This window comes from Tasmannia lanceolata, unplaced genomic scaffold (assembly GCF_043159265.1).
Source record: "Tasmannia lanceolata isolate RefF3 unplaced genomic scaffold, GAP_Taslan_0.1 ptg000015l, whole genome shotgun sequence".
In the NCBI taxonomy this organism is placed as follows: domain Eukaryota; kingdom Viridiplantae; phylum Streptophyta; class Magnoliopsida; order Canellales; family Winteraceae; genus Tasmannia; species Tasmannia lanceolata.
The window spans coordinates 28,284,207-28,525,710 of NW_027518692.1; the positions used below are offsets into that span (position 1 = coordinate 28,284,207).

General features: G+C 38.8%; 12 protein-coding genes, 1 long non-coding RNA gene, 1 other non-coding gene and 1 pseudogene across 30 annotated transcripts; 9 read left to right on the top strand and 6 right to left on the bottom strand.

The window, feature by feature from the left end:
• The first annotated feature begins 2,503 nt into the window (after window positions 1-2,503).
• LOC143847269 (uncharacterized) lies at window positions 2,504-3,356 on the top strand. The gene has a single exon (XM_077356047.1). The coding sequence runs from the start codon at window positions 2,519-2,521 to the stop codon at window positions 3,167-3,169; it is 651 nt and encodes a 216-aa protein (XP_077212162.1). The 5' UTR covers window positions 2,504-2,518; the 3' UTR covers window positions 3,170-3,356.
• A 35,169-nt stretch (window positions 3,357-38,525) lies between these two features.
• LOC143845451 (uncharacterized) lies at window positions 38,526-49,237 on the top strand. 6 transcript variants are annotated; one of them, XM_077353799.1, is made up of 11 exons: window positions 38,526-38,702; window positions 39,104-39,217; window positions 40,448-40,517; window positions 42,439-42,555; window positions 44,823-45,194; window positions 45,695-46,089; window positions 47,261-47,360; window positions 47,507-47,575; window positions 47,674-47,763; window positions 48,287-48,415; window positions 48,642-49,237. In XM_077353799.1, the coding sequence occupies exons 2-11, from the start codon at window positions 39,189-39,191 to the stop codon at window positions 48,957-48,959; spliced, it is 1,689 nt and encodes a 562-aa protein (XP_077209914.1). In that variant the 5' UTR covers window positions 38,526-38,702; window positions 39,104-39,188; the 3' UTR covers window positions 48,960-49,237. The 6 variants fall into 6 exon arrangements, with proteins under 6 accessions (XP_077209914.1, XP_077209916.1, XP_077209915.1 ...); XM_077353801.1 differs by having other exon boundaries at window positions 39,165-39,217; XM_077353800.1 differs by lacking the exon at window positions 38,526-38,702 and adding an exon at window positions 38,710-38,932 and having other exon boundaries at window positions 39,165-39,217.
• Window positions 49,238-50,647: 1,410 nt separating this feature from the next.
• TRNAR-UCG (transfer RNA arginine (anticodon UCG)) lies at window positions 50,648-50,721 on the bottom strand. Its single transcript has one exon. It is a non-coding gene; the product is annotated as a tRNA-Arg (tRNA).
• Window positions 50,722-52,472: 1,751 nt separating this feature from the next.
• On the bottom strand, window positions 52,473-54,460 carry LOC143845493 (transcription termination factor MTERF6, chloroplastic/mitochondrial-like). The gene is made up of 2 exons (XM_077353862.1): window positions 54,327-54,460; window positions 52,473-53,657 (listed from the first exon to the last, which is right to left on the bottom strand). Exons 1-2 carry the CDS (start codon window positions 54,370-54,372, stop codon window positions 52,657-52,659), a joined length of 1,047 nt encoding a protein of 348 aa, XP_077209977.1. The 5' UTR covers window positions 54,373-54,460; the 3' UTR covers window positions 52,473-52,656.
• A 1,161-nt stretch (window positions 54,461-55,621) lies between these two features.
• On the top strand, window positions 55,622-65,191 carry LOC143846909 (uncharacterized). 3 transcript variants are annotated; one of them, XM_077355510.1, is made up of 7 exons: window positions 55,622-55,837; window positions 60,593-60,653; window positions 60,743-60,837; window positions 60,929-60,962; window positions 63,797-63,851; window positions 63,942-63,984; window positions 64,307-64,829. In XM_077355510.1, exons 1-7 carry the CDS (start codon window positions 55,763-55,765, stop codon window positions 64,316-64,318), a joined length of 375 nt encoding a protein of 124 aa, XP_077211625.1. In that variant the 5' UTR covers window positions 55,622-55,762; the 3' UTR covers window positions 64,319-64,829. The 3 variants fall into 3 exon arrangements, with proteins under 3 accessions (XP_077211625.1, XP_077211624.1, XP_077211623.1); XM_077355509.1 differs by having other exon boundaries at window positions 64,354-64,826; XM_077355508.1 differs by lacking the exon at window positions 64,307-64,829 and adding an exon at window positions 64,854-65,191 and having other exon boundaries at window positions 55,628-55,837.
• A 2,714-nt stretch (window positions 65,192-67,905) lies between these two features.
• LOC143846814 (Phospholipid/glycerol acyltransferase family protein) lies at window positions 67,906-80,510 on the bottom strand. The gene is made up of 5 exons (XM_077355382.1): window positions 80,134-80,510; window positions 76,185-76,312; window positions 74,661-74,746; window positions 74,410-74,547; window positions 67,906-68,488 (listed from the first exon to the last, which is right to left on the bottom strand). Exons 1-5 carry the CDS (start codon window positions 80,379-80,381, stop codon window positions 68,207-68,209), a joined length of 882 nt encoding a protein of 293 aa, XP_077211497.1. The 5' UTR covers window positions 80,382-80,510; the 3' UTR covers window positions 67,906-68,206.
• Window positions 80,511-84,923: 4,413 nt separating this feature from the next.
• On the top strand, window positions 84,924-103,999 carry LOC143846043 (uncharacterized). The gene is made up of 3 exons (XR_013234631.1): window positions 84,924-85,353; window positions 103,576-103,711; window positions 103,894-103,999. It is a non-coding gene; the product is annotated as an uncharacterized LOC143846043 (long non-coding RNA).
• Window positions 104,000-104,158: 159 nt separating this feature from the next.
• On the top strand, window positions 104,159-109,724 carry LOC143891915 (transmembrane 9 superfamily member 7-like; annotated as a pseudogene). The gene is made up of 5 exons (XR_013255429.1): window positions 104,159-104,192; window positions 104,236-104,318; window positions 104,386-104,495; window positions 108,141-108,285; window positions 108,353-109,724. The product of XR_013255429.1 is annotated as a transmembrane 9 superfamily member 7-like (transcript).
• Window positions 109,725-110,980: 1,256 nt separating this feature from the next.
• LOC143846044 (magnesium transporter, putative (DUF803)) lies at window positions 110,981-121,957 on the top strand. Of its 2 annotated transcripts, none has more exons than XM_077354451.1 (9): window positions 110,981-111,261; window positions 111,572-111,669; window positions 113,439-113,581; window positions 114,937-115,025; window positions 115,898-115,963; window positions 116,073-116,131; window positions 119,255-119,375; window positions 120,651-120,799; window positions 121,288-121,957. In XM_077354451.1, the coding sequence occupies exons 1-9, from the start codon at window positions 111,151-111,153 to the stop codon at window positions 121,508-121,510; spliced, it is 1,059 nt and encodes a 352-aa protein (XP_077210566.1). In that variant the 5' UTR covers window positions 110,981-111,150; the 3' UTR covers window positions 121,511-121,957. The 2 variants fall into 2 exon arrangements, with proteins under 2 accessions (XP_077210566.1, XP_077210567.1); XM_077354452.1 differs by having other exon boundaries at window positions 110,990-111,261; window positions 111,572-111,670; window positions 113,452-113,581.
• An 8,722-nt stretch (window positions 121,958-130,679) lies between these two features.
• On the top strand, window positions 130,680-149,371 carry LOC143846049 (casein kinase 1-like protein 2). Of its 3 annotated transcripts, XR_013234634.1 has the most exons (15): window positions 130,680-131,370; window positions 131,490-131,530; window positions 134,423-134,492; window positions 134,666-134,814; window positions 134,894-134,989; window positions 135,093-135,163; window positions 137,070-137,131; window positions 137,340-137,403; window positions 137,489-137,573; window positions 137,671-137,797; window positions 141,277-141,359; window positions 141,438-141,507; window positions 142,166-142,308; window positions 148,466-148,980; window positions 149,282-149,371. XR_013234634.1 is itself a non-coding variant. In XM_077354456.1 (14 exons), exons 1-14 carry the CDS (start codon window positions 131,295-131,297, stop codon window positions 148,766-148,768), a joined length of 1,440 nt encoding a protein of 479 aa, XP_077210571.1. In that variant the 5' UTR covers window positions 130,680-131,294; the 3' UTR covers window positions 148,769-149,268. The 3 variants fall into 3 exon arrangements, 2 of the variants coding, with proteins under 2 accessions (XP_077210571.1, XP_077210572.1); XM_077354456.1 differs by lacking the exon at window positions 149,282-149,371 and having other exon boundaries at window positions 148,466-149,268; XM_077354457.1 differs by lacking the exon at window positions 149,282-149,371 and having other exon boundaries at window positions 130,682-131,370; window positions 141,438-141,501; window positions 148,466-149,268.
• Window positions 149,372-151,930: 2,559 nt separating this feature from the next.
• Window positions 151,931-177,572, top strand: CPSF73-II (cleavage and polyadenylation specificity factor 73 kDa subunit-II). Of its 5 annotated transcripts, none has more exons than XM_077354466.1 (14): window positions 151,931-152,376; window positions 152,632-152,672; window positions 152,757-152,934; window positions 153,037-153,076; window positions 155,049-155,166; window positions 156,000-156,073; window positions 156,476-156,612; window positions 158,125-158,188; window positions 158,512-158,577; window positions 160,525-160,594; window positions 164,845-164,949; window positions 171,744-171,885; window positions 173,490-173,586; window positions 176,380-177,572. In XM_077354466.1, the coding sequence occupies exons 2-14, from the start codon at window positions 152,648-152,650 to the stop codon at window positions 177,268-177,270; spliced, it is 2,007 nt and encodes a 668-aa protein (XP_077210581.1). In that variant the 5' UTR covers window positions 151,931-152,376; window positions 152,632-152,647; the 3' UTR covers window positions 177,271-177,572. The 5 variants fall into 5 exon arrangements, with proteins under 5 accessions (XP_077210581.1, XP_077210579.1, XP_077210578.1 ...); XM_077354464.1 differs by having other exon boundaries at window positions 151,932-152,381; window positions 153,037-153,109; XM_077354463.1 differs by having other exon boundaries at window positions 151,932-152,376; window positions 152,622-152,672; window positions 153,037-153,109.
• Window positions 177,573-179,904: 2,332 nt separating this feature from the next.
• On the bottom strand, window positions 179,905-183,340 carry LOC143845823 (protein IQ-DOMAIN 6-like). The gene is made up of 5 exons (XM_077354228.1): window positions 183,068-183,340; window positions 182,737-182,961; window positions 181,610-181,840; window positions 181,006-181,119; window positions 179,905-180,891 (listed from the first exon to the last, which is right to left on the bottom strand). Exons 1-5 carry the CDS (start codon window positions 183,131-183,133, stop codon window positions 180,250-180,252), a joined length of 1,278 nt encoding a protein of 425 aa, XP_077210343.1. The 5' UTR covers window positions 183,134-183,340; the 3' UTR covers window positions 179,905-180,249.
• Window positions 183,341-191,707: 8,367 nt separating this feature from the next.
• On the bottom strand, window positions 191,708-196,491 carry LOC143846058 (IQ domain-containing protein IQM1-like). The gene is made up of 10 exons (XM_077354468.1): window positions 196,219-196,491; window positions 194,888-195,421; window positions 194,665-194,779; window positions 194,474-194,539; window positions 193,936-194,024; window positions 193,726-193,813; window positions 193,452-193,589; window positions 193,058-193,150; window positions 192,836-192,937; window positions 191,708-192,441 (listed from the first exon to the last, which is right to left on the bottom strand). Exons 2-10 carry the CDS (start codon window positions 195,382-195,384, stop codon window positions 192,001-192,003), a joined length of 1,629 nt encoding a protein of 542 aa, XP_077210583.1. The 5' UTR covers window positions 195,385-195,421; window positions 196,219-196,491; the 3' UTR covers window positions 191,708-192,000.
• Window positions 196,492-212,202: 15,711 nt separating this feature from the next.
• Window positions 212,203-222,222, top strand: LOC143846060 (Mitochondrial substrate carrier family protein). Of its 2 annotated transcripts, XM_077354470.1 has the most exons (8): window positions 212,205-212,610; window positions 212,706-212,882; window positions 216,312-216,397; window positions 216,494-216,701; window positions 218,899-219,031; window positions 220,784-220,968; window positions 221,116-221,247; window positions 221,930-222,222. In XM_077354470.1, the coding sequence occupies exons 3-8, from the start codon at window positions 216,342-216,344 to the stop codon at window positions 222,026-222,028; spliced, it is 813 nt and encodes a 270-aa protein (XP_077210585.1). In that variant the 5' UTR covers window positions 212,205-212,610; window positions 212,706-212,882; window positions 216,312-216,341; the 3' UTR covers window positions 222,029-222,222. The 2 variants fall into 2 exon arrangements, with proteins under 2 accessions (XP_077210584.1, XP_077210585.1); XM_077354469.1 differs by having other exon boundaries at window positions 212,203-212,882.
• A 1,308-nt stretch (window positions 222,223-223,530) lies between these two features.
• LOC143891656 (EPIDERMAL PATTERNING FACTOR-like protein) lies at window positions 223,531-224,414 on the bottom strand. The gene is made up of 3 exons (XM_077396201.1): window positions 224,309-224,414; window positions 223,959-224,002; window positions 223,531-223,866 (listed from the first exon to the last, which is right to left on the bottom strand). The coding sequence occupies exons 1-3, from the start codon at window positions 224,412-224,414 to the stop codon at window positions 223,642-223,644; spliced, it is 375 nt and encodes a 124-aa protein (XP_077252316.1). The 3' UTR covers window positions 223,531-223,641.
• Window positions 224,415-241,504: the final 17,090 nt, after the last annotated feature.

The following is a 241,504-nucleotide window of genomic DNA, read 5'->3' on the forward strand; positions in this document are numbered from 1 at the left end:
ATGTACGCAGTCTTACCCTTGATTTGCAGAGAGGCTATTTCTGTGACTCAAACCCATGACCGCCAGGTCACAATGGAGCAACCTTAGCGTTGCGCCAAGCCACATCTTGTTGGATATGTTCAAAATATTTTATTTTTTAAAAATAGAAGAGCTTTTTCAGGGACACTTCTTTTTGGGAAAAGATAAATGCGCCCCTTTTCATCACTTGGACACCCGGTGATGAAAAGGGGCGCATTTATCATTTCCCTTCCTTTTTGGGGAAATCGTACTTCCATTCTAAGACACTTGCGTTGTGAAAAGACGTTATTTTAAAAAGAAGGGTAAATTCATTTGAAAGGATGCCTTCAAGTTTTTTATCTTCTATAAAAGAAGGCTTAGGGTCTCATTTTCAACTAAGGCACTTTCCTCTTTCAATGTTCTCTTTTTTTATGTAAGAACAGCTGTACTGGTGGCTTTGAACTTGGGGTCCAACCCTTGTTCTTAGGGTAGGCATTGTACCATCAGGACTTTGGTGTGTGGCATACATATAATGCTTGCTTCCTAAATGTAAGCTGAAGCTGAGGAAAGATATCTTTCACGGGGATTTCACTTTCTATGACAGGGGACAGTCTCTGTGACAGGGGAAGAATAGGCACGAGAGGTTTTAAAAAAAAAAAAAAGGAGAAACAAAGAAAAGAGTCGCATAATGGCCATTATTCCGGCAAGTGGATCTAAAACTAATCAAAGCTCTCCTCTTTGTGACGGTGTAAAGCGTTTTTATAGTGTTTTGGAGTTAGTGTAGCTTTTCTTTTCTTTCCAAAAGTTGCCCACCTCAATGATGCACCTAAAACTAGAATAGAAGGGGATGACATTTCAAAGATTTTTCACAGAGACAGACGTGGGACCTTGAAAATAAATAAATAGAAACTTTGATTTTTACATCTAAGCTCATACCGAAATTTGTATAAGGCTTTGTTTCTTTAGACATAAAATGCATTGCAACCCAAAAACTAGAAAATAGGATCCAATAGAAAACCCTGAAAGGAACCAAGCATATGGGATCAGAACGTATATATGGTGACAAAGATATAGGTGAATCCGAACTGGGAGATTTTATATCGTGTGCAGGTGTACACATGTACACCTTATAATTTGATCAAGGTGCCGCCCTTTATATTTTATACGACAATAGCTAAGTTTTTAAGAGGTTGCTATTGGATCAAATATCAGAGGTTGTACTTTTGTCGTACCCCTTTAATTACCTAGTGTATGCGGGGGCGGCGCATGCCTTATAATTTAAATCCAAACGAAAAATTACATGATTCATACCGAAATTTGTATAAGGCCTTGTTTCTTTAGACATAAAAATGGGCCTAATGCAAATTTTATACCAATAAACATATAAAACTTGCATTACGCCGATTTTTATGTCGGAAGAAACAAAGCCTAACGAAAAAAACATGAGCAGGCAAAAGTACAAGTGCCATTTAGAAAGTGGCACCTACTTGTGTTAGAAATAGGTGGTGCCATAATAAGGGGGAAGTGATATATTCACCCCCTTCTTTACTTGGGACAATCCCCTGTATTCTATTTATGACTACTCTTCTACACTAGAGGGGCTCTCCCAAGTAATAAAAAAGGGTGAATATATCATTACCCTAATAAAGGCTTCATCTAGAGACAGGAGTGCAACTCGGGTCACGTTGAGGCCAACTCGACCCAACCCGAGAAACCCATTTTTCCAACCCAACCTGAGTTCCAACCCGGCGGGGTTCAACCCAACCCAGCCTAAGGAACAATTTCCTCAATCCACCCCACCCAACCAGGCCCAATTTCCATATTGAATCGTCTAAATTTGTTGGCCCCACTTTTACTTTTGTTACTAGTATTTTTCCTCAGAAATATGCACGGATGCCATATAATTCATCTAATTAAGACACTACTGGATCCAATATAGAAAGTCATAAATGAAGGGTACCGCAAAAGTCTTAACTATTAAAAGTCTAAAAGTAAAAGACTAAATATTACTAAAATTTGAAGAAAAAAAGAAAAGAAAAAACTTAGCAGAAAATGGTCCCGTTACAATTCGAGTAGGGTTGCCAGATGCCCCGACCCAACCCAACGCAACCTGCCCAAAAATTGGGTTGAATCCGACCCGAGTTGCACCCATATCTAGAGATAACCGATTGCCGAGTAGGCAGAAAGTCATCCATGCATAGAGCGTGGAGTACTCAGGTAAGAGACCCAGCTCACATACCCAATTGCTGAGTTGGCATATAGGCATCCATCTATTGGGGTGTCCTCCGATAAGCAATCCGGCTCAGCAAAGCCGTGTCTTCACGTTTGTCACAAGCTGGCAAAAAAGAATCCCCTCATTCCTCGAAATTTCCGAGTAGTCATGCGTGGAAAATCCTCACCGAAAATGATGGCTACGTACTCGTTTTCACACTCTCAAACCAACCCCCAAAATTTATATATAAACACCCTCCTTGTTTTTTCCCACCCCATTCTTTCCATCCCTATTCTTTACTCTTTTCTCATGGGCTCATGTTTCTCTTCGGAAACAAAGGGTTCAATCACCCTCTCAACAGCCAAAGTCATCTCTCTCAAGGGTGCTCTACGTGAATATCTCGTCCCCGTTAATGTATCTCAAGTCCTCTACACAGAATCCACCTCTTGTTTTCTTTGCAACGCCGATAAATTGTATTTTGATGATTACATTCGAGCGTTGGATCATGGCGAACAACTCCAACTGGGTCAGATTTATTTCGTCCTTCCGATTATTAGACTAAAATACCCATTAACAGCTTCGGACATGGCGGCCTTGGCTATTAAAGCAAGCTTGGCTCTAACGCAAGGGCCGAAGAAGAGTGGAAGGAGGAAGAAGATTAGAATTTCTCCGGTTTTGGATGTGAGTCAAGCGGTTAATTTTGATGGTTATTTAGAAAGAGATTCGTATCACCGGTCAATTGAATCCATAGTGTACCAACTCCCAAAACATGACAGTATGTGTTGTTACCCATGTACACGCGATGATCACCGGAATTTATCTCCTTCAAAGAGTTCTGGATTATCGAGATCGGGTTCTGTTAGAAAGCTGCAGAGGACAGCCTCAAGACAAGCAAAAATGGCGTATCGGTCTTTCAGAGCAAGGTTGTCCACCATCCATGAAGGGTCTGTTATTGAATAAATTTCAACTTAAGGAATATCAAGAAGATACCAGGGTCTTTATTCTTTATTTAATTTCTAATTTGTTTCTTTTTTTATTCCGTAAAAACACGGCCTGAGATTTATTTTTATTTTTGAGGGGGGTGAGGAGGGTGTCAACCATTTTAATGGGGTTCTGTAATTTGGTTTATATATATTTATATAGGAAAAATGGCGGAATTAAACTGGAAGTGGAGAATGGATGAATACAAATCATCACCAATTTTGTAGCTAATTAAGCAGAGTTTTTTTTTTATTATTATTAATTTTCATCATTTTGTAATTGGAAAAAAAGGACTTCATGATTTAGCAGGTAAATTATGTTTGTATAATTTTTTTATTTGATTTTATTTTATTTTTTTATTTCAGTTCATACTTATCAATCAAAGAATTCAAAGACTGAGGATAGTAATTTCTTTGTTTGTTTATTTTGTTTGAGTTCTCTCATTCAATCTAGAATTTAAAGAATGGGAAGAGAGGGTTGCAATTTATTTATTTATTTATTTATTTTGTTTGAGCTCTCTCATTCAGTCTAGAATTTAAAGAATGGGAAGAGAGGGTTGTAATTTATTTATTTATTTTGAGCTCTGTCTTTCAGTCTAGAATTAATATAATGATTTTCACCTCTATATGTCATGGGTGGGAAATGAAATTATTAGTATGGTGGGACCACCCTTAGGTCTTCAGTGGCTCCCAAAATAAGTTTGATTGCACTATCAAAACCTAATCATCTAGAGCCCACATGGCTCGATTATCCAAACCGATCATTTGTTTGGTCCACATAGTTCGATGATCCAAATAATTCATCTGTTGAGCCCAGACTTAGATATGCCATGCCACAAAAATCATCTCCTTAGGATTATCATAACCCTCCGGTCCAGATGCAAATTTATTTTTTTTTTAATTGTGTGGCGCGCATCTGTAGACACCCCATTTTGACAAGGCCCTAAACCCGCATATTCGAATAAAATCCCGAGGTCAGACGGAAAATGAATGAAATTAATCCGAGCAAAAGAGAATGTGGGGCCCGCTTGTGTGGGACCCGTTTGTGTGGGACCCGCCTGTGTGGGACCTGCTTTTGTGGGGCCCGCTTTTGTGGGGCCCGTTTGTGTGGGACCTGCTGTGTGGGGCCCGCTGAGTGTGGGGCCTGCTGATATGGGACCCGCTGATGTGTGGGACCCGCTGATGTGTGGGGCCCGCTGATGTGTGGGGCCCGCTGTGTGTGGGGCCCGCTGATGTGTGGGGCCCGCTGATGTGTGGGGCCCGCTGTGTGTGGGGCCCGCTGATGTGTGGGGCCCGCTGATGTGTGGGGCCTGCTGTGTGTGGGACCCGCTGTGTGTGGGACCCGCTGCTGTGTGGGGCCCGCTGCTGTGTGGGGCCCGCTGTGTGGGGCCCGCTGTGTGTGGGACCCGCTGGTGTGGGACCCGCTGGTGTGGGACCCGCTGACGTGTGGGGCCCGCTGTGTGTGGGACCCGTTTATGTGGGGCCCGCTGATGTGGGGCCCGTTTGTGTGGTTTTCTTCTTTTTTTTAGAGTCTGTCATAGAGAGTTTAGGATTCCGTCCTTCCATCTTTCAGAGTCAGTCCTTCAGTCAGTCCAGGAGTTTTTCCTATCATCATAGGGGTTAGGATTCTGTCCATCCTCTCATCAAGTCGTGATCTTTACCCGCTCCGGCAAGGTATAGGATGCTGTCCAACCCTTGCCGAGTTATTTTCCTGTTCGTTCCCCCGCAAAGTATAGGATGATGTCCAACCTTTGCGGGATTCCAGAAGTCTCCCTACCCTTATGATGATAGGATTTTATTCTCTGGTGTCAAAAAAACAACAAAAACATTTCAAAAATACTTGAAAACAACAAAAACATTCCAAAAAACACTTGAAAATTCAAAAACATCTCAAAAACAATTCAAAATCCAAAAACATTTTAAAAATCAAAATTTCAAAAAATCTTGAGTCATGTGCAGAGTAGTTAGGAATTCAGTCCGAACTACGGATGGCTTGATCCCTAGCTGAGGGGTACGTAGGCAGCTCAGGCGTGCTGCTGGCACCCTGAGTTCAGTCACCATTTTTACACCCTTTCACCATTTTTAGACACCATTTTTGTAAATATTTCTCACAACTTTCACCATTTTTCATAACTTCAAAACCTCAAAAAAATACAAAAAACTTCAAAACCTTTTCAAAAAGATCTTCCCCTAGAGTTAGGAGTCTGTCCTAGATATTTAGGGTGTTTTAGAGTTAGGAGTCGGTCTTGATTTGTATTGATGTGGTGTGTCCTGTCGTGTGAGTGTCCCTAGAGTTAGGAGGCCTCGAGTCGATCGGTCAGACACTTAGTCGAACCGATGGCTAGACTAGGAAGCATATAGTCAGCCCATGGTTTTCTTTATGTTGCACAGCCTAGATACACATAGGATGTAGGGCCCACCTGCATTAGCTTAAGGCTAAACAACCTGCATTAGTTAGGACATATAGAGAGTCCTAAAAATCACAATCCACTTGAATTTAAGCAATCGCACAAAAAGCTTTAAAAACTAGTCGAGTCTAGTTGATCGAGTCTAGGATAGCGGTCCTAGAGGTTTAGGCATTGTAGTTTAGCATAAGACACCGAACTACGTTGGCTCTGATTCTTCCCGAGGTCGGGATACGTAGTGCAGCTAGGATGGATGGCCATCCTGGTCCGAGTCAAGCATTGCATTAGAGTTTAGGGTTTGTCGTGTCAAGTCATGTGTTGTGTTGTATGCTTTGTTGTGTTTTCTTACTTTCATGTACAGATCCTATACCTTTAGTTGTAGCATGCATGTGTTCGTCCACCAGAACTTAGACACCAATCAGGCATGTCACACATAATCTAGACGTTGTCTCGGAGATATTTGTTCCCATTTCGCATGATTTTTGCCCAAAACTCTTCAAAATTAATAATAAATGGCATAAGAGACCAGGTGCTAGCACTTGGGCGAATTGGGGGCGCCTAATCCCTTCCCCATTCGTCATCAGGCACGAACCCTATTTTATATCTCTGGTTATCCGTTGCAACAGAGCACAGCATGGGATCCAGGGCCCACTTCCTTGGATGGCGACTCTTCTTTGTTTAAGGTACGCCTCGAATCTGGGCTAGTCCCCGAATCGAGAGGTATCTCACTTTACATCGCCGCTCATGCTGTGAGGGGCACTCTTTCGAGAGTTCCTTGGTGGGGCTCTCCTTCACGTGGACGATCTAGAGAGACTCGCGCGGGGGCCCGTCCCCTCACGCCCGTCCCGGATCTGGTTCCACAGGCTGGCGACTCTGCTGGGGATTTCTTGAAACATTGCCTAACTCTGTAAAAATGCCATTGTTACTAATTTTGAGGAAATTTGGGCCAAAATCGAGTTAAATGGGAACTTTATCGTTAGAAATCCAGGGGCACCAAGTAGGTGCGTAAATAAAACAAGGGATTCACACACTGCACATCATGCATTGTCATATTCTTTATTTCTTTCATTATTTTCCTTATTGGCCTCAGGGAATAGATATGACGCGCACCAGATGGGAGCCGTTGTATCTATTTCCTAGCTATGCGCCGGAGCTGCAGCCGTAGACACTGGGTGTGCTGGTGTTCTACAGCAGCCGATGAGCAATGAACATACTCTGTATAATGCCGGGTGTGCTGGCGTTATACATCAAGGGTATGGTCATAGGCATAGTACCCTGCAGAAATGCCTGGGCCCTACTTTCATTTCATTATATTATGTATATATATTAGTTGCTCCCTTTAGAACCAAAATTAGGGAACCCTTGCTAGGACACTATATATATGTACTCATATAGGACGAACATGTGTTGCTCACACGTGTGGAGCCTAGAGTTAGGAGCTTTGTCCCCTTTGTAGACTAGGGTAGTTCATTTTGACATGGCTACAACGGTCCTAGTACACTCATCAGTCTGTCTTGAGTCGAGACTTCCTTGACTCCGCTAGTTAGACTAGGGTTGGTGCCCCTGGTTAGGATGTATATATATATATATATATATGTATATATTTATTATTAGATTAGGGCTTGCTTCTTAGTTAGGTTTCCTTCTAATCTAATCAATTTTTCCCCATCTATCCATTCTGTGGATTATCATCAGATTCTTGGCTCTTTTAGTCATGATCTGTCTTCCGTGAGCTTGATCATTTGATTGATCCTGATCAGACCGTGTTCCACATGTCGATTGTGAGTCTATCTTGCCATTATCATTATCGGAGTGTGTGTTCTTGCTGAGAGCCCTGCTTTATCTTGACCATGACGGCATACTCTTCATGTTTAGTTGCTGAGTCTCTCCTACTACAGCCGTCATGCTGCCGGATTTTTCCTAGATACCTTGGGTTTGGTCATTATCCTTTAGACTTGCTCACAAACTCTATGTGCTTATCTTACCACATTTCCTTGCATAGATGTTATGCTGCCGGATTTTATCCATGGGAGGATATACTCGTATCATCTTTTGTCTCAGCTTGTATATGGGATTTTCATTTGATTGCCCTATATTGAACTCTAGTGTTTGTCGATTCCATGGCGAGAGTCTGACCTTATTGACCTCACTCATTTGCAGTACCTATTTCTATTCAACCCACACCAGAACCTATGGCTGAATCTGGAAATACTCTGGCCGAGATGAATGAGTTGATGAAGTCTATGCTCCAACAGATGAATAATATGAGTGAGGAGATAGTCCGTCTGAAAAGTGATAGAGGTTCTACTTCTGAAGAACCTGTACCCCGGCAAATTCCACTTATACCTCCCCCACATCCTGCAATGGCCAGGCTTGCTGTTTTGAATGTCGAAGACGATGTCGAGGATGAGCAGTATGCAGAAGATAATTGTCTCCCTCATCTGGAGAGAGCCAATGAGGGCAGAGCGATAACAGATAGGTTGGATAAGCTAACCCGAGAAATGGAAAGCATAAAGTTCCAAGGCCCTAAGAAGTTGAGCATGTCCGACTTCATGATAGTCCCGGGAGTTGTTCTTCCTCCTAAGTTCACAGTACCTGATCTTGACAAGTATGATGGGACGGGATGCCCCACCAGTCATCTGAAATCTGTCATTCCTCTTCTACAGCAACATGGACTTTCTCCAGAGCAGATTGCCCTCGTATTCCCTCGATCTCTAGTCGGAACTGCTAAGAAATGGTTTTTGAGCTTAAAGTCTGAAGAGATCCGAACCTTAGAAGACATTGCTAACAAGTTTGTGGAACAATTTTCCATGGAGGAAGGGATAGAGGTAACCAAAAGGGATCTGAAAATGTTGAAACAGGGGCATAATGAAACTTTCACTTCCTTCATCCGAAGATGGAGAAGAAAAGCTGTTCGGATGACCCACAGATTGTCCGATGAAGATCAGATTAAAATTGTGGTGAAGAATCTGTCTCCACAGTATTATCATCATATGGCTATCCAATACTTTCTCGATTTCAATCACCTCATCAAGACGGGAACCCAAGTAGAGGATGCACTGGCTAAAGGCCTAAAGACAAGGACCTCAACTGATGTTAGAGACGGAAAGAGGACTATGGTAGCAGCTGAAGAAGTCAGTAATGTGGAGACCTCTCGTCAACCTTTCAAGAAGGTGGTTCAGAAAGGAAACAAGCCTATTCAGAGGTTACAAGAAGAGATTCCTCCATTGCCGAAGAATCTTGAAAAAGCTTTGAGAGAATTGGTCGAAGTGGGTAAACTTGAACTTCCTGAACCTTCTTCTCCTCCAAATCCTCTTCCTAGCAAATTTTATGAACAAGATTTCTGTGAATATCATCGAGTTCATGGACATTCATCCAACAGTTGCCAAGCCCTGAAACATAAGATCCTAAAACTTATCAAGGGTGGTAAGGTAGTTGTTGGAGAACCCGGGGCTACCAAAAAACCAGTGCAAAGATCAGTTGGCCCTTTACCGATGGTAGGAGCTATCTCTACGGATGAACCATTATTGGATCCTGCATCCCTTATTCGTCCTATCTCTGAAATGCCACCTGTTCCATCAAGCCTTCGACCAATGGAGGAATCTTTTGAAAGGTCGGCCCTCATCCGAATGGAAAACTGGATGGTTAAACTCTTTGGTCAGATGGCCATGTTAACTGAAGAAGTGAGGGAGATGAAAACTCAGATACGATATCTGTCTACCGGATATGATTCAGCTCCTAAGCAGTTTGCCGATATGGGTACTATGACAGAAGAAACATCAGTTCAGAGTTTAATTCTTGACAGATACGTTGATTTGCATAGTGGGACGAAGCCTGTATTTGTTCCCAGTGAAGTTCAGAATGTTGAACCTTATCGTCAACCTTTTAAGAAGCCAATCATAGAAGTGGAAGAGAGGATGGGTCAGAGACTGAGGAGAGAATGCGCTCAGCTACCATGTTCTCAGGAAGTTATCATGAAGAAATGGGTCAGCGAAGGTCGTTTGACACTTTTAGATCCGAAGCTTATTCCTAACCCACTCCCCAAGCACTGGAGAAGAGATCAGTATTGCGAGTACCATAGAGGTATTGGTCATACAACAGAAAAGTGCCTGGCATTGAAACACAAAATTCAGGACGAGATAGATGGAGACTCTTCCCTTCTTCCTGAACTCTGTGCTTTCATGAATTATGCACCGGTTAGACCTATTCAACCCTTCAAAGGTTCCACCACCTCTGTTTATGCTGCATCAAAGCAGAGGGATGAACCGAAAGGGAAAGAAAAAATGTCAGAATGTGAGCCTCCGAAGAATGTCAGGGCAGAGAGCATGATGCCACCAGCAGGTTTTCAAGGGCAGTTTGGGCCAGGTCGACAAAACTGCATGGGACCGCCTCTTCCGAGATTCCTATACCAGGACCGAAACCACTAGCCGACAACATCATGGAGGAAGACGTGTACTTCTGAACTTCAGTGCCTAGTCCTTGTCCGCGTCCAAGTGTCGTGTTTCAAGTGAGGTGTTCCAAATGTCATGTTTCAAGATTTAACTTCTATCGAGTGTATACCAACTCTTGTGTTGAAGGTTGGTGAGTCATAGTGTCAATGTCAAAAAGAAAAAGAAAAAAGAAGGGGGTGTCCTGTTTGTCAGTCTTTTTCATTTAGAGTCGGTGTTTTATTTTCTGTCAAGTCTGATGAAGAGCCCACTGAGGCGTGTTGAGAACTATTGATGTACTTGAAAGTTTTCAATTCAATAAAGTTTGATTTCAATATCTTCAATGTAAAGTTTGATTTCAATATCTTCAATGTTTTATGATTCACTCTTGGATCTAATGTTTAAAATAACTAAAGACACCCTCCTCGGACGAGGATGCCGATGAAATTCTCCTCGTGATTTGAAAGATAATCAAACGAGAGGAAGAGCGTCGAGCAAAGCCACTTGCAGATGAAATCGATACCGTGGATAGTGGTATCGAAATCCGAAACTCGAGAAGTAAGGATTGGAAAAATCTCCCGAAGAGCGCAAAGAATCGATAAACCTATTTAGAGGGTTCAAAGAAGTGTTGCTTGGTCCTATGAGGATAAACCAGAAGCGTGCCTTGGCATCGTTCAATGTGAGTCACCCTCGGCTTCAGACAGGTCAAAAAAGCAAAAAAATTCAAATGAAGAATACCAAACATCAAATGCAGTGAATGAAAAATTGAGAGAAGACTTTCGGACAACAAAGTCATGAGCATAGAGCATGAACCCCAAAAAGAATACTTGGGCTATACATTGCGATGGAATTTCAAGTTAAAGCATTCCAGGCGTAGGGGCATTCCCCACATCCAAGCAAAAAAATAAAAATCAGAATGAACAAAGAAAAATAAGATAGAATCCAGAGAAGAAAGGAGAAGGGAGCATGCCCCGCGTCAACTCCTCAAGAGCATCAGAATCGCAGGAAGCGGAGTCGATAAGTAGATTGAAAATTTCAAAATCTTCAGCATTCAGAGAAGACCCAGAGTCGTAGAATCCCAAATATCAGTGCAAGATCTCAAAGACAAAGTGGGAATTCAATCAGTCTAGCTTGCACAGTGCAGATGAAGTCTTGCCAGGAAATGCCGCCAGACTCCTAAAAAAAAAAAAAAGTTCAAAGCCATTGAACCTTAGCCATTCAAGAAGCTTGTATGCCAAAACATCAGAAGGTCATCCTTGGACGCCAGAGCCTTAAACGCCACAAATCCCAAGTTTAAAAAAATCCTTTTGCGAACACCTTCGAGCCTCAACAAAATCAAACATTCTTTTCAAACACCCGCAAACCAGGGGCATTTCGACCCGAACTACGCGGACCTGATCCCCAACTCTTCGGGGGTACGTAGGCAACCTGATCAACTCAGGTTCGGTCAAATCCTTGGGGATAAAAGCTAAATCATCCCCTTTTCAAACTTTTGAAGCTAAAAAGCTAAACCATTCTTTGTTAAACCCAAAGCGAACTACGCGGATCTGATCCTCCATTTTTGGGGTACGTAGGTAGTCTGGCCAGACCAGATTCGATCCAAATCGTTTGAACTTCCGATATCTAACCCTTTTGAACCCAAGCCCGCCTAGAAAGTCCTTCTGGTGAACAAGCAGAGGTTCAAAGTAAAAAAAGAAGAAGAAAAAAAAAACGATGGAGTCTGAAGACCCGCTAGGCTGAAAACCCAGGAGGGCGGTCTAGGCAAAATTTAGGGTCATTCACCCGCTAAGTTGACAACTGAAAAGTCAGCTTAGGCAAAAGTTAGGGTATCGAGCCCGCTGGATTGAAAACCCGAAAGGGCGAACCAGGCAAAAGTTAGGGCAAGCGGTCCGCCAGATTGAAAACCTGACAAGGCAATCTGGTCAATGGCAATGACTTCCAACGAAAAAGCGAATCATTGAGGTGGAGAAACAGTCTTCAACCAGGGTAAAATCTTGGAGTCCAAGTAGTGCCAGCAAGCTTACTTTAACATTCCTCTAAACTAGGGGCATTGAAACCGAGCAATCCGAAAGGGATAATAACCATGACGGAAACACCGAAAGAGGAGAGTAGTGCCTCTTGACATGGTCTTCGAAATACTCTAAGAGTGGCTAAGCCATACCCTTGAAAAATAACACATCAGATCCAAGAGTGAGTCGAAAGCGAGTCGAGTCCTTAAAGCAAAAAGAGTCTTCTTTGATTGAGTCCTTGGAAATCTGTTCCTCCTTCATATTTGTGTTCCCTTTCCTTGCAAAGTCCAAACTGTCAGGTGCTGGAAGAATGGGAGTGTGTCCTCCAAAATGCGAAGAAAATTCAGAGTAAATCCTGGTTTAGGTATCAGAAGGGGCGGGAGACATCTTGTTCAAACCTACCCGAGACCTTAAGCCTCCAAAAGTGAGCCATGCGAAAGAAGAGATTTTCAGACTCAGCCATCATGGTTATTGTCCTATTCTCTCCATACAAAAAAAAAAAAAAAAAAAAAAAAAAAAAAAAAAAACTTTGCATCCTCAAGCCTTCATGAAACGAAACATCTTTTCTTCAACCATCATTGTCTTGCCTTCTTAAAACTCCTGTCATGGAAACACAATATACTAGGGGCATCTTTTATGACTTGCGTCATAAAAGATGTCAAGCGCACAAAGGCAATCAGTAACAATGTCTCAAGCAAGTAAGGATAAGAGGGGTACAAGCACATCTCAAGCCTAACCTCTAAACTCCTCAGTTGAGTCCTCTCTTCAGAAGAGTCAATTCTCTAAGAAAATCAGTTTCCCAAGCGGAGTCTAGAATTTGCTCGCGCAGCCTTCAATCCCCGGCAAAATCAGAAAAAATGGTCAATATCCAAATCCCTGCAAGTTATCTGAGTCCAATTCTCAGCAAGGAACTCATACTCCCAATTTCCTCGGCAAGAGGCAATCAGTCTAAAAAAAAAAATCATCATTCAAAATCAATCAATTCTCAGCAATATCACTGTCCTTCCAAGGCTCTTCGTGGTTTGTCAGGCAGGCACATCATGGACCCTTGCTCCCTGAATGGCTCTTCGTGATCTGTCCTTTAGGATATATCATGGACCCGCTCTCCATGCTCATTTCATTCATCTCCATTACTTGTTATTCTTGTTGGGCTCTTCGTGGCTTATTGTCATGGACCCCAAATTTCATTCTAGGCTCTTCGTGGCTTATTGCCATGGACCTTAGATTCATTGCGTGGCTCTTCACGGTTTGTTGCCGTGGACCCTCGATTACTTCTTGGCTCTTCATGGTCTACCATTCAGGTATACTACGGACCCATGCTCCCCGATTGGCTCTTCGTGATATGTCCTTCCAGAAATATCATGGACCCACTATTCATAGTCATTCCATTCATATCTTTTACATGTCATTTGTTTCTGCATGTTGGGCTCTTCATGGCTTATTGTCATGGACCCCAAATTCAATGTTTGGCTCTTCACGGAGTATTGCCGTGGACCCTTGATTCCTTTCTGCTGGGCTCTTCATGGTTTCTTGCCATGGACCTTAGATTCATTGCGTGGCTCTTCACGGTTTGTTGCCGTGGACCCTCGATTACTTCTTGGCTCTTCATGGTCTACCATTCAGGTATACTACGGACCCATGCTCCCCGATTGGCTCTTCGTGATATGTCCTTCCAGAAATATCATGGACCCACTATTCATAGTCATTCCATTCATATCTTTTACATGTCATTTGTTTCTGCATGTTGGGCTCTTCATGGCTTATTGTCATGGACCCCAAATTCAATGTTTGGCTCTTCACGGAGTATTGCCGTGGACCCTTGATTCCTTTCTGCTGGGCTCTTCATGGTTTCTTGCCATGGACCTTAGATTCATTGCGTGGCTCTTCACGGTTTGTTGCCGTGGACCCTCGATTACTTCTTGGCTCTTCATGGTCTACCATTCAGGTATACTATGGACCCATGCTCCCCGATTGGCTCTTCGTGATATGTCCTTCCAGAAATATCATGGACCCACTATTCATAGTCATTCCATTCATATCTTTTACATATCATTTGTTTCTGCATGTTGGGCTCTTCATGGCTTATTGTCATGGACCCCAAATTCAATGTTTGGCTCTTCACGGAGTATTGCCGTGGACCCTAAATTCCTTTCTGCTGGGCTCTTCATGGTTTCTTGCCATGGACCCTAGATTCATTGCGTGGCTCTTCACGGCTGGTCACCGTGGACCCTCGATTACTTCTTGGCTCTTCATAGCTTATGGCTATGAACCCTTGATTCTCAGTTTTTCTAATCCATTAATCACTCAATATCTTTCTTGCAAGGTTCTTCGTGGCTTATTACCACGGACCCCGGATTATGGCTTGGCTCTTCGCGGTTTGTTGCCGTGGACCCTCGATTTCTAGTTTCCTAAAAATAAAAAAAATATAAATAAATTTCGTTCCGCGAGGCTCTTCGTGGCTTACTACCATGGACCCTCGATTCCCGTTTGCTTGGCTCTTCACGGTTCACCACCGTGGACCCTCGTTTTCTGCAAGGCTCTTCATGGCTTATTACCATGGACCCCTGATCAAAATTTTCATTCAACTGTTGTTCTTCCTTGTCTAATTTGGTGAAAAGCTGGACAACAACTCTCTCTAGTTATTTTGTTGTCAAGTCATGGTCCGTCGTTCCACAGTGTGCCGTCACCCAAGTGCGGAGTCAGGAATACCTGTGTGACCGATGTGTTACTCGAGTGTGACCGATGTGTTACTCGAGTTATTTCTCTGGTGGGAGGCTATCTCACCAATATGTTTTGAATGCTGAGTTATGTGTCCAGCATTTCACCAAATTAATATTAAGTCATGTTGAATGTGAAATTTTAAAACGAAAGTCTCTCTGAGAGCATCTTTGAGAGCATCAAGCCAATAATCAAAATCCTTTTCATTCAAAACCCCTGAGGCATCCCTTCCCTCCAATTCGAGTGAGACCCCTGAGACATCTGTTCCCTCCACGAGTTCAATCTTTGTAAAATAAATTTTGGGCCAGTCAAAATGTGTTGTCTGTTTAGCTTTGACATTCGCGCGACAAGCACACTCTGCCAAAGAGGGGCATCTGTAGACACCCCATTTTGACAAGGCCCTAAACCCGCATATTCGAATAAAATCCCGAGGTCAGACGGAAAATGAATGAAATTAATCCGAGCAAAAGAGAATGTGGGGCCCGCTTGTGTGGGACCCGTTTGTGTGGGACCCGCCTGTGTGGGACCTGCTTTTGTGGGGCCCGCTTTTGTGGGGCCCGTTTGTGTGGGACCTGCTGTGTGGGGCCCGCTGAGTGTGGGGCCTGCTGATATGGGACCCGCTGATGTGTGGGACCCGCTGATGTGTGGGGCCCGCTGATGTGTGGGGCCCGCTGTGTGTGGGGCCCGCTGATGTGTGGGGCCCGCTGATGTGTGGGGCCCGCTGTGTGTGGGGCCCGCTGATGTGTGGGGCCCGCTGATGTGTGGGGCCTGCTGTGTGTGGGACCCGCTGTGTGTGGGACCCGCTGCTGTGTGGGGCCCGCTGCTGTGTGGGGCCCGCTGTGTGGGGCCCGCTGTGTGTGGGACCCGCTGGTGTGGGACCCGCTGGTGTGGGACCCGCTGACGTGTGGGGCCCGCTGTGTGTGGGACCCGTTTATGTGGGGCCCGCTGATGTGGGGCCCGTTTGTGTGGTTTTCTTCTTTTTTTTAGAGTCTGTCATAGAGAGTTTAGGATTCCGTCCTTCCATCTTTCAGAGTCAGTCCTTCAGTCAGTCCAGGAGTTTTTCCTATCATCATAGGGGTTAGGATTCTGTCCATCCTCTCATCAAGTCGTGATCTTTACCCGCTCCGGCAAGGTATAGGATGCTGTCCAACCCTTGCCGAGTTATTTTCCTGTTCGTTCCCCCGCAAAGTATAGGATGATGTCCAACCTTTGCGGGATTCCAGAAGTCTCCCTACCCTTATGATGATAGGATTTTATTCTCTGGTGTCAAAAAAACAACAAAAACATTTCAAAAATACTTGAAAACAACAAAAACATTCCAAAAAACACTTGAAAATTCAAAAACATCTCAAAAACAATTCAAAATCCAAAAACATTTTAAAAATCAAAATTTCAAAAAATCTTGAGTCATGTGCAGAGTAGTTAGGAATTCAGTCCGAACTACGGATGGCTTGATCCCTAGCTGAGGGGTACGTAGGCAGCTCAGGCGTGCTGCTGGCACCCTGAGTTCAGTCACCATTTTTACACCCTTTCACCATTTTTAGACACCATTTTTGTAAATATTTCTCACAACTTTCACCATTTTTCATAACTTCAAAACCTCAAAAAAATACAAAAAACTTCAAAACCTTTTCAAAAAGATCTTCCCCTAGAGTTAGGAGTCTGTCCTAGATATTTAGGGTGTTTTAGAGTTAGGAGTCGGTCTTGATTTGTATTGATGTGGTGTGTCCTGTCGTGTGAGTGTCCCTAGAGTTAGGAGGCCTCGAGTCGATCGGTCAGACACTTAGTCGAACCGATGGCTAGACTAGGAAGCATATAGTCAGCCCATGGTTTTCTTTATGTTGCACAGCCTAGATACACATAGGATGTAGGGCCCACCTGCATTAGCTTAAGGCTAAACAACCTGCATTAGTTAGGACATATAGAGAGTCCTAAAAATCACAATCCACTTGAATTTAAGCAATCGCACAAAAAGCTTTAAAAACTAGTCGAGTCTAGTTGATCGAGTCTAGGATAGCGGTCCTAGAGGTTTAGGCATTGTAGTTTAGCATAAGACACCGAACTACGTTGGCTCTGATTCTTCCCGAGGTCGGGATACGTAGTGCAGCTAGGATGGATGGCCATCCTGGTCCGAGTCAAGCATTGCATTAGAGTTTAGGGTTTGTCGTGTCAAGTCATGTGTTGTGTTGTATGCTTTGTTGTGTTTTCTTACTTTCATGTACAGATCCTATACCTTTAGTTGTAGCATGCATGTGTTCGTCCACCAGAACTTAGACACCAATCAGGCATGTCACACATAATCTAGACGTTGTCTCGGAGATATTTGTTCCCATTTCGCATGATTTTTGCCCAAAACTCTTCAAAATTAATAATAAATGGCATAAGAGACCAGGTGCTAGCACTTGGGCGAATTGGGGGCGCCTAATCCCTTCCCCATTCGTCATCAGGCACGAACCCTATTTTATATCTCTGGTTATCCGTTGCAACAGAGCACAGCATGGGATCCAGGGCCCACTTCCTTGGATGGCGACTCTTCTTTGTTTAAGGTACGCCTCGAATCTGGGCTAGTCCCCGAATCGAGAGGTATCTCACTTTACATCGCCGCTCATGCTGTGAGGGGCACTCTTTCGAGAGTTCCTTGGTGGGGCTCTCCTTCACGTGGACGATCTAGAGAGACTCGCGCGGGGGCCCGTCCCCTCACGCCCGTCCCGGATCTGGTTCCACAGCATCATGTGGTATTGTGGTTATTCAAATCATTGTTACACCCCCGACTTAGGTATGCTCTGCTCGAAAATCATCTCCATAGGATGATCCTAATCATTCGATTTGCGAGGTTTTAATGCAATATTTAAAAAAATGGGGGGCCACATCATTTGGTTGTTCAAACCATTCAATTGTTGGGCCCTGACTTAGGTACGCTATGCCCCGAAAATTATCTCCATAGGATGATTCTAATCCTTCGATTTACAGAGGTTTTAATGTGATTGCCGTCCCTCCAAAATCAGAGGGTTAGGAATTAGGATCATCCCATGGAGATGATTTTTGTGGCACGGCATATCTAAGTTAATTGCGCCTCAACATATGAACAGTTTGGATAATTGTCTCATGTGGTCCCCACTGTATTTTTTAAAAAGATTTGCACCTGCATACAGACAACTTATAAAAACTCTATAATGTATACAAAATATTTGTTAGACTCTATAGTGTACACAATCTTTCCTCTTTGTATTATGCACGGTTACCATGGTATCTCTTGCATGCTTTCTAACTTCTGTTACACCTTATTTGATCATATGATTTGATGGTGGAAGATAAATAATTTTCTATTCATCCTTCTTATTCTGAGTGGGATACTTTGACAGAAAAGCCTTACATGTGATTTTCATGTCAAAATGGAACTTTCCAAGTCCTCGCTGCTAAAAAAAATTTTAAAAAAAGCATTCAACTGCAACTTTAATTGATTCGAGAACCCCAGGTTCATACACAGTTTCAGGTGGCATATTTATGAAGGAGTCTACTCTGTCGTCCGTTGACAAAAGAAACGTAAAACTAATTGAGGACAAACTATTAGGGCTGCAACTCCGGTCGGGCGGGTCGGGTTTTGGTGAACCCAACCCTACCCGAGAAATATCTCGGGTCGGGTTTGGTTTTTTTCGGAAAACCCACGATTCCCAAACCCGGCCCTACCCATGATAAATCTCGGGTCGGGTCGGGTCGGGTTTTTTCACGTTGACGCAATTTTTTAAGAAAAATTCTTGTTTGGCAAGGCAACTCAACTCATAGAAGCATAAATTAGACTCACATTACACTTGAATCAAACAATGCTGTAATCAAACAATGTTGTAATTACAATCAAAAAATGTTGAATCAAACACTTGAATCAACTCAACTCATAGAAGCAGAAATTACACTCACATACAATAACAGTGGGTGCGTGGGTTTTCACTTTTTACTTTTAACTAACAATAGAAAAAAATGTACATACTATAACTTATGTAACTCAGGTCGGGCCCCTTCAAACCCGGCTCGACCAGAGATTCATGCGGGCTTTTGAATGTTCAACCCGGCTCGACCCGAAACCCATGAAACCTGAACCCAACCCAGGCTATTTTCGGGTCGGGTCGATGCGAGTCGGGTAAAACCCGGCTCGAGTTGCAGCCCTACAAACTATCCCTTACTACTTACTATAGGAGTATGGGACAACATCATATTCCAGATAAAACCTAACCTGCATAAAAAACAGGCTCATAGAGATCTTGATTTACAATGACAAATCCTTTAGGCCATGTTGGGGGGGGGGGGGGGGGGGGGGCACCAAATGTGGGACTATAAAGTTCTAAAAAGTTTTACATTCTAATTTTTCACTATTAACCTAGGAAGTTTGTGGGGGCACCAAATGTGGCTCCAAATAAATAAATAAATAACCTGGGACTACTAAGATGGGTTAGTCTTAAAAAAAATAGGAGACGGTAAAGTACTAAAAAGTTTTACATTCCAATTTTTACTATTATCCCAAGAAGCTTGTAGGCTCAATTGTAGGTCTAAATAAACAAATTGTGGTCGTATATATGGCGGTGACCAATAAATGTTTGAATTAGATCATTCAAATAGGTCGGTGATACTATACCATCTGTACTTGCCTATTCTAGTCATTTTTTATGAGATAAAGGGTAAATATAGACTATAAAGTCCTAAAATGTTTTACTTTCTAATTTTTCACTATTAACCTAGGAAGTTTGTGGGGGTACCAATTGTGGGTCAAAATAAATAAATATTGTGGGCCTATTAAGATGGGTTAGTTTAAAAGAAATAAAAGCCTATAAAATCCTAAAAAATTCTTGATACAAATTTTTACGTACTATTATCCCAAGAAGTTTGTTGGCTTACTTGTGGGTCTGAATAAACAAATGTTATGGCCCTATATATTGTGGGGAACAATAAATGTTTTGCATTAGAACATGCAAATAGGTGGCTCACACTATACAGTCTATACTTGCTTATTCTAGTCACATTTTCATGAGATAAGGGTATTATTTTAAGAGGAATGAAAGAGGCAAGGGCACTCTTTATGCAAGGGTATTTTGATGATTTTTATGAGACAAGGGCATTTTTTATGCTTATTCTAGTCACTTTCCATCAGATAAGGGTAATTTGGCATTTTAAATGAGATGAGGGTATTTTGGTCATTTTCCATAAAACAGGGTTGTTTTAGCATTTTTATTTTTTAGAATAATTTTTCTTTTTTCCATTTTTCTTATTTTCTATGAGATAAGGGTATTTTGGTTATTTTCTATGAGATAATTGCATTTTTTATCATTTTTCATGATATATGTGTATTTTTGGACTTTTTTCAATTTTTAGGATTTTTAGAATTTTTCTATTTTTTCAATATTTCTCATTTTCAATGAGATAAGTATATTTTATGATCTTTTTCCTTTCTGGGAAATTTTCTATTTTTTCTCATTTTTATAAGATGAGGGTCTATTAGTCACTTCCATGAGAGGGGAAAGAGTTGCTAGAACTTTGAAGTTCTACCTATTTGAGAAGAATTCTCAAGTGAGCATTTTAACAATGTAATGGGATTTAATTTGGTAGTATTTATGAGGACCTATTGACTAACTTTGGTTTTTGCAGTGAAAGCTAAAAATTGAGCGGGACTACCATGTTACTCATCAAGTCCTTCGAAGGTTCCCAAAGTCGAACGTGACTAACCCTCCCTTATGCTACCCATTATAGAAGCCATCTATTTGGCTCCGGCTAGGTCAATACTTGTGTTCTTTGACCTAGCGGTTGGCGGTTCAATCCCAGCATGATAAGAATAGCATTTCTGAAAGGAGAAATGCTTGTTTGAAGCTGTCTTAACCTTTCTGGGACAAGTTCCTCTTGTATTTTTCTACAATCAAGTTGGTACCACAAGCGACATCAAATAATGGGAGTCTTTAGCAAGAAAACTGTGAGCTCAAAGTTAAGTAAGGTCGAGATTGTACATGGAGAAAATGAATGTTGTAATCAACCTCTTGAGCTAGCTAGACATCTTTCAGAAGAAAACTACAAGAATGCCGTCATTATGGCCTTGTTTTGAAGGATTATGAGTGCAACTCGGGTCGATTTTGGGAATTCGTTCTGAGCTTTTACCATAAAATTGGGTCAGGCAGGTATGAGTTGATTCCAATTCAGTTTTAGTAAAACCTCGAACTGATTGAGCCCAAATTGCACCCCTAAAGCTAATGGCAATTAAGCTTGTTCCTAAAAGGCACTCTTTGGGTCCACTCGTGCACATCCATGAGATTGGATCCATTGGTCGGACAAGCGACTACAAGTCCAGCCAAATGTTGTGGAGAACATCTAGATCTGATAATCATAAGTTCTTGATCCATAAGGGTCTGTTTGGACGCACCGCCATTGTCCTAGTAGAGCAGTTGGCAATTAGTAAACTGATAGAGAGATGGAGTACTGTAGTGGGGTTCTAGTGGAGTAGTGGTAAACCCATAAGTGTGCGTGTTTGGTTGTCAAGGGTAGATTAGTAATCTCCTCGTAGAATGGGAAAATAGAGATATAAATGCCACAATTCTACTATAAAGAAAAACTGTCTCTTTAAAAGGCTTTTTAGTAGTTGAGTTGAAGGGTGACATCTCAACAAAGAAAGTGAGTAGTAGGTAGAGTAGTAGGCAAGTAGACTTCCGGGGTTTTGGCTTCTTTTTTGCGGCCAAACTTAATATGACACCAAACTTTACTAAGTAAATTACCTGAAATATTATGATCATCCAATGTCAGTGGTCTAGATCCTTCACTTCGCCATGGAATGATGCTTGAGATCATCTGATAAGTTGATTTATTATAGTTGTTTTGTTTTCATGACGGGCCTACCAAACAAAGCGGGAAGTGATACACCCCCGCGCCCCCTTTCTTCCCCGGGCAAACTCCCATTCACTGTATTTGTGACTACTCTTTTTACGCTACAAGGGGATGGCCGGGTAAGAAAAGGGGGCAAACTTGTCATTACACTTCACTCTTATACGCACGTCATGTGCGTGGGCCACATCTTTATTTAGGCTTCTAATATCAAGGCTTTCTTATGCAGATTAGAAAAAGCTAACTTTTGGGCCCCATATGTGCCACTCTCGACTTGATTCGATCTGTTCATTCGTCCTCCAAGACATAAGCGAGCCCCATTTCAGTTTGCCCTCCTTGATAGAATGATTCTTAATTGCCGCTCTATATGCTAGGCCTCTGTTCGGTCCGCTAAAGAGAAGCTAAACCGTTGATCTTCGTAAGCCTTAATCGTTGCGGCTGGGATGTCTATTTAAAATGTGACCCAGACCATGTGGGGCCGACCAAGTCGGACCCACCGTTAATGGTTACGATTAAGCTAAGCCAAGCTCACGGAGTCGAGAAACAGAGGCTTAGGGAAAATCGAAGGTGGGAAGTGGGAACCCAGAAAATTTTTGAAATCTTGGACGGGAATGCTATAGGTTCTTGTCTTCATCTCTTCTCTGTTTCCCTGATTTCAAAGGTGGAGAGGGTGGATTCGGAACTGCTAATCATCCGCCTGGTTTTATGTCCTCATCAACGGATCAGCAAAAGGATTTTTCAAATCATCTAGAGGCTTGCGGCAGGGAGACCCTCTATCTCCTTTTCTTTTCCTGATCGTGGCCGAATCCCTGTGCAGTCTGCTGAAAAAAGGTAGTGACATGGGGCTATATAAAGGGTTCCTTATTGGAAATAGTAAGGTGGAAGTCTCGCTTCTTCAGTTTGCGGATGACACTCTTCTGTTCTGTTCTCCGGTCATATCCCAGGTTCTCAATCTTAAGGCCATGCTTCGTTGTTATGAGATGGTCTTGGGGCAACGATCCAATTTCGCCAAATCTCGGATGTACGCGATTAATGTTTCTGAGAGCGATGCATCCTCTTTCGCCGGAATTATGGGGTGTGGTCTAGATGTCTTTCCAGCAACCTATTTGGGTCTTCCTCTCGGAGTGGGTCGACCGAAACACACCCTATGGGCTCCTATTATACAAAGGATCGAGCGTCGGTTGGCCACCTGGAAGCGCTGGTTGGTTTCCAAAGGAGGTAGATTGGTGCTTCTAAAGGCCGTTCTATCCAATATGCCGATTTATTTTCTATCCCTTTTTCAATGTCCCACCTCTCTTGCTAAGCACATCGAGCAACTTCAGAGACGTTTTCTGTGGGGTGGGTTCAGGGTCTTCCAAGGGGGTATCCCTGATTAAATGGAGTATGGTCGGCTTGCCTACTGTAGACACCCCATTTTGACCGGACCCAAGTTCGTGTCGCTGGTGCGAAACCTCGCCAAACCAGTGAGTTAGGGCCTCAAATTGCACCCTAAGCTAGGTTAGGGTCCCCCATAGGTCCCTGTAAAATTTCGTCGAAATCCGAGTTGGTTTGCCCTGCGAACGGACCGAGTCAGTGTCATTGTGTAAATGCAGAAGGGGGGCAAATTATCCGCACAGGGGGGTGTCTTTTTGTAAAATAGCTGAAGTTTTGCCTTTTGTCTAATAAGACAAAGCGGCGGAGGTGCGCTTACAAATTCGCGCGCCTTATCCGTAAGAGTAGTGCCGTTATCAACAGCATTTCTTTTTATATATATAAAAAATCATAAAAATCAAAGAGAACACTGTTCATCCTTATTTTTCGTTGAAGAGAGAGAGAGAGAGAGAGAGAGAGAGAGGAGAGAGAGAGTAGATCTCATCGGTTTTTTATCTTCTCCGGCGGATCCATCGGCCGGAATCTGAGCGCCGGTCACCCACCATCATCACCCCCATCTCCGGCTTCTTCTTCTTCTTCTTCTTCTTGATCTATCCCCAGCCGAAACTCCTCTCTGCAATTCCAGCCGAAACTCCTCTCTGCAATTCCGGCCGATACCCATCTTCTCCGCCCATCTCCTCCCTCAAAACCCCATTCTCGTCACCTCATTTTCCAATCACTAGTCGCTAGCTATCTCCTCTACCGCTGTCCAGATCCCATTTTTTTTCTCTGCAAATCTGCCCATAAAAGAGAAATTCCAGATCTAAGGTCTCAGATCTGAAATCCCAGATCTAAGATCTCAGATCTGAGAATAGAGAAAAGAGAGATCAAACCCTAGCCTCTCTTTTATTTCCACTTCACCACCTCTAATCGGAAACCCAACCACCACTCACCACCATCTTCTCCGGTGAAAAAACCCTTTTTCCCATCTCCGACCACCTTCTTCCCCGGCATCACCTCCGGCCGTACCCTCCATTAACGCCACCAGCAACCCCACCTTCTTCTTCTTCTCTGCAAAACCCCAAATTACCAAAACCCTAGTTTCTTCTTATCTTTTCCTCCGGCCAGGATATCAAAGCTCCGGCCAATTTGAACCAGAAATCCTAGATACATATATTGGAACCTTGATCTGCCATTTCCTTAGCCAGAGCCATAGATCTACCTTGGAAATCTTGGATCGAACTTTGACAACCTTGGATCTGATTTTTTTTTGTCCATTGAAATTGATCATTGTGGAGGATCTGCTTGGAATTTCACTATTATTCGCGGATCTGCTTATTGAAGGACATCATATCAGAGAGCAAGATAGGAAGGGAGATCTGTGGAAAATTAGAGAGGGAGAGAGGCCAGTGCGATTCATTTTTTTCTCAATCAATTCCTTGATCTCCATCTCTGGCATCTTTGGCTTCAACTTATATCACTGGTAAGGGATATTCTCGATTCAGGCAATTTCTTTTGTGCATTAAATTTTCATTTCTATGGTGTGGTTTGTTCAGATGAGATTGATCTGTAACATTTGCTTGGCAATAGTTCTTTCATGAATATTAGTCTATTGATGATTCTATAAACCTTGTCGTTAATTAGATCATCTTACTGGGGTGATAGTTATTCCTGGGTGAATTTGAATTTATTGATGATTTCATTGATGGTCCATCAGTAATTGAATTTTTTATTATTATTCTAATGCTGATTCCCTAATTGATTTGGGCATATTGGTGAGCATTGCATAATTGATAGAGTTATATCTTTGTTTGGATGGTTGTACTTCCATTGATTGGGTCGCATATACCGCTCTTATGGTTGTTATTCTTTCATTGGTTTTAGCTTTTCAGAGATTTTACAGATATTTCAATAAGGGTTGAGTTATGTGAGTATTCTGATGATTGTTCTCTATTGATTTGGGGCTAGTTGTTGATTCTATAAGAAGTACTCATCATTGATTGAGCTATGTTGTGAGCATAATGGTCATTCTGTCGTTAATATTACCCCATTACAGATTTCGTGTGCTCTAGCATCAATTGAGTAACAGCAACATTGATCTGATAGTTGTGTTTGTCCTTTTCAAAGTGTCATTTTTGCTATTTTCAGTAGGCAAAGAAGCATAGCGTAGTGCTTGTGTTGTCACTTGCTAGTTGTTGTAAATACACCAAGTCTGCTGGTTTTTCTCATTATTCCTTGAATTGTTTTAATCTCAAACAAATTGCTGCTGGTCTTGTTTTTTATTGATGTATCAGGTGAGATAGATTTAATATAATGATTATAGCAATAACAGTCATGTCAACCTCACTGGAATAATTTTAGATGAGGAATCTTTGTGCAGTCATATTATCAACTGTGGGAAATGGTATGAAATTCTCCATCATTGGGTGCATGATTGTTTGTTTGGGGTGGTTTATTATGGGTGACCTTGTCATAAGGTATAAAGCTCATAAGATAAATAGCATCTATAGGGGACTCGCTCAGTCCTATCAGAGCTCCCCCTCTTTTATTTAGAGACTTCTTTAGTCTTTTAGATACCATTAGATGGTAGTTCCTGCTATTCGTTGCTAGGGCGATGAAGGCGCTAGCCCAAGCCCATCTTTAGGGGACTCGCTCAATCTAAGTAGCGCTCCCCTCTCTTGTTTAGTAGGCCTACTCAACCTTTCAGATATGCCCCTGTTACGCACTACAATTTGTATAAATTAGAATTATCATAATCTTTTGATTTCTTTTTTATATATATTCTCTTCTTATACTAAGCTTTGAGTTAGGTTTTGAAGATGGTGATGAATGGATTATTCAGGTGAGATTATCTTGAAACTTTATCATACTTTCTTTTATTTCATTAGGCTACCCAGCGGCTGGTCTGGGCTAATTAATTTTATTTCAATAAATTGTTTAATTGAAGGAGGAAATCAGATGACTACTCTATTCGATCTTATCGACATGAGTACTGTCTGATTTCAAGGCGGTTTGTAGGAATATTATATGTGTATTGAAATCAGATGATTACTTTGGCATCATCTGATCTCGCTGAGTCCCCGTATTGGGGTTTGTGGTTGGCTTTGAAGTGTTTGATATTGTTTTTACTTTATTAGGCTATCCAGCGGCTGGTCTGGACTAATTCAATGTTGTTTATCATCTTATGATTGCTGTTCTTACAGATTGTGCACTCTTTAGTTGTAAATCATACTTTGCTAATACTTGATTTGTTTTTATAATAATTGAATGGAAATTTGAGGTTACCTGGTAGCTTTTTTTTTCTTCTCTATTTTGATTAGACTAATGCAGTCTTCTATATTTCTTTTAGATTTTTTTTAGATACTAGAACCTGTACTAGGAGACATACTTTGTCTCGTTAGGTGATCCTCCTTTGGAGGCACGCCTCATTTGTAGCTTAATCTCGGGGGGATCACCTTGATCTTGATGGATAGTGTACCCATAGGAGGCATGCCTTGCCTCATTTATAGAGTTCTTCTCTAAGTTGTATCTCAGCTTATACCCTCGCTAGTTGGAGACCAACTAGGTCTGTTAGTTGCCTTTGTCTTTAATCATTGCCAGGACAATGATGGATGTACTGGGAGTCTTTCTTAGGAGACTTACTTAGTCTCGTAAGCACTCTCCTTTCAGGTGTTTTTATTGGAGAGTCTTTGACTCATTCTTCCTTTAAGTCTAGTATTAGAGAGCTTTTGGCTCACTCGTCCTTTGGATAGCACTGTTAGGGAGTCTTTGACTCATTCTTCCTTTAGATGGTAGTTTCTTTTCCTATTTTAGGAGACCATTTGGTCTTATTAGAGATGTCCTTTCTAGGAGACACGTTTTGTCTCGTTAGGCAGTTCTCCTCTGGAGGCAAGCCTCGTCGCTTAGAGCTCATCTTTGTGTGTGTTTAGGAGACCCGCCTGGTCTCATTCTCTCGTTAGATCTCCTCTTTGTGCGTTGTTTGGTTTTTTGGGAGAACACCCTACTCGGCTTGGCTTCATACCCCTATCCTATATGGGTATCTGGTTGCACATTTGTTGCACCCTAGGGCTAGGTAGCTGTCCGGCCCTGCTGGGTGTTTTACCTTTGCCAAATATGCACAAGGTCTCTTATTCCTTTTTACTTGTGAGCTTCTCCTTATTCGATAGTCCATTCGCATAGGAGTCTGCCCTGATTAGAGAGCCTTTGACTCATTCACCTTTTAGGTGGTCTTTTAGGAGAGTCTTTGACTCATTTGCCTTTTCGGTGGTTTTCTAGAGTCTTTGACTCATTTATCTTTTAGTTGGTGTTATTGGAGTCTTTGACTCGTATTCCTTTTCTTTTAGGGAGTCTTTGACTCATGTATCCTTTAGTTGGTGTTAGTGGAGTCTTTGACTCGTGTTTTCATCTCTTTTAGAGAGTCTTTGACTCATTTATCCTTTAGTTGGTGTTAGTGGAGTCTTTGACTCGTGTTTCTTTTCCTTTAGAGAGTCTTTGACTCATATATCCTTTAATTGGTGTTAGTGGAGTCTTTGACTCGTATTTTCATCTCTTTTAGAGAGTCTTTGATTCATTTATCCTTTAGTTGGTGTTAGTGGAGTCTTTGACTCGTGTTTCTTTTCCCTTAGAAAGTCTTTGACTCATTTATCTTTTAGTTGGTGTCATTGGAGTCTTTGACTCGTGTTTCCGTTTTTAGAGAGTCTTTGACTCATCTGTTTCATTTGCAAGTATTATTAGAGAGTCTTTGACTTGGTTATCTCATTTCAGTGTTATCAGTTGCTCCTATTTGAGAGTCTTTGACTCGTTTATCCTTTAGTCGCTTTTATTAGAGAGTCTTTGACTCATTTATTCTTCAGTTACTGTCATTAGAGAGTCTTTGACTCATTTGCTCTTATAATAGTTTTATTAGAGCATAGTTTCCCCTGAACACCCTAGGGTTTGTCCCTAGGATGTTGTTTTGTATATTCCCTCCGGTCTTTGGCCAAAAGGGTGAAAACATAAAAAATAATTGATTTGCTGTAAGTGTTTGATAGTTAGAGAGTTCGTTTCGAACTACGTTGGCTTGATCCTCTTCCGAGGTACGTAGCGCAGCTTGGGATCCACATCCCAAGTCCAGCCAAACTTTTGTAGATAGCATTTTAAATCTTTTCGAATAAGCAACTTTTAAAACCTTCATTTTCAAAAGATCTTCCTCTAGAGTTAGGAGTTTCTCCTAGATAGAGAGTTTTAGAGTTAGGTTGTGTCTTTTGATAGGTTGTTTGTTTGTTTGCTTGTTGTGTGATTGTTTTAGAATTAGGGGTTTGTCCTAGAGTTATAGGAGCGTCTCCGTCCGGTCAGTCGGCGATCCACATCGCCGAGTGATGACTAGAATAGGATTCGCTAGTCCACCCTTGGTTTTCCTTAGGAACTACAGCCTAGTTACACATAGGTTGTAGGAACCACCTGCATTAGCCTAGGGCTAATCTGCATTTAGTTAGGGCATATAGGGTGTCCTAAAAATCCACAATTCACTGGAATTTAAATAATCGTACAATAAACTTTAATAATTGGTCCGGTCTTTTAGATCGAGTTTAGGATAGAGGGCTAGGTGTCTTAGGCATTATAGCTTAGAATAGACGCGAAGAACTACGTTGCCTTGATTCTCGTGGAGGCGGGGATACGTAGGCTTCTTTGGATGAATACCAGACCATCCGAAGACTCGGGCTAATAATTTAGAGTCTTAGGATTTATTATGTTATTATATGTTTTGATGTGTTTTCTTACTTTCTCGTACTGATCCTATACCTTTTGCTGTGGCTTGCATGTGTTTGCACATCAGAACTTAGACACCCTTTAGGTTTGTCACTCATAACCTAGCTGTGCTTAGGTGGCACATTTTTCATTTTTATTTTATGTGTTTATTATCTTTATCCTCAGGAAATGCATGCTTAGGTAGACGATTCTTGAGGATTGTTCCCATTTCAGATGATTTTTATCCAAACTTCTTTGAAGTTAATAATAAATGGCATAAGAGACCAAGTGCTTGCACTCGGACGAATCGGGGGTGCTCTCAGACCTTCCCCATTCGTAACCAGGCACGAACCCATATATATTTCTGGTTATCCATTGCACAGAGGATTTGATTTTAGGGTTCCATGGCATATCCATGGATGGCGACTCTGAGTTTATTTCAGGTATGTCTCGGTTTCGAACCTCGGTTCCGGATCGAGACATATCTCTTTCTTTTATATCGCTACTCGTGCTATGCTATGAGGGTGGCATCCGTTTTGAGAGTTCCTTGGTAGAGCTCTCCTTCACACGTGGATGATCCGGATGGTGTTAGGGACCCGTTCCCTCGCACGCCTATCCCGGATCGGGGTCCACACCTACTAAAAATGGCGGTTTGGGTATCAGGAGGGTTCAGAGTTTTAATCAGGCCCTTATGGGCAAGTGGTTGTGGAGATATGGCGAAGAACACTCCTCTTTGTGGGTCCGGGTCATTGAAAGTAAGTATGGTTCATCTCATGGGCATTGGGAATCAGTTGATAATTTTAAAAACAAAGGGCTTACGGTTTGGAGGGACATCTTGCAGTTGAAGTCTTTATTTGCTCCTGGAGTTCGATACAGAGTATATAGGGGGAATCGGATTCGGTTTTGGCAGGACCCTTGGTGTTCGGCTGATTCCCTTCGAGTTATGTTTCCTGACTTATTTATCGTTTCATCTCAGAAAGAGGCTTGGGTATCGGAATGTTTTGTACGGGAACAGGGAAAAGTGGCGTGGGCTCCTAAGTTCCGCAGAGCCTTCTTTGTTAGGGAGTTAAGATCTCACAGCGCCCTCCTCTCCTTATTGGACTCTTGCTTCATCAAGTCTTCGGGCGTAGATCGTCGAATTTGGATTTGGAATCCGTCGGGGATATTCTCCGTCAAATCTTTTTATCACCACCTGATCCCTCCTTTAGTGGAGCATGTGTCCTCCTCGGTTTGGCGCCAATCTTGCCCTCCAAGAGTTGCTTTCTTTGGGTGGTCGGTTAGCTGGGGCCGCATTCAAACTATGGATTTCTTGAGGAAGAGAGGAATGTGGCTGGTGGATCACTGCCCTCTATGTTTATCCGTAGGAGAATCCATAGACCACCTCTTTATACACTGTAAGGTTGCTCAATCTATTTGGGGTCTTCTTTTTTCTCGATTTGGGATCAGTTGGGTCCCTTCCAATTCTATGGCTGAATTTATTCAGAGTTGGGAATGGGCTCCTTGGAAAAGAAAAGGCAGAATTCTGTGGAAGATGTGTCTCTTAACCTCATGGTGGTTTTTGTGGAAAGAGAGGAATGCGCGTGTCTTTGAAGGGAATGCTAGTTCTCCATATTGGATTTATATTCAGGTGATAGCTGCGGTCATCTCCTGGCCCCGTATACTTCCTCTTTTTCGTTTTGTTTCAGCTTTTGACCTCTGGGAAGGATGGTCAATCATCTGTATGGAATCGGCTACCAAAGTGAAAACCCGCCCCTCCTGGTCTCCTCCTCCGCCGGGGTCCCTGAAGCTTAACTTTGACGGCTCCTCTATCGGCAACCCAGGAGCGGCAGGAGTAGGGGGTTATGTAGAAACCACAAAGGGGAAGTCCTCTGGGCCTACTCGGGGCCTATTGGATTGGCAGACTCGAATGAGGCAGAGGTTAGAGCCGTGCACAGCGGGCTTCACTCCATGCCTCGCCTGGAGTGTGACAGAATTATAGTCGAAGGGGATTCCTTAAATGTTATTCGCTGGCTTTCGGGCGCCGCTTCTCCCCCATGGCGATTTTTGCCTCTCTTAGAGGAGATAGAGGATAGATCTAAAGGCTCCTCCATAGTTTTTCGCCATGTCAGGAGATCAGCCAATGCGGATGCCGACTCTCTGGCCAAGAAAGGCGTTTTTCGGGGCCGAGTTTGAGTGCTTTGACTATCTCCCTCCTTGACTTATTGTATTGCTATCTTTCTATTCTCTTTGTTCCTTCAGGACCATCTCGGTTCTGTTTATATATATATATATATATATATATATATATATATATATATATATATATATATATATATATTCTGTTGCCCTCTTAAAAAAAAAAGGTTTTAATGTTTTTTGAGTACTTTTTTGGCTCTTTTCCAAAACTGGAAAGGTTGCATCTATCCCTTGAATCTGATGGGTTTCATGTGAGAATTTATATGGCAGCCCAAAAAATACAGTGGGGCCCACATTTTTTGGGTGATCCAAACCGTTCATTTGTTGCACCCTTACATTGATAGGGTATGCCCAGAAAATCTTCCCAGTAGGATGATCTTAACCTTTCGATCCCAGCCTATCTACGTAAGGGCCGGTTTGGATCACCCAAAATAATGTGGGCGCCACTGTATTTTTTGGGCTGCACGTGCATGCTCGGCCTTCCACCATATAATTTCTGTGAAGATGGATGTATCTTTGGAGAAATTGTACCACGAAGGGGCGTATAAACCCATACTCATCATCCCATCCTTGATATTGGATCCAAACAGCATCTCACTTTTTTAAGAAGATGTTGTTAGATCAAATATCTACCTATTTATACTCCCATTCGTCGTATATTTATCTTTCTTTCATAAATGTGTTACTATTTGGGTCTCTTCAAGTGGGGTAAATTAGGGTAAAACATTCATATTACACCTATGAAAAAAGTGGTGGTTGTTATAGTAGCGAACCACTTGTCTTGTCATCTACCCAATAGCATGGTTTTAAATTTCAGTGGGGACCGAAACCGGTATTTGGCGAAATTAGAAATTTCTCCATTTACCAAATTTCAGTCCGAAATTTCGAGAAAATACATTTTTTATTTTATTTTTTAAAAGCGTAAAAATATTTCGGCTGAAATTTCAGAATTTCTGTCTGGAATTTCGAACGAGAGTACCAAATTCGACCGAAATTTCAGTTTTTCGGAAGTCCGAAACTGGTACCGAATTGAAATTTTAAACCTTGCCCAATAGTAGGGCAGGGCTAGAGCGCATACCCTGTGGAGAGTAATGGTATCACTCTCCGTTCCCAACTTGAATGTCAGAGGTTCATTCCCATCATACCTACCAAAAAAAGTGCTCTCTCCCATCATACCTACCAAAAAAGGGCTAGCGAACAAAGCCCTTTGAGCTAGAGGTTCAATCCTTTCATGTCCTCTCCCTTCACATCTTCTCTTTTTTTTCCTCTCTCTAGCTGTCTCCTCACGTCCTCTTCCTTTGCGGTCAGTCTTTTGCTTAGGAATAAATCATGCAGGGCCCACTCATTTAAACAACTAAACCATTTATTTAGTAGTCCTTGCCACATATAGGTCATGACCCAAAAAGCTTAAGGGGCCGTTTGGATACACAGATTTTAGAATCCAAGTTTTTAGTTTGAAAACAGTGTAAAAGATGATTCATGATCAAGCTGTTGTATGTTGTCCTGACAGCATTTCTTGGATTTTAAGTGAGAAATTTAAGTTTTAAAAATCTCTCCCGCATCCTTAGATTTTTAAAACCTAGAAATATGGGAGGATCTGCTAGTCTCTTGCTGACGGAAAGAAGGGTGAGAAGTCAAAAACGATGGCTGATCCACTTCTTCTCTTATGTCTTAGACATGGTTTTAAATTTCGGTGGAGACCGAAACCGAAATTTGGCGAAATTTCAGAATTTCAAAATTTATTAAATACTCTTTACTGAAACCGAAATTTTAAACCATGGTCTTAGCTACAATTTTAAAGAAATCCCAGATTCTAAAATCTGCATATCCTAACGGCCCCTAATTCTCAAGAAAATGGTCATAGCCATCTTATCTACTTCGTGCAAAATGGATGGCTTATAAAAGTTATACATTTACCTCTACAACATGTGGTCACTCTAATGTTAGAGATCAAATTAATTTACCCCTACGCATGATGGAAATTTGGTGCCAAGGAAAAGAAAGTGGATTTCGCAATTCCAATTTTGCATCCCCTCTTTTTCAAGTTAGAAGTGCCACCTCATATGTACAACTTTGAAATGGGTTGTGATGAAGTAGCAAGATCAACTTCTTGTGCCCCATGCGCACACATGTTTGATGATAGGAACCGTTGATTTGGTAGCTAGACCATGATTAGGCAACCAAGTGCTTTTAGCTCTTCGATCGAGGCATGCAACAATCAATGGTTGAAAATGACTCCCGGTAACTCTTGAGTAACGGGCTAGGATTGTTTGATGATATACTTAGAATGATCATGGGGTGCAACTTGGGCGGGTTCGGATTGAGCCCGATGGGTTCAACCGGGGACGGGTTGGGTTGGGTTGAGTTCGGGTCGGGTTTGGGTTGAGGGCTTGGCAACCCGACCCAAGTGAACCCGATATTTTTAATAATTTTTTTAATTTTTTAAGCTGAAAATCTCGGGTTGGGTTCGGGTTGGCAAAAAGGGTTCCTTGGGTCGGGTCGGGTTGAACCTTGTCTGCTTGGAACTCGTGTCGGGTTGACCAAATGGTTGCTCGGGTCGGGTTCGGGTTGGCCTCAACCCGACCCGAGTTGCACCACTATGATTAATAGACCTGATCCTCGAGACGAGGAAGTAGGTTCGAGCATCTTGCATATGGGTCAGACCCTGCAAGTGGTCTAGGCCGTCTAGCCCACATGTAGGGCGCACAAGGTAGTGGTTGCCCTGGTCCTAGGGTCCTCATGGGTGTCTTACAACCACTACTCTTTCGAATAAAGAGTGTGTAGTAAATTTGTTTAAAGGAATACTAAACTGAAGGGCGCTCTTAAGGTTGAGTTACCATAACGGCACCGTGTTCGATCCACTACACCCACTTTATCTATCATTCCTTTGTTTTTGCATTTTTATTGTCGTTGTAAATGTACTTGTGTAACATGTATTCAACGGAGAAACTTGCAGCTGGGTTTTGTAAGAGCGCCCTTTAGTTTAGCATTCCTCTCTCAAGGGCACTCCCATGGGATCCATTCACATAACCACATTTATAATGACACTGAAAAATACCAAATTAAAGCAATGTTTAATGTGATTGGGTGACGAGGTTATGATGGGTGCCCTTGAGGGTGTGTTTTGTAAGGGTACCCTTCAATTTAGCATTTTGATGTTAAGTAACGTTATTTTTTTTGTTTTTTCGGCTAAAAGAGAAGATTAAATTAAGATTTGAAAACAATTATAAGATGAGAGAAATCCAAAACCAAGGCCAGCAGCAAACACTGAAGTTGACTCAGGGAGAAGAGGATGAAAGACCCTAAGGCCAGTTGGAATTGAAAAGTCTTCTCCAATCCACCTTACTAACATTGTGCATAAAATCTATGCTCTTGGCCCTGAGATCATGAGTTTCATCCCTCATGTTCCTCAGATGCCCGCAATTCAGATTCCTATTAACTTCCTTTCCTCCATCTCCCCTTTTTGCATGTGTTGGGACCCAAGTAGAACTCTCCCTTAAAGGCTAGTCGTTAAGGGTGCCCAAGTTCTTATAAGCCCATCTACATCAATTCACTTTTCCGATTTTAAATCTTTGCTTTCACGTGGAACCCCCTACAGCTTATTGTGTTGGAACCATGGTTTTAAATTTCGACAGAAATTTCGGATTTCGGTGACGACCGAAACCGAAACGCCGAAATTATCAAAATTTACAAAATTCCGTCGAAATTTGTATTAAAATAATAATTTTTTATTACGTTAAAGAATTTCAAACGAAATTACCAAAATTTCGGTCGAATTTCGTCCCAAAAATCAGCCGTTTCGAGAGCTAATACCAAAGTTCGTTCGAAATTTCAAGATTTCAGCTGAAATTTCGGTTTCAGATAAGTCCAAAATTTAAAACCATGGTTGGAACTAAGTCCATGCCCCTAGGACCAGACCATGCTAGAGAGATGACCAGAAAATCACACTATTAGGTCTTGTTTGGCAGCCTTGATTACCAAGTGGTAAGAGAGGGATAATGAGTCGGAGAGGGTGAGAATTCAGATGGCATTTGAAGGGTGAGAATCGAATTGAGCTTGTTCTGCCCTTATTTTTCAGCCACTTGTCATAATCTCCTCACTCAGCCCTCTAAATTCTCTCCCTCTCCCACCCTCCTTTCAATGCCATGTTTGGCAGCCACGAAACTTTTTTCCATGGAATATAAGTTTATTAAGTCGTGGGAAAGGCGCAAGCAAGTTGATAGACAGAGAGAATTGAGAGGGCATGAGTGTGCAGAGGGTGGAAAGTGGCATTTCGCCGGTTGTTGCATACTTGCATGATAGTGCAGCCACCTCATATGAATTAAATGAATAGGACAAAAGCCGGCTCGCAAAATTCCTTCAGCAATGGTCCCTAGCAAATCCCATATGCAAATTGAGAATTATTAACATTACCATTTCGATTAATCATAGACCCAATTAAAGACAAATTTGCCCCTACAATTTGGAAAGTGACTTGTGCTGTTCTGTGTAGGATGCTTTTAGTGAGTGGAAAGATTATTAGTGTTCTAGTATGCCAAACAAAGATTATGACTTGGGCTCTGATGGTCAATAATACTATTGGAAGGAAGACCACAAGCAAGTGGAATGGTTGATGCTCACCCTCATTTTGAGAGTCCAATTTCAATTTGAAGTAAAAATTTACTACTTTTAGCAAGTTTTAATCTTGAACGTTGAGTCATTAACTCTGTTTGGTTGCCGGGGTTTTTTGTTCCTGGGAGTTATGTGGGAGAGTTAGTTAAATTTTGGTCTCATCCCATGTTTGGTTGCCTTTTAGCACTAGGTTTATTTTAATCCCACTCTTATAATGATCACTTGTGGGGTGAATTTTTTAATCCCACTTTTGTAATGATTGTCTTTTCATCCCATCCCAAGATAACCCCAGGAACAAAAATAAACTCAGGAACCAAAAATAAGCTTGAGAAGAATTTTTTTCTACCCGACCGTTCAAGCAACCAAACAAAGGTTTTTTTTTTCCCACCATAATCCGGTCAACCAAACATGGGATTTTTATTTTACCAGGATACTTCTAGGACTTTTTTTTCCCACCTATCTCCCATGGTATTTTTTTCTCCCACATAACTCCCGGGAACAAAAAAAACCCGGCAACCAAACATGGGATTTTTATTTTACCAGGATACTTTTAGGGTGCGAGGGGGGCTTTTCGGCTTTTGTTAAGAAGGCGATCTCATGGACCGGTCGCCTTTGGTACTTTTGTAGTCAATTTAGTTCAGTAGCCCCTAAATAAGAAAAACATGGCTATAAGTAGGCCGCAAATAGGGTTGAATTAGGAGTCTCTAAAGTTTATTTAAGGATTGTGAACAAATTGTAATCGAACTCTTTTGATTACTATAGGTGAAACTTCATTTTTAGGGGATTTTGGTTCTCTTTTCCTTATGAATTCAAGGATTCCGTTCAAAGTTGAAGATGATGATTTTTTTCTCCGTTTCTACTTCTTCGACATCACCATTCCTCTTACTAGAAAAAAGCCCGTGATGATGTCTCCCAAAGAAAGAGGTAGAGAATTTAATAGGGGTAAGATAATTTGTCGGTCCATCCCTCTTACTCTAGTATTTGGAAATCGAATTTAATTAGCTCCCGAAGTAGGCTTTATGTATACATATAAAAAATTAAAAAAAATATATTAAAAAAAATCAAAGAGTTTCCTTCTTGCTATATATATAATAAATATTAGATAATACACAATGTCAAGGTCCACCCTCTACTTCAAACTTAGGAAATCGATTTTAATTAACCTCCCACACCACTTGGGGCAGCCACTCTAATGTAAAAGAGTAGTCATAAATACACTATAGGGGGCTGTCCCAATTATAGAGAAAGGCCAACTATCACTTCACGCAGTAAAATTACAGAGTTGGCAATGTCAGGTCGAGAGACTCCAAATTGTGGGTGACATAATGTGGCAAAAAGCTTTACTTCAATATTGCCAGCCATTTGATAAGTTTCTCATTTTTTTTCTAACACGTCCATTTGGAAGCCATTGAATAGATAGTTGGCATCATAAATAAGTGAAGCTTCTCAATCAATTCATCCCCATAATAAGAGCCAACCAAATGGATGGTATGTGGTGTGGTGGCCTCTATGTTTGCTTCTCCTACACCTAGATTTTACACCTAAAAAATCTTCCTATTTTTATTGGAGTAAGGGTTTTGGCTATTGACTCTGGTCTGGTAACATGTGGAAACCATCTGGGGTTTTCATAGTCTTCACGGCTTCAGATTTTAATAAGCTTAAAAATCTGCTACCTGGGCTATAATAGCAGTCAGGATAACGTGCTACGTCATCGTCCTCTCTCTTCCAAGATCTGGGTCTTTAATTACAGTTAAAACCTTACTGACAGAGCTTGTTGGGAATTGTAATTAGCCAATCAATGAAATTATCTATTAATTTACTATTTCTAGGGCAGTGATATCTCCCCCCCCCCCCCCCCCCCCCCACCCCCCGCCCCTCTAACTTTTATGCATTTGGAATTAATTGCTTCTCCACCCCTTCATAAAAGTTAACGAAAACTGTTTGAGGGGGAGGGGGGGGGGGGGGGGGGTATCACTGCCCTATTTCGAATGTATTTTTTGTTGACTGTCCTAAGTGGAGCCTGCTTAAGTATGGGACTAGGTTGGACCCATCCTGGTATGGGACAGCTTTAAATGACCTAGCTTAATGTGTTGCATGAGCTCCATGGAGTGTATTGGTTAGGTACTTAAAGCAGAGCAGCTACCATGTTCCGTATTCGAGTCATGTAAAAGAATACCTGTGGAAATTGGTATTTGGAAAAAAGGTCAAAGTAAAAGTTGTCACAGGGTGGGCAAAGCTGTCATAAGGTGGGCTGTCGAGGTTGGCGGGTGTGGAAGCGTGGTGGTATGTTACAGTCCTAAGCATAGTTGCCAGAAACTCCTTGGGCGGGTGGGAAACTCGTTTCCCCTAAAACGCATTTCTCGTGGGTGGGAAACTCGTTTCCCCTAAAACGTAGGAAACGCATTTCGAAAATGCTTCCGAAATATGATAAAAAATTAGAGAAATGTTTCCGAAATGCATAGGAACATATGAGAAACTTGTGTAAATCATGTGTGAAACGCACGATAAATGCATGCAACACTCGTAGAAAACGCATGTAAAACGTGTAGGAAACATATGTGGAACTTACGAAAATCATTTTGAAAAAAATACATCAAAAATTGTGGAATAGATATTAAAAAAGAAAACAATAGCATATATTGTAAGAAAAATAAAAAGAAGAAAAATTCAAATAGAAATTTGAAATTAACAAAATTTAAATCTACAAAACCACATATTTCGTGTTTTCATTGTGTTTCATGTGTATTTTTTCTATCGTTTCTGAAACGCTTCTAATGTGTTTCCTAAGACATTTCTTATACGATTTTCTATTGTTTTCTCGTTTCTCGTTTCCCGCAATTTTTTTTTCAAGCGTTTCACATTTTGTTTTTCGAATCCGTTTCCCACCCTGGTAACTATGGTCCGGAGTGGGGGCCTGCCTAGGTATGGGACCAGGTGGGACCCAACCTGGTATGATGCAGGTTAAAGGGCATTTGTGTATTGGTTAGCTGCCTAACATTTCAGCCCTAACCCAGCCTTGATGGATCAGTTGAAGATTACATCAGTTTTTCATATTATATGAGATGGGTTTGTTAGGCAGAAGAAAAACACCTGCTCCTTTGCCACTGTCACCATCTTAACTGCTTATCTGTTTATCTCCCTACCTAATGAGAGTATTTAAAGTATAAATTAACTTTTCCAGCCATTAGCAGTCCCTGTAGGAAATATTTAATACCGATATCTTTTTCTATTTTTTTCCGGTGGGTCATCTCTATTATCAGATTTTGTTGTTTGGTTACCTGTTAGGAGTATCTCTGATTATTTTCTGTCCTATCCATCTCTTTCTGCAATGTCTTCTAGCAAGCTACAATACCACCTTCTTAATCTCTTCTTGATTTATTCACATGTCCTCTATCTATAAAGAATGGCTCACTGTTTCAATACAATGATATGGGTTATTCATAATCTGTAGCATTTGACTTCAAAAGAGGTTTCTCTCCCTCTCTATGCACTTTGAATTACATCATTTACCCTATTTCTATTCTGGGTACTGCTTTTAATGCTCCTGGGTTTTATTGTGGAGATGTTCTTTCTTTGTTTGCTTTTGCTCTCAGTGTGGCCTTCTATCTAAAATCATTGCTTTTTGTTCATCATTTTGCAGTATGTTGCTTCCCTCATTGGTGTGATATGGTAAAATACTACAATGGGTTTACTGTTTACAGGATTTTTGAAGATTAGGGACAGAAATGACAGACGAGTTTGGCACTCCACAGAGGTTAGTATTTTAATTGGCATAAGCTGCATAAAGGAATTAGGCATGATCTCCATTTCTTTTACCCATATATTGATATTTCTAGTTGATTTTGGAACTCCAAAAGATAATTAGTCCAAGTAGCTTAGGACAAGTACATTTGATTTAATGATGAAAATTAGTGCTCTGTTTATGAGAATTAGTTCTGGAAAATACATTGCTGGACTGCTTTCACTCGATTACCAGTTATACCTCGACGGAGAGTAGTCCTTTCCTTGGATGTAAACCTGAGAACATGAAAATATTTTTCTGTTCCTGTGAAGAGCTGTTAAACGGGTTTTAGCCTGCCTTTAGCCCACCCACTTTGCCTCATTTCTGAACTATTCTTTTTTATTTTTAGTTTTTTCGTTTGTGGCCTCTAGCCTCACACTTCAGTAATACATTCCTCTCCCTTGACCATGTGTATTCGTTTCTTCTTATCATCTGTTTGTTTCTTATTTTGTCTTTATTCTGTCATTTTGTTGTACAAGTTCACTTTGTTATGTTTAACTTAACTAGTCTCTTAAAATTTTAAGTATAATGTGTCCTATTATGCAACATAAGCAAAGGACTACATACAAGGGAACTCTTGAAGAATTTATCATTATGCGGTCATTTTGTTGAACAGATTCACTTTGTTATATGTGGATTAGCTAGTCTTGCTAGTAAATTCCTGAAATCCATACCTTAAAATGTCAAGTATAATGTGTCTTATTTTGCAACATAAGCAAAGGGCTAGATACAAGGGAACCGTTGAAGAATTTGTAATAAAAAATTAGGAGAACTCTTGAAGAATTTAGAAGAAAATTGTAACAACATAAAGGGACAAGTTTAGTGAGAGTTTATAATTAAAATTGACATGAAGATTCCCAATAGCCGACCCCAACTAGTTTGGGACAAAGGCTTTGTTGAGTTGAGAGTTGAGTATGAAGATTCCAAATAGGTGCAAAACTCCGGCGTTCGGAAAAGTTTAAGAATCTATGATGGCTTATAAATGCAAAACTCTCCTGACACTTTTTAGGATTTCTTTTTCCGGCATCCAAGCATTTGGTTTCTTAGAGCAAATTCTGATTTATCGATTAAGAGGCTTCCACGTTGAAGGCTCAAGGACTTGAAAATATGTTATATATTTTTATTTACAATAATAGTTGTGCTTTCTCCTTCAGTCCAATTCATTGTTTAATTGCCTAAACATTTTTATGGTTCTAATTGCAGTGTTCCTGATGCCGAAGTGCATGAAGATGTTCTGACTATGTCACCTCAATTATCCCATTATTCTGACACTGTATGCATTCAAACTCTGTCTTTATTCATTTGAGGGTGTAATAGGTAGATTTTCTGAAAAACTATTATCTTGTGATGCTTCCCTATTAGATGTGCTTGATCATTTTCATGCACCTCAGATGGTATTTATGTTTTTTTCATTTACATTTGCTAGCTTCTTCTATTTTAGAGATTTCTGCATTTTTTTTCTCATTATTGAGTCGGCGATTGGATAGGCTTAACCCCTCTCATTTGTGGTATACAATCATAATTTTACAGCCACTGTCTCCAACTACTTGTAAAAGACTCCTCTGGAGCTTTTTATCCCAGGCTGTAATTCGTATTCTCTTAATGCATCTCGTAGGGGCCTGTCTAACCCCAACTTACAAAAAAAAATCATGCTTAGCTTTGTTTCTTTTACCATTTTAAAAACTTCAATAATCAGAGAAAAACAATCAGGAATCCATTTAATTTTTGAGAATAAATTTTGTGCAAGCCAACAAGAACGTCGACGGCAATCAGGAATGACCCTGTTGTGACCTGAAAATTTTAATTCGGTTAAAGCGCTGAGCTCATTTTAAAACGTTTCAACCATTAGCACATTGTTATAATCCCTTTAATATTAATATTTAACTATGCAGTTGCATATGAAGTTAACAAATTTACATTCTTAATAGATTCTCCTTTTTAAACTCATAGTCCATGATCAATGCTCGTTATGAGAGACGGATGAAAAAAAAACGGAAGTGCTCTCTAAAGTGCCATGCACTCTAAGGCCCTGTTTGTTTTAGATTATGACAACCGATTGTGGAGTCCCAACCAATTATTGGACCAAAAATTGCACTAAATTTGAGTCCAGTAATCGGTTGGGGACTCCACAATCGGTTGTCAAAACCTAAAAGAAACAGGCTCTCAATTTCAAAGGGTCAAAACATTCGTTGTACCAAGTATCCATAACAATCTAATTATGCAAAATGGATGATAGTTTTTTTTTTTGAAATGGTAAAATGGATGATAATATACAGAATTTTTTTAACACCTGATAACTTAGTGACTGGCGTGTACTACAACACAAGACTGGGGCAGTTCATGTGTAGAGCTCACAAATGCTGCTGACGATACATTATGACTAATTCAATGCAAAAAATGGAAATTATAGAAAGCTCTGTGGGATTGAAGCTGTAAAGTAGAGCATTAAAACCTACATGATAGATAATTTTAGATTTATATTTTTGCTACCCCCAACACCCCCTCAAGCTTATTTAAATTTTCAGAGAATGTCCAGTCTTCTTTTTGGATCACAATTCTTTGACTCCCACATCCTAACAGCTCAATATTCTCAAGTGTCCAATCTTTCTCGTTGCAGGGAACTTGGTTCTTTGCACACACACCCTCAAGCTTATTGAAATTTTCACAGGATGTCCAGTCTTCTTTTGGATTATGAGTCAAAAGTCAAAGCACAGACACAACTCATTTCATGGTCAAGCGTCCATTTTAGCAAACTCTTTCTGTCAATTTTAGAGAGGTGTATGCATAGTAAATAGTTTTAGTTTTTCAATAGCTTGTCACTCTCATCTTCTGTGTTTTGGGGATATGCTTATATCTCCTCTTTTCCATACACGACTAAAAAAGCCCAGGGCATGGTGTATATCCTCGGCACTGACAGTCGATTGATAGTGGCAACTAAGATGGCAATAATTGGAACTGGCTCCTAAGACAGGAGTTTGGGGTTAAATAAAACTCCTAATTGACTTGGGACTACAACTTTTTGTATAACAAAAAATAATCAAATATTCAAGTTAGATAGGTTTAGGATCCAGTTAGCCAGCTGTCTTGCTGTAACAGGGTTTGGTCTGATCTTGGGTTTGAGATTTTTGCTTCTCTAACAGTATTACTTCTTCTGATCTTGTTATTATTTTTCCCTTTAATCTTTCATGATGCAGATTGTGCACCATGAGAGACTACTACACGAGCAGTATTCGCAGCATTTAGTTTTGGGGAAGTCATCTGGATGTAATTCCACTACCTCTATGGTGTTAGAAAGCTCTTCAATCCCGAAGGTAGCACCCGTTTATTTGGTTTCATGGTTAGGTTATCTTGGAATCTTCCCTTTGGTTAATTCTAAATGAAATTTGATGCTGAATGGACTGTAAGGATCGTCTGTTAATCTAGACGGCATGTGTATATATAGCATGACAACTTTGGAGCTGATTATTGTAGCTATGTGATAAATTAACAACAGTTATATGGCTTTCCATGAATACGATTGGGTGTTGTCTTTGTCAAACTATCCAAGATTCTTCAGATTTAAATGTAAAGACTAACTCAACCTAGGAATTGCTTTTGAGGCAAATCTTCCTTCACTAATTCTTGGGTCGGCTCTTGTAACAACCAACAAGCACTAGACTCTACACAAAGTGTTCAAACCAAAAAACTATTTTCTTCTTCGTTTGTTCACTGCAAAGCAACAAAAGATGGTCCAGGAATGAATCCATTCATATGTGTTTTATTTCTATTTGCGTTTCCAATCTTTGATATTGTAGGCATTGTAAGATATTTGTATTCTGAAATGCACTGATATTAGACAATTTCTTGTGCAATGATTGTCGTTTAGGACCATGATATATCTTTTGCAAATAAAGCAACATCTCAGTATATATCTTGTACGGTTGGGCATACAACACAATCAACGGTTAGGTTATCTTGGAATCTTCCCTTTGGTTAATTCTAAATGAAATTTGATGCTGAATGGACTGTAAGGATCGTCTGTTAATCTAGACGGCATGTGTATATATAGCATGACAACTTTGGAGCTGATTATTGTAGCTATGTGATAAATTAACAACAGTTATATGGCTTTCCATGAATACGATTGGGTGTTGTCTTTGTCAAACTATCCAAGATTCTTCAGATTTAAATGTAAAGACTAACTCAACCTAGGAATTGCTTTTGAGGCAAATCTTCCTTCACTAATTCTTGGGTCGGCTCTTGTAACAACCAACAAGCACTAGACTCTACACAAAGTGTTCAAACCAAAAAACTATTTTCTTCTTCGTTTGTTCACTGCAAAGCAACAAAAGATGGTCCAGGAATGAATCCATTCATTTGTGTTTTATTTCTATTTGCGTTTCCAATCTTTGATATTGTAGGCATTGTAAGATATTTGTATTCTGAAATGCACTGATATTAGACAATTTCTTGTGCAATGATTGTCGTTTAGGACCATGATATATCTTTTGCAAATAAAGCAACATCTCAGTATATATCTTGTACGGTTGGGCATACAACACAATCAATTGTTCTATTCAGTTCAGAAGCCACATAATAATCGGAGCTTGTTCCTTTTGCCATTGATTCAGGTCTTTCTCAATTGTAGGTTTAACACCAGTCCCATCAGACAATTTTAAGAGGCATTTGCCTTCGACAAAGATGAAAATGGGACTCCCATAGGGAGTAATTTGATCCATCAATGTAGGGTTTCGTGGAGGAAAGGTGGTGGATCTAGGGTAACTTTGAGATGCAAAGAAAGGTCAATGTGTGTGAGTAGGAGAGATTGCATCTCTAAGATGTCAATAGAGAAAGGGCTATGGATCTATGTAAGTTTTTGAATGATAAAGAGGGGTAGATCTAGGGGTGCAAATGTTGGAAAATGTAGACTAGAGCATTGTTAATGATAGGGTAGGTGATTGAGGGTTTCATAGAGGTGTTATAATGTATCAAAGTAGCCTATCTTCCCAAAAAAATTGTTCTGGACCATCTATTTCAATGTTGGGTTTCAAGTCAATTCAGGCTCACCCTCATCGAGTTCGAGTCAAGTTTCAAGTTCTTAAACCTTGCTAATCATGGAAAAATCCATTCACATGAAAAAATTTTAAAGCTACGTATTCAGTTTGAGGAAATGTTTCAATGCTTTGACAAGTCTTTCTTTAAAAGTTTGTTGTGTAGTTATTTTCATTTTATGTATTTCACCCTGTTATGTTAGTTTACTATCCACTGTAGGATAGCTTTATTGCCCTTGTTTATAAATCAAAGTATTTCCTTCTCTCCATCATGTTTTAAAATCTGTGACACCATCATATTAGCTCAATTTACAACATTTATTTTGACACTTGAGCTACTGGATCTGATTGTATAATTTGCAATCTTTTGGGTAGTGAAGAATAACATTCTGGACATTAGAATTTCTCAAATAATGCTTTCATTTGATCTTTAAAGCAATCTGTTCGCCCTTCTCTTTTACTTCTAGATCCAATTTTTAAGAGCCACTTTATATTATTTTTCTTCTTGGATTGAAATTTAACACTAACCCTTGGTACATGGAATGCAGCCTGCTACAGAACTGATAAAGGAGATTGCAGTTCTTGAGGTAGAAGTGATGAATTTGGAACGTCATCTTCTTTCACTATATCGGACAGCTTTTGATTACCATCTAGGAAGCCTACCTTCTGCTATGATGGATCAAGGGTCAGGATCAGAGTCGCAAGATGCTGCTAGATGTCAGATAACAGATCAACCAAAAGTGGACATTCATTCTGATCAGCTATATGTGTGCAATGATTCATTCACAGATATCACAAATCAGTCTAATGGACTACAAGATAGTGAGGACCAGAGACATTGTAAACCCCAGCATGCTACACATAGTTCAGCTGGTTTAGACACTAGCGCGAGCCATCCTCCAAGAGAAAATCCCAAAAATGTATGCCCTTGTCATTTAGAGTTTCTTCGATAAATGTGATTTTTTCATCTTGTGGATATATTCCTTCCCTTCATTCCCTGAGAACATTTAGCTAGATTCCAAAAATGCACTCTCAACTATCTGCATTTTTCAAGAGGAAGGATTGAAATGTTGTTTTCGGCCACCACCGAAACCGAAATGTTTTGGTTTCGGCCGAAATTATGTAAAAAAAGCGAGATAATATTTCGTTTTTCAAAAAAATTCCACTGAAATTTCTTAAATTTTGGTGGAAATTTCGGTAATTAATTTAGTTTAAAATTTCTGCAAAATTCTATAAAAATCTGATTCATTGTGATATTTGTTTCTGCATTGGCCGAAACCAAAATGTTTCGGCCAAAATTTAAAACTATGTTCAAGAGTATCCATGTTTTCCATTTATTCTTGATATTCACTCTGAGTTCATATGTTTGTATGATTGGAGAATTTCATCCACATCATGTCATGTTTATGGTGAACTTTTGCAGGATATGCAGAAATCTCGGTCAGGCTTCCGCAGTCTAGCAGATCATCTTGGTACTTCTCTTGCAGATCACATTCCTATGACACCTGGTAGACTTTCGGAAGACATTCTCAGATGCATTTCTTCCATTTACTGCAAACTTTCCAATCCCTCTCTTCCCCAATTGGGCCTATCGGCTTCTCCTACGTCATCATTGTCCTCTTCAAGCACATTTTCTCCTCAAGATCAATGTGACAATTGGAGCCCCAAATGCAATGGCGAAGCTACCGTGGATCCTAATGAATTTGAGGGATTGAAAGAGAAACATGGACCGTACAGTGGAATGGTACAAGTTCCGAGGATATATGTAGATGGTGATAGATTTAATTATGCTGCAACTATGCTGCAAAATTTCAGGTAGCCATTCCTCTATTAGTTACATTAGCAGTTGAGTTTAATTTTCTTTAGGACTTTTTCCATTCTATGGAACAGGGATATTCCATTTTTTCAAGATTTCCATCTTATACACATGAGAGTTTTCAACACAAGAAATATGTTCCAGATCTTAGATGTTTACAGAGTACTTTTTTCTGTATAATAATAATATTGTATTTTTTATGTCACCATGCAACTATTAAGGATACAAACGTGTTTGCATGTTGTTGTAACCATGGTCCCATCTAAGCTACTTATTTTGATGTTATATTTTATTTGATCAGTTGATTAGGGTCAGTTCATGTGTTATTTGATCAATTGATTAGTGTCAGTTCATGTGTTATAGCATCATGGAACATTTTCTCTGATTGATTCAGACACTCATCGTACTTGATTCAAAGTTCGCAGCCACAACCCTGTTTGGTTACCTAAAATAAGTCCTTCCCAAACATCTCTGGGCTCTTTACCAGATGTTTCTATCGATGTTTTTAAGTATAGTAGGGATTTCCAGATGAAAATTACTTTAGAAATGGTATGGTTTATGCTCATATAGAGAGTAGTAATGCTTCTAGAGCATCTTGTCTACATTAAACCAAAGATCTGAATGGTGTATTCCATATTAAGGTTTGAAAACTTGAGATTCTGTTGGGGACCATATACTAGTAAGGATATTGTCAGATAATTCATCAGGTATTGTGGAACTTCTGTTAAATTCTTCTGACACTATAATATCATAACTTAATACAATCTCCTTTAATATTTATGCTTATAAAATCTAATGCTATCTCCTTTAATATGTATGTTTATATTTACTTACTTGGGATGGACCATCTCGGTCTTCCCTCTCTTATATTAAATTTCTTACGTTCAAAAAAATGTATATTTATATAATCTACTTAACAGAGATTTTAATTTACACAAATGAATATTATTTATATTGCATATATAAAAAGTGCATCAAATAAATAATAATAAATGTATTATTGCATTTTATATTATAAATACAATATTCTGGTGTGGTATACTGTCCAATTTGATAAAGAAACCATGCTTAAAATTGTTCAGATTCCTCACAATTATTGACCCTGAATTTAGATCATGGTTTGTATCATTTCATGTTTTCTTTGTTGAATACAACCTGATTGTGTCGCAGGTCACTAATTCAGCGTCTCGAGAATGTTGACCCTAGGACAATGAAGTATGAAGAGAAGCTCGCGTTCTGGATCAATATCCACAATGCCTTGGTGATGCATGTATGTATGCTCAAAAGATGAATCCTTCTGTGATATCAGTTCTATATTAAGTCCAGGAAATAGTTACAATTAAGTGTTTTTTCCATATTACACGCCTTTGTTCCATTAAAACATCAGTCTCTTATGGTTTTTTTTTTTTTTTTCAGGCATATTTAGCTTATGGAGTTCCTCAGAATCACATGAAAAGTGAATCTTTTAGGACATTTGGTCAAAAGGTAATCAATTTGCTAATTCTTTGTTCATATATCTTATCCTAGTTTTATTATTAATTAAGTGTAGTTCCTCTAATTTTGCATTTCAAAATGCTCTTCAGCAGGCTGTATACAACGTGGGTGGACATTTCATAAATGCTTTTGTAATACAAAGCTCCATTTTAGGATGCTGTTTCCATCGTCCTGCTACGGTATGGTTCTTATATTAGATCCTCTTTTGAAAAAAATTATTATATTTGGGGCCCTTTGTCATTAACTCCTGATTAGCTGTCAATTGGAAGTTCAAGTCATCACTCATTAGCCTGTAAATATCTTAGTAGTTGATGTTTCCTTTTAGATATGAAGTGCATATTCCTCAAATTTTCTACTCTATGGATTCTACTACACATCATTTTGAAAATCTTTGTAATCACATGTATCTGGCTAGCGAAGGGACCTTCATGATATCCCTTTAAATTAACCATATTCATATTGTTTTCTTCTAAATTTTCATAATAAAAAATTTCCCAGGAAAAATTTTCTGTCAGAAATGCTTTTCTTCCAATCCAAATATGACGTAAAAGAAAATTGTTATTCAGTTCGCTCTCATGGGTATTCAAACCCAGCTCATGTAGTATTCCATTCCTTAATCAAATAGGTTTCTGCAATTTGTGTTTATGCAAACATGTTAGGTCTTCTCAAACACTGATAATTTTCCCTCAAAACTGAATGTAGTGGGTACGGACGCTGTTCTCGCAAGGAATGAAGTTCAGGACAGGCGATGATAAACATGTATATGCCCTTGATCAACCCGAGCCACTTGTTCATTTTGCACTTTGTTCGGGCGCTTACTCAGACCCTGCGGTATGCTTTCAAGTCCCTTAAGTGTCACTTCTTCATTCTATTATGAATATTAAGGATTATCAGTTACACATGATATTTTTCATTTGAATATTATCTGTTACAGATAATTTAGTTCAAATTTCCTATTATACAAACCTAAAGTTCTTATATGGGTACTATTGGTTCATTGAGTCCTTTCTTACTAGTACTACACCTGGATCACTAACCTTAAATCCTCTGGTTTTAGGTTCGACTGTACACCGCCAAGAGTATATTTCAAGAGCTTGAGCTTGCAAGAGAAGAATTTATTCAAGCCAGTATCCATATCCACAAGGATAAAAAGATAATTCTACCAAAGCTTTTATGCTACTTTGCTAAGGATGCTTCGCTCGATTTATCTGGAATTTTGGACATGATCCATGACTGTCTGCCAGGAGCTCAACAGACAGTCAACCAAAGATACCTCAAAGGCAGACTCGAAAAATATGTCCAGTGGTCATCGCACAATTGGTCCTTCCGTTACATAATACACAGAGAGTTGGCCCATGGAAGAAAATCCTTCTGATCAGCCCATGTTCTATTGAATTCAGACAGCTGCTTAATTTCATATGAAAATTCCCACGTATTTTGCTAAACATGATTGTTACATTGCAGTTCTCTAGTATATAGATTTAGGCTTACAATGATGTTGCTTGTAAATGGTTACTATAGCTTAATAAAGGCTGTGAATTTTGCAAATTAAGCTAAGTTAGGAGCTTCTTGTTTGGTGTACAATGCAAGAGGTTGCACATTGTACTCTATTAAATCTCATAATTTCAATATTTAAATCGAGTTGGTTCTCAACTTTTGCCTTGTAAATTTTAAGGCCATGTTTCGCTGCCGTGAATATTTTTTCCGTGAAATATTAGATTATCAAGTGATGAACGAGGGCTAAGAAGGGTGGGAGATGAAGAGACTTGAGATGGTACGAATTGAGGAGAGGGTAAGAAGTGGCCAAAAGGTGTGGAAAAATAAATTTTATTTTGATAATGTTTCTTTTCCTTGTTTTTCAGCCTTTTCTCGTCCTCACGCCACTCTGCCCTCTCTCTACACTCTCCTTCTACACCCTCTGTCACCACTTGATAAACTGAAATTCCATGAAAAAGCTTTTCATGGCAGCCAAACATAGCCTAATTGTGTCCGAGGCTTCCAATTTTTCAGTAATGAGATGTATGTAGTCCTAGCGAGAAAAGTCATCAATAAAGATATTGAAATATTTCTTGCCACTAATAATAGCACGTTTCAGTGGGCAACTCACCCTATTCCGACCTTCTGAGGGGTGGGGGGTGTTTGCTTAGCATTAAAGCTCAGGTTACTGCATCTATGCTCTAAATCACTGAAACCATTGGATTAACATTGAAGAAATCCTCACCATAAGTGCACATGTTTTTTTTTTTTAATAAATAGAGTGAGGCTCACGACCAATAAAGGGGGTGAATTTATCATTGAAGGGGGCGAATTTAACAGCCCACCAAGAATAAATCACAAAAAAGATCTAACCCGAGTCTATAGACATTGTACAAGAAAAATTAACCCATGAACTTTGATAAACTCTTAGCATATTGGGTACTCTCAGAATAGTAAGCTATTATTTAGTTAGGAAGTAGATTTAGGTAGTATTCTTATTATGTAGGAAAGTTATGTGGGATTATGAGATATACATAAGGTGTAATCTTCTATTTTATCAATAGAGAAATTATTCAATTTCTACACAAAGAAGGACTGATCCTTCCATTGATAATTGCACAAATCCAGCTTGTCTTTTCTTTTTAATTGGCTTGTGACAGCATTTTGGGAAATTAATAACCCTCGCATTTTGGTAAATATTAATAAGACAAGATGAGTTCGTGCAAATATCAAAACCTGGTTGTGCCATGTGCCTCCACCAAATAGTATTTTTACAACGAGATGGAGTGAAATGAAAACTATGCCCGCCACTTTTAGATAAATGGGATTGGCTAGCGTCCATCGCAGTCTGTTGCATCTGACAGCAGCCACAGAGGCTCACTTTTCAGCAGATTTTGTCTTCACTCACAAGGTGCTGCTGTCATATGCAACAGACCATTAGCAAAAACGCCTTTTGAGGGACTTGCTAGGCAATTTCGCAGAGGCGGTGCTCTCCTCAAAAAGTGAGCCGCGAAATGGCTAGCAAAATCTCAAAAAACATGCATAAATAAACAGCAAAGGGAATCACAAAACAACAAAAATTAATTGCGACCACAGTGGGAGTCGAACCCACGACCTTTTGATCCGAAGTCAAACGCGCTAATCCACTGCGCTATGCGGTCATGTTCTGCTAAGCGATTCACCTTATAAATATATACTCTATAATTCAACAGAAAGGCCCTGCGAAATTAATCCTCAATTGCAGAGTTTTGTTCACGAGCTATGGATGAGATACTCTAAAGATAATCTATGTATAAGATTATATGCAAGTCACTTTGAAGCTGAATATGATAATTTGGAAAGGGATTTGCTAGGGATTTTTGTCGAAGGCCATTTCGCAGATGACTTTTGCATGAGAACAACAACACCAGCGCACTTTTAAGCAGCTTTTGTATTGTTATAATTTAATTCATATGAGGAGGCCGTTCTCTCATGCAAAATGCCCTAGCAAATCCCATTTACAAATGTTGGTTATAACAAATTTCCTCAGGTTTGTTCTCTATTTTTCTACTCTCTCTGATGATGCCTTTCAAGAAAAAGAATCTCTACTTTGTTGAAAAGTGCTTTCATGCATTGTTCATTCTGTTTGTACTTCATTTAAATGCCCCCATCAAAAGCCATCATCTACCTAGTCTTGAAATTCTTACCAATATCTGATTAACTTATTCTATTCTACCCTTACCAGAGCCATTGTTTCTTCAACATCGCTCATACTGTTAATGTAAAGATTTTTTTTTTGTGGTTCTACTTGCAAATAGCTTGTCGTTGCAACATAATCATGTGCTACTGTCACAGGGAAAGTATCAAGGTTTTGATTTCCTTAAATACATCTTATCTACCATAAAATAAATAACTAAGAATACTACATACCAAATTTTTATATGGGTGGTTTTTGTAGACTGAAATCAATATTAGCATTTTATGCAACTACTGTTTAGTAAAGCTGCTTCTGATGAAAATGCATCATATTTAGTAATTATCTTTATAGAAACAAATTGTATTTTCATAACTTGTTGGAATTCCAGAATGATGGTTTTGCAAGCAACTAATAACTTTCTGTAAATGGTTTTGCTCTTACATACTGACATAAATCATGGTGCTGGTGCTGTTTGTGGCAGTTGTTTCACAAAATGTATCCTGGAGAAGAATTATTCCCAGAGGCTACAACATCTGGCAATACCGAGGATGATGGTGCTTTACTTGACAGAGATTGATCCTTCAGAATGAAACTGGTGTATTTTAAGCTGACTAGTTCGAATCGATTTAGAATCTAGTTTATGAAAGGGAGAGTTCTCCCATTCCCTTTAGAGTCTAATGAAGTTGGTACAGAAAACTGAAAAGTGAATCTTATTGTTGGTAAAGTTGAAGCCATGATAGTGTGTTTTACTCTAGTTGGGACACATTTGCATCAGGCATTAATCGGCCTTAATGTAGCTCGTTAAGGATAACCGAAATGAAACAAATGCTTCCAAAATGCAGTGATAGGTGGTTATCAGAAGAATAGCCCGCCAAAGTCATCTTGTTTTCAGAGTTGGAGAGTTTCAGAAGAATATTGTCTATCAAAGTTATTTTGTTTTCGTAGTTGGGAATAGTGTTGTTTAAGTAGCACGTTTTGGAATATTTAGAATTCTGTAACAAAATCCAGTTTATAAACTTATTTAATTTCCCAGTTCATATTGATTAGATCTTTATTTTCCTGCAAGTTTTGATTCATTCAGCTGGTTTTATGAAGATGACATGATTCCTGGTCTGCTGATTTGAAAAATGCTAGTAGAATCTCAAAAGGAAAGAAGACATTATTTGGCAAGCCAAATAACAAATGTAGAAGTATGCAATGCTAAAGTAAAGCATCTCTAACTGTTTCTCAACAAAAGACACAAAAACAGAAAGTTATATAATTAGCCTTGGAATGATACAGCTAAAGCTCTCAAGGATGCAACTACAATAAACACATGGGAAATGTGCTCATAACTCCCAGATAGAATAACATTATCTAGGAGCCATTAATTCAAAACCAGCCCAAAATTCATCCAACAGAAAAGATCATAAAAATTAAATCAGCTGAGGCCTTCAAGCAAGCCAAACTTAACCATAAACTTCTTATGATTACACTCAAACATCTCACTCAAGCTACACTCTATGTTCCTCTGTTTCAGCAACCTCTGCCTAAACTCAAATCTCTTCTTCAGCCCATGGTGAAAGAACTCTGGATAATCTGTGACTTCATGAATTCCTCTCCCCATCACCTCTACCAAGAACTTGATCTTGGGCTCCAAAGAATTTTTTATGCTCTTGATTAGAACAGGAGGATACCCACTCACCAAAAGCACAATCTGCCCATCGCCAAAACCACATCCCTTTAAAAACGCCAAATTTGGTCTCAAAATCTTCTCCACGTCCCTACACAACACTTCAGGGAAATTCATCACCACCCTTTGGAGATCTGACTCTTTTAGACCTACTGATTTCAGAAACTCTGAAGTTGGTCGGAGCCTATTCTCGACACTGTAACCCATGATAAATGGGTTCTTCACCAAAACTTTACCAATCATCCCTTCCTTGTTAAGACCTAGACTGGCTAGAAAATCTACAATGTGGGTGAGTTTTGATTCAATGCTATAGCTGATGAGCCTTGGGTTAAGCAAGAGCAACTTACCCAAGTGTTTTTCGGGGACTCCTAGTGTCTCAAAAAATGCTAGAAGTGGGCAAAGCTTCTCTTCTATGCTGTGGGAGAGTATGTGGGGGAATTTAGTTATGGCCAAAGTCACTTCACCTGGTTTTGTTCCTAAGGTTGCTAGGCATTGAACCGTGGGCACGAGCTTCTCGTTCAAGCCTAGAGTAAGGATCTTTGGACACTTTGAAACAACAGAAGGGAGCTTCCTCTCTTTAATTCCTATGCTGTTCAAGTAAGTCCAGTTCTCACTGACCCTCTCCCTTTCCACGCCTTCCAGACGCTTGCATTTTCTGAACATTTGATGAATGTTTTCATCATCAAAACCCTTCTCTCTAAAGAACCCAATAATGCCAGCCTTTTGAGTGCTGTCAATCTCCATTTTGCCTAAGAAGACAGTTTGAATGAGATCAGACTTACTGACATAACATAAGAATTGAATAGTGAATTCAGATTATAGAATAAAGAAAATCCAAGATAACTTTACTCTGATATTAGGCCTATCTTTCCAATTGGAATTGGGTTTTTAGATAAACTTTACAGGGTCTATATAATCCACTAATTTTCAAGATAAAAACCCTAACTTGCCTAAAAATCCAGCTTTTTCTCTTGAAAGGGTTAGTTTTGTATCATAGCTCATGAGGACTAATTCATGAATTCATTTTGGTGGGAGAAAAAAAAAAATTTAAATGCATTGAGCGCTGAATTTGTTTCAAGAAACCAGGCTTATAGGGTCCATATATGTAATGCTACAGAGATTGAACAAAAAAAAAACACCTAGTTTGACAAAACCCAAATGGTTATTTGCTAAAAATGACATGTGAGAACTGTTTGATGAATTCAATTGGATATGAATAAGCAATAAAAACAAATATATTTGGATTTTGCTACAAGGGTCATCATTTTTAGTATAATTTCGTTTAAAAATCTAGTTTAAAGGATCTATAATCTACGAATTTGAAACATAAAAAACCCATGAGGGGAAACAAAATGAAAGAAATTCAAGATATTAAGAAAAAACAAAGCTTTATAGAAGAAGGGAAAAAAAACACTGACCTCGTTGAGAAGAACAGGTAGTTTGAGCAAAGCAGTTGGTACCCATTGACGAAACTGAGTGTTTACTTCAGCTGCTTGAATGAAAACCCTTATCTCGAACAAAAGAAATACGAAGGACCATATATCTCCACCAATCTGTGCTGTTATGACCAAAGAAAACACCCCTATAATCATCTATAAGAAGGGAATTGCTAGCGTCCATCGCAAAAAGGCTGTCGCACATCAGACCAGCCACCTCGTTAATGGAGACAACAGCTTTTGTCTCCATTCACGAGGTGGACCAACCGCGAAAAGCCTTTTGTGATGGACCTTAGCAAATCCCATATTACATCATTTATAAATGATAAAAATAATCATATTTTTTCGAGGGTAAAGGGAATCTAAGAGTTTGCATAGGTAGCTTACCTATGCAAACTCCCAAGAAATTGCGACAAAAATGTTTTTCGGCGAGTGGCCGGTACTGTTTTGTTCCTCTCCGAATAGAGAATAACGTATCCTAAAGCTTCAAGTCGATTTGAAAAGCCGAATCGAGGGAACAAATCTTTCAAAGTGAGTGGCATTTGAAATTTACAGAAACCGCCACTCACTATGAAAGTTAGTTCTCCTGATCCGGCCGTCGGATCAACTTGAAACTTTAGCGGGTAATTTGTCGATCAAAGAGGAACAAAATGATACCAGCAGGGGCGGAGACACATATAGCATGAGGGGGGCCATGACCCCGCCAAGGACTTGCAACATTTCTTTTATGGTGTATGGCCCATACATGCATACTTAGCTAGTTTAGTAACCATGCCCCCCCAATGACCAATGCAGGCCTATGTAAATTAGTTTGCCCGCCCGGCCCCCTAGAATTGCAAATTCCTAGGTCCGCCCCTGGATACTAGCCACTCGCCAAAAAACATTTTTTTGTCATCGGCGGTAAGCAGCTTGCATAGATAAGCTACCTATGCAAACTCTCATATTACCTTTTCCCTTTTTTCAATGTGGTTGGAAAATAAGGAAAACAAACATTTCTATGTTTGTCACCCACTTCTCACCTGTCCTCGCTCATGCCCTCTCAATTCTCTCCCTCTCCCACAACCAATGTTTAAAAATGCAGTGCGGAACACGGCTGAAGAAAATCCTAGTTGACTCTGCACGATGTGGTCAAGTACTCAGTTGGTACGGCAGAGTAATTAGTTGAAAGTGACACGGTCATAATACAGAAGAGTCAAAGGAGTTTTTGTTGACCCTGTAAGGCAAAACATTCATAAGGCAGCGAGGTATAAGGGAGTCGACTCGAGCGGGTCCACGATGACGCGAAGGGGTTTTAAAACAAATAATCCTTAGAAAAAACTTTCATTCCTGCCAAACAAGTAGCCATTTTTAAAAGTTAGTTGGGCATGTATTTTTACAAAAATATAGGGAGAGTATTGGCGTGAAATCACGAGGAATCCATGGCTACTAAGTGGGCTCAGAAGACTATCGTTCTCCCTCCGCAGAAACGAGGTTGCCATCTCATCACCTCAAAGGTAAGTGGGCTCTCCTTCTTTTCTCTTTTAATATTTTGCCGTAGTTTCTGTTTTTCCTTTGTGGGTTGAGTGATTTTGTTTCATGGTTCATATGGGTATGCACAAGGGTCTTGAAAAAAAAGAAACTATGTACGTGCTCAAACAATTATGGATGATCAGGACTGCCTTCTTTCTTTTCTTTCATTTATGCAATCAATACATTTTTGGGGATTTTGATTTGTGTTTGGTGAAGAAACGATTATGCAAAAAACGGGTTCTTGAGAGCTCTTCTTCATTTCCTGTTTTCATAATCTCCTGGTCTCATCTTCATTTCCTTCGGATTTTTGGTGAAGGGTTATGAAGAAATAAGGATTTGGCATTTTTTTCCAGCATACTGAATTTTATTTGGGCCTTTTGAAATCTTTTTGGTGTAGACAAAAAAAAAAAAAGGAGGAAAGAAAACAAAAGAAAAGAAAAACTATGAAAAGCCATGCAGTTGGGAGTATATGATGCTGGAATGTGAATGGAGAATAGGACTAGGGAAACATAAACAAAATAACTTATGATTACATGGTGGATTAATGTGTTGAGCTTTGTGATAATAGGTTGGAGATTGAAGCTTTAGTTGACAGTCTAAAATAGAAACCTAGGACGATCTTAGCAACACAAGCTGATGGAGAGAGTGATCATTCAGTTGGTTTTGATAACATGTTGTAGAACATGGCGGTAATCTCCTGTTGGAAGTATGTTAAAGGGGATATCTTTAAATTTTTTACGGATTTCTTTGAAGGCATGGAGTTGGACAGAGGCACTGGAGCGTCATTCATAGCTCTGCTGCCAAAAATAAAAGGCGCGGTGAAGGTCTCAGATTTTAGACCTATCAGTCTAGTTGGTTGCCTTTATAAAGTCCTGTCAAGAATATTGGCAGACAGATTAAAAGTGGTTCTTCCTTCGATTATTTCATTGAATCAGTGTGCTTTTGTGAGCCAGAGGCAGATTTTGGATTGCTCGTTGGTGGCCAATGAAACGGTGGATTAGATGGTCAAGTCGGGTTCAGCGGGGGTTGTGTGCAAACTTGACATGGAAAAAACGTATGATAGAGTAGAATGGCATTGTTTGGATCATTTCCTCGGGAAAATGGGGTTTGGAAATCGTTGGCGGGGGTGGATAAAAAGTTGCTTATCGTCGGCTTGGTTTTCCATCCTTATAAATGGTTCTCCAAAAGGATTTTTTAGATCGACTTGAGGCTTGAGGCAAGGGGATCCGTTATCTCCTTTCCTATTCGTTATTGTCGCTGAAGCTTTGAGTCTCTTAATGGAGAAAGGCAAATCCGTGGGACTAGTTAAGGGGATCCAATGTGGCCAGCACGGAGTTGAAGTGTCTCATCTGTAATTTGCAGATGATACTCTATTATTTAGTTCCCCCCAGATTTCTAAAATTTTGAATCTCAAAGCAGTGCTAAGGTGCTACGAAATCATCACTGGTCAAAGATCGAATTTTTCAAAGTCTCATATGCATGCTATGAATGTGGGGGAGGAGGAAGCAAAGATTTTGGCCAATCTATTGGGATGCCTTTTGGATAGGTTCCCTTCTTCTTATATTGGGCTCCTTTTGGGAAGCGGCAGACCAAAAATAGGTTCGTGGGCGCCCATTGTGGAAAGAATCGAAAGGAGACTAGATACATGGAAAAGGAATTTGGTATCAAAAGGGGGAAGATTGACTTTGATTAAAGCAATGTTGTCTAATATTCCTATTTACCAATTATCTTTATTCAAGTGCCCTATTTCTATTGCAAAGCGGATCGAATTGATTCAGAGGAGGTTTTTGTGGGGAGGATCGAAGGAAAAGAGGAGCTTCTCTTTGGTCTCTTAGGAAGATGTATGCAAGCCGGTACTTGGCGGAGGTTTGGGGATCCGAAAGATCAAACAGGTCAATGCTGCTTTCTTGGGGAAATGGCTGTGGAGGTTTGGCGAAGAACAGTCACAATTGTAGGCGAAAGTCATTTGTGGTAAATATGGCGTAGATGTGGGTAATTGGAGATCCCTAAATCGATTCAACAAATCAGGGGTGACTCTGTGGAGGGATATTTTGCGTTTGTAGCCATGGTTCAACCGCGGAATAAGATATTGAGTTTACTTGGGGGCTAGAATTTCTTTTTGGAATATGGTATAGTGTTCCGTCTTTCCTTTAAAAGATTTGTTCCCTGATCTATATGTTGTGGCCGTTGACAAGCAAGCTTTAGTTAAAGATTGCTTCGAGGTTCGGGACAATAAGGTGATCTGGACACCGTTGTTCCGCAGAAATTTCTTTGACAGGGAATTGCTCTCGTTGGTCGCGTTACTTCAGGTCTTAGAAGATAACTACATTAGTTCTTCAAGGGTGGATAAAAGGATCTGGGTGTGGGATTCTTCGGGTTATTTTTCGGTAAAATCTTTCTACAAAGACTGAATCCGTGTGCGGAAAATCTTCCTGTTGCAAAAGTGTGGAAGATGAAGGTTCCCCCAAGAATTTGTTTCTTTGGTTGGACGGCGATTCAAGGCCGTATTCAAACGGTAGAGTTTTTTAGGGCCAGGAATATGATCATAGTCGATCATTGCGCTATGTGTATAGAAGCGGGAGAATCTGTGGAGCATTTATTTATTCATTGCAAATTGGCTCGAGAGGTTTGGGGCAGGGTACTGTCGAGATTCGGTATCGAGTGGGTATTCCCTTCCAATGTGAAGGATCTGTTTGAAGGGTGGGCTTCTCGTCCATGGAGGAAAAAAGGTAAAGTTTTGTGGTCGATTTCGTTATTGGCTACGATGTGGGTTCTGTGGTCGGAAAGAAACAATAGGATTTTCGTTGGGCGTGCGAATTCTTCTTACTATCTGTATATCAAGGCAATTGCGTTATCGATTTCCTGGGCGAGGGCACTGCCCCTGTTCAAATTTGTTTCGGCTTTCGACCTGTGGGCGGGATGGAAAGTGGTTTGCAACAGTCACGTACCCGTTCCTAGAATTTCTCAGCATTGGGTCAATCCTCCTGTTGGATTTTCCAAGCTGAACTTTGACGGATCAAGCTTGGGTAACTCTGGTCCAGCCGGGATCGGGGGTGTCTTAAGGAATTCCGATGGGGATGCTGTGCAGGCTTATTCCGGGCCTATAGGTGTTGCAGATTCAAACGAAGCTGAAGTTAGGGCCGCATATCAAGGCATTCTGCTATTAGGGAGCGAGAGGGTAGCGAACACTATCGTGGAAGGAGACTCGTTAAATGTCATTAGGTGGCTTAAGGGTTCGGTAGTTCCTCCCTGGAGATTTCTTCGTTTCTTCGATGAAATAAAGGATATAACGGTCGGGTGCTCTGTTGATTTCCAAAATGTTAGGAGATCAGCTAATGGAGTCGCTGACAAGTTGGCTAAAGCGGGTGCGGTCAAGCAGTCTCTGGAGCTTTTCGACTTTCTCCCCCCTTAATTTCTTTTTGTATTGTTTTTCTTTTTTCCGTTCTTCCTTTGTGTAATTCTGTCATAGTGTGGTGTGCGGGGGGTCTTTTTCGGTCTATCCCCTTCTTAATATATTCAGTTACCATTCAAAAAAAAAATCTTATGGTGTAGAGTGACTCATCTAACATTATGCAACCTAAGCTCTGATACCAAATTGATGCTAACCTAGGTAAATATAAGTAAATCCCAAATAAAAGAACTAAACAAGACTCTCGTGGAAGGGAAAAAAAAAAAAAACCTAACTAAAATCAAGTCTATGGCTGATAGATCACATCATAACATCATATGGCTGATAGATCACATCATAACATCATATTTCCGGTGAAGAAAATCTCTCCCAACACATGGAGAGTAACAGGGATCATTGATGAGATTTTATAAATCTGTAATTCTAATTTTTCTTTTTTCAGTTTTCCATATCCTGTGTAGTGTGAATGAAATTGCAGATTCCTTCACTAAGGGAAGAGTTCCTAGGGAATTGCTGTTCTTGGGGCAGTCTCTTCCCCAGCTGTAACATGTATTCTTTTATCTTCTCTGTCTAATGAGAGTGTTTTCAACCTTACAAGCATTTGCTGAAAGACTATTAAAAGACGTACTTGGACGATTAAATAATACCTCAGGCACACAATAAATGAATGAGGGCAATCTAAATGATCTTCACTCTAAATGTTAATTTGTATGGCTATGCACCCGTCTGGTTTGGTTTGGTTTGGTTTGGCCTCCTGTGTATTGCTTTCAACCTTAAATTTTTGAGTTCTGTCGTATGGTTTTGGTTTGAGTAACATCATTCAGGATCATTTAACTTTATTTAGCCCTTAGATTCTGGTTCCTGTTTACTGCATATGGAGCATGCTTTTGTTCTTGATTGCACATGGTTCTTCAGCTTTTCTACAGATAGCCACTATCAATCAGTGAGACGTTCTTTCTCGAGTCCTAAATCCAAAATACATTTAAGCGTTAGGAGCTTTCAAGTTTTCTCTGTGAGTTAAAAATTACAATTAACTTCTTTACTAGAAAATTTTCCTTTTCTTTTCTTCAATTTCTGTTAGGCATTTCCTTACAACATGGTTATATTTTTTGTTTTTGTTAATATGCTTGGAAGTCAATGAAAATTTCAGAGGATCACCTGAGTGAATTATGTTTCAAAATTGGAATTGTATATGCACTAACTGCCTGACTAGGACCCATGTTGATCAACGAGTTTTTGAACATGCATAATCTATATTATCTGTGTCTTGGTTCTTGTTCTGCAACTCATTTTGCTTTCACAACTCTGTTCTGATGGCCTTTCTAATCAGATATTAAAGGAAATTGATCAAGACTTATCGGGTTTCAAATGTGGCCTTGCAACTTTTTTCTGTGAGTGAAAAATCCAATTCCACACTTGTTGATTTTGTTTATCATATCATATGCTTGCGTTCCTGAAACAAAGTTTCTTTTACTCCCAGTACAACATACAAGTGCTTCCCTAACAATAAATGAGAATTATGATTCAGATGTTCGGGATGACACGGAGACATTTCTTAACAGGATAGTTCCGGAGGTTAGTATTTTTCATTTGTTTATGTTTGATATAATTGCAGTAACTTTATGGGACTAACAATATGATTACATGTTGGATACTTGTTTCGCAGGGAAGATCTGCACCGTGGAAACATACACTGGAAGGTTTGTGCCTAATACAGTCCTCAAAGTCCATTGTTTGATTAAGATTACTTTTTTTTTTTTTTATACCCATTTGTGGATTATAAAAGTTATGAATTGGTTCTGATAGAAATTTTAGCCCCTTTAGTTCAAGTTTAGTGGCATGTGTCTTATCTGAAAATATATTTGGGAGATCATGTCATGATGCAAACAACTAGAATTTTGTGGTTTGGTTTGGTGATTTAGAGTAATTTTACAACATTTTAGGTTATATGTTTCAGTCAGCTCTGTGTGATGGATCATTGGTATGTATTACATCGAGAAGTTTCTGATGCAAATTTGACATTCTCTGAGTCAAATAAATCAAATAAGGATAAAGATCAAGGCAAGAAGAAAAAGGTGCTGATTTGTAGGAGCAGTCCAAAATCTAGACTAACTTTATAGATTGTAATTGTGGGCCCCATGTTGGAGCATATGAATTAAAATGTGGTGTGAATGATCATCATCAATTCAACTATCTATGTTTCAAATTTGTTGTGCAACAGATCACATTTGCTATGGTTTTTGTGGCTAGAAGTGGACTGGTTTAAGTATCAGAATCTCCTTCTCATCAAAACTTCTTCCATGAGAGCGTCGTACAAACAAATGTGTGATCCTCTTAGCATTGAGAATAGCATGCTCCTTTTACAGTAGTGCTAAAGTGCTCAATCATGCACTAGGTGGCTGCTTGAGACCATACAAAGCCTTCTTTAGTCTGCACACTTTCCCTTATTGTCATGACGCTGAAAGCCAGGAATGGGCCGTGCACATAGACCACCTCCCCTAGTTCCCCATGAAGAAAGGCATGCTTCTGATCCAACTGATAAAGGGGCTAGGAGAGGTTTGCAGCCATAGATAGAGGAACTCGTATAGAATTCAACTTCTCTACTTGTGTGAATATCTCCTGATAGTCAACATCATATATCTCTTTCTTTCTTTTTTTGAATGGTGAAAATTTCATTGAAGAAAGGGAGAAGACCGAGATGGTCGAAACTCCAAATTATAGAAGAAAGAATCAAAGCCAAGAAGAAAAATAACAGAATGAACAATTTATGGAGGAAGGAAATCAAACAAAACCAAACTCTCCCGCCCTACTCCTTGCCGAGCAAGGCGATCCGCCACATCGTTTGCCGATCTCCTGATATGCTTGAAAATGATAGAAGAGTCGCCAATTTTGTCTTGGATCTCATCAAAAAGGTGAGCAAAATGCCAAGGAGGTACAGAAACGATTTTCAACCACCGAATGACGTTCAATGAGTCACCTTCCACAATCGTCTTGTCCAGGAGATCTCTACTTAAGCTTTTTAAAACCTTATGAGCAGCCCTAACTTCCGCTTCACTAGCGTCAGCCGTCCCAACCGGACCCGAGAAAGCCCATATAGTTTCACTGCTAGAAGCCCTCAAGACACCCCCAAATTCCAGCCGCGCCAGGATTGCCCATGCTGGATCTATCGAAGTTAAGCTTAAACAAACCATTCGGAGGAGCTTCCCAAGCCTGAACAATTGTATCCCTTCTCTCCATACTAGTGCACACCTCTTGCCACCCCTCCCATATATTGAAAGCTGGAGTGAATCTGAATAGAGGAAGGGTCTTCACCCACGATATAACCAAAGCAATAGCTTTAATAAATAGAAAGTACGAAGAACACCATATATATCTGTATAGACCCTTGCAACTAATCGAGCTTTCTACCTGTCCACATGCCCTTCTGGCTTATATTTCACAGTGTATACCCATTTTATATCCAACCTGCTGTTTTTTCTTGTTGTCTGCATGTTTCCCATTTGGTAGTTTGCTTAGGACTTCACTTTAGATCAGTATTGTGATTTGTACTTCAAACTTAAGTGCATGTCAAGATATTTATTTTAACAAAATTAGTTGTATGTTATACTTTTTGGTCCTTCAATTTGATTTCGATTGGGTTCAAAGTTCTTACAAATATGTCACGAGTCTGATCTCCTGCTCCAGAGAGTCACCCCTCATCCTCTATTTCATCAGCCTGTTTGAGATTTTCTTTTTAGACTTGGATTGCATTTGAATTGAAGGTGACTGGTGTAGCTAGCTAACTGGCCCAATTAGAGGGTCTTCATACCGATCAGTGTTCAAAACTACTGATTGGCAAGGTACACCTCGAATTGGGCTCTGTGGCTTTTGTAGTTCAGAAACTTCACAATTTCTTTAGTTTCCCATCAAACTCCATTTGCTTTGTTTGATTTATGTTTGGTGCCTGCTATTTTCACTATGATAATTCAATTAAGATAGTTTGATTGCAAATTAACGACAATGGGTATTCGTAGGGATCGATATCGGTCGGGCGTGGTTGGTATGTAACACTTTCCAACCTTGTAACCTGAGCATGAATAATTTTTGGAATCGTGGGCTATGGTATCTGCAGTCATATTTAGGTTATAGATCCTTAACCTAGGTGGTGACTCTAATTCAAGAGAGTCTGATGATGATGCCTACAAGGACAGAATTGTAGAAAGAATGTTGGATCCATCAAAGGTAGCTTGGGCTGGTTAGGGCTAATTGTAAAGGAGATACGAACTACAGAAATTTTTTTAAGGTATTTTGGATAGAATAGGGTGACATGAGGAAAGGATTCTGAAATTAGGACAAAAAAAGAAAACCACTGAGTGCGAACCAAAATATTGTTTTCTGTTTCTGCATATGGAAACCTAAGTACCAAGTACCTATCTTGTGCACATTGATTTACTATATGGAGTTAACCAATACACAATAGTGTGGCAAGGGTTCTTGGTCATATTAGAAATTCATCAATGATAATTGCTGACTTTGTAAAAGGTCATGCTTGCAGGTCCCGATGACATGCCAGCACACATAAAATCATCAATATTTGGCTGCAGCGTCACGTATGGATCTCCTCTGACAACATTCCTAGCAATTTTCCTCATTTCTTTCCAGTTTAATTATGCCTAAGCATGTGTTTTTCTTTTGTGCAGGATTCCTATAACCGATGGACATCTCAACATGGGAACTTGGCAGGTAAATTGAAATAGGGTTATTTAAAATATGTTAGAGTCTCGCCTTCTATTTTTTTTACTGAACTGTCAAAGAATTTCCTAGGCTATATGCATCCTCTTCTGAAAGATCTAAAAAAAAATGCCATGTCAGTGGACATGCAGTTTGGACATCCTAGTCGTTAATAGGAAACCTAATTTTATCTTAGTTTTTGTTATCTAATATCATTTATATTCTATTTAAATAAATTGAATGTATCTATGCATCTATGTAATTTCTGTCTACATGTTGTATATTAATATAGCTTTTAATATATTAATAGATACATTGTCCACCTTTCTAGCAGTGTGGTTTTTGACGTCTCATGATTGTGTCTATGTCATACAACTATAGTGGCTAAGAATGGCTTCCTTGTGATCATCCTGGAAACCCACTTCTATGGCAAAGCAACTCCATATTTTCAAGAAATTGTCACTTAAGACTCCCCAATATCAGTGGCTATGAGGAAAGTATTTTAGTTCATCTTTTTCTTTTATTTTCTGGTATTATCTATACACTGTTTACTCTGTTCTAATCTACTTTTGTTTTCTTGACACATTTTTCTTATGCTTTTATGAACCGGTATTTAGCAGCACGTCTTTCTTCTTGGTATTATCTTCTGTATCTATGAACTGTTCATTGCTCTGCTTGGGCCGTGTTCTTCTGGATTTCGAGAATCGATTTTGAGTCGAATAATCGGTTTTGGACTCAAACTTGGTCCGCAAAACATAAAAGAACAGGCCTTGGTCTGCAACCCATTTGCATTTTGGGTGCAAGTCTTGTCTAAACTACATTGCAGACTTGTTTTTAATCTGCAACTTTTTCTCTTTTTCATTTTTTTTTTTTTTTTGCAGGGGATATGGCTGTGTGAGCACAGGGATCATGCTACTCCTCGCAAAGTTGTGGTTACACTTAATGGAGTTTAAAGTGATATGTGATAAAGTAATATGTGAGTGAGAGCTTTATAAATGCTTTGACATAAAGAATTGGATGAAGTGAGTTTTATTTTGTTAAAAGACTTGCCCCTACCATCCTTTTTGGCTGCCCCAGTTTTGGGTCTCTTACTTTGAAACTTTGGAATAACATGATTGATGCAAATAATGTGTTTTGATGACTAATATTAATGGAGACGCAGACCTTGTTTGTTCTCCAAGGAATTTAATAGTTATGAAGAAGTTCACATTTATAAAGATATTCAATAGCTATAGCTAAATTTTCATTTAGAAGCTTGTTACTAACACATATCTCATAACAAACTCACTATATAAATCTGTCACAAATTTATCAACGAGAAACACTTCCAGAACGGAACTCCGCTTGGAAAATATAAAGACAATGGTGAAAATGACCGCCGATTTAGTCATTTTCACTGTTTTGGTGTTTGTTGGGGATTCGGCTTGCCAAAGTGACACAAAAGGGGGGGCCTTTTCTCTTCAAAACGGATTTCCGTTTTGCTAGCACTCCTCTTTATCAATATAAGATATGTTATCCCTTGGAGGTATAATGTCATCGACATATAGGAGCACCATTTTGAATGATTTGATTCTAACTTTTGAAAACCGGGGGTCATCTATGTAGCCTGGTTCCTGCAAATAGTCATGCAAGAACGCATTTTTGACATTTATCCACCTTTAACCACTGCAACCATAAGAATAGTGTGGATACTAGCAAGTTCGATCCATGGTGCCAAAATATTTTAGAAAAATCAATGAACCCTACTTGTTCATATTCCTTTTCTAATAATTGTGCATTAAGGGTGAAAGAATGGGCCAATGGGGGGTGCAACTTAGACTGGGTTGGGTCATGTTGAGGCCAATCCCAGCCCAACCCGAGATTGCATTACCTCAGCCCTAACCCGACCCTTGGGTCGTGGATGCTCAACCCTAACACAATCCACCTCTAAATCTCTCAACCATAATCTGACCCATCTAACCCGTTTTTTTCCCCAATCGAGTTGTGTTGAGTCAGGTTAGGTCAGATTGAGTCGGGTTAGGTTCAAGTTAAGCTCAGGGCAGTAAAAGTACCAAATAAAAAACACAACCTCAAGATTTTGAAAATCACAATAAAATTAGAGGACGGAGGTCGGGTTGGTTGCCCTTGTTTAAATAACTTGCGTAGAAATCAGATTTTCCACATGACGGAAAAATTCAAATGAATTTATTATGGTCATCAACAAAATGCATGAAAACTAAAGTTTTGAACAAATTCAATTGGAACAGTGCCTCATAAGACTGCATCTTGCCAAATGGATCATCAAAAACATTTTGAGAAGCTGAAAATATAACTCTGTTGGGGATAAAATCGGCACTAACCGTTGATTAGCAACACGTGGTACTTCCGACTAATTAGAAACCGACCTACGAGTTTTAGAAGGAATGATCATGAGATTTCATCCTCTCCTTATAAATAGCAACGTCCTTAATAAGGAAACCGCCGCTCAAAGAGACAATGTTCGCAAGGCGGTGACTTTCCACCTAAGGGAATCCTATTAGCAGCAACTTACTAGTTCAGGGAAATAGGATATCTATCAAAAATAGATATAAACTTATCTCACGGGGAAGTCGACCAACTAAGTAAGACTCCTGAAACACTAAGTTTCTTATCTATGTGGATTCTATTCTCTATAAAAGGAGACCCTTACACATTAATGGAACTACGTCTGACTTGATCCTCACAAAAGGGGTACGTAGGCAACTTGGAAGAAAACAAGTTCGGTCGCATCCTTTTTCACACACACTCGTTGATAACACTCCTGTAACTCATCTCTTTCTTTTAGTTTCCTGTGATATCGATTTCTGACTTGAGTGTCAAAGTAGCCGTCCGAAGCCACAACTCTGGGCCCGCTAACACAATTTTTGGGAGTAAAGTTTACTTGCAGAACCATCTCTATCACCGCTAGATTGTACTAAGTGGATTTCAGCATCATCAAAGTCTACATGCATTCCCTAATTGACAACTAAAAAGACTGTAAAACAATGCTCACCAGTGATCCCAACCTCCACAGATAGCTATCCCCGCGCCGAACAGCCCCATTGAGGTTGTTCTCCATGGGGATAACAAACCAGGGTTTATTTTAGGGAAATTATATCAGCACTACTGTATTTTGATGAAGGCACTCCTCACTTTATTAAAAGTACTGTATGGCCCGCACCATAGGATGATCCAAACCGTCCATTAGATGGGCCACAGCCACAGCTAATTAGGTTGTGCCTCAAAAATCATTTCCATAGTTTGATCCTAACTCTCTGATCTGAATATTAGAGGGTTGATCCTAACTCTCTATAGATCGGAGAGTTACGATCAACCTATGGAAACAATATTTGGGGCACAACCTATTTAGGTTGCGGCCCATCTAATGGAGGGTTTGGATCATCCTATGGTGCGGGCCATACCGTACTTTTAATAGAGTGGGGAGTGCCCTCATCAAAATACAGTAGAGCTGATAACATTTCCCTTGTTTTATCATTAGATATGGTTGACGTGCCCGGTTCATGCCAAAACCCACCCCAATGGCCACAGTTAACTATACACGTCAGGTGGCAAAACCCAGGGGTTTATTCAAGATAAAATTATCCAAGCAGGGTAGCCAAAAGAACAGCTTATCCAAGGATTACTATCCTCATGGAGAACAGCCCCATCGTGTAGTTGCAGCAACTTACCATGGCAACACCATGAGGAATTTGATCTTCTTCTGGGGTTTCTTTTGAAAGGACAGTTGTATTGCTATTATTAACTCAGCCTTTGAGAAACACAATAGATTCGGCTTTGTCCAAATGAAGCTGGCAATACATGCAAGGATTAATAATATAAATAAGTTCATAATAGAGGACAGAAGGAAGCTCTCTAGATCTTTCCAAATCAGTTTCACAGCATTATTTGGCTGCATCATTCAATAGAATCACAATGTATATAAAATTATAATGCCTTAACCATTTGTTCTATAAAATGAAAAATACATTGAATAGAACCAAACTAAGTATCATGTTCCAAACTGCAATAATGCAGTTCCCATTTGGTTTATTAAATGAAAATTTCAATGAATAGGATCAAATGACTAAAATGGAACTAAACTCGTACAAATGTAATTGTAATAATTAAATTTTTCTTTAACCTGCCCAAAAAAATTTGAATGACCCAAATGCCATTTCTCTTGACAAAGGATCACATAATATATTGTTTGAAAGTAGAATATTATCACCTCAAGTCTTCAATTTCTAAGGGCGGCACCAAAACTCCGGAGACTCTCCATGGCAGTTCGAATCCTATCCGAAATGTTGGTGTAGAGCCATCTCTGTGCCGCCTCATCGAGTCCGTGAGAAGTGTTGGGCCATCCAACACTGGGAAAGGACAAATCTCGAGACATGGATTTTGCTGCCTGCATCAATCTTGGAAGATCAAATTCAATTGGCTCCCCAATGATGATTTTAATATCTTTTCTGCACAGAGGGAATGGAGGCCTTCTGCCAAATAAATATTTCTCAGGCATCACCTGAAAATTTTAGGAAAGAGACAATGGAGGATAAGGAAAATGAATCAAATACAGGAATGAAGTAGCTTGGATTAATTTCTCATCAAAGTTAATTGGACATGCAATGCATATATAGCAGTTCTTTAATTGACCTTTTGATCCAACATCTTCAAAAAATATATTTTTCGGTGTTGGAATTTGATAGCCATTTACCTATTTTTTTCAACACTCGGTCATCAAAAGACAATATCCTATGGAATAAAATAAAAAATTGTAGGAACTAAGTACCAAGATAAAACTTTAACATATGGGTTTCTTTGATATGGAAAAGGCTGGCTTGGTTTACAAACAAGAGTAGCAACAATACGAAACATGTGTGACTCAGAATTCTAGGGGAGAAACCATTTTTTAAACAAATATCCACAATAATTAATTCAGGAATTTTATGTTATTCCTCTCAAAAATCTACGAACTTATTATAAATGTATACAGAAAATATAACATGCATAAGATATCATGCATAGTTTACCTGACTGATTGCAATTTCCGGAACGAGGGTATTAGCATTGAACTGTAATCAGATAGTTGTTACTGGGTCTAGATTCTAGAAAGGGGGCTCATGACAGGGGTTGGGATTGAGCTGTATGACATTTTGCATTAGTGGGATATCTAGTCCCCGTGAATGTAATATGATTACAGCATTAATAAAGTTGTAATCTTTAGAGAGAGAGAGGGAGGAATGATAGGTGCAAGGGTTCCCTTGCATAAACATCCGGAAAAGGGCCCTGGATTGGATCCACGCCATTAAGTGCAACTGATTTTACTTTCTCAACCAATTAAAAGGTTACTGAAAATGACGCAGATCTAATCAAGGGCCCTTTTCCAGCTGTTTATGCAAAGGTTCCCTTGCATCTATCATTCCTCTTAAAAAATCATGGATAAGATATTATGTATAATTGTTCAAATCATAGTCCAAATGCACTTTCTCAATGTTTTGGCATATACAATGTCATGATATAGTTCATTTTCGACTAGGTGCTCGATCCTCGTTAACAGATCTCCAAAAGGATTCTTTAGAACATATAGGGGACTCTGTCAAGGAGATTGATTGTCCTCTTTCCTATTCATGATATTGGTGGAAGCATTTAGTAGGATGATGGATAGAGCTATATCCGAAGGCTTAATTGAAGGTTTCCATATCGGGCACCTTGAGATTGATGTATCACTCCAATACACAGATGCTACGTTATTATTTAGTAGCTCAGACCCGTGCAAGCTAAAAAATTCTTAAGGCTGTGATCAGATGGTACAAAGTGATATCAGGTCAAAATGTGAACTTCGCCAAGACGGTGGTCTTGGGGGTTGGGTTAGGGATTTCCGAGCTGGAGGATCGGGCCAGCATATTGGGTTGCAAATTGGGTTCTCTTTCCAATACATGCTTAGTCTTTCTCTATGTATTGGCAGACCTTCAAAAAGTAAGTGGGACCCGGTATAGAACGGGTGGAAAGGAGACTCCTAGAAAAGGACTGCTTTCTTTAGGTGAGAGAATCACTTTAATCAAAGCAATTTTGGCTAGTGTCCCACTTTAGTTCATGTCAACCTTCCGCTGTCTGGCTTCCGTAATTAATAAAACTGCACAACTTCAAAGGATTTTTTTTATGGAACGACAAGGAAAAAGGAGAAAGTATCATCTGCTTAGTTGGGAGATGGTATGTGGCCCTGTAGACAGGGGTGGCCTTGGGATAAGAAAGTTAAAAATCAATGAGTACGACATCACTTGGGGAATGGCAAATACATTGAGGATAGAGATCTCCTTTGGCGAAGGCTAACAGATACAAAATACTGTTCTGTCCTAGAGAGTGGACTTCTCTAGATGAATATAGACCTCAGGGGACTTCAGTTTGGTGAGGCATCCTGAAATTCTCGACTCTCTTTCATAAATGGGTACAACACAGGGTAAGAGATGGGAAGAAGATTAGATTTTGGCTGCACAACTGGTGTGGGGAAAGATCGTTAATAGAAGATTTCTCAGCATTATTTAATGTGGCTTCTAACAAAGATATTATTATGGCTGAATCATTTTCCAGAGTGAACAATCTAGTAGACTGGAATGTCAGATTTAGGAGGAAATTTTCTGAGAGGGAATTGAAGAATGTATAAAAGAGTTTGGAATCTTCACGGTCAAATCTTTCAACGAACAGTTGATCATATGGGGCTAACATTTCAATATTTGTAAAATATTTAATCCCATCGGATACGCAAACGCAATTAATGGTCTTCCATTACTATCTCTTAAAATACCTCCGATGCTAGACTTTCCGAGGTTACCTTTGCAGGCTCCATCAACGTTTAACTTAAAATTCCTTGCTTCGGAGCAGCCCACACACCATCCTATCAAAAGTATTACAGAGAAATTTCTATTTAAATAGAAATTGAACATAAAAAAAAAAGTGTTTTTGCCTTGCTACCCCCTTAACGACGCATATCGCGCGCGGCCACTTTGATTATTTTTCGTCTAATTCTTGTGAGGTGGTCAAGGGTTCCTTTCTTGGAAGGTCTTGAAGACATTCTTCTCTTGATATTCAAGCTCGTCAAGCATTTCTTCAAACCCAAGCTAACCTACATGGAATCCATGCAATCAGCTCACTCAGAAGAGACAGAAACAAAAATCTTCAAATTCTTTTGTATTTAAAATCAATGATCTTCAATTCTACCTTAGCATCCAGATTGTAATGTTGTGTTTTGTGGAACTTGTTTCACTCAATCAAACCGGTTATGGGTTTCTCTTTCATTTTCCAATTTAACAGAAGACATACTAGCCAGAACTTTAATCACCCTGGCACTTTCTTGAATATATAGAGTATCACTGATTGAGTCCAGAAAACTCATAATCTCCAAAACTTTAGCACTTCTTTCACTCAATGAATCAATGATCTTCAATTCTACCTTAGCATCCAAATTGCAATGTTGTGTTCTATGGAACTTCTTTCACTCAATCAAACCAATTATGGCTTTCTCTCTCATTTTCCAATTTAACAGAAGACATACTAGCTAGACCTTTAATCGGATATATGGAGTATCACTGATTGAGTTTAGAAAATTGATAATCTCCAAAACTTAGCACTTCTTCCACTCAATGAATCAATGATCTTCACTTCTACCTTAGCATCCAGATTGCAATGTTGTGATCTGTGGAATTTCTTTCACTCAATCAAACCAATTATGGATTTCTCTTTCATTTTCCAATTTAACAGAAGACATACTAGCCAGACACCTTTAATCTCCCTGGCACTTTCTCGAGTATATGGAGTATCACTGATTGAGTCCAAAAAACTAATAATCACCAAAACTTTAGAACTTCTTTCACTCAATGAAGATTTTTGTTTCTGCATCTTTTGAGTGAATTGATTGCATAGATTCTTTGTACTTGAGCTTGGGTTTCAAAAAATGTTTTACGAGCTTGAATATCAAAAGAAGTATGTCTTCAAGACCCTGCAAGGAGGGAACCCTTGACCACCTCACAAGAATTAGAGGAAAATAATTAAAGACGCCGTGCGCGATATGCAGCGTCAAGGGGTAATAAGGTAAAAGCACTTTCATTTAATTTTTATGTTCAATTTCTATTTAGCTAGATAAATTTTTTTTGTATTACTTTTGACAAGATAATGTGTGGGGTCCTCCGAAGCGAGGAATTTTAAAATTAAACATTGATTGAGACTGGAAGGGGAATCCCAAGAAGTCCGACATCAGAAGTATTTTAAGAGATAGTAATGAAAGACGGTGATCCAATTCCTGTGAATTGTATGCCACCTAACCAAACAACCAAGCAACATGCCGACTAACCAAATGGAGACCAGAGTGGCCCAAACCACATGTGACTGCCAATTTATCACCTTCAAGCTCCTGAACTTCCTGATTTCCAGAAATCAACACCCAACGACGATGCCACACTAAGCGACTTTGCCGAGACAAGAGGTGAAACAGGAAGCACAAGCCATCTATCCTTGTTGGGGCGAAACCATACAAACCATAATTAGCAAAACGTGATTCGGCAATAAAACAGGATGGTAAAATTCAACTTTAATACGGTTTTGGTTCAAAAAACGTAATAAAAAAACATAAACACAAAAAATGCATTTAAAATTTTGTAATTTATAAATTATAGTAGGGGTAAAGTTGGAAAGTTGGCCAAAAAAACGTGTTTAATATGTTTAAAACGCATTTTAAACGTGTTGAAAACGTTTTCCTCAACTGTCAAAGTTTTAAATGGCAAATCATTAAAACAAGTTTTAAATGGGCATTTTTTGAAAAAAAAAAAAAAAAAAACCGTTTTGCTAACTATGGGCAAAACATCAAACCAGAACAACCAATCAAACCACCATCTTCACCCCTGTGCGAGGGTGCGGCTAGGGCAGCCAACTCTCCATCACCAAAATCTAGAAAGATACATGGCCTACCTCTAGATGCATCTGATGATCCCTCGCGCAGAACTCAAAAGTCGAAAACACTAGCACAGTCTAGCCACATCCGTACGAAATCCCCTTTGGCAAGATCTATCCATCGATAAGATCTCACAACGACGTCAACCAACCACTGAAAACTGTTCTCCATACAGGCATGAAGAGGGGCTCCCCTCACTTGCCACCAAGCATCGCAAACCTAAAGACCTATGAACTTACGCCATTTCACTTGTTTATGAAAGGGGCAGAGAGATCTACCACACAGCCTTGCACTCACACTCACCACAAGGTTCAGGAAGAGAGATGAGTGTGACTCAAAAGGTCCAATCCTCATCACCTTCACCAGACCTTTAAGGACTCGGATCTGCATCAGCCACTGCTCGAGCATCGGCACATACAACCAGTGATCGGTTGTTTCCCTCAATGGCCCAAAAGACATGAAGACCAGGTTGAATCCTTCCTCATAGGCAACTAAGCCCTGGAAGAGAGCTTCAAAAGAGCGGTACAACCCAGGATAAGGATCCTCCATAGCTGGACAAGGAGGGTCATCAGAACCACTCTTTCTAGGATCGAAAGTTAGATTAATGGGGGTTGGGCCATTTAATTGAGCGGGCCCTTGCCATTGACAGGCGTTTCTTCATCACTCCCAACGTGGTCTGCAGACTGCACCCCTAGCTTCAGCTCGAACATCCAACAGAACGATTTATATAGGAGGCTTGTCTTGGTCTTCTATGAGATCGGCAAGCATGCTCAACTAATCGACTGAAGAGGCGATTATAGTGAGGGAAAGGCCAGGCTTTGTTCACCATTCTCTCCATGTAAGCTCTACTTCCCATGATGTTGATAAATAACTTGCAACAATTGGATATTCATCGGGACCTAATCAAAGGATCCATGCACTCAAAATGTAAAGAGGGTATATGGGAAATGTTTCAAGCAAATGAGCATTCCCCACTTTTTTGGACAAGAGAAAATGTTTTCTTAGCTTTTGATGTCTTGAGTTTTCAAAGATCATGGTTTACAGTAATTTTTTGAGTTTTAGAGTCCTTTATTGATTTGTTCAGGTTTTTCAAGTACCCAATCAAGTTTTCCAGGTGGTGTAGGAAATGGCTTTACCCTTTGAAACAATAAAAAACAAAGAATCAACAGAAAATATGACTACAACATGAAAAGAACCATCCGGTTGGTGACATAACCTCAACATATATCTTAGTTACTTATCTTTAAAATAAAATCAATTAAGAAAATTAGAAGTTAAAATTGAGGTTGACTTCAAAAACAAGTAGACAATCAGATATATTTCAATAAACCACCAATTATTTTACGTTCCCATGCATTTGATCAGGCATACATCCTAACAAACAGTTTCCTTAAGAATTGTACAACTTCGGGGAAAGGAACATGAACTGATTAATTATGATTCACATGAAGTTTAGCCAGAATTGTGGTGAAATGGAAATTTAAGTAGAAGTTCTAAAATACCTTTTCAAAACCACAATGTACAATTGGCAAAACTATCGGGGTTACAGGTGCACGTGCAATGAGGCTAGCAGTTCCCCATTTTAGCCGTCTAATAGGTACATTCTCTTGTGACACTTTTCCTTCCGGGAATGTATGCAACTTGTCATCAACACACATAATGAAGAATCTCAGAAAAGTAATTTTAACATATGAATATAAAAAGATCCCATCAAATTTTAAGATGTCTGAGTTGCATGATTATAAGAGAATACCCAGCCTCCTTCACTCAAGCGATCAAGAGATTCATTCATGTGCTCCTGATAGATACCCCCACCTCTTGTTATAGGTATGCATTTCCCTGTGCAACTGAGTCTCTTAGAAAACTTCACCTCAATTTCAAAATTAATTGATGAGTGAAATGCTACTAAAACTCAATAATATAAACTTGAAAAATTAAATACAAACACACGAGAAAATCCAAGTAATGAAAAACAGATCTTTAAGACTATTATGGACTTGAATAGTACATGTTTCGGCTTTTTTAAAACAGGATTTTAGAGAATGTTTGATTATAGTGAAGAACAGTCCAGATCAGCTCATATTGAAGAAATTTCTTCTGAAAGCCGGCCTCCACACCATGCTATTTCCACTCCTCTCTATGCATTCTTTCAGAAAAGCCTCCTTTGATACAGCCATAGCAAACAAGTCAGGGAAAGAAATTTCACAGGAACATGGGAACACCACTTATCAAGCCAAAATCTAATTTATCCCCTGAATATACTCTGAATCTAATACAATCTTGGAACATGTGTCGAAATTGCATTATATATCTCCATAACGTTAATCCTTGATGTGGAAAGCGATCCGCAGATTCCCAGTGGCCCTGAGAAGCTCCATACTTACTTTCAATAACTTCCGCCCAAAGATTATTGCCTTCATTTCTGATCCTCCATAACCATTTCCCCAACAAAGCAACACTCACTTCCTTTATCTTTCTAATACCTAAACCACCACCGTGACCCCCTTCCCCTTTTGGAATTGCATACTACTCCCCACTTTACTAAAGGGATACCTCTCTGCTCATCAGATCCTCCCCATGGAAATCTTCTCTGAATTTGCTCCCGTCATTTTAATATGCTCATAGGGCATTTGAAAATTGAAATCTGATAGATTGGAATGTTGGAGAGGAGTGACTTAATAAGAGTAACTCTGTCACCTCTAGATACTAAGTTACTCTTCCATGTTTCCAGTCTTCTCTCCACCCACACTACAATGTTGGAGAGGAATGACTTAATAAGAGTAACTCTGTCACCTCTAGATACTAAGTTACGCTTCCATGTTTCCAGTCTTCTCTCCACCCGCACTACAATGTGATCCCAGCATTGATTTTTTTATCTTCCAGCCCCCCCTAAAGGCAACCCTAGATATGGGGTGCAAAGTGGATTAACTAATTATTAGTGTTAAATTGAGTTACAGTGTACTTTAGAGTATTTGAACTAACACTAACGTCCTGCAATAGTGAAATTTCATTTCTTTCCTGATAATTAGTGTACATTTCGTTTCTTATGAAAGAAGACAAACCTTCAAGGACTAACCATCATAATAGTTTCTATGAATAATAAATGTTGCTTTTCTTGAATGGATGAATAATAAGTGTTGCTAATGCTTCAATATCTAAATCTGCGAAGTCCAATGAAAAGTTTAACCAGGCATTTTCACCAGTAGTTAAAGAAAAGCCAACTCAACACTCTCAAAATATAAAGTGCGAGACAGCATTAAAGTACAGGTGTTCTTACCAAGTCGAAAAAAGTATGACAAAATTGTATTTTTGAAGCATATGTCCTCGGCAGCTAGTGCCCACCGGGCTAATCTTGCATCTGCTGAAGGGAAACCCTTGAATCCCCACAAGAGTGGGTCATCCAATCTGTTATATATGCCACAATTTGAATGAGATGTTGAGACCTAATCATTGGTGATTGTAACCATTTATTTGAAACGATTATAACCATCTATTTGAAACGACAATTGATTAAAGAGATTTCCACAACTCTTAATGATAATAGTTTTAATGAACGACAATGGAAAATCTATTAAAATTGTCATGCATTCACTAAAACACTATAAATGCAATAATTACAAGAAATCCTTGCATACATTGTAACCTTTTTCCCCAAGTGAGAAGAATTTGCAATCGTTAGAAATATGTTATAACACATGTCCTAGCTACAACAATATTTAAGTAGAAATCCAGGTCCTTCAGGGATTGGAGGTCCTTCTGAGAGACGACGGATCAAGTCTTGGCAATCCAGGTCCTTTAGGGATTGGAGGACTTCTGAGAGACGAGTTGGGAGCCATGATTTGGGCTTTTTCTAGCCTGATAGGCTTAGCGGATTCTAACGAAGCGGAGATCAGAGCGGCTCTACAAGGTATTAGATTAACCGAGTCTCTTGACTTGTCTAAGGTGATAGTGGAAGGCAATTCACTGAATGTCATAGGGTGGTTAAAGGGAAGTAATTCCTTCCCTTGGAGATTCGCTGGTTGGACTTGGATTGATGAGATTAGAGACCGGATTGGAGGAGCGGCTGTAATATTTCAGCATGTCAAAAGGTTTGCTAATGCTAAGGCGGACAGCCTTGCTAGAGGTGGAGTGGGGAGGCCGGAACTAGAGCTGTTTAACTTTCTTCCCCCTTGATGGTCCCTTCTGTAGAGCATTTCTGTTTTTTCCTTTGCTTGTTCTTTCTTTTAGTCAAACCTTTCGGTCGGCTTTGCTCCATTTGTATGCTATTTTCCCTCTTTTAATGATATCACACCATTCAAATACACACACACACACACACACACACACACATATATATATATGGGGAAACGTTTTCTGCTCGATACCTTAGATAAGTTATCTGTGCAAGACTTCAAAAAACCATATGGGCCCACATTGTCTGGATGATCCGAAGCATTCATTTGGATAGTCCAAAGATAGATAGAGTGTGCACAAAAAATCTACTCCACAGGATTATCCTAACCCTTCGATTTGTGGAGGTTAAAGTGGATGGGTATAAACCTCCACAAATCTGTCCATTTTTAACCTCCAAAAATGGAAGGGTTAGGACTTAGGATGATCCTATGGAGCTGATTTTTTGGGCACACCCTATCTATGTAAGGGCCTATCAAATGAATGCTTTGGATCATCCAAACAATGTGGGCCCACATGATTTTTTGAGCTCTTGCTCATATAACTTATCTGAGGTATCGCGCAGAAAACATTTCCCCTATGTGTGTGTGTGTGTGTGTGTGTGTGTGTGTATAAGTAGAAATTTACACATTGCACGTTTCACTAAAACTGCACTTGACACTAAATTTTGCTATCTTTTTTGCCAAAAGGATAAATTTCTAGGGAATGAACAAGATCTAGCCAAAGAGGGAAGAAGAAAGGATGCACAATCACTTGAAATGTAATAAATAGCTTACAAAAGAGGAAAAGTGCTCAAGCCCATTATTTTCTGAGAAAATGCCTCATTATCAGCCCTATTTAGACTAAAGAAAAGGGGAGCATGTGTAAAAAAGGTGGTGTCAAAATCAGCTCCCTCTATTATATACACAACATGTTAGTAGTGTAAAGTGTGTCATCACCGACTCATGACTTTACTTCACCAAGCATGAGTTTCAGCCCTCACTTTGTTAAAGTTAACTTATACCATATAATGAATACAGATGGATTCAAGCATCTGAATGCATGAACATCTACACGAAACATGGACATTGGCATACATTTAAACCTATGCACCTTGGACGTGGATGCAAATGCCAGTGTCAAACATAAATATGAGCTTTAGATTTTAGATGCACTGACTTTAAGGAACCAATATGCTTAGACATTGTATAGAACTACAGATAATTAAATATAGAGGATACATTGATAAGAAATTTTTTTTTTTTTTTTCGAAAAATGAACAACTTGGTATAAAAGAAATTAAATAAGTCAGGCCACGGAACCCTAAATGCATTCTTTATCCCAATTTTAGAATAATTTAATCCACTTTCAAGTTTCAACACATGTAGACACATAATCACAAACTAAAGCATCTTTACGCAGACATTAGGGCATGTTTGGCAATAATGAAATTTTTCCTGAAAACGTTTCATGGTTGCCAAACAAACCTTGCGTAACTTTGCAATCAACCAGTGAACCCTAAGGCTCTGTTTGGCTGCCACATGCTTGGCATCCTCAAGGATGTCCCAAGTAGAAAGATGCTTTTTTGGTAACCTTTATGGTGTTTGGTAGCCAATTTAGCACCACAATCCCTAGAGATTACTAGACAAAGATTCAAAGCTAATTAATTCTTTGTCTGGTGACGTGGCACCCATGTTCCCTACTTATACCTTCCATGCCATCCTCCTCAAAAAAGTAAAAATTCCTCAAGTAGAATTTCTCTCTCTCTCTCTCTCTCTCTCTCTCTCTCTCTCTCTCTCTCTCTCTCTCTCTCTCTCTCTCTCTCTCTCTCTCGCTATATATTGGTAATGACACCCCCTCCCATTCCTTTTACTAGATTGACAACCAAACACTACGTATCACCATTCTACCAGGTAAATCCTAGGTAGATCAAACATTATAAATGTTCGTCTCCTCCCTATCGACTACTGTTAAAGTATAAAAGATAAATAACACATTTCTCCAACAGCTTAAGCTTTTGGAGAAGTTGGTAAGTTAACATGGTATCAGAGCCAAAGGTCTCAAGTTCAAACCTCTCGGATAGCAAAACTCCACATGCGATGGTCGGCCCAAAGTGGGACTACATGTGCCACATGTTTTCCAAGTAGGCCACACGTGTGGGGGAGTGTTAGAGTATAAAAGATAAATAACGCCTTTCTCCAACAGCTTAAGCTTTAGGAGAAGTTGGTAAGTTAACAACTACTTATACCACTAATCTACAAGGTAACTATCTGCATCCAAACGGAGCCTAAATGCTTTTAATATAAGCCTATAATCAAATCACAAACAATGTACCATGTCATTTCCATAGGGGACCATTTGGATTCACAAAAAGAACAAAAAAAAAACTTCTTTTTTATGTGATGTTTCTTAGTCGCATGATTGCGAAAGATTACATAGAGTATGCATTGCAGGAATGAACAAACTTTTTCCTTAATGAGACATTTTCTCATCGAAACAATGGCAATAAGGTCTTTTACATGATAACTTTTCCCAGCCATATATTACAATTTGCAAAAGCAAAATGTTATCAGCACGACCCTATTTTGATATTGTGCAATCCCAGATGTCTTTGCTTCTCTAATTGGCTCGCAAGAGCTTTTTGGGAAATGTAATAAGCTTTTAACAGCTCTTTAAATACTAAAAGACAAGATGGGTTAGCGAAAATATCAAAATATGGTTGTGCTGATATCATTCCCCATTGCAGAAATACAACACAAAAGAAAAAGGAAATATTTTGTTGTGCATCCAAATATGGCCCCAAATTTCACCTGCATAAGTTTAATAAAAAGTAGCGATTTGAGGTTCAAAATCCCATCACTGAATCTGCAAATCTTCCCAGTTCCAATAGATAAATATTAGATAAATATTTTCTAACATGAATCAGAAAATGAAATACATCAATCATCCCTAATAAACCCTAACAAACCAAAAACTTCTACATTATAATCCCATCCATGAAAACTACTTCCAACTTCATTTACCCACCAAATCAAAAAGATAAAACAGAGATTAATCATGAGAAAAGAAGAACTCACGTGGACATGTGATTGCTGACAGTGAGGAGGGGTTTTCCAAGGGGACGGTTTTGGACGAGATTGATTAGCGTTTGGGGGTTGTGAACAGAGGTGGAGTTAAGGAAAGAGGTGAAGATCTTGGCGAAAGTACCTACTGCAAATACAACGAATTTGCGGGGGAATCCACCGAGATGGGTCGGTCTCGCTGCCCATTCCATTTTCCGTCCCATACATGTATGTGGGTTTTCATGGCAGCAGATCTGAATCATCCATTGTTCTTTTCACCTGGACCTGCTGAGAAAATGGAAGTGAGACAGGGAGAGAGGGATATCTCTCTTTGATTCTCTTGCCTGACCGGGAAAACTGCAGGTGGGGAGTGTGGGACCCAATTTTGTAAGTGGGTTTCTTCTATCATGCGCGAGTGGTGTTGTACGCACCCCCGCCCCCCCCCCCCCCCGCCCCAAAACTTTTTCTCTTCCTAGGGCCTGTTTGGATGTCATAAAAGGAGGGAAAGTGGAATGGAGAGTAGAATGGAAATGCGAAATTATTTTCTCTTAATTTCTATACGGAGAGTCCCAGGCAGTTTGGGCAACTAGCTAGGATGGGAAATTTTCCTATTAGCTGACTTTCCTAAAGCGCGGCTTCGATCATTAATTCATTGTCTTTGGCGCCAGCAAGGTTGCTAAATTGAGAGGTGGTTACTAAGATCAAGGCTAGAGGAGGAGGTGTAGAATGACTCTCTTGCCCTCAGCTACCATTTTGAGCATCGGGAGCTTGCAAATGCTTCGGCGCCACTTGTTGGGATTCTGTTGGAGATCAAATTTTTACCTAACAATGGATTTTATTTTTCTCTTGATTTGAGAGGGAAATAGGTGAAATCTCCTCTCTCCCTCTCTTTAAGATATCACCAAAAAAATTCCTGCCCATAAATCATACCTATAGTCAACAAATTTATGCTTTTTACTAATCTTGGATACAATACAATTAACCCTAATGAGTGATGATATAGAACAGTCAAAGGGTTAAACATAGAAAGAGATAAACATAACCAAGGCAAAAGATAATTCTAGAACTCATACCTACTAAGATTAGCCTAATTGCTAACTTAAGCTAGCTACCTAATCTTGCTAGGTTCCCCATCAACCCACTTACCTAATCTAGCACCATGGTGATCCAACTGTTTGAATTCAACATAATCTGACTGTGAGATCTCAAATATTCTAACATGCTCCCTCAAACGTATGTGGATTGGAAATCAATGTACGCAATGAAATTCCCCAATAAGAAAATAAAATTTTCTCCCCATAAGGAGATAGAATCTTTTGATTTGAAGCGCACTGCTGAAGTTTGATGATAAATATGCCCTGATGTTGTTGCCGAATGTATATTGCCGAAGAAGACGTCGCTTGTTGATTTGCCGTAAAGAGATGGACGAGAACAAATGATAGCTTCAATGGGCTAGACAAGACTCAAGCCTCGATGGGCGAGTAGTTATAGGTTACTATGGACCAATGCCGGAATGGGCAAGAAATGGGTCATTATTGACCAACTGGAATGAGCAAGAAATCATGAGTCAGCAAGTATCGATCCTTGTAGAATTTGACTCTCTAAGGCACAGACCTTAAAGAAACGAGGCCCCTTAACTACGTAGAGCAATTAATTTTGAACACGCACGTCGAAGTGGTATCTCAACTGACATAAGAAATGGAGATTTGAAAGTGAAAGATTTGGAAGAAAAGAGAAATGAGATTAGCGGAAGGATGATCCACAGAGTATCATCCCCTCAAGGATGAATCGTCAATCTGTGTTGGAGGTTTCTACCGATGGTGCATTGATAGCAAAGAATCATCATCGTCTATACGAACCAACCTAGCAGCATTGTGGTCAAGGATGTCGAGGCATCTGAGGGTGAAGATGTTGCTGAAGTCCACCACCTCACAGTTGAAGAGGCTTCCGACGACGAAGATCCGGAAGGGCTTCAAGATGCTCCGCCTACCTTTGAAGACGGGGGGCAGGCCACCATGGACGAGCTCAAGCAAGTCAACCTTGGTACTGAAGAAGACCCACTACCTATTTTCGTCAGTGCCTTGCTAACACTTGAAGAAGAAGCCGAGTACATGAAGCTTCTACTCAAGTACAAAGATGTTTTCGCTTTGAGTTACAAGGAGATGCCTAGGCTCGATCCAAAGATCACAGTGCACCACTTGGTTGTCAAGCATGGCGTCCGCGGGAAACATAGCCCAATTTCTCTTCTTTCTTTTTTTTAGGGGCCCACCCAATTTCTGTGGTAGTTCGAGCTTGCTTCTAACAACAAACAAGGGAGTCTATTCCTCTCCTTACTCGCCTAAACCTTGGAGGACTCTAGCCGTTCGATCTATAAGATCCCACATATTATGGAAACCTCTATAAATCGGAGGGTTAGGATCATCCTATTGAAATGATTTTTGGGGATCTTCTTATTTACATTATGGCCCATCAAATGGACGGTATGGATAATCCTACGGTGTAGGCCGTACAGTACCATATAAATTCTCTTACAAAAGGTTAGATTGTTGTAAGATTAGGCTTAGAAAATTGTTTGTTTTTTTTTTTTTTGTTCTAACATCAAGATAATTAATTCTTATTAGCACAGGGAGGAATATTGGAGGAGAGATATAGGGAAATGTTGTCAGTATTTTGATGATCTCACTCCTCGCTTTATCAAAAGTATGGTATGGCCCTCACCACAGGATGATCCAAATTGCCCATTAGATGGGCCACAGCCTAAATAGGTTGTGCCCCAAAAAATCATTTCCATAGGTTGATCCTAATCCTCCGATCTATAGCCACATCCTAAATAGGTTGTGCCCCAAAAATCATTTCCATAGGTTCATCCTAACCCTCGGATCTAAATGTTAAAGGGTTAAAATGTTTGGCAGTGAAATTTGATTTAAATGTTGTGTTTAATACAGTGGATAGTATTAGTGTAAGATGGTATTTTACTGACTTCATGAATTTATAAACAGGTTACATGTTATTATTTTATTTATTTACTCGTGAATTTATAGATGCTTTTGGTAACAACTAGCGGTTGGCACTAGAGGTGTATACTGGGTTAGGCTCAACTCGAACTCGACCGGTTCCACACTATTTCAGTTCGGGTAATTGGGTTGGCATTTTCTCAGGATGGGTTGGGTTAGGCTTGGGAGAATCCAATCCGATTTAATTCCAGGTTGGGTTAGGATTGAGGCCCTGGGCAACTCAACCGGACTTTGCCTTCCCCTAATTTTGTTTTGATTTTCAACTCCGCAAACCAAGCAATTTGTGATAATTTGATGATCAAGACTAAGACTGAGTATAGCTAGGTGTTTGCTTGGTTTGAGAAAATGTTAATTACCCATTGTGGCATCATTTATTTTGTAATTCTTTTTATAAGGCGACAAACAATACGATATCTTATTGAGATTACATGCATAAATTATCACATATGCATATCTAATGCTTCAATATTTGGTTTATGACATAAGTGGATCTAACCATAGTTGTGAAGTTTTCGAATCTGGATCCGTATAATCGAAGAAATTTGAAATAGTCGAAAAAAATTTATCCCCCATTTTAAACTTTACAAATTATGAATGATTAAAAATACAATTTTGAGAAACAATTCGTCAAATTCTCATAAATTATTCGTAAATCTAAGAAGAAATTCAAAACAAAAATTGAGCTCACATCCTAATTTTTTACGTGTTTCATTGGGCTTTTTCTTATTCCGAGCAGCCACCCGATGAATGAAGACAAAATCTGCTAAATTGATGGATGCTAGCAAATCCTGGTAAAATTAGAAGAGAACATGGGCAGTGATAAATAGGCCCCTATGAGTCAAATTCTCATAAGGGGTCAAGAAACAATTGCCAATGGGGGACAAAAATTAGGCGGAATTATCAACAGGACCCGTGTTTTTCAGAAATTATCAACGAGGGACAAAAGAGGTCTTGTCATTAAAAGCTGGACGAAAATGCCCTTTTCTTAAGCAACACGTTTTGCTTTTTCACTTTTTCCTCTTCTCTCTTCTTTCCCTCTTTTTTTTACTTTTTTATTTTCAACTTTGTTTTTTTACCTTACCAATCATCTTCTTCATCATTTAGCCACCATTAGAGGCGAGAAAGCTCCAAAACTTGAAACGTGAGTTCATTCCCATCTATCTCTCTATATCTAGGTTTTATTTTTTCATTTGTTTTAGGGTTTTGCATTTATCCTTCTCCCTTTCAATGGATGATGAGGAAGATGAATCGTAGGGTAGAAAGAAAATAACTGTGGAAATGAACGAGTAAAAAAAAACAGAAAGTAAAAACGTGTTCATAAGGGGATTAAATAAGCTCATTCGGAATTTGGTAACCCCATTTTGATACTCGATAACCCCATCCACGCCTCGTTGTAATTGGCTATTTTATGAGGAGGGATTGAGGGCGTCTTACTCGGTGAGATCACCCGTATAATTTGTCTGTCATTTTCCATAGTCAATGGATCAATGGTATAGATCATCTGATCAAGTCGTTGGTTGCCCCTTATAACCTGATTTGACCGAAAAATGGGCAACTTTAGGTCAAATCACGTTAGAAGGGGGGTGTGCAATTACTGCAAAATATCATCTCCCAAATTTTGGGTAGTTTCCTTTTTAGCAAGCGTCATCCACGTGGTACGAAATTTGCTTGTATCAGGAGTTTCCTTTTTCTAAGTGACCGTTGGAGAACGGACGGAATATATCCCGTCTCCTTTTCTCCCTCCCTCCCTCGCGCGTCCATTTCCCCGCGGTCTCTCTCTCTCTCTCTCTTCCTCAGAAACCCTAAAAAATGCGAAAACCCTAAAAAAAAAAAAAATGCGGAAACCCTAAAGTCTCTCTCCTAGCTTTTTTTCTCTTTGGCCCGATGAAGATTTCCTCCGCCTTCTAAAATCTTCTCTCCTCTCTCTCTCTCTCTCTGCTCTGTATACCCAGGAACTCGATCCTTCTCACAAACCCTATCTCGGATGATGGGGGTGGATCATGAGATCAATGAAGAACCCTAGCACGATCGGATACTCTCTCATTGATTGCTCTGATTTTTTCCCTCTTTCCTCAAAGAATCTTCTCCACTTTCTCGGATCGGACAGATCTGCGCATTGAATCGACACTGCGAGCAACGGTTTGCGGAAATGTACGTGTCAAACGGCAACCATAAAGCTTGCCGATTTCGCCCATGGACCACCAATATTCAATCATCAGAGGTTTAGTGCTTGGATCCTATCACTATCTTTCCTTATCATGTTGTTTCTCCTCTTTTAATTTTATTTTACAAAATATTTATCGTGAATTGTAGCCCCTTATCTTTATATTAGAAGGTGAATTTAGGTAAAAGGTCACTTTTGTTTTGCTATATTGAGTATATTCCTTTTATTTTCTTTTATGCATCCAAGAATAGCTTTGATGTCTCTTATGGGTTTAAATGCAAGCACCATGTCTACAATGCATTTTTCGTTATGTTTCACTCTAAGTCATTTGATTATAATAGGGTTGTTTCTTACATGGGTTTGTGTTTTACTTCCGTGGACATGCCTACTCTTCTTTTTATAATATGTTAATGCATTTTTCGTTATGATCTGCTGTAAGACATCTGATGATAATATGGTTATTTCTTACATGGGTTTGTGTTTTACTTCTATGGATGTTCTCACTTCTTCTATCTATTTCTCTGTTTGTCTCCATTTTTTTTTTATGGGTGTCTCTGTTTGTATCCTTTTCTTACTGTTGAAGCTTTTTTCTATCCATGCATTTCTGTTTCTTGCTTAACTTTTTAATATTTTTTTTTTGCCAAATAAACTTTTCTTTCTACCACCTGTCTCAAAGATCGAGCTTCTAGTACACAATAACTAGAATCATAAGGATGGGGAAGTGACTTCTAGTACACATTCTCTTACGTCGAGATCTTAAGGATGAGGAAGTGACTTCATTTACCGCATTGCTTAATCTTTTAGCCATCTCCTACCTGTCACCACATTTGCCGGATAAATGGATTTGGGGATACCTGATGCTCAAGGTGGTTTCTCTGTCAGAAGTTTCTTTAACACTCTCAGTGATGGAAGCAGACCTAGTTCATGTCGGAAATCTATATGGAAGTCCTCAATCCCTCCTAGAATTGCGGCTTTCACATGGACTGTCTCGCATAGATGCATCAACACGTGTGACAGGTTGCAAAAGAGGTTTATCCAAATGGCAAGCTGGTGCGTGTTGTGTCGCCAAAACGTTGAGACTCTGGACCATGTTCTTCTCCTATGCCCATATTCCTTTTCTGTATTGATGGGGATAATGAGATTTTTCGGTATAACATGGGTCTTTTACAAAAGCGTATCATGGACTTCACTCCATTGGACGAGTTCTTTCCATGGTTGTATTGGGGATGAAATGTGGTCTGAAATAACGTATGCTGTTACCTGGTCACTATGGACTGAATGAAATAATAGGATTTTTAATGAGGCATCCGGATCAGCTGGTACTCAATGCCTCAACATTAAAATGGTCATCATATCGTGGGCTGCTAACAAAGGAAAGATACCGTACACTACTCAACACATTTTGCGGAATAGTATCACCATCATGAAGGAGAAACGTGCAAAGGTTAGAATTACTCCTCGGTGGACGGTCCCACCTGTAGGATGGCTCAAACTGAACTTTGATGGTATTTCTCGGGCAATCCAGGATTAGCGGGGGGGATCGGTGGCGCAATTCGTGATGATGCTGGCAACACGGTTATAAGTTACTCAGGCCCGGCTGGAATATGTGACGCGAATGAGGCCGAGGCAAAAGCATTACTGTTCGGATTAAGAGGGTTCACCCAAAATAATATGGGACCATTAATTGTGGAAGGTGATTCATCTATGTCATTGCGTGGGCAAAGAATCAATGCGCGGGCCTTTGGCGATTAGCTGGTATCATTGACGAAATTCGAGACATTGTAAGGATCATCAAACCTCAACCATAAGAGAAGGACAACCAATTCCATGGCGGACATTTTGGCAAAGGAGGGGACAACGAAGGGGGCGGTCTTGGGGTTTTTGTATCCATCATGGGGATGATGGATACAAAAACCCCAAGATGAGAGCGGAAGCAACCATCTTCGTGAATGAGCCTTAGCGGCAATGTGACTCTGTTTATGGCCGTGTTACGGTCTTGGGGTTTTTGTATCCATCATGGGGGACGTCTTGTCCCCTTCGTATGTAATTCTTGGGTATTGAATAAATTGTTAATTTTTAAAAATAAAATAAAATAACTAGAATCATAAATGTCGAGGCCTCTGGAAGCTTCCACCACCCAAATATGGCATTTTCTACACTTTTTTTGTACATAATATCCCTTTTTGGTATTTTGTAGAAACAAGAAAAAAATATGTTGGTAGAGTTTGAGTTGATCCTAGATAAGGCAAATGGAGCAATCAAAGACCAAGGTCAATTCAAGATGGTCAATGTATATCGGAGAATTTGGATAGACTTAGCAGACATCCACAGACAAATCGCCATAGGCATTTACAAAGTGCAGTTCATAACAACTTTTCAATTTTTTCAATTGTTCCCTTTTAAGACTTGGGATTAACTTTTCAGGCCATAACATATTGTTGGGGGCCTAATCCTTGACAGATTTTTAGGGACTCTGCAATCATTAGTATCAACCGAGCCCATTGACATCCTAAGTATTGCAGCCACCCTTCTTCCATTTGAAATTTCACAGAAACTTCCAAATAATCAAGCTTGATTGAGAGAAAGTAGGCAAGTTTTATCATACTTGGATTTAAAGGAGAGTTTTTGATTTTTTGGGATATTGGTGTGTTGTGCAGCCATGAGGTTTTATCTCAGACATTCCCACCCTCAGTTTATTCTCCCTTCCATTCATTCCAGTGTTTTTTGACAGAACCCAATTCTTAGTTTAGATTTCAAATTGTATTTTTAGTTATCAATCTTACTGATTGTTCTAGAGATGAAGAAAGTTGATTACACAAACAAAACCAACTGTCCATGTTGTTGTCATTTCTCAAACATACTTTGTACCTCAAAGGAAAAGAAAAAGCAGAGGAATTTGTTGTGACAGTTGCAACTTGCAACCAAAACAATCCATCATGAATTACTTGGACATAAAAATAGAATGGGACATGGCTCAAGGACGGCATAGTTACTTCCAGGGAGAATATACAATAAGAGAGCAGTGGACCATCACACCAGAAAATTCTCAGTATCAATTCTATTCCATATGACAGGAAATACTTCAATTCATGATAATTGCAAATAATTTCAAATAGATTTCAATTTAGGGTTAAATATTCTGTTGACACGAGAGGAATGGATCACCTATTGATTTAACTGGGTACAATCAAAGATGGAATCTTCCACGATGCATTTGAAAAGAGATCAACACTGCTAGATTCACCCATTATAAAAGTAATGGGGGCAAGTGCACTGCTAACACTACGATGCTGCCAAACTTTATTCAAGGCCGTGAACTTAGGATAGTGTGAGATACACCTGGAGAAATAATCAGTTCTCTTCAATCTTCAGCGGCTTGGCCAGATTTTTGATCTCAAAGGGTTGGGAAGATCAATTCTTAGAGGTTGGAATGATGACACTCCCTAGACTTGTTTTCCACCATTGTCCTCTACTATTTTCAGAGGATCAAAACGTTGAGAGTAAACCATTCATATTTAACTTTGCTTGGTGTGAAATCCATAGAATTGAGATTTAAATTGGTAACGAAGGAAGAGTGAAGAATTGTTGGTTCAAATATTACACTCCATGGGGAAACAAAATTACTTTAAAGACAAGCTGAAATCCTAGAATACCAATTCATTTAGGGCCCGTTTGGATACCTCATATATTGTATTTGGGTTTGGAATTGAGTTTTGAATACAAAATGAATAGATCTGGCAGGCTCATGTTGAGGGAGAGAGAGTGGGAAGGGGTAGTTCCTAGTGGAGGGGAGAGGTTAGGAGCAAAGAAGGTGAAGGAAACTGCCAGATCTGTGGATTTCCAATTTCTTATTTGCACAGCTTATTTGGAAATCTAATTTTTTTCATTGTCAGTTGCTAAATTGGAAAACCAAGAATTTGATCGGATCCAAATTACAATGCAAAAAGGGCTGCAAATATGAGAAATCCAAATCAAAATCTTCTCTGCATCCAAACGGGCCCTTAAAGCTTGTACAAATCACATGGACGAGCTCTTATGCATGATTAAGCATATCAACACAATGAGCGAAAATAACAATACGATGAGTGAAAATAGAGACCTATCAGCGAGTGAAGCTCAATTATATACATGGAGGATTAGAAAATATACATAGACACATCCTTACGTGGGAAGAAGTTAGTTGGACACAAAAATCGCATGCTACATGGCTTAAGGATGACATAATTTAATATATAGAAGAAAGATACAGTGATTAGTTTCAAAAAAAAAAAAGATACGATGATTGCAGTGGGCCATCACACCGAAATATTCTCAGCATAGATTCGATTCAAGATGTCAGGAAATGATTCGATTGTAGAAGATTGTGAACAATTTCAAATGGATTCTAACTGGGGTCTACATGAGATGATGGGATCGCCTATGGATGTAACTGGGTGCAGTTGCAATATGGAATTTTTTGTGATGTATTGGGAAGTGATTAGCACTACCGGATTCACTCATCACACCGAAATATTCTCAGTATAGATTCGATTCAAGATGTCAGGAAATGATTCGATTGTAGAAGATTGCAACAATTTCAAATGGATTCTAACTGGGGTCTACACGAGAAGATGGGATCGCCTATGGATGTAACTCGGTGCATTTGCAATATGGATTTTTCTACGATGTATTGGGAAAGTGATTAGCACTGCCGGATTCACTCATGATAAAAGTATGAGATACACGACTAGTAGTAGGAAGTAGGGGTGGACATGGTTCGGTTCCGGGGTATACGCAGAACCGAACCATATACAATCGGTTCCCGGAATTTGGAACCAGAACCGAACCATATATACTTTGGAACCCGAACCGAACCGAACCGATCAAGTTCGGTTCGATTCTGGGTTTACCCAACCTTTATTTTATAATTTTTTTCCACATAACTATGGAGATTTTATTCGTTTTTAATAACTTATGATTAAAACTTTAAAAGGCAGAGCAAAACGTTAAAGGGGGGTGAATTTATCCTCAAGCAATAAGTGTAAAGTCTAAAGCATTTTTTTTCTCACGAAAACCATATTGGAGGAGGGTGATTTTATCCGATCGGAGTGTGGGGGGGGGGGATATGATCCTACTCGGTTCTTGGTTCTCGGTTCCAGGATCCCAAACCCAGAATCGAACCACATTCTCATGGTTCCAGGAACCGGAACCGAACCACCAAATCCTAGAACCGAAGCGAGGAACCGAACCGAACCAAATAGGCCGGTTCGGTTCGGTTCTTCGGGTTGAACCGGAACCATGTCCACCCCTAGTAGGAAGCAGTCAATCTTTATTCAAGATCAAAAACTTATTAACTTGCCAAAGAATGGTATGAGATACACGACTAGTAGTAGAAACCAGTCAATCTTTATTCAAGATCAAAAACTTATTAACTTGCCAAAGGGGATGGTGTGAGATACACTTGAACCAACAATTAGTTACCTTCAATCTTCAGCGGCTTGGATAGATTTATTATGATCTCAAAGGATTGGAGGATCATTTCTTGGAGGTTGGAGTGATGGCTCTCCTGAGACTTAACTTGGCATAGCGCGAAATTCGTGTAATTGAGATTGGAATTGCTAGCTGGCAGAAAGAGTGCAGAATTGATGGTTAGAATGATGCACTTTATGGGCAAACTGAAATACTTTAAGGAGAAGCCGAATTCCTGCTATACAAATTTATTTAAAGTTCTTATAGATTGCATGGATGAGCTCTTAAGCATGATCGAGCATATCAACACGAGTGATGATAGAGAACTATCAAAGAGTGATTCATAAAAAAATGGAGGCTTAGACTACATACAAAGACACATCCTTAAGTGGGAGGAAATTAGTTGTAGATAAATATCGCATACTATCAAAGAGTGATTCATAAAAATGGAGGCTTAGACTACATACAAAGACACATCCTTAAGTGGGAGGAAATTAGTTGTAGATAAATATCGCATACTACATGACTTAAGGATGGCGTAATTATTATCTTGAAGAACGTTACAATGAATGCAGTGGGCCATGCTCCCGGAAAATTCTCAGTATCGATTATATTCAAGATGACTTAAAAATGATTCGATTCAAGGTGATTGAAAACAATTTCGAATGGATTTTAACTGGGTACTCTTGACAAGAGAAGAAGAGATCTCCTATGGATGTATCTGGGGGTGCAATCCCAAGATAGAATCTTCCATGATGTATTAGGGAAGAGAAACACTCCTAGATTAACCCATGAGATAAGTAATGTTGCAGATACACCACTCGTAGTAGGAAGCTCTTGAACTGTATTGAAGATCATTAACTTATTAAGATGTATCTGGGTGCAATCCCAAGATAGAATCTTCCATGATGTATTAGGGAAGAGAAACACTCCTAGATTAACCCATGAGATAAGTAATGTTGCAGATACACCACTCGTAGTAGGAAGCTCTTGAACTGTATTCAAGATCATGAAGTTATTAACATGCCAAAGGATGATGTGAGTAAAACTTGGACCAACAATCATTACCTCTCAAATCTTCAGCGGCTTGGACCGATCTATGATCTCAAAGGTTTGGGAGGATCAATACTTGAAGGTTGGATACATGGTCCTCCCTAGACTTATTTTCTACCACTGTCATATATTATTCTCGTGGATCAAAAGTTTGAGAGTAAACTATTCAGATTTTAACTTGGCTTGGCACGAAATCCATGGAATTGAGACTGATTTCATAACCGGTGGAAAGTGTGGGTAATTGATGGTTAAAAAAATTACACTTCAGGGGCAAAGTTAAATATATAAAAGAGAACCTGAAATCCTGGAGGCTGGCTTATAAAATATACAAAGATACATCCTTAAGTGGGAAGAAATTAGTTGAGGACAAAATACATCCTACATGACCTAAAGATGGCATAATTATTATCTTGAAGAAAGATACAATGTATGCAGGTTGACATCGTAACAAAACCAATTCTCCATGTTGTTGTCATTTCTGAAACATACTTTGTACCTCAGAGGAAAAGAAAAAGCAATGGAATTTGTTGTGACAGTTGCAACTTGCAACCAAAACAATCCGCCATGAATTACTTGGAGATAAAAATCGCATGGTGCATGGCTCAAGGATGGCATAATTACTACGAGGAAGAAATACACAATAAGAGAGCAGTAGGCTATCACATCGGAAAATTCTCAATATCAATTCTATTTCATATGACAGGAAATGCTTCAATTCATGTTAATTGCAAATAATTTCAAATGGATTTCAACTTAGGGTTTACTATTCTGTTGACACGAGAGGAAGGGATCACCTATGGATTTAACTGGGTGCAATCAAAGATGGAATCTTCCATGATGTATTTGGGAAGAGATCAACACTAGACCTGGCAAAATCGCACCCGTACCCGCAGGTACACCCGGCCCGTAGGTAAATTCGCCGGTACGGGTACCTATTTCCCTACCCGTCAAAAAATATACCCGTACCCGTGACTAGCGGGTGGGTCTGGGTCGGGCCCCGGTGCCCGCGGGTTGCCCGTGGGTTACATACCTAGGGTTAGTAAATACTAAAAAAAAGTAGACAAAAGTCGATTCATTTTGTTTTTTCTTCACTTCTCTCTTTCCCTCTCTAACCAATCACCAGTGACGAAACAAGAGACTAAGAAAGTTGGAGTATTAGAGAAGAAGACCACCACTTCGCTGCAGCCACCACCTCTCCCATCTCCGGCCATCGTCGACAGCCACGCCGCCGCCAAACCGCCTGTCCTATCACCGCCTTCACCACCTCTACCCACCCAAATCCTAACCCAACTTTGCCGCTATCACCATCCACCTCTAACCACCACCATCCGCCACCGGCCCAATTGCCATTGAACCACCACTTCATCTGCCATCTCCCCAAACCCTAACACCACAACCCGAAGTCCCGAACCCACTTTTAAATTATAACCCGTCAAAACCCTAATCGATTAGATCCCCTTAATTAGAAATAATTGACAGCACTAGAATTATCTTTACTAGAATTATCTCCATCAAGATTCAACAATTAGGTAATTTATATTTTGTGCAGCAGAAAAGTTGTTGGGCAATAGAACTATAGAAGGGCTTCTGCATCTCTTAAGAAAGATAAAGCTTGTGAAAATCAAAACATAAAAAAAAATTAAGAAAAAAATTGCCGGGTTAGCCGCGGGTTTACCCAACCCGCACGGGTTGGGTCTGGGTACATAAAAAACCTACCTGTAGAATCCCGGGTATTTTTTACCCGTACCCACGGGTATCGTACCCGCACGGGTCGTACCCGTACCCGCGCGGGTTACCCGTTTGCCGGGTCTAATCAACACTGCTAGATTCACGTATTATAAAAGTAAGGGGGGCAAGTGCACTGCTAACAGTAGGATGCTTTCAAACTTTATTCAAGGCCATGAACTTATTTACATCCCAAAGGATAGTGTGAGATACACTTGGAGAAACAATAAGTTCTCTTCCATCTTTAGCGGCTTGGCCAGATTTTTTATCTCAAAGGGTTAGGAAGATCAACTGTTAGAGGTTGGAATGATGACATGACTTGTTTTCCACCATTGTCCTCTACTGTTTTCAGAGGATCAAAACTTTGAGAGTAAACATTCATATTTAACTTTGCTTGGTGTGAAATCCATAGAATTGAGACTAAAATTGGTAATGCGGGGAAGAGTGCAGAATTGATGGTTCAATTATTACACTCCATGGGCAAACAGAAATACTTTAAAGACAAGCTGAAATCCTAGAATACCAATTCATTTAGGGCCCATTTGGATACCTCAGATTTTGTATTTGGATTTGGAATTGATTGGTAATGCGGGGAAGAGTGCAGAATTGATGGTTCAATTATTACACTCCATGGGCAAACAGAAATACTTTAAAGACAAGCTGAAATCCTAGAATACCAATTCATTTAGGGCCCATTTGGATACCTCAGATTTTGTATTTGGATTTGGAATTGAGTTTTCGGTACAAAATGAATAGATCTGCCAGCTCATGTTGAGGGAGACAGAGAGGGAAGGGGGTAATTCCTGCTGCAGAGGTGAGGTTGAGGAACCAAGAGGGTGAAGGAAACTGCCAGATTTGTGGATTTCCAATTTCTTATGTTCACAGCTTATTTGGAAATCAGATTTTTTTCACAATCAATCGCTGAATTGGAAATTCAAGGATTTGATCGGGATCCAAATGTCAACGCAAAAAGGGCTGCAAATGTGAGAATTCCAAATCAAAATCTTCTTGGCATCCAACGGGGCCCTTAAAGCTTGTACAAATCACATGGACGAGAAATGAGCGAAAATATGAACACAGTGAGCAAAAATAGATATGCGTAAGAGCTTGTCCATGTTATTTGTACAAGCGAGATTATCAACACAATGAGCGAAATTGTAGACCTATCAGAGAGTGAAGCTTAGTTATACATGGAGGATTAGAAAATATACAATGACACATCCTTTTGTGGGAAGAAGTTAGTTGGACAGAAAAATCACATGCTACATGGTTTAAGGAGCACATAATTATTATCTAGAAGAAAGATACAATGATTAGTTTCAAAAAAGAAAGATACGATGATTGCAGTGGGGGCCATCACACCGAAAAAATTCTCAACGTAGATTCGATTCAAGATGTCGGGAAATGATTCGATTGAAGAAGATTGCAAACAATTTCAAATGGATTCTAACTGAGGTCGCCTATGGATGTAACTGGGCGCAGTTGGAATAAGGAATCTTCTGTGACGTATTGGGGAAGTGATTAACACTGCCAGATTCACTCATGAGAAAAGTATGATATACACAACTAGTAGTAGGAAGTAGTCAATCTTTATTCAAGATCAAAAACTTATTAACTTGCTATAGAATGGTATGAGAAGCACGACTAATAGTAGGAAGCATTCAATCTTTATTCAAGATGAAAAAACTTATTAACTTACCAAATGATGGTGTGAGATACTTTCAATCGTCAGCGGCTTGGATAGATTTATTATGATCTCAAAGGATTGGGAGGATCAATTCTTGGAGGTTGGAGTGATGGCTCTCCTAAGATTTGTTTTTGACTATTGTCCTCTAGGATTTTTGAAAGAGAAAAACTTCAAGAGTAAACGATTGAGACTTTAACTTGGCATGGCGTGAAATTGAGATTGGAATTGGTAACTGGCGGAAAGAGTGCAGAATTGATGCACTTTATGGGCAAACTGAAATACTTTAAGGAGAAGGCGAATTCCCTATATACAAATTCATTTAAAGTTCTTATAGATTGCATGGACGAGCTCTTAAGCATGATCAATCATATCAACACGAGTGATGATAGAGAACTATCAAAGAGTGAAATTCATCAAAGATGGAGGCTTAGATTACACATAAAGACACATCCTTAAGTGGGAGGAAATTAGTTGTAGATAAATATCGCATAGTACATGGCTTAAGCATGGCATAATTATTATCTTGAAGAACGTTACAATGAATGCAGTGGGCCATGCTCCCGGAAAATTCTCAGTGTCGATTAGATTCAAGATGACTTGAAAATGATTCGATTGAAGGTGATTGAAAACAATTTCAAATGGATTTTAATTGGGTCCTCTTGACACGAGAAGAAGGGATCTTCTATGGATGTATCTGGGTGTAATCCCAAGATAGCTTCTCCATGACGTATTAGGGAAGAGAAACACTTCTGGATTCACTCATGAGCATGGCTTTAAATTTCGGCCAAAACATTTCGTTTTTGCCGAAATATTTTGGTTTCGGCACAAACTGAAATGAAATTCACATGAAGTCGTTTCTTTACAAGATTTGGCCGAAATTCCGAAATTTCGCAAAGATGTCGCTGAAATTTCATTTTTTGGACTTTTTTACAAAATTTCCACAAAAAATTTAAAAATTTACACCGAAATGTTATAATTTCCACCAAAATAGCTGAAATTTCAACCGAAATCGCCAAAATTGACACCGAAATTTTAGACATTTCTGTCGAAATTTAAAAAAAATCATATTTTTACATGATTTCGGCCCGAAACCGAAACATTTCGGTTTCGGTGGTGGCCGAAACCAACACCGAAACTGACCGACACCGAAACCGAAATTTAAAACCTTGCCTGTGAGATAAGTAATGGGGGGCAGATACACCACTCGTAGTAGGGGAAGCTCTTGAACGGTATTCAAGATCATCAATTTATTAACATGCCAAAGGATGGTGTGAGTAAAATTTGGACCAACGATCATTACCTATCAAATCTTCATCGGCTTGGACCGATCTATGATCTCAGAGTATTGGAAGGATCGATACTTGAAGGTTGGATACATGGTCTTTCCTAGACTTATTTTCTACCATTGTCATATATTATTTTTGGGGATCAAAAGTTTGAGAGTAAATTATCCAGATTTAACGGGGGGCAGACACACCACTCGTAGTAGGGGAAGCTCTTGAACGGTATTCAAGATCATCAACTTATTAACATGCCAAAGGATGGTGTGAGTAAAATTTGTACCAACCATCATTACTTTTCAAATCTTCAGCGGCTTGGACCAATCTATGATCTCTAAGTATTGGAAGATCGATACTTGAAGGTTGGATACATGGTCTTTCCCTAGACTTATTTTCTACCATTGTCATATATTGTGTCGGGGATCAAAAGTTTGAGAGTAAATTATCCAGATTTAACTTGGCTTGGTGTGAAATCCATAGAATTGAGACTGATTTCAAAACCGGTGGAAAGTGTGCGTATTTGATGGTTAAAAAAAAATTACATTTCACGGGCGAAGTTAAATATTTAAAAGTGAACCTGGAATCCTGGAGGCTGGCTTATAAAATATACAAAGATACATCCTTAATTGGGAAGAATTTTTTTTATCTTGACGTAATGATGGCATAATTATTTATCTTGAAGAAAGATACAATGTTATGCAGTTGGACATCGTAATGAAAAATTTTCATGAATGGAAATAATTTGATTCAAGATGATTATAAAAATTTCAAATTGATTGTAATTGGGCTCTATTGTCCCCTCTTGACACGAGAAGGGATAAACTACGAATTTAACTAAGTGCAATCCTAAGAGGGAACCTTCAATGATGTATAGGGGAAGAGCTAAACACTGCTAGATTAACCCATGAGAAAAGTAATGGGGGCTGATACCACTAGTAGTAGGAAGCTGCCAAACTTTATTTAAAATCATGAACTTTTTAAGATGCCAAAAGATTGTGTGAGTTGCACTTGCACCACCCTTCACAGTGGCTCGGACGAGTTTATGGTCTCAAAGGATTGAGAGGAGAAATTATTGGAGGCTGGAATGATGGCTCTCCCTAGGCTTATTTTCGACCATTTTGTGCTACTATTTTCCGAGGTTCAAAACCTTGCAAGCTCTTGAGCATGATCGATCATATCATCACTACGAGCGAAGATAGAGAATGAAATTCAATCAAAGATGGAGGCGTAGGCCAAGGAAGCAGGAATCTTCCCTTGCATTGGGGGATCACGATTCCCCAGAACCCGATTCCGAATCAGGAATCTCGACGCTTCCCCAAAAAGTGGGAATCGTGCTTCCCCAACAATGGGTCCCCAAAATGGGAATCACGCATCCTCAAAATGGGAACGCGCTTCCCCGTTGTTTCCTATCGTTTTAATTATATGGGAATCACAAAAATGGGAAACACGCTTCCCCTGCGCTTCCCCACGGCTTCCCTTCCCGCTTCCCCGGCGTTTTCCCCGACCCTTCACGCTTCCTGCTTACCACTATCCCGAGAGCCTTCGCTTCCCACTTTCCACTTTCGCTTCCCGCTCTGGCAACCTTGGCTTAGACAGTGTACAAAGTCACATATTTAGCCATAACACCGATTCTTCTGTTGACACGGGAAGAAGGGATCACCTATGCATGTAAATTGGTGCGATTCCAAGATGGAATCTTCCATGATGTATTGGGGAATAGAAACATTGCTAGATTAACCCATGAGAAAAGTAATGGGAGTCAGCTACCCTACCACTAGTAGTAAGCTCTCAAGCTTTACTCAACATCATGAACTTATGGACATACCAAAGGATGGTTGGAGATGGAATTGGACCAACAATCAGTTACCTTCTATCTTTAGCATCCTAGCCAGATTTATGATCTCAAAAGATTGGGAGGATCAATTCTTGGACGTCAAGATGATGTGGTGTCCCTAGATTTGTTTTCGACCATTGTCCTCTACTATTTTCAGTGGATCAAAACTCCGAGTGTAAACTATTCATATTTAACTTGGCTTAGTGTGAAATCCATAGAATTGGGATTGAAATTGATAACTGGTGGGACGAGTGCAGAATTGATGGTTAAAAAATTACGCTTCAGGGGCAAACTGAAATAATACTTAAAGGAGAAGCTGAAATCCTGGAATGCCAATTCATTTAAAAATCTTATTAATCACTTTGGCGATCTCTTTAACATGGCCGGGCATATCAATACAATGAGCGAAGATAAACCTATCAGAGAGTGAAATTCAATGAAAGATTGATGTAGAGATGACCCGGCATAAGTTTTTATTGCGGCGGGGTTATTCAAGCTATCTTTGAATGGAGTGGCCAATCACCTTGCAAGTGTATCTTACTGCTCAAATTTTTTTCATGGGCTAGTAGAAAGGTCACCATGTGGGAGTCTTGTAGGGGAGTTCATAGAGCGCATATAAAAACAAAAAGGACTGGAGATACGTGTGTCCCTTTGGAAGATTGGAAAGAGGTAGACTTGAATGTAAAGGAGTTATGAATGGAATAAGGTTGCCTGCATAGCAAGTAACCTAAATTGGAATACCAATTCATTTAAAGCTCTTATAAATTGCATAGACGAGCTCTTCTCCAGATATGTTATCTCTACGGATTAGGAGGGTCAATTCTTGGAGGTTGGAATGATAACTCTCTGTAGACATGTTTTCGATTCCAGATGACTAGGAATGATTCAATTCAAGATCGTTGCAAACAATTTTTAACTCGGGTATACGGTCGTTTAGACTCGAGAAGAAAGGATTGTGGACATTCAAAAAAGTTGTCTGTACAAAGTTACAAAATTATCCCCAATCTCTTAAGTGGGCCTCATACCCATGGAAAAGGGTTTTTACATGTAAGTGTCCCACATTGGGCCCAGATGGGAGGCCCACCAACAAGCAGCCCAAGGGGCCAGCAATTCAGGTACAACTCCCGCCACCAAACCCAAAAAGAAAGAAAGAAAGAAAGAGGTAGTAGGACCCACAACCACTTACACCACTATGCAAAGTTGTTGTGGCTAGTTATTGCTTGAGAAAGGGGAGTATATAAATGTATTTCCTCTATTTTCTAAAGAGAGAAATCAAAAGTAGAAAAAAAGAAAGGCAAGAAGGAAAAGAAAGATATAGAGAAAAAGCTACTTTGAGAGAAGAAAAGCTCTCCCTCAACAAGACAATCAAGTTAAGCTCTCCCTCAACAAGGCAATCAAGTAAAGATCTCCCTCTACAAAAAACAATCAAGTACTTAAAAAGACTCTCAGGAAGATCAAGCCATCACACAAGGTCTTTCATTGGAGGAAATCCACACATCTTCACAGCCGATAAAGCGTAAATCCCAGAGTGAAGTTCAAACTTCTTCAAACACCGAGGAATGAGAAAATTCCGCCGTGAAAGCCCTTGTCTTCATCACATTGATCGTTAATAAGAGGATTCCAGAAAGTTGTACCGCATTTTGATTAATTATAATTTGTCGTGAATTTTGGGGCATTGAATTTGTGAAATTTGTATCGAAAAATTTCAGGCACTCCCGGAAATGCAACATTCACCTACTCTCAACAATACAGAAATGCTGGGAAAAATGGAACCGCTTCTACACTAATTGATACAACCGGGGGAAGATTAACGCACCGAGCTCCTCTCCCTCCACCAACAATCCTGTTGGCCCTGTAATGCGCGCTAAGACGATGGCGGAACTCTTACAACTCATGGAGCCCGTCGACTACGTCAAAGGGCAACCGGTGACAGAATTTGTCTCTATTCCAAGGGACCAAATCAGATCTCTCTGGATACTCTACAAGTTCGAGATCAGGTACCGGGTCGAGGACCGGATCTACATCTGCGCTCTCCCTGTCCCAAGGAAGCTCTCTCCTCATCCAACATGCGATGATGGTTGACGCCACTACCCTCGAGGAGCAAGTCATTCGCATGGCTAAGCCACTCGAACGACTAAAAAAGGGAGTCGAGGAAAAGGATCTTCAAATCGCCGAACTCATGAACAAGCTCGAGTCGAACCATCACCAAGGATCGAGCATAAATCCATCCCACCCGTCGGGATTCACCCTGCAAGTGGAGGCCTCTAGTTCTAGACAACAAAAACAACTACAATAGTAGGAGAGTGCACGCCACCCCACCTTGAACATTCCCACACTGAATGTTCCCCAGGCCTCCGTGGTGTCGCTGTCGGTTCAACAACTTCAAATCATTATAGCAGACACAATCCATTTTCAATACGGAGGTGCTACTCAATCTTCCTTTGTCAATACCAATCCTTACTCGCAACGCATCGGGGATTTGTGCATGCCCACTGGATACCAACCTCCCAAGTTCCAAGAGTTCGAAGGGAAGGGTAACCCGAAGCAACACATCGCCCACTTCGTGGAGACATGCAACAGCGCCAGGACATTCGGTTATTTCATGGTGAAACAATTTGTCTGTTCACTCCGTGGTAACACGTCCGACTGGTACACGAACCTCGAGCCTGATTCCATCAACTATTAGGACCAACGAGCGCTAGTCCCTCAATTGCTTTTACATTACTTGCGGGACTGTAAGCATGGTGGAGCTCGCTGCCACTCGACCGAGGAAGGATGTGCTAGTTGTCGAATACATCGAATGATGGAGAAACCTGGCCCGTAATAGCAAGGACCGTCTTGCACCACAATCAGCAATTGACATATGCTTACAGGGTATGCACTGGGGGCTTCTTTACATCCTCAAGAGAATCAAGCCTCAATCTTTTGAAGAGTTGGCCACTCGGGCTCAATCTTTTGAAGAGTTGGCCAACTTGAGCGCGAGTTCCTCAATCGCTTCTACATTACTCGCAGGACTGTAAGCATGGTGGAGCTCGCCGCCACTCGACAGAGGAAGGATGAGCCAGTCGTCGAATACATCGAATGATGGAGAAACCTTGCCCTCAATAGCTCAATAGCAAGGACCATCTTGCAACATAATCAACAATTGACATGTGCTTACAGGGTATGCACTGGGGGCTTCTTTAAATCCTCAAGGGAATAAAGCCTCAATCTTTTGAAGAGTTGGCCACTCAGGCTCATGACATGGAGCTCAACGTCGCCACTCGTGGAGATCATCTCGTGGATCCTCGTAAAGATGAGACTAAGAAGGTAGGAAGATCCTCTAAGGCGAAGGAGGGGTCATGAGTACCACCACCGAGCGGATCAAGATCGGCAAAAAGGAGAAAGTCGAGCCTGTTCCAATCCAAGCAAAGGGAAGGCCAAGATGAGCCTTAAGGAGGAGTTGGAGCAAAAGCAGTACCCTTTTCCAAACCTTGAAGTCTCAAGATTGCTAGATGACCTCTTCAAGCTCAAGTTGATAGAGTTGCCACCCTCGAAACGACCCTCGAAGCAGGAAAGGTGAATGATCCTAAGTTTTGTCGCTACCATCGAGTGGTCGGCCACCCAATTGAGAAGTGTTTCATCTTTAATGAGGAGATCATGGAGCTAGGTCGTGATGGAAATATCGATCTCAGCTTAGATGATGTGGCTGCCACCAACATGACGACGATCGTCTTTGGGTCCTTTGATCCAATCCATCTTTTGACACCATGACACCACCTTTAGATCCGGCACTACTCTGTTGAGGCATAAAGATTTCATCAACTTCGGTGCAAAGACCATGGCACATGGGGCAAGCTCTTCCCCACTCCTCAAGTGAACAACCTTCCCCAACTGGGGGCACCATTCTACCACCACAGGAACAGGTGCCCGTGGATGATGATGGATGGTCGTCACTCACCGTAGACGTCTGGCTCCCCAACAGCGTGTCATGCTTCATCGACGCGCAAGGCGGAATCGGAGGACTCGACCTAACACGAGGCCGAGAAGGAGAAGGGCAACATGGGAAAGTAGGGTGCCTTGAGTGCCACCCGCCAACCCACAAGAGATCTTCCGCCAGCCTCCTCGTAGGCCAGCTACCCTGTTGTAGTTCATGCCTAAAGAATTCCTTCAAGATGAATGTGTAGCAGTTTACGCTGTTACTTGCGCCGTTTCTGATAAGAACAAGGCCCAAGACGCTTCAAAAAACGACACTTGTCAAAGTGACATTCTTCAAAGTGACAATATTCAAAGCCCTGAAGAGAGGAGCTCCTCGTAGGCTAGTTACCCTGTCGTAGTTCATGCCTAAAGAATTCCTTCAAGAAGAATGTGTAGCAGTTTACGCTGTTACTTGTGCCGTTTCTGATGAGAACAAGGCCCAAGACGCTTCACAAAACGACACTTGTCAAAGTGACATTCTTCAAAGTGACAATATTCAAAGCCCTGAAGAGAGGAGCTGCTTCTTGAAGCCAATGATATGGCCAAACATCTTGGTGAACAAGAATGGGTTTAAAGAAATTGGCTAACAAGAACAAGAGGTCGTAGGGGCTTCTTGGGTGGTAATCTGTTGAACCTGTAAGTGGGTGAAAATTGTGGATGGGTTTTGTGCGGTTAGAAGTGGACTGTTAATCGATCTTGGATTAGGGTGCGGTTTGTAGTAGTCTTGGCTGGAATAAAAGGGGGTTTTTCCATGGGTTTGGTGCCCCTTTAGTCATACCCTGAATATGAGTTTTTAATCCCTGGTTTCCATTCATAATGGTTTGTCGCTTTGGATTGGGTTGAAGTGTTGAACAATGACCACAGTGTTTGGACTTGACTCTATGTTGGAAGTTGTCAGTTGTAGGGTTTTAGGGAAACATCTTAATGAAATGCACAGGGTATGTGCTTGGACTAGACGCTATGTTGGAAGCTGTCAGTTGTAGGGTTTTAGGGAAATTTCTGAATGAAATGCACAGGGTAAGTGCCTGTAGGAAATGCAATAAGTTATGACTGGTTAAATTCTCATCTTATATATTTTGGCCATTCCATGTAGCCGTTTTTTCACTCCATAGCCACAATGGAACATAAATGTTTTGTTTAACATGCATTATGTTTCAATATGTCGTATTCCCATGATTGACTTTTGCTAATTTGCATGGAAAATTTAGTGAAGTCCTACATTATATTTTCGCTTTCTGCCGTTTCTTTCAAGTATCATTCTCGGTCTCATGCTATGTTTTCCCTTTTCCATCCAGGGTGATAATATTCAAGTGACAGTTAACAAGCTCTCATCCACGAAGACGCAACTTCCATATAATTATTATTTCTCGGATTACTGTAAGCCTGACAAAATCATAAACAGTGCTGAGAATTTACGAGAAGTTCTTCGAGGTGACCGCATAGAGAACTCCGTTTATACAGAGTCCTCACAGTTTTCATTCTATAAGTCAATTCCGCGCTTTGAAATTGATAAAAAAGAAAAGGATATTCTGCACTTAAGGCTGGGAGATTTTACTGTTTTGTTTCTCATCATACCATGTTTTCATGCTTTAAATGAATGAAATGTATCTCAGTTTCAGATTAGAGAAGAACAGTCATGCAAGGTGGCCTGTCGAAAAAGCTTGATTCTGAATCTGGGAACAATTTTAAGGAGAAAATTGATGATGAATATCGGTTTAACATCTAAGTCACTAAGTTAATTTTGTACCTCTTCATTACTAAGTAAACGATTTGGTTGGTTTGGTTTTGGTGATTGTTTAAGTTTTACAATTGTAGCACAGATTTGTTATCTCAATATTACTTTGTTAAAATTTCCTTTCTTTTCTATACCTCTTAGTTATGAATGATAATTCTGTGCGGTTCCCTAACATCTGTTTGATGTACTATTCAGATATTGGATAATCTTCCTGTTGCAGTTCCTTTACGGAGGGGTGATGGAAATCCATCAAAACTTTACTTACATGGTTTTTATGTCGGTATCAAAGGAACCTATGACCAGGTAAGTTGAACTAGATGGTGGTTCAATGTTTTTCTACTTGCAGTTTCACGTGTGCTTGCTTACGCAGATCACGAATTATTATTTTATTAATAATCACCTGAGCTTCAGAGTATTGTATCATGAAGATCCTGAGACTGATGGTGCTCGTATTGTTGGTCTTGAGGTTACTCCCTACAGGTTTGCTCTTATTTTGCTAATTCCTTTCACTCAATTTTACTTCATCCTTGTTAAGTAATGTTTTATTTTTATCTGTTGGTATTCTATTCTAGAGATAAATAGTTAAAATGGGTGCCAACATTCCTGACTTAAAAGCTTGTAAGTTGGAGATCTGGCTGGATTCAATGCCAAAGAAAGAAGTTGCAAGTAGAGGAGAGGGGAACAGAATGGTGTTTAGGAGAACTTAAGGCCTTTTCCTAGTCTGGCATGATGTTCTTTATTCTTGAGAGGAGGGTCATAAGGGGCACGGGAAATTTTAGATTTATTTTTTCCTTCCAAAAGATTCTATTAATGAGAAGGGGCACGGTAGTACTTTCTGGAGCTTGACCCTTCTAGTAGCGATTTGGGCGATTTTGGAAAAAAGAAACAAACATGTCTTCAAAGTTTAGGCCAAAGGTTCTTATTCTATTTGCCAGCAAGTTTTATCGATGATTTTTCATCGGACAGGGTTCTCCCATGCTTCAGGGGATTTTTCAAATTTACCATGAGACAATCCTGGATTGAGGTCTGTGCTACTAAGATCATGGTCGGTTCCTGTTCTCCTAAGTGCCCCCTCTGCTATTGGGCAAGTTAAGTTGAACTTTTATGGGGTTCTCAGATATGAGAAGGTGTAACTAATTGGGCCTTCTCCTATTGGGCAAGTTAAGTTGAACTTTTATGGGGTTCTCAGATATGAGAAGGTGTAACTAATTGGGCCTTCTCCAGCCCTATCGGTGAAGTGGCTGCTAACGAGGTGTAAGTGCAAGCTTTACTAAATGGAGTCCATTTGGTAGATTCTAGGGACCTTGACCACCTGATCGAGAAAGACGACTCGTTTAATGTTATCAGTTGGATGAACATTGGGGATAAAATCCTGTGGAGATTTGCAGACGTGATTGAAGAGATCTTGGATCAAATCGATGCTCAACTTGTGATTTTTTGTTTTTGCATGTTAGGCGCTCAAAAAATAGTGTGGCCAATCTCGTCGCCCATCCTAGAATCAATAGTCTCAATTTGGATAATTTTTTTTTATTTTCTTCTCCCTCAAGGTTGTTTTTCGCTTTTGCTTTACTTCTGATTTGGCTTGTATTTTGGCCATCCCTGTCTCTCGGGCTTTACCCTCTTTTTAATAAATAGTTGCTATTAAAAAAAATTAGTGGAACCTACTACATCTGTCCATTCATTGCAAAAGTAGGTAAGTTTAATCATAATTTCTGAAGAATTTTTGTGTCTTATTTTTGTAGTAACATTTCAATAGCTTTTGGTGGCGCTATGAAGAAAAACATAAATAGTTTACTTATCCAGTAGAGAGTGATTTTAGATGTTCTGCATAAGTCGACTTTTTTGGTTTCTTGGACAACATTTAGCATACTTTCTATTTTTGAGCTGCTATTGAATGGAAATTTGACATTGTTTAGGTTTATTTAAGGGCTGAAATTGATCATATACTAATGGTGTGTTTAGATGTGTTGCTTGTTAGTTTTGGTGCAACTTTAAAGTTCAGTGAAAGCTTAAATTAGTGAAACGTTTTCCCTGAAATGGGTCTAACGTTGTTTGGGTGACAACCTTAATCTTAGAAGGATGCAATTTTACGTTGTGTGGATGACATCTTATATTTTCTTAGAAATTTTATCTATTTTTTTTAGCTTAGAAACATACCTTGTCAAGTGATTGAGTGAGATGGGGTAGAGATGATGCAAGTGTAGAGGGAGGGACGACATTGTCCGAGCTGGTTGTAGAGCAAAAAAGACAACAAAAATGAGGTGGAATGGCTAATGCAAGGGATAGAAATATCGTTTCTCATTAGAAAAGTGAAAATAAAGAGTGGACTGTTATTTATCATTATCCTTTATCTATTATTTATTTTTATTCGTATACTTTTTTATTTTTATTTAAACCTTTTTATTATTTTCCTTTTTCTCTCGCCCGAAAGTGGAGAGGTGTGTGTGTGTGTGTGTCTATATATATGAGTTAAGTGAAGCTACACATACGTGTAGCTAACTTAGCTACACCGACGGCTTAAATTACAGTGGGCCCACATTATTTGGGTGATCCAAACCATTCATTTGATAGGCCCTCACATTGATAGGGTGTGCCCAAAAAATCAGCTCCATAGGATCATCCCAACCCTTCAAACTGTGAAGGCAAAAATTGATAGATTTGTGAAGGTTTTTACACGTCCAATTTTGCCTTCACAAATCGTAGGGTTGGGATGATCCTATGGAGCTGATTTTTTGGGCACACCCTATCTATGTGAGGGCCCATCAAATGAATGGTTTGCATCACCCAAACAATGTGGGGCCCACTATATTTTAAGCCGTTGGTGTAGCTAAGTTAGCTACACGTATGTGTAGCTACACTTTTCTCATATATATATATATATATATATATATATATAGAGAGAGAGAGAGAGAGAGAGAGAGAGAGAGAGAGAGAGAAGTGTTGAGCGCACCATTTTTTTGGTGCGCTTAAGTGGTTATAACGCCTCCCATTGGTTCGCTTAAGCGGGACCCAAACATTTAACCGAATGGGAGGCGTTATAACCACTTAAGCGCACCAAAAGAATGGTGTGCTCAACATATTCCTCATATATATATATATATATATCTATATATCGTAAGTGGTTATAGAGGGACGTGCAAGATGGAAAAGGTTTTTAGGTCTAGGGAGGATAGCCGATTGTGATTTTCCTTTTGTTACAAGTAAAATCATATGCAGGAAGTTGAATGGCATTTTCATTGAATTTTATATCAAATTCAGCACCCTTGAATATGGATTCCGCAGAAAAGTATTATGCGGAATTCTTTTTTGCCAAAAGAAAAAAAAAGTTCCCCCCCCCGATTTTAGGGTATTTTGGTCCTACACACCCACACACGATTATATAGACGCACACACATATGTTTAAGAAGTTTTGATGTACTTTTCAAGGGGTTAATGGATGGTGCAAGTACTCCCTTTTTAGGTCTAGGGAGGATAGCCGATTGTGATTTTCCTTTTGTTACAAGTAAAATCATATGCAGGAAGTTGAATGGCATTTTCATTGAATTTTATATCAAATTCAGCACCCTTGAATATGGATTCCGCAGAAAAGTATTATGCGGAATTCTTTTTTGCCAAAAGAAAAAAAAAAGATCCCCCCCCCCCCGATTTTAGGGTATTTTGGTCCTACACACCCACACACGATTATATAGACGCACACACATATGTTTAAGAAGTTTTGATGTACTTTTCAAGGGGTTAATGGATGGTGCAAGTACTCCCTCTTGGGTTTGACCCTACTTGAATCATATATATCAAGAGGTTAATGAATAGTACAAGTAACCCCCTCTTGGGTTTTGCCCTACTTGGATCATATATATTGCCGTTGTATTTCTCTCTAGCATTATTTGTTAAGATCTACTGAATTGTTTGTGTGATTCTTAAATTCTCTATTTTTGGTGGATACCTAATAGTTCACTTGCATTATATTTGAAGTTGTTTGTGGTCCCCAGCTGTTGACTTTGGTCATGATCCTTTTGGTTACAGTGCATGTGTGAAAGACTATGTTATTGCTTCCAATGTTATTGCTTCAAATTTTAAGATAAATAGATCGTTATTCATTATCTCACTGTGGCTAATGGAGAGCAGTGTAAATCATGAGTATAAGCAGCCCTAGGATGTGAAGAACCCTCAGTTGTTAACATGCACCGAGAAAGGAGTTCAAGGTAGTTCAGCTTCTCAGGAAGTTGACACAGATAAAGAGGTCATATTCACGTATGATGTTTCCTTCAAGGTACGGAGTTCTCAAGGCGGTCCCCCCATCTCAAATTGCATTTTCTTACTTGCTTCTCTTTTTGTAGGCTAGCGAAATCAAATGGGCTTCTCGATGGGACATGTACCTCCTCATATATGATGATCAGATCCACTGGTTTTCCATTATAAACTCCCTTATGATTGTCCTATTTCTTTCTGGGATGGTGGCTATGATCACAATGAGAACTCTATACAGAGATATAGCCAACTACAATCGACTGGAGACCCAGGATGAGAGGAAACTGGGTGGAAACTTGTACACGGAGATGTTTTCAGGCCACCCATTAATTCCAATTTGCTGTGTGTTGGCACAGGAGTGCAGTTTTTTGGGATGACTCTGGTCACTATGATATTTGCATTACTGGGGTTCCTATCACCCCCAAACCGTGGGGGTTTGATGACTGCCATGGTTCTCTTAGGGTCTTCATGGGGTTATTTGCGGGCTATTCCTCCTCACGTCTACATAAGATGTTCAAAGGCACAGAGTGGAAGAAGATCAGTTTGAAAACTGCATTTATGTTCCCTGCGATCATCTTCTCAGTCTTTTTCGTGTTGAATGCACTGATATGGGGGCAGAAATCTTCCGGCGCAGTTCCCTTTGGGACCATGTTTGTGCTTGTATTCTTGTGGTTTGGCATATCAGTGCCATTGGTTTTCTCGGCAGTTACTTGGGTTTCAAGAAACCTGCCATTGATGACCCTGTAAAGACGAACAAAATCCCGGGACAGGTCCCACAACAGGCCTGGTACATGCAACCAGTCTTCTCTATTCTCATCGGAGGTGTCCTTCCATTTGGGGCAGTCTTTATCGAGCTGTTCTTTATCTTGACCTCCATATGGCGGAACCAGTTCTACTACATCTTTGGCTTCCTCTTTATCGCCTTTGTTATCCTTCTCATCACTTGTGATGTTACTTTCAGCTGTGCAATGGAGATTACCATTGGTGATGGACGGCTTATCTGACAGCAGGGTCTCTGCGCTCTACATTTTCCTATATGCCATCTTTTATTTCTTCACCAAATTGGATTAACAAAGTTGGTTTCTAGCATCCTGTATTTTGGGTATATGGTGATCATGTCATATGCTTTTTTCGTGTTGACGGGGATGATTGGGTTCTATGCGTGCTTTTGGTTTGTTCGCAAGATCTACTCATCTCCGAAGATTGACTGATAAAAAACCGAATTAAGTATCTTGGCATCTGGATTTCAATAAGAAATATCAGATTTGAGCATGGGATAGTGATAGTTTAGAGGTGAATGTAGAGAGCACCTTTTACCCCTCACCTCGTCTTAACCGGATAACTTTATAATCTAGAGACTGGAAGGTGGTGGGCTGTACTTTCTTCTTCAAAACTTGGTCCCTTTGTATAAGAGCTAGTGCAAGACATGGTTTGTATCTTTGAGTCATTTTTTTTCTTTTTTCTTTTTTTCTTTTTGTTGTTTGTATATCCATCCAAACCTCTAATGGAAAGTCCTCTGGACCCAATTTAGCAACCGTGGGTCTTCAGCTCCATGAGAAACCATGTCTGAATTTGAAGCTTCAGTGGTTCCTTGGAAGCTTATGTGTGTGTTTTCGCATGTATCTAAAATCTTATATTGGGAACTCAAGTTGCAAGCTAGCATTTGATAGTTACTTTAATCAAAAGATAGTTCAAATAAATGGAAGTTTAATAATTGGGGAGTGATAAATCGACTCCCCATGTGTCTTTCTCTCTCCTCTAGGTTAGAGAGAGATAGACACATGGGAAGTCCATTTATCCATTTGGGGAGTCGATTTATCACTGCCCTTGACGTTATTCTCTCCTGCTTCTTGTTAGTGTGGTATGCCCTCGTCTTTGTTTGGATATTTTATTTGAATTGATACTATTTTATATTTGGCTACTGATATTTGTCAGGACCCAGGTAGAACTCACCCTCAAAAGCTAGCCATTAAGGGGAGGGTGACCAAATCCTTATAAAGCGCATCCGCATCAACTACTTTTCCGATGTGGGATCTTGCTTTCACATGGAAACCCCAACAATATTTGCACTACATAATGGGGCGAAGCCTCTTCGTCTTTTATTATTTAATCAGCTGTCAACAGCTATAAGCCTATTAAATCCCAATTAGAAAAGAAAAGGAGGTATGTTCGCCCTATTATAAAAATGTGTCATGGAACCGTCCATTTCTTTTTCTTCCTTCTCATCAAAGCTATGTTGAAAAAGGGATGTGGAGGCAGAGAAAGAGGTAGATTTGCCATTTTCATGGAGAAAAAAGCCGAAAATAAATGGAAGGATTTCTAATGTGTTAAGAGGGTATTTGTTCGGTGCCACTTTCAGTCCTCAACTCGGTTACGATATCATTACTCTTCCCAAAAAGAAAATTAAAAAGGACAAGACAATCTGAGCTTGTGCAATTATTAAAACATTGTAGTGTCAATATCAGTAACCAATAATAGATTTCCCTAATTAGAGAGTAGTACACTAGTACGCTTTACATTGAAAAGTGCAACATATGAGCCATCTGAGTTTGGTAGCCAGTTTCCCACAAAGCCATTTCACGGCACACTTTTGCAAGAGAGAACAAATTACACGAATAAGACAAATCTGTTAAAAAGTTTGTTCTCTTCAGCAAAAATATGCCGCGAAATCGTTTTCCACGAAATTCACTAGCAAATACCATATCCTCACGTCTTAATCGTTCCTTCTTAAATATAAGCGCAAAACAAAACGTAAGACCGCATCAAATCGATTCTCCCAGAAAACCAAAAAAATACATACAAATGGGGGATTTCACAGAAGCCTCATAGATACCCAATAAGAACATTCTTTTGTTTTCAAGAACAATCGTTGGGAAATCGAAACAAAATGTGGGAATCCATCTGCCTAACCATAATTGCAACTGCAGGAAACAACATCGGAAAAGTTCTTCAGAAGAAAGGGACCGTCATTCTCCCTCCCCTTTCCTTCAAACTCAAGGTAATCTTCAAATTTATCTTTAATTTTGATTCTTGCGATCTGGGTCTTTCTTTTTTTATTCTTGTTTCTACTTCTAGGCATATGGGCAAGTCAGATACGGATCTAGGGTTCTGTTTTTCGTGGTCTATAGGCTCGATTTGGATTCTGTGAAATTCCACCATTTTTGAGATTCTTCTTTTCTTTTTTGGGGATATTAAGGATCTTTGAAGGGGCTTTTTTCTTGATATTTATTTGTTCAAACCCAAAACTTATTTAATGAGGCAGAATTCTAGTTTCTTGCTAATGGGAATTGCACTTTTTTTTTGTTTAGGTTATAAGGGCGTATGCATTTAACAAAGCATGGATTATAGGTTTTTTTATGGATATAGTTGGGGCCCTTTTGATGCTTAGGGCTTTATCTCAAGCTCCGGTGAGTGTGGCCATCATTGTCAAGCTATTTTATCCCTTACTATTATTATCTGTTGCGATTGAAATTTTGCAAACTTCATTACTTCATATTTTATATTTCTGGTTCTTGTCTCTTATTATGTCACACATAAGGTCCATTTTTTGGTTCACAAAAAAATTCAATCCATGTAAGTGCATGCTATATGAGAAGGTTTCTTTTGTATTTTATGCCTCAAAATCTAAGACATTTGTGATCAATCTCTATTTTGTCCAAGACTATAATTTTGAATTCTTTCCAATTACCAAGACTTCAAGAAAGCTCTTTGCTGCTTGTATAAAGTCAAATTGCCTAGGAAAAGTAACGCGTGGTCTACTTGGGAATAAGATGTGTAGCACAACCTTAAAGATGTTAAAATCCCTAATGAAATGTTGATAAAAAGTGGTCAGACAATGAACACATTGCACCCTTTTTACTTTCATCAACCTAGATTCCATTGTTGGATACAAACATGGTTTCAAATTTCAGTTTCGGTCCTCACCGAAACCGAAATTTCAGCCGAAATCCGACGAATAATATTTTATTTCATACAAACAGTAATTTTGGCCGAAATTTTGGTAAAGTATTAAATAATGGAAAAATCGAGATTTTTGGGTGAAATTTCGGATGAAATTTAGTACCGTTTCGGCCCTTTCGGGTATACCCGATTTCGGTTTCGGTCTCGACCGAAATCCAAAATTTTGGATTTCGGTTGAAATTTAAATCCATGGATACGACAATAGCAAACTTACCGGCTGATCCATCAAGAAATTGCACTTTTCAAAGTTTACAAAAAAATTATCTCTTTATAGCACCAGAGAAACTTGTTGTAACCCAAACAAAAAAAAACTTGTGAATGCTTTACATGCTCTTCCTTGTACTATAATCAAGAATATTTTCGTAAAGCCTGCTATAAATTTTCCAATGAATGGTTTAAGCACTTGATTAATCAAACGCATAAAAGTACTCGGTGCATTCAATAGATGAAAAGCCATAACCATACACATTCATATGAGACATCTTAGATTTAAAGGTTATTTTCCATTCTTCATCAGTTCCAATGCAGATTTGGTGGTTTACAGTACGAAGATCAATTCAGAAAGAGAAGATGTGTGAATATCTAATTCCGGGCTATCCATACAATGACTTTTGTCTCTGATTTTCGAGCATTCGGGGCAGGAAAAAATAGGTTGTTTAAGCCATTCAAAAAGAAGAAAAAATAGGTTGTTTACAGCAATCCATCATAGGGCAACATTACAGTAATAAAGGGAGACGTGAACCTACTTTTTGCAACTTTTAGCATCTTCATATTAGAACACTGTAAATATAGGTAATGGATGAATTTGGTTAACAAAGTACTTCAGAGTCATCTTCCTTTCATTTGTCTTACAAAATTATGCCAACTCACTGTTGGGTCCTAAATCTCTCAATATTAGATGTATAATATGGACACCCAACTGGGACCAAAACTTATAGATCTTCTAGGGTATTTATCCACACCATCTATTTGAGGACCTCGAGACTGAACAACCGAAGAATTTTTGTACATTTGTTAAAATAATGTAAAACTTATTAGTACTGGTCAGCAAATATAATGCCTAAACTTAGATGGATGTTGGTATTTATTTATTTATTTATTTTGAATGGTGATGTTGCTGGAATTTGAAAACTGGTTATCATGTTTTTCCTTGTTGAAGTTGGAATGTTTCGACGCACAGAAGTTAATCTAAGAGAGCATGGTAACTTGAACAGTGTGTCTTTGGCAGGTATCTGTTATTCAACCGGTGTCTGGTTGTGGGCTAGCTATACTTTCTATATTTTCCCACTTTTATCTAAAGGAGGTCATGAATGCTCTTGATTGGGTGGGGATTACCATGGCTGGTGTTGGCACGATAGGTAATGTAAGTTGACGAGTGGTTCTCCATGTCAGGTGTTCCTTAATCTGGCATTATTCTTTTTCATAAGCAATCTGAGATGATGGGGTTGAGCCTCTAGCTCAATTGGTTAAGAATTTGGTTTTCAACCTGGAGGTCCGATGTTCAATCCCAGCTTACCTATCAAAAATAAAAACCCTAAGATGTTACTTTTTATTCAAAAATCAAAATTAGACTGATCACTTCTTTTGAATTAAAAATCAACATAATAATAAGCAGAAGAATGATATAAACTTTAGTAGAGATAATCTTCATGTCATGTATTGACCTTGGATAGGATAGACTGTAAGAAAATGATCCATGTAGACGAACCCAACTAGTGTCAGGATTAGACTTAGTCAATTTGAACTGGGTAGATCTGTTCACTTTCTTCATGAAAATTTTCTAAAGGATTCATTAGCCGACCCCAACTAGTTTGGGACAAAGGCTTAGTTGAGTTGTATTGACCATGTAACAAGGGATGGTGTAACCTTGAAGGATTTTCTATTATTAAGGAAAAGTCCAATAGTAAATGGTCATTAACAAAGCTGGCTGCAGGCTGAAAATAAATATTGATCGACTTTAAATTTATTATACTGAAGTCCAGTTCATGTTGGCTGCTGCCTCATCAACTAGTTTCTTTCATTGAACACAACTTGAAGACCAAAATATTTAGTTGGCAGTTGTGTTAGTGTTCCATAGACCAAAATATTTGTAGTGATCTTGCCCATCCTGTCATACACATCACACATGTTAGTCAATTCATACCCTCCATAGGGTGCCAACTCATGTATGCTTTTAGCCAAAAAATTGCACTGAATGAAAGATCCTAGTCATTGTATTGATAGCTTACGAATGAACTGTTAAAAAGTTCGCATGGGCAATGGTGCACATTTTGTGAATAAAACTCTGTTGGTTGGATGGTGAGAACATTCGATGGATCCCATTTTCAGGCTATGAACAATAAATGACGAGGTCCACAATTGAGATGGTACAAAAAGGCCTTTGAATGCCACATGTGTTTTAGCAAGCTACAGATAGTGGTGGCCCCGAGAATGCTGCGTTAGATTCCTGATTCTGGTCTCATTGTCAAGCAAATGTTTTGGGGGAATGCATTAATTAACTCTTTCGATCACATTAAGCTGAGATTAAACCTTTGACATCAACTTAATTTCACAACATTAAAGAAGAGAAAAGTAAGAAAGATGCTACAACTGGTTATGGAAGTTTAAGCCTTAAAAGCATTTTATTGCTAAATTTAAGATTGTAATGATTATAGCCAAAGCATCAGTACATGTATTAGAAATTATAATCAATCCACACTGTTGTATTTTACAGGAGTCGGCGTTGGAGGAGAGGAGCAAAAAGCATCTGCAATATCTCTTTCCCATCTACCTTGGCTGTTTTTCATCATTTCCCTCTTGTTTGTAGGTATCATTTCCTATGCACCATCTGATGTCGAAATTTTCCTTAATTTGTTGTGATAATGGGAAACTGGCTTTAGAAGTAACATTATATACCCTATAAAACTGGTGTCACTGCATGTGTCACTGTCTACAAGAGATTTTAGAATGATCTTAACTTGTTTGGGTGTCACTGTCTACAAGACCTTTCTCATTGCCTCTGGGTATTCCACGGTGGGCAGACTCCAAGCCTATCTGAACAGTTTCTCATAGTTGCTAATAAAGTTTTCAGACCTCGTACAGTTCTACTAGATGCACTTAAAATATGTCACCTGTGACAAACAAGGTTTTAAATTTCGGTTTCGGTGTCGGTCACCACCGAAACCGAAACGTTTCGGTTTCGGACCGAAATTTCGGCCAAAATCATGTAAAAATATGATTATGATTTTATTTTATTTTTAATTTCGACCGAAATGTCTAAAATTTAGGTGTAAATTTCGGCGATTCCAGTGGAAATTTTGGCTATTTCGGTGACATTTCGGTGAAATTTCAAATTTCGCCGAAATCTTGTAAAGAAACGACTTCATGTAAATTTCGTTTTGGTCGCGGCCGAAACGTTTTGGCCGAAATTTATAACCATGGTGACAAATCAGAAGTGAATCTTCCAACATCTTTCATTCCTCTTTCAAATATTCCGGTATTTACTTCATTAGTTTTTGCCTTCAGATTTCTCGTGAAAGTTTTTTGTTCCTCCAAAATCACGACCATGGTGCTACCAAGGAGTGCATTCAAGAAAACAATGTCTCCTCTTTGTTTATTGTTGGATTTGTGGTGCAATTGATTTTTATATGTAGAAGGATGCTCAATGTGAGACTGATGTTACACTCGGAAATTAGGTCCTCCTTAACGCATGGCTTCACAGGCTTCACATATGCAAGCATCAAAGACGAGAACAGGAGTTGGTAAGATTTTCTTTTTGTTCTTTATTTATTTATTTATTTTCTCCTTTCCTGTTGTCAGTCGATCAGCTGCATTCTTGTATACTTATAACATTCTGTACATCACATGCAGATGCACTTTGAAGTCATCGAGGAAATTATATTTGGACTGGAATCGGGCATTTTATTTGGGTGCTGTTTCATTTTCCATCTCTTTTTTATATTGCTTAGATTTCTTATGCCTGGTCTTTTTTTTTCGTTCCTATTCTTTAGCCCGAGAAGGTGTAATTCTCAAGGAGTATTTAAAGAATGAAATGCCATCTTTATTGCAATTTGCACTCTTTTATTGTTTGTAGGACATATAATATTTCATTTACGCAATGGAGATAAAGTATATGGTCTTTAGTAATGACTAAAAACCTGGCTTTGGTGCAGTCCTATGGCTTTCGTTCATTTCTATTTAAATAATCATCAATTGAAATGGATAATTCTTCCATGCTACCTCCCATGTTACATGGATTCTTCTTAATAGGCGACGTACCCTTGATCAGATTCCAATACTTCAGGATTCTTTGCAACACTTCTAGATCTGTGTTATCTGTTTTTTTATTTTTTTTTCTGAATACTACTGCCACAACTTTACAATTGCCACATGTTTTGAGTTTTATCCACCCCAACAGTAGCTTGTTTATATGAAAATAAAACTTTATATTTATGGGATTTGCTAGGTTCCATCGCATAAGTCATTTCGCGGAACGTCTGTTGCATAAGAGAGCAGCCACATAGGCTCACTTTTCAACAGATTTTGTCTTTATTCATAGCTGCTCTCTCATGCAACAGATGTTCTGCGAAATGCCTTTTGCGATGGACCCTAGCAAATCCCTATATTTATTATATGAAAATAAAACATTATATTATTTATCTAATTAACATTTTCAACATATTACTTGTTATAACTTATAACTATATTATTATGTTAAAAAATTAATTCAAAAGATGGTTGTAATCTGTTCCTTTCAAAAAAATTAAAATTTGAGAACTGATTTAAATATTTTAGCGATTCAGCAAGTCTTTCTTTTTGAGGTTTGTTGAATCCGACACTCCGTATCCGTACTGATGCAACCTAGGCTACCACCTTTGCTAATTAGTACATTCATTGGATGCTTTTGAAGGGGTTTCCTTGGATTTGGAGACCCAAACGCAGAGGCACTTGATTTCATTGCAGATCAACATGTGTCCTTTACCCATACCCGGTATGCGGCTGATTCCAAGGCAGATTCGTTAGCCATTGACGGTGTTTCTAGGATTAACCTTATTGTTAGTGATTCCTTTCTGATGACGGGTTGCACTTTCAGCTGTATGAGTTGCTCTCCTTGCACACTCTTCTCAACATTGATGTTGTCTTTCGATTGACACTGAAAGCTGAGACGATGGCTCACCGTTCTGTGCGAAGGGACACTGACAAAGGCCACTCTAGTTCAGCTAATAGAGACCCCATGGCTCGTCGGTCGAACCCCACTCTTCTTCTAATAGCATTGCCATGAGACTACCTTTGGGTAAGACGAACATGGGTCGTGGACTTCTCGGACCTAGACTGCAAAGCACTACATTCAAGTGTTTCAAGTATGGTGAGTCGGATTACCGATAATTTGAATCCACTTAGAACATGTGATCCCCAAACTAACCTAACAGGACCGTAGATGATGGGGATGGAACTACATTCAAGTGTTTCAAGTAAAGTGAGTCGAGTTACTGATCATGTGAATCCACTTAGGACATTTGATCCCCAAAATAACCTAACAGGACCAGTAGACGATGAGGATGGAACTAGTCATGAAGGGAGAATGACTCCCATTATAAAAGTGATCCACATGAGGGGACGGATAAGAAAGCTCATGAAAGCAAGCGCGATGAAACGATACTTGATGGGGTCCGTGAGGATATTTTGTGTGATCCATCGCAACGTGGTGTCCCCAAGGACCCCAGGAACTGATGACTAATTGTGGAGCAGTATTTTCTACACCAATTGCACAACAGATAGGAAGCTTTGTGTTATGAACTATTATCCTTGATAGTTGAAGTACTGAGAATTTGGTCTCGCACATAATGGTAGATAAGGTTTAAAGGTAAGTTCAGTCTCGCCAGCAAATGAGGAATATTTAGGGACCACGGAGGTAGGACCCTCAAATGCTTTTTAGGTCCTTGTTGTATAGTGTATTCAAATTAGGCTGAGGCAAGAGCTCTTCTCACCAGCCTACAGATTTTAAGGAGTGTTCTGCGCGAAGATGCATTGTTGAAGGGGGGGATTCCAAAGTAGTGTTAGCATGGGCGGTAGGAACTATGTCGGGGCTTGGAAGTTGGCACATTATATTATTGAAATTGAAATTGCTGATCTATGTTGAGTTATTAAACCGCAACTCCAACACAAATGGAGATCGGCTAACTCGGAAGTGGATGCGCCGTTGGCAAAACATGGCTATGACCGTAGCAAGCTCCTCATTAGCGATATATGCTTGATTGTGTAGTGCTGTTACTTCCGTTGTATTTTTTTGATTTTTGCTTTGTTTGAGCGCTAGCTCTGTTGTGGATGCCTCGTCCTATTGTTTCTTGTACTCTTATCCATGGTTTTAAATTTCGGATTTCGGTCAAGACCGAAACCGAAACGTTACGAAACAGAAATTGACGAAACGTACCAAATTTCGGTCGAAATTTCAGAAATTTCGTCAATTTCGGCGAAACTTGGAAAAATATTAATTTTTTATTCCTTTCCCAAATTTCGGTAATTTCGGCCCAAAAAACAACATTTTGAGTGTCTTTACCGAATTTCGGCCGAAATTTCGGTTTCGGCTAGGTCCGAAATTTATCCCAAAACCGAAATTTCAAACCATGCTCTTATCTCATCCTTGAAATGCAATTATCTTTATCAGAAGAAGAAGAAGAAGAAGATAATGATGGATAAGTTGAAGCTGAAAACTAATATTCCAAAAAGAAAAGTTAAAGCTGAAAACTAAGACATTACTTAATCTGACCTGGACTTGGATCAGGGTTCGATCCATCAGACAGAAAACTGTTCACAATTGACTTCAGCCTCATTGGATTTATATGACTGGGCCAGTTCACTGACATCCCTGCTGAAGTTTATGATTACATGTATTTTTCTATTAATTTTGATTAGAAATTAAATATGTAATGCCTTTCTGTTAGTAGAAACTTTATCTAAACAATTTTTTTTGGTATATTCTTTAACTTTCATTAAAAAACTTCGGTGTAAATTGTTTCTTAAGAAATACTAATACGTCCATATGTAACATGCAGGATGGCATCTGTAATATCGAAGGTAGGGTTTCTGTTCTTGGATCAGGGCTTCTCGAAGATGTTTTTTCCTGTATGTATGTCAATCAGTATATGCTGCAGTGGAACCGGATTTGTTTACCAGGTCAGTATGTTTGATTCATACACATAATAATATGTATATTAACTAAAACCCTTTCATGGCTTTCTGATTTTCGCTTTGTTCTTGTTGAGCTGTCCCATCCCCCATCCACAGAGAGAATAATCCCACCATGCCACTGCTGAGCTTCAGAACCATAAAATAGGGAGAAAAAAGGGTGATACATTTGAGCATCTTGCACAGCTTCGTGGGGTGGGTCTGTTTGGGGGGGGGGGAGGTGGGGGTGTGGTGTGGGGGAGAGAGAGAGAGATGCGGAATGAGGAGTGTTGTTGACATTGTATTTATTTTGGTATTATATACTCAACGGCAGAGGATTATTTTATGGTTCTATTTATTTAAGGGTATTTCTGTTGAGATCTTTTTTTTAATAAACAGTTTTTTAGCACAGGTTTTCCATTCTAAAGTAGACCATCAGTTTTTTTTTTTTTTTTTTTTTTTCTAAGTTAGTTCAAAAGCAGTGTCGGGGATCTTTGATTGCTCTCCCTCGTAGTATGCTCCCACCCAGTTATACCACTAGAGCCCGTGGTCTTCTTCACAATCTTCTTGATCATCTTTCAAGCAAGCAATCAGCTCATCCTTCTTTCCTTTGATCGAAAAAATATGTTACCCATAAATCTCATCTTTTTTATTCTATTTTATCAAACTAGTTTCTGATTGGATCTTCAAGATTCCAACCAAGTTTCCCTTTAAATACAGCTGTGTTGTTGAGTGCTGAGCAGTTGACCTTGGTTATGGGTTTCTCATCTGACTGCTTCTAACACTTGAGTCATTAACCAAACTTAGTAATCTACCTAATGGAAAGTGAAAAAAGAGAAGCCTATATAAGGTTATACTAACCTTAGATCAACTTGAGCAATACTTCGCTATAGCACCTCTTCATAATGTCCCAATTGTATGTCTTGTCCAAATTTAAAGTCGTCAACTTGTGCAAATACGAAAACATCATTATTTGTTTCAAATTAGTTGGAAACTTGGTACTGGATATGGTCAATCAACAATACATCTTACTCAGTTCAAAAGGAATTTCATCTCTCATGTATCTTCTTTCTCAAACATGGATTTCTGCCTTAAATCTTTGAGAGGGATAACTTTATTGGAATAAGAAGCAAACAAAAGCTGCACAGAAATTTAGAAGAATAACAGGAAAAGGATCACACGTTATCTAATGAAAACAATATGAAAGGCTTACTTGTTTGTGTTTCTCCCTTCATCAATGGTTCTGTTTCACTGTAATCTTATCATGCCATTTTATGTGGACAGACACGGGGTTTAAAGCATGGGAGGGCAATTGTGGTGTCTACATGTGCAGCTGTGGCATCAATAGTGACTGGTGTACTTGCTGGTATCCTTGCTCTGGGTGAACAGTTGCCCTCATCTTCCCTGGCTCGCCTTCTGCTCTTGCTTGGATGGTAACATGCCCTCACTTTTCTTTTTTCTTTTTTTTGAAATGTAACTTTTTTTAATGGTTTTTTTTTTTTTGAAGTGTAACTTATGCACTCACTTACTTACTCCTAGTAATTTCTGTTTGACTTATTCACTTTGACCCCTTTACAATTTAAAATTTTGTTACAAATTTGCTTCCTAACATGATTTTCCTAGTCAGATCTGAGGCCCCAAATTGGTATTACATTTTTCCATTAAAGATACTTCAGAAAAATGACATGGTTATATTGAAAGGTCGAAACCACTATCTGAATATAAATTTTACAATAAGAATTATTATTTTTCTCATGCGACCAACAATCTGTTGTGTTTTTATGTGGCTTGCTTCAGTAGTTGTTCTTGGTCAGAAATCACAAACGAGATTGTGGTGTGCCCATGGCCGAGTTAAAACATGCATCCTTTACAAATTCAAATATGATTTTCACCTTGCCTTATTGTTTTCTTGACCCCGCAGGCTACTTATAATTGCTGGGGTCATTCTTCTTGTGAGCTCAAGACGTATAGTGTCACTTCTTCCTCGGCCATTGCGCCGTTTTGTAAACAGGGGCAACGATAGGAACATCAACCTCAGGCGATCTGGTTCAGTCCGTGTTAGGGATTCAAGCCTCCCGAGCACTGTCATTCAAGCGGCCACGTTGCATCATCTGGTAACATCTCCATCAAAAGAAAAAGCCTGAAGGGTGGTAATATGCCCATTCCATCCTGGTGTTGGTTTACTATGCTTTAGAAAATACATGTGTGTCAAGTGGTGAGTTGGTCTAGTTATGATAGTATGGTTCTAAAAGGCTTTGCTTGAGGATGGTGAAGTTTTTTTTAAGATCATTCCTTCAATGAAACTTCATTTTCATGTATGATGATTGTATCCCTTCGATGGAAGTTATAAGCCTCATTCTTCAAGTCTTCATTGATTTAGTTAGTGAAAATACTATCCTATTTGTTAATACATCTTTTACTATGGGGTTTCTAAAGACTTGTCTGCCCAAAATACTCTCAAAGCTTTTTAAATTGGTATTTGATTATCTCAGAATTATTGCCCTCTTGTTTCCTCAATGACGCTGTATTCATTGCACAGTACAAAGATTTGGTACTCTAAGGAATGGTATCGGCGCATGGGATTCGCAATATCATATTTGTGTTGACTTCCACCAGTTTGTATGGCCTCCAAAGCACATGGAATTGACTGCCCTTGCCATGAAAGTTGATTGAGATGAAAAGAGATGGGAGCGGTACCTGTCCCACAGCTTTGATAAGCTTATATTACATGGAAAAATTTTGGGAAATGATTTCAGCACAACCAAGTTTTTAATACATGCGCTCACCTTTCTTGTCGTTTAGTATTTTATTGGCTTGAAAGTACTTTTTGGGAATGTGTAATAACCTTTTTACAGCTTTTTAAATACTAAAGGACAAGCTAGTGAGTGCATGTATCAAAATATGTTTGTGCTGAAATTATTTCCCAAAAATTTTCATGCCAATAATGGCATAATCCAAGACAACAGGGCCTAAATGTGTTGTGGAGAAGTCAGTCTTTTGCTTGCTTGTGAAGGGCTAGTGAGGTTCATCTCAGCCCTTAACACACACACACACACACACACAAAAAGAAAAGAAAAGAAAAGCTGATTTTTCCAGGTTTGGTGTGGAATATACTGTTATCTAGGTTTGGTGTGGTGTTTTCCCGGCCAAATTTGTGGAATTGCTAGAAAGTTGGTAGATGGCTCCTTAGAAAGGAAATGGGAAAATTCTATAGAAGGTATCCTTCCTTGCAACAATATGGGTTCTATGAAAGGAAAGAAATGCAAGGGTCTTTAAAAGCCTTTCAAAGAGACCCCTGTTTATATTCAATAAAATAATAGCAATCACTATTTCGTGGGTGAGAGCCATTCCTAGCTTTGCATTTGTGTCTGCTTATGACTTATGGCAAGTGATTTGCAATAGAGTTAGGGAAGATCCCAAAGTGGACCAAGTTTGGGAACAACCTACTCAAAGTTTTTTGAAACTTAACTTTGATGGATCTAGCATGAGAAATCTGGGCCCTTCAGGAATTGGGGGTGTATTAAGAGATGATCAAAAGAATGTCATTTGGGCCTACTCGGTTCCTATAGTAGTATCCGATTCAAACGAGGCGGAAGGCCCACCATGGTATCAAGCTTCTAACCAATGTTGGGTTGTAAAGTTGAGATAGAAGGAGATTCAAAGAACGTGATAAGCTGGCTAAATGGGACACACTCAATACCTTGGAGATTTGCAGCTTTCTTTGATGAAATTCGTGATATATCAGGAGGAAGACATTTAAATGCTTATCATGTGAAACGATCTGCAAGTGGCGTGGCGGATAAGCTAGCTAAAGATGGGGTATTCAAGGAAAATTTGGAGCAGTTTGATTATTTACCACCTTGATTTTTTCCTTTTTTGTTTTTCTTGAGATTCTTCTTGCATCATATGTTCAGACCCTCGGTCTTGAACTCTTATATTAATACTATTCATCATTCAAAAAAAAAAACTGATTTCTCCGCAATGTGCTTAGTCACAACCAAGGTGAAACAGCCTCAATACTCAAAAGAAAAAAAGAAAAAAAAAACGGCCCAGTGCACGAGGCTCCCGCCATTGCAAGGTCTGGGGAGGGCTGGATGTATGCAGCCTCAGTACTCCAAAGAAAATAAAACAATAAACTTTTTTACAATATATGCTTAGTTTGAACTTTTCTTTGACTGAAGCTTGAGTACCTTGGAAAACTCTTACTATTAGTTTTTCAACAATACGACATTGTTGACTATTAGCCATAAGAAAATAAACAAATACTTCATATTATGTATAAGAAGTTCTAAAGTGATGGGCGCCCTTGCAAAAAAAGGGATGAAAGGGTGCCCCCATTGATTCTAAACAAGGTTTTAGATTTTGGTTTCGGAATGCGTTTCGGTCCTCACCGAAACCGAAGTTTCGGACGAAATGAGACGAAAGCAATAAATTTGTATTTTATCTCCTCCTAAAATTTTAGCCGAAATTTTGGTAATTTCGCTCAAAATTTGGGGAGAATATTAAACAACGTTAGAATTCCAGATTTTTTAGGATTTTCATTAAATTTCACAAACATGAAATTTCGGTCGGTTGAAATTTTGTATAGTTTCGGGTTTTAACGATTTCAGTTTCGTTCTCTACTGGAACTCGAAATTTTGGGTTTCGGTCGAAATTTAAAACCTTGGTTCTAAATCAAAAGTGCATTTAATGGGATGAAAAGCCAAAGAACATTTAATGCACTTTGGCGATTTAGAGCCAGTGGGGCGCCCTTTCATCGCTTTTTTACAAGGGCGCCCTTCAGTTTAGAACTCCTCACTTTGTATCTGTATTTTTTCAATCTGATTACGTGCTATAAGAAATGGTCAAATAGCACTCAAACAAATTTATTTTTACGATGATAAACAAATAAATAAGAAGTTATATATATTTTTTATCGGTGGAGTTGAGGAATGTCAATGGACCAAGATGGTTCATTGATCCAAAAGTATTCGAATGTTAATGGACATGATTTGGGCATAGTAGATGGATCTGGATGTGTCCACTGGATCCATATCTTGAAGTCTGAAATTATTTTGGATCGTGACGCAGATGTAACCAAAAATCTGATTGAGCGTCCTAAATCTCAATGGAGGGCGTCAATGTATAAAAATACCCTTCATGAAATCCCAACTCAAAATGATAAATAGCAATTCTCTTCTTTTTTGAGTTTATCATTTTCATCCCTTAACAGTAAGCCCTAATTGTGTACAGTGTATATAGGTCTTAGGACCCTCTGATGGACGGTCCAATTAGAAATGTGTTGTGACCCAGATTCAAAAAGTAGTATCCTTAGAAGAAGTAAGAATGAAATGAAATGAATGAATTGCTTAAGGAGGACTGATCCATCATCTTTGAGGAGGAGGAGATTCTTAAAGAAAGAGTTGTTTATTTTTTTTCAGGATCTCCTTCCCTGGTCAGAACCCCGTACTGGCATCATAGGTGGTGGTGGCATTTGGGGGTATAGTACCCAAAAACGAGGGGAGAGGTGCCCCCGTTGGTTATTGGGTCTGACCAACCACTTGTTGAGCTAGGCCTGGCACTTGTTGGGCTTGATTGTTCACACCAACCATACGTGCCGTCAAATTGGCAACTTCAGCTTCTTCTTTTTTGGATCCAGGGAAAATATATGGTGCACTTAAGCGCTGGTTGGTGTTGGTGAGCTTAAGCTCACCAAACTTATGGTGCACTTAAGCGCCAAATCACATGGGTCCCACATTGTTAGGATGATCCAAAGCATTCATTTGAAAGGCCCTTACATAGATGGGGTGTGTACAAAAAATCAGCTCCATAGGATCATGCTAACCCATCCATTTGTGGAGGTCAAAATGGACAAACATTGTCCGTCCACAAATTTGCCCATTTGTCCTCCACAAATTGAGGGTTAGGATGATCCTATGGAGCTGATTTTTGGTACACACCCTATCTATGATAAGGCTTTCCAAATGAATGGTTTGGATCACCATAGAAAATGTAGGACCCATGTGATTGGACGCTTAAACGCACCATAAGTTTGGTGAGCTTAAGCTCACCAACACTTTCCTCATATATATATATATATATATATATATATATATATATATATATATATATATATATATATATATATATAGAGAGAGAGAGAGAGAGAGAGAGAGAGAGAGGAAACTGTTGGTGAGCTAGCTTGCCCAATCACATGGGGGCCCACTTTGTTAGGATGATCCAAACCATTCATTTGAAAGTCCCTTACATAGATGGAGGGTGTACCAAAAATCAGCTCCATAGGATCATCCTAACCCCTCCATTTGTGGAAGACAAAAATGGACAGACACAAATCTACCCCATTTTTGTCCTCCACAAATGGAGGGGTTAGGATGATCCTATGGAGCTGATTTTTGGTACACCCCCTATCTATGATAAGGCCTTGCAAATGAATGGTTTGGAATTCACTCCCCAAAATGTGGGACCCATGTGATTGGGCAAGCTAGCTCACCATAAGCTCACCAACAGTTTCCTCATATATATATATATATATATATATATATATATAGTAGAAAAGAAAATAAGAGAATTTTTTGTAGGATTACACATTACTCTTTTTGACTTTTTTTTAACAAAGGCACCCATTCAACACACATATTTTCAATCCTACCCCATCCTTTATGCTTTTTAACAAAGGCACCCATTAAAGCCAAATAATTTCAATCTTACCCCCCTCCTGTATGCTTTTTTAATAAAAAATCTATTGGGTGATCTTAACCATCCGATTTAAGAGGAACAACATATTATGGAAACCTCTATAGATTGAAGGGCTAGGATCAACCTATGGAAATGATTTTTGGGGCACAACCTATTTATGTTGTGTTCTATCACATGGATGGTTTGGATCAACCCGTGATGTGGTCCGTACAGTTCTTTGTTGGCCCGTGCATCGCACGGGTTTTTTTACTAGTATATATATATATATATAGGTAAACTTTTTCTGCGCGATACCTCACCGTGAGCAGCCCTCTATAAAACACCACCTGCATGTTGTTTGACTCATCCTACCCATTCATTCTATAGGACCTCACATAGATAGGGTGTCCCTAAGAAACCACCTCCATACTATAATCCTAATCATTCGATTTATAGGAGTTTAATTTGCAGCCATCCACTTGAAAACCTCAACTAATCATAACCATAACCATAACCCATAACCCTAACCCATAACCCTAATCCTACCTATAACCTACATAACCAATGGGTTGGTTGACTCAACCAACTATGGGAAATGAGGTATCTAGAGGGCTGCTCACGGTGAGCGATACCTCAGAAACCTTTTTCCCTATATATATATATATATATGGTTTTTTTGTGCTAGTAAACATGGTTCATTAAATGGAAAACCATGCATCGATTTATGTTTATCTAATTACCTAAGGGAAGTGATATATCCGCCCCTTTTGACTCTCCGAGAAGAGGGGAGGAATCAAAGCCCACCAACCTGCTACTCAAACGCACTTTACGCCCAGGCTCTAGCGGAATATCCATACCACTCTGTCGTTCATCGTGGGCTCACCAGGAACACCCCGTCAGTGTTTGTGGCAATCAGGGGCATTGAATTCTTCTGACATGAGTACAACAGCCCATCTTTAGTCATTGATACACTGACAGGGGGTGTTCCTGGTGATCAAACGGGGCGGATATATCACTTCCCATAACTAAATTATGAAATAAACATGATTAAATTAATCTTTTAAATTTTCTCCCCCTTCATTTCCTCTCCTCATTGACCATCTCCTTGAATTGTAGTTTCCTACGCACATTGGGTCCTTTCCATACATCACCTACCAATTTCTGTTCTCTACCTAAAAAAGATAAGAAAGGGACCCTTTTGTGCAAATCACAGCATGAGGCAATTTCTTTATAAACTAACATGTCTAAAAATATCTTATTGTGTAAAATTTAACAATATTTGGGGCCAAGAAGAAGGATGGTATCTCACCAAACCAAACCCACCACTCATGTAGATAGTCAATGGGCTTTTATAGCCCATCCTTACTGTGCGAAGATCGACCTGCCCTGTGTCATATAAAGGACGAATGGTATCTACACTCCTGGTATTGATAACGGCACTCCTCACTTGATTAAACATGTTCTGGATGGACCATTGATACCTTTTTGGGAACTGAAACAACCTTTAATAACTAATTAGAAAAGTGTAAATAAGGAGAGGAGTATCCTTACTAATTTAAAGGAGTGTGCATAACATTTCCCCATATTTATTAGCCTTATCTATGTTTTTACAAAGTGGACGCCCTACTTAGCTTTACATGAAAAATAAACTTCAAGTAACTGAACAAATAAATTATAAGATTTCACTTCAAAGGATCATTTTTTCTACAAAAGGTCCTTAGAATGTTAGTTTTGATCATATAGGCATCCCTTCTCATACAAAAGGGAGACAAGCGATATCAAACCCTATTTAAGAGATATAATTGCTTGTGGATTGAAACAAAACATAAATGAAGACAATAAGTAGTCTCAAATAATTTGTTAAACGAGTAAACTTATATTAAATAATTCATAAGTTTTATTTTAGTAGGCTATTTTGATAAAGATTTTGGTACCACTTGGATAATGGAGATATTGTTACTCTTGATAGCCATCTTTTGCATTAAAAATAATAATAGGGAGATGATATTTTCACCCCTCTACAGTACGCATTCGCTCCCCATACTGTGAACAGTGGGCAACTTTAATGCTTTTCGACGTTAAATCACGTTATAAAGGGGCGAATGCGTACTGGTGAAAATATCATCGCCCGAAAAATATTGGAATAGTTTCTATAATGATTTTTCTTGTTTTAAGGATAAGATATATAACAAAATAACCCTAAACAGATGTTCATTATTGTGGAAGCTAAATACCACATATTGTTAATGGTTGATCGATTGTAGCCGTATGAATGGTTTTTCGAACCGTTAATGGTGTAAGAAAGACATTTATGTGAAACACCAAGGGGGAAGGTCGTGATGGCCGAACAGCCATGTGTGGGGAGTCTATAAGAACAACCCCTTCTTCCCCCCTTTGATTCATTTGATTCATACGAACATTCTGCCATTGTAGTACAATCAGTTCTTGTTGGAAGAAACAACAAAGCCCTCCCTCTCCATTCTCAAATAAATTTCATCTTCATCCTTTTCGTTCCCATTCCTCCATTTTTGCATTTTGGTTTTCTTCTCTCTGTGTTTTATCAGAGAGAAACACAAAGCCCTCTCCCGATTTTGCATGTTAAACGCCGTTTTAATAACCGTGTAAATGAGGTTTAATTGTTGTTACCGTTTTTGTTGGGACCTGGGTAGAACTCACTCTTAAAAGGTAGCCATTAAGGGGAGGGTGCCCAAGTCCTTGTAGACCCATCCACATCTAGTCATTTTTTCGATGTGGGGCCTTTGCTTTTACGTGCAACCCCCAACAATCTCCCCCTCTATGAGGAAGCAACATGGACAATCTCACCCGTCCATGTGAAGGCGATGTGGAAACTACAAGTGTAGGGTTTTTAACAGAAGAAAAACCACTAAAATTTTCAAATCAAATATATACGTGGATTAAATGAGGGCCCCTGCATTACGCATGCGCTCCCCTTATATGGTGGAGCAGCGTCACGCACACCATACATTACTTATCTTTATCAACGATTCATCATATGGGGGGATGAAACTTGTCTTAAGGACAATGAATTTAGATTCGTGTGTCAACTCAATATATCACTCTTTACCAATCTGATCCAGCAACTATTCTTTGAAATCGCACAATTTCCTAGCACCAACATCTCTTGAAATTGCCCAATTGGAAGTTACTTTCCCCACTTCTCACATGACAATATTTATTATGATTCTTCTACTCGATGGACAAATCGCACAAAGTCTTGCTTCGAAATAATATGATATTATGGTCATTCCAAGTTTCCCTTCGTCTGTCCAATATGCCTAACTTCCAATAGTGTTCTTGAAAATGTTAGATCTCAACTGATCATGTCTCAAAAACAACTTGCATGGCAAGCATTTGCTAACTCTTCCCGAACAAGCCATAAATCAATGTCCAAAAGTCCTCGTAAAGGGGCATCTTAGAAGATTAGTTTCTACGCTGCCTGTCGATCCTCAAATGATAAGGGGACGGTATGTAAGGGAATGCACAATTCAAATTGATGAACTGTGATAAAAGAACTTGTATATATGCATCCAAAATTCTAAAATTCTTGTCAATATTCTACAATCTAAAACAGTATGTCATGAGCTAATAACTATCTTTTAGCGGCAATGTATATGTCAAACCTTTACCCACAGACAACATTATCCCAGTAAGGCTCACCGACACAAGCACTTTAGCCTTTGTTTGGATTGAAGAATTTTTTCCAAAAAAAAATCGAAAGGAAAAAATATTTTTAAAATTTCCTACTTATTTTACACACAAAAAAAGATGAATTGAACAAACCCGATGCACTTCCGATTTACAAGGACCTTCAATTTTAATTGACAGACATTTTCATGGTGTGTGGCCGTATAGTCCAGTACTTTGGAAGAATACTGGACTATACGGCCCACTTCATAGGATGATTAGAGAAATCATTTCAATAAGCTGATCCTCACCCTCCAATATATAGATTGGAGGGTGAGGATCATCTTTATAAATGATTTATGGGGCAAAACCTGTCAACCTATTTATGTTGTGGCCAACCAAATGAACCGTTTGAATCATCCTATGGAGGGGGCGGGGCAGTACTTCTGAAAAATATTGCATTACACAGCCCCACACACAATATAAAAACTCGAACTGACCATAATACTATCATTACCCTTTAAACCATGGAAAACAAAAATGAGAAATTATATGATGGCCGACCGTGATAATAAAGGGCGGTGAGAGACAAAACTTTTCTCCCTTGATTTTAAATCCAAGAGAAAGCTCCGTTTTGACTTTTTCTTAGTTCAAAAACCAAGACAGCATGTTTTGTTTCCTTCCGCCCTTTACATTCACACGGTCAGGCATCATATAATTTCTCAACAAAAAAATTTCCCAATTTTTTTTGGGAAATGATTTCGACACAAACATGTTTTGATACATGTCGCTCATGTTTCTTGTCAAAGAGCTGTAGAAGGTTTTTTACGGTTCCCAAAAACAACCTGCATCACAATTAAATGCTAAAAGACAAGATACATGAGCCCATGTATCCGAGCATAGTTGTGCTGAAATCATTTCACTTTTTTTTTTCCTTGAAATCTAAAACGAGGCCCGGTCTTGGGCCCAGCCCAACCCAGGCTTTCGGTGAAAAAAGAAAGAAAAGGGAAACGGAATGAGAAAGGAATAAACCCTACATTGTACCATGGATTAGATCACAAACAGCGTGATGATGAGAGAGAAACGATATGATGACGCCACTCTCTCCTCTTCCCTCTTCCTCAACAGATTCCTCCATTAGAATCTAATCTACCAAAATACCAAACCCTAGATCTCCTTTCTCTTCTCTCCTCCTCCTCATGCCCCTTTATTTTCCTTTTCCGTCTTTTTTCTCTCAATTTCCTTCCCGTTTCTTCGATTTTCTTTTCTGTTTCCTCCTTCCGCCGGTTTTGGATACGCGGGGGTGAATTAGGTTAGGTTTTGGGTGAATTAGGGTTTCGTGCTCTGATTCTTTTTATTTTCTTTTCTGATTTTTTTTTTGTAAGTATAGGGTTTGAATTCGTACTAAGGATTTCAGTTTTCTTTAAATCTAGCTGATGAGTTTAACGATGGAGCCTCAAGTTTAATTAGGTTAGGTTTTTTGGTGATCGGATAGGGTTTCGTATTTTTCTTTTTTGTTATTTGGTTTTTTTCCTTTTCTGTTCTGATTTTTCTAAGTCTAGGGTTTGAATTTGGTGTAAGGATTTCATTTTTCTTTATTTCTTGTCGATGGAACCTCGAGTCGGGATCAAATTCCGTCTTGGTCGCAAGATTGGGAGCGGATCGTTTGGTGAAATCTATTTAGGTTTGTTGCATTTTTCTCTCTCTTTTCCCTTGTTGTGTTTTTGATTTTGGGTTTTTTTTTAGTGTTTTTTTCTGTTGGGGTTTTAGGGTTGTATTTGGTTACATCTTTCTTCTTTTCAGGTACAAATATTCAGACAAATGAGGAGGTTGCAATCAAGCTCGTAAGTTTTTTTTTTTCCCATTTTTTTAATCATTTTTCCTCTCTCTCCCGTTTGTTCGTTTTCATTTTGTCCTTTCTTTTGGGTTGGTACCTGAACTTTATTTTTTTAGTACACCTGAATATAGATCTGTTAAAGCTGTTACATTTGAGAAAAAAAATCATCTTGTTCAAGAGCTTTCATGGGTTATTAGTTTTTCTCTATGGTGATATAGGTTTTTTAAATGTACATATACTTTTTGGGGAATGTTTAATTGAGGCAGAAACACCATTTAGGCCCTGTTCGTTTCAGTTTGTCGGCCCTAAACCTATTATTGAACTCAAAATTACATTTAAATTTCAGTCCTATAATAAGTTTAGGGATGGCAATCGGTTGTCATAATCTGAAATGAACATGGCATTAGTGAATTGAACAGTTAACAATGGATGTGAAATTGATTATATGGTGCATGTAGTTGTTGCCAGGAGAAGTGATTGTCTCTACGATGTTAGGGGATGATGGGTTGGAATTAATAGTTTATAAAATCTTAGGGGATGATGGGTTGGAATGTTAATTCTCCTGGAACCACAAGGAATAAATTGAGGTTCTGGTGCTTCTGAAAAATCAAAATATGCTAAAGGACTGCAAGTTGCTAAGATTTCTTTCTGTTTAGTGTTTCCTCAAAGTACTATCCTATAAGTAGTGGATATGTGGAATTGATTTTTTTAAAGTTATGACGGCACTTGAGATGATAAATTTATTACATGGGGCACATCATCTTTGGTTCTTGTACTAGAAGATTTAGAGAGCGTTATACAGTTCTGTACTGCATTACCTTTTTGCTCCCGTCTTCATGTGACTGCCCTAGTTCTCGATTTCCCTAGGTGATATTGGTGGCAGTGTTGATTGAAATGTTAATTCTCATTGAACCACAAAGAATAAAATGAGTTTCTGATGCTTCTGAAAAATCAAAATATGCTAAAGGGTGACCATTAGCATATTTTTGATTACCAATCGAGCTAGGCCACCTTTCAAGTAGGCATCTTTCTATAAACCGACTCTTATCAATTGAAAAACTGGAAACGAGACTGAAGTAGGGAGCTACGAGCCTTTCTACCTCTGTTTCTCCAGCATCGGGTCAGAGAAGGACGAGAAGTTCATAAGGTGGGATTGGCTACCATTAGTTGGAGGGAAATAGCCAGATGAGGAATGAGTCTTGGCCATTACAGTAAGGACAATTCTCTATATGTGAGTAATGGGTGAACTGTGAGTGGATCCTTTCGGGTGCTATTGAATTACATTTTTGAATTTTCAGTATTGTCGTAAGAGGTTGTGTGTGAAAGCTACTACCTCGAGTCTTTTGCAGAAGCAAAGGTAAGTCAACAACTTAGGTTGGTTCACCTAAGAATGAGTAGTTGCACCTTTCTAATAGGGGCGGAGCTCCTCATAGAGCGTTAGGAAGCGTCGGTTCTCATAGTGAGGCTTAGGCCGACAAGGCTGAGGTGCGGCCACTTGTTTTCTTTTCCCTTCAAGTGAAGTCACAATTGCCCTTCTCCTAGAATGTCTGCTTCCTTGAGCTCCTAAACTCTTCTCCTTTTATTTTTTGCAGTCGGCTGTTCGCCAAGCAGGTTGAAGGTCATACGTCCTAAAAGTCCCCTAGTATGAGAAGTTGAGAACCAACTTTTGGATGAAAGACACTCACTTTAGACCTTGGCTTTTAAGTGAAAAAAAGAGATGGTCACTTCACTCTAATGATGGGGACGTGAGAGTGCATGAGGGACGGACGAGATGAACGTGATTGGACCCCAACCAGTTTACTCTGTCCTATTGACTCCTTCGTGCTTTTAATTGGCCTCTCATTTTCATACCCACTTTGGCACATTGTTGTTCCCCTCTTAGGACCAAGACAACCACCCACGGGAGAGCCCAACCACTCAATTCTCAACCTCAACGTATGTCAGGCGTCAGTTTCCCCCGGTTCATAGGTTACTGGCTCAGTTTGGAATGTTGTTGTTCCCCTCCCAGGACCAAGACAACCACCCACTGGAGAGCCTGGCCCTTGAATTCTTAACCCCAACCTACATTAGACGTTAGTTTCCCCTGGTTCATAGGTTATTGGCCCAGTTTGGCACGTTGTTTTTTCCCTCCCAGGACCAAGACAACCCCACTAGAGAGCCCGGGCCCTCAATTCTCAACCCCCCCGTTTTTTCTCTCAACGTCTTTCGCTCTTCTCTTGCGTTCTTCATTCTCTCTTCCGTCTTTTCCCTTGCCGTACTACTGATTCTTTGATCTGTTTCAGCCATAAAGTCATGTTCGTATGGTTTTCTGGGCCATGGCGATGGCTGTTTTCGAGTCATGGAAAATGAGTGCCTTCTTACATGAAGATGATTTTTTAGTGCTGTGGTGAATGGGGCAATGCTGGCGATGATGGAGCATGGAGCAAGGAGAGGGAGTGTCATCGGTTCAATGGTTGGTGGGAAACCCTTCGATTGGTGATAGAAGGGTTGTCGCTGGAAATCAGATGGTAGTGGCAGCGATGAGGGAAAGCGCCGCTGTGGATGGTGGGTGGAATAGAGAGGGAGGAAAATGGAAGAAGAATTTGAGGATTAAAAATTTAATTTACATTTAATGTTCTTAAAGACCCTGTAAAATAAACTAGAATAAAAAATCAGCTATTTATTGACTTGCTTTCAAATGCGGTGAAAGACACATGACTTTTCCTTCAAATCTTTTTTTTTTTTTAAATGACATATGTATTCATATTGGATAAGATGTACAAAGTGATAGGGACAAGTTGTCCCGCCACATTACAACTTTTCCTTCAAATCTGATACTCCCATTATCTATTATCTGTTTTAGTAACATTTATTTGGCCCAAAATTCTGATGTGTTGCGTTTCTTTTTTATTTTCCTCAGGAAAATGTCAAGACAAAGCATCCCCAATTATTATATGAATCGAAATTGTACAGGATTCTACAGGGAGGAAGTAATAAATTTTTTTGTTTCTTCTGCTTGTCAGTTGATCTGTTTTCTTTTTTTTGAATGGCGTCAATTAATATCTTATCTTTCTCCCTTCGTGCCATAAATTGATCTGTTACAGGGTATAATGCCCATTATTTAACTTATTTATATTTTGTTTGCATTTTTGAACTTTTACAGCTGGAATCCCAAATGTAAGATGGTTTGGTGTTGAAGGTGAGTATAATGTTCTTGTGATGGATTTATTGGGACCGAGTCTGGAAGATCTTTTCAACTTTTGCAGTAGGAAACTGTCTTTGAAGACTGTACTCATGCTTGCAGATCAGATGGTTAGTTATATCTGTTGTCTCCTTAGTGGTTACTACTTTTTCATTTACAAATATGTAAATCATGATATCTTTTTATCAGATCAACCGAGTAGAGTTTGTTCACGCCAAATCATTTCTACATCGAGATATCAAGCCAGATAATTTTCTCATGGGCTTAGGGAGGCGTGCAAATCAGGTTTAGAGCAAAGTTTGACTTTTTTGTGTATGCTTTCTAGCGTTTTCTTCCAATCTTAGATGTCCGGAGTGATGTTTCCTGTTCTATTGGAATATGCATGTAGGTATACGTTATTGATTTTGGTCTGGCTAAAAAGTATAGAGATACTTCAACCCACCAACACATTCCTTATAGGTAAGTAGCTTGATTTTTTATTTTTTCTATATTTTTTTGAATGGTTAGCATGATTTATTGATGGTTTTGTAAATTGAAGGGGTTGATTTTTACCTGTCGTAAAGATATTATTGGCACCTTTTTTTTTTCTTCTTTTTTATTAGTTTTAACCTTTATAAGAACGAAATATGCAAATACATGATGCACAACCATGCTTTGGCTTACAACATGATACATCCTAAAGATGCGTACTCAAACCAGTATATATCAAGGCAAAGGCAACTGAATGCCATTGTGGATCTAATGCGCAAAGCTCCTTTTTTTTTTGAATGGCAACACTCCTTTTGTTAATGAGTCTCTTTATTTGCATCCCTTGGTGGTGTTAGCTGACCCACAAAGTTATTCTCTCCCTTTTGATACTCATTCAGTTACATTATTAGTCACCCTTAAATCTCAGTTGGCCACAGGGAATGGATAGAAAACCTGAACTCTCTGCAATGGAGTGAAGGCTTCCCCCTTACACTTTGCAAACCTGAATTTGCTAATATGGCATCTGCATTTTTCTGTATCAAAGCCCCCCGATTGCCTAGCAAGTGTTGATCAAAGTTTTAAGTTAGGATGCACCTTTGCAGGACTTTATCATCCTTTCTTCTCTTAGACATCATTACCTGTTTTTGCGAGTATACTCACCTCCATAATGACAAAGATCTCCACTATTTTGACTAATTTCCCTTCTTTTAATGAGTTTTCTGAGATGTTTCAATATTCTTTTGGTATTACCATGATGTCCAATTATTTCAAAGATTGCCCTATATTATTTATAGTTAGAGGAAAGGGTTCCTGCTAACGTTAATAGGTAAGCTTACCTGCTAACGTTAGCGTAAAACAAGGTGGGCCCACATTGTAGGGGGGATCCAAATCATTCATTTGGAAGGCCCTTTCATGGATAAGGTGTCCACAAAAAATCAGCTTCATTGGATCATCTTAGGGTGTCCATTTGTGGGGTGAAAAAATGGGCAGATTAGTGGACAAACAGTATCTGTCCATTTTCACCCCCACAAATGGACATCCTATGACGATCCAATGAAGCTGATTTTTGGTACACACCCCATCCATGATGGGGCCTTTCAAATGAATGCTTAGGATCAGCCCAACAATGTGGGCCCACCCATGTTTTACGCTAACGTTAGCAGCTAAGCTAGCTGCTAACGTTAGCAGGAACCCTTTCCTCGTATAGTATCAATTATTAATTTTAAATTCATTTCATTTTTTGCTAATTATTTCCGATAATTTTCTGTAAAAAACCTCAAAATTTGAAAATGGTTTGAGAAATTCGTGGAATGATATTTGTTACCTCTTATTCCTATGAACTCCCTCCTTGCAGTCAAACACAAACTAATTTTGTTTGTCAAATTTTTTTTATCTTATTCCTGAAATGCTTTACTTTTCGTTCGTAATATTCTGTTGTTGTGCACCTCCCAAATAGATCACAACATAGCAGCCACAGCTTCAACTTGTTGGACTCTTTAATTGGAAAGCCTCAAACCAATTATGAAAGAAAGCCTCTGTATGGTCTACTTTTGATAGCACAAGAAGCGAGCACCCTATCTTAGTGGCAAATAAAAGTGGATATGAGTTACCCATTCTTGGATCTGTATGATGCATTTAAGAGGAAAATCAACTAATTGATTTGTATGATGCATTTAAGAGGAAAATCGACTAATTTATCTAATCATATTATTCTTGCACTACCATGTACATGATCTTCATCTTAGAGTCTGGTAGAAAATAGACATTCAGCTATGCCATTAATTTTCTTTACTGTCTTTTTGTATTTCATTTGGTTTGTAGAGGATATCAATTTCTTAGCAAGCTATACAACTCCGTTTATGTTTGCATTGCCTTATATGCTCATGAACATTGCCAGAGAGAATAAGAACTTGACTGGGACTGCTAGATATGCAAGCATGAACACTCATCTTGGCATTGGTATGTAATATATTTTGTGACTTGAACATTCTTTGTTTCTATGCCATTTTTAATACTTGAAGTGCTGTCTTAATGGTCTTACTTCAAGATGGAGTCTCATGCCTCATCGTTTGCATTCTTAATGGTCTTACTTCAAGATGGAGTCTCATGCCTCATCGTTTGCATTGTTTATGAATATCTGACTGTTCTACTTTGTTTAACTGCTAAGAACAAAGCCGAAGGGACGACCTAGAATCTCTTGGATACGTTCTTATGTATTTCTTAAGAGGAAGGTGTGTGTTTTATCTACATTTTCATAAATTATATATGCTCCCTGTTTTGCATTTTGTATAATACATTTCCGTTTTTTGTTTCTAGTCTTCCTTGGCAGGGTCTAAAAGCCGGAACCAAGAAACAAAAGTACGAGAAAATCAGTGAAAGAAAGGTTTCCACATCTATTGAGGTAGTTTTCTATTCAAATTTAGATTTAAGGTGCTTATTGTTATGCCTTGCTTGTTATTATGTAATTATGACGTGAAAGTTTGCTACTTCTCTCTTAGGCCTTGTGTCGGGGTTATCCTACGGAATTTCCATCATACTTCCATTACTGTCGTTCACTACGTTTTGATGACAAGCCAGACTATGCTTATCTGAAAAGAATATTCCGTGACCTTTTCATCCGTGAAGGTTTGAGTTTTTTCTTAATATGCTTCTGAAGAAGTCCGGAGGTGAAAGAGCTGCAACCAAGGATTAAAATATGGGTATTACATGTTGACTCATCCAGTCCAAAAACTGATTGTAGCACCAATATTATTCTACTATTAACTTTAATGATTTGAAAACTTGTAAAACTAAGTATAACTAACCATTCAAAAAAAAAGAAAAAAACAACAATTGAGGATAATTAACAAAAATGAAAAATAAACCAACCCAGCGAAAGAAAAGGAGGGCTAGGGCGTTAGCGTTCTTTTCGCTACTGTGCCTACCCACCTCCCATGTTTCAAAAGAAGGGATTTTGCTTGAACGCGGGCGTTAGCGCCTTCTTTTGAAGCTGGATATCTGTTACTTATTGTCTTAGCCCAATAGTCCGAGACATCATTTTTTATGTACACCAATCAGGCCAAAAATTCACATGCATCTAGTTAAAGAATAGCCATCATAAACAATGAGAGAAAAGAGAGGAGCAAAATAAAACCAATATTTTCTCAACAATGGAAAGAATGTCATAGTTTCCAGCCAAAGTATTGAATGCAGGAAATGTCCTATCTTACAACATTGGTTGTAGTCATGGTTCTAAATGGCCGCAGAAACCGACATGATTCCGTTTTTACCTCCACCGAAATTAAATCTTTCGGTTGACAAGTAAAATGCTTTGGTCATGCTGACTAAAACTATCACTTTAGTATGTAAATCACAGAACGTGGGTCAAAATGTTGAAATTTCGACCAAATTGCATATAAAGTTTGGGTTTTCACATTTTTGCTTGTTAAGGGTTTATTTATATTTTTTTCTTGTTTCTTTAACTACGATGCAAATGCATCAACTAATTATTGATTTGATATATTTTCTCACAGGTCAGTGCATGAATTTTATTTTTCCATGGATTTATGATTTTGTAAACTGGAATTTGTTTTTTTTCAAATAAAGACTAACCATATATGCATGTTAGCCTTTAATTTTATTAGATGTGAGTTCTTGTTCGGTCTACCGATTGATGAGGTCAAATAATTTTTCATTTAAAAATTAATTTTTTTAAATATAAAAACTTTATTTTCCCCAAAAAACCCTTATCATATAACATATATGCATGCTAGATTCTATTTTTATGTATGAGCTATTCTTTTCTGATCTACATATTAATGGAGTTGGATTTTTTCGTTTAAAAAATGGACTTTTTGTTAGAAAATCCTTTAAATTTCCATCATTATATGGTGCTCCTTCATTGTACTGTACTTTCTTTATAAAATTAATGAATGGGTTGGTTTTTTCTCTACATTTTGTGTTTATTTAAAGCATGCGTATGTGTGATTGTTTAGATTTCAGTTTAGGATGGACCCTGGCGTTCGACACATATGCAACAATGCAGGCAATAAGGTATTCGGAATTGTGAGAGTGAATCAAAGTATAGTTTTGAACAAGTAGGTGTAACTGTTGAGTTCTATGGAGACGAACTCAATGGAATCAGTTATGGCGATCTGCTACTGTGAAAATATGCTCGATGTGCCCAATTGGTTGAAATTTTCTAATTAGATTCAGCTACTTTGTAATCCGATGGTATTTTTCGTAGCAGTCAAAGACGTTGGTTTACCGATCTTGTTAAGCCATTATGGATGTGATGGTTTAAAGTGTCTATTTGTGTTTATTTTAATATTTACTGAATGCCCCTCTTAAGTTTTCGTCATTTGCATGCATTTCCATAATTTTTTTTGTGATTTACAGGATTTACATTGAAATATATGACCGATACCGACGTATAAAACCTCGGTTGTAGTGACCATACTCACAAATATCTCCGACTTTTTTCAAGGCTGCGATTTTTTCTAGGGGTGCAACTCGGGTCGGGTTGGGTCGGGTTGAGGCCAACCCAACCCAACCCGAGTTTCAACCCGGCTTGGCTAACCCAACCAAACCCAAATTGATTTTTCCCTAGACCGAACCCAACCCGATTTCCCAAGTTGGGTCAGGTTGACCATGACAATCACTTGTTTTGTTCAGAAAATAAAGACTAAAAGTCAACAAAATGTTTTGTTTGCCTTTACTTTTTGGATATAAGTTAATAGGAAATATTAAATAAGTATTATATTTGATAGGATGGAAAGAAAAAACAAAAAAGTCAACAAAATGTAAAAAGCTACAAAAAAAACGGGTATACTGACATACTGTGTATATCTTTGGCGGGTTCACGGGTCGGGTCGGGTTGCCTAGTACCCAACCCAACCTGAATTTAAGTCGGGTTGCCAAATCCCAACCCGGACCCGAACCCAACCTGAAATTGGTCAACCCAACCCGCCCAAAAATCGGGTTCAACCCGACCCAAGTTGCACCCCTAATTTTTTCTCGATATCTTGATAAAACAACGGTAACCCAAAATCATCCCGAGATTTTAAAAATATTGTGACATTTCTATTTTTTTCCAGAAAATGTTGCAATAGTTTCACGTCATTTTATGTTTTTTTTTTCTATTTTTTCTTGAACTGTATATTTCTATGCATTTTTGTTATTTTATGACACTTGTGTAAATCATTTGAAAAAATGCACACATGCGTGTATTTTTAAGCAAAGACACATGAACAAAACTCGAAAACATTAAAAATAGGACAAAAGGGAAAGGGAATTAGATCAGGCTGAATGAAAATATGCATGCATTCATGCATGTATTTTTAAGCGAAAGCACATAATAAAGAATTGAAAACATAAAACTTAGGAGAAAAGGGAAAGAGAATTATATCAGGCAGAATGAAAATATGCATGCATTCATACGCACGTGTTTATTAAAAAGAAAGATTATATATGTATTGTATTGGATGGAAAATGCATCATAGGTAACAAAAAGCACACAAATGCACATGTAAACATGCATGCATGCTATGTACATGTTTTATTAGAAAGAAAATTATACATGTATTTTATGGGATGCAAAACGCATCATAAGTAAGAAAAAGCAGACAAAAGTACATGTAAACCCCTAAAAGCTCAACAATTTCACATACATCAATGATGCCAGACATGCATGTGAAGTTCTAGAAGGGATTAAAATAAAACAAAAAGAATTAAGAAATGAAGAAAATATGAGATACAATCAAAATGTGCAAAGAAAATGGAAGCATCAGGTTCATTAGTTTGTACTTTTTTTTTGTATCCAAACTTCCTGTCTTGTGTGTCCTGGTGGTTTGCTTGACATGTGCCATTGTGGGCCAGTGCAAATTTAATGGATCGTATCAGATGATAATGTTCAAAACTCTTATATGTGCTATTTGATTGAGCACCATGGTGTTTTGGTTTCACTTTCACTGGTCGATGACACCAATAATTATAGGCCACCATTTTAATCCTTGGCTGCAACAAAACTGCAAGCTCCCAATTTTACCAGGACCTATACTTCAGCAGTGTAATATGTAAGTACATTTCTATGTTTTTGTTTTTAAGCTTTTCTTCTTTTGTTGCAGGTTTCCAGTTTGATTATGTTTTTGACTGGACCATTTTGAAGTACCAACAATCCCAGATAGCCAGCGCTCCTCCACGTGCCCCTGTATGTGATATTTTTTCGCATTCCGAACAAATTTGTTCTTTTGGACAATGATTTTAATATTTATTTTAATATTTTCAGGGCCCTGGTGTGGGAACAAGCTCTGCGCTGGCACCAGCTGTTGCTAGTGCTGATCGACACTCAGGTATAGGTATTTCTTTCAGTTTATTCCCCCCCGGTTTCCCTTTTCATTTTTAATGGCATTTGATCATGGACATGAATGATAAATTTCTTATGTTGGATAATTTGTCTCAATCCCTACCTTTTTTTACTAGCATATCTGCTGAATGTCTGCACACCTACTTTCTCTACAATTTTTTGTGATATCTGTGACAGGACTTCCTTTTTTTTAGCATTTGAACTATTAGCAATCTTATAAGCTATGATTTGGCCGACACTTCGAATTTATTGCCGACTCACATGTCCCGCGTGTCCGACATGACACCCGTGTCCACACGTGTCAACACTCCTTTTGACACTTTTGCTTGTATTGCTGGAAGTGTTAGACTTGATGTGGGTGTGTGGACATGTTTTTGTACCGTGTCAAGTGTGACATTATGTTTTTTATTGAATATTGTGTTTACCTCATTTAGACAACTCGTATCAATGTGGAAAATGGACACACGAATCCATATCCACAAATCATGATCACATATACTTTCTATTTTAGCCGTGTCCCCGTTTCTAAAGTTTGGGGGTTTGCCGTGTCCGTCCACAAATCATAGCTTATAAGTTATATCCCGATATGTGAAACCTCTTGGACGAGCAACAAAGATTGATATTGGTTGCTTATGTAATTTTTGCCCCAGGTGGTGAAGAAGGAAGACCAACTGGTTGGTCTACCATGGATCCCTCTCGAAGGAGAGTCTCGGGACTAGCTATAAATGCAGGCAGCATATCGAAGCAGAAGAGCCCTGTAGCAAATGATTCTGCTGTCTCTAAAGATGTTATGGTGAGTCGCTTTTTGCTTTTAACTATAATTATGTAATTTCATCCATGACAAGAAAAGTATTTAAAATAACTTTATTGGGATGGGAGGATAGGATGATGGATAAAGCCTTAAAATTTTTGTCCTGCTCAGTCTATAATCATATCCAGTTGAAATTGTTGCGTGAGTTGGAAATAAGCGGAATTTCCTTTTAATTTATTTGTTGGTCTCGTTAATAAAGTTTTATGTCTGACTTTATTTCAGCATATGATATATCTTCGTTTATGTACTCATGCTATATGATTCATTCGATGTTGTTGGGAAGCTTCTGGTTCATCCTTTTCTTGAAGCTCACTCACTCTAAAGCTATAATCACGCAAATGGGATAACAAACTTCTCCTTCATAAAAACTTAGTGACATTTCCATAAATATGCGAGAGCTTTATGCATTGGCACCCATCATTAAAGTGTCATACCATTACGAGACAAACCTTACTGTTAATAGATCAGTGTGTTAATCTCTTTCTTCTGTATAAAGCACACAGGGTTTCTTTGTAGTTTTTTGTGCCATAGTACACTTCAAATACATCGGTCGGCAAAAATAGTTTTTGGTTTTGAATTATTTGATAAGTTGATTTGTCGTAATGCATCCCACATAACAGTTAGTTACTAACGTAGCTTTTAACTTCTCCTTGGCTCTCATGTCTTTGTTTTTCTTTTGAAGCTGAAGTAAAATTATATTAATTGTTGCCATTTCAAAAAACAAAAAAATTATATTAATTGTTGAGAATATTACTGAAGAATTAAGGAGTTTGTGATTCAATAAAACTCAACTAACAAGCGAAAGGGTTAACCTAGACTGAGGTGTTTTACATATGCTTGGTAGATTGCCAAACTATGATTTAGCCAACACTTTTGAATTTATTGCCGACAGCGTGTCCGACACGACACGCGTGTTGACACTCCTTTGGACACTTTTAAATGTATTGCTAAGATTGTTAGAGTTAATGTGAGCGCGTTGGACAAGTATTTGTGTAATAATCAATAGTTTATGTGTATGTACCTGTCACCATTTCTAGATTTTTAGATGCTGCCATGTCAGACAACTCATGTCCATGTTGAAACTCGACATACAAATTTGTATCGACAAATTATGATTATATATACTTTCTATTTTAGCCGTGTCTCCGTTTCTAAATTTTGGAGGTTTGCTGTGTCCGACATTCCGTGTCAGTGTCAACACACGACACTCGTGTCCGTGTCCACAAATCATAGGTGCCAAACTATCTGAGGTTGTGCTTTCTTCAGTATGACTCATGAATGCTTATTTGGAGACCTCCTCCTTATAACATGATCAAGCTTATCTTCAATAGTAGTTTCATGGGGACTCCGAAAAATGTGGGCTCTTTTGGCATGATAAAGATAAAATATTAAAGGGATTTTCCATCCCTATGGGTGTGATGGATTCTAATGAAGCTGAAGTGAGGCCCTTACTTATTGGTCTTTGCAAGTTTGGTGCTTGGTTGTGGGCTGAGGGGGATGTATAAAATGTTTTCACTTGGGTGCAATGTTGGAATCTTGCCCTGTGAAGGCTAGAACATTCGATTAGTGTGACAACGGGATGTTTGTAGGGGGGCCGGCATCTCTTCCTCCGGTTCTGAGAGATCCCTGACTAATTCATTACTCAATATTTGAGCAGCTATATCTGGGTTTCTGATTGAGAACTTGTACTTATATCGGGACTCGATCACGGCTCTGATACCAAGAAAATATTTCCTTCTCTGAGAAAAAATGGCAAGAGTGGGGGCGAGAGAAATAAAAATAAGCTCGAAAGGGCAAAAATACCCAAAATGCAATTGTGTCAGCTGCCATAAATCAGTCTTGAATTCATATTTCCTCAGTATCTAGGTTAGCAACGGATCATGCTTGGCTAGTTGAATGCTTCTCTTTAAGGATTCTATAGTTCGGAGTATGACACCTTATGTGATGGTGGTGCAGGGGATGTGGAATGAAAGAAACGAGTGGGTATTTGAGGAGAGAATTCTTCTGTGGACGTCACTAGTGTCACGACCCTTTCCTTTTTCGCGCAAACAAACCCGTGTGGCACCCCAACATACGCATATGCTAAGGCCAGCCTTTACCAATGCAAGGCCTTGAAGGCCCTACATGTCCAACACCTCTTGATGCTTTTCATTTGCTCACGATCTCCCAGTCTTTCATCAAGCTACTAAGCTTCGCCTTGATGTGCATACCTTTAAACCCGCTCTTGTGATCAGCTAGCATCACGAGTCCTCGATCACCAGGTGCTCCTGGCAAGTGTAAAGTCTATCCAGTGCGAGGCATGTCGATGCCACGCACCAATACACCAAGTCTTATGACCCGGAAGCTCAAGGCGCAAACCTATGCCATGAACCAATCCGCAGGACCGAAATCCTGCAAGGCAACTCCAACCATCCGGAGGTGAGGCCATGTCTAGCCACGCTTCACTTTGCCAAGCCCAAAACTTAGGCGCTCACACCACGGCATTGAGGGACCATTCGGATAGCTGAAGCCCACCAAGGAACGAGACATTGAGTGCATCACGTCCTGATCTACCAATCCTGAAGGCTTGGTCATCCTAGGAGCAAATATATGCCTCCCTTGGACTAATTGCACCTCGTGAGGGCAACCGAAGTCGCCCCGGCACGAACCCGTGGAAAGCCTAGAGGTTGGCCTATCGACAAGACGTACCGTGGTGCTAGGGGTGCAACTCCGGTCGGGTTGGCCTCAACCCGAGGATAAAAATTACTAATCCGAACCCAACCCAAACCCGACCTGATTTCCCATATGTACATTATGCAAGCCAAAATGAAGAGCATCCAGGAGAAAATTTTAGACAGAACAAGCAAAAAAACAAGCTCAAGGGAAGAGGAAATCGATGATGCATAGGAGAAAAAATAGCAAATCAAAAACAAAAATCCTAAAAAATCGGCATAGGAGAACCGAAAGAGAAAGAAAACCCGAACTGACATTCCCCAGTTCTCCAACTTCCCCAGTTCTCCAACTTCCCCAAGAAGATAAAATCACCAAGAGGAAATACAACTTTTCATCTTCCTGCGATTAGGGTTAGAAGAGAAAAGAAAATCGGGAGAGGAGAAATCGAGCTCTTCATTTCTTCTTCCTATGGTTAGAGACCAACAAAATTGCCTTCTTAATTTCTTCTGGATTTAGGGTTCGAAGAAAGTATCCTGAGAGACGATTGTTTAGGGACAAAAGTTTTGAAAGTGGTTTTATATCTTCTATTACAATTTAACCCTTATAGAAACACGATATTACAAAAGTAAACAAACTTAAAATCCAAAAGACAAGAAAAGTAAATAGGAAAATGACATGGTATCCGGCTACACCCTGCCCCATAAAGGGCGCATGTCTCGAGTTTTCGACTTGCGTGTCACAAAAGGTTGTCTTTTGGTTATTTTAAGAGTGAAAAGAGGGGATATATAAACAAATATTTAATGAAAAGTAACTCTTGTTGGTGGTTGGGCACGTGGAACAAGTGGAGGAATGATACTTGTGGCCAATGAAAAAGTAAAAAGAAATAAAAAAGGGAGAAAAGAGAGATGTGATGGCTATCTCTCTTGAGTGATAGCTGTCAAAGTCAAAAAGTAAATTTGAAAAACAGACGGCCACTGCTTTTACATACATTTTTCATATTTTTAACATTTAATTACAGAGGCTTCGGGTTTCGGCTTGGGTCGGGCTGTCCAAACCTCAACCCGAACCCAACCCGAAATAAAATCTGGTTAGCACTTTCCAACCCAAACCAGCCCGAGTTTTAATATGCCCCAACCCAACTCGAGCCAAAATCGGGTTGAAACCGACCCAAGTTGCACCCCTACGTGGTTCCATAGCACCATTATTGTTAACCTCAACACCAGTCTCTACGCAGAATGCAAGTGGGAACCCAACCCAGCATGGATTGTCTTTTGCCCCCTTTCTCAACCAAAGAGACTGGAGCATCCCTCTGGAAAACTCACAGTCTGCACCCAAAGCTCCTTTAGAGCACGACTACGAGCTGCAAACGGATTTCTCGCTGTGCCTCACATGCGCAAGCAAGGTCCTCGTACTGCCCTTCAGCAAGCCACCAAGGTTCCAACCCCACTGCTTGCTGGGCTTGGGGGCTAGCATGTGACGAGAGCCACCCCCCTAAAGGATTGGGTCAACCAGCCCTCTTAGACAGGAGTGCCCACCAAGCGTCTTCTGCCAATATACTTTTGAAGATGCAACGAGATGGGCTCACTTCGTGATCATAATTCCAACTGCGTTCCCGTGACACTAGGAATGTAAAAGGATCAATTGTTATTTTGGTCCTTGTGTGTATGAGACGACGCTAAAATTAGCTAAAATCTCTGTTTCTGAAACCCTAGAATCATCTTCTTTTGATGCCTCGACAAGCAGATTCCGAGAAATTCTGATCTATTTCGAATACATATCTTTGAAAAAAAAATTTGTGCTTGTGAGGTCAGATTTTTGGGGTTTCTCACCTCAAGACATCTATAAGGAATTGGAGATCCATCATAAAAGGTCATCTTGGTAGAGCTTCAAGAAGTGCTAGATGCTTTCCTCCTCGGGCTGGTGCTATAGAATTCAAACTTCAATGGTGGTTATCTAGGAAATCCATGGTGGATCGGGGTGAGGGATGTCCAAGAGGAAATTTTGAAATGTCTATCTGGTCCGATCCATGTCAGTGGACTCTAATGGAGTGGAAGGATGTATCTGTCTAACGGGTCTTTAAATCTTGTTAAGGAGATATGGAGAAGGCTTTTTGTGGAAGGAAAGTTGTGGAACACTATCAGTTTGGTTTCGATTAATGACTCAAGGGTATCTGGTATTATAGACAAAATCAATCATTTGTAGAGATTTAAATGTTCAGTTTAAGGATATGAAAAGAGAGGCTAATTATATAACCAATACATGGAAAACAATAGATAACATTATGCATTGGCCAATTTATATGGTTCCTACAATTATGTTTCCATTTTAATATATTTTTCTTACCTTCCACACAAAAAAATAAAATAAAGTAAAGAAACAAATATCCAAGAAGCCCAAACGCGGAAACAGGAGACTGCATACCTGCAGGCAAAAGAACAACACAAAACCTTTGACATTGTTACCTTCAATCATATGCAATGATTTTCTGCAGTCCACTGTTTCTTCACTTAGTATAGAGTGTTGCCTTGGGATATAATCCACAAAAATGGCATGGCATGTTTCCTACGTTTACCAAACCATAGAAAGAGATATGTGATCATTGGAGAATCTCATCCCAGGATAAGATTTCACTGTTAGAGAAAAACATCGGTGGGAGTTCTTGTTCATTGTTTATTTATTTAAGGAGGTTCGTGAGATAAGATTTCCCTGTTAGAAAAAACATCGCCGGGGAGTTTTTGTTCATTAATTAAAGAGATTCGTGATTGATGGTGAAGCTTATCCCAGGATAAGATTTCACTGTTAGAAAAAACATGGGGGGGGGGGGAGTTCTTGATCATTATTTATTTATTATTTGTCTCTGTCCTTATGTCACAAACAGTCAAACCTCCTGACAAGAGATAGATAATTATCCGGAAAAACTAGTCCCTCTCAAAAAAGATTTGAACTCAGCAAGGGGTTTCTGTTCAGATTGATTTGGTTTGTCATGTCTAGGTCCTTGTCCGCCAACTCTAAAATGACTCATTTTCCATTTTGGCCATTGCTCATAGGGTCTAAAATTTTTAAGTGGGTATGGAAAGCTTGTCTAGATAGATTCCTTGAATTTTGTTTATCTATCACATTTTCATTTGTTTTCTGTGCCGGCAGTTTAAGTCGTGGTCATTCTATTCTTAGGATTTTGTTCCTTGTGCAGATAGGCTGCAGCTACATTGAATAATTTTTTCCCTCTCAAGGTGGAAGCAAATAGTTGATTTTCTAGCTGAAATGGGATTTTATTCAGAGCTAATAATTGTTATTTTGGTTGATTTGGCAGCTTATTATATGCTAGATCCATGTCAGAGTGAACCATTATGTGGTTTCTTAATGGGGACAATTTTAAGTTTTGTCAACTATTTTTTTGATGAATAATTCATCTTCACAAATGACAGACATGCAGTTCTTGGTTATGGTTTTAGTTTTATAAATTCACGCTGATGCTTGGACCATGCAGTTGTCTGGTTCTACATTCCTGGGACGATCAAGTGGATCTGGATCATTGAGACGAGCTGCTGTTTCTAGTAGCCGTGACGCAATGGTGGGAAGTGAGGCTGAGTCAACTCGCCCCCGCACAACTGATACAGGCTCGGGAGGCTTTCGCAAAGTCGCAAGTGCACAGAGAAGTTCACCCGTTGGCTCCTCAGAGCCTAAACGCTCATCTTCCGTTCGGAACCCCTCCAATATAAGGAACTACGAGTCCACTCTTAAGGGCATTGAGAGCCTAAATTTCGATACTGATGAAAGGCTGCAGTACTAGTATTGGGTGTTGCACTGCGGAGTTTGCTTTCGACCCCTACCTTCTCTGTAAATCATGAACTTGGTGAACTAATGCAGTCAGAGTGAAATTGTTTTTTCTTTGAGTTGTGATTGAGGGACACTATACTGTGGTGCTGGTCGGAACAAATACCAACTGAACAAATGGAAAGGAAAGTGTCTCTGAGGAGCTGAGCAGAACCGAGCCAAGTTGAGGTAAGGGCTCTGTCTATATGTGATGAGTTATGCTGGTTTGCCTTGTGTCATTTCTCTGTCTTCTATTTTCTTCATTTCTTCATTTCTATGACTTCTTCAATGTTTGGCTTATACTTTAGGCTATGTTTATCGTTGGTGGCGACTCATTTCAAGATTTATACTCATTTGTATTTTTTTTTTCCCTTTACAATGCTGAATCTATGCAACAAATCCCATGCTTGAGGAAAAAAATTTGTATTGCATTTATGTATCTGGAGAGTGGTTGTAGGTATATTATTGTTCATGTGCTGTTTGTTTGCAGATTTTTTGGCAAGCAGCAAAACAGATGGGGGTTCCCGTGTACCAAATGTTTCTTTGAATATTGATGAAATACTTGATCTGACTGACCCCACATTTCACATTCGATATCATGCTCTGCGAATCCTGTATTTCCTATCATTCAATCAAATTAGCAGGCATATATGCTCCTACAGCAGCAAATAAATACTACCAATTTTCTTTATAAATTAGGAAAGTTGTGCTGTGATGCCTTGGTGAGTGTGACCCTTGTTCGACTTTGTGCCGAGTCGACATGGATTTGCTTAGGCTGCGTTTTAACCTGGATCTGCATTTTTCAGCTGACCCGCATTTCTTCCACACAGCTAATCTTCCCCTTTGTGTGATATGCAAAATGAGTCGGGCTCACAATCTGCACTGGAGTTTTCAATCCAAAGAAAATGAGCCTCCATTGTGCCCATTTTGTACGGTACCTTTCCATGTTTTTTAGGCCTGAGTGGCTCTCTCTCTCTCTCTCTCCAATTGTTGGTTCTAAGCCCAGCTTACATATCAAAAAGAAAACGAGAAGAATACGTGTATAAAAAGTTTTTATATGGTGCCCGAGCTTGAAGTCCAGAGTAGGAAGTACCGCAGCCCTTGATATTTGATCCAACAGCAGCCTCTTAAAATGTGGGCTGCTGTTGGATCAAATATCGAGGGTGGTGCTGCCTGCACTGGTCTTAACTCTTGGGCACCATATAATTTCTCCAAAAAGAAAGGGAGATGATATCTTCACCCTCTCTTCAGTACGCATTCGGCCCCCTGATAATCTGAACAGTGGGGCAACTTTAACGCCTTTTGACGTCAAATCATGTTAGGCGGGAGTGAAGAAGGCGGGCCCACTCTATTTAAAAAAATATACGCCCAAATAAATACAGACCACTTAGAAAAATCATGGCAGCCCACCTCGTTCGAAGATCCAAACCAACTCTTCGATACATAGAGGTTTATATATAGCTTCGTACATCTATAAATCAGATGGTTAGGGGATGATTTTATTATGTTGGGGCGTAAGAAAATTAACGGTTTGGATCTTTGAACAAGATGGGTTTAAGTGATTTTGTTAAAATGGGGAGTGATAAATCGACCCCCTTGGTGTCTTTCTCTCTCCTCTTTCTCTCTCTAACCCAAGGAGAGTGAGACGCGTAGGGAGTCGATTTAAGATATTTGGGGGTCGATTTATCACTGCCCTGTTCAAACATAGTGATACATTGTTAGATGATCGCAACCATTATTGTTAGGACACAAGAGAGAGAGAGAGAGAGAGAGATGTGGGGTAATTACGTAAGGGAGATGATTTTTTCACCCCCTGTAGGAGGGATGCGCCCCACTTTAATCACGTTAAAAGGGAGCGCATCCCTCGTACAGGGGATGAAAAAATCACCGCCCTTGTAAGCTTCACAACCGGTCATTCGGTTAAATAAGGGTCAAATGAGGTCACAAAGGGGCCCGGCCATTCGGTTAAATAGGGCTTAATGAGGTCTCAAAGGGGGCCCGATATATGAATTTATGCTCTGCATGTTTTCATGAGTAACATATTTTAAAGAAATTTGGAAATGATATCCATGAGAATTTATACCGACGGCCGCACATGCATGTGCAGCCTAAAAATGCAGTGGGGCCACATTGTTTGGGTGATCTAAACCATTCATTTGTGGTGCCTTGATATAGATACAATATACACGCATAAATTATTCTCCATAGGATGATCCTAACCCTCCGTTCTGTGTGAGGTTTCTTTACTGGGCCATCCAGTTTAAACCTCCACAAATGGAGGGTTAGGATCATCCCATGGAGAAAATTTTCTGGGTACAACCATCTAAGTCAGAGCCCAACAAATGAATGGTTTGATCACCCCAATAGTGCTTGCCCGAGGACTAGTACAACCGACACATACTCTCCCTCTTTCTCAACTATGAAACCTTAGGTGGTGCTTAACAAGTGAATTGTTTAGATATTTGAACAAGATACATGTGCTTATTCCCCCAACTACTACACTCTTGAGTGCACAAACCCTTGGTGGAAGTCCAACAATGAATGGTTTAGATCTTTGAAGGAGGTGGACATCATTAAAAGCGTATTCTTTATTTTATTTTTAAAAAATAATAACTTCTCCCACCTGATTCAAAGATCCAAACCGTTCTTATCTTTTGTTGGGCCACAATATAAATAGGCCTTGTGAATAAACTCATTCCCATAGGATGATCCAAACCCTCTCTTCCGCCTCCAAAGATCGGAGAGTGAGGATCATCATACGGAGATGATTTTTGGGACAGGGACTGTTTACATTAAGCCCATCAAATGAAAGGTTTGGATATTGGAGCTGATATATTCACCTCTTTCTGTTCCATGGACACCCATGGTAGATCATTCCCACAGTCTAACACGCGATTATTGTGTGAAATTACAAAAATATCCCCATCTCTCTCAAGTGCGCTAGTTAGGCGTACAAATTGGGTTGGGTTGGGTTGGGTTGGATCAGGTCGAGATGAGGCCAACCCTAACCCAACCCGAGCCTCGGGTTGAGGATGGTCAACTCTAACCCAACGTGCGTCTTTTTGTTTTTGTTTTTTTGGAATGGTAACAGTTTCATTCATAAAAGATGACCAAGGGACAACCCATCTTATCTGAAATTGCGTGGGGTTGGGTTCGGGTTCACCGGGGCAAAACAGAAAAATACCAGAAAAATCATAATCCAAAGAAATTCATGATAAAATTAGAGGACGAAGGTCAGGTTGCTAAGGCCTCAACCCTAACCCAATCCGAAATTAGATTGGGTTGGCTTTTACCAACTCTAACCCAACCCAACCCAACCTGACCCAAGCCAAAATGGGGTTGAATCCGTTGGGTTGGGGTTGAGCCCGTCCCAAGTTGCACCTCTACCCCTAGTCCTTGCTCCCGCCCAAATCGCTGAAGCAGCTTAAAGCCCAAATCCATTGAAGCACTAATCAAGGTCTTTTAACCAAATCCATTGAAGCAGATAATTAGGTCTCTCTTTCTCTCTCTAGAAGAATAATGCATATGCACCTCTCTACATCTTGTTTTCCACTCCAATAACAACGGCTTCTGCTTTCCCACTCCGTAAGGTTTTGTAATCCTTGATTCTATATGTTCTTTGAAGCAACACTATATTAGTTTGTTTGGTGTTTTCTTTTGAGAAAGTAAAATACTTATATTATGTCTGTTGGTACTCCTGTTTTGGGGTTTTATCTATTTGCAGAATTTGCTCATGTTTTGTTTGTATGAATGTCTTAGAGAGAATTTCATTTGTCTCTATTTCATTTCTCGAATGTTTCTTTACTCTCTTCATTTGACAACATTGTAAGGTTCTTCTAGGGTTTCCAGAACAGTCATGGCGATCGAATGCCTCGTCCTAGGTCAGCATTTTTGCTCTCTCTCTCTCTCTGTACTATTTTCTTCTTTAGTTCATCGAAATTATATTCAAATTACCTTCAATTTAGGCGCGGGGCAAGAAGTTGGGAAGAGTTGTGTTGTGGTTTCGATAGGTGGGAAGAAGATCATGTTCGATTGTGGGATGCATATGGGCTATCTCGATCATCGTCGCTACCCCGATTTCTCTCGCATTTCTGAGTCTGGAGATTTCGACTCTGCTCTCACCTGCATTATAATCACTCACTTGTAAGCTTTCTCTTATTCTCATTCCTCTTTTTTTTTTTTTTTCCAAAATTCTTTTGCCATTTATTTACTCAATTACCTTCTTCCGTGAAATTGATATTTCAGCCACTTGGATCACGTTGGAGCGCTCCCATACTTCACAGAGGTCTGTGGATACCGTGGGCCCATCTATATGACTGTGAGTTTTATATTCACTGTATAAAGAATGATGGAAAACTTAATCCAATACTGCCATTTTGGATGCGTGTACTTACCTTGTAGATCAGTGGTATAAGTAGTCAATAGGGAGAGAACAACCATTTGATTTACCTAGGATTTATCTTGTAGAATAATGATAAGTAGGGTTTGGTTGCCAACCTCGTAGAGTAGTGGGAGAGGGTGTCATTACCAATATAGAAAGAAAAGAGAAAGAAGGAACAGAGAGAGAGAGAAAGTAAGATTTTCCAAGACAAAATCCTCTTTTTTTTTGTTTGAGAAATTTGGCTTGGAAAGGATAAGGAGGAGGCATTGATCCCACGTCACCATACATGCAATTATTACCTCTGAAACTTGTAAGGTAGTCCCCAGGGATTTCGATGCTAAACTGGAAACCAAACACCATAACGTTACCAAAAAGTGCATTTTTTGATTGGGAAATACTTGAGGATGCCAAGCATGTAGCAACCAAACAGTCCCTTAGTTTTCAATTGGGTAGAGAAGATAAATTTATCAGAATGGGGATGTGTTAGACCCCCCTAAGGTTAATTTCGCTCCATCTAGGTAGAAATATTGGTGGAGAAGGGCTCCACAAACAGTGACACTTCATGTCACGTCCCAACTCGGCTTGGGACATGTCAGGTGTAATGATTCAGGGTGTTTAGGGTGTAATGATTTACATGTAGCAACGGCCACCTCTCTCTCATTGGTTCTCAACTTCTCATACATAAGGTATCAATCTCCATTTGTAAGCTTACAAAGCTTAGTCTCCAAAACCAAATTGGGACAAAACCTTTGATCCACAACAAAGGAAGATTCAAAGAGCAAGTTAAAATTGATTTTCTCTCCAAGTGCTTTCAAACTATACACTTTATATCCTTTTATTAGAAAGGCATTTAAACTAACAGTGGGTTCTAGAATTTTCCTGTACTTGTAGCAATTGTCTGATTCATATGCAGTTTTGGTTATCTTTAACTGAACATGATATTTTTATCAGAATGGCTTATTGTTGTATTTTGTAGTGGTTGATTGGCAAAAAATACTTCTTTGTTTTTTTTCAGTTCCACTTGACCTGTTATTTAGAAATATAGTGATTATCATTGATTTTCGCAGTGGCTGGTTAGCAATTGAGTTCAATGTGTTCAGTCCCTGTTATGAGTTTGTTCAGTTTCTGTTATTTGTCCTTTGGAATGTAATCAGAATTTTGTGGCAGTTGATGTGTGATGCTCATCATCTCGGACTCCGACTGTATATTTAGGTTTTGTTAGGCCCTGTTCGTTTGAGATTATGACAACTGATGGTGAGCCCCCAAGCCGATTATTGGACTCAAATTACATTAATTTTCAGTCTAATAATTGGTTTGAGGGCTCACCATCGGTTATCATAACCCCAAACGAACAGGGCCTTAGCTTTTGAAACTATGGTTTATGAATAATTTATTCTCCTTTTAACCTTTCATCTGCCACTCAACTTTTTTGGTACATCAATAATTTCTTATTGCACGGACACTCAGTCTTGGTGTTTTAGTGTTATTAACATTCATTGTTTTCTTTTTATTACATTATTTTGATCCTATGCTCCTAGAATTTTTTTTGGAAACGACTTCTAATAGTTTTCGACACTTCAAAAAAGTCTTTCTTGGTGGAAAAATATTATATTTATATATAGGGAAATTATATTAGCTCAACCATGCTTTAATAATTACACAAACACAGCTTGTCTTTTCCTTTTTAATTGGTTTGTAAGAGCTGTTTGGGAACTGCAATAACTCCTGACAGTTCTTTAAATAATAAAAGACAAGATAGGTTAGTGCAATTATTAAAGCATGGTTGTGCTGATATCATTTCCCTATATATATATATATATATATATATATATATATATATATATTTCTTCTTTTCTTAATTTTATTTCTAATGCAGTACCCGACAAAGGCCCTGGCCCCTCTGATGCTAGAGGATTACCGGAAAGTCATGGTAGATCGAAGAGGAGAGGAGGAACAGTTTAGTTCCGACAATATCGTGGAATGTATGAAGAAAGGTATTATTGATCTTCCATATGAGCTATTTTAAGTAATGGCTTTTCTGTCACTTTATTTTGGTTTAGATTTGAGCTTATATAACGATTTTCATATACCTATCATTGGTAATAAAGGCCTAATTATTTAGTAAGTGCAAGGAATATACTTCCAAAATGTAATCTCTACTTTCATTCTTACATGGCTGATAAACATACATATTTAAGCAAGAGGCACTTCCACTCGACATCACTTTTCACATGATTTGGGTATAAGTAAGGATATTACCGCATGGCCATGGCCTTCTAATGCACAAATCCTAATTTTACAAATTAGGCATTGTTTTTGGCTTCTCTTGGAGTTACAGCATATGGCACTTTGGACGATCTCCATCTCAACTCAACTCAACTCAACAAAGCCTTTGTCCCAAACTAGTTGGGGTCGGCTAAATGAATCCTTTTGAAAAATTTCATGACGACTTCCATCTGATCTGTATTTTATAGATGAGATGTTTCTCTTTGGCATTCTAGTTTCTGCATTTAAAATTACGGGATTATTTCTTGAGAAGTCATATGCACCTTAATCTTTATCTTCTTTTTTTTCCTTAGAAACAGCATGCACACTCGGAAACAAGGCTGGAAAACTAGGTTGAATTAAATATCCTTTACTACAATTATACTTTGATCAGTTTTTTTGTTTTGTTTTGAATGGTATACTTTGATCAACTTTTTTTGCTAAGTCTTGTTGTATTCTTTCTGTTTGTTTGCTTTGGAAATATTTTTATACTTCTAATTTTCTACACTGGTATAACTTGATTTTCAGATGCATTTTCTTACTGTCTGTTTATGCATCGCAGTTACGACAGTTGACTTGAAGCAAACAGTTCAGGTTGATAAGGATCTGCAAATCCGTGCTTACTATGCAGGACATGTATAATATATGAACTTCATCTCCTTTCCTCTTGGTTTTCTTTCCAACATGGATTAAAATTTCGGTTTCGGTTTCGGACATAGCCGGACCCGAAATTTTGGCCGAAATTCGGTGAAAAAAAAGCAAATTTCATTGATGAAATTTTGGCTGAAATCTTGGAAACAAACTTAAAAAATCACATTTTCCCGAATTTTTGGCAGAAATTACCGAAATTTCGGGTTTTGCGGATTTCAGTTTCAGTCCCAACCGAAATCTAAAACCATGCTTTCCTGTAGCCTCATTACTGCAGAACGCATGCACACCGATAAATTGATAATTAGAGTCTCTGTCTAGGTTCCAAATTGTTGTACCTTGCATGACATGTGAGTCCTTTCTTCATGTTGGGGAATTTTATCTTTGAAGGTTCTTGGGGCAGCAATGTTTTATGCAAAGGTTGGAGAAAGTGCAATGGTGTATACAGGGGATTATAATATGACACCTGATAGACATCTTGGAGCAGCCCAAATTGATCGCTTACAATTGGACCTCCTTATAACAGAGTAAGGGGAAAATGTATTTATTTCAAATTTGCCAGTGCAGTTTTGACTTTTGAATACGAAGTGTATCTGTATATGCTGTTGAAATATTGCTTACTTACCTGCACAATCAAGTAAAGCATCTATTGAAATTTGTTAAGCTAACGTAAGCGTATTTGGAGCATGGATTTAAATTTTGGTTTCGGTTTCGGTTTCACCCTTAGCCGAAACCAAAATTTTGGAATAATAAAAAATTCATCTTTTGAAATTTCAGCCGAATTTTTCAAAATTGCCGAAATTTGGGATTTCATGAAATTTTGGATTTCGCCAAAATTTCGGTTTCGGTCCCAACCGAAATCCGAAATTTAGGACTGTAATTTTGGATTTCAGACGAAATTTACAATTATGATTTGGAGTGCTAAGTTGTATTTTATGCATGCAAAGTGTTCTTGCAAATTTAGATGTTCTCTTTGCAAAATTAGCTATCCTTGTTTTTTAGGGATTTGCTAGCGTCCATCGCAAAAGGCATTTCGCGGATGGTATGTTGTATGTGAGATCATCGTGAATGAAGGCAAAATCTGCTAAAAAGTGAGCCTGTGTGGAGACAAAATCTGCTAAAAAAGTGAGCCTGTGTGGCTGCTCTCACATGCAACAGACCATCCGCAAAATGCCTTGTGATGGACGCTAGCAAATCCCTGTTTTTTAATGTCTGTTCTGATTCTCCTAAATTTGGAATATGACATCTTGGATTAGTATAGATGTCGAAAGGTCGTAAAGGTCACAATGGTTCACATGGTTCAGAACTGTATTCTGTTTGAGGCGTTGAGCAGGTCCGAAATGGTGAATCTGCCAATGCCAACACAGAATTTGGTGATTTCATGTCATTGTAGTTGGCCTTTTTTAATAACTTAAAATAATGAAAAATTATTTTAAATTGCTTATAGAATTTTAAATTGATTAGAGATTTTTGAAATGAGAGATAATAGAAAGCATATGAATATTGGATGAGACATTGACAAAAAGTATAGCACAAATAATACAACAAATACAAAAACTAAAATATAGCATCCTTCTAAAACCTTCAAGAATGTCCTGCAGAAATAATAAATGAGAGATTATAAAAAGCATATGAAAATAGATTATAGAAAAGCATATCAATATTGGATTTGACTTTTTAACAAATACTTTTCACTGTGGAATACACAGAAATAATAAAAAAATCCTTAAAGCATTGTAGTTATTAATGTATTTTTATACTTTTTTAGTTTTAGATATGATGGTTAGAAATTGAATACACTTTTATTGTTTTGTTAAAAGCGTAATAATTACTTACATTTTAATATAATGCAATTTTGTGTATAGTGTTAATATGATTCTGTCCCTTTAATTTTTTAGTCTATTGGTTCTTAGATTCAAAGCTTGCCGCCTGCGATTTTGTCTTCATTTGGCGCACTATGCTTAACAAATACTAGTTAAGTGAGATTTCTCTGTTTGGTAAGATGTTGAACTTACCTTAATGATGCATCTATCTTGCAGATCTACATATGCAACAACTATACGAGATTCAAAATATGCTCGTGAGAGGGAGTTTCTAAAAGCTGTATGTAAATTACAACACTGTTTGAAAAATATATCCAATTAATATGCTTAACAAATACAGGTTTCTCAATTAAAGCATATGTATTCATTTGTTTGAAATAAAGTGCCTCTATGTATTTATTTTCTTTTTCATTCATAAAACTTGCAGGCCAACACTGGATGCAGTTATATTGTATTTCAACATCCTCCATCTTTTCATTCCTTGATATGTTTATTTGATCTTTAGTTGCTCATCATCTATTTCTGATATCTTTACTTTCATCAATCTTTTGGCTATGGTGGGTTGTAAATGTGAAGCAATAGTTGATATCCTACGGTTTTCAGGTTCATAAATGTGTTGCTGGAGGAGGAAAGGTGCTGATTCCAACATTTGCTTTGGGAAGAGCACAGGTGCTTAATGCTAGAATGCTACATTCTTCTTCTGATTTACTTATTCGATTTCAGCTATAAAATATTGCTTTTGTGGGATGGTTTGCATTTTACAAATTTTGCTTGGTTTGGTCTGAGATTAAAATTTTCGTTAAGAGTTTCGTGTCAGGGATGCCTTTGACAACCCTCCTTGTATTGCCTTCTTTCCAAGGATGCATTTTAGGACCCTATCCTCTTTTAATAAAATGAAAATACATCCTTGCTTGGATACAATTGGCAGTGTTAAGAGGGTTGTTTGGGACAAACTTGACATAAATGTGTCTTCATATCGATTCCCTTTTATACGGTAGTAACTTGGCACACACTGTCTATAATACTAAGTAGAAAAAAATTATAGTTTAGCGAAGTCCATTTACATGGATTTTCTAATTTAGTGAAGGTGCAAAATTATGATGGGTCTGCAAGTCCATGTGGTGATGCTCTTGAATACTTTTGGATTTATCTTCTTTTGAGTTTATTATTTCATTGTGCTTTTTCTCTCTATCTCTTTTACTATTCAATTTAGTTAAATTATTTTCAGTATTTCATCTTATATAGAATGACTGCATCTTGTATCATCGAGGTCAAGCATTCAATCTTCACTTACCTATCAAAACATAATGATTGACTCATCTTCCTAGAAGAGTAGAATACTCCAAAATAGTTGTGTATATATTTTGTGTGTCCTTTTGGTCACTGTGACTTTTTTTAGTAGTGTTACACGGCCTCTTTCTAATTTGAGTTCATCTCATTAGCTCTTTGTTTAGTCTAAAATTGGAAGGTGCTGCCCTTATGATTTGTAGGGGTTTTTATTTTTAATTGAATTTTGGGTTACTAGGTTATCATGGCCCCTATCAAGAAAATATGTGAATTGTAAAATTGCAGCGAAAACTTGGGTGATTTTAGTTTAGTTAGGTTTTCTTATTGAATTGGGGCTCTTAAGAGCTGCAAATCTAGTTTGTTTTCTTATTGAATTGGGGCTCTTAAGAGTTGCAAAATCTATGGTGCTAACCTAAGCTCTTATACCAATCTGATGCAAACTGTGGTTTGTGAATCATTGATCAGGAACTTTTGCAGCGTAAATAGGTTCTAATTTCCTCATTTAAAAAAAGGGTTCTAATTTCCATAAAACAGTAAAGTGGAGGGGGATTCCCTCAATTTAATAGGATGGTTGAAGGGAAGTCTATCCCACCCTGGAGGTTCTCCCACTGGATCGATGAGATCATGGATCACGTTGAGGGTTCAGCCATTTCTTTCCAGCATGTAAAAGGACCGACGAATACAGAGGCCGATAAGATGGCCAGGGAAGGAGTTGCAAGATTGGATTTAAGCTCATTGATTTCCTTCCCCCCTGAGGGGTTTTGCTTGTCGTTTTCCACTTTTTATTGTTTCTCTTTCTCTTTCTGACCTTCTCGGTCGGTGTTGTATATTCTTCTTTTTTTTAAAATAACTTATTCATTAAGATTCAAAATTTTTTTTTCCATAAAACATTACAGCACATTCTCATAACATCATAAACATCAAGTAGGAGTCAAAAGACTATTAGATATGCACCTTAATTATTTTCCCCTTTTTCTTCTCTCTCAGAAATATTTGTTTTATCCTTCATATGTTTTTTTTACTTCAATGCACACTTTCACATTATATCTTTTGGCTGGTTTCTTAAAACATATCTCTTCTTGAATAACTCAATTATTTATCTATTTCCATACATTGAAACTTTGTTAGTGTTTTATTATTAATGAAATGATTGGACATTTTAAAATTTATCATTGTTTAGTGCCTTAAAGTGTGTATTTCACTATTTCGTCCAAAATGATTCAGTCATGGATCTACCCTTTTTGTGTGTGTCAAAGCTTGGTTGTCTTGTTAGTACCAGAAAAATGATTATCCATATTAATTTTGACATTTTAATCAATTGCAAAGTAGGAGCTCTGTATTTTACTGGATGATTACTGGGAACGCATGAATCTTAAGGTGCCTATTTACTTCTCTTCTGGTATGATCTAATTCTACCCCGCCTTCTCTTTTTTCTAAAGATTAATGAAGTTCTTTATGATTCTTTGTTACTGTATCAACTCCAAATCATCACAAGTTAATAATGTTATGATGCAACTGTTTGAATATTTATGTTTCTGCTGCAAATTCATTTAAAGAATGAAAATATTATCACAAGAGGTTCTCTCCCTTAGATGTTTATTTCTATAACTTTGCATAACGGGTTTCAAGTGTGTGAAAGCTTTTATTCCGAGGGAAGCTGAAATCCAGAATGAACAATGATAGTTTACAGATGACATTGCATTGTGTGGAGTAGAGATGTATTCCTGACCTGCATGAGGGTCTAACTTCTACGGTTCTAATTTTTGGTTATTTCTACTGAACAAGTATTTACCTATTCAGAGAAAATTAAATTCTTGTTTTTGTGTGTCTAAAAAGTTGGAGAAGTCTACGGTCTACCTGCAATTTTGTGGACTTCGAATATATCCTTGTTTGTTAAAAATCTGACTAGAAATGTATTGTAGTGTTTAAAAGACAGGTACTTGGATGAGAACTTGTCCAACATAAAACTGAGCCAGTTGGGGTGTCAATGATTGACGTGTTGAGTTTTTCGGCCTGCTTGATTGAAAGATAATTTTTTTGGGGCAGAACTTATTCCAGAACAAGTAGCATTTGTGGAACAACTGTCATGGACATAAAAGCAATCCTGACATATGACTTTTAACCTGGAAAATGCTGTCAACTGAAATTCTAAATGAGAGAGAATTTCATTTACTCTTGTCTAAGAATGGGTGAGGATAACTATTGTATCACATCTTTTGTCAAAAATCGGATTTGGAAGAAGAAGCTCCAATAACTCCATTAGAAAAAAAGGAAGAAAAACGAATGAAATTTACTAACAACATGGCGGTCGGATTTTGTCATCGGCTCTGTTGTGCACGCTTTCCTTCCTCTGTGTCGTTGTCACAGCTTTATCACTATACTTGTTAGACTATATGCCCCAAAAGCCAGTCATAGTGCGATGCATAGGAGCAAATTAACGAATTTCATGACAATTAATGGGTACATTAAAGGAATGTGTTACATGCTTCATTACATTGACACATGTTTGTGTTTAGGTAGCATCATAGGAATATCATGGCCATGGGTTCACAGTCCTAAGGTGCAGGGAGATATGGTATTCCGGTTGTTCACAGATCCTAAGGGGCAGGGAGATATGGTATTCTGGTTCTTTGTAGACCTTAACGGTTCCTGGTTGGGGTTGAGACTGGACACCTCTTCTGTATGCAACCCGCTTCAGACCTTGCCTCCATACACACATTGGGGTGACCTATCTTAGTCACTGGGGTAGTGGACCCTAAGCAGGCAGAATGGGTGCTATGAATGGTTCACGTACTGAATGAGATCATACTAGAATAGCCTATGGACAAGAAATAAGGATAAGAGTGGGTGCTACCCAGACATGACCCTATGTGTCCTTAGACCTGAGGGGTCATATTAGTTTGTGGGCCCGCTCTGTGGGCCCACTGTACGGCTTTGGTCTACTTAATTGTGTTTCTGGCTTCGGATCACTTAAGGGTAGTACTGGGTCATAGGGTAACCCACGAGGTCAATAGGAATACTCGACATGAAATTCTCCATCTTGTAGAGGAAAGTCACTTGCAGTTTCATTCTCAGCACAGGCCTTTAAAATTAGCCTCGCCAGGCGATTTGATAAAATGTTTATCAAAAGGTTTTCAAAAACATTTGGTTGTTTTTCAAAAGTTTTTGCAAATGCATTTGTGGGCCCAGACTTGTGGATTGGAAGGTACACCTTGGGTTAGTTCAGGGCATAGTAAATGTCCACCCTCATAGGACCCAGCCTGGTAAGTGAGGATTGGAGGTAGGACGTGCACTTAAGATGTGATTAGTGGTATTTGGATGTTTTGACGGTCATCTTCATGGTAATGCCATCGTGGGGGGCACTTACCTAAATATGATCGTAGTAGGACTACAGAGCAAGGTCGTAGTGGGGCTCTGAGAGTTCTGCATGATCGACCGTCGGATCCCTGTAGCGATCCCGCTCACTACTCGTTTGACCCTTGGGATTCATGGAGAATCCGGGTCTCGGATTTTATGGATTGCACGGACGGATGGGATCAACTGTATGAGATATGGGGATGATTTACACTGTTTGTGCATATACCGTAGTAGTGGTATATGGAGATTAATAAATTAATTAGATTAATTAATTAATTAATTTCTCATTGGATGAGAAAGTTTCTATTTTTGAAACTCTCTCCTATGGATAATTCCAAATTAATTAATTGGAAGAGGAAACTTAGAGTTTCCAATTTTAATATGGAAAAGGAAAGTTTCTAATTGTGAGAAATTAGAAAACGATAGTTTCCATAATACCTCAACATTAGAAATAGTTTCTAAATACTAAAAAAAGGGCGTTTTGGATAAATGAAGGGGTTTCTATTTTGGGAATTAAGAGAGAATTAAGAAGGGGAAATGTTTCCTTATTTGAATTCTTTATTTTGGAAACAAAAGAAAAAAATTTCTATATTTAAAGTGTTGGTTTTAGAAACAAGTTTCAGAAAAGAAAGAATTCTTTATTTGAGTGGTTTTGTTTTAGAAACAAATTCACAGAGAGGAAAGTTCCATATCCTCAAAACTACAATTTAGAAATAGTTTCTAAAATTACTCTTTTGTTTTTAGAAACAGATTTGCCAAGGGAAAGAATTTTCCTATATATGTTTTGGAAACAAAATTGCAAAGGAAAACGTTTCTTTATGTGATTCAATTATTTTTATAAACAAATGCATGGAGAGAATGAGTTTCGAAAATCGAAAATGCTTTGTGGTGGAAATTGTTTTTAAATAGAGAGAAGTTTCTAAATTTGAAATTCTCCTACGGAAATAAAGAAAGGAACTTTTTGGAAACAAATTAGTGAAAGAAAGTCTTTTAAACCAAGTTTCTAATTATCGACAAAAGAGAGACTTTTGGGAATTGGAAACCCATATGGGCTGGGCACCCAAGTCAAGTTGGACGTCCAACCCTAAGAGAATTATTATATAAGGATAGCAAGAAGATGAAGAGGGGTTAGATACAAGAACAAAAACCGTTTTCTCATTTCCTCCACTATTGAAAAGAAAAGTTCTTCTCATATTGAATCCACTTGAAGAAGAGTTCTTAAAGATTCGTTCAAAATCCAAGCATCCAAAGAAGGGGCCATCACTCTGATTCCCGAGGCGTTCGCTTCTTGAGAAGATTTGAAGCCAAGCAATGAGTTGATCAAGAAGAGTTTGCCAGTCGGGCAACCAATTTGGTTTGTTTGGTTATTCCTCTGAATTTATTTTAAAGATTGGTACTTGGATAAGAATACGACCATGATAAAAACTGATTCAATTGGACGAGTCATTGATTGACACCTAGTTTTTATTGAATTGGCAAATTCTATTGAAGCTGATCTTAGAGTGCTTTAGGAAGGTCTAAAAATCCTTTTGAATGTCCATGGCATCAATGTTTAAGTTAAAGGTGATTCAGCTGTTATCATCTCTTGGGATCTTAACAACATTATCAGTCCTTGTACAACATGATCGCGCGTGTAAATCATGACATTAGTTTGAAGAAAATTATTGACTTTCTCCATATTCGTCATTTGGTGAATGAAGTTGTTGATGAGCTGGTCCATGCGGGAGCGGACCGAGATAATCTTGTGATACCCGATGTTATTTCCTTTTTAATTCTTGTTTCTTCTTTTTATGTTCGGGGCCATCTCATCCCTTGTTGTTTCTTAGTTCGGGCTTCGGCCTCCTCTCTAATCTATTCACCCTTCCTGAAAAAAAGGTTAGAGCACACAATCTAGAGCATTCTTATTACATCCTGGAACTATATATAATAAAGGTAAAGTGGATAAGCTTGGGTGAATTACTGGAATGAGAGCTTAATTTCTTCTGGAAGAGTTTTTCTATATTTTATATTACGTTTGCAATTTTTAAAAGCAGGACTTTATGTGGTATACTGTTATGTTGACAATAACACAAGAAAATATGTTGGTAATTTCTTTAGGATTCACATTTGTATTCCTTGTTTCTTAAGTCTTGCTATAGTAAAATTCTTACTTATATAGAGTTTTGCTAATACATTAAGGATGTTTTGTATCTATTGCTTTGAATTAGTATTGCTCTCATACATTCTGATATCTGTTACCGGCAATGCTCCTCTGATATGGTTTTTATTTCACAAAGTCATGACATTTTTCAGGTTTGACGATACAAGCTAATATGTATTATAAAATGCTTATCGGGTGGACTAGTCAAAAAATCAAAGACACGTATGCAACACGCAATATGTTTGACTTCAAACATGGTAAATTCATATTATATACCTTTGTAGTTTAGTTGTTTTCATAATCCAACGTTGTCTAGAAGTAGTTTAAGATTTGTTTGAGTAATTTATTAGTTCACATTTAATTAAAGCTTTCTTTCGTTTGTTTTTCCTTTCCACCGGAGATTAACTTAAGTCTAATTGTATAGATATGTAGGCATCATCATCATCATCAAATTGTGAAATTTATTCATGATTTGTGAGGGATGGAATGAGGCACATTTTTGCCAGTGGAACAAGAGGGCATGTTACAAACTTACAGTACCTTTGCGAAACATAGGTTCAGTATAGGCGGTATAGATTTGAGAACCCCATTGGGTATGAAGGTTATTAAATTTAATCCATCCATAGCCTGTGTAAGGACAAAACGAATTTGATCCATTGTGGATATGGTCTACATTTTCTCTTTGGAATTGATACGAATTATTGAGTGGCCAGAGGAACCTCCACTGCCGTCACTCTATAATTAGAAACATCTAATTTAACAAGTTTGGTTTAGAAACCCATGTGACATGGGAAGGAATGCCTAAAAGCCCAAGTAACGAGTAATTGAAAACTGTGCACAATTTTTAATGAAAGTAACTATCTAGATGGGAACTAACGTAGTAAAATTCAAGGAAATACTGTTATAACTTGTCTGGTGTAATCTTTCCACTTTCCACCTTCATCTCATGCTTCTACTAGGATTTAAATTAATGCTGTTGCTTCTATGAAGTACGTGATCCAATGAGAAGCTTGGTTCATCGTGCTCTAAGTATACATATGTGTGTGTATAATATATCATTAGTGAGTGGACAACATGAAATGGAATTAAGCTTGTATTACCATGAAATGAGAACAGAGTTCAACAATGTTTAGACAACTGACATGTCTTACATTGTTACATTATTGGAAATAAAAAAAAAAAAAACTAGGAAGCAAGATGTCCATATTGGGTAAAGAAATGTGACCAAGTTGATGGTGCCATAATATCACCCAACCTTTATTTGTATCTGACTCAAAATGAAGGGCAATAGAAGTAGACGGTCCATTTTGATCCAGGAGATAGATGCTACCACTTTCATGACTAACACCAATCATCCTCATTTTCAGGTCTTGAAAGACAAAATAGGAAGGCAAAAAATGTCACACTACAGGTAAGCTCTCTGGTAAGACTGCTTACAAATAAAAAATTAGAAGAACACGATGGAACATGAAGAACATGAAGGTGAAACTTTGAGAGTCTCTTTACAAGACACGACGGTCAGGGAGCCATCAACATTTTAAAATTATCTTTATTGGGACAAGAGGTAAATGAAAGAAAGCTGTGTCCTGTGTTTACTCCATCAGTAGTAGCGGTATGACTAATGAGCACAGATTCCCTGAATCTCTGATGTAAATGAGGATAAAGATCCTAGCACATCTCCCTTGTACGCTTCATTTTTCAACAATGACTACACTTCAATTTATCCTTGTAGTCATCATGTCACCTCAGTTTACTCTACTACTACTAGTGCTGCCATAATACTTTGAATTAGCTTAGAGTTGTGTCTCCTACTAGTTCCACCTCTAATGTGGTTGTAGACGGATTCGAGCAATGGAAGTCTACTCTATCCTTCCCTAGAATCTGAACTCTCTGTAACTCAAGATCATTATTCAATCCTATTGGGTCCCATTTGGATACACGGATTTTAGAATATTGGATTTCCTCAAAATCCAGGATGAGGGACAAAAGAAGAAGTAGACCGTCCGTTTCGCTTCTCTCTAGAATCCTGAATTTTAAGTAAGGAATCCAGGTTTTAGAAATCTCTCCCCCATCCTGAGATTTCTAAAACCAAGAAACATGGGATGATCTCCTACTCTCTTGCTGATGGAAAGAAGGGCAAGAAATCAGAAAACGACTGACGGTCTCCTTCTTTCGTCTTCCATCCAAGATTTTGAGGAAATCCAAGATTCTAAAATCCGCATATCAGCCATGGAGGCCGTGAAGCTGGATCTGGAGCCAGGGAAGACCGTGGAGGTTGCTGGAAGCCGTGAAAGGCCGTGGGGGTGCTGGGCCTGGAGCCGTGGAAGGCCAGCTATAGGCAGTGCGAGGCCATAGAGGCTATGGATTATCGGATCCGGAGGCCATGGGGGATCTGGGAGGCTATGGATCGACGGACTTAGCAATGGGGTTGCTGGGTTTGACCGTAGGGGGTTGTGGTCTTTGGAATCAAGATCGTGGATGGCTTGAGGACGGGTGTGATGGTCAGTAGAGACCGACTCGAGAACCGTGGAGGCCAGATCTGGAGTATGGCTCTTCCCTGGTGGCTAGATCTAGGATTGTGGAGGCAGGATCTGGGGCCGTCGAGGTTGGATTGAGAGCCGTGGATGCCGGATCCAGTGTTTAAAAATGCGGATGCGACGCGGAACGCGGCTAGAGAAAATCCTTATCTACTCGCGCGGAACACGGTTGAGGCGGCTGAGAACGCGGTTGATGCGGCTAAGTCGGATGAGTTGTAATTTTTATAAATAATAAATGAAAAAGAAAAGGATTTATGTAACTTATTTTAGTTAATTTTAATGAATTGACTACTTTAGTGAATGTTAGTCAGATTGATTATTTTATAGAATATAGATTTTTTTAGTAAAAGATTTATCTAACTTTAAAAAAAAACAATTGGTATAAGTTAGGAGACCGGATACACACAACATAGGATGATCCAATGATCTAAACCGTCCTTTTGATGGGCCACAACATAAACAAGTTGTGCCTAATAAAACATTTCAATAGGATGATTCTAGCCCTTGGTGTGACCCATCAAATGGACGGTTTGGATCATCCTATGGTATGGGCAATATAACTCTTTTTAAGAAACTTTTAGCCAAATGATATCAGCACATGACTATTACTAATTTACAATACTCGATGCACTATCAAATTCAAATTCGAATGTGAAGACAAACTTTGGGGTGGCATTATCAAAATAGGGCACTGCAGTATTAACAAATGGAAAAAGTGTTAAATTTGGCAGGAGAGAGAGAGAGAGAGATGCCAGCTTTAAGACAAGACAGCATACTAGCCGTCATATAGCTAGCTTTATCACTCTATCTATTTCTCTAGCTGTGTCTGCCATAATAAAGGACAATAGAAGTGATATATTCTACCCTTATTTTTACTAAGGACAGCCTCCTCTACTGTATTTCTTACTACTCTTTTATAATACATGGGGCTGTCTCACGTAACAAAGGGCCGAATATAACATATCATATCTATACCTTCTAAATTTCATTTTATTTCATTTTCCACCCATAGAAATTTTGGGTTTTGCATATGTTAATCCAACGGCTAAGATTTCAAACACCTTTTAACCATTATTTGTTTTTTAAACAAATAAAGGTATAACTTTTTGGTCTTAGGTCATCGTCTTCTTCTTACCTTGAGAAACAAAAACCAACCCTTTGTGAAACAAGAAACAGTAGAACATAAACCAAGTAGCAACACCATAAATGAGACATTAACACCAATCTTTCAGATAATCAGTAACCTACTAGCAAAAATGGTTTGATGATAAAACAAAGGTTGTCGAGCTTTTGCATAGATTGAATGAGAATCAACATTGACCCAAATTTATAGGTATGATTTTTTTTACAGAGATCTTTTTTTCTTTTGAATAACAAGCAGTATTTGGAAAGATTAAAGGTCCGAGGAGTCATGGTCCATGGATGGGCAAAAATGGTTGCCAAAGTCGATCACATCCAGTAAAAGGATGGATTCTTGTTTGACTAGGTATGAACTCGACCGAGATGGCGCGGACTCGCCCGAGTCTGTAACTCCATGACGCGGTCACCACCATTCCGTGTTGACTCGGCCGAGTTCCGAGCCGAGTCAACGAGTTTTTAAACACTGGCCGGATCTGAAGCCATGGAGGCCGTGAAGCTGGATATGGAGCCGAGGAAAACCGTGAAGGTTGCCGGAGGCCGTGAAAGGCCGTGGGGTGCTAGACTTGGAGCCGTGGAAGGCCAGCTATAGCTTGATGACTATGGTGGTGGCTGAGACTCCCCGGCGGAGTTGACTTTTGTGGAGGAGACGTAGAAGGGATTGGAGGATGACCCGCCGGATTTTGGTGGTGGTTCGAGGTGGAGCCCGCCGGAGATCCGACGGTGTTGTTGGGTGGTCGGCTATCGTGCACGGTTAGGGGCGCACAATAGCTCTTGGCCTTCAAGTGGGATTTTTTGAAAATTGAATTTGGAATGTGGTGGAGAAGTTTGTGTGACGTGGGAAGTCACAATCTTAACTTGGTGGGCCCCACAATATGGCATTTTTTGTTGGATTCGTTACAATGGAGGCTATTGGGTAATGTAAGGAGTAGTATGAGGGGTAATGGGCTTTTCTTTTGGGCCAAGGAGAATGCTCCTGGGCAATTCATACTATGTAAAATTTTGATAATATGAATATATTTGTCAATTTAAAAAAAAATAAAAAAAAATCGGCATATCCAAACGGCCCCATTAAAAACTCAAAAATCTGCCTTTGATCAGTTTATTTCTTCATTTCTTCTGGGCTCAGTACAATGGATTGGTAGTGATCCAACTCCAGCTTACTTTTTTGAGAGATAATATTCTTCAGCTGTCATTTCCCCCTGCGTAAGATTTGTACGTCCTGATGAGGTTGATAAACCCTAGGAGTGTCGTACACTCGTACTTATGGGAGTATGTCTGTGCCACAGTATCCCATACCTCTGTTGTTCGCAAGAAAATACGACCCCCTACTTAGGTTGCATAGAGTGCAGCCACCAGGATGTTAATATGAGGTTTTCAGACTCACTTTTCATAGTTGGGGTCATTTTCCTTTGGTTCAATAATCTTTCCATTGATGCATCCTAACTTGGATCTACTAACGGTGATCATTCTAGCACTTTGCGACCATTCTAGATAGTTACAGCCATCCAATCTAACTGTGGTTATTTGAATTCCAGGGTGGTTCATGTGACTGCTTTCCTGGGTCTGATTTGAGCTTGAATGTGTTATAAAATGTCTCAAGGATGTAGTTTTATTCATTTTAACTCTAAACACTTCAGAAAAGTATGCCAAAAAATTTCAGATTCAAACAGCCCTCACAAAACAAAAAATATGTTATGAGGACAAAACAATCTATTGTTGTTCAGTCACAACTACCTTCAACAAGTGTTCATTTATCTCAAGGAACAGTTCCAACACTGATCTGGAATCATTTCCATCAACACTATAAAGAAAGGGGAGAAACATTTTTTTTTTTTGGGGGGGGGGGGAGATGTTGTAGGGTTTGAGAACCCACATACGACAGTAGGGGGGAAACCCCGCCTTAAAACACACACACACACACACACACACAAAAACAGGGCGGTCTTTCATAAGACATGTTTACAAGCATGTGGGACTATATTACAAGCATGTGGGCCCTATAGTCCACCCATACCATATGCATAACATTTACCATACTTTCAATAATGGTCGTAGAAGCTGCAGATTGTTCAATGAGGGCTATATTTAAGTGAGGGAAATAAAGGGAATGTTTTTCAATGCCTCTTATTCACGGTTTTATAGACTAGGCAAAGCGGGTGGAAGAGAATCGTTTGGAGTGACTCTGCTTTGCTCCAAGAATTCTTCATAAATGACCACAAATTATGCTCAAGAGTTGGAAATAATAGAAAGATGTGGAACAGGTTGGCGTTTAAGAACACCATTCTTTTCTTCTTCTTTTTTTCATTCTTCACAAGGAAGAAAAGCTCAGAGGCACCGCCGAGAAAGGTTAAAGAACGTGACCAAACTTAACAAAGGCTTTAAGTCTAAATTCAGGGAAGTATACCTGAAAATGGCATGTTGACAGTACCATTAGAAAAAAATAGCAAGTTGATAGTTGTGTTCTATCTAGTCACTGAGGAGAGGAAGCTGGAGATGAGGCTTCTGATAGTTGTGGAGAATGGAGGTAATGGTTGAGGAGGCTGGAGATTTTTTAGTGAGGGCTAGAATTTGAGTGAGAGAAAGAAACGGGATAGAGGCTTTTATGTCTTTATTACCTGAACTTAATCTGCATGGGTTTTGAGTTTTACCCATTCTAATAGCATGCTTTTTATATGGAAATAAAATGTTACATTTACTTAGCCTATGAAAAGTCCTACTATATTACCTTTTCTAACCATATTATTATGTAGAAGTATTAAACTTTTAGAAATGATTAAAATATATTGGAATCCAAGAATCCTTTTTTCTTGAGGTTTGGCAAATTTGAAACTTGGTACCTGTATCGGATTCAAACATCTAGTACTCGCCATGCAGCATAGCTGCAATCTAATACCGCCATATACTTTAAACTTAGTGAGGATAGGTCTGTTCTTGATTATTACATTATGTTATATGTTATTGAGCTGGAAGTTCTATTCTAGGTTGGAGGTCTGATGAATACTTATCAAAATTCTGTAGACCATCTTGTTGAAAACAATTCTGTTGTTGGTTTGGAGTCGGTGGAGAAATTCGATTTTCTTCCTCCTTGATGTTGTATTATCTTGATTTGTATTTTTTTTCTCCTTTGTAATCTTTGACCATCTCGGTCTTTTTTAATGAACTTCACCATTCAAAAAAAAACAAAAAACAAATTCTGTCGTTCATCTTTGATTCAATAAATAATAATAATAATATAATATTAGTTATAGTCCAAGAGAAATGTTGGAATTTCATATTGTTATTGCTTTGCAGCCATTATTGTTCTTTCTTGACTTTGTTTTTAACATTGCAGTTTGCAATTTTGATCTTGACTTACCTTGTTTTTAACATTGCAGTTTGCAGTTTTGATCGATCTCTAATTAATGCTCCTGGACCATGTATTCTCTTTGCCACCCCTGGGATGATCAGTGGTGGTTTTTCCCTTGAGGTGTTCAAGCAATGGGCTCCTTCTGAAATAAATCTTGTTACTCTTCCTGGGTAATTTTTCATATAGATAATGTATAAAGTTCATGATTTTTCTGGAATAATTAGGTTTACATATTTATCTGCGGAGTTAAATTTCTTACAGATAAATAGGGGTGCAACTGGGGTCGCGTTGGGTCGGGTTGAGGCCAACCCTTACACAACCCAAGATAGCATTCCCTCAACCCTAACCCAAGGTAAACCCTAACCCAACCCGCCTCCAAATCGGGTCGGGTTGAGTCGAGTTGAGTTCGGGTTGAGTCGGGTTGGGTTCAGGTTCATCTAGGACCAAACAGAAAAATAAGAGAAAAAACATAATCCTAAGAAAATCATGATAACTTAGACGGAGGTCGGGTTCGGGTCAGGTTGCCAACGCCTCAACCCTAACCCAACCCGAAATTAAATTGGGTTGCTTTTTCCAACCCTAACCCAACCCAACCCGAGAAAATGCAAACCCAACCCGAGCCAAAATCGGGTTGAACCCGTCGGGCCTGACCAAAGTTGCACCCCTAACTGCAAACACTTCTCAATGAGTCCCTTCCTTTATAAACTGTGAATTTAGAATCCATTTTTTGTTTTTTTTACGTTTGGAAACATAAATTCTCTATAACTGCTAAAAATGAACTCAAATGCAACTATCCTCTAATGAAAAATATCAATAAAATAATGAGGAAAGATAATGGAGTCCTGTTATGATTTTCCCATCGCAGGTTTGACTCATGTAAATTTCGACACAATTTATTAATTTGAAATGTGCACATTTCTCATTTGTGTTCATCTTAAGTCTTAACCAACCGCGATTTTTTGGGATATAACTCCTAACGGAAGCTAATGAGCTTAAATTCCTCACGTGCTTTCTACCAATTCTGCAGCTGAGTTCATATAAAAAGGGCGGACCAGTGAACGAGGCTCCCGCCATTGCGGGGTCTCGGGAGGGATAGATGTACCTAAATTACCATAAGCTGAATCATGCTCATGTAACCAAATTGCCTTGTGCTGATCTAATTTCGCAGTTTTTTCCATATATTTCATTGTACTGAAACTCATCTGCTTCATTGGTTGAGCATTCCAGAGGTCACAGCCAAGGTTTTAAATTTCAGCTGAAATTTCGGATTTCGGTTGGGACCGAAACCGAAAACCACAAAACCCGAAATTTCGGTATTAATTTTGGAAAAATGATTTTTTTTTTCATATTATTACTAATTTTCCAAAATTTTGGCAGAAATTACTGAAATTTAATTAATTTTGGCAGAAATTTCGAATTAAAAATGTAATTCATTTTTTTCCGAATTTCGGCTGAAATTTTGGGATTGCGGCCTAAATTTCGGATTCGGACAAGGCCGAAACCGAAACCGAAACCGAAATTTTAAACCTTGGTCACAGCCATAATTCAGATAGGTCTAATACAGCTAAAATGTTCTGTGAAGTGAAGTGTAGATTTAACCAAAATAGATGTACATATTGTGAATCTCTTGAAGTTTATTTCCTTTATGAAACGATACAGAAAATTTCATCCATGTTTATAATACTCTTATTTATAAAAAAACAAAATAAAAACAGTACTTGGACCCGTTACCATCATTTGTACTTAATGGTCCTCAAATATTGTTTTCTGTCAGCTACTGCGTTGCGGGAACCATAGGACATAAGTTGATGTCGGGTAAACCTACCAGAATAGATTTGGATAAAGATACTTGCATTGACGTGCGCTGCCAGGTTCTTATACATCTCTTATTCTTTTACCTTTCATTTGGATCCAGTTGTTTTCCTTTCTGTTTTCCTCCATATCTGGATGGATGGCCATTTGAATGAAGTCCTAATTATCACAGAAAATGAAATATTGGAAAAAAAATCAGCTACTTATGTTTATGAAGTTTTCTATTAGGGATTTGCTAGGGACCATCGCAGTAGGCATTTCATGGATGGGCTGTTGAATGTGAGAGCAGCCACTCATGCTCAGATTTTGTCTTATTTAATTCATCTGAGGTGGCTGCTCTCACATGCAACAGCCCAGCTGTTAAATGCCTTCCGCGATGGTCCCTGGTAAATCCCTTTCTATTAATATTTAAATTGACTTGCGCTTTTCTGTTGCTTGTTCTCCTTGCCCATTTGTAATGTTTGTCTTTGCATATTTACCTTCAAAGTTTGAACTATAGAATGCGTGAAAAAAATGAATTTAAATATTCTTTATTTGATTATAGCATTTTTGGATACAGTTCTTTTACTTTCTTTTTTTCTCACCTGGATGGATAGCCATTTGAATGAAGTCCTAATTATCACAGAAAATGAAATATTTTAAAAAAATCATGCTAGTCATGTTTATGAAGTTTTCTATTAATACTTGCATTGATGTGTGATTTTCTGTTGCTTGTTCTCTTTCCCCATTTGTAATGGCTGTCTTTGCATGTTTATATTCAAAGTTTGAAATATAGAATGTTTGAAAAAATGAATTTAAATATTCATTATTTGGTTATAGCATTTTTGTTATAATCATTAACGGTGGCAAAATTGTACATCTAAGCAATAGTTGCATTTTTGTATCGTTTCCATGAGTTGAGGACTGTTTGGTTATAATCTTGTTTACGCAATGTGTTTATGTTATGTGAGCAATGAAGAGTCATAGTTGCACTAGCAAAAACTTTTGTATAACGCATAACTCTTCTATTATATAATGATCGGCCTCGCAGCCTAAGTCCCTAATTCCCATTCTTACTATCTCCTAACATCCAAGCTCTTCCTTGGCAAGATTTTAAGTTTTGGTTTCGATTTTGGTATTCACGGAAACTGAAATGTGCAAATGATAGAATTTTAAGATGAAACTTCAAGAAGCACAAATATACACTTAGAAACCATCACATAAGCAAGATAGCCATCCATACTGGTTTAACTGCATCAAACACCCTGTGTCGTTGCACATGTCTAATTCTTCAGTACATACCGCATTTCACATGAAATTCATATAAATGTAGTTATGTAATACATACTGATATAGTATATCACTAATACACTTTGGTTTCTGAATGTGTTTTGGTTTCGTTATGCTTTTCAGTGGGGATGTAAATGAAAATATTAATTTCGGTTATTTTGTGTCGGTTCTGTGGGAATTTAAAACCATGTTCCTTGGCAGTCCTTCTTCAGCTAAAGGCTCTAAGGGATTTAGTGTTGTGAACACCTGCTTCTAAGGCCAGTACAAACCTCCACCAATTCCATTTCCCCCCATTCGATGTTTCTGGTTTCTGGATCGTTGCGACACAAACCTCCACCAATTCCATTTCCCCCATTAAGTGTTTTTGGTTTCTGGATCGTTGCGACACTATCGGATGTGATCTCTTGTCGGTGCTGTGGAACCAGAAAAGTTTTAGAAATTGTTTCTGTCGTCCTATGTTTGGGCGACATTCACAGTATGTTACCTGGTTCATTGATTTGCTTAGTTCTAGTCCACGGTTTGCAACTTCTTTATGAACCCATTTCTCATTTTTGCTTCGCTTATTTGATTAATTCACTAGTTCTGTTGCTCTGATTCATTAATTCGCTTCGCTGCTATTTATAATTATATAAAGGGGAATGATGTTTTCACACCCTTGTTGCTTTGCAGTATACCATAGGCTGGGGCGGCACTAGTTGCCCCAGCCAGTTTGTTTGTTTGTTTGTTTGTTTTTTGGAATGGTAGTTGCCCCAGCCAGTTACTCTTTATCGTTCACCAATCTTTTTTCCATTCAAGATGTGCCAATGTAGCTTATTCTTTTTTATTTGTCATGTGTCAATATGACTCTTCATTGCTCGTATAAAGTAAACACGCTACATAAATGAATTATCCCCAGTCCCATGTAAATGATACAAGAATCCCACTTTTGCTTGTATGCACAATTTTTCCTCTGCTCATAATTATAACAAATAGTATAATTAAATTACTCTTTCAAACTTCCCTGCTTCAATCGTCTCGCCGACGCACCCGAGTTGAATTACCTTTACCTTAGCCGAGTCTTTTTGCCCTACCAAGTTAATCAAATTCAAAACTCCTTTGACTCTCCTGAGTCATGACCACTTCAACTTATTACTCTGCCATGCTAAGTACTCAGCCTTGCTTCATTGAGTCGACTAGGATTTGCTTTCGCTGCATTTCGGACCGCATCAGCTTTGAAACAGTGAATTAACTAATAAATATTTAACTCCATTTTTGCTAACATTCTGTTGATTATAGCACTATTTCAAACTTCGAAGGTAAATATGCAAAGATAGCCATTAAGAATGGGCAAAGAGAACAAGTAAAAGAAAAGCAAACGAAGGAAAATCACATGTCAATACTAGAAAAACTTCATAAACATAACCGCCTGAACTTTTTTAAATTTTTTTTTAATTTCTGTGATATTTAGGACTTCATTCCATTGCTTCTTGTTGCAAGACTTTAGTTTCCAGCCATTAAAAGATTAATTGGTTGGCATCTTTATTTTCATATGTTTATTGTTCCTTTTTCATCGAACAACTAGACAAATTGTATGCATTCCACAGATTCATCAGCTTTCTTTTAGCCCTCATACGGACGCCAAAGGGATCATGGATCTTGTCAAATTTCTGACTCCACAGCATGTGATACTTGTACATGGTGAGAAGCCTAAGATGGCATTACTAAAGGGTAGAATTCAATCTGAACTGGGGATTCAATGTTATGATCCTGCAAACAACGAGAACCTACACATTCCTTCAGCCCAAACTGTGAAGGTAGACGTCACAAAAATGTTTGTCAGAAAGAATTCGAATGCAATCTCCATGTGTGTAACTAACAATGTTGTAGCTAATTCGGACTCAAGTTCCAAAGACAGTGGGGCCCTATCTTTCCCGCAGATGAGAGATGAAAGAGTAGCTGAAGGCATCTTGGTTATGGAGAAAACTAAAAGAGCTAAGGTTGTGCACCAAGATGAACTTTTGCAACTGTTAGGCATGGAAGAGCACAAAGTTGAGTTTGTCTACTGCTGCCCTTTATATATAATCAGCGTGGAACATATCCAATCACATGATTTGAATAGTGGGGCATCTCAATCTATTGGCCATTCCTCACCTTTAGATTCAAATCTTCTCCAAAGTCCATTGGTTGAACTTGTCAATACCTCTTCAACGAAAAGTTTGTTGCCCACTACTGATCCGTGCTCTTGGCTACATCAACTATTCCTAAAACTGATAAACGTACACATTAGCAAGGACATCCAAGAATTTCCTGATCATCTGCAGTTGAACTCATTCCGTGTTCGTATTTGTTTGAATGACAATTGTCCTTATAGAACCAAGGAGGGCGACAAGTGCAGAGCAGTGATATTTTTTTGTTGCAGCTGGTCATCGGTTGATGAAACACTGGCATGGAGAGTTCTTTCAGTCATGAAAGGTTTGGATGTACGCAGTTCGTGAACTCGAGTTCAAAGCCTCACTCTTGTGCTCATATTGAATCAATTGACAGCTCAGGTAAACTTGCTAGTTCACCTTATTATTCAATTTTTGGGATGTGTTCTAGAGCGAGTTTTGACCCATCTCACTTGCAACTCCACATGGAGGGCAAATTTTGGCAGGGATATTCTATTATTGTTTATAGAATGTGGAAGTGTAAATTTCGAACAGTGAGAAAATTTTGTAGCTTTCTGGGCAGATATGTATTAGTTTTGGGGAGAGAAAAGTAGTGAATATTAAAATCCCATTTCTCTTTGAGATTTCTATGACCTTAGCTTAAAGCAGGAAGGCTTTGAGATTGTGTCTACTTAAATATGAACGTAAGCTCTGTTTGAAAGTGTTGAAAAAATCATCATTTACCCAGAATGAAGAGTTGGATAGAAGAAGCTTCTGGGATGTAAATTAAACAAAAATAATTCATGAACGAGGATATCTTTTTCCAAGAAAAAATATGAACCGGTAGAAGTACAAGTGGGGCCTACGTATTCAACAATCCAGCCCATTTATCTTTTAAGCCGTGCATCAAAATCCACACCTGGAAGAGTTTAACCCTCTGATATGCTGCTGTTAAATGGACGGTGGGAAAACAAAGAAGCACAGATTGGAGGGTTAGAATCTTCCGGTGGGAGTGGATTTAGATGCATGGGCCATCCATTGCAATGCCTCATGGACAAATGGTTAGGATTGTCGAACAGGTGGGCCCCACTTGTAGTTCTACCCGTTCATATTTTTCCTTGAAATATAGTGTCTGGATGCATTATATAAGAACCCATCAATGTATACCTCTAAAAATTATTTGCATATAATCTTGATTAGATCTTTTCCAATAAAAGATTGGTGTTCAAGTGAGGGAAAACTACTGAGCAAAAACATGATGGAAGAAGATGAAAACCTTATTAGAAAACTGAAGAACACCTGGGCATCAGAACAGCTCAATCAAATCAATTACCTCCTCCCACAGTAGAGTTAACCAACACCCAACTCCCCCATAAATTGATATCTCGAATTTAAACGAATTGCTTCTACAATCACTAACGCTGGTGCATATTATTGATGCAATGATAGCATATTAAGGCCCTGTTTGTTTCACATTGTGAGAACCGATGGTGACGGCCCCAACCGATTATTGGCCCAAATTTAGGCCCTGTTTGTTTCAGATTGTAACAACTGAGCCCTCACCATCGTTTGTCACAATCTGAAATGAACAAGGCCTTAAACATAAATTTGGGCCGATAATTGGTTAAGCCCTCACCATCGGTTGTCACAATATGAACTAAACAGGGCATAAGAGCTATAAGAATACTGTTCAGAAATGTTATTTGTCAAATTTGAATTCCCTTCTTGATGATTTTTCTTCACTCTCTTTTTATGTGATTTTAATAGATTATGAGAACTTCTATAAAGGATAAGACTTTCCCAAGGTCGAATTATCATTGCAAATCTGAATAAAATCTATTTAAGATTTTCATTCCTTTCAGAATTTTTATTTTTTTTTCTATTTGCTAGAATGCCAAATCAACTTGATTATTCTACAAAGAGAATGTTTTGGTGATGATGAACAAACATAACAAGAGTTCTAATTTTCTTTTCTTTTTTCTTAACTTGTTTGCAAATGAGCTTTTATATTAGAAAATACACAAACTACAGAACATGGTGATTTTTACAGAGACGGGTTTTTGTTCATTTGATATAAGAAGCTACGGAGTTCCTAATAGATTTGAATAGGATAATTATTGTTTTATATTTGGTGTGCAAAAGTAGAGAAGTTAGTTAATTCAAATGAGAGGTGATAATCTAGGGTTTAGGATCATCCCATGCACCCATTTTTTGGGCATAAAAATGAATGAAGAGATTGCATAAGGGAAGCAAAGTAGAAGAAAGGAAAGAGAAATAGACGAAAGGAGATAGAATTAAAATAATACATGAAAATGAAATCCTAGAAACTAATAGCATGGAAATAAAAATACTAGAAACTAAATAATGTGGAAATAAATCCTAATATCTACATCCTCTGTTCTAAAAAAGCCCCACCCAGGCCCTGGGCGTTTAAAAAAACGGTCTCACCGCCTGGGCGTTATTAGGCGGCCGCCCAGGCGATGAGGCGGCGCCTAGGCGCTGAGCGTGGGCCTGGGCGGGGCGAGTTTGAAGACTCAGATGACGATAGAATCTTGGTCTTGGAGGGAGAGGACAATGATTGATGAAGACTGAAGAAGTGCTTAAATTTTAATCTTTTTTTAGTCATGGATTGGTGTTGTATTGTTAAATACTTAAATTATTAAGTACTTTGTGCTTAATTTCTTATTATGTTTTTAACTTTTTGCTATTATTTAATGTTTAGTGCTTATGCATAAAATGGTTTGGATTGTTATGTATTCAAGTATTTATATTTTATATAAAAAAATGCAAGATATTATGAAAATATATTAATATCTAAAAAAAATGAAAAGCGCCTAAAAACGCTCGGGCGCTGGGAGGTCAGTCAGCCCAGCTCCGCCCAGCGCTTTTTAGAACACTGTCTGCATCAGGGGGGCTATCTATTTTACTTGTCAAAATAAACCACTGGCAATTTGCATAAAGGAAGAGACTGCATGATTGTAAGAAGCTACAATTATATAATTTCCAAATGAAAACACTTCCCACAGTACATTTCTCAGAGAAATTGAATCTAGGCAAGATGATAGAGACACTGAAATTTTAATCTACAAACATAATTTCTCATTAACAGCTTCTATTTTACAAATAGATATCTCCAAGAAAATCCCTGAAACTCATTTTGATTCAGCTAAGTTTTCCTTCTTGATACAAACTCAAAATCTATTAAACTCATCTTGGAACCTGAATAAGTTTCATAATCACCCATGCCAACAAGATGTTGAACTTCGAAAGCAATAGAAGAAAAAGACCTCTATCAACATCAATATATAAGTTATTATCACTAATTTCTCACTGGGTTCCTATCCGTTCTTGTAGGAGCAGTTTAGACGAAGTAATTGAAGGATCTGAACCCACACTGCTCTTTGAATCCCCACTAGTAAACGCCGCTTTCTTATGAAAATCATCGAATGACTGCCTTCGTAGTCTATGAGAATTGCAAGTCTTCTGCTTGGCCTTGATTGATGCTGTTAAATTCATGTAGCTCGGTTTAATGTTATTACTCCCATCAGTTCTTTCGGATGCTAACACAGTATTGGCAGATATTGGAGTAGATGTACCAATTGAAGATGAAGATGGCGAACTCTCATCATATTGAAATTCAGAGCTCTGCGTAGAAGTGGATCGATTACTTAAATGGTTGGCAGTGAGCCCAATTGGAGGTTTTGCAGAAATCCTTGTGGTGACATTGTTCTTTCTAATTCTTACTGAACTATGTTCAGAAAATTTTGGGCAGATACTAGAGAAATCTTCGCAATTTTTGGAGTATGGGGTCTTGGAAGGATCCGCGTGAGCTTCTTCCATCAACCTGTTCTCCCATGGCTTGGCTGCCATCCAACGTTCTAACCAGCTCCAACTGCTCTTATCTAGTTCATGATGCTTAAGTGAAACCATAGTTTCATTTGGCTTTGAATTTGATGTTGATTTCCATTGCTGAAAGAAATAGAGTAAAATGCATATTTGAAAGCCCATAGTGAATTCAGTAGATAGAAATGAATAATTCTAAACATGAATGAATTACACTTTTTCTTAGATGGGTTTACACACCTGTTGAGAGACGGAGTAAGCAATAGCCCTATCTCTCTTGATTGCCCCCTCTTGCCTCATTTGTAACTTTGCTCTGACTTCTTCTAGTGTCCCTCTTCTATCACACCACCCTTCCTGAAATTGAGAAAATGCACAAAAATGAAGACCATTTAGAATCTTTATGCTACTACATGTATTACCCACAATCCTAAGCATAGAAACAACATAAACTACAAGCAACACCAACCACACATTCAAAGATAAATGTTGAAGTATAAATGACCAAATAACACAACTCTAACATCTTAAACCGTTGGAGTAATTGGTTGTTTCACATTGTATCAAAGCTATTGCCTTAAGGCAGGTCCTCGGTTCAAAACCCAACAACCCCTTGATATTAAAAATCCACGTGTACGGCCACCTCAAAATAGAGGGCCCACACCTAAGGGGGAGTGTTGAAGTATAAATGATTAAATAACACCAACTCTTAACAGCTTAAGCTTTTGAAGTAATTGGTTGTTTCACAATAGAAGGTATTCATAAACACAAAAACCAACAGCATGAAGCAGAAAAATTGAATTCTTATCTGAAGATAAATTGATATGAACTTATTATACATTTATACCTCAGCTTCTTTCAAAAGATCTTCCTTGGTATTGCGATGAATATCTAGTATATTCTGTACAGCTTGTCCCTCGGCGGACATTCGAACACGCCGGGCACGGACTCGAGCCTGAACTCGAACAAGGGCCTGCATGCATCGCAATGTCACAGCGGCCTGTTTACGCACTTGTCGACCACGGACCAGAGCTTGTAGCCTCACAACTCCTTTCAAAGCCCTCAATGCCCTTCTGGCCTACAAAAAATGTGATCATTCTAACATGAACATATAATCAAAACAAAATTTGAAACTAGAGTTTGGAATAAATTCAAACCATATTAATTAAATAAAATTTCATACCAGCTAAGATAATATGAAAATTTTACTTGATAAACATAATGATAGATGGGCTGATGGCTCCATGTAAGAAGCAAAAACATGATTTTTTTTTCCAAATTAAAGGAGAAATAAAAACAGAGAAGTTCTACTTGAATAAAAATCACAAACCAAAATACATGCAAACCATGTTAATCAATAAAAAGAAAAATAGATTCAAATAAGGGACTAATGGCTTCCTCTAAGAAGCAATAACATGAACCAAATACCAAAATATATGCAAACCATGTCAATCAATAAAAGGACAAATAGATTGAAAAGAAGGACTAATGGCTTCCTCTAAGAACCAAAAACATGTTCTTTTTCCAAATGAAAATAAATAAAAATCCCAAAAAGTTTCACTTAAATAAAACCCAAAAATCTAAATAGCATACAAATCATGTTAATAAATAAAAATACAAAAAGATTAAAAAGAAGGGCTAATACCTCCCATCTAAGAAGCAAAAAACATGATATATTTTAAAAAATGAGAAATAAAAACCCAAAAATTCCACTTGAATGTAAATCCACAAACCCAAATAGCATGCAAGGGTTTGTGACTAAGCCAAAACATCATATCTTTCCAAATGAAATGAGAAATTAACAAAACACGCCCCCAAAAAAAAAAAAACACTTCAATAAAAATTCAAAAATCATACTATGCTACAAAAAATGGGGAGAGGGGGTCATAACTCATAAGACATGAGACAAAAAGGATATTAATAAAAATATATATAAGAACATCAATAGGCAAAGACAAAAGAACCCCATTTTACCAAGAAGCCACGAAAGGCGGTCTGTATACGAATAGCAGCCCATTCTTCCCTGACCACCTTAAAATCTTTAGGTGGAGCTCTGATCACAGTGGCCACGGCAGCACTGAATGCATCATTTACAGAAGAAGAAGAAGAATCCGATGCTTCTGATGCTGTCCTAACTTTAAGTTCTCCTGAAGAACTCCTCCAAAGCTTCCATTTTCGACCCTTTTTACCCATTTTATCCTTCAAAACCAAACCACCCAGAAACAAAATAAGGATAAACCCAGAACAATAAATGAAGGACACATACCAGAACAAGAATAAAAGAGAAACAAATGATGGAGTTTACATGATTGTCTTTTTCGGATTTTTTGAGACCTATCAGTGTCTTTAACCATTTCCCTGAAGCACCCATCACTGAAAAGCTGTCCTTTTATTAGTAAAAGAGCTGTAATACCTCTAGTTTGGGAAGAAAAAGAGCTGCATAAACAAGGAAAAATGCTTTTCCTTGAGTTGGGAGATGGATATCAGTAATTTCAGGAGTGAGATGGAAAAAAATGAAAGTGGAGAAGACAGTTGTGTTCTTTTGGAGAGAGAGAGAGAGACTGTGGGCCTAGTACTGTGGGTATAGTAGACTCGCCGCTCAAGTTTTTGAAATTCAAAGTAGCATAGCAGTGCATAGGCATAGGAAATCGTGATTCATTAACCCTTGTTTTTATATGGGAAATAAGGAAAGCACCACTAAGTTTTTTGAATGTGCTAAAAGACAAACCTTGTTTTTCGAATGTGCTAAAAGACATAAACCCTTCGTTCAACCTTTATCCTGTTGTCGGTTATGTTAAAAAATCCAATGTAGATGGGCCCTTCATGTCTGATTGTTGTTTGGGCCCCAGAGAAAGAAAATTTCACATGGTTCCTTCATTTAAATTGGTTAAGATATTGGGCCCACGCACTTATCGGCCATGGATCTACAAATGCAAGATTAGTATCACTCCAATTGAGTGATTTTTCAGGGGCTGAGACTAGGGCTGCACACGGTTTGGTCCAGTTTAGTTTAGGGAGGTTTTTTGAACCGAACTGATCCCATTGGTTTGGAGAAAATCCAAACCGTAACCAAATCGATGGGGATATAACCGAACCAAGCAGACCAATTTTGACCTGTTCAGTTCCCAATTTATCCGATTTTTGGTTCACCTTTAATACAGATCCAGGTTTAACACTCCAACCCTCTCTTCATTCCCCTCCTTCCCTTGTCTTTTCTGTTCTCTCTCTCTCTCCCTCAACTCTTAGCTCTCTCTTCTGCTCGTTCTCTCTCACACTTCAACCCTCTCCTCTCTGTAATCTGTAGCTTTCCACCTCAAACCCTAGCTCAAAAAAAAAAAATCCTCGCTCAAATGACGTTTTTATGTTTCATTTATATCTAGGATTGATACCCTTAGGTGCTACAATGACATAAATACCCCTGACTACCCAAAATGGCAAAAATGACCTCTAATGAGAAGACAAAAGAAAGGAGGTGCAATTTTGAGTTAAGGGGGGGTGGCAAAAAATGGGCGTCTACAGGAGGTGGCCAAAAATGGGGTGTCTGCAGTTTCCCATCGGTTTAATTAAATTCATTTTCGTATTCAAACTCAAAAACGGTCAACCGAACTGATGGAATCGATTCGGTAAAAGTCTTAACCGTGACCGAACCAATGCCTGGAAAAACCGAACCAAACCAAACTGAAAGGCCCGGTTCGGTTCGGTTTATCAATTTGGCCGGTTGTTTGTGCAGCCCTAGCTGATACCTGGCCACGATGGAGCCCACTAGAAGAATGGTTTGGATCAATGAACTCTGTGCCTATCTATCTATGGTTTAGAAGGCATTTATTTTCTCTTGCGTGACCTGTAAACCCTACTCCCACGCATATTTTTCAAAATATTCAATTGGGCCCACTTTATAGGATGATCCAAACCGTTCATTTGTTGGGCCACTACATAAGTTGGTTGTATTCAATATCATCTCCATAGGTTGATCCTAGCCCTCCGATCTATATAGGTTTCTATAATGTTCAGTCCCTCTACAGATCAGGGTTAGGATCATTGTGGCCCAACAAGCAAATGAATAGTTTGGATCATCTTATGAAGTGGGGTCTACAAGTGGGATGGCCCAAAAATCATACCCATCAAATATTCTAACAATCCAATCAGAGCGTAGTGATTAAACTCTTTGTATAAACTGTGTAACGGTCCATATCAAACTATAATGCTCTGTATGGTTGCCAGGTTTTTTTTGTTCCCGGGAGTTATGTGGGAGAAAAAAATACCCTGGAAGATATGGTAGGAAAAAAAAAAAACCTTTGTTTGGTTGCTTGAACTGTTGGGTAGAAAAAAAATTCTTCTCAAGCTTATTTTTGGTTCCTGAGTATATTTTTGTTCCTGGGGTTATCTTGGGATGGGATGAAAAGGCAATCATTACAAAAGTGGGATTAAAAAATTCACCCCTACAAGTAATCATTACAAGAGTGGGATTAAAATAAACCTAGTGCTAAAAGGCAACCAAACATGGGATGGGACCAAAATTTAACTTACTCTCCCACAAAACTCCTAGGAACAAAAAAAACCCGGCAACCAAACAGAGCATAAGGAGTTCGTTGATCAAACGGTTTAAATTGACTTACGCCTCTTGTGTTTTCAGTGGAATTTGCGGAGCACTTGAAAAGTTGAAAACCAATTGGTGGACGGCCCGGATTGTCCCGGACATGTAATTCATCTCTTTGAATTGAGGGCACCTTCGTAGTTTCGTGCAAAAGCGAGGGCTTTTTTGTACTTTAGTTAGAAGATTGTTGACCATCGAGTTAGTGGGTTCTGTGGCTCCTCGGCCGAGGCTTCTGACTGACCTCGTGAAAATCTCGGCGAAGAAATCGAGCTTGTCCAATAATCAGCGACTTTGACGAGTAAATGCTTCGAAGGGAGAATTTATATGACGGGTGGCCGTGAAAACACGTGAAGTCTTAAAAAAAGTAGGTACGGCCCACTTTTTTTTTATGATCAAAACCGTTCATCTGTTTGGGCAAAACTTAAATAGGTTGTTGCCAAAAAATCATTTCCATAGGATGATCTAGCCCTCCGATCTGTAGAAGATTCCATAAATGATTTTTGGAAATCTCTATTTTCAGATCAGTTCCGATCGGAGGGTTAGGATCATCTTATGGAAATGATTTTTGGGGCACAACCTATTTACGTTGTGCCCAAACATATGAACGGCTTGGATCATAAAATAAAGTGGGCAGTACCTACTTTTTTAGACTTCACATGTTTTCACGGCCACCCATCATATAAATTCTCGCTTTGAAGGTCCAGGGTGTCTCCGAACGAGAAGGCCATTATTTCGTATGGAGTACTGAGAAGCTTCTCAAGCTCGAATTGCGCCAAAAAAATAAAAAAAATAAAAATCAAATCTATATACTATATATAAAGCGTGAATTAGGGGTTAAAGTCATCCTCACTTTTTCATTATTTTCGTTCATGTCCCACGGCACAATACCCTTTGCATTGACATTTCTGATTTTGTTTAGAGGTATTCTCGTCATTCATGTTGGGCAATAAATACCCTAGCGCAAACGTCCAAAAATAATGCCCTTAACTTTTCTTTCTACCAGTAACCCCTTTGTTGCAATTTGAGGGTAAAATTGTAATCCACATACGAAAAGTACCGGCACATGGTACTGTCTATGACAATTACGGCCAAAAACTACCAAGAAGAGGTAAAGTCATATGACAATGACGAAAGAACTACTTTTTATTACGCATGAAGGACACTTGCAAAATAATGACGGATTTCGGGCACCTGAAGAGGAACAACAATTATGCAAACCTCTATCGATTGGAGGGCTACGATCAACCTATGGAAATGATTTTATGGGCACAACCGATTTGTGTTCCATCCATGGTTTAAAATTTTAGTTTCGGTAATCGTTTCGGACCCCACCGAAAACCAAAATTTCGGCGAAATCCAAAATTTTGGTCCGAAATTTGGTAATTTTGTTCGAAATTCCGGACCGAATTTTTGAAATTTCGGACCGAACCGAAATTCTGGACCAAATTTTCGAAATTTCGGACCGAACCGAAATTCTGAAATTTGGTAACACTTTTTTAAAAATAAATAATGGCATTTAATCGAAATTTCGGACCAAAATTTAAAACTATGGTTCCATCACATGGATAGTTTGGATCAACCTATAACCCTCTATAGATCGGAGGGTTCGGATTAACCTATGAAAATTATTTTTGGGGCACAACCTATATAGGCAGTGGCCCATCTATTGGACGGTTTGGATCATCCTATGGTACAGGCCATACTGTACATTTGTCTCCGCCCTGCTCAATTTTGCAGGAGTAAATTTGTCATCCCAGTCACTTTGCCCCTAGAGAACATCCAAAAGTTATCGCTTTCGTTCCCAACTTTGCTTAAATTCTTTCTACATCCCATTGTATTTTAGGAAAAGTTTCCTGTGTATCCAATTTCTGATGGCTATTTTTGTTAATTCCAATGCCAATGACCCTTACATGTCCGTCTAAAGACTCCAAACGAAACCCTATTATTTGCCCGTTTGGCATTCGCTGGATTCCCTTCCTGCTCTCAACCGCCTCTTTCTCACCGCCTCTCCTATCAAAGTCTCGTCACAAGTTTTTGTTTTTGCTTCTCTTCTATGTCCTGCTTTAGGTATCATTTTCTCTTTGAACATAAATATATATTTTTTTTATTTTTCATTCATTAATGAAGGAGACTGGTAAGAACTATATATGGATTCCGAACCGGGCTATTCTCCCTCCGGCAAATGAACCAAAGATGAGTTTTCTTGCTTCTTTTTGTTTTCCATTTTTCCCTTTAAATGGATGGATTTTAATTAGGGATCCTGAGTTTTGTTTTGGTTTTTAGGATGACCAAATTTTAGGGGATTTCTTCAAACAGGGATTATTAATTCTTTTTTTGTAGGAGGATTTTGATTGTGCATTTTTCTCTTCTAAAAGAGGATTTCGATTTTTCGGTTCTTTTTGACTTTTTCCTATCACAAATTTTGGTTCTGGATGTTCTTTTCTTCAGTTTCCCCGAACAAGGTCTTTTATTTAAATAGATCTCTAGAGTCTTTCATCAATTTCTTCGTTATGCCCTGCCAGTTGTCACCAAGCAAAACCTAAAAAAATATACTGCAACCCTTCATCTCCTTCCCAAACCCATTTCAAGGTAATGTGAGTTAGTGTTTTATGAAATCCCTCATCGGATGCTTATCAGTGTTTTATGAAATCCCTCATTGGAATGTAAACACTTGGACAACGATGATTTCAGGTTATACACCGAATCCACATGTTGATTTTCACGAAAGCTCATTGTTGGGGCTTTTGGATTATTGGAAATTTTTTGGAAATGAAAAATATTTATAAAAGCTATGACTTCTTTGTATGCACATAAAAGATAACTCGAACCGATCCTAATTTTTAATTAGAAAGAGTTTCAATGTATGATGATTTCCTCTAGATCAACTATAATCATATCATTTTCCTAAAAATTGTGGGAAGAAAAAAGTTCTCAAAAAAAAAAATCCCGTCAACAATGTCTTTTTTGTAATCCAAACAAGACCAAAATTCTCTAAGATTGACCAACCACTGAACATTATGAACGTGTGCTGATATGCCTGGCCGAACCGATCATATCCGTGAGACAATGGATTTAATGCTAAGTTTTCTTCTCTTATGAAATTCAATATGAATGCGTCTCACATCAAAATTAGTTGAAAGTTTTGATATGAAAACTAAGTGTTTGAACAAAATTTATCATTTTATAGAGTGCTTAAATGATATGTTTATCCTTTTCTTTGATTATACCTTTTGCTTTTGTAGTAGCATTATAACTTACTAGAAACAATTTTCAATAAGTGAAGGGCGTGTTCGCAACCATAATTTAAATGACTTCTGCCCATTTTGTAGGTGCTCGAATGCAATGCAATAAAATCCAAAAATGTAGTTCTGCAATCTGCAAACTAGACCTGACAAGCCCATTTCTCCAAACTCTACGTTTAACATGTATAAAGGATGACATTCAAGCCATTTTTTTCCAAAAAAGGATGAAAATTTGAGGCACGACTAGGAGTCGCTTACTTCGATTATCATAGATCCATTTCTACCTGATTCTATAGGGGAGGATGATAAGTGTTGCTGTACACACCCAAGATCTTTTTAGTAAAGGTGATTCTTCAAAAAATGGGTGGGAAAAAGACCCCAATACCCTTATGACATGATGACAGTAACGTCAATCATTATCTTAAAGTTAGATTTAATGCATTTGATCTTAGCTGTCATCGTTTTCATTCGTTTGAACATATGTTTGAAACCAAAAAAGCGTTGGGTTCGTTTTAATCGTTGTCGTCTACAATAAGCAGAGACTGTTAGATCATTGACAAGTGAAAGTATTTTTATGTACTTAAGATTCCGGCGGCGTACTCCAGAATCCGACGGCATACTCGATATGTTTGGAACACATCTTTGAACCTAAAAAATCCGACAGCGTACTTGATATTCCGGCGTCGTTCTCGATATCCCGTCAGCTTACTCGATACGTTTGGAACACATGTTTGAACCCAGAACATCCGACAGCGTACTTGATATTCCGACGGCGTACTCGATATTCCGGAGGCGTACTCGATACATTTGGAACATATGTTTAAACTCATAAAATTCGACAGTGTACTTGATATTCCGACAGCGTTCTCAGCCAAAAGAGACGTGAGAAATAATAAAATATTTAATAACGTAGCTGTTCTGAGCCAAAAGAGATGTGAGAAATAATAAAATATTCAATAACGTCGTCGTTGCATAAACTTGTCTTTTTGTGACTAATTACTCTTTATTTCTTCTACATGAAGACCTATTTTTGTTCTTAAAATATTTCATCACCTAAACTTAGCTTACAATTTACTCTCTCTTATTTTTTGAATGCACATATTTTAGATGTAGGCTTTAATAACACTGCCTTATGTTTGTTTTGTTTGTTCTGACAGTAAGCTTTATTTCACTTATCCGGAAAAGATCAAAGAGGAATGCTAGCGTCAAGCGGGAGCTTCTCCCAAAGGCGTTTTAAGTGCAGTTTTCTCGATGGGTTTATTTCATCAATGACATTGTAGAAATTAAAAGCTTTGACGACAGACAAGGATGCTTCATGAGTAGGAAAAAATCGCAATAATGGAAATGGGTGATTCTCAGACCAATTTCAAACTAATATAAAGATTATGTAATAAATCTTCAGTTCTCCTTGAAAAAATGAAATCTTACTAGGGCCCGTTTGGATGCCGAGAAGATTTTGATTTGGATTTCTCACATTTGCAGCCCTTTTTGCATTGTAATTTGGATTTATCACATTTCCCAAAACGCTCTAACAAGCCCTGTAAATACTAAAGGACAATCTAAATGGCTCGCACGTGCATTTTTACTAGTACTAATATAAAGGCGTGGTAGGACTTGCAGCTTGCTTCGCTAAAGGTGCATTGTACACTATAGGTAGGACCTAGGACAGTCCGATGGGCTGCCCAATTCGAAATAGATCATGGCCCATGCTTAGAAAGTAGGATCCCAAAACACTCAGAAAAGGATCCAACGATGAGGGATTGAATTTGAAACGTATTGTGACCAAGAGATCGGTGGATCTGATCTAAATTGGGTCTGTTGGTAGCCTTGAGACTTGTTTGGCCACAATGAAAAATCAAGGAAAACAAAAAAAAAATCCAAATAGGTATTTTCTTTTCACTAGTAAGAGAAAAAGTGGCTGATGTTTTGAGTAATTAAGGATTACGGCCACCTTTTAAAACAAGAATCAAACGGGCTCATCATCAAAACCGGGTGGTAAAAAGATCTTCATTATCGACATAGTCCTCATTTTTCATTACTGCCTATTAAATTAGCGCGCTTAACGAGGCTTCTTTTGGTTCGTGTGAATGTGTATTTGAACTGACAGGATGTTGAGTTCGTTTCTATCTTGGCCGTCGGAGATAACTAGAGATGGATGGATGCTTGACATGTTTTGGAAAACTTTTGGAAACGGTGATGTTATTGAATACTTTTTGGAATGTTGACTTTATCTTTTTTTCACTTATCTTTCGGCTTAGAACGGTAACGTTATTGAATACGTCTCTATTGGCTTAGAATCTTTTCTTGAATCTTTTGGTCCTCACTTCTCCTTTCCAAAATGGACGGTTTGATCATCCTATGGTGCAGGCTGTACGATACTTTTAGAAAAATAAGGAATATAAGGGCTTACACCATATAATTTCTCACGAAGGACACTTCCCGCACATTTTCTTTTTACTTTCTTTGAGCTTTTCGCTTCCCATATTTTCTCAATTATGAACTCCTTGCTCCCCGCTTTCGCTCCCCTCGTCGCTTCTCGCACTCATTTCCCACTCTGGGAACTATGGTTAGAACATGATGAGAAATTGAATTGAATTTTGCAGGTTTTTTCTTCCAGCTTCCCTTCATTTGTTGTTAAGCCAAGGTCCAGCACACGGCTTGGTAGACCTTCCCTTTCCGCAAGAGCTTCATGGGCTCTATTCATAGCCAAATATCATTGCAAGGATTTACCAGCTTTCTCAAGAGAGACATTCATGTTTTCCTTAATCACATTCTAAAATACGTTCAATTATTATTGAATTGCCAATATATCAATGAAATGATGACAGCCTAACTCATCACACATGCACATGGATGATGATTTCGTCTATTCAATTGGTGGACCACATGACAACAATCCAACTCTATCTCTCCAATCTTGATCCTAGAATCCGAACCCCTTGATCGGATCAAATGATTAATCACTAGAAAAACTCCTATTATAGTTTTTTCAACCTTTCATGGACTAGCAAACTTATTATTCAGCTTTTTCTCACCCTAAACGTCATGTGCATTACAATGATCATGACCAGTTCCCTTGAAAACACAAATAAATTAAATTAAAACAAAATAAAGAATCTCATATTCCTCTATGTTTACAAAAAAGAATAGATTACATGAATTTTCATGACCATCAGGTCGTTCTAATGGATTTCATTAGGGAAAAAACAATGGTAAAAAACAAAATTAGGCAATCAATATTGGGAGGTTAGGTGTATAAACACCTACAAAAATACAATTGAAAGGTTACGTGTATAAACACCAACAAAAATACAATTGAAAGGTGTCAAAAGAGTCAACAGATCCGACCGGGGTGCTGCTGGATCATGGCCTTCGCCAATGAGTTATTGGCAAGAAAAATGCCTATTTGGGACATGGAACAGAGAGCCTTGGGCTAGGGAGGCCCATGTATGAAAGCCTGGGGGAGAGCCTGATCTTCGGGCTAGGACGTGGAGAAGGGATAGGACCATAGTTCCCAAAGGGTGCAGGTGTGACCCTCGGCGAAAGATTTACTTGCTCTAGAGCTCTGAATTGTAGCTCTGTAGGGTAGTCCCTTACACACCCAATACGTGGCCCGGTTCCAGTAGTCCATTTGCATGACAAACGTCTGGCCAAGTTGAATGCCGGCACTTCCACATTGTCCATGTCATCCTCCACCATGGTGGTCTCTTTGGTAGGCTCATCCACCTCAGTTACATTCAAGTCTACTTCTGCCTCAGTTGCAGCGGTGCTTTCCACCACCTCCTCCTTGGGAGGCTCCTCTGTAACTTTGAATGAAGAAGAGTCGTCATCGGTTGCAATCCTCTGAAGAAAGAACAAAGGATGAACATCAGCCAGTTTGTAAAGAGTAGCATCAGAGTTATGTGGTTCACAATGGAGAGTTTAAGAAATGTGAGTCCCTCACTTTAACAATGAAAGTGGACAAGAGGAGTGCAACTCGGGTCGATTTTTTGGAATTCAGATTGAGTTTTTACCATAAAATCGGGTCTGGTTTCGGTTGATTCCAAATCACTTTTTAGCAAAAAGTTCAATCGGACCCGACCCAAGTTGCACACCTAATGATCCACAATGTTGATGCGAATTGGGTGTGGCCGAACCATAGTATTTTTGCTTGACACAGACCATTGAAGCGGACATGGACTTGTTCAGAATTTTCATAATTTGAATGGAAACATGGGAGGGAAGAGTAATCGATTACCTTTACATCTGTGAGGTCTACATTGTGCTCCTCAAGGAAGATAACAAACTCCTTAAAATTCTCTTCTGTTGGTAGATAGTGACCACTGTATGGCCATATAGCCTGAAGAAGAGGAATGAATGGAATATTAAATACATAGTATGTAAGCTGGAACCGAAACCGGATTTCAATATCACTACACTTGAGAGTAAAGACCTAAAGTAATGACTATAACTTGTATACCTTGAGAACCCCACTTTCTGCGACCAATCTTCCGGCTGCAGTCGTAGCGCCTCCGGCAAGAAAACTTGAGTGTTGAAATGTACCTTTTTTCTTCTGAATATCCAATAAAAAGAAAATCACATAAGAAAACAGTCTGCATTGCATGGAATAATAAGATGTAGTATTCTTAATATTTGACTGTATTTTATAATCAAATACACAAGTTTAAACAACATACAAAATTCACATCCACACATGCTGAAAAGGAAGTAGATACATATGTCATATATTACTTGCTTAGAGCAATCATCCGATAGTAGAGAACATGGTAATTTACTTTCTTAATCTAAAAAAATTGCATAACAAACCAATTGAGGCTTAACATTGAGATATAACACTAGGGCACAATATGTACCTGCCCCACGTATAACGCCCTGGATGTGCTGAGAACAAATATCCACTTGGACTCTTCATCAGTGTTGACAAGATTCCCATTTTTCTTGTAGAGAAGCTTACCACTGTCTACAAATACTTCATATGCCTCCCTCTCCTTCTGCAAAGAGAAGTGGTGAAGAAAACATGAGTTCTATATGCCTTTTCACAATTAAAATGTCGCACAATTGCATACAGGTAAGTACTACTAACAGGTAGAGGAAGAACCTGAAAATTATTCCATGATTAGGACTTACCGGTCCGAGATATTGAATGCATTGGTATTGAAGTTTGCTCCTAGGACACCGTTCAAGATTTACTTCTTTTCCATCTCCAACGTCCAACCTTCAGTTTCACAAAAAGGAAGAGAATAGGAAAATTGAGTAAGCTTTAGTAAACTGAAAATGTGTATGAGAAGATGAATAAATGCTTATACGATAATATACCAGTAGAAGAAAGCAATTTACCAGTAGAAGAAAGGTTGGCTGCTCTCGCTGTCAAACCAGACGTCATAGTAGAAATGCAGATTGTGTCCATAACGGTGGCGTGGATCAATCTGTACAAAAGAATGGAGAAGATTTAAATATGCTCATATAACACACTATATGGTTTTCTTTAAATACTGAGAGTCTGAGATAGCTTATTTGGACTATGTCATGGTCGACGTGTAGTGAATTTGTTAGAAATATCAATTAAGAGGTTAAAAATGCAAAACATCCCTATGAAAGAGACATTCCCATTTAGTTTTACCTACAGCAGACTAAGACCTCTTTGTTTTGGATTTTGAGAACTGATTGCGAGTCCAAAGCCGATTATTGGACTCATAATTAAATGTAATTTTGAGTCCAACAATCAATTTTTGACTCACAATCGGTTTTCAAAATCCAAAACAAACACGGCCTAAAGTAACAACAGATGATCGCAGTGGCATTGACAAAGATGATAAGGACAAAGTTGATATTAAAATTACTAAATGTTCAAAAGGAGAAAAGAAAGGAAGCATACAGCTTCAAGCCAGTGTTGAAGAGCCAGCTTTTGAGCCTTCTCATCCTTGGACAAACCCTTACCAACCTGGAAGAAAAGATGAGATCGGGTTAATACATTGAAGTACAATAAAGACCCATATGGTGAAACTAGAGCTTAAGGGTGGATTCACAATAAAAGTCATTTCAGTTATTTGGGTATATTAGAAGTACCTTGGCAGCCCTTGTCCTTGCCCGTGCCCAACGTGAAACAGCGGTCTCTGGTCTTTTAATTTCGAAAAACGATACGGAACTTTGCTTGAGAGCTGCAAAATCTAATGCCTTCCACCTACATAAAAAGGGAATGCTTCTATTAAACCACCATAACAACATATCTAAATCCACTAACTAACAATGAATTGGACTCAACCAAAAGAACAAAGATTGAGAGACAAACCAAAGCTCCTCCACCACGACCGCACAATCTGCCAGGTTTCTTCGAGTCCGGTAACTCTTGTACACCTTTTGCAACTTAACAGCCGCCGCATCAAGCTCACTTTTAGGCCTCGGCGAAATTAATTCAGGGATCCATTTTGGAGGAATCACTTTAAGGACTACATCCTTATCAGTACTTTTAAAAGTATTTGAATCTGACTTATCCAACTTATCGTTGTCCATGGTTTGATTCTTGAATGAAACAGTAGCTTCAAGCTTAATTTTCTCTGAGTCCCAATTCTTGAAGCTTAGTGACTCTTCAAAGATAATTTTTGCTGACCCATCAGATGCCGTAGTTTCTTTGAAGCTAACTGATCTAAGGGTTGTCGCCACATCTTTGCCATCGAAACTAACGGATCGCACTATAATGGTCTCCATGTCATCAGCCATATGAAGAAAAACCTTGTTTTTCAATACATTTTTCCAGGGTGATAAAAGTAAGGAAAGAGATAAGCCCATTGAAGAAACAACAAGCTTTAATTGATAAGAGATGACCCTGCAGACAGAATATAATATTTGAGTTTTTAGTTGCCAATTAAGAAAGACAAATATTGTTTTAAGTCTAAGGCCCCAAAATCCACGCATCCACATCAGAGAGGATGAAGAAAAAAGATGAAATTAAAAGTCAAAGCAGCATAAGGCTGGTTTCAGCTTGCAGCAAGAAGAGAGAAATATGTTTTAAAATGAAACTTAGATATTGCAGAAAGCTAAGGTTTGGAAAAAATCAATGACATTTCCAATTGGTTGGAACTCTCAATGCCCTTTCTGAATAAATGACAGATTTTACCTATAGAGCCCCTACATAATCAGATAATCAACCATACAATCCAACTTGACTCAAGCTAAAGGGCCCATAAAAATACGTTTGATCTGATAAAAAAATTTAATTGATTGAACCAACAAGAGAGTTTCAAACCTCAATCAAGATAAAGAACCAGGTCATGACTGGCAGAAAAGGAAAGGAAAGAAAAAAAAAATATCAGCACTAGAAATCAATCAGAATCAGAGAGTGGAAAATCTAATAATCAAGATCCCAACTGGTAAAAGAGCCCATTTCAAACCATATCTAGCATCTCTAAAAAAGTATCATTTCTAAAAAAGTATCATCTCTAAAAAAGTATAAACCAAAAGTTCAAACCAAATCAAAAAAAGAAAGAGAACAATAGTTTGGGTGGGTGGAATCTAAGTGGATTGTGGGTGAAAATTATGTGTAAACTTGTGTACAGATTGCACACCCAAAACAGCCATGGATCAAAACCCAAAAAACATAGAAAGAGAAGAAGACCCTCTTACCTACAAATCCAAACTACTCTCAGCAAGTACCCAAGAAGTTCAAACTGAAGAAGCACTTCTTAGTTCTGACTCCATGTTTGTGAGCATAGCCCCGGTTTATATAATAGAAGGCCAAGGTAGGTTTGTAAAGCAGACAAAAATAAATAAAACAATGGGAAATTAAAAAAGTACACAAAGAAAGTCCATTGCACCTTCAAATACGTAATGGGACAAAAGGAAGAGGAAAAAAACTAACACTAAAAAAATGGAAGTTTGTGACATGTAAGCATACCTTATGCGAATACCAGGAAAGAGAGCCTTAGAAGACCATAAGAAAGGGGAAATTTGGTGAGGGTAGAAACAACTAGTTTTTCTAGTGCATGAGGGTGGAAAAGAGAAAATAACACGAGATGTTGAAGGATTCAATTCCCATATTTTGAATAGACTAACGTTTGCACAGTACGGAGGATTTGACAGTCAATAAAGCAAACGTTAGAATCTTCAAGGGCTGTGATTTCTCGGTCCTTTCCTCCCGTGAAAATGCTGACTAACCATTTGGTTTCTTTCACGAGCGTGTTAAAATGACGAAATTGCCCTTGAATCTTTGTAATGAATATAAAATTAGGGAGACATCATCAGCACAACCATGTTTTGATATTTTCACTAAGTTATCTTGTCTTTTCGTATTGATGCTGCTCAAATCTCGAGGGGTGCTGAGAGGGGGAAAGGGGGTCCCACATGCTTCATCAGGTAGATGAGTGTTGAGATGGGTCCTTGCGCTGCCTGCGCTCCGGGTTAAGGACTACCCAGAGAAGGAACTCCAGGGAAAACCTTCGACACTCAAGTTATATAGGAGGCAATCATAATGAGAGCTAAACATTGATAGTTTGCGAGCTACCTTTTGTTTGGAGTGAAGGGTTCCCTCTTATAAGCAGAGGTTGATTGGAAGCTTTTGTAAGTGGCAAGTATAAGGAATGAAGGTGATTAGAAGGTTTGGGCTGTGTCCTTTCCTTGGGCAGGTAGGTAGATGTGGCATATTACCTCTGAAGCAACACGCACGCGTCAGTGAGTTAGCGAGCAATGGGGGGCCTGTTTTGGAACCCGGGTGGACTTTACTCTTAAAAGGTAGCCGTTAAGGGGAAGTTGTCAAAGTCCTTTTAAGCCCACCACATCCACTGTTTTTTTTTTTTTTTCCGGTGTGGGCTCTTTCTTTTGCGTGGAACCCCCAACAATCTCCCCTAGGGGTGGACATGGTTCGGTTCGGTTCGGTTTTGGGGTATACCCAGAACCGAACCATATATAATCGGTTCCCTGAAATTGGAACCGAACCAGAACCATATATGTTTGGAACCGAACCGAACCAGAACCATATATAATCGGTTCGGTTCGGTTCGGTTCTGGGTTTACCCGACATTCACCAAATCAACGGAATTTATTCACAACAGTTTCCTCCTTTGTTTGAATGTTTGGTTATTTTTTTCTTGAGATAGAATAACTTTATGTTTCCAGCCTATCATTGTTGGGAAAAGCAGAGCACAAAAGTCTCTAATGAGATGATGAATATGACTTTGTGGGGGCGTTATACAAAGTTAATATTAAAAAAAAAAGCATGCAGTCACTTTCCCTTCCCACATCTTCTTTCCTGCCATTAAAATATTATGGCTTGTTTGCCAAACATTTTATAAAATCGAGTGAGTGGAATCAGTCCATTCACTTTATTTTTTGGGAAGTGCTGATTAATCTAAGGGTTTTAAGGTGGGTCGGTTCTCAATTCGGTTCTCGGTTCCGGGATCCCAAACCCAGAACCGAACCGAATTTCCATCGGTTCCAGGTTTTTAGAACCGGAACCAAACCATATAACTATGGAACCGAACCGAACCGAACCATATGTGCCGGTTCGGTTCGGTTCCTCGGTTCGAACCGGAACCATGTCCACCCCTAATCTCCCCCTCCACAAGGAAGCAACATGGACAATCTCGCCCTCCACGCAGGAGCAACGTAGGAAGTACGAGATCTTCCCCAAGAGATTTTTCCATCCTCAGTGGCATACCGGGATTACTAAAATTCTTCCCCAAGAGATTTTTCCATCCTCAAAAGCACACCAGGATTACCACGCCCCGACTCTGATACCACTTGTTGGGACCCCGGTAGAACTCACCCTTAAAAGCTAGCCGTTAAGTGGAGGGTGCCCAAGTCTTTTTAAGCCCACCCACGTCCATTGTTTTTTTTTTTTTCGATGTGAGATCTTGCTTTTGTATGGAACCCCCAACACCCTATATGTTCCCAGGATGTATAGTATGTCAATGGGCTGGCAAGTGATTTGGACCTAGTGTGCTCTTGATCGGCGATCTCCAATGATTTAGCAGGTGATGGTGATGGGTCAGCCCACTCGCCAAGACTAGAGGTCAATCTGATTTTACCCCCAACAAATATATAAATAGCTATCAAAGGTTAATGCAGTTCCCAAAAAGCTCTCAAAAGCCAATTAAGAAAGAGAAGACAAGTTACGTTTGTGCAATTATTAAAAACATGGTTGTGCTGGTGTCATTTTCCTAAAATTAAGGTATTCAACATTGGATACGTTTTATTTTGGGCATAATTAGAAAGTTAGAAGGGCAATTTTGTTAATGTGCTTTGTGAGAGAAATAGTTGAGTCAGCCAGCCAAGGACCGTACGTTGTGGTATACTCGTAATTTTATGGAAATGTAAGCAAATGCATGTAATTTCACAAATAAACATTAATTGGTCAGTTTGTTTTGTAGCGGGTACACTTTCGTGGAAGACAAGATTGTGCTTGACCGTCTTCCATGCTGACAGCTTGCCTTATCCCTTCTCAACTGCTCTCGTTAATAAAATACTGATTTTCAAAGGGCGCTGATATTTCCCGCCCTCCTTCTAGGTAAGGGTGTCAATTTTGGCTCGGGCTCGGAAGCTCGCTCGAGCTCGGCTCGAATCCTTAACGAGCCGAGCCGAGCCAAGCCAGAGTTAGGCCAGGCTCGGCTCATCTCGTTAAGGCTTGTTAAGAATTTAATATATTTAATTATATTATATATTAATATATACACTAAAAGGGTTGTCCAGAGAGTGAAAGGATGAGGCAAAATATGTCACTTCTTTTTTGGAACCCCATTTGTTACTTGGACCACCCCGCGTAGTGTAAAAAGAGTAGTAAAAAAACACTAGATATGGCTGTCCAAGGAAGATGAGGGGTGTGAAATTAATATAATTAGAGCTCAATAAGGCTCCTGAGCCTGGCCGAGCCTGATCGAGCCGAGCCGAGCCTGGCCAAGCTCGGCTCGGCTCGGTTCGTTTACACCTCTACTTGTAGGCTATTCCCCCGCCCCCGTGACGGCTGGCTAACGTTAAACGTTAGGATTTAACATATATGTCACTTTCCCACCATTTGACGGGTCTCTCTCTCTCTCTCTCTCTCTCTCTCTCTCCACACACACATGACACAACAGGAACAGTTGGTGGAATGATGGGTCCATCTTTGAACAACGTAGGCCCCGTCCATACCACACCATAGGATAATTCAAACTGTCCATTTGATGGGCCATAAACGCAAATAGGTTGCGTCCCAAAATATCATTAACTGACATTTTCACCATGATATTGTTTGCTAAATTCGGTATAGTATATATGCTGTCTGAAATAACCCTAAGCGTGCCTCGAGTGGGGCCAATATCATCATCGGCACCGTCTAACTGTGATCTGATAGTGGTTGATTCTTTTTTTCTATAAAAAGTAAGAGGTGGGTTTTACCAGCTTAAGCAGGGGATATCAACTTTCAGATCAGTTCAACCAATGTCTGAGTCAAGATCCATTCACATTTTTATTGGATCCTATTTATAGTTTGTCGGATCCTACTTTCAATGTCTGGGTCAGGATCCATTTCAGTTCAGATCATCCATCAGAGTGTCCTGGCTCAGATCGTCCATCGGAGTGTCCGAGGTCCTGCTTACATTTCATCACAAACATTTTTTAAATTTTAGAATTGTTCTATATATCGACTTTCAATGTAAACACATAATTTGGTATGTACAATCAGTTATTTATCCGTGATGCATGATGATGCTGAAATCTAGCTGCACAACCTAGGGTGGTAGAGCTCCAATCGAGAATAGACCTACGCTCACAGAAAAAACTTTAGGGGTCAGTGTTGTCGTTTCGGGAAACCACTCCGACAATCAAGTCAGAAATCAGCACACTAGAGAGGAATGAAAAAGCCAGAGATAGAGGACGAGTGTTACCAGATGATGTGCCATTGAGCGTGGGTCCTCTTATGAAGGAGGAGTCCACAATGAAGTAGGAAACTTACCCTTTTAGGAGTCTTTCCTCATTAGGCGGTTTTCTTGGAGATAAATACCAAGTTTCCCTTCATGAGAGGATTCCTATCTCGAGCTGGCCGCCTTTTGCGAAAGTTTCCCTACTCTAGTAGAACTCTCGACGGGCCGATTTCCTCAGTTGGAGACGTTACTAATTTATAGGGATGAGAGGATCCGTCTGGATATATCTTTCATCGATAGGTTTGGTTTCTTATCCGAGGGTGGCGCCAACGTGTCAACCATCCAAAGGAGGTACCGATTTTACCCCTAACAATCCTTGAGAAGTAAAAAAATTTAAACAAATAATATAATGCGTGTAAACAAAAGAATTAATCTGAACGGCATACAAGCATCTAATCTCTACGGTAAAATTAATGCCATATTATATTATTTAGGGCAAAGGGGCAGAGAGAGAGAGAGAGAGAGAGAGAGAGAGAGAGAGAGAGAGAGAGAGAGATTTGTTTTGATTTGAAATTTGATATGAAAAAATTCCCTTCATAAATATTATTTCCTTTGTAAATTTAAAGCCTTCAATCAGTTCTAGGACGCTCGATAGATCATATGGCTGCATCTAGATCTCCCACGATTTCAGACCTTAGGATATGATTTTGAATTAGATTTAATGGATCTAGTCACTATGCCTCACTATGCCAAGTCCTATTCAATTCATTTAAGTTCAGACCCTTTAGGTCCATCAGACTATCTGGTTTCATTGACATTACTAGGCTTTATTCAATTCATTTAAGCTTAGACTCTTAAGACCCCTCAGAATATCTGGTTTCATTTTCTGACATCGCTAGGCTTTATAATCACAAAATTACAATTTCTCTGCTGGATCTCATAAACATGGTGGCCCACCAAATCAATGATGTGATAACCAAGCACTAGTAACACATGCATGGCAGATACACTGAGCTACCAATGCACTATAATTGGGAAGCAATAATAGCATTTCCCAAATGGAGACTCCGGTTACAAATTATGCACCCCTTGTTTTAATCATGGCCACCCTCTACTATTTTTATGACTATTTTTCTTAGTTATAACGGGTGTCCTTGGTAAATAACGGGCAAATTTATCATTTTCCTAGTGTTGTTTTCCATTAGAATAGAAATTCTAGGATGAGTTGTTCCTGAGATTGGGTACCCTACTTGTACAGTAAATGCTATTCATTGAGACTGTCCTCGTCGTCAAAGTAACATGAGTGGAAGATAGCAAACCTATCCAAGGATAACACTGGAGAACAAACCCATTAATGGAGTTTGCTTACTCTAATTGGGGGGAGCGATGGGACCCACTTCTATTATCACATGTCTCTTCAATCAAGGCAATCCATTAAGTTGGCCGAAACCATAACTTAATTATTTGGACATAGTTGTATTGATCATTGTTCAATATATAGCTTTTGCTTTTGAAAAATAATCAGAAGTCATGAGCAAAGGTCTCCAAATAACCCACTCCTCGTCCAGATCTTTGTGATTTTCTAGATATGACTCATGCTAGAGGCGGCTATACCGTTTGGTTGCCAGAATTTTTTTGGTTCTTGGGAATTTTGTGGAACAAAAAACTTCCTGGGAGATTGGTGGGAAAAAAAACTCCCTGGAAGTATCCCGGTAAAATAAAAATCCCATGTTTGGTTGACCGGACTATGGTGGGAAAAAAAAAAAATGCTTTGTTTGGTTGCTTGAACTGTTGGGAAGAAAAAAAAAAAAATCTTTTGCAAGCTTATTTTTGGTTCCTGGGAGTACTTTTTTTTTTCCTTCTTGGGGTTTCTTGCGGGGTTATTTTGGTTCCTGGGATTATTTTGGGCCCACCAACCAAACGTGGGTTTCCTGCGGAAATTCCACAAAAGTCCTAAGAATAAAAAAAATTCCGGCAACCAAACGGAGCAGGGTTTTAGACCATCAACCATGAATGAGAGCTGGATGTAAATATCATCTATACATTGAGCTTTGGTGTATAGTTTGCCCGTAGGGTCATAACCCTAAATTTAATCTCATGAAGGTAAATATGAATGACATGTTGCATGTGTATGGCTGAAGGATTAAAAAATAAATTTATTTTGGAATTTTTTTTCATGTATAAATTTGGCTCGTGCGCAACATCTTTGAAAAATAGGGATATGATTTTGTTAAAATTCAATAAAAATACTTTATTAAGAGAACGATACAATGCATGTTCGTTGACGAATCTCGATTTCACAAAAATTTCTAAATTAAAGTCCACTTGTTGGAATTGGGAAATTAAGGGTTAGATCACATCTTACTCAACAAAAAATAAAATAAAATAAAATGGTTTAGAAGTATATTCCTGCTTACTAGTTGAGAAATTTTATTGATGTAGAAAGATCACCTAAGCATGTAGTATGTATTTTAGAATAAAATTTGCACAGTATCTTCAAGATTATCTTTTTATTTTGATTTAGTCAACCAATTTCTAGAAGAATCCTATTTATAATTGAAAAATGATAATCACTCCCTTGTTTTTATTACGACACTCCTCATTTTAATAAGCACTCTTTTAATTTAGGGCGATGATTTGTTCGCTCCCTTAGGATTATGCACCCTGCTTTTGGCGTGATTTGATGTCAAAAAGCATTACAGTCTGCCCACAATTCAAGTTAAAGGGGGCACATAATCCCGGGGGGAAGTCACCTCCCTTAAATTAATTATAGCTTTGTGCGGATTGGAACAACCTTGCTAGGAAGACGCACTCTGTGTCCATAGCTTCCTAACAGCCTCCCTAAGAAGCCAGCCAACCTGAAATGCATTAATGGCAATATGTCTTGGACAAAAATACCCTCACATTTGTATAAGATGGCCAACATATTCATACTTTAGTAAATAGTAAGCATGACAATTTTAAGAGGATTGATCAGGACAGCCTTTACATGTCTGTTCTTCATATCGTTTCATAAAGGAAAACACTTTGAAAACGGGATTCCCTTTGGAAAATAAAAACGGATAGAGACATGACCATTGATTTGGCCTTTATAGAATGTATTTATTGCATTTATGGGAATTTGAACCCTTCCTTTGTCTTTTAGTGGAAGTGGGATAGCAGTTTTTTTTTCCCAAAACGGATTCCCGTTTTCCTAGCAAATCTCTTTCATAAGTAGTGTCATTTTTAAAACGAAAGTGTTGCTAGGAATTTGGGAACATAATCGTCGGGCTGAATTTAACCTACAAAGTGACTAAAATATCTCTATGGGAGTGATATATTCCCCCCCTTTTCTTACTTGGGATAGCCCACTTTAGTGTACTTATGTTTGCTCTTCTACCTAGAGAGGGCTGTCCCAAGTAATAAAATTAGGTGAATATATCATTTCCTTATCTGTATTAGCCGGTAGTCTCCGGGGACAGCGACCAGTGTCAAAAGTGGTTTTGATAGTAAAGTAATGAAAAATGGAGATTTGATATGGTGTAAGCCCTTATAGTCAAAATGAATCCAAAAATCTAACATAGGATATAGATTGATTGATATGTTCATTTTTGGTCGACAAAGACTTCTTAATGCCGTGTTGGTCGGGCAAAGAGACTCTGAAGGGCATTAGTTGCATCCAGTAGCCTGGGAAAGTTGTAGTGAAGGTGACATTTGTTCAAAAATTCAACTGTAAAATAAGGATATTTTCATTATTTTTGTCACCATTTCAGCTTGTTAAGTATGTTCAATGTTTTTAAACATTTATGTTTGTGTGGACCGATCTATCAATGCATTCACGACGAAACAGGGCCAATGCAAGGATATTTTTTCTTGGCAATGATATAAGCACATTTATTATGTTCGTGTGCACCAATCTATTCATTCATTCACAACGAAAGAGGGCTAATACGATGGTATTTTTTCTTTATGTGCACTTTAGTAAGGGCATGTTTGGCAACCATGAGAACATATTTAATGTAACATTTGTGGGGCCGGTTGTAAAAAATAAGGTGGGGGACGGAGAGACTTTGAGAGGGTGAGTTTGTTGGGGTTCCATGCAAAAGCGAAGATCCTATATATAGGAAAAGAAAAGCGAAGGGGATGGGCTTTTAAGGGCTTGGGAACCCTCCCCTTTACAGCTAGCTTTTAAGGATGAGTTCTACTCGGGTCCCAACAAGTGATAAAAGTCGGGGTGTGGTAAGTTTTATGTGCCCTTCAGGATGGAAAAAAACCCTTGGAGAAGATTTCGATAACCCCGGGGTATACCCTCGATGACGGAAAAAATCTCTCGGGGAAGATCTCATAGTTCTGTGTTGCTCTTGGATGGAGGGCAAGATTGTCCATCCTGCTTCTGCGTCAGAAAAGTAAAGAGATGTGGGTGGGCTTATAAGGGCTTGGGCACCCTCCCCTTAGGGTGTGTTCTTTAACCATTCTCGCAATTCTCATTCTGTAAATCAGAATGAATTCATCTAAAGAGAAAACCCAAGAGATAAACCCAAAGAAGAAACACCCTCTCTCTCTCTCTCTCTCTCTCTCTCTCTCTCTCTCCTTGAGATAGCTGAACACACCCCAAGCCTCTTCCCACTACCCTATCGTGTGTAGGAGAGCCTTTTATGTCTAGGTTGAGCATCTTTCTATTTTCGTTGCTTACCTTCCCACCACAATGCAAGTGGCGTGGGAAATAAGGCAACTTTCCCAACAATCTCCACCTTCCAAGCTACCTGAAGGTTTTCTGTTGATGTCCCACAAACCTCCATTGGCCTTTTGAAGTGTCATCTAGGCAGCCACACACCCTCTAATCATCCTGGTTCTGACTCTTACCGATTCAATAAACACGGCCAATGCACATGTACAGCTACCTACCTGTTGACTCACCTAGTCAACCTTGGAGAGGGATCTCTATCCATCATCCCCAACGTAGGTACGTTCAACTCCTCATCATCGTCTGTAACCTGACAACCTATCTCTGCACTAACTGCGAAAGAGATGATAAGCGTACAAACGTCATTACAATGCTTCTAACTAGCCATCGGGATCTTTGAAACACTAGTCACTGTGTCCCCGACCAGACGATATAATCTACCACACATCTCTCTTTTCATCAGAACCATACAGCCGTATGTGATTTTTTATGGCTCCACCTGTAGCTGAATACCTGCAACTTCTGGAGTGTAATCAGCCAATGGATAGTAGATTCCTTTGCATATTTGGGACATACGCCACACCACCCAAAGTATGAACCACTCTATCTAAAATTTTGATCTTCACTATCCCAACTCCCATGACATCACATGTAGACCCGTCACCCGAGGACACTAAACCCGCCCTTGTCTTGTGAAACGTATCAAAATATTCACTCTTGGAGCATACATGAATAGAGCACCATCAATATAAAATCTACTCATCATGAGGAGAAGTACCATTACCCGTGGAGACTGTGAGAACGTCTCCAACCTCTTTGCTCTGCCCATCCGTTATTGCCACCACAGTATTCGTAGCACTATTGTCTGCATGGTCAGCTCGCCTTAGACAATCTAGCTTGATGTGGGCATGTTCCTTGCAACGGTAACAATGCACCCCTTTCCGCTGATCCTGGATCTTGATCTTCCTTGTCCTGATCCCCATCAGACTACCTTCTTCTTTGATTCCCACCATGAACAATTAGGTCATGCTCTTGACTCCCATCAAGTAAATGTTTCTTCTACATCTCATTCAATAAGAGCGACACTATAACTTCGTCTAACTTTACTATATCCTTACTAAACAATAAAGTTGTCACAAGGTTGTCATATTAATCAAGAAGTGAAGAAGAAATAGGGCTTTATCTTCTTCCTTCGACTTTTATCAATCTTGTGGAGATGATCCACAAGCCCGTTGAACACTATAATGTGCTCTAGAAGATTGAAGCCTTCCTGCGTCTTCAGCCCGCACAATTACCGCTTCAGATACAATCAGTTGGCCAAGCTTTTTTGACATGTAAAGCTTTTCCAAATTCTCCCATAACTTAGGTGCCTCTTCTTCTTCTTCCATGACATCAAACATAACAATATCTGCAAGACATAGCCGAATCGTGCTAACCGCTTTCGATTCAATGTCCTCCCACTCGACATCTGTCATCTTCTCTAGCTTCCCATCATTTCCTTTCAACGTCTTAACTAGGCCCTATTGAATTAGGATGTCCTTCACCCTAATTTGACGTAAGGTGGAATCGCTCTTTCCGTCAAACTTGTCGATGTTGAATCGGGTAGATCTCGATTTTATCGCCATCTTAGATTACACCACATTTTTTGGTGTAGCACTTCACCTCGAAAGAGAATCTTTCTACTCCCAAATATTGCTCTAGTTGCGATCCAGCCACAACACCCACGATCACTCCAGTCGGCCTCGACGATAGCTCCAACCTGAGCTTTGATACAACTTGTTGAGAAAATCTGTCGGGCAAATCCGATTTGATTGTGCACAAATTAACGGAAAAGTAAAGAAGAAAACACAAGCCACAAGATGAACACTGAGGTTTATGTGGTTCAGCACAATGCCTACATCCATGTGCGAGAATATAATCTTCCACTACGAGAAAACAATATACAAAAATTACAATGGATTAAACCCAAAACCCTTTCTTTGCTTTCTCACTCAAGTCCGTACACCGAGAGTAGCACAGGAGAAAACCCAAAGAAACGACCCAAGAGATAAACCCGAGGAGAAAACCTGAGAGGAACCTGAGAAGAAACCCAAAGAAAAAACCCTATTTCTCCACTCTCTCTCTCATCTTTTTTTCTCTCTTTCCTTTCCTTCCCCTTAAGGTAGCCGAACACACCCCAATAATCTTGCCGCCACCCTCTCATGTATTTGGGAGAACCTTTATGTCTAGGCTTTCCTGGAGCAACTTTCTATTTTCGTTTCTTACCTTCCCACCACAACTCAAGTTACTTGGGAAATAAGGCAACTTTCCCAACATGATTCATATTCAATTTCATTGTTTCAAATTGTCCGATTGGTTTGAAAAAGATCATTATTCAATTTCATTGTTTCAAATTTTCGGATCAGTTTGGAAAAGGTCACCATCATTTTGACATCATATATGAGCTCAGATGAAAGTTCTTATGTGCTCAAGACATTAAGAACTTCCATCAACATTCCCATGGATTGACGGGCTCGAACTTATGTAGAAGTGATCCTATAGTGGTAGCTTTCGGAAAATGATATTTGCGCTACTTTTCAATCTAAAGGACTTGCTAGCCAATTTCGCAAAAAGCCATTTTGCGGCAGTGAGGATGGTCACCTTCGTAGTGGGTTTTGTCTTATTCATTTAATTCATCTTAGGTGGTCGTTCTCTCCTGATAAAATGAGCCCTGAAATGGCTTCTGAGAAATTGCCCCTAGCAAGTCCCTTTATATAATGGTGCTCTTTTTTTCTTCTAATTGACAACTAAGTTTGTTCGAGAAATATGACCACCTATAAATAAAGACTAGTCTTATTATAAAATATGGGAGCCCCGATATCTTTTCCTACTTTTCTTTTTCTTATTATGGTTTCCATGGAGTAAAATTTAGTACATGCGGCACATGCTTGTGATATAAGCCATTCATTTGAGATACATGAAACCTAAATATCTCCTTACTAGAAATATCTCAAAAATCACAGACAAGGGTTAAAGGATGCACCATGATGGTGGAGGTAAGACAAGTTTACCTCTTTCTTGATAGTGATTGTTCTTTCACTATCAAATTTAGCTGTCTCTAGGTTGACAAAAGGAAGCTAATGCACCTTACACACACACACACACACATATATATATATATATATATATATATATATATATATATATATATATATAAGGGATTTGCTAGGCAATTTCGTAGAAAGCCTTTTCCCAGCTCACTTCTTCAAGGGAGAACAACCAACTGAGATGAAGGGAGCGGCGAAATGGCTTTCTGTGAAATTTGGCTACTGGCTGAAAGCCATATTGTGGCTAGTTTTTTCAGAAGAGAACAGCCACCTGAGATGAAGTGCTACTGATCTTCGCATTATCATATATGTTTTGATAACAAGATGAACCCACCTTGCTTTTTCCTTTTTAAATGGCTGTTGAGAGCTTTTTGGGAATTTTTACAGCCTTTGACCATTGGTTCGATTATAAAAAGAAAAGGTGGGTTTGTCTTGCTATCAAAACATGGTAGTGCGAAGATGAGTAGCAAATGTTGAAATATATAGATCAAACTTGCTAGAGTCCATCGCAAAAGGCATTTCAGGGATGTCTGTTCCATGTGAGAACAGCCACACAGGCTCACTTTTCAGCAGATATTGTCTTCATTCACGAGGTGGCTACTCTCACATGCAACAGAGGATCTGCGAAATGCCTTTTGCAATGGAAGCTAGCAAATCCCAATATAGATATGTTATATAAATAAGTTCGCCGTCCTACTTTTTAGGTTGTAAATAAAAAATAAATTCCTAAGTTGTGATTTATATCAGTTCTTCAAATCTTATATATAAAAACTTTTAAATATTAAATATTTATTATTTCTCTCTCTAACTGCACTTGCCAATGTATTTATCTATAATGCCTCTATCTCCCCTTCTCTCTTAAACTTAAACACACCAACCTTCCATGTTTTCGACTCCAAATCTCTTTTTTGGGCATGTTGTGGCTTACCCTTTTCGCTAATATATTATTATATAAAGGGAAGCCCCTTCCCACTGTTGAGAGAATTACCATACACTATCGACTTTCTCTAGCTACTTATAAATTTTAGCTACTAATTGTTGGATTTTGTTCCATTAAATGAGTTTCAAATCTTCTATTAAATTTTGAACATGTATCTAATAATGATGAACATTGTATATAGAGATTCATGCACGATTCTTTGAATTAGGATTCATGTATGGCTCTATATTTATTGAAACATTAAATGTTAGAAGTTTCAATGAATGTGGAGATTCATGCATGTCTCTTAAGGACTTGGAATTTATGGAGAGTCATCTAGAGATTCATGCATGACCTTTATGATTAAGGATTCATGTATGACTCTTAGAAGACTCACCTATAAATACATGAATCCATTAATGGTCACCTTTAATGGGTGTCCTTTGGGTTGCTACTTGAACTCTATAAATAGAGCCCTCATTCTAGCATCCAGAGAAACCAAGAAAGGAAACTACTCTAGAGCCTCTAAAAAAAAATAGAAAGTATTCAATAGAGAGCTTGCCTTATAGGATTGTTGAGTGGTGCATTACAACAATCTATTCTCCTGCTCCTGTGGTTCCTGGAGGTGGTTCGGTTGTGTGATCCTTGCACTGGAGTTGGGCCGAATAACACTTTAAGGTGGGCTTTTAAGGACGTACGGTAGTATTGCAATCAAGACCGTTATTAATCCATTCTCCATTCAAGTCAGTATAATTTTATATTTTTGCACTGTTTTTCATTAGTAGATCCATTGTTTTCAACCGCTTGCTCCAACACTAATATCCTGCCATGTTTTGATAATGCAGAGATTCACTTTGTTTTACACTTCTCTGTTTGTCTGCTGGAAATACTTCGGGAATTGTAATTCCGACAGCTAGTTAAACAATATAAAACAAGTTGAGTTCGCCTGATTATCAAAGTGATATATTCCCCCGCATTACTTCAAGAACAAGCCCCTCTTGTGTATTTAACTATTTATGACCATAGTTATCAAAACGTGATTTGGCAAAAAACTGAGACGGGAAAATTTTGAGTTTACTGAGGTATTAGTTCAAAAAATGCAGATAAAATAGAAATACAATTAAAAATGCGTTTAAAATTTTGTCCAAAATATAGTGGGGGTAAAGTTGGAAAGTTCGCCAAAAAATGCGTTTAAAACTCATTTTAAGCTTGTTTAAAATATTTTCCTCAAAATTACTGTAAAAGTTTTAAATGGATTATTAAACAGCAAACCAATAAAACGAGTTTTTTCTCAAAAGAAAAAAAAAATGCCGTTTAAAACGGAGTGTTGCTAAGTATGTTTATGACTACTCTTTTTACACACTAGCATGGGTGGCATGGGGAAGACAAGAGGGTGAATATATCATTTCCCTTCTCCAAACATGTTCAACCCTATATAAGTAGCTTTTATTGTTATTTTTTTGTGTTGGCCTTCATTTCTCTCTTAAACTTTTCTCATATCTCTCTCCTAAGAAATCTCCACATATATATCTCTCACCCATAAAATCTACCCATATTTCTCTCCCCACTCTATTTTCTATGGTGATTAAGGGGGTTTCAATCCAAAAATATAGGCATTTTGAGGTATGCCCCTTGGTTTAAGGTGCATCTCTCCAACTTCTTGCATTCCTCCTCTCCATGTAGATCAAATCTATTTAGTTGGCCCTAATGAGTGGTCAGGGATCAAGATCCAAAAATCAACCGAATAAGAAGATCCTAACCATTTGATATAAGGAGGAATGCTAGACTCACAAGAGCCCTGCAAAAAATAAGGGAAAGGGCGCCCTCATTGGTCAAAACCAACTTAGGACGTGCAGAAAATCACAGTCATAACTGCCATAAAGCAGTTTTTGACCAATCAGGGCGCCCTTTCCCTGTTTTTTTGCAAGGGCTCTTGTGAGTCTAGTGGGCCCTAATGAGGGGTCAGGGATCAATATCCAAAAATCAACCGAATAAGAAGATCCTAACCATTTGATCTAGAGACATTTGACAAATGAATGTGAAGCATTTCTTCTTTTTTCCTTAGATGATCCATAATCGTGCGGTGGAGATTGGAGCAGAACCAAAACTTGGATTAGCAAAGCTTTTATATGGGGTCTGCATGTATGGTTGAACGTATTTGTGAATAAATATAATGGGGCCTACTCCATTTGATGATCCAAATCAGTCATTTGTTGGGCCCAATGTAAATAGATCATGCCCTCAAAAATCAACTCCACGTGATGATCCTAACCCTCTGGTTTGTAGAGATTTCTATAATGGTTCATCCCTCTAGGATCAACCATGGAGATGATTTTCGGGGCACGACCTATTTCCTATTTATGTTGGGCCCAACAAATGAATACTTTGGGTGAAGGGCCAAGGTCAAAAAAATCAGACGGACAGGATGGCCTTGAAAATTTGATCTCTCGCCAATTTGATAACTGAATGGATTTATTTCCCATCTATAATATGAGGAATGATAGATGCAAGGGCCCTCTTTATGCAAGGCCGGAGAAGGGCCCTTGAATAGATCCACCGTCATTTTTAAAGTCGGTTGAGAAACTGAATTCGGTTGCACTTAATGATGTGACCATTCGCCCCCATTTTAACGTGATTTAACGTGATTCGCCCCCATTTTACACCTCATGTTTTGATGGAGTGGGCCCACCATTTCCACCCAAACCCGTGCATAAGGTGAGGCCTACGATTTTAGATCTCATGGGATGGGCCCAGCGTTTTACACCTCTTGTTTTTATGGGATGGGGCCTTGCATTTAACACCTTAGCTTTTGGTGGGTGGGGGTTACTATCTCTACCCAAACCTATGCATAGGGGCCCACCATTTTACCCCTAATGTTATTGATGAGGTGGGGTCCACCATCTCTATCCAAACCTAATTAGGGTGGGCCCCACCATTTTACACCTCATGTTTTGATGGTGTGGGGCCAATCACTTTACAGCCATGCATTGCATGGGGCCAGAATACTAGTTTGTACATTGATCCATGGTGAGGCCCACATGAGATTAGGGCGAACCCCAAACTTAAATAATCCGTTGTAGTACTGATTGTCAATTGTTTGAAGGATTCAAAGGTTTCGTTTCAAACATGGAAACATCCGTAACTCACCCGTTTCTCTCCTAAAAAAATTTTCCTCTTTTAAAGGGTCTGGAAGAGAAGACTGACTTGGGGAGAAAGACAAAAAGGGGTTCCTCTCTACATACCCTACGAACCCTAATCCGATTTCTCCCATCTCTCTCTCTCTCTCTCTCTATCAATTTCTCAATTTTCTCATCTTAATTTCAAATGGGTATTGGCCAAATCGTTTTAGATCCATGGGAATTATCCTTCTCTTAAAGGGTTTCTGATCTCTCAATCGAATTCTAATCGACTTATGATCCTTTACATGTCCTTGCCCCTGCCTTTTCAACAGAAAGGCTTCTCTTTTTGTCTACCAAGAGATAGATGGGATAAGGAATTTGCTAAATTGCAGGCCGGGTAATCAGGGTTTCTCAGGGTTTTCTGGTTTTTGATCTCTAGTAAAAGATTTTATTTTTGTAGAGTGAATAGGGTTTGAGATGGATTCTTCTCAGGGGTCGACCCTGACCACCAATGTAGCGGAATTCGTCGATGGGTCTTCGGCTAATCGTAGGGTTTATTTTGTGGATTGTCTGCCTGTTTATGTTAAGGAGCTGATCGCTGGAGGTGCTGCCGGAGCATTTGCGAAGACCGCGATTGCGCCGTTGGAGCGGATTAAGATACTCTTGCAGGTCTGTTCAATCCTCTCTCTTTGTTTCTATATCCATATTTTATGTAATTCATCTTTGATCACTAGCTACTTTTAGATACTTTCTATTTTGAATAGTTTCCATTGTGGTTATATTGGATCAGCACTCAAACATGATATCATGATAGCTGAAATTAAAGTAATCTTAAATTACATTAACAAACATATCTGGATTCAGTTCTCTGGAATCACCCGCAAATTTGCACCAATTTGGTATCAGAGCCTAGGATTTGCATTAATTTTGTTTTATGGAATTTATTGCGTTGTTTTAGTTATGTTTGGCAAACATGGAAAAAATTAATGGAATCCTGGTTAATCTAGTGTGAGAGGAGGACTGAAAAAAAAGGGAAAAAGTATTTAAGGAGGGATTTTTTCCCTTTTTTTTCCAGCCCCATCTCTGGTTGCCAAACATGCCCTTAGTTTTTATTTGTTCATTCATTTGATTAAGTATCACCATTTAATTAGTTTTTATTTGTTCATTCATTCAATTAATTAAGTTTTGCATTAGTGAAAATGGCTGACCTGCCAATTACAAATAAACATACTGCCGAATAAACCGAGGGATGGAATCTCGGACTCAAATCACCACGAATCAAAGAGTATCTTAAACACACAAGTTGAAGAAGGTTTGGAAATTAAGGCTGCCTTCGGCAACCATACTCTTGATTCCCATTCTGGAATTAGGAAACGGAATGCATTATGTGAGTGCTCCTGAGTCCTGACAACAGAATTACGTTCAGCAAATTTACATCCAATAATCAATTGTTCTCTTTTTTAGTATAACGATGTTTGGCTGTTACAAAAATCCCATTGATCAAGTAGATCCTAACCATCCAATCAAATGGGCTTTGGGTTCTTGATCCAATAGTTCAAATCATTTGGCCAACATTTTTCTTCTCAATAGTGACCCAAGATATGAACTGTGCATGCCACTAGGTGGATGATTGATTCGAAACAAGGTGGGACCAACCTAAACGTGACATAAACTTCCCTTTTTTTTTTGAGATGATGAGTATTATTAAATGAGGGGAAAAATACCCCGCCGACGGAGCTAGTCAATACATTAAGGAAGAAAACAAGATACAACAAGAACAAGAAAAAGCGTCAAAGGGGGAGGAAGTCAAATATCTCTGGCCTATCCTTGGCAACCCGGCTTTGGCTAGCCTGTTAGCCTCAGAGTTTGTGGTTTTCTAATATGCTGATAGGAAATAGACGATCCTGCTACCCGGTCCAATGCGCACCAGGGATGTAAAATAGTCCCATTCAGCCATCTAATGACGTTAAAGGAGTCTCCCTCTACTATTAGGCGATCAAATGAGCTTCTATCTATAAGCCTCAGCCCAAGGAGCACCGTTCTAATGTCTGCTCTGTTCGAATCCACCATCCCTAGAGGACCTAAGCAAGGTTTTAAATGTCGGTTTCGGCCACCACTGAAACCGAAATATTTCGATTTCGGTGGAAATTTCGGCCGAAATCATGTAAAAATTTAACAAAAATTTCGGTTTTCTTAAAATTTCCACCGAAAAGTACAAAATTTCGGTAATTTCATTGGAAATCTTTTCATTTCGGTGTAAATCTTTTACATTTCGGTAGAAATATCGTAAATAAGAGTGAAAAACGAAATTTCGGGGAAATCATGTAAAAATCCGATTCAAAGTAATTTCGGTTTCGGTCCAAATTTAAAACTATGGACCTAAGTAGGTTAACGACGTCACCCCTTGATCATCTCTTAGGAGGCCTCTTACTCCAGCTGGACCATGGTTGCCAATGCTTGACCCATCGAAATTCAACTTCAGCTTTCCCAACTCCGGCAGTTCCCACACGCTAGAGGGGGGCTCCCTCAACCTGCTCACTGTTGTTACAAATTTCTCCCCAACCATACCGGAGATCATAAGTCAAGACGGATTTGAAACTTGGGAGGGTTGTTATGTAGGCTATTAACCTTGGTAAAGACAAATTGTGACCTTTTTACAATGCTCTTAAACACCTTGACATTATTTTCCTTCCACGGTATCCAAATGGTAGCTAGAAGGACCACCCTCTATAGAATTTTACATTTTTTCCACCAAGGTGCATAGAACTAGCATATTTTTTAAATTCAAAAAATGAAAAAAAATCATGAAATATCCATACTTTCTTAGAACTAGCATATCCATATTTCATGAAATATCCATATATCATGGAAAATGACCAAAATGCCATTATCTCGTAGAAAATAACCAAAATACCCTTAACTCCTGGAAAATAAGAGAAACAGAAAAAAGACAAAACAATTCTAAAAAGGAAAAACTCCTAAAAACAATTTCCTTATCTCATATAAAATTCCCAAAATATCCTTATGTAATGGAAAATTGAGAAAAAATGAAAACAATTCTAAAATATTTCTAATATAGGAAAAACATTTCTTAAATACTCGTGTCATGGAAATATGGTCCTTCTATGAAGCCAAATATTTATTGTCCCGCTGTAGATAGGCCAACAACATTTGTTTATTTGGACACAATTGAGTCCACAAACTTCTTGGGATAATAGTAAAAATTGGAATGTAAAACTTTTTAGGATTTACACTCTCCTATTACTTTATGTATAATCCATTTTAGCAGGGCTCAAAATATTTATTTATACGGGCCCACAATTGGTGCCCTACAAACTTATGGTAAAGGTGAAAAATTAAAATGTAAATTTTTTTAGGACTTTACCTTCCCCCCATTTCTTCACCACTAACGTAAGACTTCAAAGCCCTGATCACTCTAAAATCCCTACTGAAGCCCATGCTTGAAGAGTCTTGGGCATCCCCAGTGCCCACAATTTGCTGGATCACCCTTGAATGACCCACAGTCCGGGAAGTCCCTAGAAGATTTAAAATCCTGCGCGACTAAACCCCCTAGTTCCAAGTGAAGTTTCACTATTTTATGCGTATTAATTAATAATAATAATAATTTTGATTTTTTATTCCAAATTTCCAATTTGATTCACATGTACTTGTACATGTTTTCCAGTCATCGAAGGGATTCTTGTGCCTTTTTTATGCTTTTTATCTACCTTATCTTTTTCTGCATTCAATTTCATCTCTGCTAAGCTTGCAAATAATACTTCCATTATCAGAACCCTTGGTTGTTATGGGCCTGTGGCATTTTAAATAGATATTCAAGTGTGCATCTAGCTAGTCATTTTGTTAACTAGTGTGTTATTTTATCTATTTTTCAAGCTTATGAAATATTTGTTATATCATACACATTTGGCAATTTTCTGGTGATTAGGTTGTCAAAGTGCTTTTCAGCCTTTTGCTTAGTGAAGTTTTGCTGACTTACTCTGTTGTTCAATTATTTTATTCTGTACTGTCGTATGTTTCGCACTCATGTCTTTCATAACAAGCTAGATCTTTCTAATTCTTATATCGTAACATATATAGACAAGACCTGAAGGATTTCGTTCCCTTGGGATGTTCCGATCCCTAAAGAAGTTGATGGAGCATGAGGGTGTTCTAGGATTCTACAAGTAAGGTTGAAACTAGTTTAACTTTAAGAAATTTTCTTTTGAGAAATGTTCTGTCCTGCAACCAATTACTTAATGTGCTTTTGTTTTATCTACCAGAGGAAATGGCGCTAGTGTTCTTCGGATTGTTCCATATGCAGCATTGCACTTCATGACATACGAGCAATATCGATGTTGGATCTTGAATAACTATTCTGCTTTGGGAACAGGACCTTTTGTAGATCTATTAGCTGGTTCTGCGGCTGGAGGAACAGCAGTTTTATGTACTTATCCCTTGGATTTGGCTCGAACCAAACTTGCTTATCAGGTAGCTTGCTGCGATCTTATTTTCAGTCTTTTCTCTATGTTCTTTGATAAATAACAAAACTTTGTAGGTGTCGATTGTTCTATTAATTGACTGATGATGTACCAAATTATGTATTATAGATTGTTTCAGGCTAAAATCATGCATGTTTGGCTTTTATTTGGATTTCATAGTGTTAGCTGTTAGTTACTGTCTTGTTTTGATTTCAACATTGTATTTAGTATTTAATGCTACCTCATTGCCAGTAAGACCTTCCCTACTTTTTCCTCTATCAGATAGCACCGTACTTTTCTCCTTCAATTCATTGAAAATCCTAAATGAGTTGTCATTAGAGCTCCATCCAAAGGATATGGTGAGAAGTGCAATGATTTTCCATCAACTGTCTTATTAAATGGCATAGCTTTTGACAGGGTCAAATCACTAGAGGGGCAGCTAACTAACATTCATGCACATCATGTGTTAAAACTTAAAAGAGACCTACCTTATTTTAAACGACTTTCCTATCAGATGTTCAACCTTGTCGAAGGACCTCTGAATGTCTCTAGGCCACTCAACCTAGTTGGTGTCATTGAGGTATACCCCAAATGATTGAGACAATCTTGCCTTGAGTAGGAACCCAAAGCACATCCCCAAAAACCTCAGTTCCTCTTCAGCTGATTGGAGGTTGGAGTCTCCATCACTAGATCCCCCACTTTGGTAAACTTCTTACAGTACATTCATATGATTCAAAACCCGAACCCCTTCAACTGATCTCAGTTTTCATCTAAGATCGATAATACATGATATGTGGGTGATCTAGTGATGGATAATACATCACTAGATCCATGGCGCTTTGGCTGCCCCTAAACACTGACCGACCAAATTCCTGATGACTTGAAACAAAAACATCAATCATTTGCTAGGCTTCCTGTGTACTGGGATTAACGTCTTTTCCCTGAAGAAATCATCCTCTGCCTGGTGAATCTGTCATTTTTTAGGGCAAGTGTTTTTTTCCCTATAAACCATAGTTCAGAATGATGAAAATACAGTCATTCATTGCAGCAAATCTTTGCATTTGTCTTTCAAACCATATGGCACTTCTCCTCTAATGAACTGAAATCCAGCTTTTTAGGCCTAACTTTACCAGTTATATGCAGTATCTGAAACAGATGGACTCATCGGAAGTCTCTAAAGAGCATTCATTACATTCACATGAATTCTTGGTAAGAGATCAATTTGTGATTAGATTGTTGATAGTTTGTGGGAATCGAAAGCGGGCATCGAAGGCTCCCGGGATGGTCGGAAGAGGGACTCGTGAAGTCATTGGAGAGTCACTGGAGAGTCGCCCGGAGGTCACCGAGGAGTCACCGGGGAACTGTCCGGGAATCGTTGGGGAGTTGGGCATCGCCGGGAAATTGTGTTTCACATAACATTAAACCGCGGTTCCCAAAAGTAGGAATCGAGTTTCCGGCGAATCCGAACCAGGATTCCCAGTTTTTGGGGATTCGAGAAGATGCCTGTTTCGGATCCGAGAACCCGGGAATCGAGGTTCCTCACTCCCGGGGAAGAATCCTGCTTCCTTGGTTTGTGGTGCCTGTGATTTCATACAAAAGCAACCTATGCGGAGAGCAACTTTAATCTAGTATTTTTCTTTTGTTGCACCCCTCTCTTTACCATTCAAAAAACGACCAGAACTTTATTTGCCAAGCTATCCAAATTGATGAGATATAGCAAGGTCTCTCTCTCTTTTTTTCTTTTGTTAAACTAGCTTATATCAGAGGCAAAGAATAATAGTGTCGCTCTGCAAAGCAGGGGTAAGGCTGCGTACATCTAGCCCTCACTAGACCCCGCAATGGCGGGAACCTCGTGCACTGGGCTGCCTTTTTTTTTTGTTAAACTACCTTATAAACCCTCTTGATGCTAGTAGTTATTCGATTTTGGGTTTTTGAAAGTAATGCAAATGCCACAGGAAACCAAACGTTGAAGATATTTATGGTGCCTAGCATTGAAAAGAAACCACAACTAGTACTAACACGTGTTTAATTTTTGTGGTGGATATTACGTGTCTCAAGCACACCTGATATGTGCCTAAGACTTAAATCCTGTAGCCATTCTACAATGGCAGTGACAACTTCTGTTGTGTGGATCTTTGCTTCTTGCTCTATCTGGACAGTATATATGCCTTGGTATTGAAGTTCTTTTTTATTCCTTGTGACTGTAGCTGACAGGTACTAGAGGGAGATTTGGGACTGGTACGAGTTGTATTCATGCCCAGCCTGCTTACCATGGTATAAAAGATGTCTTTAGGAGTGTCTATACAGAAGGTGGAGTACGCGCTCTGTATCGAGGAGTAGGTATGTGATTTCTGTCATATTCTTTGCCTCCGATATTATGGTTGTAAATCATATTCTTTCTATACATTAATTGATAATACTGTCGATTTTGTTTCAGTAACTGCTATCAATTTCTTCTCCTCTGCACTCACTTTCCTCACCTGAAAGATGTCAAATCACCATTTATAGCTTAAATGATCATTTTAATATTAAACTGGATTTAAATCGACGCTATGTTTAGCAGGGAACTGTAGGCCCTTAAATTAAGGGAACAATCTGAACAATTATGTTTGATCTTGAGAACATCAAAATAAAATCTGGTATCAAAATGTTATTTTTGAGTGTCAAGACCGTATTAGTTATTACCTCTCAAAAGACCGTATTAGTTATTAAATCTTTTAAGATGATTAAAATGTTTGTTAGGCAAAGTTAGAACAAATCATATACTGGCAGAAAAACACCAGTGGACTCTAAAAAACAGAAAGTTATGAGTGTTCATATAATGATTTTATCAGACAATTTAATGAAGGCCAACAGTCTTAGCTTGTCAACAAGAAATGGGAACTGACGAACCAAGAGTATTAGTGAACTTATTGTTTTTTATATGACTTCAGTTATGAGAAGCAGATGGTGACCTTGATTGGAATGTCAAATGTGGGATATATATCTACTAGTATATAACGCCCATGCTATGCATGGGTGTAAAATGATGGGACCCGCCCCTTCAAAAAATGTGATGCAAAATAATGAATCCAAACTAAGAATAATTTTAAATAATTCACAGTAAATCTGATGGGGTGGATCCACCATTTTGGTGAGCATGTGCCCATGGGATTTCGATGGTTTGGAAGATGGATGAACTTCATCATTTTTCGGCATTAGTCACCAATACCCAAACCTGTAGATCAACCAACATTTCCAAATATCTGCTAAACAGGAAAGTAAGTAGTCTAAAAGAAGAGATTTTATATGGCGTAAGCCCTTATAGTCCTGTATTTTTCAAAAAGTACTATACGGACCACCACATCGTAGGATGATCCAAACCGTCCATGTGATGGAACACAACGTAAATAGGTTGTGCCCCAAAACTCATTTTCATAGGATAATCTTAGGCTCTTAGCCCTTCGATCTATAGATGTTTCTTTAATATGCAGTTCCTCTATAGATCGGAGGGCTGAGATCATCCTATAGAATGATTTTTTGGGCACATCCTATTTACTCTGCGACACATCACATGGACGGTTTGGATCATTCTATAGTGTGGTCCGTACAATACTTTTTGAAAAATATGGGACTATAAGGGCTTACACCACCATATAAAATCTCTATCAGTTATTTCCTTTGATTTGTTGGCCTGTATTCCTCTCCAAAAATAATAATTAAAAGAAGAATGTATTAGCTGTAGGCCGGTTGACTTATACTTGGTGCACGAAGAATCATCCTCGCCCTTTTGTCCATTCATAAGTACGAGGTGAAGATTCTAAATAATCAGTAGGTCCTGTTTTTGGTGCATACATATAAGCACATAACCAAGATTCAGTATATGAGTTCTATAGAAGGATTTTTACAGAATGCATACTATAAAAAGGGCTTTTCAATGATCTGAAAATGTGAGTAGTTACCCGAGAATACTAGTTTCAGTTAATAGATATGTTGTTCATATACTCGAGCTAACATGAGTTAAGTGGCTTCCTCTGTTAGATGCTTTCTATTTCAAAAAGAGAATACCTTGGTCTGCAACGATCAGTAGTAAGAGAGTTCTTCTTATGTCAGGTCCAACACTAATTGGGATACTCCCTTATGCCGGTCTAAAGTTCTACGTATATGAGGAACTCAAGCGCCATGTCCCTGAAGAACACCAAAAATCTATCCTAACACGTCTCTCTTGTGGAGCTTTGGCGGGTCTGTTAGGGCAGACTTTCACATACCCTTTAGATGTGGTCAGGCGACAGATGCAGGTATTATTACCTAATGGTGTTCCTTGTATTAACTTTTATACTTATAAAACTTCTTATCACGGTGTTGAAGGAATTATCCCAATGCAATGGGTATCAACTTTTGCATGTGATTCTCACTATTTGAGGTGTTGGATTCCTATTTTTCAGGTTGAAAGTTTGCAGTCATCTGTCCAACAAGGTGATCAGAGATTCAAGAGCACAATGCAAGGGCTTACTACCATTGTCCGTACTCAAGGATGGAAGCAGTTATTTGCTGGTCTGAGCATCAACTATGTGAAGGTAATGAATAAGTGTTGCTTAACAACCACTTTGTTTTTTCCAGAAATCAACCTATATGACTAATTTTTCAAAATTGTAACCAAATTGCCTTTGCTTTTCAAGGTATTCCCACCCTATTCTTGTTCTCTCTAACTACCTGCAAATGGACTATTCGGAACTTCCACTATTGAAATTGTTTCCCCCCTTCAAAAAAGCCATTTTTTTGGCTGAGCACCATATAATTCCTTAAAATCTCCACATAAATAGTTCATTCTACTTATATGGAAATAAACACACGAAGTCAAACTCCCATTTTTCTAGTTTATAATGCTTTGGGGCTGTTTGGATATGTGGATTTTAGAATCCAGGTTTTAGCTTGAAAGCGGTGTAAAATTCTGGATTTTACACTCCATTATCCCGGATTTGAAGAAATCCAGGTTTTAGAAATCTGTTCCCCATCCCGAGATTTCTAAAACCTGGACACAGGGGACACAAAACGACGAACAGTTTCCGTCTCTCATCTCCCATCCAGGATTTTGAGGAAATTCAAGATGCTAAAATCCGCATATCCAAACAGCCCCTTTATTTCTTGAAGGCTTCTAATAGAGAATTTAGATGATTTTTCCCATAACTTTTGGCACTTACACCACCATTATTACTACCTAGAGGTATGACCAAGCTAATGAACTTCTAAACTTTACAGATTGTTCCTTCTGTGGCCATTGGTTTCACTGTGTACGACATGATGAAAACTTGGCTGCGGGTGCCTCCTCGGGAGAATACTCGATCTGTAAGTGCATAAAGCATGATTTGCCGTTACTGCTGAATGTGACAAGGCGAAAGTGTGTGGCTCCAGACGCCTTAATTGACTCTGGTTGGTTGATCTTGTGCGAGCCAGTGATCGTGATGAACATTTATCCCCTGAAATTCTCAAAGAAAGTAACTGATATATGTAACTACAAATCTTTATGTTATGACGGTCAACTCATTACAAGTGAGCATATGAAGTCTTTATAAGCATTTCCATAATAGTGTATTTTTGCAAAACTTTAGTAGCAATGTTTAGTTTTTGTAGATTGCAATAGTGGGGAAAGCAGGTTTTCTATGGCTCGAAAAGTGTTTAGTTTTTTGACTCACAATCGGTTCTCAAAATCCAAAACAAACAGGGGCCTTGCTGTTGGAAACTATTCCTGAATCGTAATGACTACAATACAATTTGGGTAGAACAACCATGCCATGATGCTTAATTCTAGAAGGCTTTGTTCCCACCCAATTCTTTGAGGTCTCTTGAGGATGGTTATTTCCTGTTGGTATAGGTAGATTATCTTGTTCTGAGAGTTTGATCTCACTTATCATTGTAGATTTGTTTTTCCTTGCTAAAAGAAAAAAAGTTGCGGTTTTCATAGGAAATAGATCTTTGGTAATGTTTATAGTTATTAAATATCTTATACATTTTAATTCATCTTTGGCTATTAAAAATCTTATTGATGTAGATATCTTTCTGGGCATTAAAATTTTACATCATGGCCTCTGTTTGGATATCAGAATTTTTTGGTTCTTGGGACTTTTGTGGAATTTCTACAGGAAACCTACGTTTGGTTGCTGGTTAAATAGTGGGCTCAAAAAAATCCCACGAACTAAAATAACCCTGTATGAAACCCAAAGCTGGAAAAAAAATATCAAGGAACCAAAATAATCCCGCACGAAATCCTAGGAACCAAAATAACCAAAATAAGAATTTTTTTCTTCACAACAGTTCAAGCAACCAAACAAATCTCGCAGGAAGTTTTTTGCCGGGATTTTTTCTCCCACCATAGTCCGGTCAACCAAACACGGGATTTTTATTTTACCGGGATACTTCCAAGGAGTTTTTTTCCTACCAATCTTCCAGGAAGTTTTTTGTTCCACAAAAGTCCCAGGAACCAAAAAATTTTGGCATCCAAAAGCTCTGATTCTATTTTACCACACAAAAATTCGGTCATAGAACCATGAGTTTCTCACACGTTGTTTTCTTGTCCATGGAAAAAAGGACGATGACCCCATGAGTCAACATCACCTTTTGTTTCTCCAAGAGACTTTTTTTAGTTCCTATATTATGTGATATTTACAGCACACTGCTGCTTCTCTTAGAACCAACAAGCTCCTTTTGTTTCTTCAAGGGAAAAATGTCACCCTTTTTTCAGTTGCCATATTATGTGATATTTTTAATGCTCTGCTTCTTGGGTCTTGGGACCAATGGAACAAGGAAAGAGAAAGAATATTAAAAAACAATCCCTCCCGACCTCTAAAGATGTATACTTTTTTGTTTTTCACAAAACTCCTTTAGCATGCCAGCAAAATGGAAAATGAATTTGGGTTTTGTACATTGAGAGATGATATCGTTGTAGAAAAATGTCAGCAACTCTCTGATTGTCTTTATGGGTTGAAGAAACCACCCCCACACTTGCATTTCCAGCCTTCTGGCTCATAGTTTGCATATTGAATGCCCAAACGGTCGGTGGTTGTGGGCACTTGTATGGCTTCACATGGATTGCACCTTCCACACTTGTGATCACAGCTTGGTGGTCTGGACCCAAGAGTCCCAAGCCCTTTAAATACTTCTTCATGCACTCTCCCTTCCATCTTCTCTCCATTGAAACCCTTAATAAAAATGAAAAGAAAAAAGTAAATAATCAAAATAAACAGACCCAGAGAGAGAGAGAGAGAGAGAGAGAGAGAGAGGGAGAGAGAACCTGTTTTGATTTCCATCCAGCTTGAAAGGACTGAGGAGTTTGGCCTGTATTTTTAATAAAAAGCACAGAGAAATTGAGTGTGTTAGTACTGTTTTGCTCAAGTCTCAACTTGAGTTGCTTTGGGTAAAGGCAGACAAAGGAAGAAATTAAATATTAAGTGAAAGATGGTAAGTATATGTTTGCTACTGCAAAAAGCTACATGGCTTATCTTCTATATATGTAAAAAGCTGATAAATGATTTGAGGTAAAAGTTGGTGAATAGAATAATAAGTGAGTTGTGGTAAAAGTTAGAAGAAGCGTCTGTTATTCAGCTTTCTACCAAAAATGAAGTGAGATAAATGGAGCCTTACCTTGAGCATCATTTGGAAGAGACCTGCTAGTTGCAGAAACCCAACTCATGATTTGTAAAACTGTTATTAGAACAGTCCAAACTATCTTCTTTTGCTCAGCCCACATGATGATAAGATGATGAAGACTATAATGATGAGAGAGAGAGAGAGAGAGAGAGAGAGAGAGAGAGTTTGAATCACTTCAAGAGGAATGATTGTCCCAATATATCATAGTAAAGTTCCAAAAAGCTAGCAACTTTACTTCTTCCTCTCTTCTCTGGCTTGTTTCTTCTCCTGGGTTTTCTCTGTTACTGATATTGCTTCACATTCAAGTAATTTAAATCCCCCAAATCTTTTCTTGGACAATACACTCGAAACCCATATGATCAAGCATTCAAGCCGTTTTCTGTCTCTTCAATCTCCTCTCTCTGTTAGCTTCAATCTCAAGCCACCCTCTCTCTCTCTCTCTCTCTCTCTCTCTCTCGCTCTCTCTGTTTAGACAGATGGTCAATTTTCAGTAGTCTACATAAACTTGTGCAGGAAAACAGTGTCCTTTTATGGGTCTAAACCTACGCCCCCTATGTGCTGAGAATTTAAGAGAAATCTCTTGACTGCAGAGCCATTCTTTCAGCTACAGTAAGAAACCAAAAAACCCATTTGAAAACCATAAACACTACCTCTTCGATACAAGGAGTTTATGGCATTTCCATTGCATAGATGATTTAGAAAAACTCTGTTAGTCCTCGGACTAACAAAGTTGGTGACTTTCCCTTCTCCTCTCTTTACATGTACAAGAGTGCAACATGGTTGAAAAATCCTCACTTCAATCACTGAAAAATGCGACATAAATTCAGCTCCTACAATTGGATGGCTAGGATTGTCGGATGAGATTGATCTTATTCAATGGCACTTCATAGATGCACCTTATGAATGGTCTAGATTGTGTTAATGTCATGTAAATGGATATTAGTTCAAACATTTATCATTGATTCAAGTCCTATTTGTGGAACCCTTACAATCATCTAACCATAGTAAGTTTTTGGACCATGGGAATCAGTTGTAGCGCCCACTACTTGGACGATCTAGATCAATCATCAGCCATCCACGTGTCCATTACATTGGAGTTGCACCCATTTGAAAGGGAAATGGTTTCAGGCTTTCAGCACAACATTGTTTTAATATTTGCACTAACTCAGCTTTTCTTTTCTTTTCTTTTCTTTTTTAATTGGTTTGTGAGAGCTTTATGGGACTTGTAATAAAAAGACAAGATGGTTAGTGCAATTATTAAAACATGGCTGTGCTGATATCATTCCCCCATTTGAAATGGTGCAGAGGATTCTAATTTCTCCTCTTTATTCGGTGAGGCTTTTTTGTTCCATTATGTGTAATTTCTTCCATTTGGGTATATGGGTTTGAAGTACGGACGTGCTAATGTCAGCTTTCATCATAAAAAAAAGCTCTGCAAAACTGCAACAGCAGAAGAGAACGAATTCCTAAACCTCTGTAGCAGAGATAGAAACCCCAGAAAGAGCATAGGGTAAGAAGCTATGGGGTGAGAATTACTTGTAGGGTAAGTGACTTGAGAAAAAGAATGAGAAATCTTTGATGGGTTTTGTGGAGAAAGGAGTGGGGACTGAGTTAATTCGATTTGTCCATTGCATGTTTCAGTAACTGCACTAACTCAGCTTGTCTTTTCTTTTTTAATCGCCATGTAGCTTTTTGGAACCAAAATAACCTTTGACGGCTAGATTGTGTACTTAAAAAGCTAAGGCTGTGCAATTATAATACGCATGCAAGGTCAATGTTGGGAACCTTTTGTAGGGTTGTTGAGACTGCAATACGGGAAAGAGGATTTTATTAAGCAATGATGAGGAGAGAATTGGGTGAGTTTTGAAGGTTTCACTTTTGAGAGTGTTGGGGGCATTTTTAGGGTTATTAAGACTGGACCTAATCAATGAAAAGCATAGGAATTCATTAAACAATGATAAGGGGGATTTGGGTATTATTTTTTATGGTCAAGAGGGTGTTTTTTAAGGATTCCCTTCTTGTAATGAGGTTTTTCATGGTCAAAAGGGCTTGTGTTTTTATTAGGATTCTTTGGTGGTTTTTGTTGGATTTTTCTTCTCTTCCTTTCTAGGTAATTTGTGAGTGATTTGATGATTCGCTGTCTGCTAGCCTGAAACTAGAAGGTCCTTATATTAATTTATTATGATAGAAAGTTACATGTCCATTGGATTTTCACTTTGATGAGTCAAAACTCATTGAATTTATCAATTTTCTTCCCCCCAGTGGCAGAACATTAGCCCGTTTCGGTGGAATCAGAAGATAAAGAATGGAATGTCGTGAGACCGCTCACGGGATGAAGAGTGCTATGACATACACTATGTAGCTGTTTGGATACATGAATTTTAGATTGTAGATGTTAAAACCTGGATTTTATAATCTATGATCCTAAAATAAAGGTTTTAGCTTATAAAATCTAAGTTTTAACTTGTAAAATCAAGGTTTCAGCTTGTAAAAGCCAGGATTTTAGCTTTTAAAATCCAAGTTTTAACTTGTAAAATCAAGGTTCCACACTTGTAAAAGCCACGAGTGTGAATGACCGGGCTCCTTGAATGCCCGGTCATTCACACTCGTGACTGAAAACAGTTACAGTCACAAGTGAAGGCCTGCCTAGGTATAGGTATAGGACTAGGTGCGATCTAGCCCAATATGAGACAAGTTTAAAGTGCTCAGCCTAACGCGTTGCATCAGCTATGGAGATTTTGGCGTATTGGTTTTAGGTAAAGCCAAAAGCTCCGGTGCTGATAGAACACATTAGCCAATGAAATTGCCCCTAATAGTCTTTTAAGTCTAGCTTTTTCTTTTGTGGATTGTACACAATCACAAATCCTTATGGTTGAGGATCCTCATCAATATGCTTCTTGCATATGCTAGTTTCCAAGAGAGGTGTAGTGACTCCATCTATCTTGATAGTTTCTTTTCCAAATAGAAGAGTAGTTACTAAATTACCATAAGATGAGACAGGGATGCTACTTCTTCCTCAATCTTCACTCTTACTAGTCATAATAATTGAGTAATGATTATATTAAAAGTGATTATGTAGTGCATCAAGTTAACAGCTTTTATCCACAATCAATACATTATGTCTTTTGAAACAATTTATAACTAGTAATGGATTTATCCATTCATATACTTTCAACTTTCTTCAATGGATTTTGTTAACGAGTGCCCTAAGGTGCATTGGGATAGGAATTTTCCAATCATTTTTCATACCGTTTGAGAATTTTACAAATGTTTTGAGTCATTTATATCAAAACATTTGTAGAATTCCTTTCCCAATGCACCTTAACGAGGGCACTCGTTAACAAAACCCTTCTTCCATAATTTAGGAGTAGAATCCTCATGAAGAGTGATGCACATTATCTCATTTGCACAACAAAGATGAATTGTGTTAAATGCTTTTATCTTGGATTCTTTCCATTTTGAATCTTCTAATGATGTCCGTGTTGTCTTCATGTACAATAACTTAACTAATTAACTCGTGTATTACGAGCTATTTCACTCTTTATTGTCATGGATTGAAATTATTTCATTAGTCCAATTTCTCCTCCTCAAACTTCACATTGCATAAAACCAGGATACTGAGAATCAAAACCAAGTTTCTGAGAAAAATAGAACCTATTTTTTCTCATGTTCTTTCTTCTCGATCTCTCTTCCTTGTCAAGAACACTCTTTGATAGTAATTTGTAGACGTCTTTAGTAATCTCTCGTGATTCTATCAATAAATAAACATTAAACATTTGTAGTGAAATCCATTACGACTCTATCAATCAATAATTTGGAAAATAAGAGATAAAGAGAATAATAGAGAAAATAGTGAGCATACAAATAATTTTTAGAAGTTTGGCGGTTATCTTTAGAAAGCTGCTATGATGATGATTTATGTTTAATATAAAAGATGAGTAAACAAGAAGGTTTAATATAAAAGCTGCTAGGATGTTTTCCATTTATCTTCTCCGATATGCACTAGTAGGTGTGATTGTAGTTCATCCTTAGTAAAACGCCCACACACGCATAGGAAGTCTACATCACAAAGATAGGTATATTAGTTTTCAATATAAAGAAAATGATTTAAAATTTATTTTTAAAGAGCTCTTTTTATTTATAGTTTTGCCACCCAAATTCAAAAACTGTGTTTTCACTCTTCCCAATGTAAAAATCCTTAGTCCCACGATGGAAAGTGTGAGTAATCTTGATGGGTATATATGGCATCCCATTCCTCCTGGTTTGTGAATGGGAAGGGGAGAAAGGGATCCTACGCGCATGGGCCACCATGTGGGGCCTTGAGATGGATTTGGCTAAACTGGTTAGAAAACCAATTAACTGGTGTGTACACACTATACACACGCGCCTGCCTGCCTGGTTCTGTTCGGTTCACGCATGTGTGGTGAAGCTTTTTGCCCTCTGTTGATTTTCATTTTTAATAAATAGGTTTTATGAACATCTAACCGTTGGATATCTTATATGACCGTTCATTTTTCCTTGGATCCGACCGTTGAATCACGTAAGCGTTCGCAAGTGCATTTTCAAGTTATGAAACACATTTTACACAACAGAAACGACAATATCTAATACACTCTCTCGCTGTCTATTACTCTCAGTGCTCTATGTTTCGAATATTCTCTTCCTCCTTTTTCGTTATTTCTTAATTTTTGGGGCAATCATAAGTGTTCCATGTTCGATGCTTCAAATCTATTCGACCGTGCATATCATATAGTGTTGGGTTGGGTGTCTTGAATTCAAACCCGTTTAGGGTCCGCAATATTGTGTGCGACCCGGATTAGGCCCGTTTTATGTGTTTTTCGGCCCGATAAGACTAACTTAAAGCCCGCTTTATATAAAGGGTCTTTTAGGGCTTATTAAAGAGCAAGTCTTGTAAAGAGGATTGAGAGCTCTAAAGAAAGGGGAAAAGGGTGTGCTAGGGTTTCTAGTGGGTTTTGTGAGAGAGAGACCGATCTTCTAATCTTTGAATCTTATAGTGGATTTTCTCGTCGCCTCTGCCGTGGAGTAGGCTTTTGCCGAACCATGTAAATTTTTATGTTTTTGTGTGATTGCTTGTGTTTATTCTTTTGTTTTACTTTGCCATTGAAATCACATATTGCTATTTGGGTTTTTTCACAACATATAGAGATCCGCGATGTGCCAGGCTGTTTTATTCTAAGGGTGATTGTGTTCGGATCTGTTGCACCGAAGTTTCTTTTACAGATGTGCAAATTCACGGCGTAAATTCACCTTAAAGAGAGCGGCCTACTTCATGCTTCATCTCACCACTTCGAAAAGATTACTAATTATCTATTTTATGTTTTCATATCAATCAAGTGCGCGGTATTCATAATTATTGTGCAAAATCATCAACAAGCTAGACAGAAAAAAAAAAAACAGGAAAAAAAAGAAGAGAGAGAACCTAGTGCCGTATCAAAATACGGAGGGGACGGTATCAGAAATGCAGTTAGGAGTCAACCTCAACAATTCATAACTTCAACAGGTGAAGAGATTTTCCAAGGCAGAAAAAACAGCAGAGCATGTGTGCCAATTAATCAGGACGACCAGGAACAGATGTGAATCCCATAACACATGTACCAGTGGGATGTATGGAACTATGCATTTTGTACAGTTTGACTTTAGACTTTTTATTGAATGGGGATGTAGGGAGATTGAAGATACGATTTGTTTTCAGGCTTGTGACCTGGAACAATGGCAAGTTGATCTGGAACTATAGAAAGCTGAAAAATACTTGCAAAAAGATAGGTTGACCCTTTAAGGAAGGGGGGGGGGAGAGAGAGAGAGAGAGAGAGGCTTTTCTCTCATTGGAATTGCCATTGATAGAAGGAAAGGTGTGAGATCTCATAAAAGGGCTTTCAACTTCTTTACATCTCACCTTTTGTGGGGTATCATTAGTTTTTCATATTCATAGAGAGAGAGAGAGAGAGAGAGAGAGAGAGAGAGAGAGAGAGAGATAGAGAGAGAGAGAATTTAAATCTATAGTGAAAGTAAAATACACTTAATTTGTGTGTAAAGCCAACTTAGCAATCGTGCATTCTTGGTCAAAACGTCATCACATGTGGTGCCCACTGAAATTTGGAGTAATATAATTTGCTTAATTATACTAAATCATTCCTCATGCATATGAATCTATGACTGAAGTTTATTTCCCACCTTCAAAATGGATTATTATCTTTCATACCAATGTCTTTAAAACTAAATTTTGGACCAACAAAACTAAAACACTTCCGCTTAAACTTCACACCTCTATATTTTGATTTCTTTTGTGGCATTGACCAGTTTTATATGGATGGTTTTGTACTTTGCTTGCAATAAAATAGATCAGTCAAAATCATTTCAGGTATCATTTGACTTCCTTTTTTCCTTTTTTTGGCTGTTGGGTTAGTGGTGGATGTAGGTGTGCAGTTACTGTCACTTTCCCTCAAAAGCTTCTCACTTACTATATTTATGTACTGATTTACATTTTATTATCTGAAAATGACACCCACCATAATACCATTACAGATTGTTTCCTTGATTCCACCTTATTTTGAAAGAAACAAACAAACCCAAGAAGGTTTTACATTGATTGCTAAATAATTATAGTAGGACTCTTGCACTCAAAGTGATGCATGTGTAACAAAAAGTTTACCAACATGGCTAGTTCTATTGCTTCTACCTCAAGCATGTTACACACCATTTTAGAATGTAATTTCATAATCATCCAACCTCGACAATCGCTAGCTTGTGGGTGTGTCCTTAAAGGAGTCCAAGGTTGTTGTTACTGGGCATCATCATCTATTCCTATTCCTAATGAGAGAATCATTTGAGATATATATAGTATACTAATTATTTAATTAAGTAAAGCCACCTGAACAAATTTCTCATATCATCTATTAATGAATATTGACTATTATAAAATAAGATTAATCCTAAAATAATCCCAAAAACTATATAGTTAATTCATATATACCATGGCTTAAATGAAATATGTTTGCAAAAAAATTTGCACTATTTTGCTTTTATCTTGGATTCTTCCCATTCTGAATCTTCTAATGATGTCCGTGTTGTCTTCATGTACAATAACTTAACTAATTAACTCGTCTATTGCGAGCTATTTCACCCTTTATTGTCATGGATTGAAATTATTTCATTAGTCCAATTTCTCCTCAAACTTCACATTGCATAAAACCAAGTTTCTGAGAAAAATAGAACCTATTTTTTCTCATGTTCTTTCTTCTCGATCTCTCTTCCTTGTCAAGAACACTCTTTGATAGTAATTTGTAGACGTCTTTAGTAATCCCTCGTGATTCTATCAATAAATAAACATTAAACATTTGTAGTGAAATCCATTACGACTCTATCAATGAATAATTTGGAAAAAAAGAGATAAAGAGAAAAATAGAGAAAATTAGGGGTGGACATGGTTCGGTTCGGTTCGATTTTGGGGTATACCCAGAACCAAACCATATATAATCGGTTCCCTGAAATTGGAACCAGAACCGAACCATATATGTTTGGAACCGAACCATATATAATCGGTTCGGTTCGGGTTTTACCCAACCTTCACCAAATGTAGATATTTTGCCTAATCGTATTTATAATCGGTTCGGTCCTGTTTATATATGAACTACAAACACTAATGCAGTTAGGAGTCAACCTCAAAAATTCATAACTTCAACAGGTGAAGAGATTTTCCAAGGCAGAAAAAACAGCAGAGCATGTGTGCCAATTAATCAGGACAACCAGGAACAGATGTGAATCCCATAACACATGTACCAGTGGGATGTATGGAACTATGCATTTTGTACAGTTTGACTTTAGACTTTTTATTGCATGGGGATGTAGGAAGATTGAAGATACGATTTGTTTTCAGGCTTGTGACGTGGAACTAATGGCAAGTTGATCTGGAACTATAGAAAGCTGAAAAATACTTGCAAAAAGATAGGTTGACCCTTAAGGAGAGAGAGAGAGAGAGAGAGAGAGAGAGAGAGAGAGGCTTTTCTCTCATTGGAATTGCCATTGATAGAAGGAAAGGTGTGAGATCTCATAAAAGGGCTTCCAACTTCTTTACATCTCACCTTTTGTGGGGTATCATTAGTTTGTCATATTCATAGAGAGAGAGAGAGAGAGAGAGAGAGAGAGAGAGAGAGAGAGAATTTAAATCTATAGTGAAAGTAAAATACACTTAATTTGTGTGTTAAGCCAACTTAGCAATCATGCAATCTTGTTCAAAACGTCATCACATGTGGTGCCCACTGAAATTTGGTGTAATATAATTTGCTTAATTATACTAAATCATTCCTCATGCATATGAATCTATGACTGAAGTTTATTTCCCACCTTCAAAATGGATTATTATCTTTCATACCAATGTCTTTAAAACTAAATTTTGGACCAACAAAACTAAAACACTTCCACTTAAACTTCCCACCTCTATATTTTGATTTCTTTTGTGGCATTGACCAGTTTTATATGGATGGTTTTGTATTTTGCTTGCAATAAAATAGATCAGTCAAAATCATTTCAGGTATCATTTAACTTCCTTTTTTCCTTTTTTGTCTGTTGGGTTAGTGGTGGATGTAGGTGTGCAGTTACTGTCACTTTCCCTCAAAAGCTTCTCACTTACTATATTTATGTACTGATTTACATTTTATTATCCGAAAATGACACCCACCAAAATACCATTGCAGATTGTTTCCTTGATTCCAATTTATTTTGAAAGAAACAAACAAACCCAAGAAGGTTTTACATTGATTGCTAACTAATTATAGTAGGACTCTTGCATTCAAAGTGATGTATGTGTAACAAAAATGTCTACCAACATCGCTAGTTCTATTGCTTCTACCTCAAGCATGTTACACACCATTTTACAATGTAATTTCATAATCATCCAACCTTGACAACCGCTAGCTTGTGGTTGTGTCCTTAAAGGAGTCCAAGGTTGTTGTTACTGGGCATCATCATCTATTCCTATTCCTAATGAGAGAATCATTTGATATATATACACACACTTAGTAAAACCACCTGAACAAATTTCTCATATCATCTATTAATGAATATTGACTATTATAAAATAAGATTAATCCTAAAAGTATCCCAAAAAAATATATGGTTAATTCATATATACCATGGCTTAAATGAAATATGTTCGCAAAAAAATGTGCACTATTTTGATTACTTGTTAGCAATGGTGAAGCCAGGATTTATACATAGGGGGGGGGGCGCGCAGGCTTATACATAAGGGGGCCGGGCATGCTTCAAATTTTAAAGGGGGTTGGGCCCAATTGAGTTGGTCCTGTTAAGGAGTTTGGCCCAACTCAATAGGGGCAGCTGCCCCCTTTATGCTACATGTAGCTCTGCCCCTGCTTGTTAGGTATGTAACCAACACGTCAAAAGGCCCATGACTGATGAAACACGCATTAGGCTAAGCCATTTAAAACTGTCCCATACCGGGATGACTATGGGACAGGTTTAAAGGGCTTAGCCCAATGCGTGTTTTTTCAGTCCATTTAATTGCCCCAAATTCAAGGGTTAGAAGTGAATTTTGATGCATGACCATCTACCGCAAGACCTAATAGATAACTAGTTTGTATATCATTCAACAAGTGGCCCCACTTGTACGTCTACCCGCTCATATTGTCCCAAGAAAAAATGTGCATCCATTGCATAAAAACCCCCATTTTGTTTCATTGCATCCATTTAATTCCATTTACCTCCCAAAATACCCTTGCCCGCTTGATTGCAAATTTGAAACCTATATTATTTAAGGAGAAAATGGTACATGTGCTCGAGCGCAGATAAGAAATAGGAGTGGGGCCACATTGGGGGGTGATCCTAAGCATTCATTTGATAGGCCCCATCATGGATGGGGGGTGTACCAAAAATCAGCTCCATTGGACCATCTTAGGGTGTCCATTTGTGGGGGAAAAATAAACAGATACTATTTGTCCACAAATCTGTCCATTTTCACCCCACAGATGGACACCCTATGGTGATCCAATAGAGCTGATTTTGGTGGGCACCCTATCCATGAAAGGGCCCATCAAATGAATGCTTTGGATCCCCATCCCCCCCCCCCCCTCCCCCAAATGTGGCCCACCCTGTTTCTGCACTGGAGCGCAGGAACCCTTTTCTCTTATTTAAGACCATGTTTGGCAACCATAAATTTTTTTCAATGGAATGTCCGCTTATCCAATGGTGGGGGAAATGCTGAAAAACAAGGAAAATAAATCCCCTGTCAAAATACGATCACCATCTCCAACCGCTTAAGCTTTTGGAGTAATTGGTTGTTTCACATGGTATCAGTGCTCTGGGTTCAAAACTGCTTGATATTAAAAAAATCCACATGTAATGACCAACTCAAAAGAGGGGCCACGCGAGACACATGTAGGCCAACCCTAAAAAGTGGGGCCACACCTATGTGGCAGGTGTTAAAGTATAAAAGATTAAATAACGCCATCTCCAATAGCTTAAGCTTTTGGAGCAATTGGCTGTTTCACACTTTTCACCATCTTCTGACTCATGCCCTCTCAAATCTCTCCTCCCACCCACCCTACTCTCTCACTATTTGATAAACTAATATTCCATTGGTAAAAAAAAAAATCATGCTGAGCCCCTGCTTTGATATCAAGATTGACAATCATAAGCGGCATCAGATCCCATACCGAACAGAGATCCCATTCGCAAGAAGGCATGCAAATAATTAAAAAAAATGGCTTGGAGACATCTAAATAGGACCTCATTTTCATCACCCTCGATTAGGATAATCCAATATGATGTAGACAAAAGCCACCCAGAACGTACGGTTTGTCATTGACTACAAAGCATAAAACGAATCACTTGTTCTGCAAGTTTTATTTTCGTCGTCTTTGTAGCCTAATGGAACCGTGGAACAAGTCCTTTGTTCTTCAAGTTTTATTTTTCCATCTTATATCCTACTTTTAGGTATAAGATCTTGTTCATTTCTATTGATTTTGGTATCATTAGGAAGGTTTGTAGTCATAGATCTGATCACGATCACCGATAATTTCCAAGCATAATTTTTTCTTATACAATTTATCCTCAAATGGGTTGCAAATTTTATTTTCAACCCTGGTTAGCATTTAACCCTAAAATCCCCTCAAATAAATGTCATATGGTTTCATTTTAAAATATAAGTAGGTCCAAATACAACATATATATAGATGAACTAAAGTCTAAATGCCTTTCATCATAAGCAAACATTGGACCCATACATGGAGATTCTCAGATAACGTCAAAGATACCCTCCATTTCCTTCTTTTCATTCATGCTTAATCTTGTAGACATGTTCCTGCTTTATGCTTGGTTTACAAGCTTAAACATGCTTAGACAACCCTAAACCCATTTTCACCAATGTACTGCCTTTTCTTTTCCTTGGCTTAAAAGCTGAAAATAAATCTTCTTCTAATGATTTCATTACAGATTAAATGTCATGTTCATAAGCTGGTCACCTGGATATGACTTGCAAGCTTGTATTGTAAGATCTTGCAATTATCCAATTCCCACTTTCAGACATGTAGTTTAAAAAAACATCATTGTAACTAAACTAGATTAGTTGAGAGCCAATTAACTCAATCTATTTATAATAAGAGTAGCTGTGTATCAGTTTTCTAGTTCTACAATTTGATGGAGAAAGCCTCATACACATCTCATCTTACATTTCAGAGAAAGTTTTATAAAGGGTTGGATGGAAAATAAGTTTTCAATTGTTTGGCTAACTCATTCTCTGGGGAAAAAAAATAATTTTCTAATTTTATAGGAAAATTTTACTGTTCACACTAATTTTCTAAGATGGGGGTTTTACAGTTCACACTGATCGTGTACAGCCCTCCACATCTACGTAGCACAGAACAAAAAACCATTTCCAAAATGGCCGTGCACTCGTGCCTCTCTTACCGTAGAAATACATGGGAAGACAAAAGTACAGTGGGGCCCTCCACTTCGGATTATCTAAGACATTCATTTTGTGGTCCCTATCTAAAGAAGATTTTATGGGGTGCGTCCTATCTAAGGTGGAGACCACGAAATGAAAGGTCAGAGAGATGGACCCCACTGTACTTTAGGCTTTGAATGCATACTTCTTCAGAAATGTACTCAAATAATGTGATTTAAATACATGCAAATAAAGAAAAAAGAAAAGTGACTCGATCTAGTGCCATGCATGTCATGTGTACATAATCAGCTTCTTTGACCATTACGGGCTAATTGCAGCTGGTCCTACCCTAATTGGATGATCTTAGAACCTTGGTAAGTAAGGCATCTTTAAGGGAACACCATCGGATTTCAAAGTAGCACGATCTAGTTTAAAATTTTCCCCCGATTTGGCACATCTAGCATCACCAAGAAAAACTAAAGCATTGATTTTGTGGGTATTGATGTTATAGATGGGGGCGCCCATGTGGCGTGAAACTAAGACCGTGTTAGGTCCACTTATGAGGATGACACATATGTCTCATGTAAATTAAAACAACAACATACCCTTATAACCCTTTAAAATCGATGCGCTTTGTTGTGACTCATCGCCGACTCTACACACGGCATTGGAGGGGCCGGGCCGGGCCGATGTAGGCGGGCACAGGCCCACATGGATCAATCAGATGTTTCTAATTCTGTTGAAGCCTTAGTTTTAAGAAGTTTCTAATTTTGTTTTAGTTTAGTTTCTAATTTGTGGTTGCATGGTATAAACGAATAGGAGTAAATTGCAGTTGCGCTTTGTTCTATGTTTCCTAAAGAAATATTTATATATAAGGATGTTTACATTTGTTTTATGAGGAATGATAGATGCAAGGGCTAAAGAAGGGCCCTTGAATAGATCTACATCATTAAGTGCATCCGAATTTAGTTTCTCAACCGACTTTTAAAATGATGTGGATCTATTCAAGGGCCCTTCTCCGGCCCTTACATAAAGAGGGCCTTGTATCTATCATTTGTTTTTTTTTGACAAGTGAAACAGAGAAGTGCTAGGTTCAGTAAGATCTTAGTCCTAGTAGGTCTAAGTTTGTTTTGTGTGTTGTATATAAAAGGCAGAATTGTCAAAATGTGAATGAGAGGAGAAAAAAACTTGAAGTGGTGTACGTTTTGGTGTCTTGGAATAATGTTCAAAGTGAATGTTTCTCTCTCTCTCCCTTTTTATGGTTTGTGTTTTTTTTTTTGGGTTTTGTTTCTTGCTTTGATCTTTGTTTTCAACAAGTTGTATCAGAACCACCGGTCTTGGACTGATGAACGTAGCCGATCGAAGGTTGATCGGACTATAATGTAAACATTATAGTTGGGTGGGAAGGGGTGATTCCCCTTCATGCATCTGAGTGTGATCGCAATAGTCTTTCTTGTTTGTGGTCATAATTTAGATGTATCTAGACGGCAGTCTCAGAGGCTCTTTCGAGGGTATTCTGAGACCAACCTCCGTCTTTCGATGGTGAACCTGTGTTGGAAATAGTTCACACGATCGAACTTTGGTTCATCACCAAGCACCATTCCTCGGTTCCTTAAATGGTCCCGTTTAGAAGAGTACGGACGGTTGTAGACTTGAGAAATGAGTTTCACATGAATTTGTTTGATGTAATTTACAAGCTCTACCTCATCCGCTGCTGGGGAGTTTTTTCGAAGAACCCGGTGGTTAACGGTATATGTAACAAGATACAGTTAACCATCTTCGGTGATCTTACCAAAGAAATGTGTATTGCCACTTTCTTGTTTTGCAAAGAGTTGATACGGTTGACTCGAAAGTTGGGTGTTTTGTTTACAGCAATGTATTTAAAGCAATGTGCTTCATCACTGCAACAAGCGTATGGTGGAGTACAGGCCGATCACGGCCTCTATGGATAAGATTTGATATGTCTGTGCTCCAGGATTAGACATCGAAGTTGTAGATATGGGATCCGACTTCAGGTTTTTCACTCGTTTGAAGCTTGATCAAAGAGATAGATTTAGCCAATTCAGTCAACGGGATGTTCGAAAACCACTTATACTAACAGAGGTCCGAAACTGTAGGGGTTTTGAGGAAGTGGAAGGTCAAAGACGGTAAAGCCATGTTTATGTTGAAGGCTACCATTCTTAGGGATTTTCTCGATTCTATTCAGGAGGCCAAGATTCTAAAGGAAGCATGGGATGTCTTTGCCACTTTGTTTTAAAAAACAAAATGACGCAAGACTACAGATGCTTGAAAACGAGATAAATTGCATATCTCATGGGAATTTGACGATTCCCAAATATTTCGGGAAGGAAAAGAAGATCTGCCATGAAATATCGTAGCAAATAGTCCAAAACTTTTGGAGACACGGATGCGGGGGATTATAATTTGAGGATAGTGGTTTCATCATAGCAATTCAAGGATGGCCGACTCAACCAACGTTACTTGAATTGGAGAGTAGTCTTCTTGAAAAATCAAGAAGGTCTAGCCAAGTATATGGTAAGATCTACAATAAACGACAATGAGGAGGTTCTCTTCGCTAGCTGATGAAGGATGTTTCAAAATTCTAAGAATCAGAAAGGTAAAGCGAACGCCAGATCTGATCAAAGGCAAGAAAGTTCTTATCAAGGTGGAGCCTCCAACGATCTTGGTTTTGAGAAACAAACTCGGAACTCTGGACAAAGAATGATGTGCCACAATTGTGGTTACTGGGCTACTTTGCTAGAGATTGTCGTGAACCAAAGAAGAAGAACGAAGAAGATAACTCTGCATCATCTGAAGATCTTCATAAGGTTGATAGCGATGAGGAGTAGACTTCTTTTCTCTCCATCGCAGAAGAGCAAGCTGATGTGTGTGAAGTTGCTCTTATGATTATAAAGGTTGTGGATGTCGCTAGTTCGGTGGACACAAAGTAAGGTGACAGAGTAGACTATTCCATAGATTGGGATAGTTGATTCAGAATGTTTGAATCATATGACCGGGGATGAGCAAAAGTTTGTGGCAAAGACCAAGTATAAAGGTAGTCGAATGGTGGTAGCGGAGAATAATGCGAAATTGCCTGTTACTCGCATTGGTAATGTTTTCCGATCTAGTGGAGGGCATGATTTTTTGAAGAACGTTCACCATGCTCTAAACATGAAGATGAACTTAATGTATGTATCTCAGTTTACAAGAGCAGAAAATTATGTTCTCTCTGTCCCCAACGATATGAAGATTTAAAAAGGGTTGCATATTTTGGGCACTCCTCTTATAGAGGGAAGAAGAGTAGACTCGGTCTATATGATTTCGGGGCAGGATGTGTATGTACAAAGAACTTGAAAGAACGGAAATGCAGATCTATGGCATACCAGGCTTGCACATGTTGTGTACTCAAAGCTCAAGGTGATTATGAAAAAGCAATTGGTGAAAGGACTTCCTGATCTAGAGGTTCAGCATGACATAGTGTGTGCCGGGTGTCAGTATGGAAAGGTGCATCGACTTCCTTACACCGATTCAACGTTTCAAGTGAAGAAGCCACTCAAGCTAGTACACTCTGACGTTTTCTGAAAAATAAGAATAGCATCCATCAGAGGTATAAATTATTTACTGACATTCATTGATAATTTCTCGTGTTATGTATGGGTTTATTTTCTAAAAGAAAAGTCAGAAGTTCTTGAGAGGTTCAAAGAGTTCCAAGAACAGGTGGAAAGTGATCTTGGTTGCAGGATCAGATGTTTGAGAACCAATAACGGCGGTGAGTACACATCAAACAAAGTCACAACTTACTTACGTAAGCACAGAATTCGTAGGTAGCTAGCTCACATGTCTTGATACACCTCAGCAGAGTGGGGTGGCCGAGAGAAAGAATTAACACTTGGCAAAAAATTTGCAGAGTATGTTGCATGCGAAGAATATATACCGTCTCGATTTTGGGCTGAGTGTGAAAATTGCCACTTATGCGATGAACCGTTTTCCACAACCGAAGCTAAGGTTTATCTCACCATATGAGAAGTTGTTTGGCATTAAACCCGTTGTAAGTCATCTTAAGAGTTTTTGGTTCAGTATGTTATGTGTTTGTGCTTGACCATATGCACAACAAGTTTAATAAAAAGGCAGAAACTGGCCGTGTGCACGTTTGGAGATGTGTGAACCGATAAACTAAGTATGACTTTGAAAGTAAAGGTTGGAGATGTGTGAACCCAGATACTAGCTATGTGCACGTTTCAAGAAATATGGTGTTACACGAAGTTTCATCATGATGGTCTTTTGATCAAGTTAGTCCTCAAGATAGTGTAGAGCTAGAGACTAATCTGCAAGAGAAATTATAAGCGGACACTCTAAGTGAAGATGGTGTCGAATCAACAAAACCTCAGGAGGAGGTGGTCCAAATCCACGAAGTCCGTCTAAAACAGGAGCTCATGAGACAAGATAGCCCTAAAAGTCCAAATCCGCGAAGTCCGTGAAAAACAGGTGCATGAGATAATAACAGTTGAAGAGATGAGAGAGTCTCAGCTGGAGGAATATGACGTTGAGGTATAATTAAGCCTAGAAGATCCTCTCAGATAACCTTACATTACATGACATTTATAGCCTTACGCTAAATCATAAGGGCTAGTATTGTGATCTAATTATCCTTCATCATGGGAAATATTTATAACGTTACATTACATGATATTTCTCACTCAAGTATGAAATGCCCAACATGCCCCTCCTTTTTTAAAAAAAATTACTTGCAGGGTATATGGGGTATTTCATTTATATAGCAAAATAAATTCATGGCAAATTAAAACAATAAAAATAACCAGTCCTTGAAGTTGCAAAGCGTGATAAAAGGAAAAAGAAGAAGAAGAAGAGGATAATGATGATGAAAGCTGTTGAAGTTTCACATCCAACTTCTAACGAACTAGTTTTGGGTTGCTTCTGCAAGGTGTTCTGGTCCCCTAGAAATAAAGACTCACATACGTACACATCCTTAAAACCTACGACTTTACTGCAAACTTCAACCCCTGTAGCTTTTCTATTTCCTCTTTCATGCACTTGAATGAAGGAAGGAAAAGATGCCATCCTCACTTCCCATATCCTCCTTTGATCATATATTATCAGAAAAAAACAAAAGAGGATCTCTTTTTATTTCTCATTTTCTTGAGATAAACTTTCACATTCCTCACATTTTGCCAAAAAAGTTACATATGTTCTGAACTGTTTTGATGCTTTCTACTGTCTGGTAATTTTATATTTAATGAATGGGAAATGATACCCAC

Bases quoted from the DNA above. Each gene is read 5' to 3' on its own strand.
- LOC143846044 (XM_077354451.1), top strand. From the start codon at position 111,151: ATGTGGGAATCCATCTGCCTAACCATAATTGCAACTGCAGGAAACAAC. The intron at 111,262-111,571 runs GTAATCTTCAAA...TTTTTTGTTTAG, and splicing joins CCCTTTCCTTCAAACTCAAG to GTTATAAGGGCGTATGCATT. The intron at 119,376-120,650 runs GTCAGTATGTTT...TTATGTGGACAG, and splicing joins GAACCGGATTTGTTTACCAG to ACACGGGGTTTAAAGCATGG.
- LOC143891656 (XM_077396201.1), bottom strand. From the start codon at position 224,414: ATGTGGGCTGAGCAAAAGAAGATAGTTTGGACTGTTCTAATAACAGTT. The intron at 224,003-224,308 runs GTAAGGCTCCAT...TTAAAAATACAG, and splicing joins TCTTCCAAATGATGCTCAAG to GCCAAACTCCTCAGTCCTTT. The intron at 223,867-223,958 runs GTTCTCTCTCCC...ATTTTTATTAAG, and splicing joins CTGGATGGAAATCAAAACAG to GGTTTCAATGGAGAGAAGAT.
- LOC143845823 (XM_077354228.1), bottom strand. From the start codon at position 183,133: ATGGGTGCTTCAGGGAAATGGTTAAAGACACTGATAGGTCTCAAAAAA. The intron at 182,962-183,067 runs GTAAACTCCATC...TTGGTTTTGAAG, and splicing joins AATCCGAAAAAGACAATCAT to GATAAAATGGGTAAAAAGGG. The intron at 181,841-182,736 runs GTAAAATGGGGT...CATTTTTTGTAG, and splicing joins CCGCCTTTCGTGGCTTCTTG to GCCAGAAGGGCATTGAGGGC.
- LOC143845493 (XM_077353862.1), bottom strand. From the start codon at position 54,372: ATGGGTACCAACTGCTTTGCTCAAACTACCTGTTCTTCTCAACGAG. The intron at 53,658-54,326 runs GTCAGTGTTTTT...CTGTCTTCTTAG, and splicing joins TACCTGTTCTTCTCAACGAG to GCAAAATGGAGATTGACAGC.
- LOC143846049 (XM_077354456.1), top strand. From the start codon at position 131,295: ATGGAACCTCGAGTCGGGATCAAATTCCGTCTTGGTCGCAAGATTGGG. The intron at 134,815-134,893 runs GTTAGTTATATC...TCTTTTTATCAG, and splicing joins TCATGCTTGCAGATCAGATG to ATCAACCGAGTAGAGTTTGT. The intron at 137,798-141,276 runs GTTTGAGTTTTT...CTTTTGTTGCAG, and splicing joins TGACCTTTTCATCCGTGAAG to GTTTCCAGTTTGATTATGTT.
- LOC143846814 (XM_077355382.1), bottom strand. From the start codon at position 80,381: ATGATTCAGATCTGCTGCCATGAAAACCCACATACATGTATGGGACGG. The intron at 76,313-80,133 runs GTGAGTTCTTCT...CATATATAACAG, and splicing joins GTCAGCAATCACATGTCCAC to ATTGGATGACCCACTCTTGT. The intron at 74,747-76,184 runs GTAAGAACACCT...TCAGTTGCACAG, and splicing joins GTCATACTTTTTTCGACTTG to GGAAATGCATACCTATAACA.
- LOC143846909 (XM_077355508.1), top strand. From the start codon at position 55,763: ATGGCTACTAAGTGGGCTCAGAAGACTATCGTTCTCCCTCCGCAGAAA. The intron at 55,838-60,592 runs GTAAGTGGGCTC...CTTTCTAATCAG, and splicing joins GCCATCTCATCACCTCAAAG to ATATTAAAGGAAATTGATCA. The intron at 60,654-60,742 runs GTGAGTGAAAAA...TTTTACTCCCAG, and splicing joins TGGCCTTGCAACTTTTTTCT to TACAACATACAAGTGCTTCC.
- CPSF73-II (XM_077354464.1), top strand. From the start codon at position 152,648: ATGGCGATCGAATGCCTCGTCCTAG. The intron at 156,613-158,124 runs GTAAGGGGAAAA...TCTATCTTGCAG, and splicing joins TTGGACCTCCTTATAACAGA to ATCTACATATGCAACAACTA. The intron at 173,587-176,379 runs GTTCTTATACAT...TGCATTCCACAG, and splicing joins GCATTGACGTGCGCTGCCAG to ATTCATCAGCTTTCTTTTAG.
- LOC143847269 (XM_077356047.1), top strand. From the start codon at position 2,519: ATGGGCTCATGTTTCTCTTCGGAAACAAAGGGTTCAATCACCCTCTCA.
- LOC143846060 (XM_077354469.1), top strand. From the start codon at position 212,691: ATGGATTCTTCTCAGGGGTCGACCCTGACCACCAATGTAGCGGAATTC. The intron at 216,398-216,493 runs GTAAGGTTGAAA...TTTATCTACCAG, and splicing joins GGTGTTCTAGGATTCTACAA to AGGAAATGGCGCTAGTGTTC. The intron at 219,032-220,783 runs GTATGTGATTTC...TTCTTATGTCAG, and splicing joins CGCTCTGTATCGAGGAGTAG to GTCCAACACTAATTGGGATA.
- LOC143846058 (XM_077354468.1), bottom strand. From the start codon at position 195,384: ATGGGCTTATCTCTTTCCTTACTTTTATCACCCTGGAAAAATGTATTG. The intron at 194,025-194,473 runs GTATGCTTCCTT...TCTTTTGTACAG, and splicing joins TTCAACACTGGCTTGAAGCT to ATTGATCCACGCCACCGTTA. The intron at 193,814-193,935 runs GTAAATTGCTTT...GTGAAACTGAAG, and splicing joins AGCCAACCTTTCTTCTACTG to GTTGGACGTTGGAGATGGAA.
- LOC143845451 (XM_077353799.1), top strand. From the start codon at position 39,189: ATGACAGACGAGTTTGGCACTCCACAGAG. The intron at 40,518-42,438 runs GTATGCATTCAA...TTCATGATGCAG, and splicing joins TATCCCATTATTCTGACACT to ATTGTGCACCATGAGAGACT. The intron at 45,195-45,694 runs GTATGCCCTTGT...GGTGAACTTTTG, and splicing joins CAAGAGAAAATCCCAAAAAT to CAGGATATGCAGAAATCTCG.